The 288,358-nt window shown below is 43.0% G+C and overlaps 1 protein-coding gene across 1 annotated transcript; it reads right to left on the bottom strand.

Moving 5' to 3' along the window:
* Positions 1 to 102,885: 102,885 nt before the first annotated feature.
* On the bottom strand, positions 102,886 to 258,489 carry LOC126437942 (proclotting enzyme). Its single transcript, XM_050090486.1, has 10 exons — positions 258,390 to 258,489; positions 227,726 to 228,180; positions 227,122 to 227,134; positions 213,457 to 213,628; positions 185,322 to 185,500; positions 164,724 to 164,916; positions 153,102 to 153,212; positions 134,887 to 135,053; positions 114,491 to 114,630; positions 102,886 to 103,044 (listed from the first exon to the last, which is right to left on the bottom strand). Exons 1-10 carry the CDS (start codon positions 258,487 to 258,489, stop codon positions 102,886 to 102,888), a joined length of 1,689 nt encoding a protein of 562 aa, XP_049946443.1.
* Between the last annotated feature and the right edge of the window lie 29,869 nt (positions 258,490 to 288,358).

Here is a 288,358-nt window from a genome sequence, read left to right as displayed (position 1 = left end):
ATATCATTATTCTGTTGTTCAAGTGTGGTGTCAAATAACTGATTAACATTGAAGTCGCCCCCCAAGAATTCTTCAGCCACGACCTGGGGCAAAGTAGTGACTGTTTCTAGTTTGTTGGATTAGCATTTGTACTAGGTACTGACACAGATTGAGGTTGTGCATCAGGTGTCATTTCTATTATATTCACATTCGGATATTGCCTATTATGATCTCCAAACTTTTGCGGTTGTTGTTGCTGTTGCGCATTATAACTTACCTGTCGGTCGTAAGGTATGCTCCAATTTTGACCTGGTGGCTGCTGTGGTAAAGCAGAGTTTGAATGAAAGTACTGATCGTTACGAGTCCAACCTTGATGCTGTCTTGGCTCGTAGTTATTATTATTTCTATTTCTGTTTGTGTTTTTGTTATTACCTTTGTATCCGTTGTTACCGTTGTAGTTATTACCGCGGTGCCTTTTGTATGGATTGCCGCATGAAATGTTATTACTGTTGTAATTATTGTTTGTATTGGAATACGCGTGTTGATTTTGATTTCCGTACTGAGTCGGCATGTGAGTTTGCTGTTTTTGTTGTACCGCGTATCCAACTGTGGGCGCGCCAGAATTGTGTTGGCAAGTCTGCATGTTTTGCATACCACTAGTGTAAACATTGTGGCTGCTGTTTTGCCGCGCGAAGCGCTGATCTTCAAGTAACATGTCAACCGAATCTAAGGCTGTTAAAAAATAATCTGAATCGTCATCCGGCATATGTAGAAGTTTTTCCTTAATGTTGAAAGGCAATTTGGCCTTCAACGCTCGGAGTATATCACGCGTTGCGACTGGTTCGTCTAAAAAGTGTCCCATGTTCAAGTATTTTTCAAAATATCTGCGTAAGTTACCATTTTTACTGTTAAAAGTTTCAGGTTCTAAAATTTGTCTTCTGAGTCGCTCCTGGACGGATTGCGACCAGAATTTGTTCAGAAAAGCACGCTCAAACTCACTGTACGTGGTACATACGTCAGCTTGACTGTATGCCCAGACAGCTGCATCGCCTTGGATGTAACCGACAATATATGAAATCTTTTTCCGGTCACTCCAAGTGCGTGGAAATGCGTTGCTAAAAGATTTAAGAAAAATCACCGGATGAATGGTTCGTTTTTCTGGGATAAAAATCTGAAATTGCCTGTGTTTCATTAAGCTTTCATCTTCCTTCGCATTGTGATATGGATTTATTCCACTGTAATTACCGGTATGTTCAGCTGGCGAGTAATTACGATAATGTTGCTGTGGTTTACCATGATAATAGCTTGTGTTTGTGTTTCCACATCGTGGTATGTGTTGTAGTCGTGGTGTGTTTTGTTCTTGTGTATTTGTCGTGTGCGGAATGTGTGTATCATACTCGAATGTATATTGGTTTCTGAACTGTACATTTTGACTGATATTTTCGTTACATTCAGACTGTAGTTGATCGGTGAATTGTCTCATGGGTGCAGTGACGGATTGTACTGCGTCACTGATCAGCTGTTTGTTATTAGTAATGTATTGCGCTACGGAGTCGTGCACAATTGTTGGTAAATTTTCACGTAAGCATCTATCAAAATGTTTGTCTTTGTTCTCAACCCAATCATGAAATTCTTTATTAATATTTTGAAAATGAGCTGTGGCATCTGATTGTAAGATGTCAGTCAGGTGTTGGTCAACATTGTCAAATTTATTCTGTACGTCAGTAATTCGTTTTTCAAGATTGTCATGTACTGAAGGATATGTTTGAATTTGTTCAGTAAGAACTTCACACGTGACATTAAGGTTTTTTACTTGTGTCTGTAAAAGTGCTACGTCAGTTGTAGTCTTTTCTTGTCTCGTATTGAGCTGGGAAAATTTAGTACTGAGTTCGGTCATCTGTTTGGTCAGTGTGGCGTCTATAAGTTCCACACGCTTACATAAAGTGTCATTACCTATCTTGATTGCTATGAGATCAGATTTGATTTCGTCATTTTGTGTTTTTAACTGTTCATTTTGTGTCTCTAATTGTGCCTTTAAGGTTGCCATGTTTTCGGCGTTTTGTTTCATTAGCATTTGTAACATGTCGGCAATGTTTACCGTTTGCAAGGTCTCTGCCCCCGCCGCGTCATTAGACGTGACGTCATGCATTAACATGGGCTCTGATTGAGATTTTGAAATTTTTGTAGTGGACGGCCTATTTTCAAAATTTTCGTCAACACTTGCGTCAATGTTTGATGAATCGTCACTACCGGTTGCTGTCGTAAAGTCATTTTCTAACACTTGTCTCACGTCCGAGTCGGATTGCGTCTGAATAGTACGTCCTTGCTGTTCCATTTTTGCGTAATGTTTTCTAGTTATTACCATGCCACACGTGATATATGTTTCAAGAAAATTTTTGACACTGATTTTAAAATAAAATGTAGTTGAGCATGAATCGCTCGTAGCAACAATGGCTGTCTGTTAATTTAACAATATAAACTGAATTTGAGATTATTGGTAATGGCTGCTGGCCATGTTACATGATATCGTACAGAAGTCGGCCATATTGTACACTCGTGTATTGGTATTGTTGCATACGTTATTGTTTAGGGAAAAGTACTGAGAATGAAATTTATCACTGAAACTGTTATGCGGAAAAGAAACACTACAGAATTTACTGAAAAGCTAATACACTGAATTATACATCTGGTCAAGCCTACCAATGCAAAGATGCTGCGTCTTACCTTATTTTGCTGGAAGTTTCATTGCGTCTTCCCGCAAAATTTCAGAATTGGAAAATATCTTCAGATTTTGTTATCTCTCATAGATTGACGTCCAGGTCCAGAAAGTTGATTTTTTACATGAAACAAAGAGAACAATGTAACAAATGACAAAATAAGAAGTCCGACACGCAGTCGCCAATATAAAATAAATAAAATAAATAAAAAAATATGTTGTTGTTGTTATTATTTTTTAAATATGTTAATTATTCTATCTGTATGATGGTGATTGTGATTGCAATTGTGTTCGACTATCTGGAACGTGGACGTTTGACTATTCGTTATCAGACGCTTGACAATGGCTTTTTCGTAAAGGCAATGTTACTCGTAGTTGACCGTGAAATAAAACTGAATAATCGGACTTCGTAATTAAATCGTTTCCAAAGACTGCTGCGGTAGGTGCGGACTCATAATCTAGATCTCAATATTACAATAATTTGCCAGCCATGCCAATACGTCGTACAGAGGTGATTGTCTACTAAACATAAAAAAGTTACACAGTTAGTTAAATCAGATATATTCAATGAATGAGCCTACAGTTCATAATCCTACTTACTTTTATAAATATAAACTCTTTACAGAATCGAGTGCCTAGTGTGGTTGCAACTCGCAGTATTCTTCTATAACATGAAATATGGCGGTGTGCCAGACAATAAAATAAAATACGTGCTACTCGCACCACTTCTACCAGAGCTCTCTCTTTCTTAATCAAACATAAGAGTAACGTAATTGTGCTTTTGTTTTATCAGCGACACAGCGCTGCAGTTGTGTGCCATAGGCTTTATTTATTTGTCACTGATTATTTATTTAATTAGTATTTCGCGTTTCCGCGGAAACTCACGCTCGGCATGCAAATGTGCCTTTATAAGAAGATAATGGCAGTCACCAGCATTGCGAAGCCTTATGCAGAGTTGGCTCAAGAGGCTGTTAACATAGGACAGTTATGTAGGAAATTTACGAAAGAGAATCAGGTATGATTGTGGGTGGAGCTTGGAATATAGTCTTGATAGCGATGGAGAGTGTGATGTAGGTGGAGAGTATGATGTCGGTGGTGACCTGGTAAAGATAGCTGCTCAAGCTGGTGGCACTAACGAGCACTTCTTGCAACTGTTTTAGCGTCATGATTGGCCTCATCTTAATGTTGCTGTTAGGCGTGTTAACACGGGTCTGGAGAAGGCCCTCATGGCGGAGGGCATGTCTCACATTGCAGTGATGCCTGTTGGATCTGTCAATTGGTCAGGTTTCACTAGGCATGACCTGCATCTCAATATGTATAGGGAGGGAACGCTGGCAAAGCTTATAGGGGAGAGTGTAGCTGGCGGTGGTGGGATCACTCTTGGGAAAATCCCTGTAGTAGTTGGAGTTAGAGCTGCACCTTTTTTAGACTGAAGTCAGCTGATAGGTATCCCTTCTTAAACGAAGTTCCTCTAACAAAGGAATCACCTTCAAAGGAGGTCAGGTATCGAAGTAGTGAAGGAATTAGCGTATTTCATCAAAATATACGATTAATTAGAGATAAATTTAGTGAATTGCTTATAGATGTTGACTCTGACATTGTAGGTAAATCGGAGCATCACTTAAGTAATTGGACAATTCAGAGACTTCCTTTACCAGGACACAGATTAGATGGCTGTTTTTCAAGGAGTTCTTTGCGGAATTAGGAAGTGTCCATGACACTATTCTGTTTGATTCTGTAGACGTGTCAAGGCACTTGCACTGAACAGATATTTGAATGTTGTGCAGGGGCAGTTGAATTTATTGAAACTAAACTTCTAATTGTTGTTATTTATAGGTCCTCTAACTCTGACTTGAAAGCATTTCTGCTCAAGCTAGAGAGGGTCCTTGGTTCACTTTATAAGAACTACCAAAAATTAGATATATGTCGTGACTTCAATATTAATTTCTTATGTGATTGTGCAAGAAAAAGGATCTTGGAAGATCTCCTAAATTCATATGATCTGATGCAAACTGCGGTTCTTCCAACGAGGATGCACGGGAACAGCAACACAGCAGTAGACAAAATTTTTAATCATTCTTCATTACTAGGTGGGCATTCTGTTTGTAGAAGGGTGAATGGCCTTCTAGACCATGACACCCAAATTGTAACACTAAAAGGTTTTTGTACTCAAACAAATGTTGTATATAATTACAAACTATGTAGAAAAGCTAAGCCAATGACAATAGAGAGTTTTTTAAACCTCGTTAAGGAACAAGAGCGGCAGGATACTTACAGTTCCGATAAGATAAATGACAAATATAATGCTTTCCTTAACACATTTCTCATACTCTTTGAAAATTGCTTTCAGTTAGAGCGTTCTGAACAGGGTACTAGCAATGAAAGGCAGCCTGTGTGACTGACTAGTGGGATCATGTAGAACAAAGTAGGAATTAGATAAGAATGTTAGGAGTAGTCACAATTGAGCTACAGTAGCCCATCACAAACAGTACTGTAAGGTGCTTAAAACGTTATTAGGTAGGCAAAGAATATGTGGTACGCAAATAGAATAACTAATTTACAAGATAAAATTAAAACCATATGGTTAGTCGTGAAGGAATGTCTGATCAGCAGCACAAGGTCAATGATATAAAGTCAGTTGGTAGTAGAAATATTTCTGTTACTAATAAGTCAGATATATGTACTGTATTTAACAATCACTTTCTGAGCATTGATGGCGAGCTAAAAAAACTTAGTTTCTGTAGGGTATCATAAAACTCCCTTGTAAAATGCTTTTCCGAGACTGATGTCTGACATCCTCCCCTGTGATACTGACAAGGGGGAGACCGAGTCAATAATTAAATCACTGAAGACTAAGGACTCTCATGGATATGATGGAGTACCTTGCAGAATACTAAGGTACTGTGCTGCACATGCTAGCCCTGTACTTAGACATATTTGTAATTTTTCCTTTAAGAATGGTCTGTATCCTGGTAAAGGAAGTCTCTGAATTGTCCAATTACTTAGTAGTAAAGCCGCTTTATCAAAAGGGAGAATGGGATGATACAGACCATTTTAGACTTATTTCTATGCGAAAGTTATTGAAAAGGCTGTGTATGTAAGGATAATTGATATTTTTTCACATAATTTGCTATCAAATGTGCATAGGAGCAAGGTCAAATGGGGAATGCCCCAGGGATCAGTTCTGGGGTCACTCCTGTTCCTTATTTATATAAATGATATGCCCTCTAGTATTACAGGTGATTCTAAAATATTTCTGTTTCCTGATGACACTAGCTTGCTAGTAAAAGATGTTGTGATCAACGTTGGCATTGTTTCAAATAGTGTAGTTCATGTAAATCACAGTAAGACTCCGTTTTTACAGTTTCTAACGCACAACCCAACAGAACCCGACGTTTTAATTTCACAGCATGGGCATATGATTAGCGAAACTGAACAGTTCAAATTTCTAGATACTCAGATAGATAGTAAACTGTCGTGGAAAGCCCACGTTCAAGATCTTGTTCAAAGACTTCAAGCTGCCATTTTTACTGCTCGAACGATATCTGAAGTAAGTGATAGTTGGACACGAAAAGTAGTCTACTTTTCTTATTTTCGTTCGCAATATTTTGGGGTAACCCTTCGCATTCTCGAAGGATATTTTTCGCTTATAAACGGGCGGTTCGGGCAATAAGTGGTGTAAGTTCGCGAACGTCTTGTGGACCGCTGTTCATTAATCTTGGTATTCTGACATTGGCCTCTGAATATATTCACCCTTTTACTGTCGTTTCTTGTTAATAGTATGAGCTTATTCCCAAGAACTAAGAGCTTTCACTCAGTTAATACTAGATAGAAATTCAACCTACATTTGTATCGCCATTCCTTGACTCTTGTGCAGAAAGGTGTGCAGTATACTAATGCATCCACTTCCAATAAGCTACCACAAAAATTCAAAAATCTTAGTAGTAGCCACTCGCTTTCAAGTAAAAATTAAAGAGTTTCCTCATGGGTCACTTCTTCTTTTCTGTCGAAGAGTTCCTTGAAAAATTGAGCTGATTCCTGTCTCATATTGTTGTCTGCGTTTACATAAACTTATGGCTTGTCTTCCTTTGGGTTCATAAATATTTTGTTTTATTTGGTGTTACTTTTATGCTGTAATTTCATGTACTGACATATTCCGTGTCCTTGGAGGTTTGATCCTCGATTTGGTCCTACGGAGCTAGAAGTGTAAAATAAAAAATAAATAAATAAAAACCAGTGACAAGGAGAGATTTGTGCTCGGAAAGTGTATGGCTGTGTGCTTAGTGTTTTCCTCCTGCTGCTATCCATGTTGCCTCCCGTATTCATCAATAAACCTGCATCTCTTCCGCAGGATCATGGCCGTGACTCTTTGTCCTTACGACCTTCGCCAAAGCTTGGGACTCTGCGTCTGGCATATGGCCAAGTCTCACTCGATCAGTCATTTTCTTTGGGACTTCTCTGGCGTGTTTCAAAGCAATTTCGCGAAACATTAGCTGTTTCATGTTGTTTACAATGCATTATTTGTAGTTTACTTATACGTAGACTGCAACACGATTGTCATGACTTTATAGTCTCGTTCCGCGTACACTTTCCCTTTCTACTTTTACAAATATATAGGCCGTTAGTACTATGTAAGGGAGTGGAGCAAGCTGTCCGAGGGGGGGGGGGGGGGGGGGGCAGGTGAGGGGACGGGTTCAATGACATCAAGGCCGCTGGAGATCGGACACTGCGAAGGTCACGGTTTTCATTTTCTCTGAACCGCCGGATAAATCCCGAACGGAAACTCCTTGACTGGGGACCTGGCGAAATCTAAGACGCTATGGAGGACTCCCAGTTGCTCTGAAACTTAATTTTCGTGATGGAGAGGCAGTGTTTGTGTGTAATGGTCTGGGCAACTACCTCGATATTTCAGTTCAAATGACAAAGTACAATGAGGTGACAAAATCATTGCATACCTCCTAATATCGTGTCGGACTCTCTTTTGATCAAAGTAGTACAGCAACTCAACGTGGCAGGGACTCAACTAGTCGTTGGAAGTCCCTTGCAGAACCATGCTGCTTCTATTGCTGTCCATAATTACGAAAGTATTGCATGTGCAGGACTTTGTCCATGAACTGAACTCTCGATTATGTCTCACAAATTTTCGATGGGATTCATGTCGGGCGATCTGGGTGACCAAATCATTCACCCCAATTGTCCAGAATGTCCTTCAAACGAATGGCGAACAGTTGTCGCCGGTGACATATCGCATTGTCATCCATAAATATTCAACCGTTGTTTGGGAACATGAAGCCCATGAATGGGTCAAAGTGGTCTCCAAGTAAGGGAACAGAACCATTTCCAGTCGTCTAGGTTCAAAGCGATGTGGTCACGAGTCCAGGAGAGGCGCTGCAAGCGATGTTGAGCTGTTAGCAAAGGCACTCGCATAGGTCGTCTGCTACCATAGCTCATTAACGCCAAATTTCACCGCACTATCCTGACTGATACGTTCGTCGTACGTTCCACATTGATTTCTGAGGTTATTTCAGGAAGTGTTGCTTGTCTGTTAGCACAGACAACTTTGTGCAAATGCCGCTGTTCTCGATCTTCAAGTGAAGGCCGTCGGCCGCTGCGTTGTCCGTGGTGAGAGGTAATGCTTAAAATTTGGTATTCTCGGCACAGTCTTGACACTGTGGATCTCGGAATGTTGAATTGCCTATCAATTTCCGAAATGAAATGTCACATGCGTCTAGCTCCATCTGCCATTCCGCATTCAAAGTGTGTTAGTTCCCATCGTGCGGCCATAATCACGTCGGAAACCTTTTCACATGAATCATATGAGTATAAATGAGAGCTCTGCCAATGTATTGCCCTATTATACCATGTGTACTCGATGCTGCAGCCGTCTTTATATGTGTAGGTTAGAGTCATAACTCACATGCTCCAAAATAATGATTATTGAGATGCCGACATATTCTCATATAGCTTTATACACAGAACATAATTCACGAAACAGTAATTCTCATTTGGCACCAGATCCTTGAGAAAACCGGTGTTAAACTTCAAGATGAGTTTCTAAAGTCTCATGATCCGCAGGATCTTGTGAGTTTTGTCCCGTACCTCATCTTGACTAATCAGCTATTAGCTCACTCGGCGCCATTTTCTTGTGTAGTAGTAAATATTGATGCCAGTGGAGTGTGTTTTCTGTTCTGTTCAGTTGTTTTGGGGAATATAATTCAACATAGTGGTTGGAATAAAACTGACTTGAGACACAAGTCATGGAAGAAAACGTTTCACCCGTTGGAGAAAGAGGAAGTCCAAGGAAACGTTCACAGCATCCAGAAATGTGGAAAAGTCAGGAAGCCAAAAGAATGAGGTTAGAATATCCTGTTTTCTTCATTGTTTTCAAATTAAACTGATTCTTGTTATTGGTTTGATTTGTACCTCCACGTAAGAATGTATAGGACTCTTTCTTTGGAACTTAACAGTGAGGAATCGCAAATTCAATATTTTATGTCCATTTTTGAAAAATAAACAGAACCTCACAGTGTAGTTTTTTCTATCATTATAGGTACAAACCTTCAGTACTGCCCCAGTATCCGACATGTCAACACCGTGGAGGACATTTAATTGCTGTTCACTTTCTATGAACGATATTAAAAGCTTTCTTGATTTGTTTTATAAAACATCGGAAAGAGATTATCAGAATCAGTTCATATTGAAGTATGTGGAAATTCGCAACGTCATCAGACGTCGACCTAGAAAAGATAAATCAAGTCAAAACCAAAAGTCGCAGCTGCTTAGAACGACGAAATATCTTGCACGAAGCACACAGAAACATAAAGTTCCAGTTTTCATGTCAACCTTTATAAATGTATTGGGAGTATCACGATTCAGAATAAATAATATCACTAAACAGTTTCATCAGCAAGGTTTTGTACAAGACTGGAGAGGCGGCTTCAGGAGGGCGGCAGAATATGAACCCAAGACAGACTGTGTCATGAAGTTTATCAACAGTCTAAAGTGTGTAGAGACACATTACTGTAGAGGACGAATTTGTAAATTTCATTGATCATTGAACTGAAGAAATGTACACAGTAGACATTTCTTTTATGAAATTGCAAACGGTATTCCAAACTAGAGAATATCTTTTGTAAACTAACATAAGCAAAGTCCATAAAAGATGATTAATTGGTATTTATCACGATTAATATCGGAATGTAATATTTTATATACACTGTAAAGAGAAAGTGACTTGCAGTCGGAACCAAAAAGTGTTGCATATCGAGTCGCAACACGATAGTTCCCGCGAAACCAACATCGTCCAAACAGCTCAGTACCAAAACTCACAAGATCCTAAATGGGGATTGTCAAAACTTACATGTTCCATAATTCATTAACAAAACACACTTGATCCATAACATAACCTTAAATAATTGTAATATCTCAATAAGCAAACATAATCTGAAATATACATAATGATTTATAGCCATTGTTCTTGCACATACTGGTCTCAATATATGGGACATGCGCACTACCCATGTAAAACACGTTATTAGTCACTTGTGAAAATTTATGTTTTTGGACCATGTGAGTTATGCTTCTAACCTACTCATATGTGCTTATCGCTATCCCATGACTTTTGTCAGTTCAATATATTTGAATAGTTTATCATATATTCGGAACGAATCTTTAACGTTGTTTTGTAGTGTTCTGTGCCTGAGAACACCTGACAGACTAAAACGTACCGACTCCGCCTTTGCTTCGCCTGAGCACACTCCGCTAGTTCTGGAAACAATCTCCTAGGCTACGGCTTAGACATTTCTCCGTAATACACTTTCATGCAGTATGCTAGTCCCGCAAGGCATGCAAGAGAACTTCTGAGATGCTTGGGAGGTAGGAGTGAGGTAAAGGTGGAAATTAAGTTTTGAGGGCAAGTCGCGGATTGCAAACAGCGCACCCTCCACTGCGGCGTTAAAGTTTCATTCTGAATATTTGGTAACTTTGTCACTGTGTTAAATGTCAAAATGGATATTAGGGAAAAGCAGCATAGTGCACAAACTGCACGTTTACCTGAAGTTTGTCAGTCGATATTTTACAATTATTTTTTATTTTGGGCATGTTGATGTTGGAATGGAAACGTGATGGATGTCACAATTCACTGCATGAATTTTTTATCTGTTACACTGAATGCAATTATGACTGCAGCTATTCTGAAAAAAAAATCTCCCAGTGCCTTTTCTGATATGTTGAAAACTTGTCACAAGTGACTTCCTCATTCGACAGTTCACTCTGTATTCTATATCCACGTCAAAGATACTTTATCTATAGAAATTCGCAATTTGTCTTAATCATGGACGTTACCGATATTTGATGTATGTTTTGCAGAATAATATGTTGTTTATCTAAATCTTCAGATTCATATTCAGTTCAGTGACACGTAACTTCTCATCATAAATTACGTTTGTTTAATCTCTTTCTCTCTCTCCCTCTTTCTCTACCTCTCTCGCTCTCTCTCTCTCTCTCTCTCTCTCTCTCTCTCTCTCTCTCTCACACACACACGCACACACACACACACACACACATACACACACACATACATACAGAAACACTGTGGCACTCCTTTCGCTATTTTTGTCTAGCTTAGTATTTCAGGCTTTTGTTTGGTACCTCATGTGTTAATTAAAAGGTGTAAAGTATTTGAAGTATCAGCAAAGTGCCTCAGATAACACTCTCATTCATCAAATAACTGTAACAACAGCCCAAAGAAACTTTTATGCAATGTTCATTATCGTAGGGAATTTGTTGTTCATGTAATTATTATAAAATGATGATTCGTGGTTGATTTATCTCTCTCTCTCTCTCTCTCTCTCTCTCTCTCTCTCTCTCTCGATGACGCTTTCGCGTGGTACATGGAATTGTTATGTACAGTATCAGCTGCTTTAAGTATTTCAATAATATCACTATAAAAAGAATCTCGTTTTTATTCGAGTAATCTGATCACTCGGAGTTGCATTCCAAAACTGAAATCATTTTTAAAGAATAATTTTGGCCTTACTAACTGTACTAGCTGACGCTTTGTGTGGGTGTGTGGACGGTCGGTCGGAATTCCCCACCTATTGTAATTTCAGTATCTGCAAATGAGAATCTGCTTTGTTTATTAGTAGTATTCGAAGTCAGATGTTTCTATAGGCGACACTGTATAAATTTCTTTACGCATTTCAACGTGGCCTTAATGCAGCCACACAGAGGAGACGCTACTCAATAAATTTGGCTTGGACCAAACTCAAACAAACAGCAAATAATAATGCATTGAGAAAGTTATCAGATTACGCTCTATAAAGAAAGTTTTATTTAAACGACACAATGTATTTTCACTTCAGAGAACTAAAGAGGCAAAGTTCATACTAAGTAACAATATTAGTTTTATCAATTGAAAGAATATAACTTCTCTCGTAGTATTACGATAAAGCAATTCTGGCTACTCTCATATTTCACTCATGTAAGCTACATATTATGTAGGGGTAAGTTATAACACACACACACACACAAAACAATTTATCGGTGTATGGTTTGGCTTATCTACGCATGATTTGCATTAAGCTCCACTGAAGGGAAGCTTCCAGGTTCGTGTCCCGGCTCGGTACACAGTTTTAATCTGTTAGAAAGTTTCAAAAAAGTGTACATACCCCCGTGGAGTAAAGAGTCATTTGGTGGCCTGCGACTGGCACGTCAGACGCCACAACATTTAGTGGTTCCGACTGCAACACATCGAGGCTTCACTACGTACTGAATTCTTAGAGTTCTACTACATTTCTGTAATCTTAATCATAAGCTTGGTGCGACGAACCTATTCCGTAGTATAAAATTCATTTTAGTCAAGTGTATCCTTTTTGCCGTTGCAGTTTTCACAAACTTTAGGGCATACACAAACAACATAGCGCTCTTCTTTAGTTTCAGCATTTTGTTGACGGGGAACCAGCAACTTTATTAAATTCGTTAAAGGGTTTATTAACGATTCTGTCAACAGTTGCAATATTTGTATTAGGCGAATAGTTTCGAACCTTACAAGTTCATTTTCAAGCTTGACCTATGAGGCTGCACTGACAGTGCCTGATCTTAATAATGAACATCACAGCGGCAACACAACCTTTATAAATGTTTGCAGAATGAGTGCCACAATCCACACATGCCTCTTACCAATTCAAAATCAAATTGACTGATTATAACTTGGTAAGAGGCATGTGTGGATTGATCGTGGCATTCATTCTGCAATCATTTATAAAGCATGTGTTGCTGCTTTGATATTTATTTTTAAGATCACACACCATCAGTGCAGCCTCAGTAGGCTAGGCTTTATAATGAACCTGTGAGATTTGGGACTAGTGGCCTAATATAAATACTGCAATTTTTCACAGAATCGTTAATAAACGCTTTAGGGAACGTAGCGTTCTACATTGAAATCTTTCTATGTGTGAGAAGTGTCTCTGTTTGAGTGTGCGTGTGTTTATGTGTGTTCGTGTGTGTATGTGTGTGTGTATGTGTGTGTGTGTGTGCGGCGCTCGCGATGAAGAGGGACTGCCTAGTATACGCTGATGTCACAAGATAGAGAGCTCCCCGAAGCGTGACATGTTGGCGTCACCCAGAAGCCGTTCCAAGGCCGACTGTGCTGTAGCTTACCTGCTGGCCAGCCACGTCATGCTCGTCAGCTTTAGGTGACCTTTGTCTGCTAATCGTAAAAGGCAAATTGGGAAATTGTTGCGTTCTGCACCGCAATGTTGTGGGCATAACGTGGATGATTAATACTTGGTAGGAATGATCGAAAGTGTCACAGTTATGCGTGCCAATGTCCTAGTAGTTTGCAGAAAGAACAACAATAAGACAGCCGGCCGGCGTGGCTGTGCGGTTCTAGGCGCTTCAGTCTGGAACCGCGTGACCGCTACGGTCGCAGGTTCGAACCCTGCCTCGGGCATGGCTGTGTGTGATTTCCTTAGGTTAGTTAGGTTTAATTAGTTCTAAGTTCTAGGCGACTGATGACCTCAGAAATTAAGTCGCATAGTGCTCAGAGCCATTTTGAACAATAAGACAGGCAACGAGAATGTTGCAAACAAAGAGCTCCATGTGAGGATAAAATGCCCCACTGAACTGCTCTATTTAGTAGCTGAGATCGATAGCTAACACAAGACAGCACGGTGATCGAACTATTTTTGTGGAACTAGTTTTCTTTAAGACCGAAGTGGGGAGGGGTGGTGATGGTAGGGGAGAAAGGAAGGACGTGCGATAATTCGCGAAGCGCTGCTCCTAACGCTGGGTTGAGAGTGAGTCGCGAAGCTGGCCACAGCGTTTCACGAAGTAGAGGAGCCAGGGACGCGTTTACGCTCAGCAGGGCGCTCATATCCAGGGTCAGGGGGCAGGGGGGGCGTCGCGCCCTCCCGCTTCCCCCCCCCCCCCCCCCCGCCCTAGCTCTAGAGGAAAGGGAAAACTATATTGTCAGGTGTTTTCTTTCAGAAATGATTTAAGAGTCAGTATTATGCAGGTTTTTAACTAGGTTGGAACTGTAACTTCATTATTGCTACTTACAAGTCGCCTTTTGTCTTCCAAAATATTAAAAATATTTCAGAACCGCGAGTGTTATCGTGTTGGGAAAAAAACCTGGAATGCTGTTCATGACTGGCACCACAACAGGCCGAATCAGCAGACTGACGTACAAATTTTCAGTCAGAGTGCGAGGGATAACCGCGAGGGTGCTCTTGCTGTTATACAAAATGGCATCTCACACCATAACTGCAGGTGTAGGTCCAGTGTGTCTAGCACGCAGACAGCTTGGTTGTAGGCCTTCAGCTGGCGTCCTTCTAAATACCACACGGCCATCACTTGTACCGAGGCAGAGCCAGCTTACATCAAAAAACACAATAGACCTCCACCCTGCCCTCCAATGAGCTATCGCTTGACGTCACTGAAATCGCAAATAGCTGTGGTTTGGGATCAGTGAAATGCTTGCTACAGGGCGTCTTCTCAGAGCTGTCCTTGAAGTAACTGGTTTGTAACAGTTCGTTGTGTCACTGTGGTGCCAGCTGTTGTTCAAGTTGCTGCTGTAGATGCAGCACAATACGCTAGTGCTATCGCCGAACACGAAGGTCTTCCCTCTCGGTCTTGTTGCTACGGTACTTTCTCGGCTGCCAGCAGGCATATACAGTGACTTAATTCTTGCCAAGTGTATCCGCAATATCGCAAATGGAACATCTAACATCTCGTTGCCCTAATACACGACCTCCTTCAAACTCAGTGTGGGGTTGATAAAGGCGGCTTGTCGCCTTAAAGGCATTCTTTACTGACAGGAGCTTACCACGCCCAGTCTCAAAGATAACTAACACACATGATCGTTACAGAGAGTATTTAAAGCAAACCTGATTTGCAGCCTCATAGCGGTGCTAGTAGTGCTACTCTTATGCGACCAGGGAGATATTTGAACAGACACCATCCTTCAGATGTAGAAACACGCCTACCAACTTTCGTTCACGTCGCACTATTCCTTCTTAGTGTTCCGATTTTTTTCCTTCAGTGTAACCGTAAAATATACTATGTTGAGACTTTGCTATTACTTATCTTACCTAAGATACACATTTGCTTTTAGTTACAGTATGTTATTTTTGAAACTGAAATACTGATTTTTTCATAAAGTTCAACTTTTTGGTCTTTTATTAAAACCGTAATTCTTCACAGCTACGTCAGTAAATTGTGGTGAATAGATAATTATTTCAATACTTTTAACTTTTTAATATCTTTAGTTCCTTAAGTCATAAATTGTACAAACGTTTTATGCAATACGACAATAAACCTTAAATGCTCCATTGTCGGTGTTGTTATTGTAACCTTCTATCCGCAGATCGGTTTGATGCTGCTCTCCATAACAGTCTATCCTGGGCAATTCTCTTCATCTCTGTATAACTACTGCAACCTGTATCCATCTGAACCTGCTTGCTGTATTCAGGCTTAGGTAGCTCTCTACAATTTTCACCTACCACCTTTCCCTCCAGTACCAAACTGACTAGCCCCCGATGGCTCAGAACGTGTCCTACCATTACTCAACTTGTGCCATAAATAGCTTTCCTTCCCCATTCAGTTCAGTAACTCCTCATTAGTTGCTCGACCCACCCATCTAATCTTCTGCATTCTTCTGTAGCACCACATTTCAAAAAATTCTACTCTCTTCTTGTTTGAACTGCTTATCATCCACATTTCACTTCCGTAGGAGGCCACATTCCAAAACCAATAGCTTCAGAAAAGACTTCCTAGCATCTAAATTTATATTAAATGCTTATATTATTTATATATTATATTATATTAAATGCTTGAATAAAGAAGCAAACATCATCAGGATTCACCCACTGGCCATAACGGGTGCGAAGGTTGGCGACTTGCTGATTATACGTCCCACTATCATATTCCCCGCACTGCCTTGTAGCCGGCAGTCGGCCAGTCGAAACACGCCTAAATCTTAGTCAGTGAGTAGTGTTTACTTATTAAATGTTAACAAATTTCTCTTTTTCACAAATTATTTTTTTATCTGCGTTTTATTTCTTTCCCACTTCGGCCATCATAGGTTATTTTGCTGCCCAAATGGCTAAATTTATCTACTTTTAGTGCTGTCTTTTCTAATCCAATTTCCTTAACAACGTCTCTTTTAATTCGATCAGCCTCCCTTGCCCTTGTTTTACTTCAGTTGATGTTCATATTGTAAGCTCTTTTCAGGACACTATCAGTTTCATTCAACTACTCTTCCAACTCCTTTGTCGTCACAGGCACAATTACTGTACCGTCGAGAAACATCAAACTTTTCTTTCTACTTACACTTGAATTCCCTTTCCAAATTTCTGCTTGCCCATTGTAGACACGGAATAACAGATGCTACGATCCTACATCACTCGCTTCTCAAATACTGCTTTCCTTCCATGTCTATCAACACATTATAACTGCAGTCTGGTTTGTATTCAAGGCGTAAATCACCACTCACTCCCTGTATTTTATCCCTGCTACCCTTCAAAACTTCAAAGAGTGTACTCCAGTCATTATTGTCGAAATGTTTTTCTAAATATAGAGATGCTATGATCGTAGCTTTACCTTTCCTTAACCTATCTCACAAGAACAGTAGTAGGGTCAGTATTACTTCGTGTCTTCTACCATTTCTTCGGAACCCAAACTCATCTTCCCCGAGCCCGGGTTCCATCAGTATCTACAATCTTTTGTAAATAATGCGTATCAGTATTTTGCATACATGACTTATTAAACTGATTAGATAGTACTCACCCCTGCTAGTACCTGCCTTCTTTGAAATTGGAATTGTCACATTGTTGCTGAAGAGTGAGAGTATTCCTCTGTCTCAGATATTTTGCGCACCAGGTGCAGTAACTTTCTAACGATCTCAATAATTCCGTGGAATTGTTGTCTACTCCAGGGGTCTTGTTTCCACTCAGGTCTTCCAGTGCTCTGCCAAATTCTTCACGCCGTATCATATTTCCTATCGCATCTTCACTTAGTTCCTCTTCTCTTTCTACAGTATTATCCTCAAGCTTGTGTCTCTTATACAGACCTTCTATACGTCCCTTCCACCTTCCAACTTTCCATTCTTTGCTTACTATTGGTTTGTCGTCTGAGTTCTTGACGTTCATAGAGCTGCTTCTCTTTCTCCAAAGACATCTTTAATTTTCCTTTAGGCGGACTCTATTTCCCCTAATTATTTTCAATAGCCCTACATTTGTCCTCTATTCATTCCCATTTATCCTTTTTGCACTTCCTCTCGGTCTTATTTTTTAGACACATGAATTCCCTTTCGCTTGCATTTCTGCATTTTTATATTTCCTCCTTTCATCTGTTAAAATCAATGTCTCCTGCGATTTCAAGTAAGTGTTCTCCTTTTTCCTATTTCATCCTCTGTTGCCTTCACTAATTCATATATCAAAGCTATGCATTCGTCCACTGTTGTACTCCTTTACCCTATTTCAGTCCAACGTTGCCTGATGCTCTCTCTGAAACTCTCTACAACCTCTTGTTCCTTCAGTTTATCCAAGTCCCATCTTCTTAATTTCCTACCTTTCTGTAGTTTTTTCAGTTTCAGTTTGCAGTTCACGATCACAAATTATGATCAGAGTCCACATCTGTCGCCGGAAATGTATTGCAGTTTAAAATCTGGTTTCGAAATTTCTCTCTTACCATTATATAATCCATCTGAAACGTTCCAGTGTCCGTACGTCTTTTGCGCGTATACAACATTTTCTCATGTGGCAATGGCTGAATTATGTTCTGTGGGGAATTCTACCAGGCGGCTCCCTCTTTCATTCCTTTTACCGTGTCCAAGTTCTCTTACTATTTTTCCTTCTCGTATTTTTCCTGCTACTGAATTCCATTTGCTCATAACAAGTAAATTTTCTTCATTCTTAACCACCTATGCAATCTCCTTTCTCTCATCATACATTCTTTGAATTTCTTCTTCATCTGCGAAGCTATTTGGTATTTAAGCTTGTTCAGCTGTGGTGGGTGTTCGCTTCGTATGTTCTTTGGCTACGAAAATTCGTTCACTACCTTGTTCATAGTAGCTTAACTGCATTCCTATTGATTTTCTGATTCTGTTGTTAATCCTGTACTGAACTGGCCAGAAGGCCTGCTTCCTGCCACTGTACTCCATTATTTTCCAATATATCTAACCTCAACCTATGCCTTTCCCTTTTCAAAATTCTCTAACGTTCCTACCCCATTAAGGGATCTAATATTCTACGCTCCGACCCGTAGAACGTCATCATTAATCCATACACTAGAGCCACATGCCCTTTAGGCAAAAAAAAGGGCTGTAGTTTCCCTTTGTTTTCAGCCGTTCGCAGTGCCAAAATAGCAGACCATGTTGGCCATGTTCGATGATGATACAAGGCCAGATGAGTGACTTATCAGATTATTGCTCCTACACCTACTGAAAAGTTTGCTGCCCTTCCTCAGAAACCATGTGTTAGCCTGGCTTCTCTAGAGATACCTCTCCGCTGTGGTTGCACCTACGGTACTGCAATGTGTACGTTGAGGCGTGTAAGCCACCCCACCTCACAAAGGTCTACGCTTCATGATGAAAAATCTACATTATAGACTTTTAATTCGAAAATTGCTCTGAAACGTTATTTTTTATGGTTAGTTATCACAGAATTTCCTCTGGTAGGGCCTCCGCCACAGGTTCACCCTTCTCAGTATGACCGTGGAAGCTATGTGACACTAGAGTATTAAAGGTGATCCATCGGATGAGGTCATCGAATGCTGTGGCATCGAGTTAACTTCAGAGATTGCAATGACAGTAAATCAGATGAATGGTGGAAATGGGGTATGCACAAGGTTTCACCTCTAGCATCTTTGATCTACATCTTATGTAGGGCATGTACTCTACACGTATTTGTCAGAGTCGAATACACCAAACAAATACACATACGACGCAAAGCAGATACGCCACTGTAGAAGAAAGTCATTTGCATTTAGGGTGCTCAGTAACCTTCTCGGAGTATGCCAGCCTCAGTGGTATACGAATATATTTTGCAGACGAGTTTCGTGATCGAGTTTTGCTGTTCCACTACATCTATTACTTTCTGTATTTTTTAACTGAAAGTCTATGCTATATGACAGTCTTTGTAATACAGCCACCATCGGTTTTTCATAGCCTAAGTGGCATAATGAAAATTTAGGTCACCTGTATCAAATTACTTTGTAATAACATCTGCAGAAGATTCTTACGTTAAATTACTCAGCAGTATCACCAGACCTCCGTCAGTTTATAAGGACAGTAATTGCCACAGCCGCTGCTACATCAGTGCATTTATTCTTGTGTGTCAGTGAGAAACATGGCGATAGTTGTTCACCTCTAGATTCCATTAGCACTCCCAAGTTTATTAATCCTGTGACACCTCTTCCAAAATCCTGTAACATTCCAGGACGATACCAACGTACGGCTATCACAACCACAGTGCCATATGAATACAGCACACTTTAAATTTGTATCGTCTTGCTGTGTTGTTTACTCATAGACTTCTGATTGCGAAGCTCCACGAAGTTTGGAAAGCTGTAAGATTAATAAAAATGGACCACAAACCTTTAGCCAGCGGTACCATACACCGACTGGCAAAACCAAGGCCTATATGGGTACCAGGAGTGTTGATTCCACCACAACAGTATGACTACTTCTGGCTACCGTTAAGTATTGGCTGCACCACAGCAGTAATCGGAGCAAGAGTGGACATCAAACGAGATCACACACCACCAACGCCTGTCCCCAAAATGAGAACCGCATCCTTGATAGAGGCCGGTACCACGCCCTCCTTATTCGGCAATGCATCTAGAGTGAGATAACACTGTAGCAAAATTTCATTTCAGTGACATGGCGAAGAGGGCAAATACCATAGAATACACATTCTGACTTCTAATCTGTGGATCAACGTCCTTAATAAAAAAAAATTGTCAGCAATGTCTCCTAGTCTAAGAGCTTATGGTACTTGTGGTTAGTCCGTCCTTGACACCGGAAAAATGAGTTTTGCGTGTCGTCATGGCTGTTTGAGAAGAATAGGCTACGTATCTGCACCAAATTTGACTATCAACAACACAAACACTGTCTATCCGCAAATATGGCAACATATATACGAAAGACAATACTTAAGACAAAATAATTGTAAATCGAGAAGAAGTGGCGCTATTCGCACCTATGAATCAGCCATATCCAGCCTAACAACCTCTTGTAGGTACGCGTCAAACAATACCACAAAACTGTTTTACAATCAAGAGAGCACTACAAATAAGATGGCAGGAAATAAAAAGAAAAGAAAAAAAGGACACCCAGAGGCTGCTGATGCTGCGATCTGAACGCAGTGCGGACGAAAGCAGACGTGACAAAACTAGGTACAGCACATCACGTGATCACTTAAATATCGACAGTTACTAATAATAGGAACTCCAAGAGCATCATTTACGGTTCTAAGGCTGTAAGGACGGTTGGAAGATGGGCTAGAATATAACATACAAAAAACACACTTTCTCAGAGTGGAGATAAATGAGGCATAAAATCGACTGTGATCTGTAAGAATATACACTGACGGGAGAAAATCTTAACAGCAAGAAGGATTGTACGACATAAACGAAAGTTGTTGGCGTGTTTCCACATCTGAAAGAAGATGTCTATTTTGACTGTACACAGTCGCATTGGAGTGGCGCTCGTCGTGCCACTTAGAAGGTGCATATCAAGTTGCTTCAAATACAGGTTGTAACAGTTGTGACCTTTAGTTACCTTTGAGATTGGACATAGTGAGCTGACGTTAGTCAATAATGCCTTTAAGGCGACAAAAACGCCATTATCAGCGCCTCACTGAGGTTGAACGACGTCGTGTAATAGGGCTACGAGAAGCTGCATGTTCCTTCTGCGATACTGCATAAAGGCTTGGCAGGAATGTAGACACTGTACTCGATAGCTGGCAGCGTTGGTCACGAGAATGTGAGGTCTGAAGAAGACCGCGCTCCGGACGACCACATGGCACTTCCGACAGGGAAAGACCATAGCGTTCGGCATCTGGTTCTGGCGCATCGTACTGCATCTGCAGCAGCAATCTTTGCAGCAGTCGGCACCACAGTGACACGGCGAACTGCTACAAATGAGCGACCTCGAGGACAGCTCCGAGCCAGACGCTCTGTAGTGTATACTCCACTGACCCCAAAACACCGCCATTTGCGAATTCAGTGATGTCAAGCGACAGCTCATTGGAGGGACGAGGACCATTGTGTTTTCCTATGAAAGTTGGTTCTGCTTCGCTGCCAGTGTTGGTCGTGTGTTTGTTAGAAGGAGGGCAGTTGAGAGCGTACAACCAACCAATCACATTCAACCTACACCTGAAGATATGGTCTGGGGTGTGATTTCGAATGACAGCAGGAGCACTCTCGTGGTTATTCCACGCACCCTGACTGCAGACGTGTCCGTCAATCTGGTCATTCGACCTGCTGTGCTGCCATTCATGAACAGCGTTCCAAGGGGTGTTTTCCAACAGGATAACGCTCACCCATTTCCGCTTTTTTAACACAGCATGCCCTACAGAATATCGACAGGTTGCCGTAGTCTGCTCGATCATCAGATCTATCTGCAATGGAGCACATATGGGACATCATCGCGCGACAGCTCCAGCGTTATCCACAAACAGCACTAACCGTCCCTGTATTGACCGACTAAGTGCAACAAGCAGGGAAGTCCATCCCACAAACTGACACCCGGCACCTGTACAACACAATGCACGCATTTCTGCATGCTTCCATTCAACATTTTGGCTGTTACTCCGGTTATTAACGTACCAGCATTTCAAACTTGCTATGGCTTATTTTGAGCTTAAATTAACCTGTCATCCTGCAGTGTTAATCATTTAAATATGTTATCTAGACGAATGTATTCCAGATATTTCATTTCTAGATTAATTTTATTTGATGTTGCGATTTTGTACTGTCAGCGAACGGGTAGAAGATGGGTTAGAACGTAATACATTCTAGATCGTTAAGACAAAGTAGAAACACGGAATGGACATAAATAAGGCATGTAATCGAGCTTGACCCGTAAGAATATAGTTTGACATTTATAGCAAGTGGTTGGGCGAAAAACCTTCATCAGATAGGCCAAATGGGGATCTGATACAAGTTTCTCTCAAAAACTGTCGTAGCTGGCTTTCATCTCGTCTCTTTACAGTTGCGTGGAGAATTCAGTACACTGACATAACGTCCGTACAGTAAAACAACATATGAATCTTCCTGGCAGATTAAAACTGTGTGCCGGACCGAGACTCGAACTCGGAACCTTTGCCTGTCGCGGGCAATTGCTCTACCATCTGAGCTATCCAAGCTACCCAAGTTGGTAGAGCACTTGCCCGCGAAAGGCAAAGGTCCCGAGTTCGAGTCTCGGTCCGGCACACAATTTTAATCTGCCATGAAGTTTCATATCAGCGCACACTCCGCTGCAGAATGAATATCTCATTCTGGAAACATCCCCCAGGCTGTGGCTAAGCCATGTGTCCGCAATATCCTTCCTTTCAGGAGTGCTAGTTCTGCACATGAGATCTTCTGTAAACTTTGGAAGGTAGGAGACGAGGTACTGGCAGAAGTGGATCTGTGAGGAGTGGGCATGAGTCGTGCTTGGGTAGCTCAGATGGTAGAGCACTTGCCCGTGAAAGGCAAAGGTCCGGAGTTCGAGTCTCGGTCCGGCACACAGTTTTAATCTGCCAGGAAGTTTCATATCAGCGCACACCTCGCTACAGAGTGAAAATCTCATTCTGGAGTAAAACAACAGTTCACAACAGAGGAATCACTTTCATCAAATCATTCGAATAACATCCTGTCATGGAGGTTCGTTGTTGTTAGCGGATTTCAAATGATTCCATATAATATATGTTGTTTCGGAGGCTTGGACCAAACGAAATAGCGATAGGCTGAGGCAGTGGCTCACCTTCCAGAAAAACGGGGTTCACATTTCACATTTTCTTGTGGCCATCCTAAATTAGATTTCCGTCATTCCCCTGGATTATTTCTGACAAATGTTTGGGTAGTCCCATCGAAAGTATCAGGAGTTGTTCATTACCCCAACCCTGTCGCTGCTGACGTCATCTTTCCACTTTACTTATCTCTCTGATGACGTGGCGCCAAACTGTAGCTTTTCATGCTTCGAAGACCTGGTGCTTGATGGATCCGTTTTGTTATGACAGTCTGATACGGAAGGATCATAGAACGTGACAGAGTTCGAGGGAGTGGAGAGAACCTTAACTGCGGACCACGATTCTCGGTCATTAGCTGTTAGTTTTTAGATAATTACAGTGCGGTGCAAGGCTTGTGCCCGATCGGCGGTCTGGAGGAAGATCCTGAAAGCGGCTTTCAAAGTCACGACCTCTCTACGCTGCCGCCCCAGGGCGTGCGGAATGGAGCTGCTCGCAGACGCGGAACGGGCCTCCCGCGGTGATCTCCGGCGCGGCTGTTGCTGGGCGGCGATTCGCGAGTCCCTGCCGTGGCCGGCCGTGCCCGGCACGCTCTGCTGACCCGGATGTGGGAGGCGACTCCTGCCCCCGTGCTGCGTCCGCTTCAGGGAACTCACAGCCACCGTTTCGCTTCAGTTGGATTTACATCTGTGTAGCTGTGTTTGCCTCACACTCAAGAAGACGGTTCACGCCTCTTGTGTGATTCAAGTCACGACTAGATAGAGCCACACTCGCTGTTCCAATGATCAAGATGTCCGCTTTGCTAGCAGCATCCGTTGCCGCAGCCCGTATATTTTGTGGCAAAGACAGAATTTTAGAAAGAAGGCCAAGTATTGAGATAATTAATACCTTTTCCGTAATACACGTTTGAGCGTAGTGCAAGAGATAAAGGTGGCAAAGTGTATTATATACTGCTTAAAAGAGTTAGGTGATTATGACTTTGGGCGTCTGCCTTACTCCACTGATGAATAACTGACGACTGAATATGTTACCAAATTATACCTTTGACAAATCAGGCCCACAACAAAACATAATTATATCCTCGATCGTTGTCCGCCTGCTTAGCTGGGTGGTAATGTGCCCGCCTCCCATGCAAGCGGGCCCGGGTTCGATTCCCGGCCGGGTTGGAGATTTTTCTCCGCTCGGGGACTGGGTGTTTGTGTTATCCTCGTCATCATTTCATCCTCATCACCGGCGCGCAAGTCGCCCAATGTGGCGTCGACTGCAATAAGACTTGCACTCGGCGGCCCAACTTCCCCCTATGGGGCCTTCCGGCCAACAATGCCATACGTTCATTTCCTTTACATCCTCGATCGTTTACATAAAAAGAACTGAAATGTCTGACAGTTGTCGAAAACAAAGCGCAAACAATCATTCATCCCGGCATCGTAGGAGCTTTTAATTGGACTTGGAGCTTCAGTAACGTTTATGCCTTCCGTAAGCGTTTATTACTGCGTGATACCTACATGGCATGCTTCTTGTAGGCCTACGGTCGTCACTGTGTGGTATCCATTCCCACTCTTCAACGAGAGTCCATTAGAGTTCTTGGGGAGTGCATGGTGAAACAAGCATGAAGTAAGACCTCAGGTACCGCCTATATCAAAATGGATTTAACATACCAGATGCTGATACATATGTTCCTCTAATTCCTTTGAACAGTGTATTTAATAGCTGTGCTCGTGATTTCGAAGCAATGAAATGAAATGATTGCGTGGCATGTTGGCAGGGAGGCCCCAACAGGGGAAGTTCGGCCGCCGGGCTGTAAGTCTTATTTCAGTTGACGCCTCATTGGGCGACTTACGGCTATGATGATAAAGAAAGGATGATGAGGACTGCACAACACCCAGTCCACAAGCAAGAAAAATCCATAACTTGGCCGCGAATCGAACGCGGGCCCGCTGCACGGTAGGCAAACACGTTACCACTCAGTGAAGCAGGCGGACTTGGAAGCAATGTTTCATCCTCTTGGGCTACAGACAGCGAGCGAAAATAGAAAATTCCAGAGACGTTGTACTAGTGGCGACAAGAAGAGCTAACACTTCGAATTCTTGCTACCGGAGGCAACTGCGCTAGTTCGAAGTTCCGGTTCAACATACTACTGTGTCGACCTCTGAATATCATTTCAGCAGTTTTCCAGAGTCTGGTGAAATACCTGAAAAACTACATTAAACTAGACTGGCAACGATTTAACGTTTCTTTGTTATTTCATGCTTCCATTTACTGCCAGTAATCCAAGAATATGCAAATACATGTTAATTTCTGAATACACAGCACACGAGGTATGGTCTTATTTTGTCAAAAGTGTTTAATAAGAATTTCTAGTTCCTTTTTTATTCATCCACAGATTCCAAACTGTAGAGAAGAGTGGTTAGACGTTACGCGAGATCCTGAAGTCAGAAGCAATTTCCCGCGCTGTTTGGGAACTTTCAAACCATACAACGGTGAAAGCAAATGTATCAATTACAAGCGCGATTTCAATATTCTTTTATTTGCTTTTGTCGACGCGAACAATTTATGAAGATAAGTGGCTCACAATGGGCCCAAAACGGCTTCTTCGACATAACATCAAGGGCTCCAGCGCCGCTCCTCTTATTCAAAATGAATAAGTAGGAAGTACGAACGAAGACTTCTTATTCTATACAGCTTTACCTTTGACCCTTCCAAGTGAATTGTAGACAGTCAGGTTTTTTGCACTCTCAAATGGCTGAATTGGCTCTGAGCATGTGGGACTTAACATCTGAGGTCATCAGTCCCCTAGAACTTAGAAATACCTAAACCTAACTAATCTAAGGACATCACACACATCCATGTCCGAGGCAGGATTCGAACCTGCTACCGTAGCGGTCAGGCGGTTCCAGACTGTAGCGCCTAGAACCACTCAGCCACTGCGGCCGGCGCTGGATGGATCTAATCAGCCAGAATTGTCACATAATCCTTGGCACACCGGTCGGCTTTTGCACTCTGTCTTCATAATCAGCAGAATTAGGCAGCCATAAACAAGGAAATGCATGATAATACACTTCTCGTTAGATCCATCGGCTTAGACAAAGGCAGATTTTCATGTGTGAATGAATCTTTTAACAGTGAGACGTAGTTAAACAACGCACCAAACGAAGAGAACCGCGGACAGGCGCACGAGTGTTGCACGGGTCTCCCCGTCTGACGTTGGGACCATTGCTTTTCACAATATATATAAATGACCTAGTAGATAGTGTCGAAAGTTACATGTGGCTTTTTGCGGATGAAGCTGTAGTATACAAAGAAGTTGCAGCATTAGAAAATTGCAGCGAAATGCAGGGAGATCTGCAGCGGATAGGCACTTGGTGCAGGGAGTGGCAACTGACCCTTAACATAGACAAATGTAATGTATTGCGAATACATAGAAAGAAGGATCCTTTATTGTATGATTATATGATAGCGGAAGAAAAACTGGTAGCAGTTACTTCTGTAAAATATCTGGTAGTATGCGTACGGAACGATTTGAGGTGGAATGATCATATAAAATTAATTGTTGCTAAGGCGGGTGCCAGGTTGAGATTCATTGGGAGAGTTCTTAAAAATGTAGTCCATCAACAAAGGAGGTGGCTTACAAAACACTCGTTCGACCTGTACTTGGGTATTGCTCATCAGTGTGGGATCCGTACCAGGTCGGGTTGACAGAGGAGATAGAGAAGATCCAAAGAAGAGCGGCGCGTTTCGTCACAGGGTTATTTGGTAAGCATGATAGCGTTACGAAGATGTTTAGCAAATTCAAGTGCCAGACTCCGCAAGAGAGGCGATCTGCATCGTGGTGTAGCTTGCTGTCCAGGTTTCGAGAGGGTGCGTTTCTGGATGAGGTATCGAACATATTGCTTCCCCCTACTTATACCTCCCGAGGAGATCACGAATGTAAAATTAGAGAGATTCGGGCGCGCACGGAGGCTTTCCGGCAGTCGTTCTTCCCGCAAACCATACGCGACTGGAACAGGAAAGGGAGGTAATGACAGTGGCACGTAAAGTGCCCTTTGCCACACACCGTTGGGTAGCTTGCAGAGTATAAATGTAGATGTAAATGTAGATGTAGACGTTGAGAGAGTGCTGCGCTTGCGCACGATGGCCCGCGGCCGCGCAAACCGAGGCCTACGATAAAGACAGGCCGCTGCTCATACGTCACGAAGGTAGGCCTGAACTCGCTCGCTCGCTCAGCTCGACAGACAAAATGCGTTTCTAAACCTGTTCACTCGCAGCTGGGCGTGTGAGTATAGACGAGAATTGCATCTTCAACTGAACTCTGCTATTAGGAAGTCTTACTGATTAACAGTACTACAACAAAATTTAATTTATGCCCTATACTCGATATAAATCGTATAACGGATTTTTATAGCATTTACTCTCTCCTGCTTAACAGTCCTCATTTCGTACATGAAGTGGTGCCTTGTGCAACTGATGATGATTTTGGCATCATTTTAATTTTGTTGTACCCCAGTAAAGACGTAACAAATTATAAGTAGTCCTATGGACGTCCGATCATTGTAGGACTAATAACAGTAAGATTCCATAAGAGCGGATTCCAGTAGAGGATGCAATCCTCGTGTGTGCGTAGACACCTAATTACGAGTTAACAGGTGTAGAAACGTAGTTTGTATGCTGAGTTGAGCAAGCGAGCGAGCGCAGGCCTACCTTCGTGACGTGCGCGCCGCCGCCTGTCTTTCTCGTTGGCCACGGCGCAAACACACACATGTCAGAGCCATGCTTGACTTTGTACTGCAGCACGTGCCCCCTTGCTTCTTCGTTCATCAGCCGCATGCACCTAGTGCGCACGGAACGTTGCACAAGTGTAAACGCATCTTTACTGACACAACCGCAGGCTGCTTGTTTATTTGTGATCGGTGATTCAATTTTTAGGCAATTCTTTTTTATCCCTAAACCGTTGCGAGATTCGGGAAAACGCACAACACCGACGCTACTCTCAAGTACGCCAGAATCATGTTATTCGAGCAGCCTGCTAGAATACATAATTAACTCCGTTTCCAGCCCACATAGCACACGCAGTGATCACAGGCCGACGGTCTCGGTGTGTGTCTGGGGCAACAAGGTCTTCAATTCGTGATGGAGGAAGCGTTGTGGAGGACTGGCTTAGTCAACACTATGGCTCAAATGGTCCTTACAGATAACTAATTGATCGAAGTTTCTAGAATCTGGGCACTGGGAAAATTCTTTGATGTGGCCGATTGTACTATTGTACCCATTTCCAGTTGCTTCTATCGTAGGGAAAGGTGAGTTACGTAGCAGAAAGTTTTCCCGGAGAGGCAATCATCTCTTAGGGGTGAACTTGAGCTCAGAGCAGGAATTCGCTTTAAGTCTATAATGGTTGGCCTCTATTTATGTTAAGAGCCCCTTAGAAGCTCACTGCAACACTCAATTGATCGTAATGCTGTTTGTATAACTTTGACTTATTTCGGTAATGATGCTATAGCAAGTGTTCGACGTTTTTCGTTGTACAAGCCGACATACACCATTCTTGAAAAGCAGAACACGTGGTCCCTCGGAGATATATGTCTCCATTAGAGGCAGTTTCGATACCACCGAGCAAAATTAATATCTTCGGAGTAGATGCACCGTCATTTGCAAGATGCCGACACCCTCTTCAAAGCTGTGCGACCCACACACTGAGCGTTTAGCTGAACTTTAGTGATAGAAACAAGTCGCGTTGTGCCATGAATTACTTCTGCCTGGCTGTTCCACTGTATGGCGGCAACTGGTCTGACAATATGGTGGAGTCAACGTTCACCACCGAACGTCAATGGCCAGTCAAGGTCCATTCTTTCCATGACAGTTTGCCACAATGACACAATTAGTCCACTGGTGATTCACTTTCAACACAGAAGCGTACGGGCGATTCACAATGCGTCTCGAATAAATTGTCCATTTATGGATATTTCAGAGTAAGGGACAGGCTCCTAATTTGTATTTACTAACTTTGAATGGATGTTGTGGTTAGTAATCTAACATACAGAATATTATAACGGCACTGTATGTTACTTTATCCATTTGAAGAAACGCTAACATCACGACAAGATGACTTCTTTCTAAAGCGGTATGAACAATAGCATTCCACAGCTCAACTTGGGCTTGACCCACGTTATTTTTCAAGATGTATCGACGTTTAAGGTTTCATTGACATCAACATAATTTTAAGTCATATCACCAACATTTCACCTTTCTTATGCGATGTTAGATCTTTTATTTCATTGATCTGAGTTATTCATATTCTTGAACGAACTTCAGGTATACAAGAATTAAAATAAAGAAAAGAAAGGAAGTTTGTTACCTACATCCATACGTGTAATAATGAACGATCCATTTGTGGGAATCTGTATAAAGGCAGGGTTCCATGAAATTAATACTGCAATGTCTGGAGCACACATGTGTCTAATTTACTATGAAAGTAGTAGGTACGTACAGGACATAAACAATCATGGCGGAATTACATAGTTTCTCTCATAACACGAATAACAAAATAAGGCGTTTGCTTTTGCTGGATGGAAATTGGTATCAAAGCACTCCCTGTCCTGTTGTGGCATTGCACTGTTAGTACTTTGTCCAGCTTCCATTCTTCCTTATACCCTCAAAAATTCTCTTCGCGCATTGACTTTGTTAGGGTTTATAGTTCTTGCAGTGCAATTGTCATCCATTCTTCTCGTATCTTTCTTTTCAGCTCACATACGGCCTGAATTTGTCTTCCATTGCGATAAAAATTCCTTGCAACAACTCCCCGAAGGTTTTCCAAGGGTTTCAGATCCGGGCTGCGTTCAGACCAATGCAAGACATCGATATCTTTATCTTCAAACCACTTTTTGATTATAGTAGAAACATACACAGATGCATTATCGTCTTGAAATATTAGACTTTCGTCCCCTAGGTCCTATACTTTCCAATCAGCTCTGTCTTTAGCATCTCACTGTACAGGTTAGAGTTCATTCCAGTGTTCAACAAAGCAAACCGTGACTTACATTTGGCGCAAAAGTCTGCCCAAATCGTAACACTTCCACCATCAAAATTTCTACTCATTCTTACCTGCCGGCCGAAGTGGCCGAGCGGTTCTAGGCGCTTCAGTCAGGAACCGCGCGACCCCTACGGTCGCAGGTTCGAATTCTGCCTCGGGCATGGCTGTTTGTGATGTCCTTAGTTTTAAGTAGTTCTAAGTTCTAGGGGACTGATGACCTCAGATGTTAAGTCCCATAGTGCTCAGAGCCATTTGAACCATTTTTCTTACCTGCTTCTCTGTTCTCAGATCATGCCAATAATACTGAAATCCATCCTGCCCTTCTAAATTAAGTCTTCTCATCACTGAAGATCACTTTACCGAATTCTGAAGTCCAGGACACATGTTTTTCAACAAACTCCAATGTAGCCTGTTTAGGTTGATGGCTCTGAGCACTATGGGACTCAACTGCTGAGGTCATTAGTCCCCTAGAACTTAGAACTAGTTAAACCTAACTAACCTAAGGACATCACAAACATCCATGCCCGAGGCAGGATTCGAACCTGCGACCGTAGCGGTCTTGCGGTTCCAGACTGCAGCGCCTTTAACCGCACGGCCACTTCGGCCGGCGTAGCCTGTTTATGTTTGGGCTTTAGAGCGGGTTTCTGCAGCTGTTTCTTGACTGCAAGATGTTTGTCCTGAGATAAATTATGTCGTACAAGTCTGCCAGCTACTGCAACTGTAAATCAGCACCAAGTTGAGAAGAATAGCGGTTTTTGGCCCTTGCTTTGCGCAACAGTAACCCCTTCTATGTCTCAGATAATTTTCTACTTTGCACATATTTTCCGTTCTGCCAATACCGTGCGCCCAATCTACTTAAATCATCAATCATTGTAATTGAAAAGTTCAACTTCTCGGCAAGCTGACGATGAAGGTGCCGACTTTTGCTTTTTCGTCACATGATAACTGTTTTCCGCGTGGCATTGTCACGATCGTGGTTTATGTACACAACATGCACTGTCGCTAACGGAGTCCATTTCCTGTCTGCGGTAAAGGTGCGGACGCACACACTAACACCTCAGAGAACCGAGTGCCTTTATACCGAGTTCACCCTCTACAACCTGAATCGTTGATGTTTTGTTATATACTTTGCTACTGACATTAAATGCGGTACCATTTGACTGCATTTGCACTGGATTCGTACTGTTGTATACACATTGTGCAGAACTATTCCAAGCTACAATGTTAATTTTTCTGCATATATCCATGCCTTTATGCTGATTTTCACTACTGTATAAGTATTTCACAGCAAGTGCGCTTTAAAACGTAACTTGTTCATAGTTATGAAGCATTAACTCAAGTTTTAGCTCCGAAGAAAGTTTTATGTGTCTATGTACTAGAAGTTTTGATAAAGGCATTACACAGAGAAAAGCTATAGTTTTTTATGAAATTTTTTCACTGGAAATTCACACTGTAGTAAACTACTCAAAATCTGATTTTTCCCCACCCTTGTGACGTCAGGAAACCGCTACCTCTGTAATGGAGGAGAGAGTAAACCTGCGTTTTTAGGATAGTAGAGTACAATCAGGGCCAGTTTAAGGCCAAAGGAACACAAGCTGTCCCTTCGGGCCCCAACCTGAGAGGGGCGCCAGGTGTGCCCAAGTGAAAGATTTGTATACAGTGAGTCTCACAATTAGTAGAGAAAACCGACACGGGTGAAAGTGCACGAGGGAAAAGGAAGGAGGGCCGGGGGACCAAATGATGAAAAAGTGCCCGCATCTCGTGGTCGTGCGGTAGCGTTCTCGCTTCCCACGCCCGGGTTCCCGGGTTCGACTCCCGGCGGGGTCAGGGATTTTCTCTGCCTCGTGATCGCTGGGTGTTGTGTGCTGTCCTTAGGTTAGTTAGGTTTAAGTAGTTCTAAGTTCTAGGGGACTGATGACCATAGATGTTAAGTCCCATAGTGCTCAGAGCCATTTGAACCATTTTTTTTTTTTATGAAAAAGTGTTCTTCAACCAGCGCTCAGTGTAATGCGCAATATGTCCAATCGTGAACGGGACAACGCGAGTTGTTTACACTGCACAGTCTCTCACCGTGGCTTGAGGAGTCATATCATGCTTGAAAATATGCATATGGACACTTAACGGCAAGAAGTCTTGGCAGCACGGAAACAACCCTTCTAATTGAGTTTCACTACACTGACATCATCTAAACATTCAACAGCTATAGTGAGACACAAAACATTGAAGGTCTGGCTTTTAGGTGTCGTCTGTGGCCAACACCAGCCGATGATCCCCACCTACTAGCTATGGGTCGCAGGTACCTCGAACAGAATTCAACAGAACTGAACACTGCCCTATTGGGGGGGGGGGGGGGGGGGGGAGGGCAACTGGGAGGCCGTGTCAACCCAGACAGTGCGCAACTGCATCTGTACCATCAGTGTGGCTTCTAGGCGTCCGTTAAGGGCAACAGTGCAACACCCACCCCCTTCCCCCCACCTTCACGCTCCCATTAGCACCTTGGTGAGTGAAGAAAGTGGGCAAGGGAAGACCTACAACGGAACCTTGATCAGTGCCATCCGAATCTCCTAAACGAAGATTGTAGGATTTGAAGACTGGTGATCGAAACAGATGAGTGCGGCCATGTCAAATCCAGGCAGCCGCACTGGTCCTGCATGGAGGTGGATCCACGTTTTGGGTTGGCATCAAATTCGGACGTCCGACGCCTCTCATCAGCCCTTCAGTCTATTGTCCTATCCAGTAGTCTACATCTGACCAACAGATTCGTCTTCCAAGAAGATAATGGCAGAGCACAAAGCGACTGTCACGTGCACATCTCCCTGCGCGATGTATGGAACGAGCTACGGTATCTACCGTCACGAAGTCCGCCCCTGGTAGCTCAGTGGTCAGCGTGACGGAATGTCATACCTAACGGCCCGGGTTCGATTCCCGGCTGGGTCGGAGAATCAGGGACTGGATGTTGTGTTGCCCTTATCATCAGTCTTTCATCCCCATCGACTCGCAAGTCGCCGAAGTGGCGTCAAATCGAAAGACTTGCACCTACCTGACGGGAGGCCCCAGCCACACAGCATTTCCATTACTGTCACGAAGACAGTATGAAATCGAATGAGCATGTGAGGACTGTGGCAGGGAAGGCGAATGGTCGACTACTGTTTATTGGAAGAATTTTGGGAAAGTGTGGTTCATCTGTTAAGGAACCCACATGTAGTATGCTGGTGCGACTTATTCTTGACCACTGTTCGAGTGTTTGGAATCCGCACCAGGTCGAACGAAAGGAAGACATAGAAGCAGTTCACAGGCGGCTGCTAGATTTGTCACCAATAGGTTCGAACGACATGCAAGTATTGCCTTCATCCTTCAGGAACTCAAATGGCAGTCCCTTGAGGCAACGTGACGTTCTTTCCGAGTAACACTAATGAGAAAATTGAGGGAACTGGAATTTGAAGCTCATTGCAGAATACATGTCGCGTAAGGACTACGAAGACACAAAAAAAAAAAAATTAGGGCTGAAACGAAGGCTCTGTTCGCATGTGGAACAGGGAAGGAAATGACCAGTGGTGGTACAGGGTAGCCTCCACCACACACCATACGATGGCTTGCGGAGTGTGTATGTAGAGGCAGACACAGATGTAGAGGTAGATGTAGCACTGAACATGCTTGGGAGAAACTGAAAATTGTATTACGTCGTCGCAAGAACCCTCCTGAAACAGTGAATGACCTCAGGAGGGCCGCCGTTGGAGAGTCGAAGAGAACTGAACAAAATTTCGCGCACCTTCTGTGTAACATGTCAAGGAAAATCCACAGAGCACGGAAAAGAGAAACACCTTATTGAATATTACACAGCAGCACAATTTGATTTCTTAGATATGCACTTTGGGACAGTCTATCATTATTTTGGTACTTACTTTGATTATATTTCACATCTCATAGGGCTTAGTCTATCATTCCTTCTCTTCCTTCAATCTAAGCTCGGAACCGACTATAAATTAAAGGGGGTTCAGAACTTTTTTGAGCAGTTTATGATGTCATGAATTGGCAAGAGCTGCGCGGGGTAGCCGAGCGGTCTTGGGCGTGTCGTCACGGTCCGCGCGGCTTCCACCGTCGGAGGTTCGAATCCTCCCTCGGACATGGGTGTGTGTGTGTCGTTCTTAGCTTAAGTTAGTTTAAGTTAGATTAAGTAGTGTGTAAGCTTTGGGGCCGATGACCTCAGCAGCTGGGTCAAAAATTAAAAAACAAAACAAAAATTCGCAAGAGAAAGGCAGAATATCTTTCAAACTGATTTATTTGCTCTGCATAGAGCAAATAAAATCGGAAGCAGAGGATTATTAGTGAAATTCCTAAACATAATCTCGATTCTCAAGAAGTACCAGTACTGTAATATGAAATACACAAACAGACGTTAAGTACTTACAACCAACCCTCTTACAAAGACTATGCTAATTGTGAGGTGTCAGGGAAGATGTTCACGAATCGTTAAAGGACTTGTGCTGAGAAAGACTGCAAATATCACAATTAATAGCGCTTCTGCAGATAAAGGGTGTCATTATGGAGGACGGAACACAACCTTTGTGTTTGCGCTATCGGATTAATTTATTATCCAGGAAAGTATCTATCTTCTCGGAGACCGTCTATACGTCCAAAAAAACTATACTTATGAGATCAAAGTAAATCCCATTAGAATGGTTTAACCGTTGTTTCCCTAACTCATTTATTTCGGATTGTAGATGGTTCGAGACTATATATGGCTACAAAGTTGTTCCTATTGTTATCTAGTAACGCACTTGGTTAGTTAGTAGTTCATACGCATCACAACCTAGTGGCAAAGAGAATGACAGTAATAATAAGTCGTAGCTGTATAAGTATTCAACGAATATCTAATAAGACTCACCTATAAGTTGTACTATATTTGACTTACCTATATGTTGTACCATATACACCGTCCAAGGTGGATCATCAATGAATAGGACATGTCAAGCTAGCATAAATAGATATGGAACTGTGAATTTTATTGTATATTATGATTTTTATGACGGAACAGTCATCAGTGAACACGTTTTGTAACAAAAATTCTGAAGACCTGAAGATGACAGCGAAGTCTGTCTAAACTGTTTGTTTAAAATAAAGAAATATTTATGCGATTTTAGCTTTAGCACATTTTGACTTACATATAAGACATGTGATGTTTTGTACAGATATTCTTTCCTCATTGAGACGGAGACTTTCATAGCGTTGTGATAATGTTCATGCCGTACTGTTTCCAGTGCTAGTAAAAAGTTGGGGGAAGAACTCGAAACCAAAGATGAACCAGTTCTAGTGTCACAAACATCTTTGTGACACTCATTTTTTGCAGCTGTCGACCTAATGCCTGACAGACACATTGTACTACCGTTACATCATTCTGAATTATATATGTGCATGTTATGTGGCTACAAAACTACATTTCTCTCTTGTCACGAAACTGTTAATCACGTGGGGAATGAATGGCGCATTTGAAGACAGGCCGCGCTGTCAAATACCTGGTCACAAGCCATAACGTACCGAAGGCCATCGTCCCTCAGGTTAACGATCGCATACACTGACTGGTGAGTCAAAACACAGTGATACAAATGCGAAAATCCATTGAGTTGAGCGACTTTGACAAAAGCCAGGTTGTTGTGGCCTAATGCCTGGGAGCGAGTATGTCGGAAACGGTGAAGCTGGTCGGCTGTTCGCGTGCTACTGTCTTAACCATCTATGGAAAGTGGTTGAGGGATACTGAAACCACGAGTAGGCGACAAGAAGTTGGACGCCCATACCTCGTCACGGAACATAGGGATCGAAGGTTTGCCCGCTCTCTAAAGTAGGATAGGCGGTGATCTGTGGCAGATCTGACGACAGAGTACAGTGCTGGCACAGGCACGAGTGTTTTGGGGCGCACTGGTCAGCGCACAGTGTTGAACATGGTGGTCCGCAGCAGGGGACCCGTACGTGTTCCCATGTTGACCCAACAACGTAGTAATTGTGATTACACTGGGCATGGGATCGTCGAGATTGGACAGCGGGTCAATGGAATCGTCTCGCCCGGTAGGATGAATCTCGTTTATTGTTAAAACACGTCCATAGTAATGCCCAGATACGCCGTCACCCAGGCGGACGGCTGCTCGAAACATGCAGCGCACCACTGATGGAGGCAGTTGGGTAGCAGTATTATGTTATGGGGGACATTCACCTGGGCCTCCGTGGGACCTGCGGTAGTAATCCAAGGCACCATGACAGCTGTGGACCACGTGAACATTATTAGGTACCACCTTTAACTCCTTATGCTTGATGTCTTCCCCAGCAGCGAACTGTCTCAAGGCGTGTCACAAAGCCAGAATTGCGCTTCAATGGATTGAGAAGCATGATAATGAACTCACGTTAATGTCTTGGCCATAAAATTCGGCTCATCTGAAACCGATGGAACTCAACTGGGACGCTATCTGGCGCCATCCCTTCTAACATTCTGCGTGGTGTCTGTTTGTTCTAAGTCGTGTCTCCCTACCACTTTCGCGCAATGACGCTCTGAGCGTGTTTTTATAGGGAATTGACTACTTTGAACCTAGGACCTGTTGCTGGTAAGGAGACGCCAGACCACACATGACATGTAGAGTTCAGAAGAGTTCAGTGAAACTAGCGATGATATAATCAAATACTTCATGATTTCAGCGTCAGCTCCACTGCACTCCCTGTAAAAGAATCTTAATACTAACTAAATTTAGTGGAAGGGGTTCAAGGCTTTCCTATTTTTAGTTAGCTGGTAAAATGACGTCGAAAAAGCAGTTAAGTTTACCATTGGAAATTTTATTCTTCTCACAAAACATTGTTTATAAATTGCACTATTGATAAAAGCAAATGTTTTAATACAGGATGATAAAAACCAACTGCGTTCAACAAAAATGTGAAAGAATATTCCCTGAATGGGTTTCCAAGTTCTACAATGGATCGAAGGATGACCTATGCCATATTACATCTATAATCTAGGTTTAAATTAAGTTTCACAAAAGAGAAAACTATCAAAATGGTCTACAGTGACCCTCAATTATCTTTAATTACTTATCTAACTTGTAAATTACAGTGGCTGATGTGGCTTCTCAATAATTATATAACAGAAAAATCATCATGTTTCAGATTTTAACTTACATAGCAAATGTGAATACCATGAGCTTCAATTGACGATCGAAACTAGTATTACGTAAAAAAGGGGATGTAACAGAAGAGACTTCTGCAGTTCTGAGTGAAGCCTTATGCACTCAAAAATGCGGCATAACGTGCGTTCATTACCTTGTAGGTGTTCGACAGGGGGCGGCGGAAGCACAGCTCCGCTCACCTCGCCGTCTCGGAAGCAACTCCTTCCTAACTTCTCCTTACTACAATTTACCGAAGTTGGTTTAAAAAAAAAAAAAAACTGTCTGGCTGTGTTTTCATCTGACCAGTCAGGGTCTCAATGTTAACCTTAAGCTCCGCCTACAAAAATTCTGTCTATCCAATGAGAAACGTTATACGTTTCGTGGTGGGGCAATGTTTTTAACGTTTGCAACGTAACAGAGAAGCGAAAAAGTCTCACGCTAAAGCTTGCAGCTGGTGTGGCCCTTTTAGTGTTATCATATGATCTATACTGTTCTTCTGGAGGGCTCTAGCTTTTAACATGGGCTGGGGGGTGGTCCTAGCAGTTAGCTGGCGACGTGGGTGTCCGTCCCTTATCGTAGGGCCTTCTAGCTTAACACGGACCAATACGCTTTTCAAAATTCAAATGGCTCCAAGCACTATGGGACTTAACATCTGAGGTCATCAGTCCCCTAGACTTAGAACTACTTAAACCTAACGACATCACACACATCCATGCCCGAGGCAGGACTCGAATCTGTGACCGTAGCAGCAGCGCGGTTCCGGACTGAAGCGCCTAGAACCACTCGGCCACAGCGGCCGTCTAACACGCTTTTACGTAGGTGGTCATAATGTTTTAGCTCATCAGTATATTGTACCTGTTTTCTCGTGAGATTTCTTTCGTGATTCGTAACTTTATGCTAATGAAATTGGATTGAGTGGGTTTGGATTTGTCAGAATAGGTCTGTTGATTTTGATGTACAACTGTTATAGCGCCAATAAATTTTTATTGAAGATAGAAAGATAATAAAACAGTTGCTATGGACTTGAATACTACATTGAATTTTGTGTGAGACAGAAATTTTCACCAGAAAATGGTATTATAATTTTTGTTATAAACTGAAGCCTGGAGAGGCGTTTATGGGATGCACGACGAAAGGTTGTTGAATTATATAGGCATATGATGGCATTTTTAAGAGAGAAGAACTAGAGTTAATATTTTCGAATATTTAGCGCGGGGATTTTTCCTCGTTCCAGTCCTTCTTGGATTGCCAGACGTCAACTCATCTTGCAATAAAATGAGTTCCGGTGTCTTTCCCGGGGGTGAAGGGCGGCCGGGTCGAAGGGCTCGCCACTCTCCCCCTCCTAGGGTTGCGGCGAAGAAAGGCTACATTGTACCTGGCAGGGGCTGGCAACGTAGGCTTTATCTTTACCCTTTTGTGGATGTTCTGTGCCGATCAGCGATTATTTAGTGAATGCTACTGACAACAGGTAGATTCAGAGTTTAACACAGTCGTCATACCTGCTCTACGTATCCTACTATCTTTCCCTTCTCACGCTCTACAAAACCTACAATCTAAAAATCGAAATTGATATTATCAGTCAGTGAAAAATTTTTGATACTCAGCAGATAACATAGCACTTGGATTGAGATTCTGTTATGGCTGGAATGTTATGTGATATTCAACAAACTTGGAGGAGATAAAAACTACCACATGTCGAGTCTACGTAATGACGAGATCCACCGACGCCGAAGTGTCTTTGAAGAGGAATGGCGGTCGGTGGCTCTACCCACTTGACGTTTAGCATAAGCCCTGGCCTGAATTGAATTGGGTGTGGTGCTGCCAAAGCGAGGACAGCAATTGTTCCGCTGATTGCTAAGTATGTACGTCACCTATAGAAAAAGTGACGAGACCTTTACGACGCAACCAGAGTAACTGTGAACTCCCGGCTACAGGACTTGTCTTTGGCAGCTGACGAGTCCAGTCCGTTCCACAGCAGATTCCTTGCTCCTCAACACAACGATGTCCGATTGGACGAGACTATTAGAAAATATCTTCGAGAGGGCGTGAGAAGATATAATGAAAACCGATTAGAAAATCTATTTAAAACCATAAGAATGTAAAGAGCACAAAATAGAAACTTGTTTTCTGTAAATAGCACATTTCATCAATTATTGTTGCGGATGTAAAGTAACCAACGAGGGAGGAATATTTGCACAACCAATCAAAGATGTAACATAAATGTTTTCTGGATGTTTAGCCACGTCATATTGTAAAATAACAGTCACTAAATGAATAGTAGCGACGTTTCAGTGACCTTACTCTGGGACATCTGCAGGCTTGGTCGAAACGTTCGTATTATCCATTTAGTGACAGATCATTTTTATTCTGAGTGCGGACGCGGCCTACAAATTTACAATCCAAGACTTCTTTAAAGTTTTAGATAGTTGAAGAGACGAATCGGACGCATAGGCGATATTAAAAAATAAAGACGTACAGAAATTAGTATAAGGGGAGGTGTGTAACGTCTTTATAGTATTTCAATTGCAAGCAGGGGGAAGAGAATACCAAACGAACCTTTATTTCCGGAAAGCAGTAAAACAAACGATAGGCTCATCAGCATCCTCTTCACAGTGTATAAAATATCCACCAAGAACATCACCACCCGCTTGGACAAAGCGATTTATTCAACTTGGCTGTTTATGTATTTATAATACGGAATCAGTCATTTTTTCAATTTGATACGAGTTGTTGTAGCATTAACTAGTTTTTGTGCCACTGCTGGCTCACCATCAGATGGAAGTATTAGACGAACATTATCTGACCCATGTGCAGATAGGCGCTATAATTGTCGTGATTCCTCTGTGCCATCGTATCCACTACAAAATTCGTTCCGATTATGTATCTTTTAGCCAGCTTACACACACACACACACACACACACACACACACACACACACACACACACACACAGAATAAAAAAACACAGATGCAGTTCGTCATCAACAGGGGAAGTAACAGATTTCAACTTGATAAAGGAACAAAATGGTTTTGTCAGTGGATATTGTTGTGTCGGTAGCTGGGCCGACACCGTGAAGTTGAGATGGCTGAAAATGCACGCAAGACTAAAGCAGACGGGCGTGAAGTCTGGAACATGAGAACTTATAAATGAATAAGAAGAAAAGTATGTAGATGCTTATTACTTATCTTTTAATTAGTCCTTGGAATACATCTCTCTTGAATACTCGTAAGCTATAGGCACTGATACAAATGGCGCCTTGCTAGTTCGTAGCCATTAACTTAGCTGATGGCTATTCTGTCTCTCGGCTAATGAGAGAGAAAGGCTTCGTACATCTGGTCGGTAGCTAGGTTCTCGTACAACTGGGGCGAGTGCTCTCTCGTATCACGAGACCTGCCTTGGTGGTGGCGCTAGGTCTGCGATTACACAGTGGCGACACGCGGGTCCGACATGTACTAAATGGACCGCGGCCGATTTAAGCTACCACCTAGTAAGTGTGGTGTCTGGCGGTGACACCACATTCCTCCCCCGCAAATCGGCGAACGGTCGTGTGATAAGGCTTCCGCCCGCCGTGGGGAGGACCACATGTTGACGTATGCGATGAGGTGGGGAGCCTAACAACAGGCGAGGCTGTGCCACCCGCACCCGGCCATGCGGTCCGAGGGGAGCTAGGAAACGCCTGAAAAACTAGTCCAGGGTGCACGTCAACATGCGGTGTATGCGCCCGTAAAGAGACAGGAGTGACCGAAGGATCAACCTCCATTGCGTCGGGGTAGCCGACGCGCGATGACGTCATGTGGTCCGGAGCGGTCGGGAGTTCCATGGCGGAGGACAGCTGGTCACGGGAAGCGATCGGCGGCGCGTGACCCTGGGAGGCGCTTGGCTGCTGCAACGAAGCGTCGAATGCGGGCGGCGCCGGCGGGAGAACAAGCGGCGGCGGCGGCGGCTGCTGCTGCTGCTGCTGCGGCGGCGGCGGCGCGTCGCCATGGGGCAAAATGGAAGGCATCGTCGGTAATACCTGGGGATGAGGCGAGCCAGTAGATGGGTCCCCAGGGCGCTGACCGGACGGCACCGTCGCTGAAAGCAGACGGGGAGCGGCAGAACCCGAGCGACGACAGAGGCGCAGCTGATTGAGATGCCGACGCACCTCACCAGAGGCCCCCAAAACCAAATACATCGCGCGGCCGAGGCAGCGAAGAATGCGCCCTGCGAGCCAACGCCGTGAACCTCGATAGTTGCGATAAAATACTACGTCGCCTGGAGCAAAAGCAGGAGTCTGCCGCTGCACAGGAACCTGATGCGGCGGATGCAGCAAAGACATCAAGGTGCGATGAGGACGACCGTGGAGCAACTCAGCCGGCGAGCGACCATCGCGGGGCTGAGAGCGATACGAAGACAAAAAGAGCAACAATGCGTCCTCCCGAGAATGCGACTCTTTCAATTTCAACATCTGTGACTTGAAAGTCCGGACCAATCGTTCAGCGGCACCGTTGGACTGAGGCGAAAACGGCGCGGATGTCAGATGTTGAATACCATTGGCCCGGCAGAATGACTGAAATTCTGCGGACATGAATTGTGGGCCATTGTCGGAAACAATAGTCTGCGGAAGACCTTCAATGCAAAAGATAGCAGACAACGCTTGGATGGTGGCGGAGGACGTCGTGGAAGACATCCGGACAACAAAAGGAAAATTACTGAAGGCGTCGACCAGAACCAACCATCGAGCATTCCAGAATGGACCAGCAAAATCAATGTGCAAGCGTTGCCAAGGGGAAGTGGCTTTTGGCCGCGCAAAGGCTTTCCGCGGCGGTGCGGATTGTTGTTCGGCACACGCCGGGCACGAAGAACACATATTCGTAATCGCAGCATCGATTCCGAACCAAGTACAGTGCTGACGAGCAAGTTGTTTCGTTCGCACTATACCCCAATGTCCTTGGTGAAGAAGCCGTAAAACAGAGGACTGTAACGAACGTGGGACCACGACTCTGGACTGATCATTATCAGAACGCAACAACAAAACACCACGTCGAACAAAAAGTCTCTCCTTGTGAGCAAAAAATCGGCGAACCAACGGATCCTCGATCCGAGACTTTGACAAAGGCCATTGCGTAGCAACAAAACGTAAAACAGTAGCAAGGACAGGGTCAGCAGCTGTGGCTGTAGCGACACGACGAAAATCAATCGGAAACGATTCGACCACTTCATCGGTTTCCGAATCAATGAACATGCAAGCAAGTTCGGAAGAATCGAATGCTTTATCCTCAGCAACAGGCAAACGGGACAACGCATCAGCGTTTCCGTGCTTAGCAGTGGACCGATACAAGATATCGTAGCGGTACTGCGAGAGGAAAATAGACCAGCGAATGAATTTCTGCGCTGTACGTGGAGGTACAGGCTTGGTCGGATGAAAAAGCGATGTCAAAGGTTTGTGGTCTGTGATGATGGTAAAGTGACGACCATACAAGAAATCATGGAACTTAGTAACACCAAACACGAGAGCCAAAGCTTCTTTCTCTATCTGTGAATAATTTCTTTGCGCAGACGAGAGCAATTTGGACGCAAAGGCAATAGGGCGATCATGGGAGCCAACTTTGTGCGCAAGCACAGCACCGATCCCGAAATCCGATGCATCTACCATCAACAAAAGGGGTTTCTGGGGATCGAATGGCGTAAGGCAAGTATTAGAAAGCAACGCCGATTTCAACTGGCGAAAGGCGCGTTCACATTCCGTCGTCCAGACGAACGGAACACCTTTACGGCGTAAGCGATGAAGTGGAGCTGAAATGGAAGAGGCATTGCGCAGAAAGCGATGATAATAGTTGATTTTACCCAACACACTCTGTAGCTGTTTCACATTGTGAGGGGAAGGCAATTCTTGTATGGCACGGAGGTGCTCTGGACTCGGATGTATGCCTTGGGCATTAATGACATGTCCCAGGTATGGTAAGTCACGAGCAAAAAACACACATTTGTCCTTCCTCAAGCGAAGACCATTTTGCCGCAAGACCTGAAATAATGTTCGTAAGTTCGCAAGATGATCTTCTTCCGTCTGTCCGGAGATCACTATATCGTCCAGATAGTTTGCTGCAGTAGGGACCGACGCACAAATAGTTTGTAAATATTGCTGAAACAAGGCAGGGGCGGATGCACACCCGAATGGCAGTCTTTTGAAGCGGTACAATCCAAGATGCGTGTTAACCACCAATACGCGCTGGGATTCGTCGTCCACCGGTATTTGCAAGTACGCATCGGCTAGGTCCAACTTTGAAAAATATTGTCCCGGGCACAGTTTAGCAAAAAGATCTTCCGGGCGGGACAAAGGAAAAGTAGCAGTCACTAGCTGTGGATTCACTGTGGCCTTGAAGTCCACGCAAAGTCTCAATTTTCCGGAAGGTTTTGGCAAAATTACTAAGGGTGAGGCCCAGAGAGAAGCTTGCACACGTTCAATTACACCCTGTGATTCGAGATCGTGTAACGTTCTTGCGACCTCATCACGCAATGCGTGGGGAACATTGCGCGCCCTGAAAAATTTCGGTTGCGCGTTTACCTTCAGTTCTAAATGTGCTTCATAGTTTTTAGCGCAACCTAAGCCCGGTGCAAAAATGTCTGCAAATTCTTCACATAAGCGAGAAACACTGTCTGTAGGCACAGTCTGATTCACTGATAGGACCTGATTTACAATAGACATGTTAAACAACGTAAATAAATCGAGACCAAACAAGTTCACTGCAGAAGAAGAACGAAGAACATAAAATGACACAAGTTTTGTTTGTCCCTTGTATGTTGCAAGAAGGCTGCACTGTCCTAACACAGGAATTTTCTGTCCGGAATATGTAGTTAGCTTAACATTTGCGGAACGCAACGGAGGTTTGCCCAGTTGTTTGTACGTGTCATGATTGAGCAATGAAACTGCAGCTCCGGTATCGAGCTGGAATGGTATCACTTTGCCGTCAAAGTCTAAGTCTACAAAAAGTTTATTGTCCTGCTGACGACAAGAGCGACTGTTTTGTGCAATTTGAATAGACACTGGTACAGAATCACTTGCTAATTGACGTGATTTCCGGCGACGTCGACGCACAGTTTTTGTGGGACGAACACAGTCACTGTTAGAGAAAGTGTCACGGGACGGAGCGGAATTAACGACATGAATGTCCATAGGCGAAGGTCCACGAGCCTGAGTGTCCTTGGTTCGATTCCGGCGCGAAGCAAAGGGCCTGGAATGATTGTGATTGTCTGATCTGAGCTTTTTCTGGCAAACACTTTGAACATGTCCTTTCTTATTGCAGAAAAAGCAAATAGCTTGGCGTGACGGGCAATGTTCACGCGAATGTCTAGTAGCACACCGCGGGCATGATTTCACTACATTTGTGGGCTGGCGCGGCACACGTGGCTTAGCGCGCGGCGGCAGCTGCATTTGTTTGTGCGATGGCAGTTGTGCGGACGTGCGCGAGGCCCGGTTACCGGGCCGCGCAGCGCGTCCAGCGGGCCGGTTAATGTTACACACGACTGGCGAAGTTTCAAAAGATTCCTGAGCACAGTCAAGTGTGTCCTGTCTATCCAATATGTCTATCACTTGTTGAAGGGAGGGATTAACTAGTTTCAAAATTTGCTCCCGTATGCGAACATCAGAAACGTTCTGTGCAATTGCATCACGCACCATTGTATCTGAATAAGAAAGACCACAGTCACATTCAAAGGCACAGTCCCTAGTAAGTCCTTGCAATGTTGCTACCCACTCCCTATTAGTTTGACCGGCCGTACGTTTTGTACGAAAGAACGTATACCGTTTTGCAACCACATTAACTGTTTCTTTGAAATAGGCATCTAATGCAGACAAAATTTCCTCGTAGGACAAAGTTGCTACGTCGCGTCGGGGAAACAATTTCACTATCACACGGTATGTGGACACACCGACACAAGAAAGCAAAAACGGCTGCCGCTCATTACCTTGAATTCTGTAGGCAGCAAGGTGGAAGTTGAACTGGCGAGACCACTCTTGCCACGTCTCATCGGCTGCCACGTATGGTCGAAAGGGAGGTGCAACAGCGTGTAGTGGCAGCGGTAGCGAAGAAGCGGCGGCGGCCGCATCGGTGTGCAGCGCACGTTGACCCTGGACGAGCTGTCCAAGGGCATCCAGTAACGCCTGCGTCTGCTGATTCTGCAAGCGATAAAATTCGGACAGTACATCTGGAGAATGTGGCGAAGCCATGACACAATTAAATGTAAGCTATCAAAAAGAACACTTTAAATCGTCGCCAATGTTGTGTCGGTAGCTGGGCCGACACCGTGAAGTTGAGATGGCTGAAAATGCACGCAAGACTAAAGCAGACGGGCGTGAAGTCTGGAACATGAGAACTTATAAATGAATAAGAAGAAAAGTATGTAGATGCTTATTACTTATCTTTTAATTAGTCCTTGGAATACATCTCTCTTGAATACTCGTAAGCTATAGGCACTGATACAAATGGCGCCTTGCTAGTTCGTAGCCATTAACTTAGCTGATGGCTATTCTGTCTCTCGGCTAATGAGAGAGAAAGGCTTCGTACATCTGGTCGGTAGCTAGGTTCTCGTACAACTGGGGTGAGTGCTCTCTCGTATCACGAGACCTGCCTTGGTGGTGGCGCTAGGTCTGCGATTACACAGTGGCGACACGCGGGTCCGACATGTACTAAATGGACCGCGGCCGATTTAAGCTACCACCTAGCAAGTGTGGTGTCTGGCGGTGACACCACAGATATAGTTGTACCATTCCTGAACAGAATTATGGAACGGAACAATCAGTATCAGTTATTACTTTTACACAGGTTTCACAGTTTCTGAGACAGTTTCGATAAGCTCTGTACAAACAGCCATCGAAAAACTACTCAATCTACGTTAGTATACGGAAGAATATATTAACAATGCTACTTCTTCCGTGAAACATCTTCATGGAAGTGGAGAATTTAAAACTGAAAAAGTAGCGCGACCAGAAGATTCTAAAGCAGCAGCATCCCAACAAACGAGATCCGTGTCTGACCACCGATGCTGGTGACAGACTGCCCCTAAGCTCGCCCGAGAGTTGTAATTATACTCATGAGTTCAAAAATGACATAAACAAATATACACAACACCGTTACTAGTCAAATGACCTTTAGAAGTATGTCAGATTTTATTTGAGTACTCTGCCCCCTTTGAAGCGTATTGTCTCAGTACTACACTTGTGTTCGTTTACTCTCTCACTCTCTCTCTCTCTCCCTTGTGTGTGTGTGTGTGTGTGTGTGTGTGTGTGTGTGTGTGTGTGTGTGTGTGTGCGCGCACGTGCGCGCGCGCGCGCGCGCTTGCTTGCTTGTGTGTACCACAAGTTGTCGAGAGTGTCAAATGGAGTATTATACAACGTTTCGTTGAAAACAAGGGGCAGAAATAAAACAGAAGACGAATGGATAGTTCTGAGAGGAAAAAAACAGGACAAAACACGAGGCCCAGTGGATGTCGTTGGTTGGTGCATGACATTTGGAATTTAAATGATGCAAGGAGAAAATATACGAGTGCAAATGTCGCAAATGAAGCAGGTTAAAAAAGTATACATTCGTCTAGAAAATGAGGCTGACATAAGGGGCAAAATGGGGAAGCGGGGAAGGCTAGAAAATAAAGGCAAATTTCTAGAGACATTTATTACAGTGTGAAAGTTATATACTGGCCATAGGAAAATGAAAGAGACCTTCGCAGAAAAAGAGGAGCAGCTATATTAATATTAGGGGCTCCGAAGACAAGTCAGTCAATGCAACGAAAGAATGACTGACTGATGGAAGGAGTATATAAAAGTGCTATACAAGAGAAACGAACTTAGAGACAGTATTATAGAAAGGGAAGAGGAGGAAGATGAAAATAAAATGGGAGATAAGAAACTACAAAAAGAATTCGACAGAGCAGTGAAAGACATAATTCTAAAGAGTCAGCTAGAACAGATGACATTCCCTCAGAATCACTGAGACAGTTGGGAGAACATACCAGGACAAAACTATTGCACCTCGTACCCAAGATCTATGAAACAGACGAAATACCCTCAGACTTTAAGAACATAATAACTGCAGTTCTGATGAAGGTAGGTGCTGACAGATATAAATATTACACAACCATCAACTTAATAAGTCATGATCGTGAATTCTGGCACAAAATATTTACAGATAAATGGAAAAATTGTTAGAATCCGACGTCTGGGAAGATCAGTTAGGGTTTCAGAGACACACGCGGGACAACATTGGCTCAACGTCTTATTTTAGAAGGTATACTGTAGAACTGAAAACCTACGTTTACAGAAGCTATAGATTTAGAAAAAGCTCTTCACAATGTTGTCTGACACTCTCTCTTTGAAATTCTGAAGGTAGCAACTATAAAATACAGGGAGTGAAATGTTATCCACAACTTATACCGAAACGACTGAGCAATTATAAGAGTCGAGGACATGAAAGGGGACAGCAGCTTAGATGCGAATGAGACGAGGTTGTGGACTATACCCCACGTTATTCCGTTTGTAAATTGTGCTGGCTGTGAAGGAAACCAATAAGTGATTTGGGAAGGGAGTTAAAGTTAAGGGAAAAAATTAAAATCTTCAAGGTTTGCTAACGATGTAGGGGTATTGTCAGAGACGAAAAAACTCTTGAACGTCGGTTGGTCGGCGTCTTGAAACGAGTTGTCAAGTGAATATCAACAGTAGTACAACAGGGATGCTTGAATGTATTTGACTTAAATCAGATGATGCTGATGGAATAAATGTAGGAGATGCGGCACAAAATGTAGTCGATGCGTTTTCGATTTGAGCAATAAAATACCTTACGATGGGTGAAGTAGAGAGGACATGAAAGGAAGACCTGCAATCGGACGAAAAGATTATCCGGAAAAGAGAAAGTCGTTGACGTCTAATCTAAATTTATGTATTTGTAAGCTTTTTCTGAAGGTATTTGTCTGAAGCTAGGCATTTACGGAAGTGAAACGTAAAGGATGTACTATTTAGATAAGAAGAGACTAAACGTTTTGTAACTTGGTATTACAAAAGAATATTGAAGTTTTGATGAGTAGATTACATAACTAAAGACGGTGTACTTAACCGAATTGAGAAGAAGTTATATTTATGGCGTAATTTGAATAAAAGAAGGCATCACTTGTCATAATACATCTTGAGATGCCAAGGAATCGTCACTGTGAGAACGGACGGAAGTATGAGAGGAGAATGGGGGAGGGGTAAAAATTTTAGAGGGAAACCAAGACTTCACAAGTTCAAATGGATGTAGGACGTAGTAGTTACGCAAAGATCAAGACACAAAAGTTAGACTAGCGTGAGCAAATGCATCAAAAGCGTGTTTGGACTGAAAAATACGACACAGCTCTAGTTAACAGGACAATTCACGAAAAGTAAAAATATGAATTAGTTAAATATAAATTTATATTTCTTTTTTCTCTGGCTAGGATCTGATTAGTATTCGGTATCAGAAACCTGGAAGGGTCATATCTGTTGCATTACAATTGTACAACTTTATAATTTTCATTATGGGTAATGTCTCAAGTTGTCAAACCGTCTATATGCGAATGGTAATAAACTCTACCACATTCTGAATTGCATTGCATTCAGATACAGGCTTTCGTCATTTATACAGGGTGTTACAAAAAGGTACGGCCAAACTTTCAGGGAACATTCCTCACACACAAATAAAGAAAAGATGTTATGTGGACATGTGTCCGGAAACGCTTAATTTCCATGTTAGAGCTCATTTTAGTTTCGTCAGTATGTTCTTCCACCTACGCTCAATGGAGCACGTTATCATGATTTCATACGGGATACTCTACCTGTGCTGCTAGAACATGTGCCTTTACAAGTACGACACAACATGTGGTTCATGCACGATGGAGCTCCTGCACATTTCAGTCGAAGTGTTCGTACGCTTCTCAACAACAGATTCGGTGACCAATGGATTGATAGAGGCGGACCAATTCCACGACCTCCACGCTCTCCCGGCCTCAACCCTCTTGACTTTCATTTATGGGGGCATTTGAAAGCTATTGCCTACGCAACCCCGGTACGAAATGTAGAGACTCTTCGTGCTCGTATAGTGGACGGCTGTGATACAATACGCCATTCTCCAGGGCTGCGTCAGCGCATCAGGGATTCCATGCGACGGAGGGTGGATGCATGTATCCTCGCTAACGGAGGACATTTTAAACATTTCCTGCAACAAAGTGTTTGAAGTCACGCTGGTACGTTCTGTTGCTGTGTGTTTCCATTCCATGATTATTGTGATTTGAAGAGAAGTAATAAAATGAGCTCTAACATGGAATGTAAGCGTTTCCGGACACATGTCCACATAACATATTTTCTTTCTTTGTGTGTGAGGAATGTTTCCTGAAAGTTTGGCCGTACCTTTTTGTAACACCCTGTATGGCAAGCAAAACATCGGGGGAGAAGCAGCTTCGCGTACTTGGCTCAGCATTATTGCATCATTTAACCAAAAATTTGCCATTCATTGAAAAAACTACACAGTGACAAATCACTGCAGCAACGTTCCATAGTTTTGGAGCGCAGTAAAACTAAGGTGCAAGCCAAAAAGCGATAATACACTCAGGTAGTAAACTTTCCAGTTTAGGCACATTGGAACACTAATTGCAAAAACACTGTTTACTTTTCCAAAAGCAGTGCAAACAATTTTTATTCTTCTGTATATTTCTTTTCGTATCTTGTCTTCAAATGTCCTCAATAAAAATACTCAACCGGATTCGTGATTTCATTGGTATTTTGTACAATTTCCTTTTCTAAGTGTCATTTAGATTTTATTTTAGTCTTTTTAGTTTATTTTCAGTCCTACTTTCATGTTTTCTCCATTACGTTATTTAATTCGTTCTGGAAGTTCAGCTTCAGTAGAGAAAAACGGTACCACGCCATAAAAAGTGGGGGTGGTTCAGTGATGTTTAATTAATTCGTATTTATTCTTTTCCGAGTTTTGGCATCTGAACATTTCTCTTAGTACAGTAGTTTGGTCATTCATTATCTCCCTCCCTAATTAATGATCAAGTTTGAAGTTCACACTACTTTTATCAAGTGTAATGGAAGGCATAGCACTGACATAATTCTGGGTAGTAACGAATAAATTGTAGATTTCAAATAGACGATGTGTTGTTAAAGCGTAACTGTGTTACCTTGCAATACGACAATATTCGCTACTATTAAGTCAATAAAGCCTTATTACTTCATTAATATTGAGCTGGTATTTTTTAAAATTGTTAACACATTTCATTCCGTAGTCCCCAACTCATGGTGTAATTGGTTACAGTTGCTGCCACTAGATCGTGGGTCCCGCGTTGGATTCCCGGCCGTGTCAGAGATTTTCTTCGCTCTGAGACTGGTTGTTTGTGTTGTCCCAATGATTTCGTCTCATCATTACAAAGACACGCAAGTCGCCAAAGAGGCTTCAAACAGAAAGACTTGGGACATGAGGTGGAACAACCACAGACCTGCCCTCCAAGCCAGTAATGCCATACCATCATTCCGTTCCCCACTGAGGCGGTATGTTTAGAACTGCAGGATTGGAGTGGGACAGAGGATAATCTTTAACTGGGAGTAACTGGAAAGGGATTTCCAGTCCCGACATTTGCCCAATAATCATGGGAAACCTCCAAAAAACTTGGCCAGAACTGGGGAATTAGAACTAGTTTATTTCTGGGACACCTTTATGTGCTGTAGGTGTATCTTGTGTGGAGGCGATATCGTTATGTTACAAGGCTTTTTTTTTCATCAATACTTTTCATTTGCTGGCCTTTTTGGCCGAGCGGTTCTAGGCGCTTCAGTCCGGAACCGCGTTGCTGCTTCAGTCGCAGGTTCGAATCCTGCCTCGGGCATGGATGTGTGTGGTGTCCTTAGGTTAGTTAGGTTTAAGTAGTTCCAAGTCTAGGGGACTGATGACCTTAGTTGTTAAGTCCCATAGAGCTTAGAGCCACTTTTCATTTCTACTCCAAGGGGTTGTTCGATGTCCCATCGATTTTAGAGTCGCAGTTCTTTTCAGCTAATGTCCAGGCGACCTGATAGCTGGGTAGAGGAGTTTCACAAATTCAAGGTTAGAAATTTGACCTATAATCTCGGGAAACCCCCAGGAAACAGTGGTTGGAACCAGGGAACTACAAGTATTTTTAATTGAGTTCTGGGACGATGTTATGCATTGTCCCAAACAAAAGTATGAATCGGACACTCCGAAATACATGAATGCTACTACAGTAACATGTCCTATCTTCATACATTCCATATTCACTCGCATTTTTGTGGCCGTGCGGTTAAAGGCGCTGCAGTCTGGAACCGCAAGACCGCTACGGTCGCAGGTTCGAATCCTGCCTCGGGCATGGATGTTTGTGATGTCCTTAGGTTAGTTTGGTTTAACTAGTTCTAAGTTCTAGGGGACTAATGATCTCAGCAGTTGAGTCCCATAGTGCTCAGAGCCATTTGAACCACTCGCATTTTTAAACACACTCATCCATGTTAAATAACATCTGGATATAAGTGATATATTCTATAGTTCGTAGACGAAAGAAGTGTCCTGACAAGCGAAATGGTTTTGGTACGGCTGTTTCACGAGTGTACCACAACCAAACATGTAATGCAATTTTGTGTACGCCTCAAAGGTAACGTCTCTCTGTTGCCGTAGCTCTGTAGACGGCTGTCGTTTTCAGCCATGAGGCTTAGATAGCGCCAGCAGTCTTTTACGTTTCACAGCTGAAAATGGCAACAGCACTGCCACTCGTCAAGGCTCTCCTTACGTCATATCAAGTGTACTGCGTAGGAGAGGGTATTATACCTTGAGGATAGTGTAACTACCAACACATAGTGTTTCTTGGTCAGTGTTTCAATCTAAAGACCCATTTTAGAATCACACTAAAGTATGCACACTAATAATGCGCGCTAGAATCAAGCACATAAGCAGTTCTCAATTTTTGTTGTTGTAAGCCATGAGTTTGCGTTTTGTGCTGCATTTTTAAATATAGTTTCTACACATTCAAGTGCTGTACAGCGTATTAAAGCTATTTGGAAGATATTGTTACTTCTTCAGTTATAGAGCTGTATGCTGAGTAAAATTCTATATATTTTTAAAACTAGTTATACAACGTGCGGACGGTTAATACATACTTCGTCGATCGTGCAGCACTTTGCACGTTGGAACGGAAGATCTTCCGCCTTGGAACATGTGGTGCTTGCGATATAACTGAGTTTCTTTAATTTATTAACAATTTCATCTATCTCAAAAATGGAAATCTATGTTAGTCTCCAATAACTTCTGTTTCAAAATGTATTTAACTTTAATGTCTTCTGATAATGCTTCTATTTAATGTAACAGACAGATTATTAAACAAATATTGACAAGATTTCCTCGAATGCACAGTTTTAAATTCCAATAGAATATTTGTTCTAGATGCTTGACCATGTTGCACTGTGCAACATTTTTCACTTTAAAAACAACCTTTTTCGGAGTAATTTTTGTAATTTCAGAGGAAAACTTCTGTGCACGAAAAGTGAACACCCTCATTTGAAAATGGAACTCCCGTTACAAGGCTGGCGAAAGTCTGAAGTGTTCCAAGATAAAACACTCTATTAAAACACCCCCCCCTACCGTGAGGGCAATAGGATCTGCGAATAACTGCGGACATAGATGTGAGCGACTAAAGAAACCGCAAAGAATTTTAAAAAGGCGTACAAAGACTGAATTATAATAAAAGTGGTATTATTTACGCACCAACACATTATCTTGAGGAGAAAAGGTTGCATGCTAATGACAGGTAAACATTTTCACCAGATTCATGCACCCGACAACAATCATCCATAATTTTTCCATATTGGCATGAGCCGTATTCGTTTGGAACCACTACTCACCTTGGCGTGTAATAGCTACCTTTTCAACGAACTACCATTTCTCCCTGACGATACACTATTCTTCGCTTCCAATTTCGTTTCAGTATCAATGGTAATTATATGGAGTATGACACAAAGCAGCCGGCCGCGGTGGTCGTGCGGTTCTAGGCGCTTCAGTCCGAAACCGCGAGACTGTTACGGTCGCAGGTTCGAATCCTGCCTTGGGCATGGATGTGTGTGATGTCCTTAGGTTTGTTAGGTTTAAGTAGTTCTAAGTTCTAGGGGACTGATGACCTCAGATGTTAAGTTCCACAGTGCTCAGAGCCATTTGAACCATTTTTGACACAAAGCAGTTTCGAAAAATAAGGTGCGCCCAGGAATAACAGAAAGTTGTATAACAATTTTTACGAATTCAGTGGAACTGTTTTACTGCTAGGTAGGCTATATCTGATAATTACAACACTTTATAAATAAATCGGAACATTCATTAGAAAATACTTACCGAAATAAATGAAAACTGAATTGTTGCGGTTGCTACAAAAAAATCCTGTAAACACAACATAGTTAATTTCCTGATTGCTTAGAGCATAGCAGTCGGACAAACGTGCAGGAAATAGAATTGGTGGAGGTTCCGACATTGCCGCAATAAGTTAATCTTTCCGAGAAATGAGAAGCGAGGAGTTAAGAGATACGTGATGGCACGGAATTTCCGGGGGCACCTTGGTGCTAGATGCAAGAGCACCTCTGTGTAAATGTCACTGCTGGTGTTCTGTATACTGGCGGAATTTCCCCGAACCTTCTGAGTTTCAAGTGGTCACAATGCGTCCCTCTTCATCGTTTGCTCTTTACTGTACTCATAACAACGTCCGGAATGATTTCTTTGAAAACAGGCTCGCAGCGCCTGACTATGTCTGCGATATCAATTACGTCAGCGGCCAGTGTGAAAAACGTTGAAGACGCTGAAGCATTAATGTCGGTTCTTACTGAGAGGAGGGAGCACGTCTCTGCTACTATTACAGTGCCACCACGTTGCCACCAACATATATCTTGGCCAGGGATCATAAGAAGTGGATGAGAGAGACTGAGAGACGTGCAGAAGCACACAGACAGTCATTCAATACTCGAATGGAAGAGCAAATAAAACTAATAAACAATGGTACGACGTACTCTCCGCCCTGCACTGTAAAATGGCTTTCAGTATATTTACGTAGATGTAGGTTGGGTCTCTGGAAAAATAGGTTAGGAAGGGTGCCATAATGCCGTTGTAGCCTCTTGTAAGGCAACCTGGACTACGACTGTTAACTTGACCTTGTCAGAGGTCGTGACACACGTGTTCTATCGGGGATAGATCTGGGGATCTTGCTGTCCACGGGATTACCTCCATATACAGGCAGTTGATGGAGGCACCTGTCGCGTATGGAGCAGTGTTGTCCTGTTGAAAAGTAGCACAAAGATACTGACGCATGAGAAGTAATATATGACGATGCAGGACGTCCGTGACGTTCCGTTGTGTCGTCAGATCTCCCCTGATCACTGATCACTATAATCCGTGACCTGAAGTCGTACCTGGTGACTCCCACTCCATGGCGCCAGCTGTAACACCGCTGTACTCTCCAGACATTGGAAGAATGGCATATCTCCCCAGGTCGCACCCATATTCGCAGACGGTGGTCTCCCAGAGTAGTGCAGAACTGTAATTCGTCGCTGAACGCAATGTGACGCCATTTGTCATCATCAGTCCGTGTTTTCAGTACCACTCCAACCGCATTCGGTTTTGTTGTGTTATTGGCAGCCAAAGCATTGGACACTAATTCCCTAGTCTTGATGGTGCTAGTCTCCGACCAATGATGTGAGATGACACAGTATGCTGTAAGAAGTTCCGTTATTTGTTGCATACACATATGCATCTACATGATTACTCTACAATTCACAATTAAGAGCCTGATAGAAGGTTCATCGAACCACTTTTTAAGCTACTTCTCTATCGTTCCACTCCCGAACAAAGCGCGGGAAAAACGAACTCTCAGACCTTTCAGTGAGAGCTCTGATTTCTCTTAATTTATTATGATGATCATTTCTCTCTACGTATGTATGTCGGCAACAACAATTTTTTTTTTCAAATTCTGTGGAGGAAGATGGTGACTGAAATTTCATAAGAAGTTCCTGCCGCAGCTAAAACCGTCTTTGTTTTAATGACAGACACCTCAATTGGTGTACCATATCCGTAGCATTCTCCCTCCTATTTCACGATACTACAAAACGAGCTGCCATTCTTTCAACTCTTTCGATGTCCACAGTCTATCCTATTTGATATGGATCTAACACCGCACATCAGTACTTCAGAAGAGGACGGACATGCGTAGCGTAGTCTCTTTAGTAGGCCTGTTATATTTAGTAAGTGTTCCGTCAATAAATCGCAGTCTTTAGTTTGCTTTCCCCATAACATGGTCGTTCCAATTTAGGTTATTCGTAATTACAATGCCTAAGTATTTTGTTGAGTTTATAGCCTTTAGATTTGTGTGACTTATCGTGTAACTGCAATTTAGTGCTTTTTTTTAAAGTGCTTTTCACGGTTTCGAGTCAATTGCCGTCTTTTACACCATGCAGATATCTTGTTCAAGTCATTCATCTAAATCATTCTGAAATTCGTTTTGATTATCTGATGACATTACATGACAGCAAATGATAACATCATCTGCGAACAGTTTAAGAGGACCGCTCAGATTGTCTCCTAAATGGTTTCTATAAGGAGGACCTGTAACATTTCATTGATATACTTCGGTTTCACTCAATGACTTTCCATCAGTTATTACGAACAGTGAGCTTTCTGAAAGGAATTCACGAATGCAGCCACACAACTGAGACGAAAGTCCATAGACATGCAATTTAATTAGAAGTCACCTATGAGGAACGGTGTCAATAGTCTTCTGGAAATCTAAAAATATAGAATCAATTTGACGTCCCCTGTCGATAGCACTCATTACCTCGTGAGATTAAAGAGCTAGTTTTGTTTCAAGAACTATATTTTATGAATTCGTGTTGGCTGTTTGTCAATAAATCGTTTCCTTCTAGGTGATTCATAATGTTTGAGCACGGCATATGTTCCAAAGTCGATGTTAGTAATCCAGCGGATTAGTCCTATTTCCTTTCTTGGGTATTCGTGTGACCTGTGCAACTTCCCAGTCTTTCGGTATGGATCTTTCTACGAACGGGGCTGTATATGATTGCTAAGTATGGAACTGTTGTATCAGCACACTGTGAAAGGAACCTGACTGGTATACAGTGTGGACCAGAAGCCTTGCCTTTCTTAAATGTTTCAAGCTGCTTCGCTACACCGAGGATATCTACTTCTAAGCTGGCAGTTGTTCTTGATTTGAATTCTGGAGTATTTACTTCGTTTTCTTTTGTGTTGGTATTTCGGAAAACCGACTTTAATAACTGCTTTAGTGGCGCTGTCATCAGGAACATCACCATTCTTATCGCGCAATGAAGCTGTTGATCGCGTCTTCCCAGTGGTGTACTATACATGCGACTAGAGTCTCTGTATGTTTTCTGATAGATTTCGAGACAGAGTTTTGTTGTGGAACCTATTGAAAGCATCTCGCACTGAGGTTCGCGCTAAATTTCGAACTTCTGTAAATGTTGCCAACATTGAGAATTTTGCATTCTTTTAAATTTGCCGCGCTTTTCTCGTTGCTTCTGCAATACTGTTCTGGTCTGTTTTGTGTACCATGAGGGATCAGTACCATCTGTCATTCATTTATCTTGCATATGTCTCTTAGTTGCAGCCGATACTGTTTCTCTAACTTCTGGTCTACACTACCTTAATCACATGGGAAGGAGTGCGGATTGTATCTTAGGATGGTGCCAAGCGAATATTTATCTTCTTTTTTAAAGAGACGTATTTTGGTTTTTTTTGGTGGGTGTCGATGTTACGGAATTCAGTCTAGCTACAGCAACCTTGTGGTCACTAAACCTTTTATCTGTCATGATGATCCTTATTTGGTCAGGACTGTCTTTTACAAAGTGGTCAAGTACATTTTCGCAACCACTTACACTTCGATTGAACTTGTAAACCGGATGTTCAAAAGAATTTTCTAAGAAGACATTCAGTACGATTTCGGACGACGTTTTATGTCTACCACCAACTTTAAATATGTAATGTCGTCAACATATCGAAGGCAGGTTGACGTCACCACCAACTATGTTTGAATGACTGTGGTGCCTATTTGTAAGGACATTTAAGTTTTCTTTGAACGGTTCAGAAACCGTATCATCTGCGTCGGGGTGTGGGCGGGTGGCGCGGGAGGTAGGGGGGGGGGGGGAGGGTGGATGGTTGGTAAAAACAACCAATTATTAATTTATTTGTCAAGTATAACCTCTACCCAACTAACTCACAGTAACTGTGTACTTAAATTTCACTACAAGGTTAACTTCTTCACACAACCATAAGCACTCCACCACCAACTATATTTAATCTATTCTTTCTGAACACGGTTAGGTCCTCTGTAAAAATTTCAGCTGAACTTATTTCCTGCTTTAGCCAGCTTTTTCGATACCTATAACAATTTCAGTTTCAGTACTTCCTGTTAGCGCTTGGAGCCCTGGTTCATTTCCAATACGGCCACGATAGATTACAACTACAGTACTGATTGTTCCTATGTCTGCCCTCTTCCTGTGTTCGTCCTGCACCCTTCGAAACTGAAGCCCTTTCTGCACATTCCCGAGGCCTTCTAACCTGTAAAACCGTCCAGGCCCTACACGGTCGCAGAACTGTCTGAGCCTCTGATTCCGACCTTCCGCTCAACTCTGTACCCAAGGACCACAGTCGGTCCTGTCGACGATGCTACAGATGGTGAGTTCCGTCTTCATCGCGCAGGCAAGACTGTCAGTCTTTACTATTTCAGCTAATCCAGAGAGACACACATTGTTAGTACCAACATGAGCCACCACCTGCAATGGGCTGCACCCTGTGCTTTTCATGCCAAACAGAAGCACACATTCCACAAGTGGAATGACTTGCCCGGTTGTACACACAGAGTGCACATTGAATTCCTTCCTCTCTTTCGCAGCCATATCCCTAAGGGGCCCCATTATGCGCCTGACGCTGGATCTCCCAAATACCTGTAATCGCACTCTCTGTGAATGCGCAGATTTTGCAGGCCATGAGGATTCCTCTGGAACAGCGCAAGCGACTTCATCTGGCACAGGGACCTCGTCAGCCACAGGTAGCGCCCAAAACCTCTTCGTCAGATGAAACGGGGAGGTCCTCCGATCGCCCCTGAGAAAGTCTCTCGCTGCCAACCACATATTGGAACCACTTCGCACTCGATCACGGTGAACAACATCCGAGACGGCCACGGTAGTGGACGGATCGGGGGATATGTGGGTCGTGCTGGACGACCCTCGGATGGCTCAAAATGGGTCTGAGCACTATGGGACTTAACTTCTGAGATCATCAGTCCCCTACAACTTAGAACTACTTAAACCTAACTAACCTAAGGACATCACACACATCCATGAACGAGGCAGGATTCGAACCTGCGACCGTAGCGGTCGCGCGGTTCCAGACTGTAGCGCCTAGAACCGCTCGGCCACCCCGGCCGGCGTCCCTCGGATGGCCCGGCCGGCTCTCACAGTGATGCCCATGGGTAATAGCCTCAAGCTGCATGACAAGTCAACACTGCCTGTAGCTGTTAACTAAGGGTCACCAACTCGGCTCACATCTGAACAAAGCAATCACAGTTCCTATACATACTACAGACGGCCTGATAAATACACAGACACACCCGAAATATAGGATGTGAAGCTAAAGAACGCTGATAGAATTTACAATAAGTCGCTTCTTGTTAGAAGCTGTGTTAACACACAGTACTCTATGTGCTGCTGCTGCTAGGAGAGCTGTCACTCGACTGGTGTATCTAACTATAACAAGTGGCTCTTGAAACATAATAACAAATGCCTGGCACGATGCAAACAGCGGTTCCATGCACTATACAGTTAATAAGGCGTGGAACTCTGGCTAATAAACAAACTCAAACAAAACATAGAAGCTGAAGCTAAAGAATACTGACGAAATTTAAAGTAAGTCGCCTCTTATGAGAAGCTGTGTCAGGTGACAGAACTCTGATGTGCCGCAGCATGCAGCACGCGAAGGAGAGCTGCCACTTTCCGGAAGGCAGGCGCAGAGGTGAAGGGTCTTCGATGTGCCTGGCGCACAACATGGCGATCCTTCCTTGTGCTGGTATGATGTGGTCGAGCAGAACCTAGACTACGTGTGTTGCTGCCCCTTCGCAGCCACACAGTCCAATACTGGGCCACTGTCACATTCGAATGCCTCTTGAATCAGGATATTTCACCGATCGACCAGCCAGCCAATTGGAGACCCAGAATGAGGCCCTTTTCAAAGGCTGTCATATGGCGTTGACGCTGTAAATCGCACCAGTACGTTACATCTACGTGTCCTCCACAGCGATCATTCAACATCTGACGTTGTTCACGCTCCTTACATACCCCACTGGGCCTAGTTAAAACACTAAACATGAACAACACTCGCCAGTGTTTGTGAATTTGTATATGGAGCACATTGTGGAAGAGGCCTTGACGTCATCCTAATGGAAACCACCTGCTTTTTTCGCCAGGTGGGTGACACGTTCGTCATTTGGCTTCATGGAAGGCACAAACTCTTTGACTTCCTTGTATATCTGAATTCCATTCATGCCAACATCACAATCAGTATGGGGACCGAAGAAGAAGGAAGACTACAACTTCTAGACGTCACAGTCAAGAGAAGAGCTGATGGCACCCTGGGCTACGGTTTGTATTGGAGGAAAACGCACACGGACCCGCATTTGAACGCAGATAGTGCCACCACCCTGCACACAGGAATGGGGTACTAAAAGCACTAGTACACAGGGCAAACGCCACCTTAGACGCAGAGAGTCTGCCCTGGAACAAGAACACCTCAGAACTATGTTCCGAAGAAATGGATACTCAGAATGGCACATTAAGCGTGCTCTTGCCCCACCACTGCAGTACAACCTAAGGAGACGGAAGAAATCATGGAGGAACAGGTAGCTACAGATTATATACCTTACACCGGTGCGCATTCGGAAAAAGTCGGGTGCATTCTGAAAAAGCACCGCGTAGGAACTACCTTTTGCCCATCCAATAGAACATTGGCATTATTGGGGAGTGTCAAGGATAAACTCGATCTGCTATATCAGATTCCGTGTCAATGTGGCAAGACATATATTGGACAAACAGCGAGCACTATCGAAGATCGATTCCAAGCACACTCGATTAATGTACCCAAACAAGTCGGTGGTCGCAAAGCACCGTTCGTCAGAGAACCATGCGATGGAATATGAACGTACCAGGATTTGAGTTCGGACTTCCAGATACTTGGACTGTGTCATTAGAGAAGCCACCGAAATTCGCACCATGGATAATCTTACAAGTCTGGATTGCGGCTATAATCTCATCAAGGCTTGTGAACCAGCGCTGGTCTAATCAAGCAGACTCTCAGCAAACATAACGAACTGCGACAGGGCGGACAGAGTAACTACTCTGACGCGACCACAGGCGCCGACCCAAGCGTCTCCACGGATGCCAACGAGCTCTCTCAGCGCGGACCGCCGAGGAAACGGCTTGCGGCGGGAGGGCATATAAGCACAGAGCATAGGGTACTTCTATGCTCTATGAATATGAATGAATATAAATCGGATGCGCCCTCGGCAGCTCAGTTCGCCAACGGCTACACTTCTGATCGCCGCAATATTGTGCCCGTTGGACGCTATTGATTGGCAGTACACCCGCGGACTGCTCGATCAACTTTAATGCAATCTGGTGGCCATTTTACCTATCAAAGAAAATTTAAACTCTAATAATTTACATACATGCCTACGTTGTGTATCTGTGTACGATGTTACACTGACATCCGACCATGTCTTCCGGGTGCTTCACTTTTTTGTCGGACTGTGTAGTTGACTTACAGCGTTTACTTATTGTATTGTTTGTATGTTAGATTAACAACATATTGCAACCTCCAGGAAAGATTCCCTGTAGCTCGCATAAACTATAACGAGCTTTGTACAAGAAGAGAAAATGTGAGTTACTTGCTCAATGAGTTTGCTTATCCTGATCTGTTCGATGACTATAATCATCCTGAAAAAAAAATCGGTCTGCTTTCTCTTTCACTACTTAATCAACTTCCAACTCCATCACTGCTCTTCGACTTATACTATAGTTTCAAGTTCTGACACTTCACCATGGACGCTACCACCATGCATTTCGCTCCAAACTGTAACCAATACCGGTCTGAGAATTGTATTTCTTATTCACTGTACCACATGCAAAATCATACCTTTTAGTGTCCGCCTACCACTAACGGAAGAAGGTTCACAGCACAAATTCCACAGTGCGAAAGCAGACAGACTCCTTCTAGCCACCCACACCTAAGGAACTAAATAGCTTCTCTCCTGCAGCAAGCAGTAATGAGAAACTGTCAGGCTACCGTATATTGTGGCATTACGGTCAGAAATGATTTGCTGCTACCCTGCATTGTTTCCTTGTATCTCTTACAGTCCTTTCGTGTATTTCGGTAACAGCGTGTACAAATTAGCGAAAGGAACAGGGAACCTACACTGAGGTGACAAAGGTTATGGGACTCCTCCTAATATCGTGTCGGACTCCTTTTGCCCAGCGCAGTGCAGCAACTTGATGTGGCCTGGACTCAACAAGTCGTTGGAAGTGCCCTACAGAAATACTGAGCCATGCTGGATCTATAGCTGTCCATAATAGCGAAAGTGCCACCGGTGCAGGGTTTTGTATACGAACAAACCTCTCGATCATATCCCATAAATGCTCGATGTCATTCATGCCAGGTGGTCTGTGTGACTAAATCATTTCCTCGAATTTTCCGGAATGTTCTTCAGACATTTTGTTCACGAACAACTGTGACCCGCTGACAAAGCGCATTGACATCCATAAAAGTTCCGTCGTCGTTTGGGAGTGGTTGCAAATGATCTCCACGTAGCCGAACATACCCATTTCCAGGTGAATGATCGGATCAGTTGGACCAGAGTACACAGTCCACACCATCATGGAGCCACCACCAGCTTGCACCGTGCCTTATTGACAACTTGGGTCCATGGCTTCGAGGAATCTGCACTACACTCGAACCCTACCATCAGCTGTTACCAACCAAAATCGGGACTCATCTGCCCAGGCTACTGTTTCCAGTCATCTAGGGTCCAATCGATATGGTCACGAGCCCAGGACGGGCGGTACCAGCAAACGCATTCGCGTCTGCCGTCTGCTGCCACAGCCCATTAACGCAAAGTTTCGCCGCACTGTCCCAACGGATACGTTCGTCGTACCTCCCACATTCATTTCTGTGGTTATTTCACTCAGAGTTGCTTGTCTGTTGGCACTGACAGCTCTAAGCACTGCCGCTGCACTCAGTCGTTAAGTGAAAGTCATCGGCTACTGCGTTGTTCACGGTATGAGATAATGCCTGAAATTTGGTATTCTCGGCAAAATCTTGACACTGTGGATCTCGAAATATTGAATTCCCTAACGATTTCCGAAATGGAATGATCCATGCTTTTGGCTCCAATTACCGTTCTGCGTTCAAAGTGTGTTAATTCTCGTCGTGCGGGAACTTTATCACATGAAGAACCTGAGTACAAATGACTGCTCCGCGAATGCACTGTCCTTCCATACCTCGTGTCCGCGACAGTATCTCTATCTGTATATGTGCATATCTCTATCCCATGAATTCTGTCACCTCTGTATATTTTGTCACTGTTCTGCGAAATCTCGCATCCAACTCGGCTGTAGAACAGCACCAAACATTCTACTGTACCAATTTACATAACGTAACGCGAACGGTGACAGTGATTCGGTTTCCCCGCGTACCCTGAGTACCGATAGGGAGAACAATTCAGAGATACTCGGGTGCAGGTGCTGCGATTTACGTTTGTGATTTGGATCGCTTTTGGATCGTTGTATACGCTTAAGACGACTTTGCGACGGTGTGGACTTCTTGTGGTTATTCGTTCACTTCGTGATCTCCGCTGTCATTTACCTCTGAAACCACCTGTTTCGTTCCGCCAGCCTCTACGTTTTCACCAGCTATAATAAATTCTGTTGTACCTCCGCAGCGTAGGATACAAGAAAATTTATCTATGTTGTGTAGTGATTTCTGAACCCACCATTTATCTTAATATCGCACTCGTCCACGTAATGCCAGAGTAGGAACTTCTGCTTTGATAGACATATGATACATAGAAATGCGTGAAAATTTAAAATGAATAATATGTCCGTCCAATATACTCCAGAGAACGGTAAATACCACCACCCCTCCTTTTCGCATCACTCTTCCCCGCTTTATGCCGATGCCCATATCTGCAGCTATTCCAACTAGGTAATTTAGTCGCCTTATATACTAGATAAAATTGGAAGCTAACAAAATGTAGTATTTGCTCACTATTGTCTGCAATTAGTCCAGTATATTGTAATTATCTAGTTTAAACTTCATAAAAAGTGGCTCATTAAGAAATTACTTTGCCTCTCTTTCCGCTTACTTCAGTATTTCTTAGATGCAGCGTAATTTAATAAAATGTTAGTTTTGACTATTTTTCTCATCTGTGTGCCAGTAATACAGGGTGTTACTAAAATCCCTTTATAGACTTTGAGGAACGGTTCTTTACACCAAAACAAGAAAAATGTCCAGTACACTTGGGCCTGAAGAGCTATGAGCACTTGTTCATCTTCTGTACTACGGAAGATAGTGTCGGAAGTTCCATGCGGCTTTTCGCGGATGATGCTGTAGTATAGAGAGACTTTGCAGCATTAGAAAATCGCAGTGAAATGCACGAAGATCTGCAGCGGATAGGCACTTGATGCAGGGAGTGGCAACTGACCCTTAACATAGACAAATGTAATGTATTGCGAATACATAGAAAGATTGATCCTTTATTGTATAATTATATGATTGCGGAACAAACACTGGTAGCAGTTACTTCTGTAAAATATCTGGGAGTATGCGTACGGAACGATTTGAAGTGGAATGATGATACAAAATTAATTGTTGGTAAGGCGGGTGTCAGGTTGAGATTCATTAGGAGAGTCCTTAGAAAATGTAGTTCATCAACAAAGGAGGTGGCTTACAAAACACTCGTTCGGCCTATACTTGAGTATTGCTCATCAGTGTGGGATCCGTACCAGGTCGGGTTGACAGAGGAGATAGAGAAGATCCAAAGAAGAGCGGCGCCTTTCGTCACAGGGTTATATGGCAAGCGTGATAGCGTTACGGAGATGTTTAGCAAACTCAAGTGGCAGACTCTTCAAGAGAGGCGCTCTGCATCGTGGTGTAGTTTGCTGTCCAGGTTTCGAGAGGGTGCGTTTCTGGATGAAGTATCGAATATATTGCTTCCCCCTACTTATACTTCCCGAGGAGATCACGAATGTAAAATTAGAGAGATTCGAGCGCGCACGGAGGCTTTCCGGCAGCCGTTCTTCCCGCGAACCATACGCGAGTGGAACAGGAAAGAGATGTAATGACAGTGGCACGTAAAGTGCCCTCCGCCACACTCCGTTGGGTGGCTTGCGGAGTATAAATGTAGATGTAGATGTAGATGAACACATTTCTTCTATAGCAACCTCATTGCTTTCCATATTTTGGGAGGAGGCAGTATGGACAAAACAAGAATGAAGTGTCCAATAATACCTTAAAGAGTTATGACTACTTGCTGATGAAACGTATCCCTTCTATTGAACAAGGGCTTTTAGTTCTTAAGGAATGCAATTCAGAGCCTATATTGACTTGACAGTTTTTCTTGTTTTGATTCATACTACTTTCTTCCAAAATATGGAAAACAAAGAGCTTTAAGTAGAAGAGATGTGTTTCACAGTATCGAAGATCAAGTGCTCATAGCTCTTAAGGTATGCATTATAGATCCCATCTTGCTTTGCTGAAGGGAACAGGTCCTCGAATTTTGTAAAGGGAATTCAGTTACAAACTGTACAGTGGTATCTTCAGAAAGGAAAGGTATTGCCAAACTTTTTATTTATTCAGTCGCTACTTAGTGTCCCTTCTCAAGTATAGTGAATCTCATTTTCCAGGCAGATTTTTGCCTTTTGTCTAACAAGATTCTCTGACTTTTTGTATAGAATTTTCTTACTGCATTCAGCAGTCAGTTAACCATACTGACACTGTTAGTGATTTGCTTTCTCACAGAGAATCCTCCTGTTACATCACCTAACACTTTTTTGTGAAAAACCGAGGTACACTTCCTTTGTTGAATTATTTATGTCTTCTACAATTTCGTTTAAAATGCCGCAGTTCTTTTCGTTCCTGAGCTCATGCTATGTTCACTTACGTTGTAGTTGTTGTCTCCCTGGTTTGTAATTCCAGTCACGGGCATAATCAAGAGGCATTACCTTGCGCGTGACCTCTGTTTCACATTTACCGCTGGACTGCCTCATGCGGATGTACACGATGAAGTCGTGTGCGATTGTAAAAAAACTCAGTTGTGTAGAGCACATCGTCTTTCTCTCAGTCACTAGTAAGAACAAAACGAGCCCACATTATCCATAACGTAAATTATGTTTTCGTTCAATATTCTATACAATCATTTTTCACTTAGCGCGGTGTACTGCTAATGCTAGCTGTTACCAAGACGCTTAGGTGTGGTGGGGCTGTAGCTTTTGTTGCAATCAGTTGACCTCCTCGGTCGGTCATACCAGTAATTGCACGTCTTTTCGCAACAGTCACCTAATTTGTCTTCGGTCTGTGTTGTGTACTTTCCCAGTGATGTATTGTCCTACCACCCACTACTCTAACAGCCCATTTGTTTCAGAATGACTTTTCGCTGCTAGCTAATCAGGAACACGTGTAAGAAATATTATTATACATCATTCACTTCACAAAAGTCGTCAACGCTCTGTGCCTTGAAAGGACAACCATATCAAGGATACATTCTGAGACCTCGATTAAGATCATCATGGTCAACTACGTTGTCCATAACGCGTTAAAGACAGCGATCGTCGTTAGCTCGAATTGCAAAACCGAAAACGCACATTGTAGCGCAGCATATTGTCTGTAAGTTTGTACATAGTTTGTTGTGATAAAAAGTGAACAATTCTCTTGAGCAATGGATAGAAAATTCTGGAACTTTTAAGCTATGCATTAGTTATGAACCTTGAAGTCTCAGAATGAAATTGGACGTGTAGTCCAACCCTTAATAATTAACAGAATAGTTACATGCAAACACTTACATGACTTAAGTGCAACTGAAACTGGGCCTCGCATAGCTATCATTTGAACATTGAGTAGTAAGTAATAATTCATCAAGACATTGTCCAAGATTTCAATGCTTGAAACTTGCTGGTAGGTTAAAACTGTGTGCGGCACGGGACTCGAACGTGGGACCTTTGCCTTTCGTGGGAAAGCGCTATACCAATTGAGATAGACAAGGAAAACTTACGACCCGTCCTCACAGCTTTATTTCCGCCAGTACCTCATCTCCTACTTTCCACACTTCTCAGACGTTCTCCTGCGTAACTGTGGGGCTAGCACCCCTGAAAGAAAGGAGTGGTAGTCCCACAAGCTACGCAAGAAAAGTCTTGTGAAGTTTGGAAGGAAGCAGATGAGGTACTGGCAGACCTAAAGCTGTGAGGACGGGTCGTAAGTCCTCCTTGCCTATCTCCATTGGTATAGCGCTTCCCCACGAAAGGCAAAGGTCCCACGTTCGAGACCCAGTCCACCACACAGTTGTAGTCAACCAGGAAGTTTCATACCAGTGCTTACTCCGTTGCTGAGTGAAAAATTCATTCTGGAAATTAAATGTTCGCTTTCTCCGTACGGAATGTCCAATTACACATGTAATCAGTGATTCTAAGCGCCATTGAGTAACTGAACCATCAAAATCAACACATAAATTATCAGCACGATTCCCAACGGACATCTCAATAAGGTGCCAGAGCACTTTCGCACACATTTAATGAGCACTGATCGCTGCAACCACAGCCGTCGACCTAAATTTCTGCATTTAAACCCTAATTTCGTGCTAAGAGGAAATGCATATTTCTAAAGTTCTGTGGTTGCAAAATTAATTAAGTAAGTGGCCTCTGATGCATACGCATATTCACAGGCAGTGAGGAGAATCAGATTAAAGAATGTGGCGGCGTAGTAGCTTCATCGCACCCTGCCAGTACAAGTAACAAAGAAATGACAGGGTTTAAGGAGAAACAATTTAGAGAGAAGATCTTTATTAAAGCAGCCTCCTGCCAGACAATGTCTATTGATCCACTGTGGATATGGGACAGCGGCCGCTAAAACGTTTACCAAGGCAAACCGCCAAACAGCCGTACGTTTTCAGAAGTTATCTTGTTTAGACAACCACTTTCAGCATCTCAGTAATCTCATCTTCAGACCCCTATGCACAGCATGTATAGACAATCAGATATATCGATACTTGCATACTGGAGCCATCGATATCTGAATTCCGTGAATTCGTTTTCCGAGTGTTTCATTCGAAGACTTGGAAAGAACTTCTTGTCAAGTCATCGGAATAAACACCCTAAAAAAGAATTCACGGAATCCTGATATTGATGGCTCCAGTATGAAAGTATCTATATAAGGAGTGCATAGGGACCTAAAGATGACATTATTGAGATGCCGAAACTGGTTGTCTAAATAAAATAACTGCTCGAAATATACGGCTGTTTGGCGATTTTCCTTGGTAAAAACCAAAGTCAGTTTTCCTCTCAAAGCAGAACCTCACCAGTACCTGAACAGACCATCGGATGACACAGAATGAGAATGACAATGGTGGAAGCACGTTCAAACAAGGAACATCTCGTGGCTTCCATACTGCAAAAATTTCCAATGGCTAATAGATAAACCGACTTCCCAAAGACGCGAAACTGCCTTAGTGACCAGGCAACGAGGTTTCTCAAAGAGCTAACTTCACTCAATCGACGCTCAGTATAGTAGAGATAATCAAAGTATAGCAAAGGTCACTGTCGCTGTCTACTAGAAGGTAAATATGAAATTGCCAAATGAACATCCAACTGCAGTTGAGAACGTCAGCAATGGGTGAGCAACCAGTACCAGCCTCTCCATGTGGTATGCAGAAGCCACAACCTCGCACGAGTGTATTTACCGTAACTCACTAGTACAGGAACTTCTATAACTTACCTTAAACGATAGAAACACGATAAAGTACCATCTTAAATCATGACTTGAAGAGCACGACAGAGGCGCTTCAGTCCGGAACCGCGCTGCTGCTACGGTCATAGGTTCGAATCCTGCCTCGGGCATGGATGCGTGTGATGTCACTATGTTAGTTAGGTTAAGGTAGTTCTAAGTCTATGGGACTGATGACCTCAGATGTTAAGTCCCATAGTGCTTAGAGCCATTTGAACCATTTTTGAACACGACAGTCGCTGTGTACGACTGGAAACAACCAGCATACAATTCAGACGGTTAGTGGTAATAAACATGGTCGTTCTTCTTATTACAGAAGTTTATTCGTCCGTATCACGCAAAGATCGACTCCAATATAACTGATAAATTAGTCGTATTGTTGTATAGTCAGTCTTTACCTGAGTTAAAATAGAACCCTTGGTTAGTTCGGCGTCGCCCCCTACAGAGCAACTGACATCTTGACTCGCTATCTACAAAGGATACTACAACATCGTTTTCGATCTGTGACAGAGTAGACAGGAGAACACAGTGAGGACACGATGGTACGTGATTTCGCTTCAGTTCAGTACTATGACGCATATTTGAGATACTTTCGAGGTGACTGATTTCTATGAGTTGTGAACTGTGGAGCAGTCATGGATGAGCATCGTTACAAGATTATCCACAAAGCTACTGATTTCATAGCACAATAAATTATCGATTTCATCATGAAAGAAAGCACTACACCCTATTACACTTCTGTAAATCGGTTCCTCGCATTAAATGTCATATGTGCAACGAACTAATATCAACGTCGCGGATCTCAGACACAGAATGATTTCCTGTTCAGTGGAATATTACAGAGGCTGTTGTCAGTCGCTTATGTAAGCCGACATATAACGTAGTTTACAGGCAGTGGGCCAATCTACAGCATTTCGTAAAAATAGTATTTAAACCTGAAGAAAGGAGGATAAAGGGTTCACATTTCGCAACCGTCGTATCATTCATTACAGATGAATGTTAAGGTAGAAATGAACACGGATAAGGCAGAGAACCGGCTGTGGCGTTTTCAAAGGAACCATCCATCGGAAAAAATAAACTCAGCTCCAGAAAAATGAGAATCTAGAGTCTGAAACACAGTGTAACTGTTAGTTACGCACTGAAATGATTATAGAAAGTATTAATTTCCAGTAGCGAATTGTTAAAGATATATACTTTCTCCAGCCGGACATACGGCCAGGAGAACGTGAGAACAGCGACACAAGACTGTCTCCAAAATCTTTCTCGTCCACGTCTCATCACTAGGCGGAACAATTCCATTCTCGCGAACTGTTCTGCTACAATGCGCAGAAAATACGAAATTTTAGGTTCTATTCACTCATATTTTTGTTGTCCTGTTAGCTGAATCCGAGCATAGGAAATGTGTAACATTTCTTTCACTCCCTCTTCGTTAGTTTCAGTTTTACGGAAACTTATTTCTGTAAGTGTAAATGAAGCGAACGTTGTTAACTTCGGTGCTTCCCAGATGTACAGCAATGTGACTCTAAAAGATTTTTTTTCATTGCCGACATTGGACAATTTTCCACGGTTCCGTGCTGGCGATGGATCAATGTACTTTTAATGTTTGCACTGCCTTGAGGAGAAGTGCGACCGTCAATCTCTATGCCCACTGGCAGACTACTTTTTTCGAACTACACCACGTGGGCTGCGGTTTCATTCTGGCGGATGGATGGATGGATCATTACCAGCAAACTGTTTTAGAAGTCCTCATTCCAAGAGACGCTGCATAAAAATTTGGGTTTTACCCCATGCTGTTGGCTTAGAGTTTGGTGATCAGTAACTTTACGTCTCCGTCTTTTTCCACTTTTCATTGAAATACAGGCGATGAAAATTTCTGTCATTACCAGGACTAAAACCGACTACTTCCATCTGAACGTCGCTATTCTTGCGTGTGTTGGTGCTCTAGACTACGGATCTACCTGACTACATACGATGTAGACCGTCTTGGGAGCGGTTACCATTTTCGTGTTGGTTCATGAAAGTCCACACTGTAAATTCACACATGACACATTAATAAAATATATTTTATTGTTAGTTAGATAAACTCATTTCACTACGTACACCGCACTTTATCAGTCAGGACCTTTCATCGGATTGGATTTTTACGAAAGTTTCACACGCCTGTATAAATAGTTTCAAGTTTCATAAGGCACTGAGTAGTAATTTCCTGTTCATATGAAGACACTGGGGCTACCATTCGATTGTCGCTACGGTAGTAACTGCACTGGCCTTCTACACAATAAGATTTCTGTCGACCGCATGACAGTGTCATTCAGTTGATTGTCCTGCAGTTCCGGCAGCTTAGGTAGTGACGTAGGAGGAACCTCGGTAGCAGCCGACTGAGGCTTTTAGTGATACGGAAGCAGCGAAAGTTCAAGTGCGTGTCGGCAGACGGCGCATGCGCGCTGCGCGCTGGTTTGTGGAGCCCGCATCCGGGAGCACAGCTTCTACGAAGACGACCTTGCCGCCCCTCCCATTCACACTCTGCATTCCCCTCTGCTGGCAGGCGGCGGCCCCAGTCGATGCTCTCGGGAACGTCTCTCGTCTGACGCCACAGGTGGGGCCCGTTTACGGACATAGAATTTCTGCTCTTAAGCGTGGAGCTCGCGAACCACTAATCCGTGCACTAGGAGCCGTTATAACATTATTATTCAGTCCTTCGTTTGTTTTTCGTCAGAGTGTTGCACAAGAAGAGCTAATGTGCGAATCGTCCATATGTATCCGGTGACATTAACTGACGGTTTTCTGCTCAGTAGTTGCTCTTCAGACAACATCCCGTACGGGCAAACCGGCTGCGTCTTTACTTTTAGTTGCTTGTACTGTAGGTACCTGGGCTATGCACGGTTCTGCTTAAAAAGAATAACTCGATGTTGTCATAGGGTCGAGCCGTACACGTCAGCTTTCATGCCACACAGCTAATTTGCTGTAAATAATAACCAGTTCCTGTGATCCTGCAGTCAAATGCTCTATGTATCGGCTGGAATTGCTAATTAATAAAATATACAGAAATATGAAATAAAAGATAATTTAATAATTTAATAAAAAGGGTTCTGTTCTAACATCTGTAATTGATGTAGACGACAGATAATTCTGCTGAATAATGTTTTTTCGTGGAAGTTTATCTCAGCTAAACGGAAAGTGGTCCCACGATATCCAATTAAAATACAGACAGAAAATAACGTTATCAAATGCAGTGAAGTTGCTTATAGAGCGTTACAAGAATGGTAGCGTAGTACCCAACCTAAACAGTCACCCAACACGCGCGAAATCTAAGTCCATTTCGTGATCACAATATACGAAATATTCACCAGCTCAAAATAATTCAGAGTTCATCAAGACGGTTTACAAATGAACGAACAGAAACTTATACTCTGTTCCTTCTCAATTCTGTAATGCAAGTTACGGTATTCTACCGGCTGTTTACCGCCCAGAATCAATCATCTATACGATCAAATACCTTAAGATACCACGGGCAGGTCTGCCTCCTCCAAGAACTAGACATAAAGTTCCCTCCTTCTTCGAGATCTGTCACAAAAATATCTTGAAAGTTAAAGTCTTATAGCGGACGTTCACCACCCAGAATCAATCACCTATACGATCAAACACCACTCCTTGGCACAGGCAGATCTCCCTTCTTCAAGAACGAACATCAAAGTGTCCAGTATCTCTTCCTTGAGTGCACCCTACTCGAAAAAAGACTGTCTCAACTTGACTCCATTGGTTCTTCACTGCCTGCTTTTCCACTAGCTGAAGGCCGTCCCCATCAAAAATACATCATGCGTAAGTTCTACAGACAGGATTTGACTCAACTTGACCACTTTCTGCACTAAACTAACATAGTACAACAATATTTAAATAAAAAAATATCACAAGCATTTGGCCACTCTCAGACCGTGTGCAATAAATAGAAATAAAGGTTTGTTCATTAATAAATAAGCCAGGATTTTGCGCAGGTGCTCTCACGTTAAAAGACAACATATTGTCGTTAAATATTGTTTAAAGAATTACTTAGGCCTTCTTGATAGAAGCGTCTTTTGGCACTCTTCACAATGGTGATGTAAGCTGCCACATGTCGTTGACCACCTCTTAAATTTCCTTAATTTTGTGTTAGCAATTTTAATCAGTAGTTAAATAAATATCTGGCAAAAATAGCAAAATATTCCTTAAATTATTACAAAAGTATGACAAGATATGAGGTATTCATGCTGCGTTCATTTAATGTGTTATCGTGAAGAATAATATGTTTTGACAAACAATTGCATGATGAAAAACATACAAATACATAATAAATCCATAAATAAATTAGGCAGATATATGTATCTTTCAGAGATATAGATATAGCACAATGCTATCACTGAGATGTCACTTGTTGAAATCGCATGAAGCATTTAAAGGAGGTTAATTCACTGTGAAAATATTTAGTCACTGTGAAACATTAACTTCTGTAGTATTAAAGATATTGAAATTATTGTTGTGTCACTGGAGGCACCCCATTTATCTGAGACCGCCGATGCATTAAGATTTGCTTTATTATGTAACTGTGATTTATTGTCGAATTTATAAGCGCTGTAAGAAGTCATCTTTCAGCTTGTCTGACACTCCGCCATTGCCGGTGCATCGTCTCTTCTAAGCGACCGATAGCTGTCCCGATTCCGCGTCTCACTCTTTCCTGTCAAGCCTTTGTACCCGCAACTGGACTCACCAGCTCTGCGCACTATGGGACTTAACATCTGAGGTCATCAGTCCCCTAGAACTTAGAACTACTTAAACCTAACTAACCTAAGTACATCACACACATCCATGCCCGAGGCAGGATTCGAACCTGCGACCGTAGCTGTCACGCGGTTGCAGACTGAAGCGCCTAGAACCGCTAGGCCACACCGGCCGGCTTAGGAGGTTAAGAGTTGAAATTTGAGGATCAGGAAAAACATTGTTGTAACTGGCTGTTAACATCAATTGCTAACGGTTACTTGGACTCCTCTCTTTACGTCCTGTCATGTGATACCTAGTTTCATATGTCGGGTTATGTAAACTCCCAGAATTGCAGATACTGGTCGCTGAACAACCCACATATTCTTCATGAAGAACCTCATCACTCAGACAAGATAGGTGCTTAGTGAGCGTTGTCCGGCATGTGCAATATTGGCTCCATATTTTTTTTCAGTTGCACTTCAAACAGTGTCAGATATCTAGTCTTTTTATGCACAGTTGACACGTGCAGGGAAACTGTACCCCGTATTCCAACAAGGTAGATCAACCGCTCACACAACCCACCAAAGTATGGCATACATCATCAACGTGTTCCCTGAAGACAGACTTGTCAATAGAGGCCTCTGGCCCCCGAGGTTCCTGGACTTAACATCGTGTGATTTTTATGTATGGGGCGCACTAGGAAGCAAAACGTATGCTGATAGTCCCCGCACAATAGACGATCCTAAACGGAACATTACTTGAGAAATTATCAACATCACGCCAACAGAATTACAACGTGATGCTGCCAACGTCGTCACACAAAGTCAGCGATACCTGGTTGCCCATGGTCACCACTTCCAACATCTCTTATAAACAGGTAACTACATGTTTGCAACGTTACTGCTATCTATTCTTTTTTATTAATTCGTTGGTACTCGAATCTCGGGCTTGAGACGTACCGGCTTTGTGCGGGACACTGCGGTACTCAACAGGCAACTCAAACAAGAGCCTTGTGTGTGTGTGTGTGTGTGTGTGTGTGAAATCTTATGGGACTTAACTGCGAAGGTCATCACTTCCTAAACTTACACACTACTTAACCTAAATTATCCTAAGGACGAACACACACGCACCCATGCCCGAGGGAGGACTCGAACCTCCGCCGGGATCAGCAGCACAGTCCATGACTGCAGCGCCTTAGACCGCTCGGCTAATCCCGCGCGGCAAGAGCCTTGTATGTTGTCTTCTTGACAACTGCACGACGTTTCTTGAGAATTCACACAATAACTACAAGTAATGCATTGGTCTTTCCCGCAGCTGTTTTTATTTTTTTCCTACGGCAGACCACCTTGTAACGTCATAATAACCGCTATCACTGAGTTCAGCGATTTATCTCTGTGCCAAAAAGCTATTAGATTTTTCACCCTACAGGTGAAATATTACTTTTAAAGAGAAACTGACTTTCATCACCCAAAGTGTATATTAATCCATTTCGATTTCAATTTTCCTGTACTAGTCGACCATAACATTATTGCACCTGGGAGCTAGGTCGTTTCGATCGACTTGTGAAGTTTTATAGTGATATTTTCGACGACACGCTGAACCACTTGATAGTAGATGCACAGCTGTCTTGGTATCATTCCCAAGCGTTTTCCTTAGTCAGCACCGTAACTGTTTGCTGTGACGTCACCGTGTGTTTCCGAGAATGGCCACCGGAGGCCAAGTGTAATATCATCATGGTCGGGTAACAGTATTCAACGAAGGTACATTACTGTACAATGCTGTGCGGCTGGTCCCGGCGGAGGTTCGAGTCCTCCCTCGGGCATGGGTGTGTGTGTTTGTCCTTAGGGTAATTTAGATTAAGTGGTGTGTAAGCTTAGGGACTGATGACCTTAGCAGTTAAGTCCTATAAGATTTCACACACATTTGAACATTTTTGAACTGCACAATGACAAACAAATAATGAAATTAGTCTTAGCACTAACAGATTGTTTCATATTAAGAACAAGAGTTGTTCATTGTAATCAATTTCCAATAACAGTTTTCTTTCTTACGAGTACTTCTGTTCTAAATAGAGTAATAAATGGACCTAAAAGTTACGTAATGAAATATACGGAATTCCAGTATGAGCTACATTTTCCAGTGTTAAAAGTGCCACCTCTCCTTTAAGCATTCTGTCCCGTTCAGAGCGTATTATCTCAGACGATTTATGTGGATGCAATACGTCGCACGCAATATTAGTTATTTTCTACAGATAAATATATTAATAGTGTAGATGTAAAATACATTTATTGTCTCTCAGGCAACGTGCTGTGTAGTGTTTATCACGGAGATATTGTTTCTATTGCTTTGGAATTGTATGAAATTGTAGATTTCAGTACGACTGCGGCCAACGAACATGCCATAGTCAGATTTCACATTGACACAGTCTATTCCTTGAGAACCTTCCAAAATATTCTCTGAAGTTAGAAATAATGTCTCAACATACCTCCCGTCTTTACACGAATGACGGTATGCTCCAACAACAGCACAGCTTTTAGATGGCAGGGCTTTTCATTTTTCTAGAGAAGCGAAGTTGCTTCGAGACAACAATGGAAAAGCAACTTCGTGTATTTTGCTCGACATTGTCGCTTCATCTAACCAAAAACAGTTCGCTCTTTGAAGAAATTAAGGGGGGTAGGATGTCAAAAATTTAAAAAAATCGATTTTTCAAAAATATGCTTATTTTTTCAGCACACATCTTACTGAATAATTTGATGCATAAAACATATATATTTGAGGAGTTATAATGTACGTAATTTGGTCTTAAGTGTATGAAGATGCAGCGCCACGCACCTCTGCACAGCATTCTTCTGTCATACCTAAGTGTATTTCGCTCTGTAGAATTGGAATGTAATATTTGTGCCAAAGATAGTCATACGTGAAACAAAGGATTATCGATATCGATACTTTCTCTGCTGCTATCGACATGCATTGTTTTGATCGCTGGTTTTGTTTGTTCTATGTTTTGAAAGGCGTGCAGTGTGGTGCTGTGATCTTCGACACAATTTTCATTTTGCTGTGTTGTTTTGTGGTAGTTTGTGGCATATTATCGCACAGGATGACTAGAATTCGTTGTATCAACCGTAAACAACGTCACGACGACAACAGATACATAGTAAAGGCTGTTACAACAAATGTTACACCAGTGGCTCAAGACTGCAACCTCTCAGAGCCAGTAAACAATTCACCACCGAGTGCTTCTAGAAGGAAACTTGTTTTTGGTGCTAATGAAAATGGAGGCTGTGAATCCGAAGGTTCATATAATATTATCGTTGATGTTAACATACTGTCACAATTAATATTGGACAATGTTATGTGCAAGCATAGCTTTGGTGTTCAGTGTGTTTGGTGGAAGATAAGAGTGCCAGGAAAGGCCTTGCTACGAACTTATCTGTGATATGCATCAAATGCAACGCTGGAGCGTCTTGCATGACATCTAAAATCGCAAACAAAGGTTATGATATGAATTTGAGGGTAGCATACGGCATGCGCTGTATTGGTAGGGGACAGAAGGCAGCAAGAACACTTTGTGCAGTGATGAATCTTCCTCCTCCTCCAGCAAAGTTTGAGAGGTATTATGGCTTATTGATTGAGGATGTAAAAGAAGTTGCAGAATCTCCAATGAAAAGTGCTGCAGAAGAATCTATTGTCGAAAATGATGGTGACAGGGACATAGTGGCCGCTTTTGATGGTGCCTGGCAAAAAAGAAGGCACACTTCATTGAATGGTGTTGTAACAGCAACATCTGTTGACACTGGTAAGGTACTATATGTTGGAATGCTGAGTAAATTTTGTCATAGTTGTGTGAAAGGGATTACAGATCGTGTATGTAATATGAACTATAAAGGCTGAAGTGGAGGTATGGAACTGCAGGGAATTGTAAGCTTGTTTACCAGATCTGTTGCCTCCCGTGGCTTGCTTTATGTGAAGTACCTTGGTGATGGTGACAGTAAAGCTTTCCTTGAGGTTCAAAAGTGTGCACCATATGGACCTGAGGCTATTGTGCAGAAGTTAGAATGTGTGGGACATGTACAGAAAAGACTTGGCACTAGACTTAGAAGGCTGAGACAAGATTTGTCAGGAAAAAAATTATCTGATGGGAAGGGAATAAATGGGAGAGGGTGACTGATGGATGCAGAAATTGACAAACTACAGACATATTATGGTTTGGCAATAAGAAGGAACACAAGGGACTTGAAAAATATGAAGCATGCAGCTTGGGCCTTATACTTCCACAAAATGTCCACAGACAATAACCCCATCCACAACTTATGCCCAATAGGAAGCGAATCATGGTGTGGCTACCAAAGGTCAATTGCTGGTGGTGAAGAATATCAGCATAGGAATTCTCTACCAACTGCTGTAATGGAATCCATCAAACCTATATTCAGGGACCTTGCAAATGAAAACTTACTGAAGAAATGCCTTCATGGTGGTATGCAAAACTCAAATGAAAGTTTTAACCAATGTGTATGGGAAATATTGCCAAAAACCGTTTTTGTGGGAAGAAATGCCCTTGCTATTGGTGTTTATGATGCAGTTTCATGTTTTAATGACGGTGTGCAAAGCAGGAAATATGTATTAGAGAAAATGAGAATTAACCCCGGAGTGAACTGTATTAAAGCTTTGTATGCGATAGACAGAGAGCGCGTAGTGAAAGCAGATAAATCATTTTTGGAGGTCATAAAATCAAGAAGAGTGCATCATTGGATTGTGAAGAGGAAGGAAACTGATATTGAAAACGAAAAAGAACCTGCTTATGGTGCTGGACAGTTGTAAAACTATGCCAAATACAAGCAGAAACTTTAACAGCCATTTTCCGCAAAACACAATTTTCTGTACTTAGGTACATGTAGCATCCAAAATAAATATCCTATTACTATCAAACTTGGTATGCTTATTAAACACAAACCACTTAATGCAAAACTCTAGAATTTTTCAAATCTATTAAAAATTGTGGTAAAAATTGAGATAATTAACTATAAAATTTGAGTTTTTTCTAAAGATGAAGTTTAAAATGTAATAACTCAGTCATTTTTCATAAATTAAATAAATTCTAGAGATTCGTAGTCCTTTAAGTATGATTTGTATGATGTGGAAAATTCATTGAAGAATCACTCTTACTTATGAAGAAAAGTGTACCTAAAGCAATTAATGCAGCCAATGGTAACGGAAAAAATGGTCGAATTTCACATATAAAACAAATTGCTTTTGTTATGTTTTTCAACGTCCACTGCTATCAGTGTGAATCCTGAATACTTCTTGGTCATGTTGACAAATTTTTATGAATTTATTTGTAAAAGTATAGACAGTGGAAATCAAAATGTCCTGTGGTGCCTCTCCTGCTATAAGTCGGCTCGTTTGACGTCCTAAACATACCTACTAAAACACTGCAGCTGTACTCCGAGCTCCTGTTTATATGTTGGATATGCAGCAGCGCATGATGATCTGTTTGTTCTTTCCTAGAACAATTTCAGATCACTGTCTCAGTGCGTTCCCTCGGTCAAAAGTTTTCGCCGCCAGACATATCCGTGCGTGGATATTCCATACGCTCTTAACTTTTTACCAAATGATACAGTGGTTTTTTGGAACCTTTGCCCAAAAATAACAACGTTGAAAATGTTATTCACAGAAAATTCCGTTTCCACATTTGACAGAAAAATTTCTTGTTTAGTCCGTAAAAACAGCAGCCAAAGATCATTACATAAAATAAAAGATCTTCATCTAAGCGTGTTTCGCTATGTTTGTACCGTAAATGTCACTGAGACATGGCGTCTGTAATTTCCCGCTCCAGCAAATTGATCTTCATGATCTCTCGAAACAGTTGAGATATTCGATGGAGATTATACTGAAGGAAAGTAAAGGTACTTTGTAAAATGAATTATTTTATTCAATTTATCTTACAGTCTGCAGAACTTTTGATATTACCCTCGTATTTCAGAAACAATAAAAGAAAAAAGCATACTGAGGATGCCTCAACTGTGATGTATTGGATGTTACAGAAAACAAAAATATTGTTTTCTTACATAAAGGCAGATCCTTCTTTAAATCATTTTTTCTGCGAGCTTGGGAATAGACCTTATGATATTATTAAGGCATACTCTACAAAGCGATTATGTCTTCATTAAACGCGCATAAATATGAATATTACGCCGAAAATCATGTGTACTTCGTGCCTTTATTAATTAGGTACATAAATATAATAAAGTGTTACACGTTTTCTGTTTTTTCCCTACTATCTCTTTCAGCGAACACAGTATCTTCAAAGCGTAAAAAAGCTTTATAGTTTCAACATTTTCTAAGGATTACTTAAATAGTTCAATTAGTAATTTTGAAATATTTCAGTTCAGCTGCAGGTTCAAAAGTGTTTTCTACTTGTCTTTTAATCCTGTTTCGTGGGACTAGTTCGTGACAGGGTCATCAGGTTTGGTGTTTTCTTTTGTATACAGGTTGCAACAAAGTGATACTGATTAACTTACAGGGGCCGAAGGATGTGTGTTGTTACTTTTCTCCTGCCGTTCAGTCGCCCCTTCGGCAGCTGACCTGGGTCTGTACACTTGCTGTGAACACGGCAGCGGTCAGTGCTTTGGATGGTGCAGAACTCGCCGTCACCTGCCAAGACACCGCACACTGCCCGAGTGGTAACATGGCACCACGTGTGTCTCCCACTAACATGTACAATTTGCAGTGTCGTTTTCCGACGTTTCCAGAGATGGATTCCAATGCCCAGTTTGTTCATCAAGATGTCCTCTACAACTGCTTGAAGTTCGTCGGTATCGTATTTTTACACCTTGTATATAAGGCAATACTTCTCAAATTTTGCAGTGTTTCTATCATGGGACTATCGCAAATATTTCTCTTATTACTTGATTAACGCTGAGCTTCAGCATTCAACACTGTCTGCTTTCAGGTATCACGAGTGTTACAAATTGGAGATACTCTGCAATAAATCTTTTTAAACTTGTTTCCAACTTTAAACAACACGGTGACTAAATTGGTGGTTCACAGTTAATAAATGAATTTTACAGTCAAAAATAAAAGTCTGAAAAATACTCGTATATTAAGTAGTTACGAACAGTGACACATCTGGCACAGAAAAGGCACAGGTTAAGATGTGCATGGGTCAATACAAAAGATTTTGTAGCATTGCACACTGCTTATTTCTTGGTTATTTACCGTGACTAATCAAGGTTGTTTGGTATGGCCTTAGAATTTCCAGTCAATATCAAAATTCATTTTTTGATACATTTCATTGAAGTTGTTGCTGTTGTTGCGTTCCCTGTAAATATTTTACTAGCACTTCATTATCTTCGTTTGTTGCTAGTTGGACACGACAGTTCCCACAATCCTGTTCCCTGTACTTACGGTTCAAATGGCTCTGAGCACTATGGGACTTAACTTCTGAGGTCATCAGTCCCCTAGAACTTAGAACTACTTAAACCTAACTAACCTAAGGGCATCACACACACCCATGCCCGAGGCAGGATTCGAACCTGCGACCGTAGCGGTCGCGCGGTTCCAGACTGTAGCGCCTAGAACCGCTCGGCCACCCCGGGCGGCCCCTGTACTTAACGTACCCGCTCTATTGCTCTACACTTCAGCTAGACTTAAAATACTGACATGTCTAGTTTGGCACAATTATGTGCAGATGTAGTTTCATGATTTTTCGATAGAGTATGGCAAAGCGAACATTACACAGACGTAAAAGGTGAATAATCTGTTATCTGGAGCAAGGGAAAGTGAAAATGATAAAAAGTAAAATAAATTTAAGTGAAGGTGAATCGTGTAATAAATGAGCAGTGTATCAAGTACAATTTTAATGTGCTACTCTATATTAACACTTAATAGGATGCCGATATGTAAACGAACAGAAGATGTAGCTTGTGGTGACCGGAAAAGAAGGAAACAGAACTGTGGAAAAATGAAACAGACGAGGAACGAGAGGCGTGTCTAGCTTCACAATCCTAGAGAATGAATAGATTGTGAGAAAACAGACAAACAACGAGATGAGATTAGGAGAACAGGATAGAGGGAGACATTCAGCAAGCTGACGTAGAGAAACTATTGAAGAAACGAGATTACGGAATAAACTAAGTATAGTTACGGTGAGAAGTTCGTGAAAGATAACAGTCGCAAGCACAGGAACAGAATATTAGTTTGTGAGAAGTGCAAAACAAAAGAAGTGGAGATTACAGTTTAGCAAACGGTCCACTGCGTTATGATATATACACAGACACGCTGTCACTGGAAAAATGGTTCAAGTGTGTTAGTTCTGTGACGCCAAGAAATTAGAGAAACATCAAAATTGTGTTGAATAAGTGGAAAAAATCGATTGGCACCACTGGAGGTGCCTCTACCAGAATAATAACATGACTGGAGAAACCCCACAATGAAAAAATTTTCTACAAAATGTGAGACCATACAAAGCTTACTCTGAAATGATATTTCGTGCTACTTCCATGAGCAGTGAAGCTGGATCATATCACCGGCAAACGAATCTTATAAATTATTGCAAGTCGATTTCATTGGCGACGAACAAATTGAATTTCCTGAGATTTCTTTAACGTTCTCCGATATTATTTCAGATTTTTTTGGAATGTCCCCGAATGTTTAAGTATTTCTCAATTGTTCTGGAATGTTCTCGGTGTTCCATAAGGAAATAATAAGTGAGGACTGAATACTTTATTTCTAATCAGGTCTTTGGTGAATAATTAATTTTATTTAAGAGTAATTAACAGAAGTTTTGAGCATTCTAGAGAATTTTTGAGCGTGAAATGGTAACGTTTTTATATTTTATTAAATTTTTATGTTTACGATCTTCTCCAATATTCTCGAGTGATCTGGAATGTTTTCAGAAAACGAATAAAAATAAAGACTAAGCGAAATGAGGCATTTTCAGCTAGTGCTTATAATAAAAATAACTACAGCACTAATTTCTATATCAGATCACTGAAGCTGCTTAAAGGTATATGGCCAAACAAAAAATACAAAAAGACAAAAAATGGCCAGTCTTACCTGCAATACAAACAGCACTGAACTTGAAACGGAGGGCAGAATGTAGCAAATATTGATGAGTGTAAAGATCTATATTTTGTCTTTATGTCATCACCTGCGTCTTTCTTCATTTTATGGATGTCTTCCAGACGATAATATTATCATAAAGGCTGGATCTTTGTACTTAGTGTAAGGACCAGAATTCCACTATCTGCCACAGAGTTTCCTGTTTCTTCCGCACTTAACCTGTCACACAGGCTCACTTACTCGTGTAACTCACAGTACGTACAGTTGATGCTTCTTGGATGCCTTGCTTGTCAGGCGTCATAATTGTAACTGACTGACTGCAATAAGGGCGTGAATATCGTAGAGCCGCGTTTGCCTTTTTGTTGCCGGTGGTGGTGAGAGAAAGGCATCGACTACTTTTTTCGAAAAGGACGAAAAGCGAGCATCGAATTTAGCGTTCCCACTTGACGAGAGGATCGCCATTGTAACATGTCGGCCAGGGGATTCCTCTAACCGCGTGGACCCGCAAACAGTGAAACAGGAAACTACGCGAACAAAGCTTCTAAGTACTATTTTTCGTATCTGTTTCCTGTTACCTCCGAGCCCAACACACTCTTGAAAGCGTTCATTAGCGAGCTCGGCTACGAACTTGGGTTGTCTAATCTCCTAACTTCACCTCTCAGTACAATTCAGTGGCCATATCACGAGAGTGAGAAAATGTGATTTTGAATCAAACTCTCTTCGTCGTGTCGTTTCTTGCGTGTTTTCTAATACCGTATAGTTAGCATCAGAAAACCTGTATTGTTAACTTTGGAAGATCCATATACCAAGGGTGGAAAATTGTAGCTTAGCGTCTTACTGATGTCGAGGTTCTTAGTGACAGAACACTTGTTGAAAGAAACATTCCAGCTTCCGTTAGGACTGGTTCGGGGTAATCACGAAACAATTCAATCGACGTTAGTGGCGTAAGTTTGAATAATAATAGAGTTTCACACTAACTCTACGAGGTGTAGAAATTACGATACACGACTGAAACTTTCATGTGTAATAAGACTATAACGGTCATTATTGAAGGAACAGAAGAAAAAAATCTGCGTGCTGTAACAAAATAATTGTTGTCTTGTAACACATGCCGCGCGGGATTAGCCGAGCGGTCTAAGGCGCTGCAGTCATGGACTGTGCGGCTGGTCCCGGCGGAGGTTCGAGTCCTCCCTTGGGCATATGTGTGTGTGTGTTTGTCCTTAGGATAATTTAGGTTAAGTAGTGTGTAAGCTTAGGGACTGATGACTTTAGCAGTTAAGTCCCATAAGATTTCACACACATTTGAACTTTTTTTTTGTAACACATTACTCACATAGTTTAATAAGTAAAACACAGAACTAGGTACAGAGTACACAACTGAAAATCAAAAAGATTTGATGAATAACGTAAGACTTTCTTCATATAATTCCTGCGACGTAACTGCAGACAAACTTAACAAGAACAACCTATAGTGCGGAGCTAAAGACGGCCTTACAATTACAGAATGGCATCTGTACTTGTCCACTGGCTGTTATCCACTTGTGGTTTGTTAGAGAATATTCATGAATACTCCAGCCTGATTGGAAGCCACAAACACACCTCCTGAAATGCGGGAATCCAGGATTTCTCGGCGAATCTCGATGACCAGCAGGAAACTTGTCGAAACGTTGCTACAGAACGAGTCCTTAACAAAGCTGATAACCCGAGAAAACTTCATCATTCCATGAAGACATCAATTTGGTAACGAACAGGCCCACCAGAGACATCAGAGGTATAATTTATGAATATTTAGTCTTCGATAGGCACGTGACCAGTCCATGTGACCCTCTTTCTGCCATCGGTGTCGGCGCCGCCGCTGGTGAAACGTGACGGACCTTACTGAAATCTTCATCCAAAACTATTTTGGATACATCGTCACGCCTTATTGAACCCATGGACATTTAGTCGGAAACAACCCATATTGTGTCGGGATGAATACGACGGAGATTCAACGGCGGCCGATAATTACGTCAGCTACTGCCGTTGGTTTTTTATGAGATAGGAGATCTGCCCATTATGATTACGGAATCCCGCCAGTCAAGGCGTGGTGGTTGATTCTCCTGTGGGGAGAGAGTTAGTATTGGTAGCGGCAGGTTCGACCATCTTTACCTGAGGGTCTTTCCGATAGTTGCTGCACCAGTCCTTGGCACCGCCTTTACGTTCTGCTATAGACTGCATAGCCAACTGGGAACCACTGGCGTCCCGCAGCTCTTGACGGCTCTGTAGAGCGAGGAGGTGTCGTAGTATTCACATCTGTTGCTCGTGGAGTTGTTCTGCCGAGCTCTTCAAGTTGCCTCAAAAAGGCGATAACGGCCTCGAATGTGGGTGTTGACTGAGTCACCCTAATCATTCCTTCCTTAAAAGTGCATATCACATGTTCCATTTCTCTATCGCACTGAGGATGGAAGGAAGCCTCCAGCAGCTATTGTATTCCATGCTGTGGAGTGTAATTCTCAGCTATAAACCGAGATCCTTTATCATAAACCATATATCGGGAAAGAACTTGTGGATCACTGCATCTGCTATCGTGGGCTGTGTCCGGCAAATGCACGAGAATTCAGTAAACACTTTGACAATAAAAGTACCCATGGAATTTTGGAACGAAACTGCGTAATCAATTTATAATGGTGTCAGATTATGGTACACTAATGGACCTTGTGTGGAGCTACTAGGCTCTCGATATCCCTCTCTGTTGTGGGCCAATAAACATGTCATGTTAACGTTTTAATCTGTGAGCTGCCCGTGGCCTCAGTGGAGGAGGATTATAAAGCTGTGGTGGGACTGCAGCCTTGTGTGAGTGCTGTTCTGTAGTGAGTAACAAAACCGCTTGCTTACTGACAGTCGACGTTATGAAGAAAAGTACCTGCGTAGTAGAGTATTAGAAAGTGTAGAAACCTAGTCTGGCCAGCCTTTTTTTAGCTCATCATATTATCTTCATGGGTAGCAGACCTTTAGCCAAATCACTGGAGAGTTTCGACGCAGTCATAGGAATTTACTCTAAAACATGGCAAATGATGGTGCCAGTCTTAAACAAAGAACTTCTTGTCTGTCGATGTCTATATCTGTAAGTCTTGGAAATCAGGATAATGAGTATGTGTTTGCATTACATCTTGGATTGTATATTATATATGTATGCCCTCATGAATGTGACCTACTACTGTATCATTTTTGCTGTCCTACCGCAAAGAGGGAGTTTCGTCCCAGGCAATGCTAGCAGGCGTTTGTGATCCGAAATTCAGTAGATCTTGACTCTATGTAAGTATGTGCAATATTGCAGACCACATATACTATACTTACGGCTTACCTTTTGTTGGGGAGTAACAAGTGTTTTAGAAATGTAGATTATCAAGCTCTCTGATCCATCATTTTCCTGGTGAAGCAATACAGACCCGATACACAATATGAGACATCACTTGCTAAGTTGTACCATTTTCAAGAGCGTATGGCACCAGTCACAGTGCTGAAGTCAACTTTTGTTTGTCGCCATCGCTGTATCTAAACCAGCGGCGCACAAAATCTTAGGTGGTTTGGCAATGTCTGCCATATTCAGAATGAACTGAACATTATAGGTAATCTTCCTCGTGAAAGTTTGTAGTTCTTTTAGTTTTAAGGGTCTAGGTATTCTATTAAGTGCTCGGGGGACACTGCCTTAAGGTAGCGCTGTCCGTGCGGGCGAAGTTTGCGTGCTCTGGATCCGGAGGGCTATGCCGGTGGTAGCTTAGCTACCAGAAGGGTCACCCAAGCCAGACAGGCCAAAGAGGAGGAGCCAGACAAAATGTGTCCCACAACGACCTATCGCTCCCCCTTTCCTATCCCAAACCTGTCCTCACCACGTCCTTTTTCTGTCATTTCTTGTTGTATGTATAAGACCTGAACGGCAGTGACAGCGGAGAAAGAGTCTTTCGGCACGGTGAAGCTGGCGGAAGAGGAACCTTTTCTCTTTGGGTACAGAAACAGTACAGGTAGCGACTGCATCCCAAGGGGCAGCTACAGACAGCGTCTGACTCATAGTGAGCGGCTGATTTTAGGATTGGCAACCTACTGTCTATGTGGAAAGTAACGGGAAACTACCACATTACATTCCCAAGCAATACATGGTATGTCTCTCCATGTGAAAGATGCCGGAGTTGAAATTTCCCCACATTCGGATCTTCGGGACACATTGAGAGCAGACATATTTGAAAGGAAGAAAGGGACAATGAAGGAACGCTAGAGAATGCAAAACAGGAGATGAAAAGGAACAGATGAGATGCCCTTAGTTTGTGGGAAATGAGATGGGGAGAGAAAGGGGAGATAGAAAGTGGAAATTATAAGCTCTCTTATTCAAGGGAAATCAAGAGTGGTGAAAACGGAGAATGTATATTGATAGGGCAAATGCTGAAAAATAAGATATATTAATGGAATATATTAATGGAAGTCTGATGATGATACGACTGAAGGGTAGCTCAAAAGATCTGGTGTTAATACAAGTACATATGCCAACCAGCCAGCATAGAGATGAGGAAGTGGAAGAGTATTATGAGAAAATACAAGAAGTCATCGAGAAAGAAAACAGAAAGGCCTGCATTATCATAATGGGAGACTAGAATGCAGTGGTGGGTGAAGGGAGAGATGAAGATATAGTAGGAAAATTTGGATTAGGAATAAGAAACGAGAGAGGTGAACGACTAATTAGTTTCTCTAAAGAAAATTCATTAGCAGTGGGGTATTTGAACACCACAAAAGGAAACGTTACGCACGAATATCAAATTTGAATAGAGAAAGACATCCGTTGGACTACATCCTGATACAAAAAAACGTTTATGAACAGTTTGAAGAATGCCAAAGCTTATCCAGAAGCGAAAATAAATCTAGTAGTGGCGAAATACAAGTAAAGTTGAAAAAAGTCTGGAGAGATAAAGCAAAAGGAACACTAAACATAGAAAGAACTCATAGAGGTAGGAAAGGCATCAGGTTTGGAAAAACTAATTTATCGAAAAATGGTATAGAGGTAGCGTTGATGAAAGTGTTAATGACAAATGGATAAAAATGAGGGAAGGACTCATGGACTCTGCCAAAGAAGTACTAGGAATAAGAGTATCCCAAAGTACCAGGAAAGAATGGATAACAGAAAACATGTTGAAAAAGATGGAAGAGCGGAGAAAGTGGAAAAATGTAGAAATTGAAGAAGGCAAAAAGAGGTACAGGAAACTAAATAATGAATTAAGAAGAGAAACTGAAGAAGCAATGGAAAAATGGATGAAACAGAAATGCGACGAAATATAGAAAATGGAGAAAGAGGGAAAGTATGAAATGATCTATAGACTGGCTAGTTGAACGTAAAAGAAAGAGGAATAACATGGAAATAGAAAGAGCGGATGGTACTCTACCAGAAGAACCACAGGAGGTTTTGAACAGATGGCAAGAATATATTGAATGTCTGTATAAGGGGGATGAAATACAGAGCGAAATTAAGGTGAAGAGAAGCAGTATGTGCCGAAAGATGGAAAGGGGTTCACCAACTTGGAAGCAGAAGCAGAAGTAGAAAAGGCGCTGAAGAAGATGCAGAATAGGGAGGCATATGGAATTGATGATTTGCCAGCAGAACTGTTGGAGAGTCTGGGAAACAAGGCAAGTAAAGAAATATAGAGATACATGACAGAGGGGAATGGCCTGAGGACTTCCTTGCAACAGTAATGATACCAATTGAGAAAAAGAGAAACACTAAAAAATGTGAAGAGCATAGGACCATCAGTCTAATTTCTCATGCAGCTAAAGTGTTGCTGAGAGTGTTGGCAAGCTAAAGTGTTGCTGAGAGTGTTGGCAAGCTGGATAGAGGGATTAAAGAGGAATAGTTCGGATTTAGAAGAGGAAAAAGGGACAGAGATACTATTGGCCAGTTAAAAACAATAGGGGGAAAGATATATGGAAAAAGGTAGAGAAATCTTTGCTGTTTTTATAGATTTAGAAAAGGCTTTTGACAGGGTTCAGTGGCACAAGCTGATCGATTTTGTGAAGAGGAAAGGAGTAGATTGGAAAGAGAGACGACTAATACAGAATCTATATTTACACCAGAAAGTAAGATAAGGAAATGAAATGTCAGAAGGATGCAGCATTGGACGAGGTATTAGACAAGGTTGTTGCCTTTCCCCACTGTTGTTTAACGCATACCTTGAAGAGATTATTGCGAAAGGCTTAGATGGGAAAAGAGGAACATGTGTTGGTGAAAAGAGAATAAAATATATAAGATTTGCTGATGACATGGTATTAGTGGCAGAAAGTGAGCGGACAGTGAATAACATGCTGAAAGATCTGAATGAAGCTTGTGTGGAATATGGGATGCAAACAAACACGGTAAAAACAAAGAGTATGTTCGTCAGTATAAGACGCAGACTGTCCCATATTAAAATAGGACAAGCTACCATTAGCCAAGTAAGTGCATTTAAATATCTTGGAAGCACAATAACTGAAGACTTAAAATGTCACCAGGAGGTGAAAACTCGAATTGCCATAACGAAGGAGGCATTTAACAGAAAGAGGAGACTGTTATGTGGCAAATTAGATAAAGGTCTAAGGAAAAGGCTTGGTAAATGTTTAGTCTCGAGTGTGGCACTATATGGGGCAGAAACATGGACGCTGAGACGAGAGAATGAAAAAAGGTTAGAAGCATCTGAGATGTGGATATGGAGGAGAATGGAGAGCATAAGCTGGATGGAAAGAGTGAGTAATCAAAGAGTACTGGAAAGGGTTGGTGAGAGAAGATGTCTGCTGAAGGTTATAAGAGAAAGGAAAAAGAACTGGTTGGGATATCCATTGAGAAGGGAGTGCTTGCTACCAGATGCTTTGGAAGGACTGGTTTGTGGGAGAAGGCTGAGAGGAAGAAGGAGATACAAGATGATAGACGACATAAAGGGAAAAGGAAATTATGCGGACCTGAAGAGGATGGTAGAAGATCGGACAGCCTGTAGAACTACAATGTGAAAACCTGCCTTTTGGCAGAACACTAATGATGATGATGTATTTCATTAATGTCCTGGAGGCGGTACTGGGAAGGTGTGATCCCCCATCAGCCCCCGATCACAGAAAGCAATGGCATCAGCTAAAACCGCATTTTAACACCAATGCCTGACGACTTGAAAGCGACACCTGCAAGTCAAAGGTATGCCTTCTCAAGTTAGCAGCCATTATGACAGTGATGTGTAAATAGTAACATACCTGCCTCATCATTTGATTCAAATACGGCTGAAAAATATATGATGTGCTAGTAATGCCAAAAGGTTCTCTTTTTTATAGATAAACGCCAAAGGATGAGATAAGTATTGGGCATTCCTGCGATTCTGAATCTAGTGGAAGCGGTAAGTGGGCACTGGGTATGCCAATTTCTTTAAACCAGTCCCCTTTTGATAGTAGACTACATTCTCGTCAATGAACGGATCGACTAGAAAGTGTAAACACACTGTTGATGAATTGTGAGCGACTGCCTGCGCCATCGCTTTCCTCCGCCTAATTGCCCTTCGAGGGTCACGGCATCAGGCTGGTTTTTTTGGAAGTTCGGAATTTAAAAATCTGTCTAGCCATTTTGAGTAATGTTTACTGCCCTTTCTACGCGGTCCAGTCACATTAATGTGACCAACGCCTATGTCCGACGGCTACATGCAGTAACCACTCGCAGACGGCAGGTGGCAGCACTAGCAGTGGAGGTATACACGATGTGATCAAAAGTATCCGGACACCTGGCTGGAAACGTCTAACAAGTTCGCGGTGCCTTCCATCGGTAACGCTGGAATTCAATATGGTGGTGGTCCACCCTTAGCCTTGATGACAGCTTCCACTCTCGCAGGCATACGTTCAATCAGGTGCTGGGAGGTTTCTTGGGGAAAGGCAGCCCATTCTTCACGGAGTGCTGCACTGAGGAGCGTTGTCGATGTCGGTCGGTGAGGCCTGGCGCGAAGTCGGCGTTCCAAAATATCCCAAAAGTGTTCCATAGGATTCACGTCAGGACTCTGTGCAGGCCAGTCCATTACAGGGGTGTTATTGACGCGTAACCAATCCGCCACAGGCCGTGCATTATGAGCAGGTTCTCGATCGTGTTGAAAGATGCAGTCGCCATCCCCGAATTGCTCTTCAACAGTGCGAAGCAATGTAGGCCTGTGCTGTGACAGTGCCACGCAAAACAACAAGGGGTGCAAGCCCCGTCCAAGAAAAACACGACCACACCATAACATTACCGCCTCCGAATTTTACTGTTGGCACTACATACGCTGGTAGATGACGTCCACCGGGCATTCGCCATACCCACACTCTGCCATCGGATCGCCAGATTGTGTACCGTGATTCGTCATTCCACACAACGTTTTTCCACTGTTCAGTCGTCCAATGTTTACACTCCTTACACCAAACAAGGCGTCGTTCGGCATTTACCAGCGTGATGTGTGGCTTATGAGCAGCCGCTCGACCATGAAATCCACGTTTTCTCACCTCCCACCTAAGCGTCATAGTACATGCAATGGATCCTGATGCAGTTTGGAATTCCTGTGTAATGGTCTGATTAGATGTCTGCCTATTACGCATTTCGACCCTCTTCAACTGTCGGCGGTCTCTGTGAGTCACAATGAGGTCGGCCTGTCCGCTTTTGTGTTGTACGTGTCTCTTCACGTTTCCACTTCACTATCACATCGGAAACAGTGGACCTATGGATGTTAAGGAGTGTGGAAATCTCGCGTACAGACGTATGACACAAGTGACACCCAATCACCTGACCCGTTCGAAGTACGTGAGTTCCGCGGAGCACCCCATTCTGATCTCTCTCACGATGTCTGATGACTATTGAGGTCGCTGATATGGAGTACATGGCAGTAGGTGGCAGCACAATGCACCTAATATGAAAAATGTATGTTTTTGGGAGTGTCCGGATACTTTTGATCACATAGTGTACCAAGTGTCTAGGAGGGGGGGGGGGGGGGGGCGGGAAACATTGCAGTCTTTGTCGTATTGTGGAAACAGAGCGATTTCCCCGAAAGGGCAGCATCATTGGCTTTCGTGCTGCGAATGGCAAGTCTGTTCTCGTACCGCCACAGTTATGTATACCGTACACGGCAAAATGGCGCTATTCAAAACCGGCGCCGAGGCAGCTGTTGTACATCACGAACCATAGATGTCAGGGGAGAACGTCGGCTGCGGAGACGTGTACAGGCGAATAGACGTTCATTGTTGAGAACTGACAGCCCATTTGAACCAAGGGGCCACCAATAGTGTCCCCTGAACGACAATTCGGCGGACGTTGCTCCGTACAGGCCTCCGTAGCAGTCGCCTTGCTCATGCACTACGCTGGCTGCTGTTCGTAGGCGACGGAGGCTGGGCTTTGCAACCCAGTACCGCAAATAGACGTCCACTAAGTGGCGACAGGTGGCCTCTTGAGATGAATGCTCCGTCGGACAGATGGCCGTTGGCGTGTACGGCGTGAAATGTCTGAAAGCAAACACCTCCTCAGATTTATGGAATGGGGAATGTTTTCGTGGCATTCGCTTCGTCGCCTTGTCATTACACACTCATGCTCATAAATTAAGATTAATTGCAGAATGTGGTGCCACACAATGTGGCACTATACAAATCTGGCGCTAACAGCATAGGCACATAGGGAACACACACGACACAGATCTGCAAGTCCACGGTATTGGTAATACGTTGAGAAAACTGTCCCGAAATGCATGTGCTACAAAACGCAACTGTTTCCTGAGTATGTACCCCGACATCAATATGGGATATGATCACCATGCACACATACACAGGCCGCACAACGGCGGGTTGGCATACTCTGGATCTGGTGGTCGAGCAGCTGCTGAGGTATAGCCTCCTAATCTTGCACCAGTGCCTTTCGGAGTTCCTGAAGTGTCCTAGGGGTCTGAAAACGAGCAGCGATACGTCGACCGAGAGCATCCCAAACGTGCTCGGTGGCGTTTAGGTGTGGAGAACAGGCAGGCCACTCCATTCACCTGATATCTTCTGTTTGGTACTCCTCCACGATGACAGCTCGGTGGGACCGTGCGTTATCATCCATCAGGAGGAAGGTGGTACCCACTGCACCCCTGAAAAGGCGGACATACTGGTGCAAAATGACGTCCCGATACATCTGACCTGTTATAGTTCCTCTGTCAAAGACATGCAGGGGTGTACATGCACCAATCATAATCCCACCCCACACCATCAAACCACTACCTCCATACAGGTCCCTTTCAAGGACTTTAAGGGGTTGGTATCTGGTTCTTGGTCTAGGGGTAGCGTCTTTGATTCATAATCAAAACGTCTTCGGTCCCGGGTTCGATCCCCGCCACTGCCTAAATTTTGATAAATAATCAGCATTGGCGGCCGAAGACTTCCGGCATAAGAAGTCAGCCTCATTCCGCCAACGGCCTTGTCAAAGAGGGCGGAGGAGCGGATAGAGGTTCAGGGCACTCTCTTATCCTAGGGGTGGGAAATTGCCCCTAAAGGCGGAAGAATCAGCAATGATCAACGACATGAGGATGCAGAAGGCAATGGAAACCACTGCATTAAAGACACGTAACGTGTATCCACAGGACATGTGGCCTGTAATTGAAGAAGTGTCATGATGATCTCTCCATTGGCAAAAGATTCCGGAATAGTCCCCCATTCGGATCTCCGGGAGGGGACTGCCAAGGGGGAGGTTACCATGAGAAAAAGATTGAATAATCAACGAAAGGATAACGTTCTACGAGTCGGGGCGTGGAATGTCAGAAGCTTGAACGTGGTAGGGAAACTAGAAAATCTGAAAAGGGAAATGCAAAGGCTCAATCTAGATAAAGTAGGGGTCAGTGAAGTGAAGTGGAAGGAAGACAAGGATTTCTGGTCAGATGAGTATCGGGTAATATCAATAGCAGCAGAAAATGGTATAACAGGTGTAGGATTCGTTATGAATAGGAAGGTAGGGCAGAGGGTGTGTTACTGTGAACAGTTCAGTGACCGGATTGTTCTAATCAGAATCGACAGCAGACCAACACCGACAACGATAGTTCAGGTATACATGCCGACGTCGCAAGCTGAAGCTGAACAGATAGAGAAAGTGTATGAGGATATTGAAAGGGTAATGCAGTATGTAAAGGGGGACGAAAATCTAATATTCATGGGCTACTGGAATGCAGTTGTAGGGGAAGGAGTAGAAGAAAAGGTTACGGGAGAATATGGGCTTGGGACAAGGAATGAAAGAGGAGAAAGACTAATTGAGTTCTGTAACAAGTTTCAGCTAGTAATAGCGAATACCCTGTTCAAGAATCACAAGAGGAGGAGGTATACTTGGAAAAGGTCGGGAGATACGGGAAGATTTCAATTAGATTACATCATGGTCAGACAGAGATTCCGAAATCAGATACTGGGTTGTAAGGCGTACCCAAGAGCAGATATAGACTCAGATCACAATATAGTAGTGATGAAGAGTAGGCTCAAGTTCAAGACATTAGAAAGAATCAATAAGCAAAGAAGTGGGATACGGAAGTACTAAGGAATGACGAGATACGTTTGAAGTTCTCTAACGCTATAGATACAGCAATAAGGAATAGCGCCGTAGGCAGTACAGTTGAAGAGGAATGGACATCTCTAAAAAGGGCCATCACAGAAGTTGGGAAGGAAAACATGGGTACAAAGAAGGTAGCTGCGAAGAAACCATGGGTAACAGAAGAAATACTTCAGTTGATTGATGAAAGGATGAAGTACAAACATGTTCCGGGAAAATCAGGAATACAGAAATACAAGTCGCTGAGGAATGAAATAAATAGGAAGTGCAGGGAAGCTAAGACGAAATGGCTGCAGGAAAAATGTGAAGACATCGAAAAAGATATGATTGTCGGAAGGACAGACTCAGCATACAGGAAAGTCAAAACAACCTTTGGTGACATAAAAAGCAACGGTGGTAACATTAAGAGTGCAACGGGAATTCCACTGTTAAATGCAGAGGAGAGAACAGATAGGTGGAAAGAATACATTGAAAGCCTCTATGAGGGTGAAGATTTGTCTGATGTGATAGAAGAAGAAACAGGAGTCGATTTAGAAGAGATAGGGGATCCAGAATTAGAATCGGAATTTAAAAGAGCTTTGGAGGACTTACGGTCAAATAAGGCAGAAGGGATAGATAACATTCCATTAGAATTTCTAAAATCATTGGGGGAAGTGGCAACAAAACGACTATTCACGTTGGTGTGCAGAATATATGAGTCTGGCGATATACCATCTGACTTTCGGAAAAGCATCATCCCCACAATTCCGAAGACGGCAAGAGCTGACAAGTGCGAGAATTATCGCACAATTAGCTTAGCAGCTCATGCATCGAAGCTGCTTACAAGAATAATATACAGAAGAATGGAAAAGAAAATTGAGAATGCGCTAGGTGACGATCAGTTTGGCTTTAGGAAAAGTAAAGGGACGAGAGAGGCAATTCTGACGCTACGGCTAATAATGGAAGCAAGGCTAAAGAAAAATCAAGACACTTTCATAGGATTTGTCGACCTGGAAAAAGCGTTCGACAATATAAAATGGTGCAAGCTGTTCGAGATTCTGAAAAAAGTAGGGGTAAGCTATAGGGAGAGACGGGTCATATACAATATGTACAACAACCAAGAGGGAATAATAAGAGTGGACGATCAAGAACGAAGTGCTCGTATTAAGAAGGGTGTAAGACAAGGCTGTAGCCTTTCGCCCCTACCCTTCAATCTGTACTTCGAGGAAGCAATGATGGAAATAAAAGAAAGGTTCAGGAGTGGAATAAAAATACAAGGTGAAAGGATATCAATGATACGATTCGCTGATGACATTGCTATCCTGAGTGAAAGTGAAGAAGAATTAAATGATCTGCTGAACGGAATGAACAGTCTAATGAGTACACAGTATGGTTTGAGAGTAAATCGGAGAAAGACGAAGGTAATGAGAAGTAGTAGAAATGAGAACAGCGAGAAACTTAACATCAGGATTGATGGTCACGAAGTCAATGAAGTTAAGGAATTCTGCTACCTAGGCAGTAAAATAACCAACGACGGACGGAGCAAGGAGGACATCAAAAGCAGACTCGCTATGGCAAAAAAGGCATTTCTGGCCAAGAGAAGTCTACTAATATCAAATACCGGCCTTAATTTGAGGAAGAAATTTCTGAGGATGTACGTCTGGAGTACAGCATTGTATGGTAGTGAAACATGGACTGTGGGAAAACCGGAACAGAAGAGAATCGAAGCATTTGAGATGTGGTGCTATAGACGAATGTTGAAAATTAGGTGGACTGATAAGGTAAGGAATGAGGAGGTTCTACGCAGAATCGGAGAGGAAAGGAATATGTGGAAAACACTGATAAGGAAAAGGGACAGGATGATAGGACATCTGCTAAGACATGAGGGAATGACTTCCATGGTACTAGAGGGGACTGTAGAGGGCAAAAACTGTAGAGGAAGACAGAGATTGGAATACGTCAAGCAAATAATTGAGGACGTAGGTTGCAAGTGCTACTCTGAGATGAAGAGGTTAGCACAGGAAAGGAATTCGTAGCGGGCCGAATCAAACCAGTCAGTAGACTGATGACCAAAAAAAAAAATCTGGTTCTTGGTTCACGCCAGATGAAAACCCGGCAAAAATCACTGTTCAGACTATATCTGGACTCGTTCGTGTACATAAACTGGAACCTCTGCTCCAGTGACCAAGTACATCAGGCTTTACGGGCTCTCCTGTGACCAGGGGTCAGTGGAATGCACCTTGCACGTCTTTGTTCAGTCGTCTGTAGACTGTGTGTCTGGAGACAACTGTTTCAGTGTCTGTGGTAAGGTCCCGAGCAAGGCTACCTGCAGTACTCCATGGCCGTCGGCGGGCGCTGATGGTGAGACATCGGTCTTCTTGTGATGTTGTACACTGTCGACTTCCCGTACTGTACCGCCGGGACACGTTTCCCGTCTGCTGGAATCGTTGCCATAATTTTGAAATGACACTTTGCGGCACACGGAGGGCCCGTGCTACGACTGCTGTGTTTGACCAGCCTCCAGTCGCCCTTGTATTCTACCCCTCATAACATCATCAATGTGTTTTCATTGAGCCATTTTTAACACGCAGTCGCCATTAGCACGTCTGGAAACGTCTGCACACTTACTCGCTGCACCGTACTCTGACATGCACCAACACAGCTCTGCGTATGTGGACTGCTGCCAGCGCCACCGTGCGACGACCGCAGGTCAAATGCACCGCATGGTCATACCCAGAGATGATTTAAAACCGCAAACCGCCCAACAGAGCGTTGTTTCACCATGTATCAGCATTATCCTTAATTTATGAGCATGAGTGTAGAAGGCACAACGAATCTACATAAGATTGCATCTATCCTTGGGGACCATGTTCTCTCCTACATGCCGGATGACGCATCTACCTGCAGGACAATGCAACGCGTCATACAGTTCGCTGTGTGCGTTCGTGGTTCGAAGAGCACCAGAGTAAGTAACCGTACTCCCCTGGCAACCAGTCTTCCCGGATTTAAACCCAATCGAGAATGTCTGGACCACCCCGATCGGGCTGTACGCGCCATGGATCCTCAGCTGAGAAACCTAGCGCAGCTGGCCACGGCAGTGGAGTCAGCGTGGCTGCACATCTCTGTCGGTACCTTACAGGACTTCACTCACTTTTCCTGAACTTTTCGCAGCGGTCCACGCAGCTAAAGGTGGTTGAAATTCAAATGGCTCTGACCACTAGGGGAGACTTAACTTCTGAGGTCATCAGTCCACTAGAACTTAGAACTACTTAAACCTAATTAACCTAAGGACATCACACACATCCATGCCCGAGGCAGGATTCGAACCTGCGACCGTAGCGGTCACGCGGTTCCAGACACTCCGGCCAGCTAAAGGTGGTTATTCAGGCTTCTGACATGTGGTCACATTAACGTGACTGGACAGCGCATAATCATTTTACGAGGTATGCTGTTATGAATAGTTAACTTCACACTGTACCACACCATCTGTCCCAAGGGATTAACGAACAGGAGCAGTTATAAGGACGACTTCTACTCTTCGTGTCATACATTTTGGGTAACTTACCGACTGATTTCAGGCCTACGTTCGTCAATTCTAATGGAAAAAACTTACTGCGCTTTCAAAGGCAAGCGTGCACCAGGCATGGTTGTCTCGACTCGGTTGTCTCGTAATTCCTCCCCTGTCAATTTATGTGAATCTGCAAGGGGTTATCAACGTGTATTCTCCAAATGGAAAAATGGAATCTTACACGTGCCGTGACTGTGATTATGGCATGCGGGAATCCTTACTTTCCCATTCTTTTTGCATTCAGAATGTAGACACGAGTCGTTTTTTCACTCTGGCCTTTCTAAGACGTTTATGTGTTTGTCTACGTATAGCGTCCTTCGTTAATTCTGCTACGGCGATAGAGCTGTCATTAAAATCGACTTCGCTGTAGAAGCCAGTCGTCATTCAAAGCACTCTGATACGACCGTACTTTATTATCTTTTAGTGTATGCTGGACCTGTCGGTGCAGACGCCATCAATCAAAATAGTACTATGTCTCTTCTCAATATCGACCGCATTTTCTTTGTCTTTGGATTTTCACTGGTACGTCCAATGCCTTGTTAGACTAAAGAGAACGGAATGCTCCCAGAAAGCAGCAGATGAAATATATGTCGCTCTGTCCATTCATCATTATCTTATTTATTAAGTTTTAAACTAATCATCACCGAAAAATTCATTTTATATTTTTCCTTTTCCTTTGTCTACATCTTAGGCATCCTTAGTTATCGCTGTGGTCATCATGTTCTCGTTTTCTTACACCTTCTACACCATCTGAACGTGCTGGCAATGTAAAGAGCAAAAGAAGTTACTTTCCACCTTTTAAGCTTTGCAATTTACAGTTCAAGAGGACGTTCGGGTATTCATGCCATAAGCTACATAGTTCTAAAAAGGTTAACATACACTGAGGCGACAAAAGTCATGGATTAGGGACATGCGTATATACACATCGCGGTAGTACCGCGTACACAACGTCTAAAAGAATAGTGCATTGGCAGAGCTGTCGTTTGTACTCACAAGGGAAATTGAACGGTCCATGCTGAAGATGTGTCACACCGAGCTAGGTCAAGATTTTACGTGTCGAGGTTATGTGACCATGGTGTTGGTCTGCGGAGCGGGCGAGCAGAGTTCAAATTTCGCTCGTACCCCTGTCTCTTTTTTCTCAAAATTATGAATTTTCCGTCTGGTCATTGACTTGTCTGTTTTCCTATAGTCTTTGCAGCTGTCACGCTATACGTTGGTTAAAGGATATGAATCATGTGGTAAGAAGATATTACCGTCGCAACTAAAAGAGATGAGTAGTGAGAGCAGGCGAGATGGTGCATTGACCTCTCACAGAAATGAAAACAAGAAATGAATTCAAGCGTCAAAACGTCCAAAACGGAACACAACAGTCATAACTCGAGATATTTGTGTAGAACAGAGAAGAGGTACGTACGTCTGGAGGTCCCTTCCTTACACCTCACTGTTACAAACGGGCGTTACACCACGACACAGACTCACATTTGAATATAACTAACAGACACGTCAATTACCGGACGATCAGTTCATAATTTTGTGAAAAAGAAATTTGTGGCACTAGCGAGATTTAAGCACAGATCTCCCCTTTCGCAGTCCAACGGCATAACCACACCTCCGTAACGCCATGGCTACGCAAATATGCTCTATGCTCCACGTCTTGAGCTTGGACCATTCACTGTTTCCATGTTGCTTCTTTTGTCACAGTTCAGTACACCTTCTTCCCGTTTTCGTGCTCGATCTGTGTTCAGTTTTTGGCGGGCTGTCCACTGGGCCATCTTGCGGCTAAATCTGAAGGAGTGCGACGGGGAGTTTCCCTTGTCAGGTGATTCATGTGAAAGGGTTTCCGATGTGATTATGTCCTCAAGGCGGGAATTGACAGACTTTGAACGCGGAACGGTAGTTGGAGCTTGACGCAGAGGACATTCCATTTCAGTAATCGATTGGGAATTCAATAATCCGAGATTCACAGCGTCAAGACAGTGACGAGAACACCAAATTTCTGCTATTATCTCTCACAACAGACAACGCAGTGGCCGACGACCTTCACTTAACGACAGAGAGCAGCAGCGTTTGCGTAAAATTGTCAGTGCTAACAGCCAAGAAACACTGCATGAATAACCGATGTACAACGAAACTATCTGTTAGGACAGTGCGGCAAAATTGGGCGTTAATGGGCTATAGCAACAGACGAGCGACGCGAGTGCTTTTGCTAACAGCACAACTACACCTGCAGCGCCTCTCCTGGACTCATGACTATATCGGTTGGAAAACCGTGGATTGGTCAGATGAGTTCCGACTGAACTGACGGTAGGATTCGAATGTGGCGCAGACTCCACGGAGCCAGGGACGCAAGTTCTCAAAAGACACTGTGCAAGCTGGTTTTAAATTCAGAACTTCCAAAAACCACTCTGATGCCGTGACACTCGAAGGGCGATTAGGCGGAGCAAAGGGTGACGCAGGCAGTCGCTGACAATTCATCGACAATGTGTCTACACTTTCAGTCGATCCGTTCGTTGACGAGAATGTAGTCTACTATCAAACAGGGACTGGTTTAAAGAAACTGGCATACCCAGTGCCCACTTACCGCTTCCACTAGATTTGGAGTCGCAGGAATGCCCAATACTCAGCTCATCCTTTGGCGTTTATCTATAAAGAAGAAAACCTTTTGGCATTACTAGCACATCACCTATTTTTCAGCAATATCAAATGATGAGGCAGGTATGAACTTTTTGTTACTATTTACACAACATTGTCATAATGGCTGCCATCACGAAAAGGCATATCAATGACTTGCAGGTGCTGCTTTCAAGTGGTTCCATAATGGTGTGAGCTGTGTTTGCATGGGATGAACTGGGTCCTCTGGTCCATCCCAAGAGACCATTGACTGGAAATGGTTATGTTCGCCTACCTGGAGACTATTTGCAGCCGTTCATGGAATTCATGCTCTCAAACAACGATGGAATTTTTATGGATGACAGTACGCCATGTCACCGGGCCACAACTGTTCGCAATTGGTTTGAAGAACATTCTGAACATTTATAGCGAATGATTTGACCACCCGGATCGCCCAACATGAATCGCATCGAATATTAACGGGGCATAATGGAGAGGTCAGTCCGTGAAGAAAATCCTGCACGGGCAACGCTTTTGCGAATATGGACGACTAAAGAGGCAGCATGGCTCAGTATTTCTGCAGGGGACTTCTAACGAAGTGTTGAGTCTACGTCACGTCGATTTGCCGCCCTGCGCCGGGCAAAAGGCGATCCGACAAGATATTAGGAGGTATGCCATGTCATTTGTCGCTTCAGGGTATAGCCGATATTTCATATTTTAAAGCACCTTAATCCCCTGAAAGTAATGTGTCGGCTAAGATGTCTTCAATGTGTATTACCGAGCTAGCCACCCGAGATATATTGTATAAGTTCGGCCTTTACCGCAAAATGAACTTTTTGATATAATATGATGTCCTTCTATGATCGCCCCGCAGTGAAATAATAGTTCAGTAATACCAAGAACGAATATTAAAGACCATGACTTAAGTTTCTGAGGTTTATAAAATAGTAATATAGAGAAAAACGAATTTTTGTTATCAGACTGAATAGTGGAAGACACAAAAAAAAGTAAATTGGCCCTCACCATAAATGATGTTTCGAGCAGCCCCACTATTTTACTAACTGCGTTACTATTGGAGGTGGTATGCCTTCGGCGTCCTCTGAACCGAGAAACGGTTTACACAGTCAGTTCTTGGGACCACTACGTTTGAAGTGGAACTTGAATCACAGTGCAACTTTGGTGTTTCACGTAATGAAAGCGTTTAGAGAAGTGAAAACTTGATAAAATTACTGAAAGTACATTTACAAGCCACGTAAGGTCCAATTCTCCCAAATTAGAATTAGAAATCTGATAACATTTTGTTAGGTAAAAATTAAAAATTTTAACAATGGCTACCGGCAGGGCATAAGATAGACATTGCGTGTAGGACATCAATATGTGCTATTTCAACTGTTGTTTAATTTATTCCAGTAACAGTGCCAGATTCGCTGTTGAGCTGTATGACAGAATTTATTTTGATGTTCGAGTCGTCTACAGCAGATTTCAAGTTTATATAGTCTCGTTATCGGGTGCCAAATGTGCTTGCCAAATGGAGTGCCACACATTCCACGGCCGTTTTTCCAGGACAGGAGGACACCACGAGGAAATGAGCCAAAGCGTCGAGTAAAGGGTGCCGGACGCCTCAGACGTAACATCTATCAGTAGCAGGAAAAAATGAAATCTTTAGGCATATTTGTTACCTAACGATGGGACGCTATGATCCTAAAATCGATTGTAAACGAAATGAACAACAAAACACATTGCATCGTCCTGCTGTATGGAGAAATTGGCACAGTTACGGGAATAAAACAAAGCATATTATCCACAATATTTGTTGATAATCATTTTGTCAGGCCAAAGTAATTCATGTAAGAGCGATGACAGTAGACACCAATGAAAAATAAAATGTATTCAGAACGTTTTGTCCATTTTCTTGAGAATAGAAATTCCTGAATATGAAACTATTATGTTATACAACACAAAGATGTCGAGACGAATATCATTTTATAGAAAAAAAAACATGATAGTTATAACAAAACATGGACTGATGGCAACCCTACAATCGACAGCTTTTAACAAATCTCCCACTTTCAGTGATCTCGGCCATCATCAAATATAAAAAGATTAGATTCTTTGAACAGATACGTTTCTATAGCTTGAGGCACAGTTCCACCAAGGAATGCTAAATAGTTTTCTAGTTATTCTTAAGTACACCATGTTGATGTCATAATGTGCACAAGAATAGTAGTAGTTTATAATATAAATATTTATTACATACATTATTTACAGGTCATATTTAACATATTTAAATAACTGTTTGACGATGAAATGCAGAAGTCATTCTTAAGAGTACTTTTGAAATAAACATTGATATTGATTTATGTTTGAAATACTGTTCTGACAGTATCACTTGAGGTATTAATTCTAACTCAGTAATATGTTAAACTGATTCTTACATTCGAAGAAATGTGTTGTATAAAAATTCAACTTCTTACAATGGCTTTACTTGATTCGTCATAGAAACACGGTAAATAGAAAGTCTGCTGACTCACCACATTTCCGTTCGCAGAACACACATGAGTATAGGGAAATATATCACAGTTTTATCGTTATATAAGAATACTACGAGTATGTAACAACAAATACCATGACTATGCGGTAATTGCCAAGTGCAGAAAAAGATCCTTAGCTAATAGACAACGCGATAACAAGAGTGTTGTCAATTTGGTGCGTCGTGGTACTGTATTATACAGATTTACACAGCACGTCTCACCATCAGCAAGCTAATTCGTAAAGGAGTGAATTTTCCGACATAAGAAATGAGAAGAACATAAACTGTCTGAAATGAAACTGTCTCGTGAGCTGTCTTTATATGATCTATTTCTAGTATTAAACGCAAATGCGGACTCGTCGATGAGCAATTTCACGTGAGAACAGAAAGTCCGTCTCAACCCACAGGAAGCACCCCCCCGCGCCGTGTGTCCACCATGACGCGAGGACATCTGGGCTCATTCGGCAGCATGCCGCCTCTGTCATTCGTTCATGTTCTCCTTTATCCAGTCGAGGTAGTGAGTGACCCTGGTGTAGACGCCGGGGTAGCCGGGCTCCCCACATTTGTTACCGAAGGAGACGATGCCGATCTGGATCCAGTGCGCGTCTTGCTCCAGCATCAGAGGGCCGCCGGAATCACCCTGAAACAGAAAATGCGCCACTTCAGAAAAAGAAGTTTCTGATCTGCTTCTATACGGCATAACTGCAAGTTAATAATCTCAGTAAGATATTTTTCTCGCTCGTATTTCATAAACATACTGTGTGGTGACAATAGGTAGCCAATATTTTAATGTTGTTCCTTAAGAGCTATCTCAGATGAGATTAATTGAGAAGTACTAACTATTGCAGAAGAATATGTATAACAATATTGAACTAAACTCAATGGTAAAAAGACAAGGGCTAGTAGAAATCCTTGGGTAACAGAATAAATATTGAATTTAATTGATGAAAGGAGAAAATATAAAAATGCAGTAAATGAAGTAGGCAAAAAGGAATACAAACGTCTCAAAAATGAGATCGACAGGAAGTGCAAAATGGCTGAGCAGGGATGACTAGAGGACAAATGTAAGGATGTAGAGGCTTATCTCACTAGGGGTAAGATAGATACTGCCTACAGGAAAATTAAAGGGGTCTTTGGAGAAAAGAGATCCACTTGTATGAATATCAAGAGCTCAGATGGAAACCCAGTTATAAGCAAAGAAGAGAAAACAGAAAGGTGGAAGGAGTACATAGAGGGTCTATACAAGGGCAATGTACTTGAGGACAATAGTATGGAAATGGAAGAGGATGTAGATGAAGATGAAATGGGAGATATGATACTGCTTGAAGAGTTTGACAGAGCACTGAAAGATCTGAGTCGAAACAAAGCTCCGGGAGTAGACAACATTCCATTAGAACTACTGACAGCCTTGGGAGAGCCAGTCCTGGCAAAACTCTACCATCTGATGAGCAAGATGTGTGAGAAGGGCGAACTACCCTCAGACTTCAAGAAGAATATAATAATTCCAATCCCAAAGAAAGCAGATGTTGACAGATGTGAAAATTACCGAACTATCAGTTTAATAAGTCACGGCTGCAAAATACTAACACGAATTCTTTACAGAAGAATGGAAAAACTAGTAGAAGCCGACCTCGGGGAAGATCAGTTGGGATTTCATAGAAATATCGGAACACGTGAGGCAATACTGACCCTACGACTTATCTTAGAAGCTAGATTAAGGAAAGGCAAACCTACTTTTCTAGCATTTGTAGACTTAGAGAAAGCTTTTGACAATGTTGACTAGAATACTCTCTTTGAAATTCTGAAGGTGGCAGGGGTAAAATACAGGGAGCGAAAAGCTATTTACAATTTTTACAGAAACCAGATGGCAGTTATAAGAGACGAGGGACATCAAAGGGGACCAGTGGTTGGGAAGGGAATGAGACAGGGTTGTAGCCTCTCCCCGATGTTGTTCAATCTCTATATTGAGCAAGCAGTGAAGGAAACAAAAGAAAAATTCGGAGTAGGTGTTAAAATCCATGGAGAAGAAATAAAAACTTTGAGGTTCGCCGATGACATTGAAATTCTGTCAGAGACAGCAAAGGACTTGGAAAAGCAGTTGAACGGAATGGATAGTGTCTTGAAAAGAGGATATAAAATGAACATCAATAAAAGCAAAACGAGGATAATGGAATGTAGTCGAATTAAGTCGGGTGATGCTGAGGGAATTAGATTAGGAAATGATACACTTAAAGTAGTAAAGGAGTTTTGCTATTTGGGGAGCAAAATAATTGATGATGGTCGAAGTAGAGAGGATATAAAATGTAGACTGGCAATAGCAAGGAAAGCATTTCTGAAGAAGAGAAATTTGTTAACATCGAGTATAGGTTTAAGTGTCAGGAAGTCGTTTCTGAAAATATTTGTATGGAGTGTAGCCTTGTATGGAAGTGAAACATGGACTATAAATAGTTTGGACAAGAAGAGAATATAAGCTTTCGAAATGTGGTGCTACAGAAGAATGCTGAAGATTAGATGGGTAGATCACATAACTAATGAGGAAGTATTGAATAGGATTGGGGAGAAGTTTGTGGCACAACTTGACTAGAAGAAGGGATCGGTTGGTAGGACATGTTCTGAGGCATCAAGGGATCACCAGTTTAGTATTGGAGGGCAGCGTGGAGGGTAAAAATTGTAGAGGGAGACCAAGAGATGAATACCCTAAGCAGATTCAGAAGGATGTAGGTTGCAGTAGGTACTGGGAGATGAAGCAGCTTGCACAGGATAGAGTAGCGTGGAGAGCTGCATCAAATCAGTCTCTGGCCTGAAGACCACAACAACAACAACCTCAATGAATAAGTTTTTGGCAGTATTTACTGGAATACAATTCTTGAAACTGTGTAGCTATTAAGGTAAAAAGTGAAAGGCTGAAGACAACCTGTAGACAGATACAAATGAAACACATTCGAAGAACCTGAAAGTGAGGCTGTAAGAGAGAAAGTTGAAAAAATGGAGTGCAGCCTATATCCTATGCTACTCAGTCTATAAACTGAGTATGCAGTATAGGAAACCAAGGAGAAATCTGTAAATACAATTAAATTTTATAGAAAAGAAATAAAAACTCGAGATTCGACGATGACAATATAATTCTGACGTAAGGGAGAAAGGGGTTGGAAGACACGTCGAATGGAGTAGATAGTCTCTTGAAAAGAGTTTATACGATGAATACAAGGAAAAGTAAAACAAGGTAACGTAGTGTAATCGAATTAAATCAGGTGGTGCTACGATAATTGGATTGGGAAACGAGATAATGAAAGCAGAAGACACACTTTGATGCCTGGGAAGCAAAACAGCTAACGATGATGGAATTATAGAGTGTCTAATGCAAAACGGCAATAAAATGGACAGCTTTCTTCAAAAATGGGTTATGTTAGCATCGTATGTAAATGTGTTACGAAGTCCTTTTTGAAAGTAATCATTGGAGCGTAGCCTTATATGGACGCGAAATGTGGAACTTCAACAATAGAAGCTTTTGAAATTTGTTACTACAGAAGAAAGTTAAGACTAGATGGATAAATCTAGTAACTAAAGAAGAGGAACTGAACTGAATCGGGGAAGAAGCTTTATGAAACAATTTATGAAATAACTGGATAAGTTGAGAGAACGTGTCACGAGATATCATAGAACAGTTAACTTGACAATAGAAGGAAGAGAGTGAGAGAGAGAGAGAGGGGGGGGGGGGGGGGGGAGAGTGAAGGAGGGAGGGAGAGGAGTAAAATTTGTAAGAGGACACCAATGTCTGAATAAGATAGGCACGCTGGAACGCATGTAGAGTGCAGCAGCTGTGCACATATAAAAAATCTTACACAGGATAGATCAGCGTGGAGAGTTGCTTCAAACCAGTCATCGAACGCATGAGTAGTACAAAAACACAAGTAATCTACTATCTGCACTTGGCAATGTGCAGTCCTCGTTACTTCATTTTGCTTATTGAACCATATGTAAATCAATATTCTGAAAAAGCTGTAAAATCAGACTTTGTATTTCTCAAGCAAACCGTCTAGCATTGATTGTGAGAATTTATTGAGCTGTCTAGTCAGAGCAACTGAACCTTTGGTGTTCTCGACGTTGCAGAAGGCTGTATGATGTGACTAGGATTAAATACTTCTTTACTTGGTTCGCTCCCATTCCGTGTGGAGTATCTTTCACTGCACTGATTGTATGTTGCTGGCAAGTGGAAACGATGGGCCGGCTGGGATTCGAGTCGCGGTTGCTACATTCGATGGCAGTGCATTGCGCCGCCCAAGCACGCTTCGAGGACCGACTCAGAACTTCAGCTCGTCTCGGGCCTTATACCACCATATCCATCTCTCAGAGGTGCTAGACCGGCAATACAGTGGGAAAACCTCTACTGGCTTTAGAAGCGAAGAGGAAGATTCTGTAACATGTTAAAACTTTAAGTCTGTCGTGCGAGAGGCCGATATCGAGGTTCTACACGCTGCCTGGCTCACAATTTTAGTAATCACATACAATCATGCCTTTATTTGATAGCTGTAATGCGCATATCTTACGTGCATCTGCTTTCGTTTTTGACAAACTTGAGTAATATTCTGAAAGATCGTGAGACGACAGTCCGTCTATCGTTAGAGGAAGAGGTTATTGGACTAAGTTGCTGTTGATAGACTTTTAGTTTGTTCGAAGAGGGCACTAGCAGTGGCAACTAACATTTGACTTTGGGAGAATTGGCTCAGTGGAGTAGTCATGGAGAGGCAGTGCCGACCACAGGATCTCATGGAAACCGTCCAGTAGTCGAATCACATATGAAGGGCTTATTTCAGTAGTGGTACAAGTCCATTTTTGTTCATTTTCAGATACAGACTCCTAAAGTTAAATGAGCGCTGAAAAATCTGCAGCTGAGATACCAGAAATATTCAAGCATATGGCTTCTTGCTAGAGATGAACCTTTCTTTCTGTTTGTTTGGATCATTAATTTCAGAAGCATTATAGGAAGAAAAGTGGAGGTAATGAACTTGTACAACTATTGAAATAAGCCCTTCATATAGCAGGAGTCAGACGAGGAGTTACTTGTCAACAGATATTCGTAGAGGAATGACTCTGACCGATGAATATAAGCCTGCAAAGAAGGCTGACGATCTGCTGAAGTTGAAAGCAGCTAACTCTATGACCAGGATATTGCTCATCATCAGCTCTTGTGCTATACTTTAGATATTTTCCAGTATATGCATTCATTATAGTGTCAGAGGGGACAGTACACTCTCTGAAAAAAAAGTGAAGCAAACAAAAGTGGAGGCAAAAACTAAACGAAAATTCACGGACTGCGAGGGTTATTTCAGTGATTTAAAAAGAACTTGGCAGTATGAGGCCACTTATCTGAATGATGTTGCACCCCGTCTGACATATATGCATGCACTGATTCGGTTGGGAAATGAATTATGAAGCCATTGTATCACTTCTGAGGTAAGTTAGCCCACAGCTGTTGTAATTAATCCTTGATGATCTGGATACTGACATTGGGACTGAGTTGGTTCCACACACGTTCTATCTGGGACAGATCTGGGTATCTTGCTGGCCACTGGAATACGTAAACGTCATACAGACAGTTCGTAGAGAAATATGCCAAATGTGCACAAGCATTTTCCAGTTAAAAATGATATCGCGATACTGTCGTAAGAGAGGTAGCACGTAAGGACTCAGGATGTCCGTGACATACTGAACAGTCATCAGAGTTCCGGAAATGACTACCAGCCATGACCTGAAGTCTTACCAGATGGCTCCCACACCATTACGCCAGGAGTAACACCGCTGTGCCTCTCTGAAACATTGGAAGAATAGGGCCTCTCGCCATGCCGCCGCCATACATGCCGATGTTGGTCATCCGGGGTACTACCCAACCGCGTTTCATCGCTGAGTACAGTGCGACGACATACATCAGCAGTCGATATTTCCCGGTAACGATATCACTCCAACATGGACAACAGCCTACGCTGAGGATGGTTATTCCCTATTCCAGCTGCTGCTAGTCTCTGACCAATGATGCGGGAAGACACAAGGAATCCCTTACTTGTTCTCGGATGCAGGCGCAGATGTGAAGGGGTTATGGTGTGCTTGGTGCACAGTTCGGCAATCTTCCCTTGCAGTGGTCAGATGTGGGCGATGAGGACCCTGATTTGTATGCCTGCCCTCATGTCCACATGCAGCCACACATCGGGCCATTGTCACATTCGAATACCTCACAATTCCGATCAGATCAGCCGGCCAAATGAAGGGCCACAATGAGACCCCTTCACACACTGTTAGGTTCTGGTAAAGGTGCCTCATACGAGTACTCAGCATCTCCGTGTCCTTCATAGCGACCACTCAACATCCGATACTATTCAGGCTCCGTATATACCTACCAGGCCGAGTAACAACACTAAAATCGAACAACACTAATGTACTCCGGTGGCCGTTGAGTCTGTCACGGAGAACTGTAGTACCGCCGATGATGTGTACGTGTGCGAACTTACATTGACGTCCGATCACATCTTCTTGGTGCTCTACTTGTTTTTGTCAAGCAGAGTATTTCGGAGCACGTCAGTCAAAGCACAAAGGATATTTTGTTTTAGTTTCTAAGTCACAATACATTTATTCGTTAGCGAAATTCGTCATAAATAATCCACCAGATTTTGAGAAGAACCGTCAAGTCCATACCTACAACACTGGGGGGGAAAAATGACCTTCATTAACCATTATTATAGCTGTTTGTGGCCCAGAAAGGAATTCGATATGCAGCAACAAAATGTTTTGACTATTTTGCCAATAACATGTCTGACAGGTAGCTAAGCAAGCTTTAAATCAAAGTTAAAATCTTTACTCCTAGACTATTCTTTCTATTCCATTGACGAATTTCTACCTAAAAATTGATAGCCAGTAAAAGAAAATTTATTTTTAATTGTACATGTATGAGTAGGACTAACAAAATTATATGTTCATTAATCTTAACATTAGTCATGTCTACATAGCCTGTAAACTAACTCATTCCACATCATTTCGATAAAAGACGCGTTCAAATGATCTGGGGGATATGTAACTTGCTAACTCGCTAAAATATTGTTATCTGGCACATACAGGGTGATTCCGTGATGAGGTTATAAACTTTCAGGGATGATGAAGAAAGGAAAATGTACCAATTTCAGTTACAGTAGGAGGTAGAATGGATCAAAACAAGAAAAAGTCTGTAATAGATAGGCTCTAAAGTGCATCTTTGCTGCTTTGAAACGCTTCTCTTCTACTGGACAAGTGCTAGTAGCTCTCAAGGTAAACATTTTAGAGCCCATGTTTTCCATACAAATTTTTCTTGTTTTGGTCCATACTACCTCCCAAAATACAAAAAGCAAAAGCTTGCAGTAAAAGAATTTCACTGTCAGACATATCATAACGATTTCCGCTTATAACTTTCGATTCGACCGCTTCCAGACCGGGACCCCTTATCACGGATTGATACAGTTACACCTCTCCATCATCTCTAGAAGTGTGTAACCTCATCACGAAATCACCCAGTATATAGTATATAATGAACTATTTCGTAGATGTTACTGTTTAATGACCTGACACCTCAAGCACTGACATAGCACTATATCTATCTCACTATCTCTTGTTTCAAAGAAAGAACTCCATCAATCCAATTGATAGCAAACACAACCCATCGTTCGCAGTGCTGTCCCACACTCAGTAGAATGCATCTTCTAAAGGCTTCCACAACACTTAACCTCTTATTTTCAACCCATGTTAAATGTTCGTTTTCTTGGCAGTCTCTCACTGTCTGCAAAAATCCCTTGGACCCATTTGGCTGTAATTGTCGTTAATCTGCTTTACAAAATCAATGAATGTTACGATATTGCAGTTTTAACAAGGAGTCACAACTGCTACCTGACCCACCCATCACGACCGAGTTTCCCCAACCGTTCCAGATAAAACATGAGATACATAGTTAGTTAGTGTTAAGTTCCATGGATTATTTGCACCATAAATCGTAAATAATGATGTGGATTTTATATTCATATCACAAATTAACAAATTATTTTGTAAATATGGCTACAGGGCGGTCATTCGCAAGGGGTTTTCTTACAGACGGATGTGAGTTAGTAATTCCTACCTCCACCTTTTACACATGACAGTAATAAAAATTCTTTTACGGAATAGTAGGAGTTCTAAAGGAGTAACTTTATAAGATTGTTTTCAAATTTTAATTTCCTGTCTGCCATTTGGGCAAGTATCAAAAATTTTTGTTTCAGCATTGTACACCCCTTTTTGTGCTAAGCCTTAATGTGGAGTAAGGAATGTCATTTTTCCTTTTGCTATTGTAATTATGTACATCGTTGTTCCTTTTGAGCTGTAGTGGCTTACTTACATCAAACTTCATGAAGGAATAAATATACTGTAAAGGAGTAGTCAGAATGCAAAACTCCTTAAACAGATGCGTACAAGAAGATCGTGAGAGGGAACCACGCAATATTCTTACAGCACGTTTTGGAGCAATTGCAGTTTTCTTTCTTAAAGATGAGTCACTCCATTGCATCACTCCAGATGACGTTACTGAATGAAAATATGCAAAAGACGTCAACGTACTGATTTGTCAGATTTGCGATGATTCCAAGTGCAAATGTAGCTGACTTAAGTTGTTTTAGAAGTTCCAAAATGTGTTTTTTCCAGTCTAAATTCTCATCGACACAGACATCTAAGAATTATGAAGTTCCTCCCTATTTATTACTTCTTCACCATGTGTTACACTTATCCCTGGTGTAGTGGATCTAGATGTGGAGAGCTGAATACGTTGTCTTTTTTAAAACTGAGAGTGAGATTATTTGCAGAAAAGCAGTCGATGTTACTTTTAAGAATATTATTTATCATTTCCTCTGTTGGTATTTGTATGTTTGAATTCATTACAGTACTACTGCCGTCCGTAAAAGAACTTATTCTACTTCCTGTATATGAGACAGAAGATCGTCAACATTTGCAATGAACAATAACAGACCTAAGACTGAGTCTTGAAGAACCACACGCTTTATTTCTCCCCCAATCATAATAATCTCACCTGACCGCAATGATTGAATTACTTTGTTGAATTACTAAGTACGACTTTCTGCAATGTTTTGGGTGTATATGGCACCGATCATATGGCTAGACCATAAATCCCATAAAACCTCAGTTTACCTAGGAGAATATTGTGAGTTACACAGTTAAATGCCTCAGATAGGTCGCAGAAATTACTGACCGGCCCTTTTTTGTTCCTAAATGGTTGTAAAATTTGGTGAAAGAAAGTGTAAATGACATTCTCCTTTGGGCAACCCTTCCGCCATCCGAATAGTGAATTACTGAGAATCTGATTGTTACTCAGGTGAGATACGATTCTAGAATACACCACCTTTTCAAAAAATTTGAAAATTAATGTTAGTAACGAAACAGATCGGTAGTTACTGACCTTTATCAACTTTCTTAAAGAGGGGGTTAACAACTGCATATTTCAATCTCTCTCGAAAAATGCCTTGAAGTAGTGATGCATTGCATGTTTCAGATAAGACGATGATTAGCTTGTTAGATGGGAAGAAATCGTTAGTACTCTGTTAGAAACACCATCAACTCCAGATGAGTTTTTACTTTTTGAGAGAACATATAATTTTCTTAATTTAAGAAGGAGAAGTTGGTGTTACACTCATATGACTCAATTTTGTGAGAACTACCTTTTCAACACACTGCTGTGATTTTTGGCTTGAACTGTTTGTCCATATATTTTCTCACATACTTAAGTAATGACTATTAAACATTCACTACCTGTGACTCATCATTTATAGCACATCCATTTAATTCCATCATCATTTACAGCCCTTCTATTTCATTCAATATCCTCCTGTTCTGTAGCTGGTTGTTCTGTCTCTTATTTCACTACATTTGATGTAACCGTACATTTGTTGTCAGAAATACTGATTTCTGGCATACTGTGCATATTCCTTGATTTTTCTCGACTTTTCTTACTACTTTTGAGTAGTTTTTGTAGCCTTCAACTACTGTAGGATCTCTACTTTTTCTTTCCAACAGATACATTGCCCTTTTCCTTTGACAAGATACTTTAAGTCCTCTAGTGATTCATAGTTTTGTACATGGTTGTTTAATATCCTTTCTGATTAGCTTACGCAGAAAGCTATTTTCAAATAATGATAGAAATTTATCATGGAACAGATTACATTTTGTGTCAGCATTTGGTTCATTATATATTTCATCCGAGGTCATTATTGTAAAGTATTCTTAAAAACATTTGTTCTGGAGTCATTAAGTATTCTTACTGATTTCCATCGAGAAGTAACTGAAATTCACTATCTCATTTATCCTAACTAAACGTGCATCATGATCAGGCAGAGCATTTGCTTCTGGGTAAACAGTTATTTTCTTGCTCTGACGTTCATCAGAGATCTTCTGTCTTCGTCCATCCATGTTGGAAAGCTAAATACTGAGATCAAACTGCAGGATCCAAATAGGGTTTCCAGATCATTTTTGTAGTAGAATCCTGTGGACAATCTACACTGAAATCACCACTGAGGAGTATTATTTTTGAAATGCCCTATCTTATTTATCCCAACTAAACGTGCATCGTTATCAGGCAGAGAAAGCTGCTTGCTGCTGCCTGACAGACAGCATAGTTAGGAATCCAGATTCCTCATAAACAGTTCAAAATTTATCAGTGGGGATCTACATATCGTTACAAGTTAAAGTTACCTATTTTTCAGTATTAACTTGCAAGAACAGAGTTCCATGTGCTAATCACTATACAATCTACGTGCCTCAATGTATTCTGCTTTAATATATGTAACAACTCCCGCTTTTACAATATTGGTTATACATGAGTAAGACACCAGAGTGTAATATTTTATGTTTAACATCACTAAGCCTGTGGTTGTGTGGTGCTCAATAGGCATAAGATGTCTGTCTTTTCATAGCTCTCTAATTTTTCAAAACAGTCAAGAAGAAGCTCTTCTGTCTTATTACGCAGTTCTCTAATGGTTTTATGAAATAAGGTAGTCTTACTTTTCTGTGCTTTCTTAAGCAGTTTTAGAGCTCTTCTGTTATTTTAACTTATTTCACAATGGGGTGCCTCAATCCTGACGCTGACCAGACAATCTATCTTTCCGTCTCTTATTCAGATGTAGGTCACATCTAGTACATCCCCATCTCCCAACCTTAGCAACAGGCACTGCATTCGTATGAGATTTCATTTCATATAGCAGTATTTCCTTCTGGTAGATGATGATCATTAGTTAGCCTGTGTTAATCATTATTAGTAGTTTTAAACCAATGTCTTGCACAGTAAGTCCATTTTCATAATAATTATTAATTAATATATTGAATTATTTTCTAATTTACTTGTTATTCTCTTTATTAAGTGATATAATCCATGATCTCATGGCAGTGTTTCCCCTATGTTACGTAATAAAATATAACTAAGGAAAGACTATAGTTTATCATGCATCAAAATCGAGATCATTAGACAATGATAAAAATTCGTAGGATCAGAACACGCCACACTCTGGATACAGATCACTACATTGATGTATTCGAAGTGGATGTTTAGGCTCGTCGATTCTGCATTGTTTGAAGAAATAACTACATCCTACTCAAGAAAACTTTGGAAAACCACCCTACAGTTAAACAGTCAGTAATATATGTTTACTAACTGCTGCCTCACTCGATTATTCAATACGGATTCCTCATTCGTTTGGCACTTCCTGACCACCAACTCCAGTAGTCTGACACCGCCGCTGACCAACAGTACAATGTCATTGTAGCAAACGGAGCAAGACCAGCCTCCACAACAAGAATACTACGTCTGCATCGCCGCTGAACGGTTACTTCTGTTGTAATTTACTGTATCAGCATGCACTCTACTTTTATATCTGTATTCGCATTTCGCTTAGGTTGTTTAACTTACAGTAAAGGCGACATTGAAATTTGAGTAACATACAGTTAACAGTAACTCACTAGACACTCTTCGTGCTTAGCTGCTGCTCTAACAGTTCAGAGCTAAAGAGGATGCGTGTTACGTGATGGTGTGGGCTCACCTGGCAAGCGTCCTTCCCTCCCTGGGCGTAGCCGGCGCAGATGAAGTTCTCGGTGATGTCCTGCAGGTACCGCCTGTCGCAGTCCTCATTGCGCCACACGGGGATGGACGCCTGCCTCTGAACAGTACTTTCTCTGCCACCTGCCGAGACAATATTTGCATGTTTCTAAGCTTCATTTTCTAGGCTGATTTTGATGATAAAGTGCCTGCAGTGAAATTTTATATTTCTTTTTGGAGGTTCTCATAGAAAGAACTCTTCACAAGGAATGTATTGCAAATAAATGTTCCTGACAATAAGACACAGATACACTTATATACACAGAGCAAATCGCTCCGGAAGGAAGGAAGGAAGAGAGATTAAGGTTTACCGTCTCTTTGACGATGAAATCACTGGAGATCGAGAGCAAACCTGGACTGAGCAAAGGTGAAGAAAGTATGAAAAAATTAAATTTGGAATGCTGGGTGGGGATTTGAATCTCGTTACTCCCGATTATGAGCCCATATCCTTAACCGTCTCATTAATCTCTCGCCATACTTATTAATTGTACTAAATGACCCTCTAACCACATATGTAATAGCTCTCTGAAGCAGGGTATTTTCCCAGATAGACTGAAGTATGCCATTGTTAAACAACTGCATAAAAAAGGGGATACGTCTGATGTCAACAACTACCGCCCAATCTCTCTTCTGACTGCCTTATCCAAAATTCTTGAAAATGTAATGTATTGTACAGTAGCTTCACAAGTTCGTAAAAATAAAGTTTTAACAAAATGTCAGTTTCGTTTCCAGAAAGGTTTTTCAACGGAAAATGCTATATATACTTTCACTAATGAAATATTAAATGCTCTGAGTAACCGGAAGTCACCCGGTGGGATTGTTTGTGATCTCTCAAAGGCTTTTGATTGTGTAAATCGTGGAATATTTCTAGGTAAGCTCAACTATTGTGGTATAAATTGGACAGTGCCCAAATGGTTTAAATCATACCTAACTGGAAGAGTGCAGAAAGTTGAAATAAGCAGTTCACATAATATGTAAAAAACTAGTGATTTCTCAAACTGTGGAACAATCAAGAATTGGGTGCCACAAGGTTCAGTCTTGGGTCCTCTGCTGTTCTTAATATATATTGCCATTGCCATTGCCATTGCCATATATATATTGCCATTTTATATTCACGAAGATGCAAAGCTGGTACTTTTTGCCGATGATACAAGTATAGCTATCACACCCAACAGACAAGAATTAACTAATGAAATTGTAAACGATGTTTTTCAGAAAATCATTAAGTGGTTTTCTGCAAATTGGCTGTCATTAACCTTTGACAAAACACAGTATATGCAGTTCCACACAGTAAATGGAATGATACCATTAATAAATATATACTTCGATCAGAAATCGGTAGCTAAGGTAGAATATTCAAAATTTGTAGGTGTATGCATTGATGAATGGTTGAACTGGAAAAAACACACTGAAGATCTGTTGAAACGTTTGAGTTCAGCTACTTATGCTATTAGGGTCATTGCAAATTGTGGCGATATACATCTCAGTAAATTAGCTTACCACGCCTATTTTCATTCTCTGCTTTCGTATAGCATAATATTGTGAGGTAACTCATCATTGAGTAAAAGAGTGTTCATTGCACAAAAGCGTGTAATCAGAATAATTGCTGTAGCTCATCCAAGATCATCCTGCAGACCCTTATTTAAAGAGCTAGGGATCTTCACTGTAGCCTCACAATATATAAAGTAATAGAGTGTACATGGCTACAACACTAGGAGAAAGGATGATCTTAACTACTCAAGGTTAAATCTAATTTTGACTCAGAAGGGGGTAAATTATGCTGCCACAAAAGTTTTTGGTCACTTACCTAATAGCATCAACGGTCTGATAGATAGCCTTATAGCATTTAAAAGTAAATTAAAAGAATTTCTGAATGGCAACTCCTTCTACTCATTAGATGAATTTTTGGATATAGCAAGTGGGTAATTTTCCCACACCCAAAAAAAAAATTAATTAAAAATGTTAAGTGTCATGGAAAATTTTGTGTAATGTAATATCTTGTATAGAGACCTTTTATTAACCTGACTTGTTCCACATCATTACGAAGTGTCGTATTCATGATCTATGGAACAAGTTCTAATCTGATCTCTATAGGCAAGGTTCCTAGCACAAGCCCGTGTGGTGGCGCCCGATCGGGAGATATCCAATTAGAATACTTGTGGTGAACACATTTTCATCGGCAACATTTCGACGGTAGGAAAATCCAGGTTTGGACTCAAGGTTTCTTAACACCAGAAGCTGAGTTATTACCCTGGATTAAATTCCAAACGCCTCGGGGGCTCCATAGCGTGCGGAGTCTGACGCTGTTACTCTGTCGGATAATAGAGTTATACTGGAGGGGCCCCTTAGTGCTCAAGGAGTAGGCTATGAGTCGACTGCTGGTTTCACCGTCTCCCTTCTCACATCATTGACAACATAAACAAATCTTTGCACGATAGCTAAAGCTCATCACCCAATTACGCTTAAGACACAGCTCTCAAATTTCGTGAAGGAACAGTAAAATTCTACGTCCACATCTCATTCATGCTCTGCAAACCACTGTTAAATACATTGTTAGAGCTTCTGTCTAATCCAGTTTCGTATAGAGCACAGGAAGAACGACTGCTTAAAAGCCTCTGAAGATGCTGAAATTAGTTCAGTCTTTTCTTCAGGATCCCTATGGGGGCGAAGAATCTCTCCAGCTTCTTCCCTTCGCATTGGCTCTCTAAATCTTGCAAGTAATCTTTCGTCATATAAACGGCGACTGTTTTCAAGTGTTTGCCACTTCAGGTTTTTCAACATTTCTGGGGCACTCTCCCGTAGGTGAGACAAACCTGTGACCACTAGCGCTGTCCCTTTTCCTACACGTTCAGTGTCCTCTACTAACCCTATACGGCATGGGTGCCAAACTTTTGAACAATATTCTAAGGCGTGACGTACGAGTGATAGGCCAGTAGTTTCCGTAGAGTGACTGGATTTTCCCGGTTTTCTGCCAATCAATCTAAGTCTGCCGCCCTCCTTACCTGCGGCTTAATGCATGTGATCGACTCATTTAATAACCCTACAAATTGTTACACCTGAGTACTTGTACGAATCGGCTGATCTTAATTTAGATTCCTTGGTGTAATCATACGATATTTCTTTTCTCCTGTTTGTGAAGCGCAGAATGTACTGTTTCTGTGTCTTTAAAACAAAGTTGCTAATATTTGCGCCCCTCTGAAATCCAATGGAGATCTTACCGAGGATTCGTGCATCTTTTTCAGGTTGTATTTCATTATAGGTAATTGCACTAAGTGTGAAACGTATGAACTCACTATTAATAATGTCTGCCAGGTCATTAATACAAGACATAAATAACAAGGATTCCAACACACTTCCATGACGCATGCCTGAAGTTAGTTCTAATTCTGTAGACAAGTCTCAGTCCAAGGTAACATGCTACGTCATCCCTACCAAGAACTCTTCAGTCCAGTCACAGACTTTGTTTGATACCCCATTTTGCCGTCTCTTTCTTAATACTGGCTGGTTTGGTGCCGAATCAAATAGTTTCCGGAAGTCAAGAAATACTAAGTCCTCCTGCATGCCTTGATCCACGGCTTTCAGGATGTCATCTGAGAAAAGTACGAGCTGGTCGTCAATGTTTTCAGGTTCCAAGCTGGTTGGCACTAAGCAATCATAAGGTTCGAGGAACATCATTATGTCTAAACTTAGAATATCCTCTCGGATTCTACAGCTTCTACAGCAGGTGGACGTCATTGAGGTGGGCCGACAGTCGTAATAGTGTGCTAAAGCCCAACCAGACCGACAGGCTCAAAATTCACCAGCGTTTCTCCTTTACCAAAGTTCAAAAATAGTTAAGTACCTCCAGGAATGTTTTCGTCTCGGTAACACATTCTTATAATACATAGAAGGCCTATACAAGGGAGATGTACTTGAGGGCAATACTATAGAAATGGAAAAGGTCGTAAATGACGATAAGTTGGGAGATATTATACTGAGAGAAGAATTTGTCAGAACAGTGAAAGACCTAAGTCGTAACAAAATCCCTGGAGTAGACGACATGCCGTCGTAATTACTGACAGCCTTCGAACAGCCAGGCACGAAAACCTCTTCCACTTGGTGTGCAAGTTGTATGAGACAGGCGAAATACCCTCACACTGCAAGGAGAATATAAGAATTCCAATTACAAAGAAAGTGGGTGCTGACAGGTGTGAGCATTACAGAAGTACCAGTTTAATAAGTCTTGGCTGCAAAATATTAGCTTCATTCAAATGAAACCTGGTCACTGCCTTACACGTAAGGTGGAACCGCGTAACTGGGGGTATGGTGGCCACATCTGTTGATAGAGAGACTGACACGAGCGCATCATTTGATGTTGCGAGTAAGCAGGAACTGCGTGTCGAGTTCCTGGAACGGGGAACAACTATCAAAGCCCAGCGTTATCAAGGCACTTTACAGAACCTTAGCCGAGCCATCAAGTCGTAACGCCGAGACATGTTGTCCAATGGCGTTATCCTCCTGCATGATAATGCCCGCCCACACACGGCCAATGCGTGAAGACGACATTGCAGCAGTTTCGGTGGGAAACTCTGGAACATCCACCGTACAGTCCCGACGTTTCACCGTACGACTTTCATGTGTTTGGATCTCTAAAACAAGCTATTAGCGGATATCGATCCGCAACGTACGACGAAGTGTGTGACTGGGTCCAGACATGGATCCGAAAGCAGCCTACTACCTTCTTCAAGGATGGAATCGACCGGCTAGTGTTGCAACGGGATAAATGTGCCAACAGTTTTGGCGACTGTTTTTGTGTCTGTGTACGGTGTATAACTACATTTTTGAGTTAATAAAATCGTTACCGTTACTTTACCCTTGTGACTGTATTTCACTTGGACGCCCCTTCCTTATAGACGAGTGGAAAATCTGGTGGAAGCCGACCATGGCCCGAAGATCAGTTTGGATTCTGGAGAAACGTAGGAACACGCGAGACAGTACTGACCCTCCGAATTTTCTTACAAGATCGGTTAAGGAAAGCAGTTGTAGACTTAGACAAAGATTTGACAATACTGACTGGAATACTCTCTTTGAAATTCCGAAGGTAGCAGGGGTAAAATACAGGGAGCGAAAGATCATTTACAACTTATAGTCGATAGGTATGAAAGGGAAGCAGTGTTTGTGAACGGAGTGAGACAGGTTTGTAGCCCATCCCCGACATTATTCAATCTGTACACTGACCATGCAGTGATGGAAACCAAAGAAAAATTCGGAGTAGGATTCAATTTCCAGGGAGAACAAATAAAAACTTTTAGGATTGCCGATGATATTGGAATTCTTTCTGAGGCAGTAAAGGATCTTGAAGAGCAGTTGAACGGAGTGGACAGCGTCTTGAGAGGAGAATATAACATGAACATTGTTGTTGTTGTGGTCTTCAGTCCTGAGACTGGTTTGATGCAGCTCTCCATGCTACTCTATCATGTGCAAGCTCCTTCATCTCCCAGTACCTACTGCAACCTACATCCTTCTGCTTAGTGTATTCATCTCTTGGTCTCCCTCTACGATTTTTACCCTCCACGCTGCCCTCCAATGCTAAATTTGTGATCCCTTGATGCCTCAAAACATGTCCTACCAACCGATCCCTTCTTCTAGTCAAGTTGTGCCATAAACTTCTCTTCTCCCCAATCCTATTCAGTACCTCCTCATTAGTTACGTGATCTACCCATATAATCTTCAGCATTCTTCTGTAGCACTACATTTCGAAAGCTTCTATTCTCTTCTTGTCCAAACTAGTTATCGTCCATGTTTCACTTCCATACATGGCTACACTCCATACACACATGAACATTAACGAAAGCAAAACAAGTATACTGGAATGTAGTCGCATTTAATCAGGTGATGCTAACAGAATTAGATTAGGAAACGAAACACTTACAGTAGTTGATGACTTTTGCTTTTTGGGCAGATAGAAAACTGGTGATTGCCGAAGTAGAGAGGATATGAAACAAAGACCGGTAAGACCGGGGTGGCCGAGTGGTTCTAAGCGCTACAGTCTGGAACCGCGAGACCGCTCCGGTCGCAGGTTTCAATCCTGCATGTGATGTCCTTAGGTTAGTTAGGTTTAAGTAGTTCTAAGTCTAGGGGAGTGATGACCTCAGATGTTAAGTCCCATAGTGCTCAGAGCCATTTGAACCAAAGACCGGTAATGGCAAGAATAGAGTTTCTGAAGCAGAAAAATTCGTTAACGTCGAATATTTTTAAGTGTTAGGAAGCCTTTTATGAAAGTATTTGTATGGAGTGTAACCATGTGTGGAAGTGAAACATGGACGATAAACAGTTTAGACGAGAAGAAAGTAGAAGCTCTTGAAATGTGGTGTTAAAGAAGAATGCTGAATATGAGACGGGTAAAACACGTAATTAATGAGGAGGTACTGAAAAGAATTGGGGAGAGAAAACATTTGTGAGACAACGTGAACAGAAGAAGTGGTAGGCTGATAGGATACATTCTAAGGCATCAAGGGATCACTAATTTAGTAATGGAGGGAAGTGTGTATGGTAAAAGTCGTAGATAGACACCAAGAGATGAATGAATGATGATGTAGATTCAGAAGGATGTAGGTTGCAGTAGTTGTTCGGAGATGAAGAGGCTTGCACAGAATAGAGTAGCACAGAGAGCTGCATCAAACCAGTCTTCGGACTTAAGACCACACAAACAACAAACTGTTAGTAGTCGTGAAAGTAAGAGCCATACGGGGTGGTCAGAACCAGTCTGAAGAGCATGGTAATAGTATTGCAAGGTCAGCTGTGCTGAGAAATAATTTTTAACAAAAAAATTTGATACTTTGCACCGTTTCCGATTTAATTAAAATTGAAGTTAGCCAATAACGCCTATGTACGTGCAAATACAAACAGCCTGCCAGAGACACTTTCCCCCAACATGTTCATCGTTTGGTTTCATCAAACTGAATTCCACTTCCGAAAAAGGCCCATTTTCAATGGAAATAAGCATTTTAACCACTGGTAACTCATTGACCCACAGATGTCTGCGCGTTACCGCATTTTAGAGCGTGCTAGTAGTAGTAGTAGTAATTGAAGCACTAGCTCGCGCTAAAATGCGGTAATGCACAGACATCTGTGGGTCAATGTGTTACCAGTTGTTAAAATGCTTCGATTGAGGATATAAAATGTAGACTGGCAATGGCAAGGAAAGCGTATCTGAAGAAGAGAAATTAGTTAACATTGAATATAGATTCAAGTGTCAGGAAGTCGTTTCTGAAAGTATTTGTATGGAGTGTGGTCATACATGGAAGTGAAACGTGGACGATAAATGGTTTGGACAAGAAGAGAATAGAAGCTTTCGAAATGTGGTGCTACAGAAGAATGCTGAAGATTAGATGGGTAGATCACATAATTAATGAGGAGGTATGGAATAGAATTGGGGAGAAGAGAAATTTGTGGCACACCTTGACTAGAAGAAGGGATCGATTGGTAGAACATGTTCTGAGGCATCAAGGGATCACCAATTTAGTACTGGAGGGCAGTGTGGAGGGTAAAAATCGTGGAGGGAGACCAAGAGATGAATACACTAAGCAGATTCAGAAGGATGTAGGCTGCAGTAGGTACTGGGACATAAAGAAGCTTGCACAGGATAGAGTAGCATGGAAAGCTGCATCAAACCAGTCTCAGGACTGAAGACCACAACAACAACAACAACAGTGTTTCAATCTGCACGCTCATTTACCTGATCGGCTAACGTCAGTGCTAATGAAATCCGAAACGGGGTAACGTACCGAATTTTTTTTTTAGCAATTGTTTCTCAGCACAGCGTACTTTGCAACACCCTTGGAAGCTTTTCAGGTTGTTACTGATCACGTTTGTATAGTAGTATCCAAGGGGTATTTTGAGCCGCTTAACTGGGGTGGTTTTCTTTCTTCGGGCACAACAGAAATACATTAGACCTAATAGCAACAAATAGACCTGACATCTTTGAGGACGTCCGTATTGAATCTGGAATCAGCGACCATGAGGCAACTGCACCAACAATGATTATGATGTACAAAAGGCAGATAAAACAAAAATAACGACTAACATGTTCAGTAAGCTACTTAAAGAGGTAGTCTCGTCTTATCTCAAAGAAGAAATCCAGTTATTCGCCCCTGAGCAGGAGCAAGAGGAATAATTGCGTCTTAAGTTTAAAAGAAAAGTTAACCATGCACTGGACAGCTATGTATCTAGAAGAAAAGTTCGTGATTAGAAGGATCCTCCATGGTATTCAGTCACTGTAAAAACCTTCTGAAGAAACAGTGACTACTGTATAATAGGTGTAAAATAAAGCCAAGGGCTATAATAGGCGCTGAGTGAGAAACATTTTTCTCTCAAGAGGGCTATGTATGAAGCCGAATCTTATTGAAAGATTTTGTCATACGTATAGGCTGCCAGTGGCACCACAGTTAGTGTCCAGGCACTGTTGTATGACACAGGAGGTGAAACTGAAGGGAGCAAAGCAAAAGTAGAATTGCTGAATTACGTTTCAACGTATTCCTTTACAAACGAAGAGGCAGAAATACTGCGCCACCTTTCTTCCAGCGCCACTGCAAAAATGCATAAACAGGTATTACTGTCTGTAGCGTCGAAAAAAGCTAAAATCTCTAAGAAACCTGTCATATTCTATACAAAATTTGCAGCAGACTTAGCTCACCACAGATTATCACAGAAACGATCCAGATTGAGCTTTACATACGCGATCCATAAAGGAAGCAAGGAAGTTTAACGTTTAACGTCGTGTCGACAAGGACATTAGAGATGGAACAAATTCTTGAACTTAGAAAGGAAATCGAACGTGACCTTGCCAGAGGAACCTTTCCGGAATTTGTCTTAAGGAACTTAGGGAAACCACGAAAAAAAAACTGAGTTTGGATGGTCGGACGGCGATCTGAAGCGCTGTCCTCCCGAATTCGAGTCCAAAGTCTTAACTACTGCGACATTTCGCTCATTTACGATCTACGACGCAACAGAATGCGGGAAGATTAAAAATACTATAGAAAAGTGCAGACAGATATAAAAGGTTTTATGTAAGTCATGAGTCTTATCTGGAAAACTCAGGCTGTAATGCGAAAAGTAGTGCTCCAGGTTAGAGCCGAGTTGTTGTTCAATAAGCAGTTTTAATTCGTAAGGAAGTTTCTGAAGAACCTACATTCCGTTTCAGAGTAACAGATTCACTTTACATTCCTTTTCTTATTCATTAATTTTTTCTGGCGCATGGAAATAATGCTACATTACATGGAGAACCTTCAAGCTAAGTACTAGGCGTTACGTAACTCCTCCGTGACATTGGCGGCCGGTACGCTATACTGATGAGCAGAAAATAGTTGTTTGACGCAGGTCGCCGCTTGCTTATGTCTGTATAGAGACAAAAATAATTACAGCACGCCGGTGCCTAGGTTTTTTCCGAACTAATGTTCGACCAAACTTCCGAGGCAAAGTAAATGTTGACTATAGAACATGGTTCAATGAGAACTCCTAACACCTTTTTGCTTCACAATTCGTTGTAGGTACAGGTGTAACATATTGTGTGGCGAAGCCTATGGTAAGTCAAGTGACCGTTCTCTGTATCATGTCAGGCAGTGTATTTAGGGTACGTAAGTGTAGGCACAAAAAGCAACGTGTTGTTTGCCAGAACGAGTTTTACAGAGAATTGATTGAACTCGAACTCTGTATGGTCCTAAGGGTTCACAAATTCTGAGTGTGCAGAATCTCTGTGCCACGCTGTTATCACACAGAGAATCGACGCATAATCCGAAGATAGAAACACTGAAACATTGAAAGAAATATCAGATTACCGTTTGTTATTGGAATGTCACAAAACAACGACAATGCCAACACTTGATAGCTCTATCATTCCACACTTTCAGTGTTCTTCTTTCGTGATTTTAGTGTTCTTTTATGGGTAGAGAAAATAGTACCTGTAACTGAGACATTGCCATCTGATAGTCATTCAAGTGCACAAAAGGGAAATAAAATTTGGGTCAAGAAAATCATCACATTTATATTTAAATTTATAACTTGCACTGTCTTTACTTTCCCTAATTTTCCTCCTTGGAATGAATATGGCTAGCATACTGGTCTCTGGTTGCAAATGTTAATTTTCTCCATTCAGAACCTCTACTTGCCCTTCGAATTAGCTCGTCTGTTATCCTCACAGACTGAGTGCATCCCACTTCAAACCTCTACCAAGGAAAACCTTTTATGGTGTGGGAAATGGAACTCGAGTCTTTCGCACCTGTGTTAGACACTCTGACAGTTTACTTCAGAGGCTTCTTCCCTTGTTGGTCTTGTTGTAGAGGATTCCTGTTCCAGTGGGCCGACGTCCATTACGTAAATTGAAAGTGGAGGGGAGAGAAAGGAAAGGAAAGGGAAGGAACTAATGATATCAGCTATGTCAGCTGCATCGGACTTTATGCGAAATCAACGACGACAGATGAACATGCCGTGTCGAATCGGACCCGAATCCAAGATTTTCTGCTTACATGACAGTTGCGTTACCCACTGCGCCACCCGGACACAGCTTTTACTGCAAATGCGTGGACTATCCCGACACTCTCCTGGCCAACTCACATTCACACCCAGCGCCACATATCCGCAATTGCCGTCCATGTCCCAGCTAGATGCTCGCTAATTTTAGATTCCCGCTGGAGGTCGAACGTAAGTGTGCATCCGTACTGAAGGTTGGTGAATCATTACCCACCAAGGCGAATCAGTTATATGAATGGCTGGTGTCTGTTCCTTTGGACATGTCCGAAGGAACAGATGCCTCGCAGTCATATAAACATTATTATGAAAGCTATGCTATTATCAAGATTATTCGTTGTTAATGTTGTTACAGTTGTGGTTTTTCAGTCTGATGACTAATTCGATGCAGTTCTCGATGCTAGTCTGCCCTATGCAAGCGTCTCCATCTCTGAATAACTACTACAGCCTACGTCCATTGGAATCTGCTAACTGTATTCAAGCCTAAGTCTCCCTCTACATTTGTTATGTGCCGCCCTCTCTCCTCCACACTACTCACCGTTATCAAATTGACTAATCCGTGACGCTTGCGAATGTGTTCTGTAAACCGACCCCGTCTTTTAGTGAAGTTGTGTCATAGATTCTTTTTTCCCCAGTCCATTCGATACCTCCTCATTAGTTATTCGATTTACCCATCCAATATTCAGCAGTGTACTGCAGCATCACACTTCAAAAGCTTCTAGCCCCTTCTTGTCTCAACTACTCATCGTCCACGTTTCACTTCCATTAAAGACTTCCCTCTAGACGAATAACTTCAGAAAAGATTTCCTAATATTTAAATTTATATTAAATGTTAGCAAATTCCCTTTTTCGTAAAAAGCTTTTCTTACTACAGCCAATCTCCATTCCATATCCTCTCCACTTCGGCCATAGCAGTTATTTTTCTGTCCAAGTAGCTAAACTCATTTACTACTTAATTCTACCACATTCCATTACCCTTGTTTCACTTTTGTTGATGTTCATCTCATGTCCTCTTTTCAAGTCACTATCCATTCCGTTCAACTGCTCTTACACATACTTTGCCGTCCCTGACACAATTACGATAACAATGACGAACGTCAAAGATGTAATTTCTTTTCCACTTCTTTTCCAAATTCCTCCTTGGTTTCCGTTACTGCTTGCTCACTGTACAGACAGAATAATACCGGGGATATGCTACAATCCTGTCTCACGTCCTTCCCAACTACTGCTTCCCTTTCTTGTACTTCGACCGTTATTACGGCAATCTTATTTTGTCCTTTTCGTGTCCTTCGACTCTTATAACTGCACTCTGGTTTCTGTACAAGTTGTAAATAACCTTTCGCTCTCCGTATTTTATCCCTTCTATCTTCAAAATTTCAAAGCGTGTAGGCCACTCAACATTGTCAAATGTTTTCTCAAAATCTTCAGATGCTGTGAATATAAGTTTCCTTTCTCCTATGTATCTTCGAATATAACGCGTAAGTGTAAGATACCACTGCCTCGCGTGTTCCTACATTTCTTCTGGTCCCAAAATCTGCTTCTCTAAGTTATTCCATTCTTCTGCTGGTTTTATCATGGATGGCGCTCTCAAGGAACTGAACAATTCCGAGGAAGTGTTGTCTACTTCAGGGGCCTTGTTTCCACCAAGGTCTTTAAGTGCTCTGTAAAATTTTTCTTCCTTCTCATTCTCACCTACATCCTCTACTTTTATTGTAATATTGTCCTCGAGCTTGTTTCCCTTACGTAGATCTTCTATATTCTCTTTCCACTTCACAGTTTTTCCTTCTTTGCTTAGTACTGTCTTGCCATCTCTCCTCTGTATAAAACTACTTCTCTTTTCTCCAAAGGTATCTTTATGTTTTATGCTGCCATCTACCTTATCCAAGTCACGAATATTTCTACAACCTTGCATTTGTCCTGTATCCATTCATCCTTCACCATTTTGCATTTTTTGTCAGTCTCATTTTTAAACGTCCGTCTTTTCTTTCACCTGATTCATTTACTGCATTTTTGCACATTTCTTCGTTCCATCAATGAAATTCAGTATCTTCTGTGTTTCATAAGAATTTCTATCAGGTGTTGTCTTTCTATGTACATGGTCCTCTGCTGACTTCTCTATTTAATCTCTCAAAATTATCCATTCCCTTCTATCGTATTTCTTTCCCCTCTAACCGTCAATCATTCCCTAATGCTGCCTCTCAAACTCTTAACAGCACATATTACACCTGTTAACAGCACAAATAAAATCTAGTTGAACTGGAAGTGACGATAATCAGTGTTAAGAATCTGTAGATACCTGTGGGCACCCTGTCTGGAGTACTTCCCATGGAGGTGTGCGCAGGAGGGTTCGCACAACAAAGAGGAAAATCATTTGGTCCTGTGTATGATAAGCTCAGGGATGCAAATCTTCATTGGTCTCTTTCAGTCATATGAGGACACTTCTGGTAGTGTAGCAAGGCACATATCCATCGTTACTATGCAGGACATCCTGTGGAAGGAACATGATGGTTGGGTCGTAAGCAAATAGGCCAATAGTGCCGTCTACACGGTGTAATGGCACTAGAGCAGCCAGAAAGTGTGTCGTTTCTTTGTCATCAGACAAATTCAAGTCTTTTCCTTTGATGTGTTATGTACCAGGATTTGGTGCATACAGATGAAACAACAATCAAGTAGACCGGAAGTAATAACACGTTTATTCAGAGTACAGTTATAGGAAGAAATAACAATACCAAGCAAATGTATAGTGTATGTGGGTTATAGGAAAGAGATAACACTATCTTTCAACTCAGTGAGAAGGTTCGTGATGAAGTCCTAGAACAGTGAGGTGTAGCACGAGGCCTAGGTCTGTAAACCAGTGTCTGCCGAGAAAAGGACTCGTCAGATCGGCGGAGGTCGCCGCTGGTCGGCTGTTACTCTCAATGAGGAACCACTGAGCGGTCGGCGCAATTTCCCAGCGTAATTCCCAACTATGATTGGGTTCTCGGACGCCGTGCGCCAGCCTGAGCATTGCTGAGGCGGAGGTATACAAAGCGGACTGTTCTCTGGTACGTGACTCGCGGAGGGAAATAGTTCCGCTGGCTGTGCCTCCTGCCATCGACTTTAACGCCACCAGACGTCGAGACTAGCGCCTGCAGTGACCGCGTCCTGAGTTCCCGGCGATAACAAACCGCGTTGTTATTTTTGTCTTTGTTCTGTCTTGTCACCCGCAACTGTTGCAGACACCTGTGCACATAGCGGATGACGCCTGAAGATAGGCCACCGAGGAACACAGGTGTACATATGGTTCCAATCCGGTCAGGGTGTAATTGCAGAACCTTTCTACCTTGGGAACAACATGGCGAAGCCATCTTGCTAGTAGCCAAAGATCCCGCACGATGTACCGTCGCCATCAGACTGATTCTAACCCCAATTTTCAGAAGAGTTCGTTGATGAAAAGTGTAGACACGATCATCGGTACCTCCCTGCTTGTACGAAAAGTTATCTAAGAAAGATGTGAGCCACGGCGACTTTAATTTAGGCGGCATGGCATTCCGCTGGCGCCACTAACTACTTGGGTTGCCGATATCGGTATGATCATATGTCGCGAGCTAAGGTCTTTGGTCGAGTCGTGTGGTGGTGTATTGGGGGGCCCTGGAACAGTCAGTTGGCTGGAGGCCAAGTAGCTGGCAAGTTGATAGAATTGGAAGGAAAATCAGCATTGGCCGTATTTTGTTGTTTCATTGTCAGCAAAATCGATTTAAGTGACAGAAAATCGATTTTTCTGACAATAAAACAACAAAATACGGCCAATGCTGATTTTCCTTCCAATTCTATCCACTATTTGGTCGTGGTGCACACAACACGCCATGGAGTCGCCAGTCAATAAGCTGGCAAGTTGTTGCTTTTGGGGGCCTCCGCCTGTCCGGTACGCCTGGCCGGTATGGACCTCGAGAAGCAACGAGTGGTTAAATCGGTCGGGGCAAGCCTTGCTGGCTAGCTTAAGGATTGATAGCGGCGAGTTTCGGGAAGAGCAGCCGATGTCGCGAGCAACCTTGTCGGCAAGTTCCTGGCCTACTCTGCAACCTTAAATTTTACGGCAGCTCGAATACTGCCTGTACATACTGGAGGCGATAACACCCCGGCTTGGGGTCCTGCAAGTCACGGCTCCTTCACATCTGAGTGAAGTTAAGCGTTGTTTTCTTATTTTTTGGGTCTTTGATAGTGCAAGCCACGTCTGTGTTAATGTGAAACTGGACCTGGTATGATAACGCACCTCCGAGAGACTGTTTGTATCATCATTGGTCAGTGTAACTGATCGCAATTTGTTTTTCCAGGCCATATTCCGTGCAAGTGTACCAATATTCTCTGTTACAAATTGAAGCGGCGAAATTAAATTTGTAGCATAATCTTTGTCGGAGGCAAAGCACCCACTGTAGATGAGTATGTCTTAACCCTCGTATCAGCAGGTGCTCATATTTCGTCTTATAACTTACAAGTAATTTTGAGTAGTGTTAAGCTTATAATTTGTAAGTGTAGTCGCTTTCGTGATGAATTGACATTTCCTACATCTAAGGTATTCTCGTCTGTAGGCTTATTTGCGCCGATTTCTGTTCCCGCCTGACGTGTGTTGTAGCTTTAGCCGCGGATGAAGCGTTCCTGTTCCCTGGGTCCAGAGCACTTCCGTCGTCGCACGACGTCTCTGTTGGCCGCGTCGTGGTGGCTAAGGTTAAGTAAAATTGATCGTTTGATGTGTGCGTCGTTAGAGTGTCGCCGATTAATCGGAACCCATTAGTCTTTCCTGTTTGGTGAAATCAGCGAGCTCATGACGTTTAAAGCGCGTTCTGCGAGCCCGAAGTTACTCCTTGCTATACCTGCTCTTTAACTGCTCGTTTAAATCTTGACCCATTGTTGCTACTTATAGAGCACATTAAGTTTGAAGGCCTTTCACTTATCAATGTGAGCTGTTGAACCTTTCCTATGATCCACAGTCATTTGCTAACTCCACTCATTGAATTGTGAGACTTGCCTGCTTCTTCCTTGTTGGCTGTGATAGCCGTCTGCTGCAGTTCTCAGCTTATCTTGTATTTTGGGCAATTGTATATTTATTAAAGGTCTTTGCCACCGTTCTGCTGGTGTGTACCAGTTGGGAGTCGCATTTAAATTGTATGCCATCCCAGCTTTGACTTATTTTGGGGGATTGTGTATTTTATGGCTTAAGGCATTTTTATTAAGGGTTGTACGTTGTTAAGGCCTTTCCAAGAGCCACAGTCAGTGGCGTGACCTGCAACCCTTTCTGCAGATGCGCAAAACTATAGACCTATATCTCTGACGTCGATCTGTTGTAGAATTTTAGAACATGTTTTTTACTCAAGTATCATGTCGTTTTTGGAAACCCAGAACCTACTATGTAGGAATCAACATGGATTCCGGAAACAGCGATCGTGTGAGACCCAACTCGCTTTATTTGTTCATGAGACCCAGAAAATATTAGATACAGGCTCCCAGGTAGATGCTATTTTTCTTCACTTCCGGAAGGCGTTCGATACAGTTCCGCACTGTCGCCTGATAAACAAAGTAAGAGCCTACGGAACATCAGACCAGCTGTGTGGCTGGATTGAAGAGTTTTTAGCAAACAGAACACAGCATGTTGTTATCAATGGAGAGACGTCTACAGACGTTACAGTAACCACTGCCGTGCCACAGGGGAGAGTTATGGGACCATTGCTTTTCACAATATATATAAATGACCTAGTAGATAGTGTCGGAAGTTCCATGCGGATTTTCGCGGATGATGCTGCAGTATACAGAGAAGTTGCAGCATTAGAAAATTGTAGCGAAATGCAGGAAGATCTGCAGCGGATAGGCACTTGGTGCAGGGAGTGGCAACTGTCCCTTAACATAGACAAATGTAATGTATTGCGAATACATAGAAAGAAGGATCCTTTATTATATGATTATATGATAGCGGAACAAACACTGGTAGCAGTTACTTCTGTAAAATATCTGGGAGTATGCGTGCGGAACGATTTGAAGTGGAATGATCATATAAAATTTATTGTTGGTAAGGCGGGTGCCAGGTTGAGATTCATTGGGAGAGTCCTTACAAAATGTAGTCCATCAACAAAGGAGGTGGCTTACAAAACACTCGTTCGACCTATACTTCAGTATTGTTCATCAGTGTGGGATCCGTACCAGATCGTTTTGACGGAGGAGATAGAGAAGATCCAAAGAAGAGCGGCGCGTTTCGTCACAGGGTTATTTGGTAAGCGTGATAGCGTTACGGAGATGTTTAATAAACTCAAGTGGCAGACTCTGCAAGAGAGGCGCTCTGCATGGCGGAGTAGATTGCTCGCCAGGTTTCGAGAGGGTGCGTTTCTGGATGAGGTATCGAATATATTGCTTCCCCCTACTTATACCTCCCGAGGAGATCACGAATGTAAAATTAGAGAGATTCGAGCGCGCACGGAGGCTTTCAGACAGTCGTTCTTCCCGCGAACCATACGCGACTGGAACAGGAAAGGGAGGTAATGACAGTGGCACGTAAAGTGCCCTCCGCCACACACCGTTGGGTGGCTTGCGGAGTATAAATGTAGATGTAGATGTAGCTGTAGATGGGCGTTGTCCAGTTTTGTAACGTGTTATCCATGCTTGGAAACTGTTAGTACCTTTAGTACCTGTCAGTGTAATTCATTCTGCTGATAAAATTGCTTGTTGAACCCGCTTGCAGCGACACCTAACTGGCGTGACTTCCTTCTTGTACCTGGGAAGTGTGTGCCCTTGGTTTGAAGCCCTGCCGTTAATGGTACAAATTGTTAAAGTTGTTATTAATGGATTGAGCCTGTTCAAGTTTTTAAAATGATTGTGAGCGTTGTTATTCTTTTAACAAGGTTTTTGAAATTGTAATAATAATGTTTTTAAGCAATAAAGCGTATTCCATGAAACATCAAATAACGAAATATGCAGGTCCACCTTCCAGGTGGTTGTGAGGTATCAAGTGTCGGCATGCCCATTATTCATGTCTAATAGCCTTGGTAATTTTCAGTAGCGTTATCTAAAATGTGTCTTCAGTCTTCTCAAAATATTTTTTTGGCACTGATTAATATTAACGTTTCGTAATCTACGTAGTTTTGCAAGTAGTCTCCCTCCCTCTCCCCCCCCCCCCCTCCATAGTCATTCTCCAAGCCTGCCGGCCTAGGATCATAGACATTTTTGCGATCAGGAGGAAACACTTGCTTCAGCCATGTAAGGAGTGAGCGAATTTGATAGATTCAGAAACGTAGCACCAGTACTGTTACAGGGTTTATATATTTTGCAATCGCGATTTCAGTATTTTTGCCTTTCTTAGGTGATAACCTTCCATGAGGGACATGAATACGTATCCTTTAATGTTTTTCACGTTGTTTTGGTATCCAACGATATTCACATAGTCCACTTCACCTGTTTAAGGAAAAAAGGAGATTCATCGCCTGTAGAAAGATGTGACACTCCTTATAATAGTTCCTTCCGAATTAACTGTGAGGTCTGCACCATTTTTTGCGTATGCCGTGTATGACATGTAACTACTGCATAGACGCAAAATAGTGCAGCATTCACGTTTAATTCGGTAGGAATTATTATAAAGAGTATCACAATCTCCTTTTAAACAGACGACGATAAATTTTGTAAAATACATGAGCATGATCGGATGTGAGGATGATGTTCTTTTCACAGTAAACAATGTGTTATTCTACACTTCATGGGTTATTTCAGAAGAGCACACATGCCGTAATCGCAAATGTGAAATAAATCGAGAAAGAGTACTGTAAGATATATTACAATCGATATGGTATACAGTAGTAAATCATACTCATTACGCATTGTTGGTTCTCTGTAACTTACGGATCTGAGCGCACCTTTTTTCAGCAGGGACATTGCTTCCTGTTTTAAGCTGAACAATGTGGTCATGTGCTATTGGTGTCACACGCGGAACGGTTACGTCCAATTGAACAGTTTGTTAATCTGATGAAATATGAGTTTGGAAGTAGAGCAACAGTGAGTAATTATTTGGTTTATTCGCGGAGGATGCGAGTAATTACACCTGAAATCATGGGATCAGTCAGTAGCGGCCATTTGTAAGATGTATTATTACTTGAATAGTTTTTAAGGCACCGTGAACTGTCGCAGCGCGCAAATATATTTGGAAAACCAGTACAACAATGGCAAATTTCACTCAGGAAATGGAATAAATTTAACTGTTAATAGGGACGTTGTTGGGTCCAGGCATTGTTAGGCAGTGTGTGACTCATCAAATCAATAAACGAAGTACGAGAGCTATTCGGAAAGTAAGGTCCGATTGGTCGCAAAATGGAAACTACTGCGAAAGTCAAAAATGTTTTATTTGAAACAATTAGCTGCACCTTACAGTTCACTGTAGCCGCTACGACCTATATATTTGTGAGAGTGCTGTACCATCTTCCCAATACCCTCGCCACAGAAGGCAGCCTCCTGTGTTTTCCGCCAATTCAGTATCCTGGTCTATAGCTCGTTGCCTGTGCGAAAATGTTATCTTAATGTTATCAGCGGTTCATGTGAGCAGAGATGAAACTCAAGGGGAGCTAATTAAATGCTGTATTGTGAGTGATGAAACACCTTCCATCGGAAACGCTGCAGGAGCATGTTTAGTGTCCCTGTTGTGTGCGGCCGAGAACTGTCATGAAGAATGAAACGTGTGACAATTATGATACGTGGCTGTATGACATCAGGCAAAACCTTTCACCAGACCCTCATACTTGGCGGGAGACTGTTGTTCTAGGCATCTTTACGTGCTCCCTGTGTGATCAGAACTGAAAAGAGCGAAGCTACCCGATCGACAGGCATACCAGAGACACTGCCCAACACATCTGTGCAAAGCTTCATCAGATTTTCACTGTGCTTTCCATTTTGCTCCCAATCGGACCTTATTTTCCACACAGCCCTCGTAAAATGGTTTGCACTGTTATCCTTTGACAGCAAAATTTTTGGACTTAAATGTCGTAACTTAAATATTCGTACAGTAACGAGACTTTTTTTTTAAGCAGCATGGTCAGATTTGGCAACGAAGCTTGAAGTCTCAGTTAACTATCCAACTATCCCTTACTCATGCCCGATCGCCGCAAACTAAACTCTTGCAGTGAAAGTTGAGCAATATGTTACAGTACAGACATATCATGTTGTCGTTTCTGTAATACTGTAGCACTGTGGACGCAATTAAACAAGAAATAATACGTAAATCAGTCCACTACTCTCATTGTGTACCTTGTTTCCTCTTCTTCCTTTTTTTGTCTAACAACCACATAAAGTGTGCATACTGCATAAGTTTTCAGCCATACTTAATAGTTTTCATTCTTGTGCTATTTTAGATCTAGCCCATTAAAGACCAATATTATTTTCAGCCAAGCCGCAGAAAGGCATTCGGTAACTTCGGCGGGTTAGCACTAGCAAGGATTTTGCCACTGCACAGTGTAACAGTTTACCAGTTCGAACGAAATATGCATAGTACTATTACTTTTAAAACCAGCATAAACAAAATTAATCATCAGCTAAAGTGACTGTTGTCTGCCGTAATTGTGCAGCAGGTAGCAAGATAAGAGAAAAGAGTCCCTGGTATCAGGGCCATGTATCCCAAACAGAGTTTTCTTTTTCTTCCCCTTGTGTAGCTTCTTTGGCAGTGCATATCCTATGACACAGTCCGTGAACCATTCGCTGTAGTCCTCGTATCAAGCAGCAGATCGTGATAACATAAATGGACGGTGTGGAGAAGACTAGGTGGGCACGTTTTCAGTGTACAGTACAGCGGCTACTGGCTAGCAGGTTGTAGAGTGGGTGAGTAGGCGGCGGTACCGTAGTGGGTGCTGCCCCAGCCGACGACGGTGGGCCGCGTCCCGACGAAGGGCTCGTCGCGCAGCTCGTTGTCCGGCAGGCAGATGGGGATGGAGTAGCGAGAGCGACGCACCGGCCGCTCCAGCTCCAGGAGCGCGATGTCGTGGTAGTAGCCCACGCGGTTGAACCTGGAAAACGGCCAGACGTCATCTCAACGTGCTCTCTTCTGCGTTCTTATCAGCCAACACTCCACTGGCGGCTAACTGTCTCTTTTGCGTAACGTTTGAGATTATTATTGACATCAGCAACATCGTCATGACACTTTTCTACATTTCTACCGCATTTTTTACACAAATACATTGGAAAACTTAGTAGTAAAACAGGTGTACTGTCTTTTCAATAGCATTTTTAATACGCCAATGTACCTTTTGAAGTCACAGCTTTATCACCAGCGCTTCAGTCTTACGTAATTGGTTTCAACATATCAAACTGTGTATCTGACAAGAGTGGAGAACCTTATTATTTTTCTGTAGAATATGAGAGTAAAATTTTTTTTAAAGATTAAGTTGCGTTGTATTACATATAAGTTACTTATTTTCTTTGTGCTATTGAAATATCCGTGCAGTTTGTGAATTTTGTGCATTTATCAATATTCCTTTGTGTTCTACAGACTGTCCCAGGGAGAATTGTCAATAATGAGGGACATAACAGAAAAGCTCATTTGAAGCAAAGACCAAGAGATTTAGTATATTGCGCGAAACAGATATTTTTTTCATGTTCCCGTTTTTCATCTGGACATGTAGTTCAACGACCAGTGCAATAACAGAAACATTTCGTTGAAATGGTGCAAAGTAATCCTATTACCAGCACACGGTGACCTTTTGTACGTATCAGTGTACCACGAACACGTGCATGGCAAACATTACATGCGGTAAACTTTTTAACTCATAATGTATAGAACTCATGTTGTAATATTTACTAACTATTGTGCTGTAAACATGTGTAAAGCCGACAATGTTCGCCGGCCGCTGTGGCCTAGCGGTTCTAGGGGCTTCAGTCTGGGACCGCGCGACCGTTACGGTCGCAGGTTCGAATCCTGCCTCGGGCATCGATGTGTGTGATGTCCTTAGGTTAGTTAGGTTTAAGTAGTTCTAAGTTCTAGTGGACTGATGACCTCTGATGTTAAGTCCCATAGTGCTCGGAGCCGTTTGAACCATTTTGAACCGACAATGTTCTGAATAACACAGAAAATAAATAACTATTTATATGAAATGTGATGTATCTCGGAAACCATTCGGACTAGAGCACATGTCCATATGAAGATTTTTTCGTCATATGCTCGTTCTTGTCATATCCCTGAATATTGATCATTCCTCCTGGATCACCCTGCGAAATACTTCGTCAAGTACCGCAAGGTTTAATATTGCAGAATGCTAAGAGTGAACGAGCCAGTATCAGTGCGATTACACCTTGAAAGAGGACACAAAGCATCAGTTTCAGTAAGTCTACAGTAGCTCCACCTGTCAACCAGAAGGATATCAGTTGGTGGTTACTGAAGGGAGCGATAAACGCAGTAAGCCATGGAGTGACCAGCCCTGATGAATAACATATGGCATAATGACAAGATGTGACCTAATCTGAAACTTGAAAATGTTGCTTCTCGATTAAAGCGTTGCGGAGTCAAACTGGATTACAGACAAGTGGACCAACTGTCGTACAGTCTGACGAGAGGACACGGCATTGACGCTCAACTGAACGCCGGGTCGAAAGTATCGAAAAAGGGCGGAAATAGTGCAAGCTGGTGATTCGGAAACAACCGCCCATTGTGAGGGAAACGTAAAAGGAAAAGCTGCGATACTCCATGGAAGCACTGCCGTTAAAAACTGACGTGACAACTAACAGATACTCCCCCATCCATATGTTGCAACTTTACCTAACAACAGATAAAGAAATGAAAGAATACATGGTGTTCACTTCACTAGAAACACGGGCCGCTAGTATCCCAACTGTTGTCTACAGAGCTCGAACAACTAACTCATTAATTAAGTGACTTCCGCCCCCGGTAGCTGAGTGGTCAGCGTGACAGAATGTCAATCGTAAGGGCCTGGGTTCGATTCCCGGCTGGGTCGGAGATTTTCTCCACTCAGGAACTGGGTGTAGTGTTGTCCTAATCATCATCATTTCATCCCATCGATGCGCAAGTCGCCGAAGTGGCGTCAAATTGATAGATTTGAACCCGGCGAACGGTCTACCGGCGGGAGGCCCTTGTCACACGACATTTAATTTAATTTAGTGACAGGGGTATCTTGCATCAGACAAAATTCATTATTGTCTACATCAACAGTAAGAGGGTTGCAAAGATCACATGCACAAGAAATCATGAAACTCACAAAATAGAAGAAGTAAGAAAATAAACTGAGCGGACACTATGAGATATTACCGTTGTGCACAGAAAGCTACTCAGGTATAAGGGAACGTTCACTATATAAGTTACATATACATAAACTATCACGTCAAAGTACACTACGCAATGTCGCACGCAGGAAAATATTATTGTTATCTAGCGCACTTTGCCGCCCTCCAGTACAGCCCTATGACAACTTATAAACACGAAAAATGGCAGCCATTAATTGGCTTGACATAAAATCAGCGTGGAAAATAATGGCAATCTTTGGTGAATCTACGACAAATCCAACACTAAAAGATAATTTAATATTAATGGTTTGGAGGAAGATATGTAATTCCTCAGAGACAGCCGTAAGAAAGTGAGGATCCGCTCGAATCCCAGTTACGGCAATCTTTGGTTAGTGTGTTAATTTGCTTACTCTGTAGAAAATACGAATTTAATATAACAATCATTTCACGATTCCGTGATTTACAAAGACCTGCAACTTTCATTATCATCATCATTCTACAAGGGATGGAAAATGGGTAATAAGTCTCTCATTTTCGGCCACCTCCTCCAAAGCAGCTAGGGAAGTCAATTAATGAGTTAGTTGTTCGAGCTCTGTAGACAACAGTTGGGATACTAGCGGCCCGTGTTTCTAGTGAAGTGAACACCATGTATTCTTTCATTTCTTTATCTGTTGTTAGGTAAAGTTGCAACATATAGATGGAGGAGTATCTGTTAGTTGTCACGTGCAGTGAGATCATCGCTGGTTCATGGTATGGAGTCATGGTCTGCTTCGTGTTTCAACGGTTTTGAATATGTTTTACGATGAGGGCATTTGTGAAGATAAATCTAGTTCTATTCTGCAAACTACTCCTTCGCCATCGTTGATATATGTATAGGATACTGGTCCTGCTAAAAACAGATTAAAACCGCGGGTTATAGTTCCTGCACTAAATGGGACCATAAGAGGACTGTTTTTCTTTCAATCTCTGATCGGTCGTGAAATGAAAACCCCAGTCAAAGTCAAAAATGTTTTATTTGCAACATTTAGCTAGACATTCCACCTAATTCTCTGCACAGTCGCCGCTCTGACATAGACGTTTGTCGTAGCGTTGTACCAACTTCCCCATACCCACGGACCGAGCGAGGTGGCACAGTGGCTAGGACACTGGACTCGCATTCGGGAGGACGACGGTTCAATCCCGCGTCCGGCCATCCTGATTTAAGTTTTCCGCGATGTCCCTAAATCGCTCCAGGCAAATGCTGGTATGGTTCCTTTGGAAGGGCACTGCCGACTTCCTTCCCCGTCCTTTCCTGGATACAGGCTCCCAGGTAGATGCTATTTTCCTTGACTTCCGGAAGGCGTTCGATACAGTTGCGCACTGTCGCCTGATAAACAAAGTAAGAGCCTACGGAATATCAGACCAGCTCAGTGGCTGGATTGAAGAGTGCTTAGCAAACAGATGACAGTATGTTGTTCTCAATGGAGAGACGTCTACAGACGTTAAAGTAACCTCTGGCGTGCCACATGGATGTGTTATGGGACCATTGCTATTCACAATATATATAAATGACCTAGTAGTTAGTGTCGGAAGTTCAATGCGGCTTTTCGCGGATGATGCTGCAGTATACAGAGAAGTTGCAGCATTAGAAAATTTTAGCGAAATGCAGGAAGATCTGCAGCGGATAGGCACTTGGTGCAGGGAGTGGCAACTGACCCTTAACATAGATAAATGCAACGTATTGCGAATACATAGAAAGAAGGATCCTTTATTGTATGATTATATCATAGCGGAACAAACACTAGTAGCAGTTACTTCTGTAAAATATCTGGGAGTATGCGTGCGGAACGATTTGAAGTGGAATGATCATATAAAAGTAATTGTTGGTAAGGCGGGTGCCAGGTTGAGATTCATTGGGAGAGTCCTTAGAAAATAAAGTCCATCAACAAAGGAGGTGGCTTACAAAACACTCGTTCGACCTATACTTGAGTATTGCTCATCAGTGTGGGATCCGTAACAGATTGGATTGACGGAGGAGATAGAGAAGATCCAAAGAAGAGCGGCGCGTTTCGTCACAGGGTTATTTGGTAAGCGTGATAGCGTTACGAAGATGTTTAGCGAACTCCAGTGGCAGACTCTGGAAGAGAGGCGCTCTGCATGGCGGTGTAGCTTGCTGTCCAGGTTTCGAGAGGGTGCGTTTCTGGATGAGGTATCGAATATATTGCTTCCCCGTACGTATACCTCCCGAGGAGATCACGAATGTAAAATTAGAGAGATTCGAGCGCGCACGGAGGCTTTCCGGCAGTCGTTCTTCCCGCGAACCATACGCGACTGGAACAGGAAATGGAGGTAATCACAGTGGCACGTAACGTGCCCCCCGCCACACACCATTGGGTGGCTTGCGAAGTCTAAATGTAGATGTTGATGTAGATATAGATGACACCGATGACCTCGCTGTCTGGTCTCCTCCCCCCAAACAACCCAACCCAACTCCAACCATACCCACGCCATAGAACGCAGCCGCCTGCGCTTTCCGCTACTTCTTTAGACCGATCTGCGACTCGTTGTTTGTGCCAGAATGCTGCCCCCATAGGCAGCAGTTCGTCTGAGCAAAGAGATGAAAATCAGAAGGAGTCATGTCCGAGATGTATGCTGCGAGGTCAAACACTTCCCATGAAAACGTTGCAAGAGAGTCGTTGTTAAAGCTGCTGTGTGTTCCTGCAATACCGCCGCAGTTTGCAGTCACGAATGATAGTTACGTTATTTGGAATTAATGGAATCAGGCGAAAACCCTCACCGAATGACAGCACCCGCTTCACACTTGGCGGAGGCCTCTTTTTTTTTTTTTAAGACATCTTTATTAGTTCACTGTGTGCTTGTGACTGAAAAGTGCGAAGTAACGCAACCGACGTGCACTCTGGGGACACTGTGCAACACATCGGCGCAAAGCTTCATCAGATTTCACTGTCGTTTTAATTTCGTAACCGATCGTAGTTTTCAATATAAAATAGCCCTCGTAATATTACTCATAGCATGAATATACTGACCGTTAGAAAAACGACCATCTTTGTTGAAATTTAGAGAATTCAGTTGTTCCTTAACGCCACTTATGTAATATCCATATCAGTCAGTTTTTCAGTGAAACGAGAATTATGCTAGGGCAATACTCCTGTATTTTTCTTTGTAAAGTTGCATTTTAAAACGTAGCCCATCGTTTCTGCCTTTGCTTTGATACCATCAATTTCATTTCCTGTGTCATCTATAAGTGCCTGTACACTATCTCTGGTGCCAAGAAGAGCCTTTACATATGATCATAATTTCTTTGGTTTTTTTGGGACGTCTTTCGATAAGATCTGCTACCTTCTTGACACAAATGCGTTTCAGCAATCATTTATGTATCTATTTCTCAACACTTTGTTTTATACGTCTTGCACAATAGTCGCTTTTTCTTTATGTAGACTCTACACACAGGAAGGCCTCTCTCATCATGAACTGTTCTGCTACGTACACATGTATTCGGTGCTTTGTTAATTATTCTACTAAAATTCAGCCACGTTTCCTCTTCCGGCTTCTTTCCCAAGCTCAGTGTTGAGCAACATCCGTACTATCGAACTGTGATTTTGTCTAAAATTTTGGTTATCGATATTAGCCATCCCCGCACTCAGTTATGTCGTATTACGTCCCGTCCCCCTACGCTGTCAAACTCCCTTTATCTATAAAACCAATGACGATGGTACCTTATAGCATGTTGACAAGGAGACATAGCTTATGAATAAAGTGGCTGGAATCAAACCAGTGTGGTACAGTTATCTGAATTAGAATCGTGTGCTGTCATTGGGTTCTACTGAACGAATCTTTGAAGACTTAATCGTCGCTTAACGTTACTTCCACCACAAACAGGATAACTTCTAGCGTGACATGCTCTTCTGTTAGAAATTTACTCATAAATTACGTTCTGCTTCATGTGAAATGAATTACTGGTGAACTTTTCCACCAGTTCTTTTTATGCCGCAAGTTGTGTAAAATTATAGCATAGTACACTTAATGAAGTGTCTTTGCTACATAAAAGAAGACAGCTACTGTCCTTGAGATATGAATTAATCACACACACACACACACACACACACACACACACACACACACACACATATGCCTTCTCAAAAACCTTTCGAAAACACTGCAAGTGATGAAATTAGTTTGTAGTTGTCCACACAATTCCTTTTTTCTGTTTTTCAAAAAGATTTTGGTAACGAGTAGTTTAATCCACCTGGAATATGACTGCATCTGATGCAAACTGCAAAGGTGACTGAGAACAGCTTTAACGTCTGGTGCACTGGTCTGCACAAATCTGTTTATTTCATCAAAGGAATATAAATTTTTACTCTCATTTACTCTGTAATTGATTCAGTTTCAATCTTTGTTGTTTCCTGTAGCTACATTTGGCACAATTCTCTTGGAACAACAATTTTGAAAATTTATTTTTGGATAGCATGCGCCTTGAAGAATTTTTTTTTTTTCTTTCAGCCAAGTGTGTTTCGCTGAAGCTAAAGCATCAACAGCGTTTTTATTTTCTTTGTATTAAACAACACTGCTTTTAACTATTTGTACGTACAGAAACTTTCAGTTTTTAAGAAAGGTATTCACAAATTAGCAAACAGAAAATTTTTTACATGTACCTTGTTACAACACACTGTGGTTTTCTATATTTTGCGTTATACACTCCTGGAAATTGAAATAAGAACACCGTGAATTCATTGTCCCAGGAAGGGGAAACTTTATTGACACATTCCTGGGGTCAGATACATCACATGATCACATTGACAGAGCCACAGGCACATAGACACAGGCAACAGAGCATGCACAATGTCGGCACTAGTACAGTGTATATCCACCTTTCGCAGCAATGCAGGCTGCTATTCTCCCATGGAGACGATCGTAGAGATGCTGGATGTAGTCCTGTGGAACGGCTTGCCATGCCATTTCCACCTGGCGCCTCAGTTGGACCAGCGTTCGTGCTGGACGTGCAGACCGCGTGAGACGACGCTTCATCCAGCCCCAAACATGCTCAATGGGGGACAGATCCGGAGATCTTGCTGGCCAGGGTAGTTGACGTACACCTTCTAGAGCACGTTGGGTGGCACGGGATACATGCGGACGTGCATTGTCCTGTTGGAACAGCAAGTTCCCTTGCCGGTCTAGGAATGGTAGAACGATGGGTTCGATGACGGTTTGGATGTACCGTGCACTATTCAGTGTCCCCTCGACGATCACCAGTGGTGTACGGCCAGTGTAGGAGATCGCTCCCCACACCATGATGCCGGGTGTTGGCCCTGTGTGCCTCGGTCGTATGCAGTCCTGATTGTGGCGCTCACCTGCACGGTGCCAAACACGCATACGACCATCATTGGCACCAAGGCAGAAGCGACTCTCATCGCTGAAGACGACACGTCTCCATTCGTCCCTCCATTCGCGCCTGTCGCGACACCACTGGAGGCGGGCTGCACGATGTTGGGGCGTGAGCGGAAGACGGCCTAACGGTGTTCGGGACCGTAGCCCAGCTTCATGGAGACGGTTGCGAATGGTCCTCGCCGATACCCCAGGAGCAACAGTGTCCCTAATTTGCTAGGAAGTGGCGGTGCGGTCCCCTACGGCACTGCGTAGGATCCTACGGTCTTGGCGTGCATCCGTGCGTCGCTGCGGTCCGGTCCCAGGTCGACGGGCACGTGCACCTTCCGCCGACCACTGGCGACAACATCGATGTGCTGTGGAGACCTCACGCCCCACGTGTTGAGCAATTCGGCGGTACGTCCACCCGGCCTCCCGCATGCCCACTATACGCCCTCGCTCAAAGTCCGTCAACTGCACATACGGTTCACGTCCACGCTGTCGCGGCATGCTACCAGTGTTAAAGACTGCGATGGAGCTCCGTATGCCACGGCAAACTGGCTGACACTGACGGCGGCGGTGCACAAATGCTGCGCAGCTAGCGCCATTCGACGGCCAACACCGCGGTTCCTGGTGTGTCCGCTGTGCCGTGCGTGTGATCATTGCTTGTACAGCCCTCTCGCAGTGTCCGGAGCAAGTATGGTGGGTCTGACACACCGGTGTCAATGTGTTCTTTTTTTCATTTCCAGGAGTGTAGTTATTTTCTGTCACAATTCATCATCTGCAACCATAGAAAACTTAATGCAGAAAGTTATTTACATCGAAAATTTATGACTAGGAATGTTATAACTAACATTGTTTTATTCTGTGAGGAAGATCGTGTGTGTGTGTGTGTGTGTGTGTGTGTGTGTGTGTGTTTGTGTGTGTGTGTGTGTGTGTCTGTGTGTGTGTGTGTGTGCGTGTGTGTTTTCGAGTTTGAGTTGTCTGATACTTCTCTGAGGGCAGAGATACATTGGAGAGAGCTGTGTAATCGTTGATCATTTTTTTCCTTCAGCTATGGCTTTCTGTGTCTGGTAATTTTCCTCGGTTATTAGATTTTATGTGGCCGTTTCTTGTTCATGTGTATTTCTGTGGATTTTATGTGTGTTTATGTTATGTGTGCCTGTGTTTATACGTTGGTGATGATCTGTTTGTTTTTGTGTGCTAGGTGTCCCTTTCATTTATGTTTTTATTTTTTTTATTCAGTTTGTCTGTAATATTTGTGCCATATACTTTCTCCACAACTATTTGTTTGATTATCTGTATTTCATATTTGTAGTTTTCTTCATCGAACGGGTTTTATTCAGTCTGTACAACACGTTTTGGATACCAGTCTGTTTGTGGCTGATTGTGTAGTTTGCGCTATTTTACTAGTGGGGATGAGTTTCCTGAAAACAGAAAACTGATGATAGTTGTTGTGTCTTTGTCTTGTGGGGTCAAGAAAATTTAACTCTTTGTTATCTTGTGTTTTTACAGTAAATTTTGTTTTTGGATGGACTACCTTTATGCCATTGGCTAGTTGTCTGACGTGACTGGATTTTTCCATCTAAAAGGCATATGATGCCAACTACAGAGGGATGCCAATATACTATCCTGTATTGTGTAGGTCTTGCTATTGTTTCAAATATGTGACTAAAGAAGATGTATGTTAGGAGTCCACTGGCTACTGACATAATGAAACAACAAGAAAGGAAGAGTAACTCAAACCTCAGTGCATGTCTGATAAGGGAGCTAATTGCAGAAAAAATTAGATGTGTAATGAAGGAAAACAAAATTAGTATACTGTAACGAAAAATTAAAGAAAAAATACAGAAGAATAATGAATAAAATTAGCAACAATGAGGCTCTTGTCACAAAAGGAGGCAAGGGCAGCATTGTGGTAATAAAGAAACAGGAGGAATCCAAAAATAAAACCCTAAAATTTCTAGAAGACAAAGTACATAAGCTAACAAATGCTTTCATACAAAGATACCAGAAATAAACACAGATATTTTCAAATACCATCTCATACGTATTCACAAAACAGAAAATGAGACAGTTAAAACCACAAGATCCTAAGACACCCACACTTAACAGCCTATCAAAAATCCATTAACAGGATATACCGATAAGCCCAACTGTAAATTTCAGTGGTGCACCTAAGTAGCTCCGAGCCTGAGAAATACACACATACTTACAGAAACATTGTGTACACACAAACAGATGCATACACAACACCGAAGAGCTGATACAAAAGATGAAAATGTCAAAACACCCACAACAGTCACTCTTCCATCATGCGACATCACATCCTCATACGTAACTCTGCCCACCACAGAAATCATCAACAGCATCAAACGGCAATTAGAACAATGGAAAGACACTCCCAAATCACACATTTAAGAAATATCAAACAATTCTGGAATTAGTCACAGAGAAAATATAATTCCCATTTGACAACCACTTCTACTCTCAATAGCAGGGGCTTCTACCCAACATCTTCCTTAATCACAAACAAACAAAATATTTGAAATTATAGTAATATAATAAAATATTTGAAATTATAGTAAGACCCAAACAATACAGCAGTATATCAGTATCGCTATGTAGATCACATCTTCTAGATCAAACGCTCAGTTTCATCCAACTACAACATCCATCCGCACAGCCATACACAAACTGAAACCACTCAGTCACACACAAAACATTCTGGTCTTCGATACCTGCTTGCATAGATTGAATAAAAATCTGCTCAGTGAAGACAACTGAAGAAATGAATTACAGAGAATCAAACAAATGGCTGTAGAGAATGAATTTGACTCGAACATTGTAGACAAACTTAACCAAAAAAATTGAAACAAAATGAAAGAGACACCGACAACACACAAAAAAATCATCGATGACACACAAATACAGAGAAACAGAACATAAATATACACAACACAAAAAATACACACAAGAACGCATGAACAAATGGCGTCCACAACAACAAGCAAATGATACAATGTCATAACAACAAGGCAGCTCATAGACTAGGTATCATACTCACAAAAACAAGGATTGATAAGCCCAGAGAAAAGATCTACATCTACATCTTCACCTGAATACATACTCGCTATTCACCATACGGTGCATGGTGGAGGGTACCCAATACCACAACTAGTCGTTCTACTCGCAGTCAGAGCGAGGGAAAAACGACTATCTATACGCCTCCATATGAGCCCTGATTTCTCGTATCCTATCTTTGTGGTCCCTAAGCGAAAGAAAAATTCGGATTAAGAATTAAAATCCATGAAGAAGAAATAAAAACTTTGAGGTTCGCCGATGACATTTAATTCTGTCAGAGACAGCAAAGGACTTGGAAGAGCAGTTGAACGGAATGGAGAATGTCTTGAAAGGAGGATATAAGATGAACATCGACTAAAGCAAAACAAGGATAATGGAATGTAGTCGAATTAAATCGGGCGATGCTGAGAGAATTAGATTAGGAAACGAGACGATTAAAGTAGTAAAAGAGTTTTGCTATTGAGAGGATATAAAATGTAGACTGGCAATGGCAGGGAAAGCTTTCTGAAGAAGAGAAATTTGTTACATCGAGTATAGATTTAAGTGTCAGGAACTCGTTTCTGAAAGTATTTATATGAATAGTAGCCATGTATGGAAGTGAAACGTGGACGATAAAATGTTTAGACAAGAAGAGAATAGAAGTTTTCAAAATGTGGTGCTACAGAAGAATTCTGCAGATTAGATGGGTAGATCACATAACTACTGAGGAGGTATTGAATAGAATTGGGGAGAAGAGGAGTTTGTGGCACAACTTGACCAGAAGAAGGTTTAGGTTGGTAGGACATGTTATGAGGCATCAAGGGATCACCAATTTAGTATTGGAGGGCAGAGTGGAAGGTAAAAATCGTAGAGGGAGACCAAGAGATGAATACACCAAGCAGATTCAGATGGATGTAGGTTGCAGTATGTACTGGGAGATGAAGAAGCTTGCACAGGATAGAGTAGAATGGAGAGCTGCATCAAACCAGTCTCTGGACTGAAGACCACAACAACAACAGCGAAATGTATGTTGGCGGTAGAAGGATCGTTCTACAGTCAGCTTAAAATGCCTATTCTCTAAACTTTCTCAGCAGAGAAATGTAAGTTAATGCGAATGAGTAGCAAAAACAAACTTGTAATGTTCGGATACAGCATTATTAGTGTCCTGCTTGACATTCTACAAAATGAATGTCTTTTTCCATCCAGGGATTCCCACTTGAGCTCCTGAAGCATATACGTAACACTTGCATGCTGATCGAACCTACCGGTTACAAATCTAGCAGCTCACTTCCGAATTGCTTCGAAGTCTTCCTTGGATCCAACCTGGTGCTGACCCAAAACACTCGAGCAGTACTCAAGAACAGGCCGCACCAGCATCCTATACGCGGCCTCCTTTATTACAGATGAACCACGCTTACCTAAAATTCTCGCAGTAAACTGAAGTCGATCATTCGCCTTTCCTACCACAATCCTCACATGCTTGTTCCATTTCATATCGCTTCGCAACGTTACGCTCAGGTTTTTAAACGACATCGCTTTGTCAAACAGGACACTACAAATGCTGTATCCGAACATTACAGGTTTGGTTTTCCTGCTCATTCACATTAACTTACATTCTTCTAGATTAACAGCCAACTGCCATTCATCACACGAATTAGAAATTTTGTCTAGGTCATCTAGTATCAACTTACAGTCACTTATCTTCGACACATTCCTGTACACCACAGCATCATCAGCGAACAACCCCACCCTATCCGCCAGATCATTTATGTATGAAGAAAATAGCAATGGTCCTATCATACTTCCTTGGGGCTCTCCTGATGTTAACCCTGTCTCCAATGAACACTCACCGTCGAGGACAACATACTGGGTTCTATTACTTAAGAAGTCTTCGAGCCAGTAACATATCTGGGGTCCTATTCCGTACGTACATACGTTCCTTAACAGTTTGCAGTGAGGTACCGTGTCAAATGCTTTTCGGAAATCTAAAAATATGGAATCAGTCTGTTGCCCTTCACCCATAGTTTGCATATATCATGTGAGGAAAGACCAAGAGCAGTAACTCAGTACAGCAAAAACTAAAAATACAATATACCTGGTATTCATTAACTGACTTGTCAGGATTGTATTTCAATTTATAATGGAGAGAAAGTAGAAATTTCAATATTAGGTATGCAAAACATAAAAGAGCACTAAAAATAAAGTCTATCATTCTTGATTCGCAAGACGCCTTATGGATACGGACCACAGACCAACAGACATCAACAGCGACCTAAAAGTTGTCGAATGCAACAACAGTCTCCCACAAGAATTAATAACTGAAGAAAGCTATCAAATACAAAAATTCGTAGTTGAAACGAAATAATAAATGATTACATAGCTCTCTGCAAATGAACCCTGTTCTCCGCCCTCAGAGAACTGTTAGACAACCCAAACTCATAAACCTTCCCGCCCCCACACTCACATAGTCCTCGACAGAGAATGAAATAATATTGACCACAACACTACCAGTCGTTAATTTTCGATGTGAATAACTATCTACATTAAATTATGTATGGTTGCCGACGATAAACTGTGAAAGAAAAATAGCTACAACCCAAAACACACAAAACCACAGTAACATGATATATATAAAAAAATTGTCTGTCTACAAATTTGTGAATACTTTTCTTAAAAACTGAAAATTTCTAAATCAGAAATTTTTGTGTTATTTCCTGGGAAGGATATAAAAAATCCATTGATGATACAGTAACATCAGCAATACATGTCTGGGTAAAAAGAAGATAAAATTGTGTCTGTTCAAGGCGGATCCTGTACAAAAATAGATTCTCTTGTATTTTTTTAAGTTCTGTGTACTCTCCATCAATAACATTTTGATATGGCCTGTTATTGACAGGAAGTGGTTATCGAATATTTCGCACAACTCTTCAGCAGATGTGATGTAACTTATTGAAAACACATGGTCTGCACTGGCACTTCGTTTACACTGACCATACAAGTTGAATTTTGTTTTGAAAGTTACCAATTTTCTTGTTTTAGGGTATCCAATGAGGCTTGCAGTAGCTGTATTGTCTGTCATAATATTTTATGAGAACTGTGACTGTATATAATATAATGCTCCCCTTCCTGTTACATGTCACTCTAATGACATTACTTAAGTATAGTGGTTATTTGTTGGTATTGATTTTCTTTGCAATTATATGATGGAAATCTGTGGTCTAGGGGTATCGTCTTTGACTAGTAATCAAAACATTGTAGATGCCAGGTTTGATCCGGGCCACTGCTTAAAAGGTGGACGATGACTTCCATTTTAAGGAACTATCCCCGATCTGCCAACAGTCTTGTTAAAGAGGGCGGAAAGACGCACAGAGTACAGAGTCCAGACTATAGTTCAGGTATATATGACGACGTAACAAGCATAGCATGAAGATGTAGAAAAAAGACGTAAGGATATTGGCCGGATAATCCAGCAAGTAAAGAGAAATGATAATCTAGTAATCATGGGAAAGTGGAACGAGGTAGAAGGAGAAGGGGTAGAAGATGATGTTACAGGAGAATACGGAATCGGTAGTCAGAATTAGAGAGGAGAAAGGATAACTGATTTCTGCACTACATTTCAGCTAATAACAGATGATATACTGCTCAAAAATCGAAAGAGCAGAAGGTCTGGAAACACGGGGTAATTCCAGATACACTCCTGGAAATTGAAATAAGAACACCGTGAATTCATTGTCCCAGGAAGGGGAAACTTTATTGACACATTCCTGGGGTCAGATACATCACATGATCACACTGACAGAGCCACAGGCACATAGACACAGGCAACAGAGCATGCACAATGTCGGCACTAAAACAGTGTATATCCACCTTTCGCAGCAATGCAGGCTGCTATTCTCCCATGGAGACGATCGTAGAGATGCTGGATGTAGTCCTGTGGAACGGCTTGCCATGCCATTTCCACCTGGCGCCTCAGTTGGACCAGCGTTCGTGCTGGACGTGCAGACCGCGTGAGACGACGCTTCATCCAGTCCCAAACATGCTCAATGGGGGACAGATCCGGAGATCTTGCTGGCCAGGGTGGTTGACGTACACCTTCTAGAGCACGTTGGGTGGCACGGGATACATGCGGACGTGCATTGTCCTGTTGGAACAGCAAGTTCCCTTGCCGGTCTAGGAATGGTAGAACGATGGGTTCGATGACGGTTTGGATGTACCGTGCACTATTCAGTGTCCCCTCGACGATCACCAGTGGTGTACGGCCAGTGTAGGAGATCGCCCCCCGCACCATGATGCCGGGTGTTGGCCCTGTGTGCCTCGGTCGTATGCAGTCCTGATTGTGGCGCTCACCTGCACGGCGCCAAACACGCATACGACCATCATTGGCACCAAGGCAGAAGCGACTCTCATCGCTGAAGCCGACACGTCTCCATTCGTCCCTCCATTCACGCCTGTCGCGACACCACTGGAGCGGGCTGCACGATGTTGGGGCGTGAGCGGAAGACGGCCTAACGGTGTGCGGGACCGTAGCCCAGCTTCATGGAGACGGTTGCGAATGGTCCTCGCCGATACCCCAGGAGCAACAGTGTCCCTAATTTGCTGGGAAGTGGCGGTGCGGTCCCCTACGGCACTGCGTAGGATCCTACGGTCTTGGCGTGCATCCGTGCGTCGCTGGGGTCCGGTCCCAGGTCGACGGGCACGTGCACCTTCCGCCGACCACTGGCGACAACATCGATGTACTGTGGAGTCCTCACGCCCCACGTGTTGAGCAATTCGGCGGTACGTCCACCCGGCCTCCCGCATGCCCACTATACGCCCTCGCTCAAAGTCCGTCAACTGCACATACGGTTCACGTCCACGCTGTCGCGGCATGCTACCAGTGTTAAAGACTGCGATGGAGCTCCGTATGCCACGGCAAACCGGCTGACACTGACGGCGGCGGTGCACAAATGCTGCGCAGCTAGCGCCATTCGACGGCCAACACCGCGGTTCCTGGTGTGTCCGCTGTGCCGTGTGTGTGATCATTGCTTGTACAGCCCTCTCGCAGTGTCCGGAGCAAGTATGGTGGGTCTGACACACCGGTGTCAATGTGTTCTTTTTTCCATTTCCAGGAGTGTAGATTACGTCAAGGTCAGACAGAGATTCCGAAATCACATGCTGGATTGTAAGACATACCCAAGAGCAGATACAGACTCAGATCACAATTTTGTAATACCCAAGAGTACATTGAAGTTTGAGAGAATCGTCCTAAAGTATCAATGCGAAAAGAAATAGAATACTGAAGTGCTGAAGAATGATGAGATGCATTTGAAATTTTCTAAGACTGTAGATTTTGCGATAATGGAGTTCAGCTGAAGAGAAATGGAAATTTATAAAACAGGCAATCACAGGAGTGTGACAGACATGGGTATAATAGGGTAACGACGAAGAAACCTTGGCTAAGATATGTACTTGAACTGACCGACGAAGGAAGGGCGTATAAAAATATTCACAGGAAGACTGGAACACAGCAATATAAATCACTTAGGTATGAAATAATTAGGAAGTGTAGGGAATCCAAAGCAAAAGAGATGCAAGAAAATGTAAAGAAATCGAATAATAAATCGATGTCAGAAGAACTGCTTCAGTATACACAGAAGTCAAAACAAACTTCGGTGACATTAAAAGCAAGGGCAGCAGCGTTAAGAATGCAATGCGAATTCCACAGATAAACACAGATGAGATGCATACTTGGTGGAAAGAGTACAATGAAGACAGCCACGAGGGAGAGAACTTGTCTGATAACCTGAGAGAAGAAGAGGTGTGAGTCGATATGGAAAACGTGGAGAAGCAGTAACAGAGTCAGAGTTTAACAGAACTTTGGAAGACTTGCTTAAATATGGCCTGATAACATTCTTTCGGAATTTCTAAAATCATTGGGGAAAGTGGCAACCCAACGACTATTGATACACATTGCGTGTAGAATCTATGAGATTGGAGATATACCATCAGACTTTCGGGAAAATATCATTCACACATTCCCAGAAATGGAAAGGGCAGAGAACTGTTGCACAAGCAGCTTAACATTTCATCCACCGAAGCAGTTGACAGGAATGAAATACAGAAGACTGAGAAAGAAAACTTAGGATCTGTTAGATGACGATCAGTTTAGTGGTTTTGACGGTGTGCTTAGAAACCGAAGCAAGACTTCAGAAAATTCAAGGGATGTTCATAGGCTTTGTCAACCTAGAGAAAGCGTCTGATAATGTAAAATGGCGGAAGATTTTAGAAATTCTGACAAAAATAGGAGTAAGCTATAGGGAAAGATGGTGAATATATATTATGTACAAGAACCAAGAGGGAACAATACGAAGCGAAGACTAAGAACGAAGTGTTCGGATTAAAAAGGGTGAGAGAGAAGGATGCAGACTCTCCTTCCTGGTGTTCAGTCTATACATCGAAGAAGCAGTGATGGAAATGAAAGAATGGTTCAAGAGCAGGGCTAAAGTTTAGGGTGGAAGTGTACCAATGATAACAAGTCCACGAGTATCCAACATAAGATTTAATTTAAGGAAGAGATTTCTGACAATGTACGCTTGAAGCACAGCATTATATACCTTTCCTATTTCGTACACACATTGACTCTTCTGTCACACCTTCGGTACTGAAAATAATATGACTTTCTTGTGTGGGCGTCTTCACTATACCGCTTTGCATTGAATTGCACATCCCCCTGGTGAAAGGCTATCGGTGGCATCGTCGGATATATTATTCATTCAGGATTGCACTTAAGTGGGGATATTATGTCTGAGGTGAGGCGGTGTGATAGATCTCTCTCTCTCTCTCTCTCTCTCTCTCTCTCTCTCTGTGTGTGTGTGTGTGTGTGTGTGTGTGTGTGTGTGTGTGTTCATCTTTTTTCCTTACCTATTACTTCATTTTAATGTAAATTGCGTGTCAATGGAAACGTAGTTCTTAAATTGGTGTTGTTTTGATCGTAGACGTATTTTATTTTTTGCTCTATGGCTCTCCATGTGAAATAACTTTCCTGCTAGGAAACACTACATATATAGACTGAGAGACTCAAAATAAAAAAATTAAAAAAACAGCACAACAACAATTTCCTTCGTGGATCACTGAAAATTCATAAAACAATTATTTGAAACATGTTGGTTTAAGCATCATGAAATTCAGGATGACGAGACATATGAGTTAATCTTATCTATAAAGTAAACAGCACTGAACTAGCAACTGGCGAAACATGGCCGTAAGCATTAATAATACAATAAATAAATAGCATTAATTTTAGAACGTAGTATTTCTAAACAACATTATCCTGTGGAAGCAGACTATATGGTTAAGTAAGTTGTTAGACAGTGTGTGACAATATTGTTGTTAAACTTAGGATCATGTGTACGTACTTGGGATGTGCTTTAACCTGGACCACTTTGTACTGCTCTGGCTGCGAAGGCTCATCCTGACGTTTCAGGTCAATATCTCCCATCAGAACCGTTAGCTGCGATGGGCTGAACCTGCGACATACAAAAACATGGTCAGATAATAGCGCTTTGCAAGCGGTTTTTCGGCAGTACGTGTAATAGTTATTGCATTTTAGGTGATTAACTGCTAAACTACATACTGGAAAAGAGGAAATTTAATTAAAAGCAACATATGATTATTGTGATTTTTCGTCGGACGTCAATGCGAAATTGAGAATTGTGTAGAGTGGAGCAAGGTGGGGGTTATTTGAAGGAATGACCACTGTGCTCCCCGTTGATCTTTTACATAGATTAACTTCACATAGCCACTCATAACTCCCTGCAGAGGTGTGGTGCTTTCCTCGCTCATGGAGCTAAAATAGTATCGCTCGTTACATTTACCAGAGCTTTCACCGAACTCAGAATAAACTAATATTGTAAAGCGAAAGCATCACTGCGCTTAGGTAATGTCACACATACACAATTGAGCCTTGAAATTAAACTGTGCCTGAAACATATTGTAACAATTTTCAGCATGTAACACGTAGTGGTGACACGCTGATCTGCACCATGACGTCAAGGCGGACGGCGGAAAATTACAACTGTCTAGTGTGGAGACGCAATTTGGAATCTGTGGAAAGCTCTTTGTGACGTACAAATGTTTCTGTTATCTTCTTCTGATTTATTAGTTTTCTGCTGAAGCAAACGTTACAATTCTGTGCAGCGGATGTTGCACATAAATTCTTATAATGTTAGTTAACTAATATTCCGATACAAACACTTTTTGATGATAAATAACGCTACCCATGTATTATTTCGCAGATTCCAAAACACAAAGATGCCCATACCTTTTCTTCTTATTTCGTGTGGCAAACTCAGTCTTGTACATTTTTTTAGTCTAATCTTTCTAATCACTAGTAGCATTTGTAGACTTAGAGAAAGCTTTTGACAATGTTGAGTGGAATACTCTCTTTCAAATTCTGAAGGTGGCAGACGTAAAATACAGGGACCGAAAGGCTATTTACAATTTGCACAGAAAGCAGATGGCAGTTATAAGAGCCGAGGGGCATGAAAGGGAAGCATTGGTTGGGAAGGAAGTGAGACAGGGTTGTAGCCTATCCCGATATTATTCAATCTGCGTATTGAGCAAGCAGCAAAGGAAACAAAAGTAAAATTTGGAGTGGGAATTAAAATCCATGGAGAAGAAATCAAAACTTTTGAGGTTTGCCGATGACATTGTAATTCTGTCGGAGACAATAAAGGACCTGTAAGAGCAGCTGAATGGAATGGAGAGCGTCTTGAAAGGAGGATATAAGATGAACATTAACAAAAGCAAAACGAGGATAATAGGATGTAGCCAAATTAAATCAGGTGATGCTGAGGGAATTAGGTTAGGAAATGAGACACTTAAAGTAGTATGTGAGTTTTGCTATTTGGGAAGCAAAATAACTGATGATGGTCGAAGTAGAGAGGATACAAAGTGTAGACTGGCAATGGCAAGGAAAGCGTTTCTGAAGAAGATACATTTGCAAACATGGAGTGTAGATTTAAGTGTCAGGAAGTCTTTTCTGAAGGTATTTGTATGGAGTGTAGCCATGTATGGAAGTGAAACATGGACGATAAATAGTTTAGACAAGAAGAGAATAGAAGCTTTCGAAATGTGGTGCTACGGGAGAATGCTGACGACTAGATCTTCATGAAGAAGACAGAAAGATCGTCCTTATCTTTCGAATAAAGTCCTATTACTGTCTCGAGGCGCAGATCGACGATGAGGAAGCTCAAGAAAACTACAGACCCATTCGACGGTTGCGAAGCATCGACAGGAGGGCTACAGCCGATGGTCGTCATAATGAACAGGATATGACTACACGACCAGTACGCAAGAACCTGCAAGAATCGTCATACGGACGACCACTGACAGTACCCACATCCAGGGTGCCGTAGTCGGCTCCCATGAGAACTTCGCTGGTCGTCTCCAAGGGAGGAGCCTGCCCTGTGGCTTAGTGGTTAGTGTCGCTGGCCAGCGTGTTGTGGGTCGCCAGTTTAAAGGTGATCACCAGCAGTTATTTATTATTTAGTATTTACCGTTTCTGTTCTCGATATATTTTATGTGTGTAGTGGTGTATATCCTGGAATATTCTATGTTTGTATTAACAGCTAGCCGGCCGCGGAGGCCGTGCGGTTCTAGGCACGTCAGTCCGGAACCGCGTGACTGCTACGGTCGCAGGTTCGAATCCTGCCTCGGGCATGGATGTGTGTGATGTCCTTAGGTTAGTTAGGTTTAATTAGTTCTAAGTTCTAGGGGACTGATGACCTCAGATGTTGAGTCCCATAGTGCTCAGAGCCATTTGAACCATTTTTTATAAACAGCTGTATTCTGGAATATTCGATGTTTGTGTAAATAGCAACACTCCCCATCGAGTAGTTCAGCTCCGCTCTGTCTGTACATTGGTATCAGTACTAAACGAGCATTAAGTGCTATGTGTTGTACTTCATTCTCGACCTTGTCTGCGAATTTAGATTTGATTGTGGTGTCGACAAGATAAAATTTTCTGTAGTGAATTTTACAATCAATAAAATTGGAAAAGTTAAAATTCCACAGGCGGTTATAGGTAGTTTTGGTACAACTTCTAGTCACTTAATAAGTACATCAATCCACAATTTTTTTGAATACGTCACTGGGGTCGCTGAAACACCAAAGTCAGTTAGATGGCGCAGAGGTTAGCACGATAGATTTGAATTCTTGAAGAGGAAGAGTCAAATATCCATCTGTCCACTGAGATGTAGATATCCTCAGGTTTGCTTCAGTTACTTCAGTTGAGAGCCAGGAGTATCTATTGAACAATGCTACGGCTGATTTCGTCCATCTCGAGCCTGAGCTCCATTTCCAATGACTTGACGTAAGCCCTTACCTCTTTCATCTTGAAAGAGACGTCGAACGGCATAGAACAAATTGTTGCAGGTAGCCCTACAGTTTACGCGCGGAGATGGTTCATCCCCGGCGGGAGAGACGCTGGACGCTTCCAAGCGTTATTTTCACCTCATAAAGTGCTCGTTGTGAAGTTAAAACTCTAAATTACAATTTGCACAAGTTTTTAAGGCAGAGTATTAATAGTTGGTAACACTGTTGAAACATATAACGTGTCCCAGTCCCAACACTACTCGTGATGAACGGCGTACACTCACAAACTAGAAGAAGCCTGGTGTCTGTAAACGCACTTTAAAACTGTCGCTCTTAAGTTGGAACTGATTTCGTTGATCTTTCTGAAACGCGCGGAAAATATAGCATAATTAGTTTTCCGTTTATCTCTATGCGATCACTTACACAGCGCAGATTGTCAGAAGTGGACGTGGATCGTGGCGTACATACTTCAGTAATGCTCTACTCTCAGGAGGAAGTAAGAGTGACTACATGTTTGAGAAAATAAAGGCTCCTGAACTAGACTGCGCAAAAGGATCAATGCAACAAGCACTGGAGAACAAGACTGCGCCTTACTTGATATTTCGGCTTAACGAGTGTATGTTGCAAAGGAGATCCCCAAAGCCGTAAAAACTAGCACACCTAGCCACTCTTAAAAAAGGGAATGACAAGTATCCCATACTGACTAAATCCTACTGGCGCATTTGTTTTTTATGTAACTTAACCAAAGGGGACCAGAGCTTGCTCTCCAAGAGACTAACAGAAGCAAAATAACTGAAGGAACTCAATGGAAACAAGTTTGGGTTTCGGAGAGGGATATTGCTGACAGATGCCATTAATCCAGCATTGAGCATTGTACAATATACAGTAGATGCGCATGCTGTGGGAAAATGGTAGCCGTCGAAGGAGTGCTCGATAACCTGAAGCGAACAGAGACTGTGACTGTGGTACGTTACGCCTTGTGAGCAAGTAGTTTACAAAAAGTATTCTTACGGAAAAAAATGAAGTAAAGAAGTATCAAATTAGCGGTAACATGCAATAGTAGGTTAATATGGAATTGAGGGCTGAAAATATAGAAAACAAACTAATTTTGGCAAAAAAAATGTAATATACTTAGACAATACATTTTGTGTAATGCATTTCACAAGAAGTCTACAGTTTTGGGGCTTAGTAAGGCAGTTTGGCTCTTTTTTTTCAGAAATCACAAGTATAATCTTTCTTCTATGTACCAGCACAATCGAGGTGGACCCACAGATATTAAGTCAAACTTTTCACCCAGAATTCTTCTCTTTTATCTTCGGAAAAATAAGTTATTCTACAAAGAATAAGAATATTTAACAAATCGGGGGTTCGCAGACTACTCCGAGCTGAAGATCACAACGAAGTAACTTAAATACAAACGAACCCTCGCACAAGGTAAATTTAAAGGTGACACCACACGACCTACCATTTTATCTAGCAAAGAGACATAGAAATTTAAAAGATGGAACCCAGTGGACGTCTCAAGGAGTATGGCGAGAGGAAAAAATGCAGGAAGCTACAAAAGTAAATGAAAGTACGTCTTAGGATCAAGGATACGAGAAGGGATCACACGAGACGAAGGATTCTGCAGGCATCCCTAGGAAGCCACACGAACAGAACAGGCGAAAGACTGTAATAATGTCCTGTAAAAGTGTCCATCGATAAATAAATTGAGTACCATAAGAAAACGAACAGAAGCACATCAATCCACTTAACAATATTCATAGGAAATAGAGATCTGGCGAGATGTGCCAGGGATCGTATAAGGAGAGAGTCATTCTTCGATCTGACACTCGATGTGTGCTCCAACAAAATAGTAGGATGTAACATTCTTATATTCTGTAAAACGTTAAAATATCTTGACAAGGTAGCTTTAGGAAGCACGACATCAAGTGAGCATTGCATAGGAACTGTCGAGAATGTAGGTGTGTGATACTATGGCTTGATCTTCAAGTATGTAATCATTTATAAGGAAAAATAAATAAATCACCGCCTTACACCTTAAAAAAATCGAGTGCGCTCAGTGAGCATTTCAGGTTAAAATGTAAATGTCGCGTGACTGGGGCCTCCCGTCGGGTAGACCGTTCGCCGGGTGCAAGTCTTTCGAGTTGACGCCACTTCGGCGACTTTTGCGTCGAAGCATTTCAGGTTGTTTAGCTGGATGCTTTAACTGAACCAGACGACAGTTCCATCCACCGTAGGAATCTCCTTTTGATTACCAGTTCATGTAAATATATGATCCCGAAGTGCTTTGAAAAGTAACAAGAAACCATTATTTCACCTCGTATAACCAAATAAATATGATGTGATATACTTATTGTCTCGTGTGACAAGAAGAAGAGAGTGTCTTTCACTTACAGTGAACCCAGAGTAGTTAATGAAAAATTAGGGCAGGACAAAAACGTCTAACTCACATCAGTTAAATTTTGTTCTTGTCATGTTAGTACGTGTTACTGAATAAGGTACGTCGAGTGTCGACTTGATCTCCGGAAGAATTTTGTTTGTACGGGTTCATAAAGTTGTCGTGCTGTACGCGTTTGCATCAAAACAATCTATTGTTGTACCGCGCTGTCACAACCTTCGTCGTTTTGGACAGTTCATCGACAGCGAAAATTCGTGTATAGCTGGTGAACTTTTATGCTGAACACTTTCCTTCATTTTCAACGTATGAAGTACGCGGCTGAATTCAAACTTAGTGATGCCTCCTTTGAAGGTGAGCCACATAAGGGACACTCACTGATCAGCCAGAACATTATGAAAACCTACGTAATAGCCGGTATGTCCACCTTTGACACGGATAACAGCGGGGACGCGTCGTTTCATGGAGGCAATGAGGCCTTGGTAGGTGGCTGGGGAGAGTAGACACCGCATCTGCACACACAAGTCACCTAATTTCGGTAAATTTCGGGGAAGTGGGCGATGAGCTCCGACACCACGTGCAATCACAGCCCAGATGTGTTCGGTCGGGTTCAGATCTGGTGAGTTGGGGGGGGGGGGGGGGGCGCAGCACATCAATTGGAACTCGCCACTGCGTTCCTCGAACACTGTATTATTCTCCTGGCCTTGTGACATGGCACATTATCTTGTTGAAAAATGCCACTGCAGTCGGAAAACACGATCGTAATGAAGAGGTGTATGTGGTCTGCAACCAGTGCACGATACTCCTTGGCTGTCATAGTGTCTTGCACGACCTCCACTGGAGCCACGGATGCCCACATACGCCAGCTTGTCTCCCTCTCGAAGTACCAGTGTCAAGGAACTGTTCCCCTGGAAGACGACGGCTTCGCGTCTTCCCATCGGCATGATGAAGGAGGTATCGGGGTTCATCAGACCATGCAACGGTCTACCACTGCGCCAACGTTCAGTGCCGATGGGCACGTGCCCATTTCAGTTGTAGCTGCCGTTGTCGTGGTGTTAACATTGGCACATGCATGGGTCGTCGGCTGCGGGGGCCCATTACTAGGAGTGTTCGGTGCACTGTGTGTTCACACACACTTGTACTCTGCCTAGCATTCAAGTCTGCTGTTAGTTCCAACACAGTTCGCTGCCCGTCCTGTTGTACCTGTCTGCTCAGCTTACAACGTCCGACATCTGTAATGAAGGACGGCCGCCCACGATGTCTGGGCGTAGAGTCACCTTGATATCGCCACGTGTTGAAGACTCTCATCACAGTACTTCTCGAATACCCGATAACTCGATCAGTTTCCGAAATGTTCGTGTCGAACCTCTGGGCCACCACAATCTGCCCTTGGTCAAACTCAGATAGATCGCGCGCCTTCCCTGCAGCGCGGTGTGGCCGCGCGGTTAGAGGCGCCATGTCACGAATTGAGTGGACCCTCTCGCCGGAGGTTATGCATTTGAGCTATCGCCTGTTAAACATGTACGAAATAGCTGATTCCAAAAGCGTACTAGAAGACGAAGTACGGTATAATTTACACACAGAATGAGAAAGCCTCGCACAATGTAGGTCTCGCATATCTTACTGACAAGAAGCAAATATGATAACGGATTTCTCTGCAGTGTTTCAAATGAATCACAGAGAATGCAGCTGTGTTGACACGCTTGTTTGTTAGTATGAGTGAGACTTCAGTACACCACTTCACGCCAAATATGAAACAGCAATCCCAAGCGTGTTGGAAGCAGGTGAGCCTGTACCAAGAATGGAAGAGTCGATTTCATCTGTCGGAAGATATATTGTTAGTATTTCTTGGGATACAAAAAAATTTCTTCTTGATTACTTGCAAAGATGAGACCAATAACAGTCGAATGCTATTCTGAACTAAGACAAAACTTCAGAAGGGATCTCGTTCGAGACAGAAGCATCTTTCATCAGGATGATGAGAAGTGCTTCGGGAATAGGAAAACATAGTGATTTGTAGGTGGAAAACGTTTTAAGTCCAAAGAAGACGTTATGTAAATGGACATTTTGCAGATCTTCAAGAATCTTATTTTCGGGTATTACTTAATGAATAAACGAGGCTCATGTGCGACAATCCACAGACCGGTTTTCGAATATTTACAACCTGTTCTTGTCTAATCATATTAAAATTATCTAGAAAGATAATGAGGCAGAGAGATTATATTTTCTTTTTGGCATATTTATACAAAGATCTCAATTGTTTGTCTATGATGCTGAAGAGAAACGTCACAAAAGTGGCTGGTGTTGTAACTGATGAAGTTTATGTTTTAGTGTGAGTGTGCCTAATAATTCAGGGACCTCTTTCCCTAACAGAAGCAGAAGTTTCTTCTTTCTGCCAGCTGTAACCCTGACATTGTAAACGTATACAGGGTGAACATTAATAATACCAACAAATTGCGTGGACCGATTCCTGACTGGAAATGTAGGAAAGTAGGTCCTACGAACATGGTTCCGCAAATGCAGAGAAGTTGGCGCTGTCGAATAAAAGCTCCTCTGACAACGTGCCATGTGTTCCTTGTGTGTTGCAGCCTGTCTGATTGGGGCAGCGTAATGCAAGCAGCAGATTGGTCCGGTATTCATATAGGGAACAAGCCGAGATGGTGTCTGTGTATGGCCAAGCAGACGGAAACGGTCGAGAGGCAGCACGATCATACCAAAAGACGTACCCTCACAAAAACCAACCACGTGATACAACATGTCAAGCCCTTTCTGGGCGTCTGTATGAGGGTTGGGTTGATTTGGAGGAAGTGACGAAACAGCGAGGTCATCGGTCTCATCGGATTAGGGAAGGATGGGGAAGGAAGTCGGCCGTGCCCTGTCAAAGGAACCATCCCGGAATTTGACTGAAGCGATTTAGGGAAATCACGGAAAACCTTAATCAGGGTGGCCGGACGCGGGATTGAACCGTCGTCCTGCCGAATGAGAGTCCAGTGTGTTAACCACTGCGCCACCTCGCTCGGTAGGCATCGGTATGATCTGGGATCCTTTCAGACAGACAAACGTGCAAGCAGACGGCGGCGAGTGCGTACACAAGATCTGGAGGAGCCGGTTCTACAGGATATTGAGGCGAACCCTAGTACAAGGTCCAGGCATGTGGCCCGCCAACATGGTGTAAGCCAAAGTACGATCTGCGTGCCAATCGCTGCCATCCCTGGCACATGCAACGGTTGCGAGGATTATCAGCGTTGTGTATGCTGAACCAGTTCCTGATGTGTAGACCCTTCAACAGCGTTTTCACGACGCTTGCGACGCTATCAGGAGAGGGGCCGGAAAGAGCGTATTGTATCCCACGGAGGTCATTTTGAACATCTGTTGTGACGTGGATGAGATACAGGCCTGAACTGTGTTCCGGTACGATATGTTGCCGTTGCACGCACACTGTCCATTTCCGGACACAAGTTCATAGCATCTTTTTTCCTCCATTTCCAATCATGAATCCGTCCCTGCAGTTCGTTAGTTTTATTAGCTTTCACCCTGTACTAGGAAGTAACGTGGATGCAACAATTTACAACTTTCTTTCTCTTGCCTTTCAACCAGGTCGTAAGCTCACCCGTGAAGGTGCCCATCGATTAAAGAACTAGGAAACAAATCAAAACTTTTCTATTTTAATTCCTTAGAGAAACTTTTGAGTAGATGACGGAAAGAGAATGTTTATGTGTGACCCACGTGTATTCATAAATGACAGATTAATATTGTATTCACTTCTATCTAAATATCGTACACGCATACACGTACATACAGTATCAGACAACCGTCACAATCGATGTTTTGTAGCTGCGGAGGAAGAATGACCGTTTAGTGAATCTTAAGTTTTTTATTTGTATTTAGTGCTTAAACAATTATTCATAACATAAAAATGCATCCAGTTTGAAATATTCGTCCAAAACTAGGTCGGATTCATACAGGCAAACTGCATAGAATTGTTCTCTTTTTTTTTTATACAGAAAGCAATAGTTTCCAGTCTCCACTATGCCAGATAACTGGGTAGTAAATGAAAGTCTTCCTCAGTTGCAGAACGCTATTCTATTGATGCACAATTGATTTAGAACCTTGTGGCTCCATTTTCAGTTGCTCAGTTTCTAACGCGGTTATTGAGCATTTCTATGCGTTGAATACTTACAGCGCCATTTTCATTCAAATGTTTGCAGCGTGGAAATGGCCAAGAGTTAAGTAGTCTGTTAGGGTCTAGGAAACTCGATTGTTTACTACTAAATTGAAAAAAATGTTATCTGGTGGCGAAACGCGGGAGAGGACAGGGCCCTGGAGGACGCCAGCAGTGGGATAAATGATACGGGAGTTGGTATCGTGGAGGATGACATAGGAAGGACGGCGCGAGAGGAAGGAAGTGACCAGACGGACAAAATTGATAGGCAGGGATTAGGTTTGGAGTTTAAAGAGGAGACCGGGGTGCCATATCCAGTCATAGACATTTCGGAGGTCGAGGGAAACAAAAATTGCGGAGCGACGGGAGTTAAGCTGGAGGGAGAGAAGGTGGATGAGGTTAAGGAGTTCGTCATCGGCGGAGAAGGAGGGTCAGAAGCCATACTGGTTAAGGGGGAGGAGGTGGTGTTGAGTAAGGTGCTGATGGATACGACGGGAGAGGGTGGATTCGAAAACCTTACTGAAGACAGAGGTGAGGCAGATGGGACGATAGGAAGAGACGACGGGAGGGGGTTTGAGGGGTTTGAGGAATAAGAGGACGCAGGAAGTCTTCCACAGGTCGGGGTGGAAGCCGGTAGAGAGGATGACGTTGTATAAATTGACAAGGACGGTCAGGAAGGAGAAGGGGCATTCCCTAAGGTGGCGGTAGGTGACACAGTCGTGACCAGGGGCCGTGTTGCGTTTTGGCTGGAGGATAAGTTTAATACCTTGTGCTGTGATTAGAGTGTTGATGTCGGACAGGAAAACTGCCCCAAGTACCAGAGACTAGAAGCAATTGGGGCGACCGAGGTATCGGCGCGTTCCAAGATGGTGGGGAAAAGAGAATAATCAAAGTGGGGATCGTCAGGGACGGAGAAGACCTCGGAAAAGTGGGAAGAGAAGTGGTTGACCTTACTAAGGTTGTCGGGAAGGGGGCGGTCGTTACGGACAAGGGGGTAATAGGGTGCAGAATGGGAACCAGTTCTAGAAAGTGGATTCAGTTGTTTCAAATACTGAAATTACGTTTTAAATAGTAAGAGAAAAAGCTCCTGTACTACACGTAGAATCGTGCGCGCCAGGCATATCTCTTAAGAAGTGACAGTTCAAGCAGTTCCGAGTCGGTCTGTTCATCTCACAAATCTTTCAATTGAAGACATGGGCGGAAAAACCGGCTAACTCTCAAATGTAAGAAGAGATGTATTGCCGTCTGTTGCTGGGTAAGCGAACTATCAAAATTGACATTGTTCTCACTCCTAAATAGCACTTAGGGGTGACTCCTATGCCAATTTTGATAGTTCCCATAACCAGCAACAGATGGCAACATTTATTTCTAAGCTTTTACATTTGGGGGTTAGCCCGTTTTTCAGCGCATATCTTCAATTATGGCCACAATTTGGCAGAAGCTATATAGTTCCAACTATTTTCACCAGCTCCATAATCCCAGTGAGTAACTGTACATGGTACAAAACATGAAATGCCTGTAAATGCCCGCCATCTGATATTTATCACGCAGTGGCCCGAAAGCCGGTTAATGAGTAAATAAAACAGTTTAAAAATGTTACTACGCGACTGATTGCAGTTTCTTCTTCTTGTCTTTCTCGTGCCCTTTTCCCGCATCTGCGCAATGTCGATATTGTTATGCGTGGAGAAGGGGTTGCCGCTTATCCTTCCTGTCCCCACGCCGTAACCCCCAGGTGGAATATGTGTACCCCAATTGTCTGCGTGTAATGTTATTCACGTGGAAGTGTGCAAAGTTTTCTAAATGCTTGTGACTCGTGTACCTGAGGCGCGAATTGGGTACCAGCCTGGTATTCACATTATCTGGTATGGGAAACTGCCTAAGTGCCACATCCGGCAAATTGATCCTCGTCGCCAACCCACCGGGCGAATTTGATTAGAAACCGACACAGCTCCCGGTCCCAGACGCGTCGCTTAAACACGATCTACTGTCCGGACAAGTGATTGATTGCAGTTTCCATATGAAATATACGCTTAGTAACATCGCTTGTTCGTAAGAGAGCAGGTAGTTTTGCATTTTGTCTGCGGCACAGACGGTGGTACTCACGGGCGCTGCCGGGAGTCCCTGGTGCAGTGCGCGGCGGTGAGCACGTGGCGGGCGCCGATGAGGGTGCCGCCGCACCAGAACTCGGTGCGCCGGTTGCCGTGCAGCAGGATGGCCGCCATCCACGGCCAGCGGCCCGGCGCCGCCGGCTCGCCGCCCACCACGCGGAACCCGGGGATCTCCGGCTGGCCGCACTCTGTGGAGAACCAGGCACAGTCAACAGCAGCAGGTTGCGCGCTCGGGGGATCACGTAGTAGGGCAAGAGATCATAAAGAAAGCTAAACGAACAAAACATTTTTCACATCTTTAAAAGAGCTCACTGGTCACTCTGGACCACTGTAGGTGGTGTAGAACCGTTACCAGGCGGTCATGTGAACCTTCACCGCTGACACAAGTCGTGACCACGTGCCAATCGGTTGTATAGAATCAGCGCAGTAAGATGGATGAAAGAATGGCAGAAAGGAGCTATCTTGTGTCGACGTTTCCACGACCAAACCGTGAATGTAGTTGCCCGATTTCCTAGTGCACCAACGATGACTATCCAAAGTATCTACAACGAGTGTTATACCATCCGCCATATAACGTATGTTTTGCAGTGCAAGGACAGTGCTAATACACTGAAGAGCCAAAGAAACTGGTACATGTGTCCAATATCGTGTAGGGCCTCCGCGAGCACGCAGAAGTGGCGCAACGCGGCGTGGCATGTACTCGACTAATGTCTCGAGTACTGCTGAAGAGAACCGACACCATGAATCCTGCAGGGTTATCCATAAAACCGTAAGAGTACGAATGGGGGGAGATCTCTTCTGAACAACACGTTGCAAGGCATCGCAGGTATGCTCAATAATATTCATGTCTGGGGAGTTTGATGGCCGCGGAAGTTTTTAACTCAGAAGAGTATTCCTGGAACCACTCTGTACCAATTCTGGATGTGTGGGATGTCTTACTGTCCTGCTGCAATTGTCCAGGCCCGTCGCAATGCACAATGGACTTGAATGGATGCAGGTCATCACACACGATGCTTACATACGTGTCACCTGTCAGAGTCTTCTCAAGACATATGAGGGATCCCATATCACTCTAACTGCACGCCTCACACCATTACAGAGCTTCCACCAGCTTGAACAGTCTCCTGCTGACATGCAGGATCCACGAACTCCTGAGGTTGTCTCCATACCCGTACACGTCCATCTGCTAGATGCAATTTCAAAAGAGACTCGTCCGACCAGGCAACATGTTACCAGTCATCAACACTCCAATGTCGGTGTTGGCCGCCCGGAGTGGCCGAATGGTTCTAGGCGCTACATCTGGAACCGCGCGACCGCTACGGTCGTAGGTTCGAATCCTGCCTCGGGCATTGATGAGTGTGATGTCCTTACGTTAGTTAGGTTTAAGTAGTTCTAAGTTCTAGGGGACTGATGACCTCAGAAGTTAAGTCCCATAGTGCTCAGAGCCTCTTGAACCATTTGTCGGTATTGACAGGCCCAGGCGAGGCGTAAAGCTTTGTGTCGTGCAGTCATTAAGGGTACACGAGCGGGCTTTCGGCTCTGCAAGCCCATATCGATGACGTTTCGTTGAATGGTTCGCACGCTGACACTTGTTGATGGTCCACCATTGAAATCTGCACGAATTTGCGCAAGTATTGCACTTCTGTCGCGTTGAAAGATTCTCTTCAGTCGTCGTCGATTCCTTTCTTGCAGGATCTTTTTCCGGCCGCAGCGATGTCGGAGATTTAATGTTTTATTGGATTCCTAATATTCACGGTACACTCGTGAAATGGTCGTACGAGAAAATTCTCACTTGATCGCTACTTCAGAGATACTGTGTCCCATCGCTCGTGCACCGACTATAGCACCACGTGCAAACTCACTTAAATCTTCATAATCTGCAATTGCAGCAGCAGCAACCGATCTAACAACTGCGCCAGACACTTTCTATCTTATATATGTGCTGCCGACCCAGCGCCGTATTCTGTCTGCTTACATATCTCTGCGTTTGAATACGCATGCTTATACCAGTTTCTTTGTCGCTTCGGTGTATAAGAGACAGTCAAATGAAAACGAGTCAGATGGAAAAAAGTGAGTAAACTTTTCATTATTTCAAAAGTAATCGCCTTAACTGTTAATACATTTATCTCACTGTGACAGAAGACGGTCAGTGCCTTCACGGAAAATGTTCGGGGCTGCCTATGTAACGCTGATTGTACCCAGGCGTACACCTCTTCGCCCAAAGCAAATCGACGCCCACTAACGTCTTTTTTCAGGGCTCCAAAAATATGGAAGTCTCATGCAGAGAGGTTGGGACTGTACGGAGAATGTGCAAGGGCTTCCTAACGAAACTTCTGCACCATAATCGAAATAACCTGACAACATGTAGGCCCGGGTGTGGCGCACTCGGTTAGGCTGCTACCATACAGAATGCCGGGAGTGCTGGGAACAGTGAGTGAAACGCAGCAATCAGCGTCCCCGCAATTTGGAATCTCTGTGGGACCTTCAGCTGCATACGACGTACGTGTAGAAGCTCGCCGAACTGAGGCCATCATCAAGACTGAAAATAATGTTACACGGTGTTAACCTGATGTCTCGCGGTAGAGATCAATTTTTATGTCCGATATGCTTATCGTGACCGAGCTCGATGAAATTTGTGTTTAGATGAGTAACTTTAAGCTTTTTGCGACTTCGACCCATTGACTTTGAGTAGTATCCTTACTTTTCTTTAGAGAAAATTTTTGCGGCAGTTGTTAACAACTACACTGCACCCAAAAAGACAAGGCAGATTGCGATCTTTGTTGGCAGTCAGATAGTGGGCACCAAACGTACGAAATGATTACACTTCCAACTCCGAAGTAACAACATTTATTGTGCACCAAGGCCATAAAACGTACACTCTTTGCCATAAAACAAGCCGGCAGCCTGCCTTCGCAAACTCCACGCCGATCGCAACATGGGGCAAATAACTTGGCCACTATAATAATTCTCTAAGTCTGCACAAACTGACAACACTGCAGGCAGTCGGCACCAAATTGGGACAGAGATAGCCTAGCGGATGAAAGAATAACAACAATTATAGTAACAACAAACTAATTTGAATAATGTTTATTGCATTACAGAATAATTTGTGTTTCTCTTAAGTTATCCTAGGTTTCGAAATTGCACTGTTGTCGACATACACCGCCGGAAAGAATTAGTACACCCTTTTAAAGGTTTCCAGTTCACTCCAGATATGTTGTTGGAACAGTACATATGCAGTATATGAAATGACTACATTTACAGATAAATAGCACAAGCGGTTCTGAGGTACCAGGTATCGACTCAAGCTGCAACTCTCATAAAAGTACGTGGTGTAGCCTCCACGGACGGCAATGCAGGAGCTGACTCAAGCTTCCAGTCGATCGTACAGATTGCGAATGCTGTCCTGGGATACGTTGTTCCACACCTGCTCGACCTGGTCACATAATTCTGTAAGAGTTGTTGGTTGACGAGTCGCACGAGTCACTTCTCATCCCATCACATGCCACACGTGCTCGACTGGAAACAAGGCCGGAGATCGTGCTGGCTAGGGAAGTTGCTGCACATCTTGTAGAGCACGTTGAGTTTCACGGCAGTGTCTGGACGATCATTACCCTGTTGGAACAACATTTCACCTTCCTGTTGTAAGAACGGCAAATGAGCGGGTCTAAAACATTCTGCATGTACCAGCACTGGTTAGAGTTCTTACCAGAAATGCCAAGGGTGAACGACAGTTGTAGCTTATCGCACGCCAGGCCATAAGACGTGGGGCAGGACCAGAGTGCCTTGGATGAATGCACTCTACGCGACAGCACTCACCAGATGTACGACGTACGCGCAAACGACCATCACTTGCGCGCAGACAGAATCTGCTTTCATCGCTGAAGATCACGGCGTGCCATTCCATTTTTAAAGTTATTCTCTGACGGCACCAGTCGAGTTCTGCACGCCGATGTTTTGGCGTGAACGGCTGACGGTATAGAGGTGTGCGTGTCCGTAGTCCCACTCCTCATAACCAGCTCGCTACAATTAGTGCTGACACGTCTAGGCTCACGAGCCTTCTTATGTGTACTGTGGTAGGTGAACAACTCCCAATGCTGCCCTTAAAATATGGCGATCCTGGCGGGGTCTTTGCAGCGTGAACGTCCAGAACCTCGTCTACAGGTGTGTGAATGTTCACGTGGCCACTGATATCAGCATCATTCCACAACTCAGGCATCACGTCCAGCTAGCGAGGCACTTCTCTGAAACCACCATCCCGCCACTCGGAAGGCCGCAATTTGACCACTTTCAAACTCGCTTACTTGGTTGTAGAAAACATGAGAGCATCTTCGTGGCATTGTTGCCTGCTTGCCTCACATTTGTGAACCACACTAAGCATTCTCATTCAAAGAGTAGACACAGATGGCGCTGTGTTAGCTATGCCACTACGCTATCTGTTGGAGGACGACGCTGAAGCCATTAACAGAACAGCTACTACCGCCAGGTGGCACATCTCGTCATTGGATCAAATCGACGTCGTCCATCCAGGTGTACTAATTTTTTTCCGGCTATGTACTTTAATGGATCTGTGTTTTTGGAAGGATTTTATTATGTTTCGTGGCATGTGTATGTTAGGAATTTGTTTATAAAGGGAGGAGTTTGTTTTGCTTCAGTATTTGGTTATACCAATGTCAACGCGTGCTCATACGTGTATCTTAGTAAATATGAGTACAGTCGACAGAAGAAGTGAGTCCGTCACCCCCCTCCCCCAAGGTCTGCCTCCTCCCCCTCTCCCATACCACAACTCATCCTTTTCCCTTTTCCTGTCGCTCCCTCCCCCTTTTCCTCTCACGTCCATAGGACCCAGTATCAGCTTATTCTCTCTCCTTATCCCTCACAATCACCCCTGTCTCGTCACCACCTCTTACCACTCCACAGTCATCATCACCACCACTCTCCTATCTTCCTCCATACTCAATCTTCTTTTCAACTACAATCTGCCGTCCCAGGGCAGATTCTTTTCCAGTTTTAGCGAAAGCGTATAGTGCTCCGTTTCTAATGCTCAGTGTATCTTCCATCGTATTCAGTATTTCTCAAGTGTTTCTTCAAGTGTTTAGTGTTGTTCAAGCTTTCTCAAGTGTTTTGAACTTTGCTGTCTGTTGACATTTTCATCACTGTTTTTAACCAATTCATGAATACAGCATTATACACTTAAGAGCCAAACAAACAGGTACACCTTCCTAATATCGTGTAGGGCCCCGCAAGCACGCAAAAGTCCTGCAACATGACATGGCATGGACTCGACTAACGTGTCAAGTAGTGCTGGAGGGAATTGACGCCATGAATCCTGCAGATCTGTCCATAAATCCGTAAGGCTAAGATCTCTTCTAAACAGCACGTTCAAAGGCATCCCAGATATGCTCAATAATGTTCATGTCTGGGAAGTTTGGTGGGCAGCAAAAGTGTTTAAACCCAGAAGAATGTTCCTGGAACCACTCTGTAGCAATTCTGGACGTGTGGGGAGTCGCATTGTCCTGCTGAAATTGCCCAAGTCCGTCGGAATGCCCAATGGACACGAAAGGATGCTGCTGATTAGATAGGATCTTACGTGCGTTTCACCTGTCAGAGTCGTATCTAGACGTATCAGGGATCCTATACCATTCCAGCTGCACACGTCCCAAACCATTACAGGGCCTCCGCCAGCTTGAACAGTCTCCTGCTGACATGCAGAGACCATGGATACATGAGGTTGTCTGCATACCCGTACACGTCCATGCTCTCGATACAATTTGAAACGATACTCGTCCGACCAGGCAACATGTTTGTAGTCATCAACAGCTCAATGTCGGTGTTGTCGGGCCCAGGCGAGCCGTAAAGTTTTGTGTCGTGCAGTCATCAAGGGTATAGAGAGGGCCTTCGATTCCGAAAGTCCATATGGATGATGTTTCGTTGAATAGTTCTCACGCTGACACTTGTTGATGGCCCGCCATTGAAATCTGCAGCAATTTGCGGAAGGCTTGCACTTCTGTCACATTGAACGATTCTCTTCAGTCGTCGTTGGTCCTGTTCTTGCAGGATCTTTTTCCGGCCGCAGCGATGTCGGAGATTAGATGTTTTACCGGATTCTTGATATTCACGATGAGCTCGTGAAATGGTCGTACGTAAAAATCCTCTCCTCATCACTCCCTTGGAGAAGATGTGTCCCATGGCTCATGCGCCGACTATAACACCACGTTCAAACGCACTTAAACCTTGATAACCTCCCTTTGCACCAGCAGCAACCGATCTAACAACTGTGCCAGACACTTGTCTTATATGGGCGTTGCCGATCGCAGCGCCGTATTCTGCCTGTTGACATATCTCTGTATTGGAACATGCATGCCTATGCCAGTTTCTTTGGCGCTGCAGCGTATTACTTGTGCTCTCTTATTAATACCACCTTTTTAAATAATTTTAAATTCATAGTACGTAGTACATACTCTTGTATGTCTTTGTTTTTCTGTTTCAGCATCTAGATTAGAGGCAAGTTCTATTGGCTGAACAGCGGGTTGTTGGTCCTACTGCCAGCCCCCCCTCTGCCGCCCCCCCCCCTTCCTCCCGTCTACCTCACCGCCATCATGGGGCGAGAGTGGATGAAATAGCAATAAAGGAAAAACAAAAAAGTGAGTCCATCTGTAATTTTAAACAGGTATATAGTGAATTTAGTATGGAACTCAAGCAAGGTAGTGCACAAAATGCTGAGGTTAGGGAAAGTCGTGAGAGTAATTTAGAAGCGTTGGTTGGTTTAAAAGAGGGAGGGAAGGGACCAAACTGCTAGGTCATCGCTCCCTAATTTAGAAGGATCAGTAGCAATGGACAGTGCATTAAATATCTTGCAAAGTAACAAGGAATAATCGGAAGCTGTGGTGTTACGGGAAGAGACTGTGATAATATCACAAACAACGGGACAGTCCGTACCAGCAGGACGCAAGGACATGAAATATGTCTCCTGCTTCATCGCCACCTTTTGATCTGAAGTCTTTCTTAATTGAAATGATAGTAGGGAATAAGGAACATCACGACAGGATGTACAAACTATCGGAATAACTAGATAAAGAGGCGGGAGACTTTAAAAAGAAGGTAGACGAAAATTTCGAACAGCAAGGATAATTGCATAAAAAGTTCTCGGTTTACTTGCCGCGTAAATTTGGATAAAATCCTGAGATTTCGATGATTACTGACTGCCGTGGACGCGACAAGTAAACCGAGAACTTTTTATGCAGGGACTCCGTCGCGAAAGACCTTGTAGTCAGCAAGGATAATGATGTGCATTTCAAATAGATTGAAGAAACTTCGAGGACTGTAGTGACCATTTCAAGAGATTAGAACAACAGTTAACATGCCTTGTACAGGTGTATTATACAAGGGCGGTCATATTAGACAAAGAAATCGGAGAAGAAATTAAGAAATGCAAAAACAAGATGAAACACGTAACTGCAGAACAAATCAGTAGTTGCAAAAATAAATTAGGTACGGTAACTCAAGAAATGAAGAGCACAATCGACGAATTACGCAAGAGTTGAAGTAATTAAGGAGTGGAAAGACAAAGTCACGGACGACTTATCACAAACCAAAATACAGGCAGAGGACCTGTCATTACGTAACTATGCGAGTTCGGATAGGAGCGTTCTGATAAACTTGAAATATCAGGAGAAAATAAGTGTTGTTCCATGTTGAAAAAAGGAAAGGTTGTTGAAGGAGAGAAAAAGTAATAGTGGTTCAGCAAACAGTACGGGGGTCGGATATACGTTAATGGGTGCAGAAGATAGGCAGAATGAACAGGAGGAATTACGTCAATTAACAGACACTCTCTGCCGTACACGCGGTGACTTGGTATCGCCACTTGTGAATATATAGTCAAATATTCCAGTAGGAGTACGTTGTCAGAACGTTGGAGAGAACGAGTTTAGAAAATATTTTGTTTCCATACAGAAGGACGAGCTGTTCCCAGGCAGATCGAAGTCTGCACCCAAAAATTTCGATCAGACAATTCTTGGACAGATTCTCGAGGTCTTGTTCAATCGGTTACAGAATCATTTTCATATGTGGGGCTCTACAGGAAAAGGCAGCAGCCACGACGTGAGTGACTGCAGAAAACTGCAGGGCTTACAAGGAATTTACACAGGGGTTTCCGAACGAATAGTGTACAAATGAAGCAGGGACGTATCAGACTAGGTATTTTGACACCATTGGTAAATCTAGAGGTGTCAGGGAGATGTCTTCTGAGGTGTGACTAATTTTTTGTCCGCTGTAGAGCGTTGCATCGTACTTATCAGCCACTTCCCTCCTTCAAATTAATTTCGCAGCAGCGTTGGAAGATATGAATTAAGTGAGATTAAAAGAAGAAGAATAAATTTCAAAACTTTCTTCAACTTACATTAAACGCAGATGTCTCTGTTAATCATTAAGAAGAAAATTATTTAGCAAAATAAAACAAAAAAACAGTAGGAGCAACTTGAATCCCTTACACAATTTTTTTCGTTCATGTGGAAACAAAATTTAAATTTTCATTATTTTCTAAATATATCAAAAACACGCAAGACTTAAATGTTGTTAAGAAATAATACTTAAAGTTAGAAAGAAGAAAATTAATTCTCATTTCAGAAACAAGTAAATTCTAATTTTATAACATTTTAGCACAAAATACCATGACATAGCGCGTGCATAAAAGGCATGAAGATCACAAAAAAGTAATGGGTAGCGTCACTGCCTCGCAAAGCAGGGGTTCTGGTTTCTCGTTCGAGACCTGTTCAGTCCAGGAGGTGAATTTAAATGTATCATATGTTATGTTTATGTATTGGATTGAATAACAGAGGGAGTTTCTGAAATAATGTTCACTTCTGACTGACGTTTTGGACTGTTGAGCCTATACTTACTGTCAGACCTTAAGAAAACTTTCATGTTCAGTTCAAAACACGTGACATGACTTATTAAGACTTGGTATCGTTTTCATTCATGATATTCCTCGTCCCATAAGGTGAAAATGTTCAAATGTGTTTGAAATTTTATGGGACTTAGCTACTAAGGTCATCAGTCCCTAAGCTTACACACTACTTAATCTAAATTATCCTAAGGACAAACACACACACCCATGCCCGAGGGAGGACTCGAACCTCTGCCGGGACCAGCCGCACAGACCATGACTGCAGCGCCTTAGACCGCTCGGCTAATCCCGCGCGGCCATACGGTGACTACAACGCATTGACTCAAGGAAACGTATTCCTTTCTTCCTACGTACAGTTTGATTTTAACTCGTTTCGGACCCGAAAGTAGTTTTTTGTGTAGATGGACTACAGGAGGAGTATGCTGTCAAGCTAATCGTTACCAGTGCACTCTCTGTACTAACGATATCGCTCTTCGATACGAAATTGCAAAATATGTCGTCTGGTTATGAGATGTGTTTCAACATTGGTAGTAATATGTTAAAAAAAGGTCGACGGTCTGTACTTCAATTCACAACAAAGTATTTAGTCCTACTGTAATCTCTGTTGTTTTAATTAGCCATCATATTTTGCTTTGTGGATACAAGCTGTGATAATGGGCTGCAACGGCGCCTATTGCGCCTTACACGATAGGCAACCTGGAGTACTTACAAGTTGCCGTGGTTGCTAGTCTTCCAGGCATCAAGTAATGGTCTGAAGTTTACGAACTCGAAACCATCAGATAGGACTCGCTTAAGTTCATACTACGTGGAAAAGAATACCCCTTGGAACATGGTGTTTATGCTTTTAGGTGCTGTAGGACATAGTACAGTCCATACCTGAAGTATTTCTGTTTCTGTTAGGAAAACTTTCCTTTGGCGTTTGTGTCTTCTGTGGTAGAGTTTGCTAATTACGAACAAACACCCAGCCACGAAATGACAGCTATTTTTATTTACAATCTGTGAATGAATAGTCCTCCTGCCTCCACAACCGACAGTTACTCCAACGGAGGGAAGTCACTCGTGTTATTCGTTTAAACTTCAATATGTGTGTATTCGTATTGTAATTGTTAGTGTGTTATGTGGATGAAGTCGAGATGGGAAACCAACTAGTATTCGCATAGATGAGGTGTAGTCAACATTTTTAGCTACCACTCACATTTTTAGCTCTGTTAGTAGAAAACTTTTCTAACCACCTACCAGTTCCACAGCGATAGTGATTTATAAAGCAATTAAAGAAACGCCATCAGAACAGGCCCTTAAGGACCAACGGTAGCAATAGGCCGCCGTGTCCTCCTCATCTTTCACGCATCACTGGGCGCTGATACTGCGGGGCATGTGGAAAGCAAACCGCTCTTCCGGCTGTTGTCAGTTTGCGTGACAGGTGCCGCTATTTCTCAGCCAAGTCACTCCCCAATTTGCCTCAAAAGAGTTGAGCGCAACCCGCTCGCCAACAGACCCTGACGGTGACCCACCCAAGTGCTAGGCAAGACCACAGAACTTAACTCCAGCGATTTGACGGGAAGCGGTGTGACCACTGCGGCAAGAAGTCAGCATAAAGCAGTTAAGTAACTTTATTTTCAAACATTTATAAAGGGGAGGTACGGCAAGTTAAAGCATATACACTGAAGCACCAAAGAAACTGGTATAGCCTCTCGCATTCAAATAAAGAGACATGTAAACAGCCAGAATACGGTGCTGTGGTCGGTAACGCCTCGTATAAGACAACAAGTGCCTGACGCAGTAGTTAGATCGGTTACTGGTGCTGCAATGACAGGTTATCAAGATTTAAGTGAGTTTGAACATGGTGGTACAGTAGGCGCACAAGTGATGGGACACAGCATCTCCGAGGTAGCGATGATGTGGGGATTTTCCCGTACGGCCATTTCACGAGTGTACCGTGACTATCAGGAATCCGGTAAAACTTTAAATCTCCGACATCGTTGCGGCCGGAAAAAGATCCTGCAAGAACGGAACCAACGACGACTGAAGAGACTCGTTCAACGTAACAGAACTGCAATCCTTCCGCAAATTGCTGCAGATTTCAACGCTGGGCCTTCAACAAGTGTCAGCGTGAGAACCATTAAACGAAACATCATCGATAGGGGCTTTCGAAATCGAAGGCCCTCTCTATACCCTTGATGACTGCACGACACAAAACTTTACGGCTCGCATGGGCCCGAAAACACCGACATTGAGCTGTTGATGACTACAAACATGTTACCTGGTCGGACGAGTATCGTTTCAAATTGTATCGAGAGCATGGACGTGTACGGGTATGCAGACAACCTCATGTATCCATGGTCTCTGCATGTCAGCAGGGGACTGTTCAAGTTGGCGGAGACTCTGTAATGGTTTGGGACGTGTGCAGCTGGAATGGTATAGGATCCCTGATACGTCTAGATACGACTCTGACAGGTGAAACGCACGTAAGATCCTATCTAATCAGCTGCATCCTTTCATGTCCATTGCGCATTCCGACGGACTTGGGCAATTTCAGCAGGACAATGCGACTCCCCACACGTCCAGAATTGATACAGAGTGGTTCCAGGAAAATTCTTCTGGGTTTAAACACTTTTGCTGCCCACCAAACTTCCCAGACATGAACATTATTGAGCATACCTGGGATGCCTTTGCAACGTACTGTTTAGAAGAGATCTTAGCCTTACGGATTTAGCCGCAGGGCCACTCTGTACCATTAATGACTGCCCTTTACGCCTCAACTGGGCCTGTCAACACCAACATTGGATTGTTGATGACTGGGAACACGTTGCCTGGTCGGACGAGTATCGTTTCAAATTGCATCTAGCGGATGGACGTGTACGTGTACAAAGACAACCTCAGGAATTCGGGGACCCTGCATGTCCGCAGGTTACTGTTCAAGCTGGCGGAGGCTTTGTAATGGTGTGGGGCGTGTGCAGTTGGAGTGAGATGGGATCCCTGATTCGTCTGGAGAAGACTCTGACAGGTGACACGTACTTAAGCATCCTGTCTGATGACCTGCATCCATTCATGTCCATTGTGTATTCTGAGGGGCTTGGGCAATTCCAGCAGGTCAATGCGACACCACACACATCCAGAATTGCTACAAAGTGGCTCCAGGAATACTGTTCGGAGTTTAAACAGTTCTACTGGCCACCAAAATCCCCAGAGATGAATATTATTGAGCATATCTGGGATGCATTGCAATGTGTTCTTCAGAAGAGATCTCTAGCCCATTCGTATTCTTACGGATTTATGGATAGCCCTGCAGGATTCATGGCGTCAGTTCTCTCCAGCACTACTTCAGACATTAGTCGAATACATGCCACGTTGTGTTGCGCCACTTCTGCGTGTTCGCGGCGGCCCTATACAATATTAGGCAGATGTACCAGTTTATTTGGCTCTTCAGTGTAATAATAATAATACTAAAAATTTCTTACCATACTCTTTATGATAAAATTTTTTTAACACCTAATGAAAACGTTTTTAAAGCCCCTACTGCCTACCGACCACTACGAAAGCTGGAACGTTCGATAGTGCGTGTTAGAGACCAGGTTGACTACCACTAGCCTAGACAAACTACCTAAAATCTAGACTCAGGCATATAGATGTACCTAACAGACAGTCGTTAAGATTGTAGGTGGATGTGTTTCACATTCCTGGCGAGTGTTGTGCACCAGCAGGAAGCAAGAAAGCTCTTACCTTCTGTTCTGAGTACTATGTCAGTGTCCAGAGTACGGTGGCCAATCTGTGGTATGCACATGCAGCCATTACACCCCTCACGGTTTCTGTGTTACGAGGGTTGAATGTTAAACAACATTAATTTAATTTTAATTTCCGTTACTTAATGCATCATGCCGATATACACAATGTTGTATCGATTAGTGGACCTCCCTCGAAGCAGAGAAAGTCAGAGACAAAATAATGTAGACTTTCTTGACCAGCCCTGCACATGGATGCAATTGACGGCATTTCAGCAGCTAGCATAACTGATTAACTGAAATACTGCATATTATCTCTCTTCATATTACGCTCATCATTTAACAATGTTTTTAATCATTTAACAATGGTTTAGCACCTTTCCGTTTCCTTCCATCGAGGTGTGTAGGCGTATGCTACCTACTTCTCTATTTTTGCGTTCAGTCTTTGTTACAGACCATGACGGTAACCCAAACCGAGGTTAAAAGTGGGTCCGTATCTTCCGTGCGCTATGTTTGTGGGGTTCCCTCCTAAGAAATTGTTACCTTCCGTACACAGTCATAACAGTAGTAGTTACCAGTCTGACTAGTCATGCCCAGGCACAAATACTGCCTGTGTAACTAGATCATCACAACCGATAGACATGTTGTATTAGTTAATCCCAAGTCCAAGACTTCAAAGTACTCACAGTGTTACATTAAAATGTCCTGATCACACCACATAGAGATGTTACATGAACAGTCTTCCGTGACGCCATCACTGAGCTAACGTGCTATGCAGGTGCATGATGGTCCATTGGAGATTGTCTTAATGCATTGTCATGTGCAATTACTAAGCCTGGAAAAACAAGAGTTTTCTTAAATATACTGCCCCTATCACATTCTGCAGTGGCAGGTTCTCAAGTAAAACAGAACACTACAAAATTACAAATAAGCTGTGCAGACCAAATCCATCGTTCTTCTTCAACAACTTCTATAACAGCCGATGCGTTAAATGAATCCGTGCTAGCTATAACTGGGTTCCGCTCCCATGCTCAAAACATGCTGACGTCATAGCTAGTAGACAGCGAGTTACCCACTCAGGAGTGAACTTAAGAGCCTTTCACGACTTCACAATACCTGACGCTAAAATCTTACAATTACCCGGTGTCAGTGTATAATATGTCAGTGAACTGCATATATAAAAACTGTGGAGGTCCACGCACTCGTAACCAACAAGCTATCCGAACACGCCTCACTCTTCAATGTTCCGGCGCACATCAACCGTTTTTCTAACCTCCACAGCAATTCTCTTAATGAACTGCAGGACCATCTCTTGTGGAACAAACAAATGATAGTGACTTCTTAAAGCCAAAGGATAGAGGTGTGTTTGAAATGTATTTTGCTGACTGGGTGTGACAGCCGGAAAGTAAAACCTCTGATTGAGGGCTTGGAGCACACAACAAAATTAATTTGATTTGCAGGAAGAGGAAATTTGCTAGAAATTTCAATCTTCCGGAAAATATCCTCTTTCCTCTCCATAGGATCCTATCTGTGGTAGTATACCCAACTAATTTATTTATACAGTCTCTCCTTTTAATATTCGGCAGTCTTATTGCGTCAAAGTTTCATTAGGACATTTCGAAAAAAAACACGAAGTGCGAGGTACATAAAGACGCTATACTTAAATTTTTGCTTTACACCTACTGAGACAATTGCCCTCCATGTCGTTCGAATCGCGACAAGTTAACTAACTGTAATAATGGATTACCTATTGTGCGAACGTCTTTACCCTTGATAAAGTAGTGCTATTCGTTTACAAATCTCACGGAGAACCCTGTTACCCTTCTTAAAGAAAGTACAATAACTACAGGGTGTTACAAAAAGGTACGGCTAAACTTTCAGGAAACATTCCTCACACACAAAGAAAGAAAAGGGCTTTCAAATGCCCCCATGAATGAAACTCAAGAGGATTGAGATCAGGATAGCGTGGAGGCCGTGGAATTGGTCCGCCTCTATCAATCCATCGTTCATCGAATCTGTTGTTGAGAAGCGTACGAACACTTCGACTGAAATGTGCAGGAGCTCCATCGTGCATGAACCACATGTTGTGTCGTACTTGTAAAGGCACATGTTCTAGCAGCACAGATAGTGTATCCCGTATGAAATCATGATAACGTGCTCCATTGAGCGTAGGCGGAAGAACGAAACTAAACTGAGCTCTAACATGGAAATTAAGCGTTTCCGGACACATGTCCACATAACATCTTTTCTTTATTTGTGTGTGAGAAATGTTTCCTGAAAGTTTGGCCGTACCTTTTTGTAACACCCTGTATATCCATGACAGTGTGGATCGCGAACCACACACCACGGAGGTCGATGCCTTAAGCAGGAAGGGTCTGCCTCCGAAAGGCAATGTGATAATGGTTCGAGGTCCGGTCTGACTTGGTTTTAATTTATCGCTGTTCTCCAACAGTATATTGAAAAAAGTAGACAGGAGAATGTACTAGATTCAAATGCACCAGAAAAGAAGCAATATAATCAGGTTCCCAGGGATACAGAAGACGGAGAAAGTATAGGGAAGCACAAAAAGAAACCTTCCGTAAAACACGATATCCAACCGGAACTAATGAAAAAATTACATATTGTGACAATTGAATTAATGAAATCATTACGGTCAATCATTTGAAGCTTCTGTATCTCACATACACATAAAGGAAACAAATAGCAAATATCTACATACCAGTCGAAATGACTGGGCAAAGGCAATTATTGTACTTATCTTTAAGAAGGGTAACAGGGTGCTCTGTGAGAATTACAGAGGAATAACACTAGTGTCCCACGGTGTGATGGTTTCTGAAAAGATAACTTTACAGAAAATAAGGAAAAAATCGAACCACATTTAAGAGAAGAACAGAAAAGATTTAGACCTGGATGATCAATTATAGATGCCATATTTATAGTCCGACAGGTTGTAGAAAAGAAATGGGAATTTGGGAAAGACATCGTAGTTGCATTCATAGATACAAAAAAAGCTTATGACACTGTCAGAAGGGAAAAGATTTGGCAAGGTCTAAATAGACTGTAACTGTCAAAAGGAATGCAAATGAGAATCAGAAAGATGTGTAAAAATTGCCTGAATTGGGCTACAATAGACGGCAAAAAATCAGACTGACAGAGGGGTAAGGCACGGAAGCGTGCTCTCAGCAGTGGTTTTTAATATAGTCATGGACAACATCACAAGGACATGTAAACGTAGGCTTTCGAGGCCGTCAATAAAATTCTTCTGGGTCTGAGGCCGCATTGTCAACTATAAAACTAAAGTTAGCAATACACCCTGAGGAAGGTGTCTTGCAATAGTCGCCGAAACGTCGGAATTTTATAGCTGACAATGCGGCCTCAAACCCAGAAGAATTTTATTGACTATCACAAGGAAAGTTCGTCGAGGGTCTACAGCAGATGAAATGAAAATCATAGTATATGCAGATGATGTCCTGATTTGGGAAGAAAATGAGCAGAAGTTAGAAGAACAACTAAACACCTGGCAGAGAGTATTTGAAGCAGCAGGTAGGAAGTAAGCTTAACGAAAAGCGAAGTAATGAAAATCAACGGGAAAAATGAAAAAATGAATAATTTAACTTTCAATGGAAAAATTATTAAAGAAGTAGATTCTTTTAAGTATATAAGAAGTAAATTAATTAAAGGAAATATCTAGGATGAAATTTCGAAGATAACAGAAACTGTTCGAAATTCTATTATTGTGTAATGGACATAATTAGAAATAAAAAAACAGAAACAATTTAAAAATTTAAGAAGATGCTAAAAGATGATAGCAGAGGCTTTTAATGGAATAAAGCATCCGAGAAGGAACAGAATAAGGAATGAAATAACACTAAACACCATGCATATAAAGCCCCTAAAAGAAGCTATGGAAAGTAATAGGCTTAAATGGTTTGGCCACATTAAAAAATTGGGACCAGAGAGACTTCTGAGAAGTGCCCTAGAATGAGCAGAATCTGGACGATGACCAACTGGAAGATCACGAAGGAGACGGAGAGACGAAGGATGATGTGAACCAAAGAGAACTGCAGTGGAAGTAGATGCTAAATGATAGACTATGGGAGGAAAGAGAAGATTGCAAGAGGCTCTGTGAACGACCGGCAGAAGCAGAAACGTTTCAAAAAGAAGAAGAAATAATCGAAAATCGAGATAATAAAATTCGTGATTCCACATGCTACCAATATAGATGATGTCGAACAAGCACGTACACTTGAACAACTTCTATTTAATTCAGATGGAGAATATAAATGCGACCGCCAAATATAACAGACATCTTCAAATTAGTAAATATATAGTGGTGTATGAGCTACAGACAACAAAGATTAGTAGTGCCAAATCTTTGTGCTGTAACATTCTACAGAGTTTGTCGTGGCCCTTTAAAATGCTATAATGTTACCGCCACTGACGTTGCATTTCCAAGCATTCTCGTTTCCAGATGAAGCTCTGAAATTAAATCGTATTTTGAATAATCTAAAATGTCACAAGAGTGCTTCCGACAGGGATATGACCATAATTTTGCGAAATAGGATGCATTAAATACACAACTGATCTCACGTTATGAAAACTGCGCAGACGTGAAACAAATATATCTGGTACCATCCCCCTCCCCCCCCCCCCCCCCCCCACCTATATCTACCTAGGGATTACATTAAAAGGAATCTTAGGATTTACCGCCCTGTCTACGACAGGGCCATTAGAAACGGAGCACAAGCTCGGATTGAGGAAAGATGGGGAAGGAAATCAGCCGTGTCGTTTGCGAAGGAATGGTCACGTTGTTTACCTTCACCGATTTCAGGAAAGCACGGGAAACCTAAATCTGGATGGCTGGACAAGAATTTGAACCACTGTTCTCCAGAATACGTGTCCAGCATCTTATCAGTGCGCGCCTTGTGCGGTATGTCGTTTCACACCGTACTGAATTACACTGTACATTCCATGCTCCCATTCGAAATCCCGCAAAACTTGTGTGGGAGGATGATGTCCTGTTGCGGCGCCAGTCTTTTCTCCTGGAGGAGGCATGGAAAGAGCGACTGACGTCCGACAAAGGTTTCCGTCCTAACGACTACACAGAGCCCACAACAACATCGCCAGTGTCCCAACTACGCAGGAAGAGTTGGTGCCACCTAAAAAGGTGCCCAACAGGCCAAGCCGCAACTAGAGTTGTCCTGTGGAGATTGGGCATCGTCGGCAGCTCTGAATGTGACTGCAAAGCAGCAGGACAGGACGTGGAGCACGTTGCCCGAAGAGAAGATACTTAGGGAAACAATGGTGATGTTCTGGAAGCTACAGCTGAAGCTATCAATCGGATATCGAATACTGATGTAGATCTGTGAATGTGGAATGTCATGTCAAAGATGTAGATTTTGAGATTTCTATTTTTTTGTTTCTTTGTAAAATTTGTGGTTCGTAATTTGTTTTTCTTACGTAAAATGTGTAATTTGGAACTTTTGGGTCTGTCTACCAAACGACAAAAACAATAAATAATTGCAAATCTCATCTACGGCATCAAACGCCCTCGCATTATGTGCTATCGTTCCTATCATTGGTTAAACACGTGTACTGGGTATGAATATGGTGATACCCTAAGTTTTTAATAAACTACAACCAGATTATGCACAAAGGCGAAAAAAGTAAAGAACAAAACTTCGGTATATACAACATACTCTTTGTTGCTTAACGAGCTCTAGAATGTAAAAACGAAGATTAAAATTAGGGTCCTCCCTGCATTACTTTTCTATATTCCTAATGCCGACTACACAGTAAATGTTAATAGCAGCCGGCTGGAATGGCCGAGCGGTTCTAGGTCCGGAACCACGCGGCTGTTACGGTCGCAGGTTCGAATCCTGCTTCGGGCATGGATGTGTGTGATGTCCTTAGGTTAGTTAGGTTTAAGTAGTTCTAAGTCCTAGCGGACTGATGACCTTAGAAGTCCCATAGTGTTCAGAGCCATTTTTGTTAATAGCAGTCTAACTTCATAATTGTCTCCTTGCGTATCTATTGTTTGGAGACAGATTATTTCTGTACCTGTGAGGCGCGGAGCCTAGAGAGGGTTGAGGTGGGAGTCATAGGGGTAAGGCACCCGTTCTTGCCCCGCCACAAAGGACATTTTATTGTAAGCATTCCTATTTTTACATTATCAATTTCTTAAGTTATCGGCTAACTTGCACAGGATAAATAAGCATGAGGACAATGAGTATCGAAAATAGCAGCCGAGAATTCTAGGAAATTATTGCGGTACATGCTGCCGACAATAAATCTGACATGATTCGTGATGAGTGCAAATATCGATCTTACATTGTGTAAATTATAAAGATGTCAGAATTGTTCAAATCTGTTGCTATACGAGGTGCGACAGTAAAGTAAAGAGACTGATGTGGAAAAAAAATGTTGCTTACCGTTTTAGTCAAGTTTAGTATTGTCTCCTTCAAAGTAGTTCTCTTCTGATTGCACACACTTTTTCCAGTGCTTCTGCCATTGATGGTAACATTTCTGGAACTCATCTTATGTAATATCCTTCAAGACCCTCGTCACAGCTTTTTGGACATCTTGTGTTGTTAGAAAATGGTGTCCCTTGACTGCCATTTTGACTCTTGGAAATTGAAAAAAGTCGCACGGAGCGATATCTGGTGAATAAGGTGGCTGTGGTAGTACTGAAATTTGTTTTGAGATTAAAAATTGCTGTACTTACAGAGCAGTATTGGATGGCGCATTATCGTGATGCAGAATCCAGTTATTACAAATGTTGTCACGGACACGAAGAACTCTTTTACGACGTCTTTCTAAAATTTCTTTGTAGTAATATTGGTTATCTGTTTGTCCAGGAGGCACCCACTCTTTATGAACAACTCTCTTGGAAGCAAAGAAGCACACAAGCATGCATTTCACTTTTGACTTTGTCATGCGAGCTTTCTTTGGTCTCGATGATCGCTTTGAGCACCATTGCGAACTTTGGCGTTTTGCCTCTGGATCGTACTGTAAAAACCATCTTTCAATCCCAGTGATAACACGGCTCAACAATTCTGAATTGATTTCCGTTTGCTCTAACAGATCGGCTGCCACATCTTTCCATGTTTCTCGCTGTTGTGGTGTGAGATTTTTGGGGACAATTTTTGCACAAATCTTTCTCATACCAACATCTTCATTTATTATTAGGTGAACTGTTTCTCGATTGATGTTCAGTTCTTCTGCAATCATTTTCACGCATAATCTTCGATCAGATCATAGAAGTTCACGCACGCTGGCCAAGTTGACATCCGTCCGTGAGGTTGATAGTCGTCCACTGTGGTCTTCGTTTTCAACATTCGTTCTGCCTTCACTAAACATTTTACCCAATTTAATGCAAAAAGAAATGGGCTACCGTTGCGCAATATTATGCGGTTACATTTCCATGACGAGAGACACAAACACATGTTAACTTATTACAGCACAACTCACGACTGAGCAGTTGCATCGATGTGCCGCTTGGACTAGAAGCAGCTTATAAACCAAGGTCAAAGATATTGTGCATATGCAAGCCTGCAGGGTTGCCACATCTTGCAAAGAAAATCAGTCTCATTACTTTATTGTCACACCTCCTATTGTACTCTTAGACCTTAAGTTAAAAGCATTGCACATGCACTTCTCAAATTTTTGGAAAACTATATTCTAAATGGTTTATTTCTCTGAATTGCTATGCTAAAGCAAAGTACTAAGCATTGATGTTAACTAATTATTAGTATTAAAAACATAGGAATGCGTGCTGCAGCAAAGGTTATACGACTATTTGGTGGTGGGGGGGGTGGGGGGGAGGGAGGAGAGGGGGGGGGGAGACGGTAACGATCTGTGACATCTCCAGAATCGAACCGTGGAGCCAGTATTGTACCTGGTGGAGGAGCCAAGTAAGAATGTTGAGCCTTGGCTCAGGAGCAGGATGGCGCTAGCTAGGTTGACTCACCACCATCAGTGGCTATGAGCGCGGGGAACCTGGTGGAGGTGGCCACGGGGTAGACGGGCGGCGGCGTGATGGGCAGGATGATGGGCTTCCGCGTCGTGCTCGTCGTCGTCGTCGTCCTGCGCGTCGTGCTCGTCAGCGGCCTCACCGTCACCAGCTGCGTGGGCCGCTGCGTCACCACGCTGGAAAAGGCGCACAGGCGATACGGGACTCAATAACAGCGCCAAAGGTGGGAATTATAAAAAATGGTTCAAATGGCTCTGAGCACTATGGGACTTAACATCTGAGGTCATCAGTCCCCAAGAACTTAAAACTACTTAAACCTAGCTAACCTAAGGACAGCACAGACATCCATGCCCGAGGCAGGATTCGAACCTGCGACCGTAGCGGTCTCGCGGTTCCGGACTGAAGCGCCTAGAACCGCCGGCCACACCGGCCGCCCTGGGAATTATACTTCCGGCCACTACAACTGAAACATCACGAAGAACAGCAAATAATCAGATTTTAGTTATTGTGCTTATATATTAGACTATGAAGATAACACGGTAAATTCGTAGGTGATATGGGGGTGCATAGGGAACGATGGTTCGTACACACAGCTGCCACCTCTGGTACCAACCACGGTTCTTAGCCAGCTGGGCAACAAGTCTAACTGAGCTTGAATGACAAAAATGGGTACGCCATTTCATGCTGCTTCAGCTACATGCCGGCGTTTACCAGCCGTTCTGGCTGGCTAGTGCTAGTGGTGATCTGCAAATCTCTCCGCAGTCCATGACCAGATGATTTCAATGGATGAGAGATTTGGGGGACATGCTGGCCAAGGAACAGCCACCTCTTTATCGGGGTAGGTCGGGATAGCACGGGGAACATGCGGTCTTGCGGTATAATGTTGAAAGAGGTCTCTGAAAACAGGGCATAGTCGCCGGCCTTAACAAGTAACGTCAGCTATGCAAACTATCGGCTATTAGAACCAGAGGTGATTGAGTTGTGTACTGAGTCGCACCACATAACATCACCTCAGGTGCCAGGTTCGTATGACGATGACATACACAGTGCATACTGCTACGAGAGGCAGGAACGGAGAGTCATGAAGGTACCGACAGGAATGTGGAACTATCCCGACTCCAATGACGTGACCAGCTGCGATAGGTTTCTCGTTTGAGGATTCCTGGAGTGGACAGCCCGATCGAGATGGTCCAACAGATTCTCGATTGGGTTTCAAACTGGGGAATTTGGTGACCACGGGAATACGGCAAACTCATGCTGGTGCTCTTCGAACACGCACGTCCTACTGCCACCGTGCCGACTGCATGTAGGGGTCAACGTCGCCCCTCCTCCCCCCATGGTAGCTAAATACTTGTGTTGATTCACTGACCCTTCCAGAATGACGAGATCACTCAGGGAATGGCCTCCGGCCTGCACTATTCCGGCGATTGTGACAGGGTGTTTGTTTTCAGACGTTCCACGCCAGACACGATAACGGCCGTCTATTTGATGGATAAAACATGACTCATCTGAAAAAGCTGCCTGTCGCCACATGGACGTCCAGTTGTGGTATTGACGTACAAATTCCAGCCTTCGTCGTCGATGAATAGGAGGCAGGACTCATCCTACATGGCCTGCTGTGGAGGCCCATACGTTGTGACATTTGCTGAATGGTCGTTGAGCAGGCACTGTTAGTAGCCTCTTGGTTCATCTTAGGGCGGTGGTCAGTTGCTCAGTAGACCTCCGTCTGTTCGGCTATACAAATCTCCGCAGTTTTCGTTCACACCTCTCATCTATGGCATGTGATGCACCACAGTTATCCTCGTCCCAGTTTTGGATAGTGATATTTTTCCATGCACTGTGTACTTTTACCACGGCAGCATGCGAACAGTTTACAGACTTAACCGTTTCGTAAATGCGTTCATCTTTGGTCCAAAAGCTAATGATGATGCCTTTAGGGATATCAAACAAATCACTCCGTTTCCGCATTACGAGAACGACTGCACTGTTCTCCGCGTCCCCTCGACACTCTTTAGATACCCTCCACAACTAGCGCTGCCACCTGCCATCCGAGTGGCTTTTGCACATTGACGTTGGACACAGGTGGTGGTCACACTAACGTGACTTAACCGTGTAAAATCTGCCAACGTTCAGTCCTCTTGGATCTTCCGCTGTATGTAGAACAGGGACTCGTGCTGCTTCCATTGTTATCGTTGTTGCGGCAACGTTGATGCTCCACCTCGCTCCCTCGTCAAGAGAAGCAATGATCGACTTGTTGACAGGCAGTAGTGCTCCAGACCTCGTCACACTTTCCGTGAGGATCTTAGTCTTGCTGCAAACAAGTCCATTTCCTGACTCAAGGTATGTGACTTGGCTTTAAGACTCAGCACGGCCTAACGAACAATACGACTCGTACGCTGCTCTCGTGGGGCCTTTGAGATAATACATAGCGTTGGGTATAGTCCTCCTAAAACCATAGAGTAGCATGGTAGTTTTGGGATCCAGACCAGCACAAGCAGCAGTATCACGGAACGATACACCATATCGATAGGACACGATCCTGCCGTTATAGATTTCCGACTGGTGCTGGTAGACTTTTACACATTTTAATCGAGATATAGCACGATATTCCAACAAAGAAACAACATTCGAACGTTGTTAATGATTGATAAACGGTTTTGTAATCTTTCCTTACATACAGAATCTAGATGGTGTTCCTCCTACCTACTTAATGCATATGCGCTGAAATGTTAATCATTTGCATATCCAAGAACGTAGTGAACTTCAGGACTATTTGCCATTTGTTGCATGTTGCCTTCGCGGTGTTCATTGTGTAAATACGCGAAATTTCTAGCACGTTGAAAAAGCATTTGGCACCCGTCTTGGGCAATTATATAGTATCGCTTCACAATAGCGATTCTGTTGATAAGTCTCCTCTGCTTTAGACATTTCACACAATCTCCTCTGCGGAAGGATCTTCACCAGGGAGAAAGGGTATGGTGGAAACTGCCTCTGCTATACCCTGTTGTTCCCACAGAGAATATTATTGTGTATACGTTGACGCGACAAAAGTCATGAGATATCTCCTAATATCGAGTCGGTCCTCGTTTTACCCGGCATAGTGCAGCAGTTCGAAAGAAGCGCTATGGACTCAACATGTCGTAGGAAGTCCCCTGCAGAAATATTGAGCCATGCTGTTTCTATAGCCATCCATAATTGCGAAAGTACTGCCTGTTGAGGGTTTTCTGCATGAACTGGTCTCTCGATTATGTCCCATAAATGTTTGATGGGTGGCCAAATCATTCGGTCGAATTGTCCAGAATGTTTTTCAAACCAGTGGCGAACGTTTGTCACCCAGTAACTTGGTACATTATCATCCATAGACATCCCATCGTTGACTGGGAAGATAAAGTGCATGTATGGTTCCAATCGACCACCAAGTAGCCGAATAGAACTATTTACAATCAATGATAGGTTCAGTCGCACTGGAGGATCGAGCCCACACCTCAATGGAGACATCACCAGCTTCCACAGAGCCTTGTTGACAACTTGGCTCCATGCCTTCGTGGGGTCTGCGCCACACTCGAACCCCACCATCAGCTCTTACCAACTGAAATCAGGACTCATCTCACCAGGCCATCGTTTTACAGTTGTCAAGGGTCCAACCGATACGGTCACGAGCTTAGGAGAGGCGCTGCAGGCGATGTGGTACTGTTAAGAAAGGTACTCGCGTCGGTCGTCTGCTGTCATAGCCAAATTTCGCCGCACTGCCCAAACGGATACGTTCGTCGTACGTCCCACGTTGATTTCTGCTGTTATTACACGCAGTGTTACTTTTCTGTTAGCAGTGACAACTCTACGCAAACGCCGCTGCTCTTGGTTGTTTAGTGTAGGCCGTCGGCCAATGCGTTGTCGGTTGTGAGAGGTAATGCCTGAAATTTGGTACTCTTGCACGCTATTGACGCTGCGGGTCTCAGAATACTGAATTCCCTAACGTTTTCCGAAATGGAATATCCCATGCATATTGTTTCAACTACCACTGCACTTTCAAAGTGTATTAATTCTCGTCTGTGACTATAATCACGTCGGAAATCTTTTCACATGAATCATCTGACTACAAATGGCACCTCTGCCAATGCACTGCCCTTTTATACCTCGTGGTCCGATACTATCGCCATCCTTATGACTCTCTATGACTTCTGTTCAAAATGGCTCTGAACACTATCGGACTTAACAGCTGAGGTCATCACTACTTAAACCTAACTAACCTAAGGACATCACACACATCCATGCCAGAGGCAGGATTCGAACCTGCGACCGTAGCGGTCGCGCGGTTCCAGACTGAAGCACCTAGAACCGCTCGGCCACTTCGGCCGACTATGACTTCTGTCACCTCTGTGTATACTGATCTGCAGAACTATACTGATCTGCAGAACAAGGCTGGATTAATGTTTCGGATCCTTTTTTATGTAACAATGACAAGACTAATAATGCTCTTGTTCTGGAACAGTAACATCCGCACTATGGGAACAGATAAATGACCTATAACGAAACGAAACAGATACGCCTAGGATCAATAACATGTGGTCAATAACATCGTTACTATTACTTATTCTGCTTTTCTTCTAACAAACGATATAAATTAAGTAGAAATATAAATAATGTGAAAGTACTGGGAATCATGCAATTATATTTTTTTCTTATTTTCATGGAGGGTGCACCGCAGCTGTTTTCTGAAGACAAGAAGATTTGTCTCTGTTTTTGTGATGACCGTTCCAGAGTCTGGATCCCAACAGAGAAAAATATTTCTTTTTATTACTATGATACGGAGTGGTACAGGGAAGATTTTGCTTTGGTGAAAATTGTATTCTGTGGAGTTAATTAACACTGAATACAAATAAGTGAGATTGTGGAACGTAAATGACAAGTAGGTAAAATAAAGAGTGTGGTACCCTCTGCTGTTATGTCAAAGTTTCTTCTTTAGAAAGAAATCGTTGTTTGTGAACCTTTTAACAATGGGACGAAGAGAGACTTGGAAACGACAGGCAATGAGTCTTTTACGAGCGAATAACTTTGCTTCAGTTTTAGATAATTTGTGTTTCACACCTATATGCTGCGCCCACTGTGATATGGCAAATAAGACAATGGCTGATGGTGCTCAGACTCATTACCCCTGTATTTAAGTGTAACTGAAATGATCAGTGCATAGGTGGTACTTGCAGTGGAACGGAAGATAGTGGATCACGTTCTAACCCATGTTACTTACTTTCCTCATTTGATCTGGTTGCTTGGACACTACATGTTGGCGGTATGGTAAAGATGTTGTCGAAGTCCACTACATCGAAAGCCTTACTGAAATTCAAAAAGCACAAAATATTAACCTCTTGTCTTTTTGTGTGGATCCAGGTAGTCCGTCATTTTTATCACGTCGATCAACCTGCAATGATATTTGCAGCAGACTTACCGCTATTCGTGTAAAAGTTTCTTTGTCATTCATTAGTTTGTAATATGGTCACGTAGTATGCTTTCCAATCCCTGGGACTGTACTGCCAGAACACAAATGAGTGCGTAGTTACAGAAATTCTTTGCGGATATATTCTTAAGTAATGTTTTCAGAATTAACAAACAAATCCGAAGCATTTTGACCCATTATCAAAGCTGAAGCAGTAACTAACAAAAATAATCAGAAAAAGTATTAGTTACAGGCAGGTGAAGCAGATAGAAGGCGCCAACACCGAAAAAACACAGTGCACATTATTAGATGATGGTGGTGCGGTACAGGTACGAGACGATGCGTGTTGGTCGGAAACAGGGAACAGTTAAAACAGGTAAAGGCGATATCGTCCTGTGGTAGCAGTTTTGATGGGGTGATACACGGATCCTAGTTTGCCGGCCGTCGTCTCTCACTGACAAACAGTGCAGGTTGGTTTCTTTTTGTGGGGTGAGGAGGTCATCAGTCTTCTGACTCGTTTGATGGCGCCCGCCATGAATTCCTCTCCTGTGCTAGCCTCTTCATGACAGAGTAGCACTTGCAACCTACGTCTTCAATTATTTTCTGGATGTATTCCAATCTCTGTCTTCCTCTACAGTTTTTGTCCTCTGCAGTTCCCTCTAGTACCATGGAAGTCATTCCCTCATGTCTTAACGGATGCCCACTCGGCTAATCCCGCGCAGCCTTGAATTTTAATTCCACTCCTGAAACTTTCTTTTATTTCCATTATTGCTTCCTCGATGTACAGATTGAACAGTAGGGGCGAAAGGCTAAATCCTTGTCTTACATCCTTTTTAATCCGAGCACTTCGTTCTTGTTCGTCCACTCATTATTCCCTCTTGGCTCTTGTAAATATCGTATATTACCCTTCTCTCCCTATAATTTACCCCTATTTTTCTCAGAATTTCGAACACCTTGCACCATTTTACATTGTCGAAGGATTTTTCCAAGTCGACAAATCCTATGAACATGTATTGATTTTTCTTTAGTATTGCTTCCATTATCAACCGCAACGTCAGAATTGTCCTCCAGTGCCTTCACCTTTTCTAAAGCCAAACTGATCGTCATCTAGCACATCCTCAATTTTCTTTTCCATTCTTCTGAATATTATTCTTGCCAGCAACTTGGATGCATGAGCTGTTAAGCTGATTGTCCGATAGTTCTCGCACTTATCAGTTCTTGCAGTCTTCGGAATTGTGTGGATGATATTTTTCTGAAAGTCAGATGGTATGTCGCCAGACTCATACATTCTATACACCAATGAGAATAGTCGTTTTGTTACCACTTCCCCTAATGATTTAGAAATTCTGATGGAATGTTATCCATCCCTTCTACCTTATTTGATCTTAAGTCCTCCAAAGCTCTTTTAAATTCTGATTCTTACACTGATTCCCCTATCTCTTCTAAATCGACTCCTATTTCTCCTTCTTCCTGTATGCTGTGACTGTCCTCCGACAACCATTTCTTTTTTTTTTTTTCCTCAGATTTTTCCTGCAGCTATTTCGTCTTAGCTTACCTGCACTTCCTATATATTTCATTTCTCAGCGACTTGTATTTCTGTGTTCCTGAGTTTCCTGGAATATTTTTGTACTTCCTCCTTTCATCGATCAAATGGCGTATATCTTCTATTACCGATAGTTTCTTTACAGTTACCTTCTTTGTACCTATGTTTTCTTTCCAATTTCTGTAATGGCCCGTTTTAGACATGTCCATTCCTCTTCAACTGTACTGCCTACTGAGCTATTTCCTATTGCTGTTTCTATAGCCTTAGAGAACTTCAAGCGTATCTCGTCATCCTTAGTACTTCTGTATCCCACTTCTTTGCGTATTGATTCTTCCTGACTAATGTCTTAAACTTCTGGCTGCTCTTCAACACGACCAGATTGTGATCCCAGTCTATATCTGCTCATAGGTACGCCTTACAATCCAGTATCTGATTTCGGAATCTCTGTCTCACCATGACGTAATGTATCTGAAATCTTCCCATATCACTCGGCCTTTTCCAAGTACGCTTCCTCCTCTTGTGATTCTTGAACAGAGTATTCGCTATTATTAGCCGAAACTTGTCACAGAACTCAATTAGTCTTCGTACTCTTTCATTCCTTGTCCCAAGCCCATACTCTTCGGCAACCTTTTCTTCTTCTCCTTCCCCTAAAACTTCATTCCAGTGTCCCATGACTATTAGATTTTCGTCTCCCTTTACGTACTGTATTACCTCCTCAATATCCTCATATACTTTGTCTATCTCTTCATCTCCAGCTTGCGACGTTGGCCTATATACCTGAACTATTGTTGTCGGTGTTGGTTCACTGTCGATTCTGATAAGAACAATTCTATCACCGAACTGTTCACAGTAACACACTCTCTCTGCCCCACCTTCCTATTCATAACGAGTCCTACTCCCGTTATACCATTTTCTGCTGCTGCTGATATTATCCTATACTCATCTGAACAGGAATCCTTGTCTTCTTGCATTTCATTGGACTGACCCCTACTATATCTAGGTTGAACCTTTGAATTTCTCTTTTCAAATTTTCTAGTTTCCCTACCACGTTCAAGCTCCTGACATTCCACGCCCCGATTCGTAGAACGTTATCTTTTCGTTGATTATTCAATCTTTTTTTCATGGTCACCTCCCCCTTGTCAGTCCCCTCCCGGAGATCGGAATGGGGGACTATTCCGGAGACTTTTGCCAGTGGAGAGATCATCACGACATTTCTTCAATTACAGGCCACATATCCTGTCGATACACGTTAGGTGTCTTTAATGAAGTGGTTTCCATTGCCTTCTGCATCTTCATGCCGTTGATCACTGCTGATTCTTCCACCTTTAGGGGCAGTTTCCCACCCCTAGGACAAGAGAGTGCCCTGAACTTCTGTTCACTCCTCGGCCCTCTTTGACAAGGCCGTTGGCGGAACGAGGGTGACTTCTTATGCCGGAAGTCTTCGGCCGCCATTGCTGATTATTAATCAAAATTTAAGCAGTGGCGGGATTGGAACCTGGTCCCAAGGACGTTTCGATTACTAATCAAAGACGCTACCCCTAAACCAAGAGTGCAGGCATCCACAGTGCACGTACCCATTTCTTCGCCTCCAGCTTCCCACAAGGAACCAGTACACTAACCACGAGCACGAGTCCATCGCTCCCAAATGTGTCAAAGTGGACTCGGGAACGCACTATGAACATGAGAGTGCTTAGGAGATTCTCCAGTCATCTGCTCTCACTTGCACCAAGAACACCTGAAATATCACCGACCGAACTCTACAGTTAAGGTCAGGCGCCTTGAGCCTACCTCGTTGTGTTGCAGGTAGTAGCCGAACATCATGATTCAGGAGAGTTCGTCAATACTTTCATAGTCTCGTGGAGTATATTCCAAGATGCGATGTCGCCATTATGAGGCCGAAAATGGTGCAACACGCTAGTAAGTGGTTATCTCTACTTCAGTGTACAGATGTCCCACTCGAAAGAGACCCCACAAACACATGTAGCAATTCCGCTGAAATAGCACCGTGTAATCTGTGACGTTTGACATGGCAACAATGCACTCTGCAAGATCGTTCGACGCAACAGTGTGTTTCCGCGCGTCACTGTGCTGGAGCTCAGTGTCCAGTGTTTTGTGACAACGTATCGCTATTCTGTCGAAGAGCGCTTGTTCCTTGTGAAACAATATTGGATTACTGGTTCCATTAAGATATGTCAGCGAATGTTTGTTGAACGGTTTTGTGACCACCATATACCGTCTAAATTCTGCACACAAAAGGTAGTGAACATGACGGTGAATATGGAATGGTGTTGGATCTTCACGGCGGGAGATGGACGCCATTATCGGAAGAAAAGGTGACTGACGTAGAACAACGATTGTTGGCCTCTCCTGCAAAGTATGTTCGACGTTTATCTCAGGAATGTGGAATGTCACAGAGAACGTGTCACAGACCTGCAAAGAAAACTGACTTGTATCCATACAGGTTTACAGTTGTTCAGGAACTGCATGTCAATGACAAAGACAAACGCATTACATTTTGAAGTAGGTTTCAGCAACTGGTTGCTCAGAGGTCAGGGATACTGCGGTACACATGGTTCATTGACGAGGCCTGGTTCCACCTCTCTGGCTATGTAAACTCTCAGATACACTTTTTTGGTGTAATAAAAATCCACATCCACTGGTCGAGCAACACCTGCATTCACAAAAGATTGGCGTGTTCTGTGCAATATCGTAGTGTCACATCATCGGACCAATTTTTTTTTAGTCCACTGTGACAAATGCAGTTTATATTGATATGTTTCGGGAGTTTGTGACCCAGTTGGACGATGAAGAACTTATTCTCGGCTGGTACCAACAGGTTGGCGTCACATGCCACATGTCTCGAGTGATCATGGCTGAGATCGAAGCATTTTTCCCCGCCAGAGTGACTTCGAAAGGACTATGGTCCCCAAGGTCACCTGACTTTTTCATCTGGGGTGGCCGAAAAGGTAAGGTCTACAGGAACAAACCACACAGCTTAGGCGATTTACGAGAGAACATAATTCGTGAATTCCAGGCACTGACTCCAGAGGCTCTGGCAGCAACAGTCGAGAATCTGCAAAGTCGTCTTCACTGTATTTACAAGTCGAGGGCGGTAACTTCCAGCACCTTTTGTGATTCATCTTTATTTCCCCATGACGAAGGTATGAAATATTCGTTTCATTTCATCTCATGATCTTTATGCATGCCTTTAGGTGTAATTTAAGCAAATGTTTGTTTCTGGGGCCTCTTTCGTGTGACCGTGCGGTCTGGGGCGTCTTGTCACAGTTCGCGTGGCTGCCCCCGTCGGAAGTTCGAGTCCTCTCTCGGGCATGGGTGTGTGTGTGTTGTCCTTAGCGTAAGTTAGTTTAAGTTAGATTAAGTAATGCGTAAGCCTAGGGACTGATGACCTCAGCAGTTTGGTCCCATAGTCCTTACCACAAATTTCTAATTTTTCTCTTTCGTGTGGGACACACCGTATTATAAGGTCAGTATCATTTGCTACTGGTTGGAAAGTATTTCCTAATAACTACAATGAATTATTTGCCATGGAAGAATTCATGCAGTTATGGGAAATGTTAGTGGTGCCAACTTCTATTTTCTGTGATCTGTCTCCGGCCTCTGTGGCCGAGCGGTTCTAGGCGCTTCAGTCCGGAACCGCGCGACTGCTACGGTCGCAGGTTCGAATCCTGCCTCGGGCATGGATGTGTGTGATGTCCTTAAGTTAGTTGGGTTTAAGTAGTTTTAAGTTCTAGGGGACTGATGACCGCAGATGTTAAGTCCCATAGTGCTTTGAGCCATTTGAATCATTTTGCGATCTGTCAAAAATATTTGATAGTACTATTCACAGTATTCTCCTGTACGAGCACAAATACACGTCGTCACCCAGAAGACATAGTCAGATGTCAATGTAATTTCCTATACGTGTATACCATCGACATGTATGTAAATCATTAGTGTTGCAATTCTCTGTGACAGATAGAACGGTCACCGGGATGTTTTAGTATTGTTGGTGTTAAATGTTGTTACCGGGCCTGGTAGAGTATATACAAGACGTGAACAGGGCAAACTTTGAGTGCTCACTGTGAAGGACGTAGAAATGCCGTATACTTGTGTGAGAGTGTTATCAGAACCTAACGGTTTGAAGCGAGTCTCACTGTGGGTTCCGTTTGGCCGGCTGGGTGAACTGCGCGTCATCCAGATTTGTGATGCATTCCGATGTGGCAGTGGCCTGATGTTGCATGAAAATGTAAGGGCCGCTATACTCGTCATCAGGAGTCTGGTCGACCACGTCTGACCACCACGAAGACAGACGGTAGTATTTTGCGTCAAGAACATCATATGCTCGTCACATCTGCACCTGCCGCTCGAGAACAAGTAATGGACCCTCCGCAATATTCTGTGTCAGTCCGCACTATTAGCCAGCGAAAGCAGGACAAGACAATTACCATCCCAGGTTTAGGTTGCCGTTAACACCAAAATACAAACGGCTGCTTTTGAAGTGGTGCTGTGACCTGGAAGCATGGGCTGCTAATGAAAGGCGTCGCATCGTGTTCTGCGATGAATAAGCAGTTCTATACTACCCTGGAAGAACAGTGGACGAGGTCCCATTCGTCCTGCATTCTGGAGAGGCATAGCGGTGCTACTCCTTTATTCCTGGCATCATCCCATCGGGTATAAGTTAATAGGTCACGGCCGGTAGAGAGTCAGAGAACTTTGATGGCACAAGGGTACATTACGGCATACTGAGTGCTGAGTCCGCATTTGTTACCTCTCTTGTGATAGTGTCATGGTGCAATTTTGCAAGTGCACAATATTTATACACACATGCACGTGCCTCTATGAACTATCTGCGTGATTTTGATGTAGTCTCATCTCCAGCAAGATACGAAGATCTGTCCCCGATAGAACTTGGGTGGGACCTGCCCGAACTACAACTCCGTCCCAGTGACAGTATGCAGGATATCACGGACCAGTTACAACAGTTGTGAACCATCTTGCCTCACAAGATGATATGACGGCTTTAAGACACATTTCCTAAACGAATTAGTGCATGCTTCCAAGCAGAGGGGGTGAAACTTCACACTGGTAAATATGCTCATACTACCAAGTTATTTGTAAATTTGACTCGATATTCTAATCACCACATCACATACCCTATCAATCCGAGAAGTTTCATTTCGTTTCCTCCACCTCTACTGGCTGCTTCACTTTTTTTTGTGAGGCAGTGATTACAGTGTCACGGACGCTGCTGGTAACTACACTGAAGAGCCAAATAAACTGCTACACCTGCCTAATATCGTGTAGGGCCCCCTCCAGCACGCAGAAGTGCCGCAGCACGACGTGGCATTGACTCGGTTAATGTCTGAAGTAATGCTGGAGGGAACTGACACAATGAATCCTGCAGGGCTGTCCAATAACAGTAAGACAACGAGGAGGTGGAGATCTATTCTGAACAGGACGTTACAAGGCATCCCAGACATGCTCAATAATGTTCATGCCTGGGGAGTTTGATAGCCAGTGGAAGTGTTTAAACTCAGAAGCGTGTTCCTGGAGCCACTCCGTAGTGATTCTGAACGTGTGAGTGTCGCGTTGTCCTGCTGGAATTGCCGAAGACCGTTGGAATGCACAATGGACATGATGGATGCAGGTGATCAGACAGGATGCTTACGTACGTGTCACCTGTCAGATTCGTATCTAGACGTGTCAGGGGTCCCATACCACTGCAACTGCACCCTTACAGAGCCTCCACCAGCTTGACAGTCCCCTAGTCCCCTGCTGAAATGCACTGTCCATAGATTCATGAGGTGTCTCCATGACCATACATGTCCGTCCGCTCGATACAATTTGAAACGAGACACGCCCGACCAGGCAACGTGTTTACAGTCGTCAACACTCCAACGTCGGTGTTAACGGACGTAGGCGAATTGTACAGCTTTGTGTCGTGCAGTCATAAAGGGTACACGAGTGGGCCTCCGGCTCCGAAAGACCATATCGATGATGTTTCGTTGAATGGTTCGCACGCCGACACTTGTTGATGCCCCTGCACTGAAATCTGTAGCAATTTGCGCAAGGGTTGCACTTCTGTCCCGTTGAACGATTCTCTTTAGTCGTCGTTAGTCTCGTTCTTCCAGGATCTTTTTCCGGCCGCAGCGATGTCGGAGATTTGATGTTTTACCGGCTTCTTGATATTCACGGCACTCTCGTGAAATGGTCGTACGGGAAAATCCCGACTTCATCGCTACCTCGGAGATGCTGTGTCCTAACGCTCGTGCGGCGACTGTAACACCACTTCAGACTCACTTAAATCTTGATAACCTGCCACTGAAGCTGCAGTAACCGATCTAACAACTGCGCCAGACACTTGTGTTATATAGGCGTTGCCGACCGCAGCGCCGTGTTCTGTCTGTTTACATATCTCTGTATTTGAATACGCATGCCTACACCAGTTTCTTTGGGGCTTCGGTGTAGGTTACACCCCGTTCAGCTAAAAGAATGCAGTGTGTCATATAAAGAAACTTAGAGATTGAATACAGTGATATACACTCCTGGAAATGGAAAAAAGAACACATTGACACCGGTGTGTCAGACCCACCATACTTGCTCCGGACACTGCGAGAGGACTGTACAAGCAATGATCACACGCACGGCACAGCGGACACACCAGGAACCGCGGTGTTGGCCGTCGAATGGCGCTAGCTGCGCAGTGTCAGCCAGTTTGCCGTGGCATACGGAGCTCTAGCATGCCGCGACAGCGTGGACGTGAACCGTATGTGCAGTTGACGGACTTTGAGCGAGGGCGTATAGTGGGCATGCGGGAGGCCGGGTGGACGTACCGCCGAATTGCTCAACACGTGGGGCGTGAGGTCTCCACAGTACATCGATGTTGTCGCCAGTGGTCGGCGGAAGGTGCACGTGCCCGTCGACCTCGGACCGGACCGCAGCGACGCACGGATGCACGCCAAGACCGTAGGATCCTACGCAGTGCCGTAGGGGACCGCACCGCCACTTCCCAGCAAATTAGGGACACTGTTGCTCCTGGGGTATCGGCGAGGACCATTCGCAACCGTCTCCATGAAACTGGGCTACGGTCCCGCACACCGTTAGGCCGTCTTCCGCTCACGCCCCAACATCGTGCAGCCCGCCTCCAGTGGTGTCGCGACAGGCGTGAATGGAGGGACGAATGGAGACGTGTCGTCTTCAGCGATGAGAGTCGCTTCTGCCTTGGTGCCAATGATGGTCGTATGCGTGTTTGGCGCCGTGCAGGTGAGCGCCACAATCAGGACTGCATACGACCGAGGCACACAGGGCCAACACCCGGCATCATGGTGTGGGGAGCGATCTCCTACACTGGCCGTACACCACTGGTGATCATCGAGGGGACACTGAATAGTGCACGGTACATCCACACCGTCATCGAACCCATCGTTGTACCATTCCTAGATCGGCAAGGGAACTTGCTGTTCCAACAGGACAATGCACGTCCGCATGTATCCCGTGCCACCCAACGTGCTCTAGAAGGTCTAAGTCAACTACCCTGGCCAGCAAGATCTCCGGATCTGTCCCCCATTGAGCATGTTTGGGACTGGATGAAGCGTCGTCTCACGCGGTCTGCACGTCCAGCACGAACGCTGGTCCAACTGAGGCGCCAGGTGGAAATGGCATGGCAAGCCGTTCCACAGGACTACATCCAGCATCTCTACGATCGTCTCCATGGGAGAATAGCAGCCTGCATTGCTGCGAAAGGTGGATATACACTGTACTAGTGCCGACATTGTGCATGCTCTGTTGCCTGTGTCTATGTGCCTGTGGTTCTGTCAGTGTGATCATGTGATGTATCTGACCCCAGGAATGTGTCAATAAAGTTTCCCCTTCCTGGGACAATGAATTCTCGGCGTTCTTATTTCAATTTCCAGGAGTGTAGCATCTTCATAACTGGGACTAATCACTAAAGCTGTATCGGTACCACTGGCATCGTTAGTGACTTCACTCTTGTTCTTGTTATGTACAGGTTGCATCTGAAATGAATGTAAAAGAATGAGAGGGGGTAAAGTGGGTCGTAACAAGCAAATTTCACACAGCAACCCACGTCCGTGCCCCATAGCGTACAGCGCTAGGCGTCATTTAACAGTGTCGTGCCGCCGGGAAGTTATGCATACAGCCAGCCGTTCGAGTCGAAATGGTAGCAGGCATTTTGGTCGGGACAACACCACGGTGTTTCTTCGGTATTTGCTGGGACGCGAACGCGTTGCGATTGGCACTGCAAATGCCCGCTGATACCATGTTGCACAGAGTGCGGCACACGTGCACACTGCCCAGTCTGGTTCGTTCTGACATCTTTGTGTTTGGTACTGTGCGGAGCGGACCGGAAATGGAGTTCTTTCCTTGGTAGGAAAGGGCAGACGTGCACTGTGCTTACGGATCGGCGGATGAAAATGATCTCACTGCTCAGCGGTTGTACATTCAGCGGTATCCGAATCGGCGAGTACCAGATTCCGCACATTCACCGCCATCCACAGTTCCCTGAGAGAGAAAGGTGCATTTCGTGTGAGTTACAACGACACATGTGCATTTAAGGCCTACATCGAAACCCGATGTATTCATTTTGTGATACAGGTGCGAAGACCAACGCACAATGCGTATACCAGAGTTTCAAGAGGAGGCGTTGGCAGTGTTGCAAAAAACACGCCCTCGTCGTGTTCAGTGTTGCTCAAGAAATTGGTGTAAGCCATTCCAAGGTCGGACGTGCTTGAAATGAATATGGTTTGCAGCCTTACCGCTTTCAGAAAGTACAATCCCTTACCCCATAAAATTTTCCGCGTCGAATTGTCTTCTGCCCGTAGTTTTATCAGAAGTGTGCCATTCGACCTGAGTTCCCACACTTTGCACTTTTTGCGGATGACGCATTCTTTGCAAGGGAAGGTGTGTTCAACAGTCACAATCAACATGTGTGGGCATGGGAGATTTCTCACGCCGACTTGTTCGTGGTCACCAATAGCGCTTCGCCGCCAACGTTTGGGCTGGTTTGGTAGGTGACAATCTGATTGGTCCACACACATTCTCCCGACGACTGAACACAAGCAGATATATAATATTCTTAAGGGAAACATGATCATAGTTACCAGAACACACCCCACTCAACGTGTGAATGCGCACGTGATACCAACATGATGGTACATCCGCACATTTCTCTCATGCGGTGCGAAATCATTTGGATGATATCTTTGGCGATAACCAGATAGGGTGCGGTGGCCGACAGCATGACCTGCAAGGTCCCCCCACTCGACTCCCCTCGATGTTGTCGTCTGGGAACAACTGAAATGTGTTGTGTAGAAACACCTATCGAGATGTATGAAGAACTGATAGCGCAGGTTTTGGCAGCCTCTAATGTAATAACCACTTTTCGAGGGCTGTTTGAATGCGTGCAATCATCACTCGGGCATCATTGCAAGAGAGCGCAATTTCGAGCAGTTACTATAGCTAGAATGAGATTTTCACTCTGCAGCGGAGTGTGCGCTGATATGAAACTTCCTGGCAGATTAAAACTGTGTGCCCGACCGAGACTCGAACTCGGGACCTTTGCCTTACCAAGGTCCCGAGAACCATTCAAGGTCCCGAGTTCGAGTCTCGGTCGGGCACACAGTTTTAATCTGCCAGGAAGTTTCATATCAGTTACTATAGCTATTTGCAAATAGAGGTAATGAAACGTCAACCCCACCTCTCTCTTACCTTGATATAAAAAAAATTGAAAACGTGCCCTGCAGAGCTGCTAGCAGGTTAACTCGGATGGCGGTTTGTATGGCTATCTTCCTGGTGGTGCGCTACGCAGTCAAAGGGCGCCTAGTAAGGGATGCGGACAAGGCTTGCTATGTGAAAGTTGCTTGTTATGAACCATTATATCCGTTACATCAGCCCTCTCATTTTTACATTAATTTTAAAAACATCCCGTATAAATCATTTGCCATCGTGTACCGAAGAAGTGGAGTGTGTGTGTGAAATCTCATGGGACTTAACTGCTAAGGTCATCAGTCCATAAGCTTACACACTACTTAACCTAAATTATCCTAAGGACAAAAACACACACCCATGCCCCAGGGAGGACTCGAACCTCCGCCGGGACCAGCCGCACAGTCCATGACTGCAGCGCCTCAGACCGCTCGGCTAATCCCACGCGGCCGAAGAAGTGGAAATAGTGCTGTTAGCTAACGATACATTTGAAAACTCAAAACTTTCTTGGTAGTTAATAAACTGTTCCCTACAAATGATCTGTCTCTTAACTTAGATAAAACACAATACATCCAACTGTACAGCGCGCATGGTCTGACCATATCATTATGCATGAGGGATATTGATAAATGAAACAGAACATTCTATATTCTTGGATGTTTATAATGAGAAGAACCTGAAATGGAAGTTCGTTGTTACAGATCTTTTTAAACGGCTAAGATCGGAAACTTCTGCATTACAGGTGACACTAGGTACTGGAAGCGAAAGTATCAATAAACTGACTTGTCTTTTTATCCCATTGGCCAATGTTTTATAATATAACACCTCGGGAGACTCATCCCGAAGGGAAAAAGGGTTTCTCAGACGCCTGTAACAACGTTGATATGGGGTGTCCACTCTAGATCGTCTTTACACAGTTAGGCATACTCACAACATCCTCACGAAAACGTTTACTCCTTTGCGAAATTTGTTGTGAACAGTCAACCAAAATTCGAAAACAACATTAACATGCATAAATAAACACTAGAAGGAGAAAAGGTGTACCCAATCCATCATTCAACCTTAGCGTTCCACATAACGAAGGGAGCTATTCGCTCATAAAAATCTTTAACGACTTCACGCAGTGTTGTCATGAATATAATAATAAAATTAAAGGCAAATAGAAAGTGAAGTCATATTTGCTTGACAACTCCTTCTAATCCAACAGAATACTTTATGAATGTACGCGCATGTGTGAGTGCGTGTGCGTGTGCGTGTGTGTGTGTGTGTGTGTGTGTGTGTGTGTGTGTGTGTGTGTGTGGTGTGGTGTGTGTATGTAAGCGTGTCTAAAGAAGAGAAAGAGAGAGAGACAGGGAGGAAAAAGAGAGAGAAGGGGAAGAGATATATATATAAAGAGGGAGGGATGACGTTAGGTATTGAGACATAACATTATGCACTGCCCGCCGCGAGGTTGTATGTTGACTGGTGGTCCCGAAGGCAATTGATGCGGTAGGTGAAGTATAGGAGGCAATCAGAGACGAATGGGGAATCACTCTAGCAACGATAAGGAGCACAAACGCGGAAATCCGCCGAATTAAGCGACTTTGACAAAAGCCAGATTGTTGTGGCCCTGTGACTAGGGGACGAGCATCTCGGAAACGGCGAAGCTGGTCGTGTGTTTGCGTGCTGCTGTCGTGACCATCTGAAACCACGAGTAGGCAACAAGAATTTGGTTGTCCATACCACATCACACAACATAGGGATCGGAGGCTTGCCCGCTCTCTAAAGCAGGATAGGCGGAGATCTGTGGTGGTGGTGGTGGTGGTTAGTGTTTAACGTCCCGTCGACAACGAGGTCATTAGAGACGGAGCGCAAGCTCGGGTTAGGGAAGGATTGGGAAGGAAATCGGCCGTGCCCTTTCAAAGGAACCATCCCGGCATTTGCCAGAAACGATTTAGGGAAATCACGGAAAACCTAAATCAGGATGGCCGGAGACGGGATTGAACCGTCGTCCTCCCGAATGCGAGTCCAATGTGCTAACCACTGCGCCACCTCGCTCGGTGCGGAGATCTGTGTCAGATGTGATAACAGTGTACATCGCTGGAGCAGGCACAAGTGTTTTGGAGCCCACCGTTCAGCGCAGTGTTGAACATGGTGTTCCGCAGCAGAGGACCCCTATGTGTTCCCATGTTGACCCAACAATATCGTCTATTATGATTACAGTGGGCACGGGATCATCCAGATTGAACCGCGGATCAATGGAATCGTATCACCTGGTCGGATAAATCCCGTTTATTGTTAAACCAGGTCGATGGTCGTGTCCACATATACCGTCATCCAGGCGAACGGCTGCTCGAAACCTGTAGCGCGCCATGAACGCATGCCAGTGGGAGCAGTATTATGTTATGGGGGACATTCATCTGGGCTTCCATGGGTCCTGCGGTAGTAATCGAAGGTACTATGACAGCTGAGTAGACAACATTCCATTAGAACTACTGACGACCTAGGGAGAGCCAGTCCTAACAAAACTCTACCATCTGGTGAGCAAGATGTATGAGACAGGCGAAATACCCTCAGACTTCAAGAAGAATATAATAATTCCAACCCCAAAGAAAGCAGGTGTTGACAGATATGAAAATTACCGAACAATCAATTTAATAAGCCACAGCTGCAAAATACTAACGCGAATTCTTTACAGACGAATGGAAAAACTGATAGAAGTCGACCTCGGGGAAGATCAGTTTGGATTCCGTAGAAATGTTGGAACACGTGAGGCAATACTGACCCTACGACTTATCTTAGAAGAAAGATTAAGGAAAGGCAAACCTACGTTTCTAGCATTTGTAGACTTACAGAAAGCTTTTGACAATGTTGATTGGAATACTCTCTTTCAAATTCTGAAGGTGGCAGGGGTAAAATATAGGGAGCGAAAGGTTATTTACAATTTGTACAGAAAGCAGATGGCAGTTATAAGAATCGAGGGGCATGAAAAGGAAGCAGTGGTTGGGAAGGGAGTGAGACAGGGCTGTAGCCTATCCCCGATGTTATTCAATCTGTGTATTGAGCAAGCAGTGAAATAAACAAAAGACAAATTCGGAGTAGGTATTAAAAACCATGGAGAAGAAATAAAAACTTTGAGGTTTGCCGATGACATTGTAATTCTGTCAGAGACAGCAAAGGACTTGGAAGAGCAGCTGAACGGAATGGACAGTGTCTTGAAAGGAGGGTATAAGATGAACATCAACAAAAGCAAAACGAGGATAATGGAATGTAGTCGAATTAAGTCGGGTGATGCTGAGGGAATTAGATTAGGAAATGAGACACTTAAAGTAGTAAAGGAGTTTTGCTATTTGGGGAGCAAAGTAACTGATGGTGGACGAAGTAGAGAGGATACAAAATGTAGACTGGCAGTGGCAAGGAAAGCGTTTCTGAAGAAGAAAAATTTGTTGACATCGAGTATAGATTTAAGTGTCAGGAAGTCGTTTCTGAAAGTATTTCTATGGAGTGTGGCCATGTATGGAAGTGAAACGTGGACGATAAATAGTTTAGACAAGAAGAGAATAGAAGCTTTCGAAATGTGGTGCTACAGAAGAATGCTGAAGATTAGATGGGTAGATCACATAACTAATGAGGAGGTATTCAAATGGTTCAAATGGCTCTGAGCACTATGGGACTTAACATCTATGGTCATCAGTCCCCTAGAACTTAGAACTACTTAAACCTAACTAACCTAAGGACATCACACAACACCCAGCCATCACGAGGCAGAGAAAATCCCTGACCCCGCCGGGAATCGAACCCGGGAACCCGGGCGTGGGAAGCGAGAACGCTACCGCACGACCACGAGATGCGGGCTGAGGAGGTATTGAATAGAATTGGGGAGAAGAGGAGCTTGTGGCACAACTTGACTAGAAGAAGGGATCGGTTGGTAGGACATGTTCTGAGACATCGAGGGATCACCAATTTAGTATTGGAGGGCAGCGTGGAGGGTAAAAATCGTAGAGGGAGACCAAGAGATGAATACACTAAGCAAATTCAGAAGGATGTAGGCTGCAGTGAGTACTGGGAGATGAAGAAGCTTGCACAGGATAGAGTAGCATGGAGAGCTGCATCAAACCAGTCTCAGGACTGATGACCACAGCAACAACATGACAGCTGTGGCCCTCATGAACATTATTAGGGACCACCTGTAACCCGTTATGCTTGACGTCTTTCCCAACAGCAAAGTGTCTCAAAGGGTGTCACAAGTCCAGAATTGTATTTATTTTATTACTTTTGAATGCATTACGGGAACAGCAGTGATCAATGTCCTGTAAATAATTACTATTAAAAACAGTCTTGATCACGATTTATTTAACAAGGTGACCGGTTTTGACCACTACTGTGGTCATCTTCAGACCATTGAGTAGGAACCCCTTTCTGTTGGAGAATCACAATTAGTAATTATTGTATTTATTTTATTTTATTTATTGTATTTTTTTTGCATGGTGACACCAACTGGTGTCTTTTGCAAACGTCATAGCATTTTTTTACAAGTTTAGTACAGTCATATATACATATGTGATTACATATACATGATACAAATGTACCATTGTACCTAATAAGGCACAATATTGGGTGTTACATCGTACCTATTACAAATATTCAGATTTTACCCAACTATATATATATATATATATATATATATATATATATATATATATATATATATATATATATACAATAATTTATTTTAGTTTAATATTAATATTCACTTAAAGAATATAAACACTTGTCAATCAAGAAATATTTCAGTTTCACTTTGAATAAGTTCCCTTTGTGGCACCTTATAGAGCTCGGTAATCTGTTGTACCATATTTGACTACTAATGCATGGACTATGGTCTGTTGTTTTTAATTTTGTTCTTTGTCTGTAGTAGCAGTCTTTATTTCTTGTATTATAGGCATGCATATCAGAGTATTTTGTTGCTTTGTTTTGATGTGTCACAAAAAATATAATTAATTTGTAAAGATACAGTGAGTAGACTGTGAGGTATTTATGATGAACAAAGATTTCCCTGCATGAATCTCTATACCATAATCCATGGATAATTCTGATTGCTCTTTTCTGTAAGGTTAATATTCTGTTCATATGTATGTCGGCAGCACAGCCCCATATCTCTATCCCGTAATTAATCTGTGCAAAAATGGTTCCATAATAAATTGTTTTTAATGTCTGATGTGGGACTACTTTTGATAACTGGCTGATTAGATGTAATGAACTGCTGATTTTATTGCATAAAAATTTGATATGGTTTACCCATCTTAGATTTTCATTTAGGTGAATACCTAGAAATCTGCAGCCTTCTGTGTCCACTACTTCCATTCCACCTATGTTACTGATAGAGGTTTGGTGTGAGTTTGTAAGTTTAAATGCCAATAATTGAGATTTACTGATACTAACTTTCAAACCTTGATCTTGGAAATAAGTAGTTATTTGACGTAGGCCCTCAGTTGCTACCAACGTTAACTCATCATTTTGTTTACCAAGAAACAACAGTGAGGTATCGTCTGCATAGTTTACCAATTGGGAGTTGAAAGGTTGCTCTATATCATTTATGTACACTAGGAAAAGGAAAGGGCCCAAAATTGAGCCCTGGGGTACACCTTGCGTGACTGTCTCATATTTGGACTGGAAATTAATGATCTGATTATTGATTTTGTAAGTCAGCTTTGTACACTGCTTGCGGTTAAATAAATATGTAGCCAGCAATTGAATGGATGCAGCATTTACATTGTATGACTCAAGTTTACTTAAAAGTAACTCATGGTTTACCGAGTCAAAGGCTTTAGCGAGGTCTAGAAATATGCCAGCTGTTTGCATTGCTTGATCAAGGGCACCATACGTTTTGTGAAGAAATTCTGTAATTGCTGTGATAGTACTATGATCCTTTCGGAATCCATGTTGTGTGTCTGTTAGGAACTTATTTTTCAAGAAATAGTCACTAAGTTGTGTCAGCAGCACAACTTCAAATACTTTGCTGAAGACAGGTATTAATGATATGGGCCTGAAATTTGAAACCTCTTCCTTGGATCCTTTTTTATGCACTGGTTTAACTGTGCTCCATTTCAATACATTTGGAAATGTATGTTCTCTAATACTGCAGTTTACCAGGTGGGTGATTATTTTAACTAATTCCTTATTACATTTTTTAATCACAATACTACGCAAACCATCCCATCCAGATGAGTACTTATTCTTTAGGTTATTTATTATCCTGCCTATTTCTTTTTCAATTACTTGTTTGAATTCAAAAGGTGGCTCTTCAAAGGGGCAGAGCTTTACCTCACTACTCACAGTTATTAACTGGACTAACAGTTGCAGATATAAAGTATTTATTGAAAACATTGCAGACTTTATTAGGATCTTTAATTGTGTTTCCTTCATGTCTTATATTTACAATTTCAGTTTCTGGCTTCGGTGTGGCTTTGCGGAATTGATTTACAATTCTCCTTGAGGTCTTGGCTATATTGTCTGACTGAGCTATTTCACTGCTGTATATCTGTTTTCTTAGATTTGAAAGCTCTTTCTTAAAGATTTTCTTGGCTTCATTGTGCTTGGCCTTAAAAACCTGCAGGATTGTTGACTTGTGTAACACATCCAGGTCCTGGATGTTTTGCCTGAGTTTTATCATATTTGCTGGAAGTATCAGTCTGTTGGCTTTTGCACTTTGGTTATGGGTGAACACTCTTTGTATTTTTTTAACAGGGCAGCATCTGTCAAAGTGTCTTAGCATACTATCATGGAATTTGGCCCATTTGTTTTCAGATCCTTCAGTCTGGTAAACCAGATCCCAGTCCTCTATAGCTAATTTATTTCTTAGGACAAGGATGTTACCCTCTTTTAGGATTCTTTTATTTGCGGTAACTTTTGTCATTTTTGGGATGCTTGTGTTTACATACTCTACAAGCTGGCATTTGTGGTCAGAGTAGTGAAAATCCGTATTCCAGCACCTAACACTGTCTTTAATATGTTTACATAGTATAACGTAATCAAATCTGCTAGATGTGGACTTTGTTACCCTGGTATCACTATTTACTACATTTACAAGATTATATGGGTTAAGAATATCCATTAACCTCATATTACACCAACTGGAAGATTTTGCCTCAATATTCAGATCACCAAGTATAGTTAGGTCACTGAGACCACAACGTCCCACTACTCTACTAAATATGTCTATGAAGCTAACTACATCAGCCTTTGGTTGATGATAAATCCCAATAACTTTATGTTTTCTCATAACCTCTCTACACTCTTTGGTGTGGACTTCGATGCCTGTCACTTCAATCAAGCCTTCTTTGTTGTACTGGTCTAGATAGTTTAATTTCTTGTACTCAAGATTCTCACTAATGTTGGGTTAGGGTTGTTTGGGGAAGGAGACCAGACAGCGAGGTCATCGGTCCCATCGGATTAGGGAATGATGGGGAAGGAAGTCGGCCGTGCCCTTTCAAAGGAACCATCCTGGCATTTGCCTGGAGCGATTTAGGGAAATCACGGAAAACCTAAATCAGGATGGCCGGACGCGGGATTGAACCGTCGTCCTCCCGAATGCGAGTCCAGTGTCTACTCACTAATGTAAAGTGCCACACCACCACCCTTATGTTGCTGTCTACAATAACTATTTGCTAAGGAGTAGCCCTCTAGTTTACAGTAAATAATTTCATCAGATTTTAATCGATGCTCAGTTAGCACTACTATATGAGGTGACTGTTCATTTACAAAAACCTGTAATATATTAAGCTTATTTCTAAGGTACTGTATGTTTAGGTGCATGAGCCTTAGTGGTATTTTTAACTGGTCACTCTGATTATCTTCCTTCAAAATGCACTGAGTTGGTTCACTAACAGTTGGCTTTAAATGTAATAGTTCCCCTTCCTGTAATATACTAAGCACTTCACTTGCTCCCTTTGCTTCTGGTACTATGCAGTTATTTTTTTCAGTTTGTGTCATTAAACCTGGATTGTATCTTTGTCCGGTGTTTATATTCCTCTCACTATTGTCACACTGGTATTTAAGCTGGACAGTTTTACTTACATCTTTTTCCATGTTCTCTTTCTGCTTACTCGGTACCATAAAAAATCCTCACTTAGTGTAGCAGGTCTCCTAGTCCTCAGGCATCTGTCTTGATTGGAAGCTGCTTCTGCTGTTGATCTCCCAGGCCTCAGGTACCTCTTCTGTGTGGTTGCTGTTTCTGATGGCTCCTGTGCTACCCGACTTGGTGACTGCCCTTCTTTGTTAGCTGCTGCGGCTAATGACCTTTGTATATTTTCCTCACATGCATTTTCATTGCCTTGAGGTAGTATTATGGGGTCTGCTGTTCTGGATGCTGTTGCTGATGACGACAGCTCTGCTGATGATTGTGGTGATTCTGCTGCTATTGGTTTATCTGACACTGCTGCTGAGAATATCTGAGCCTTTGCTGCTGCTACTGGTGTTTGTTGTAGCTCTACTGCAGATAATGATGGTTCCACTGTTACAGACAACTCTTTTTTTGGCGGAATTGGGATTGGAGACACTTCCATTACAGATGACTCATTAATAAATTTAAGTATTTCGGCACTAATAATCTTTTTCCCTTTTACGTTCATGTGGAGACCATGTCTTGTGAAGTGCTCTCTGTGAACACTGTTTATCTCTACGAAGGTCGTATTCTGGAAACCTCGACATATTTTCTCAAATAGCCTGTTTGCTGTAACAATCTTGATGTTTACGCACGAGTTTTCCATCAGATCGTGTCTCCTAGGGATGTTAACAATGTAGAAATGCACTCGAGGCATCCTTTTGAATGTTTCCTTTAGGATTCTCGTTGCACGCCAAGTTTCATTACAGTAAACATCATTTGCGCCTCCTATTATGATGCAGCTGTTACCCGTCGTTAATATGTTGTCACTGTTTTTCAGAATTTCGCGTAATGGCGCGCCTGGTTTGATGATGCCTGTTACATTAAGGTCTGGGTGATTTCTTCTCATAATTTCCGTAACTCCTCTCCCATGACTATCTGCAAAATTATATATCTGTTGCTTGTATCCTTGCTTATGCGTAACGTGGTTGTTTACTTTTTTTTCTTTGCTAATATTTACCTTGTGTTTTTCTCCGTTTAATTCACTTGTATATTTTTGTGTGGATAGTTTGTTCATATTTTTATCCATAGATGCACTATTAACACTTTCTTTTCTTGCGTTTAATTCACTTGTGTCTTTTTGAGTGATCAGTTCGTTCATATTTCTAGTTACAGTCGTACTGTTTACACTTTGTACATTTGGTTGTGCAGACCTACGAATTTTATGGCTAGCATTAATGAGATCTTGTTGAATTGACGATTCAGACAGTTCCCGTATGGTTATATATATATATATATATATATATATATATATATATATTATGTCAAGTTCTTTTTGAAGTTCGTCTGTGCTACAATGGTTTGAGAAGCATGATATTGAACTCACATTAATGTCTTGGCTATAAAATTCGGGTCATCTGAATCCGATGGAACCCAACCGGGACGCCATCTGGCGCCATCTCAGCTCCCAGAAACAAACCGCCCGTAAATTACGGGAAGTGTGTGACCTGTGCATAGGGATCTGGTGCCACAAACCTCTGGAAACCTATCAAGTACTTGTCGAATCCATGGCATCCAGAGTCACTGCTGAATTGCATTCCAGAGGTGGACCAACACGCTTTTACATAGGTGGTCATAATGATTTGGCTCATCAATGTAGTTAAGTCTACATCGCTGTAGGTAAAAATAAAATTAAAGGTAGCTTACGATTAATGTAAATGACGATCGTATAAAACATGGCATTTTGCCATATTTTTTACTGATAAAATATTGGCCGGCCGAGCGGTTCTAGGCGCTTCAGTCTGGAACGACGCGACCGCTACGGTCGCAGGTTCGAATCCTGCCTCGGGCATGGATGTGTGTGATGTCGTTAGATTAGTTAGGTTTAAGTAGTTCTAAGTTCTAGGGGACTGATGACCTCAGAAGTTAATTCCCACAGTGCTCAGAGCCATTTGAACCATTTGAACTGATAAAGTTTATTACAATCGTGATGAAACTCTTTCCGCACCATAACGAGACATTTTTAACTACGATTCATTGAACAAAAGGTGGTCGTTCCGATAGTAAAACCTCCTTTTTTTGTGGTGACTCTGGATGTCCGCGCCAGATGTCGTTGGTGTAGCGCTAATGCTTCAACGTTCCTCTTTCATTTGCAGGTGGTTACGTTGTTTTGCGGTAGTTGGCGCCAGCAGAGAAGTGTTCCAAAATCGAGCCTGATACGAACACGATGTGTGATTGAATTCCTCACTGATGAAGAAATTGCGCCGATTGAAATGCATCGACGTTTGCTAAAGATGTTTGGAGACGATACAATAGACGTGAGCAATGTGAGGCGATGGGTACGGCATTTTCACATTTTCAAGATGGTGAATAGGGTGTGCATGAGAAGCCACACCCCGATCGACACTGCATGGCTGTCATCCCTCGCAGTAAAGGGCGTCTTAATCAACTCGTCCGTGCTGATCGGCGAACAACGACCAGAGAATTGTGTGCAAAGCTGAATGTCGGCTGCGATGACTTGAAAACAATATTGGAACATGTTGGCTATCGCAAAGGCTGTGTGAGATGGGTCCCGTGGATGCTTACAGAAGAACAAAACACTCATCGAATGAAGATTTGTTGGGAACTGCTGGACCAATATGAAGCTGAAGGTGACAATTTTATGAATAGTATCGTTACCGGAGATGAGACGTGGCGTCACCACTACGAGCTGGGAAACACAAAAGACAGTCCATGGAATGTTGACATGCGAATTCTCCGTCAAAGAAGAAATTCAAGACACAGACGTCTGCACGCAAAGTGATGTGCACAGTCTTCTGGAATCGCCAGGGTGTGGTTCTTTTGGATGTCCCGGAGCCTGGAGAACCTGTCAATTCAGCACTCTACAAGACGAGACTGATTAAGCTGAAAGCCCGAATTTCCAGTGTAAGTCCAGAGAAGATGATCAACTTTCAACTGCAACATGATAATGCCAGGCCCCACAAGTTTTTCGATCACGTAGCTCGTTGCAAAATTCAGCTGTACTGTCTTACCACATCCAACGTACATTCCCGATTTAGCACCTTCAGGCTTCCATCTCTTTGCACCTCTGAAAGATGGACTACGTGGCGAACATTTTCAAGACTTGGATGCTGTTGTCAGAGCTGTAAGAAAGTGGTTAGCCTCAACTGGTTGCGATTTTTAAAAGAGCGGCATGCAGGATGTGGTTCACTGTTGACAAAAGAGCAGGTTTAGGGGCTTCACATATAAATTAAGTTGTTATTTCCACATTTGGGGCGCTCAAGGACGAGATCATCGACGCCTCCAATATGACTGCGCGAGTGAAGGCCTATTGACTACGCTAGGCGAGACGTACCTGTCGTCGTCGGCCGGACAGCAGACGCCGGGCGTGAAGAGGCTCTTGAAGCAGATGGAGTCGCGCAGCTGCGACAGGTGCAGCAGCAGCTGCGGACACTCGCTCAGGTCGTCGCAGACGCCGCGGCCGCCGGTCGGCGTGCGGCACGCGCGAGCGTCCGGGCTCGCCGCATCTTCACCCACGCGGTCGTCTCCTGCGAACACGCCTCCTCTCAAGCTGCTGTCTCTATAAGGTTTCTAGGAGACAATTATCATGAAGGCAAGACACCTCAAGCACCTCCATCTTCGGAGTTGAGGGCGAAAAAATAGTGAAATGTAAGCGTAGCTCTCCAACGCACGCAGCAATTTCAACGAAACTTTGTACATGAACGACTTACTGTCGGAAAAAATACTGTGACAGTAGGACAACCCTAGCATTCCTAGGAATGACGCTGGTGATAGGAGAGGGAAAGAGTTGACAAGCAAGCACAACTCTAGAACGCATGCAGACATTGCAACCAAACTTAGTATATATGTATGGAGATGGTATGTGTTCTTTCGGACATGTCCGAAAGAACAGATACCATCTCCATATAGTTAAGGCTAACTGACCTTCTTCTTCTGTGAGGATGCACACGCATTGCCCGAACTCTTACGGGACTCGGTAAGATTGTCTCCCGCGAGTAATGAGTCTACTGGGAAGGGGCACTACAAATGTAGAGTGAGGACATTAAGTTGGGAATGTAAGTCTCACGAGGAGCGTGCAAGGGATAAATCCCTGCAGTCACACTACCCTCTGTGTCCTCGGTGGCTCAGATGCATAGAGCGTCTGCCATGTAAGCAGAAGATCCCGGGATCGAGACCCGGTCAGGGCGCACATTGTCAACTGTCCCCGTTGATGTATATCATACAGCTTAAGGTATATTGCCGGCCGGATTGGCCGCGCGGTTCTAGGCGCTACAGTCTCGAGCCGAGCGACCGCTACGGTCGCAGGTTCGAATCCTGCCTCGGGCATGGATGTGTGTGATGTCCTTAGGTTAGTTAGGTTTAATTAGTTCTACGTTCTAGGCGACTGATGACCTCAGAAGTTAAGTCGCATAGCGCTCAGAGCCATTTGAACCATTTTTGAGCTTAAGGTATTGATTTAATTATCTTTTCATAGTATATATGTGGCTTGCTGTCTAGGAAAAACTACTGTGAGGTAACAGTCCTAGAATCCCTTTTCGTGGGGCTGTTTAGGACCCTGTAAGCACAATTCTGGAACATCTGGTGGGATGTCAAGAAAACATGGTACATAATTGACTTTCTAACTAAAAAAAATGCTATTTGAGTGATACACGCGTAGCGTCATCACGGACAGATTTCACACATTTTCCCATCTGACACAAGAGTGGGTTAAACAAGAAACCGTAACCACCAGGTAATCGATAGAAAAGTACTACGAATCTCTTCGGAAGGAAATATATTTGTATGACGGAGAGTAAAATAAGGTGCCAAAAGGCATGGAATAGCGATTTGCACGTATAAAGATGGCGGTAGTATCGCGTGCATATCGTATAAAAGGACAGTGCATTGACGGAGCTGTCATTTGTACTCACGTGATTCATGCGAAAAGGTTTCCGACGTTATTATGGCAGCACGCTGGGAATTAACAGGCTGTGAACGCGGAATGCCAATTGGTGCTAGACGTATTGGACATCCCATTTCGGTAATCGTTAGGGAATTCAGTATTCCGAGATCCAAAAGTGTACCGAGGATACCAAATTACAGGCATTAACTCTCACGACGGACAACGCAACGGCCGACGGTCTTCACTTAACGACCGAGACCAGTGGCGCTTACGTAGAGTTGTCAGTGCTAACAGACAAGCAACACTGCGTTAAATAGCCCGAGAAATCAAAATGGGACAAACGACGACCGTATCCGTTAGGACAGTAGGGCGAAAATTGGCATTAATGAGCTATGGCAGCAGATGACCGAGACGAGTGCCTTCACTAACAGCACGACGTCAGCTTCAGCGCCTGTCTTGGGCTCGTGACCATGTCGGTTGGACCCTAGACTGCTGGAAAACTGTGGTCTTGTCAGATGAGTCCCAATTCCCCAGTGTAAAAGCAAATGGTAGGGTTCGAATGTGGCGCAGACCCCCCGAGGCCATGGACTCACGCAGTCAACAAGACAATGTGCTGCGTCCTCCGGTGTGTCTGAACCTATCATTGACCGTAAATGGTTGTGTTCGGCTACTTGGCGACCGTTTGCAGCCATTCAACAATGGAATTTTTATGGATGACAATGCACCGTGTCACATTTTTTTCGCGCCTGATTTCAAGAACATTCTGGGTACTTAGAGCGAATGATTTGGTCACCTAGATCGCCTGACAAGAATCTAAAAATGGTTCAAATGGCTCTGAGCACTATGCGACTTAGCTTCTGAGGTCATCAGTCGCCTAGAACTTAGAACTGCTTAAACCTAACTAACCTAAAGACATCACACACATCCATGCCCGAGGCAGGAACAAGAATCTCATCGAACGTTTATGAAACATAATCTAGAGGTCAGTTCATGCAAAAAATCCTGCACCGGCAATTATGGACGGATACAGAGGCAGCATGGCTCACTATTTTTCCAGGAGACTTCCAACGACTTGTTGGGTCCATGCTATGTCCAGTTGCTGCGCTACGCCGGCAAGAAGGAGTCCGACAGGATATTAGGAGGTATCCTATGACATTTCTCACTTCAATGTATTTCACTGAAAGCGCTAGTCAAATGTTATAATTATCTCAATGAAAAGAATAAAGTTTCGTAACTAATTTTTTGTTTGTTTGCAGGTACGTTTCTGCCGTTCTGGTACACACTGAAATGTAGCGCCTCAGTATCATATTGCGCTGTTAGAAAGCCCGATACAAATGGCTCAGCACACGATAAAGTGAAATATCGTTCGGTGATTTGTTTTCTGCACTTGAAGGGAAACAACGCTGCAACAGTCCATGCTGGGTTGGTGAAAGTGTAAGGCAACAGTGCACCACTATATGAAACGGCGGTCACGTGGCGCACACGCTTCAAGTGTGATCATACAAGTCTGTATGACGAAGAACCAAGTGGCAGACCATCTCTCCGTAAAGGACCGAGAATCGCAAATGAAGTGGAGGACCTGGAGCTCGAAGATCGGCGTGTCACTCTCAAAACGGTAATGGAAATAATGAAAATCACTCATGCTGCCATTTAAAACATTTTACACAACATTTTGAAAATGACACGCACTGCTCACACTAATTCAAAAAGCCCGCCGAATTGACGCAGCAGTTATGTAAGACCAGTCCAGAGGACTGGAGCCACCTAATCGTGCTGAGACGATTAGTGTGACCCCGGTTCAAAGGAGAAAATCAAGCTATGGAGACATGTGTGTTTACCAGCACCGAAAAACGAAAGATCCCAACCATGATCGGGCAAGATGATGTTTTTTGGGACTGCCATGCAGTCGTGGTACAGTTACAAGGGTTCTAACTGTTACAGCAGCATACTATCGAAATCTCCTGGCGATATTAAGGGACTCTGACAAGGTAAAGCGTCGTGGGAAGGTGGTCAAAGAATAACGAAAGTTATGAATGTATTCCAAAATAGTGAATACGATTGCACACTGGCTATACGATGTACTAGTAAAGTATGAAAATTTGTGTTGGAGCGGGCCTTGAACTCGAATTTCCCCATTTTCACGACTGGTCACCTTAACCGCTTTGGCTACCTAAGCTCGATTCACAGCCAATCCCATACTTCCATACGTCCAGTGTCTCCGTCCCATAGTGCTCGCATACAGATCGTACGATTCCTGCATAGGGAGACACATAGTTTTTGCTCATCACATTTCCTTGTTTTGGCATGAAATACATTAGGGTAGTATCTGTATCTTACAGTGCCATGCATGCATGTCCGAAGGACAACTGTATCGAAATGTACAGATGCTGTAAAATTCAGACACTGCGCCAACTAAACGACGAAAGTAATAAGGAGCAACATGTCTGTGCCAGTGACATACTTAATATCAAAAGGAGGACCCACTTAGTAATCGATGTCAAGGAATATACAGACAAGAAAATTCATTAGGACAATGCGATGCACTGGCCTAAAAGTAATAGTTACAACCTGGGAAAGCGTCAACAAGGTATCCACATACACTAGTTACAGGACGAGTGTCAATGAAACAAGAAGATCAATTAACAAAGACGAAAATATGAAATACGGACATATAGGAAACATTCGAGAAATGACCTGTATTTGGAAAAGTATATCAAACAACTGGCTTGACAAGGAGGCTACCAAGTCGTCTACGAAATGAAGACAACATAAATAAAGTATCATATATAGGTCAGAACCAGAATATTGTAAGAAGCGAGGAGTGTCGCTACAGATAACGGTACTATTCGCTAATAAGTATTTTTGAAAAATGGCATAAACGAGGAAGAGTCATAATGACTATTATAACGAATAATCACAACCACATTCAGTAGCTACCATACTCATTAGCTTTTTTTACGTTAGTTACCTGATGCTATATTCCATTTTACTCCGTTCAAAAAAACTTTTGGATCTTTCTCGTCTATATCCTTACATATTTTTGGACTAAGAACGTATAGGATTAATGTTTGCATTGCAATAACACTACTGTTTTTTTTTATTTCAGATAACCAACTTGCGTCTTACACCATGTGTGCTACCTACGTTATATATGACTAGCATATACTTGATTGTATCCTGAACGTATTACTGTCTTATTGGTTTCCTTTTATGTACATATACGAGGGTTGGAACTTTAATAGAGGCAACTATTTATTTACAGCTCTTACAAAACAGATACGTGTTTCAACGTTTTACTGACCTTCAAAGTAGTCACTAGCATTGTGTATAACCTGTTGCCAGCGATGTGGAAGTCGTAGGATACTCTTAGCAGTGGCAGTTGTGTTGACAGTTCGAACGGCGCGGTCTATTGCCCGACGAATTTGTAGCAGTTCTGAAACGAATGCCGTGAAGTGTTTCCTTCAGTTTAGAAATCGAGTTGAACTTACCAGGGCTTAAGTCATGGGGGTGCAGCAGGTGGTATAGCACTTAGCAGCCCCATCAGTCAAACAAATTAGTAACAACTTGCACTGTACGTGCTTGAGCATTGTTCTGCAAAATGATGGTCAGGTCCTGCAGAAAGTGTCATCACTTCTGTCTCTGTGCTATTCATTTCTGGAACACAACCTACGACTAGCTTAGAGACAGAGGTGATGACACTTTCTGCAGGTCATGACTATCATTTTGCAGGGTAATAGTCAAGCACGTACAGTGCAAGCTGTTACTGATCTGTTTGACTGATGGGGCTGCTAAGTATTATACCACCTACTGCACTCCCCTGACTTGCGCCCTCTTGAATTCAACTCGATTTCTAAACTGAAGGAAACACTTCACGGCATTCGCTTCAGAACTGCTACAAATTCGTCAGGCAATAGACCGAGCCTCTCGAACTGTCAACACAACTGGCACTGCTAAGAATAGCCGGCCGAAGTGGCCGTGCGGTTAAAGGCGCTGCAGTCTGGAACCGCAAGACCGCTACGGTCGCAGGTTCGAATCCTGCCTCGGGCATGGATGTTTGTGATGCCCTTAGGTTAGTTAGGTTTAACTAGTTCTAAGTTCTAGGGGACTAATGACCTCAGCAGTTGAGTCCCATAGTGCTCAGAGCCATTTTTGAACTGCTAAGAATATCCTACGACTTCACACATCGCTGGAAACGGGTTATACACAATGCTGGTGACTACTTTGAAGGTCAGTAAAACTTTGAAACACGTATCTGTTTTGTACGAGCTGTATTATGTATTTGTCTGTTATCTTGCCGGCCGGAGTGGCCAACTGTTTCTAGGTGCTACAGTCTGGAACCGCGCGACCACTGCGGTCGCAGGTTCGAATCCTTCTTCGGGCATGGATGTGTGTGATGTCCTTATGTTAGTTTGGTTTAAGTAGTTCTAAGTTCTAGGGGACTGATGACCTCAGAAGTTGAGTCCTATAGTGCTCAGAGCCATTTGAACCATTTTTGAAATACGGCTGTGGCCACTGTTCCAGTCCCAGAGGCTGCTTAAATATTATGCAAAAACATCAGGAATGGCAGCCGAAGAAATCTGAGATAAGTAATGGCCATCATACTGCCAACGGCTTTGTCAAAGAGGACGAAGGAAAATACATTCAGGGCACCCTCTTGCCCTTGGGGTAGAAAGCAGCACTTAAGGGCGGAACAAGCAGCAATGATCAATAGCAAGAGTATGCAGAAGGCAATGGAAACCACTGCATTAAAGATAAATAATGCGTATCCACAGGACATATGGATTGTAACTGAAAAAGTGTCATGATGATCTCTCCATTGAATAACGATTCCGGATTAATCCTCCATTCGAATTTCCGGAAAGGAACTGCCACGGGAGAGGAGACCGTAAGAAACAGTTTGAGTAAATAACGGAAAGATAACATTATACGAGTCGGAGCGTGCAGTATCAGAAGTCTGAAGATGATAGGGAAGCCAGAATATGTCAACAGGAAATTGCTGGTGTAGAATAGAAGGATCAGTGAAGTGGTGTGGGAACAAGGTAAGAATTTCTGGTCAGTCGACTATAGGACAATGTCAACAGCAGCAGATCACATAACGGGAATTAAATTCGTTGGAATAGGGAGGTAGGGAGTTAAGCGATAGGACTATTCCCATCAAGAACAAAAGTTTGCCTTTGACTGACATCAGTCGTACCTAGCCCCCAGCAAATTTCAACCACCTGAAGATGTCGATTAGTTGCTCCAAGGAAATATTGTCGAATTTACACAACGTCAACTGGCAGCAAACCCGTGAAGATTGTTTCGCGTTAGATTGAAATTGTACGCTCTTTCAAGATTCAAAGACGTTAAATTCGCTTCAATGCACCGACGTCGTCCAGTTGAGTCACAAGGAGACGAATTGTGTCACCAGTTGAGACTGCGGACTGAAAGGATAAGAAGGGATGGCGCCATTACGACATTATGAGGCCAATATGTAGATTGTCGATTCGTGCGAGGGATCAACTGAAACTGTAGTGCATGTGAAAAGAAGATATTCTTATCCAGTCATCCGCGAGCAATTTTTCTAGGCCATTACATTTTTTGAGCTATAGTTGTAATATGTCACTATGGTGACTAGGTGTTGAGGGCATTGTTTAAAACTATACTTTCGAGAGACACAAAAATATGTCTTCTCTTTGTTTCGGGGAACCTTTTAAATCGGAGAGAAAATAAATCTTCGGTTCACGTCATTTTTCAGATCTCTCTCTTTCATGTGGCGGCCAGGTGCAAGTCTTTTCTATTCGACGCCGTTACTGCACAGAATAGTAAGGGGTATAAATTCGAAAATATTTTGTTAAAACTCACTCATATTGCCTCAGGAAAATTCAAGCCATGCTACAGCCAGAAACGGAAGCAGGAAGTGAGCCATTATGTCGCAGTTGGGTCAGGTCGACGACACTGTCTGCCGAGTAAGGAATATGCATTCAGTAGAAAAAAGGACGAAAAACCAAAGGAAGCGAGACAAGCACGTTCCTTAGGTCGTAAGGCATGTTGCAAGAAACTGTATCTATTTCGTAGGAGCACATAGCGAGGGACCGACGCAGCAGTTGACAGCCTGTTAAGCGAATATAGCAGAATAAGGAGGACACGAGCTTTGCGTCATAGCCTCACGGTAGCTCTCTTTAAATTTTCCAACTTCCCAGCCCTTGTCATGAGTTGATCAATGGGATCGATGGCAGTCGATTCCACGATTACGATACTGTACTGAATCTATGTCATAGATGCTCCAGCACTGTCTATGAACTAGCCAAAGATGTACTCAAGATGATGGCCTTCACTGGATGAACTTCATGCTACTCGAAGCCTACCATCTACTGATGCAGAAACTGACCGTCTGACACATAGCAGAATGGTTCCAATAATGTATTTCAACATGGAAGCCAGCAACAGGGCCTCTTGGAGCCAACGTTCCTGTTCATCACTCACGCCCCATCGAGTGTTGAAACCTACCAGGGGTAGGGAGGAGATCAACCGACCACACGACTGCAGACAGCAGGTACATCGCGGATGGGTCATCAAGGGCCATCGTAGAATTCGGATTCCTACCGCGTACACTCCACAGCCGGGGCGAGAACCACTTCGCGCTGGGCAGCCGCAGCCCCGCTCGCCAGCAACTGTCGCGCCGCCAGAGTCGCTGGCGTCACCTCCCGCGCGTGCGAACACTGAACTGACTCGACGGCGGGCGTCAGCTAGAATCCAACACACTGTTGAATTAACAGCAGGCGAAGCTGCTGCAGAAGAACGACGACTTGTAAACATAATGAATAAATAACTGAACTCCAACAACATTTCATTGGCATCACTGATACTTCATAACTTCCAACAGCTATTCTGACTTCACGCAGAGGCGTCTCCGCTCGGCCCTCTGTAACGCCATCTAAGCGACATGCATATCAGTGATGGCGAAACGGTGATGAGGACAATTCAGTACCCAGTCGTCAAGTGGAGGAAGTCTCCGACCCAGCCGGAATTCGAATGCAGGAGTAGTAGAACAAAGTATCTTTGAGTACATTTTGTTAGTGCAGGTTGCCTACATAAGGGGCAGGTTTGCCCCTTTGGTTACCAATCTGCCGCACTGTACTGCCCTGTGGAGTAGATATTTTTCAGGTGCATGTAAGTTAAGAGTGCATGTTGATTCACATGGCACTCGTGCAGGTATACTATTGATAAGTAGTTCCCAGCTCAAGTAAATACTAGATTTTTTTCAGAAATATCGGATATATCGCCGAGATATATGTAGAAAAAATAAACCCAGGAACAGCTCACTACTGATGATCAATTAGTCTGGAACTTCAGATTACTTAACAGCTCATCAGTTGTCACAGTCTCTAATGTCTGGGACAGCCCTTTGCACTATCCTATGTGCGATTGGTCACCAAATCAAAATGTTGTTAATGTGGAGTTCAGTTTACGTTTCTCTTATTAGCCCACCAATTCAAACTTCCTATGTTAAGCATATTATAGCTGAAAACAGTCATGGTGCGATCCTTGCTGGGAGCAATAGGACAAGGACAAGCGACAAACGATATACACACATCAAAAAAAGTTTTGCATCACCCCAGTTCCCAGAACTCCTGAAGACAGACGTTGACTGTGGATATTGTATCACAGACACAGTCCCTTCGACTGTTCAGAGACGTCACTAAACCCGCCCAAAAAATGGGAACAACCATGCATGAGCAGCGCCTATTAGACAGAGGGGGACTGACAGCCGATCACTTCCAGTCATTCCTCCAGAAAGGAGGTACACAGCTTGTGTTGTCTGTAGTTCAACCTTGCCTAGAAAGTCAATACCGCGGTTCGATGGCGTCCGCGCTGTTACTTTGTGCCAGGAAGGGCTCTCAACAAGGGAAGTGTCCAGGCATCTCAGAGTGAACCAAAGTGACGTTGTTTGGACATGGAGGAGATACAGAGAGACAGGAACTGTCGATGACATACCCCACTCAGGCTGCCCAAGCGCTACTACTGCAGTGCATGACCTACAGATTATGACTCAGAGTAACTCTGACAGCAACGCTTTTCGTGCGGCCACAGGACGTCAGGACGACTCAAACTGTGCTCAATAGGCTGCATGATGTGCAACTTCACTCCCGACGTCCATGCCGAGGTTCATCTTTGCAACCACAACACCATGCAGTCTGGTACAGATGGGCCCAAAAACATGCCGAATGGACTGCTCAGGATTGGAATCACGTTCTCTTCACCAATGAGTGTCGAATATGCCTTCAACCAGACAATCGTTGAAGATGTGTTAGGAGGCAACCCAGTCTGGCTGAACGCCTTAGACACACTGTCCAGCGAGTGCAGCAAGGTCGAGGTTCCCTGATGTTTTGGGTTGGCATTGTGTGGGGCCGATGTACGCCGCTTCTAGTCATGGAAGGCGCCGTAACGGCTGTAGGATACGCGAATGCCATCCTCTGACCGATAGTGCAACCATATTGGCAGCATACTGGCGAGGCATTCGTCTTCTTGGACGACAGTTCGCGCTTCCATCGTGCACATCTTTTGAATGACTTCCTTCCGGATAATGACATCGCTCGACTAGAGTGGCTACCATGTTCTCCAGACATGAACCCAATCGAACATGCCTGGGATAGATTAACAAGGGCTGTTTATGGATGACGTGACTTACCAACCACTCTGAGGGATCTACGCCGAATCACCATTGAAAAGTGAGACAATCTGGACCAACAGAGCCTTGATGAACTTGTGGATAGTATGCTACGACGAACACAGGCAAGCATCAATGCAAGAGGACGTGCTGCTGGGTATTAGAGGTGCCGGTGTGTACAGCAATCTGGACCACCACCTCTGAAGGTCTTGCTGTATGGTGGTACAACAAGCAATGTGTGATTTTCATAAGCCATAAAAAGGGGGGAAATTATATTTATATTGATCTCTACTCCAATTTTCTGTACAGGTTCCGGAACTCTCGGAACCGTGGTAATGCAAAACTTTTTTTGATGTGTGTACTTTCATTGTCAGTAACCTTCTGGACAAACCAGTGTCACTGGAATAATGCTAACGCCGCCATTCCGAAAAGTAAAAGTAAGATGTGAACATATATTGTGTTGTATGATGATCGAGAAATAGGAAAAATCCCGACGGAAGACACCAGACGTACGTGTATACGACGACAACATCCAGAAAAGCTCATGTGCATACAGCGCAATATTACGCTAGCTGAAGAAGATTGTTCGAAGCTTACCTGTACGTGTGACTGAAAGAAATCACGTCACTTTGTTATATAACTGTTGTACATTTGCGGGGTGTTTCAAGTAACCTCAACACCTGTAATAATTCACAAATAGCTGATGATATTGAAACCCCGATATGTAAAATGTTTCTGAGTAAAATGGCGACTATATTGCTGCATGATTCTTCTTTTTTCCGTTTTGTAACGGAAGCTTTTTTCATCGACATCGATTGAAAAGCGAAGCCTCGTAATGTGGTTGTTAAAGTCTGCAGTGAAGTTTAACTCAGAAAGAGGTGGCAACTGCAGCGGTTGAGTTGGAGTCGTCATACAATAGTAGATTAGCTCTCTTTTTGTGAAAAATTTCGTAGGAAGATTTAAAAATCATCAAAGCGCTATACTTTCGAAGCTCTGTGGAATCCTCGTAAAAAGCAAAACACGTACTTGGAACTAAACAAAATAGCTTAAGTTCTGGGGGACTGATGACCTCAGAAATTAATTCCCATAGTGCTCAGAGCCATTTGAACCATTTTGAACCAAAATAGCTTCACTCTCTCTGTAGAAACATACATTACGATCACTAACTGTTTAGAAAAGTACGCAATTTAAATACTGTACTATCACTTGGCGAAATCCTTATTTCGATACGATGAACCTCTCATATAGTATTAGCTGGACCTAAGATAGGATTATAACCAATGACACGTAATATAAGATAAAACTATACTTGGGAAACGTACAATGAGAGATGTTAACGCTTTATACAGACGTGACAAAAGTAAAGGGATAGCGATATGCACATATAAAAATGGCTGTAGTATCGCGTACATAATGTATAAAAGGGCAGCGCCTTGATGGAGTTATCATTTGCACTCAGGTGATAAGGTCTCCGACGTGATTACGGCCGCAAGACGGGAATTAACAGACTTTCAATGGGTGATGGTAGTTGGAGCTAGACGCATGGTACATTCTATTTCGAAAATCGTTAGGGAACTCAATATTCCGAGATTCATAGTGTCAAGAGCGTGACAAGAATACCAAATTTCAGGCATTATCTCTCACAACGGACAACGCAGTGGCCGAGGAACTTCAATTAACGACCGATGGCAGTGGCGTTTGCGTAAAGTTGTCAGTCCTAACAGATAAGCCACAATGCTTGAAGTAACCGGAGAAATCAATGTGGGACGTACAATGAACGTATCCGTTAGGACAGAGCCGCGAAATTTCGCGATAATAGGTTGTGGCAACAGACGAGCAACGCGATTGTCTTTGCTCACAGCAAGACATTACCTGCAGCGTCTCGTGACCATATCAGTTGGACCGTAAACAACTGGAGAACCGTCGCCTGTTCAGATGCGTCCCGATTTCAGTTTGTAAGAGCTAACGGCAGGGTTCGAGTGTGGTGCAGACGCCACGTTGTCAACAAGGCTCTATGTGAGCTGATGGTGCTTCCATAATGCTGTGGGCTTTTTTTACATGGAATGGATTGGATCCTCTGGTCCAACTGAATAGATCATTGACTGTAAATGGTTATGTTCCGTTACTTGGAGATCATTTGCAGCGACTCACGCACCTCATGATCCCAAATAATGATGGAATTTTTATGGATGTCAATGGTCCATGTCACTAGGCCACAATTGTTCGCGATTGGTTTGAAGAACATTCTGCACGATTCGAGGGAATAATTTGGCCACCCAGATCGGCCGACCTGAATCCCATCGAACATTTATGGGACATAATTGAAATGTCAGTTCATGCTTCGCGGTGACGCTAGACGCCCCTTAGTATTCGCCAGCTCTGGACGACGATGTCTGACCAAACCAGCAGGGTCTACTACGCTGGTGCGCTGCATCCTAAAAAATGGTTCAAATGGCTCTGAGCACTATGGGACTTAACGTCTGAGGTCATGAGTCCCCTAGAACTTAGAACTACTTAAACCTAACTAACCTAAAGACATCACACACACATCCACGCCCGAGACAGGATTCAAACCTGCGACCGTAGCAGTCGCGCGGTTCCGGAATGAAGCGCCTAGAACCCCTCGGCCACAACGGCCGGCGCTGAATCCTACCTACCCCAGAAAACTGATAGAGTTATCTTCAACAAGGAAAAACTTAAGAACGTCTGTAAGCGGAGAAAGTTATTTTCGAAGGGAATCAGGAACTTTAATTTAATACGAAGCAGATGAGTGGATTATAGGCAACTTACTTTGCTTACGCTCGTCATAAAGTGCCAAATCCTGTCGCGTTTCAGGGGCATAACAAATACGAATGGACGTCCGGCGTCGCCAGGAAGCGTGAGCGAAGATTTCGTCTAGAAGAAAATTTCTTCCCCATGACGTGATCTGTCATCAAAAATGGCTCTAAGCGCTATGGGACTTAACATCTGAAGTCATCAGTCCCCTAGACTTAGAACTACCTAAACCTAACTTCTTCTTCTTCTTCTTTGTTGTCGCCATGTCCCACGTCACGTAGCGTCGGCGTTGCTCTTCTGGATCCTTCTCCTCCATAGTACTCTATCCATTGCCTCATCCTTCTTCATCCTTTCTCCCTTAGGTCCCTGGATATCTTATTCTTCGACCTTATATTCGGTCTTCCTCTCCTTCTCGCTCCTTCAATCTTTATATCTTCAACTCTGTTTCCAATACACTCTTCCCCTTTTCTCTGTAAGTGTCTGTACCACCTTAGTCTGCTCTCTTGTCTCTTTTTCCCCATGGGTCCCTCTTTCACAGCTCCTCTAACAAATTCATTTCTAATCCTGTCCTTCCTTGTTACCCCATACATCCAACTCAGCATCCTCATTTCCACCACTTCCATCTTCCTTTCCTGGGCTACTGTGATTGGCCATGTCTCTGCCCCGTATACATAGCAGGCCTTACCACCGACTTGTACACTTTCCCTTTCAAACCAATGCTTACCTTCTTGTCACACGGCACTCCACTCATTTTCCTCCAGTTGTTCCAACCGCAATTTATTCGGCGTTGTCCCTCTCTATGTACGACCCCAGGTTTTAAATTTGGAGACCGATTTCAGCTCATCATCCTAAGGAAAACACACACATCCATGCCCGAAGCAGGATTTGAACCTGCGACCGTAGCAGCAGCGCGGTTCCGGACTGAAGCGCCTAGAACCGCTCGGCTACAAGGGCGGGCGATCTGTCATTCCTAGACGTTACATACATAGACTTTTAAACATCGTGTGTGTCCTTGTTGTGCGATATAAATGATTCTGTAGTCTACAAATTGAGAAATGAAAATAAATGAAAGTTTATAGTTATAGACACAAAGAAAAGTATCATTTTATTGAAAGTACTCTGGTAAGGGATGCAAGAAGAAACCATTCACCAGTAAGTGAGTCGAGTATGTACAGTGTAGAGTAGGTGTCGGGTGGAGGAAGGAGCGTCAGGTCGGGTCACAGATCACAACACGGGGAAGGCGTCAGCAGTCAGTGAGTGAGTGAGTTAGGAACCTGTGTTGGCGGCCGAGACGACGGCGGGCAGCGCTCCGCGCACGATGGGCGCGATGGCGTCGGTGAGGTTGCGGCCCAGCACGTTCTTGGAGAGCGTGAGGATGGCGGCGGGCAGCTGCTGCGAGGCGGCGTCGCCGTGGCCGGCGGCCGGGTCTCCGGCCGGCGGGCCCTCGTGGCGCGCCGCGCGCACCAGGAAGCGGCCCACCGTGTTGAGCGCGCCCAGCGTCTCGCTGATGGTCGCCAGCTGGTCCGGCGACACGGCCAGCAGCCGCCCCGACTCGCCGGCGCCCTCGTCGGGCAGCCTGCGGCGGAAGTGGCGCTGCTCGCCCCACGCGGGGCCGCCGTCCTGCCAGCCCGGCCTGTAGCCCTGGCCGAAGGGGGCGGGCGGCTGGCCGTAGCGCCGCGCCGGCCACCGGGCTTCGCGGTCGCCGCCGGACTCGGGGAACACCCAGCGCCCCGAGCCAGAGTCGTACGTCGCTGCAAACGGAATCGTCGCTGTTTGTCTGTCGCGTCAGCACGTCAATACTGTCTTCTACGAGTCCGGTAATTCAACAAAAAGCACGTTAACAGTTATGAGTACGGAACAGGATTTCGTGTTTATGCACAATATTCTGACAACAGATGTAGTCATTTTTATCAAGCAGTCGGGTCAGGTGGTCAGCGGCAGGGAGGCATCGTGACCAGACCTCGGAATTCGATCCCAGCACACTTGTCCCCACCCACCCTGAAGCTGACTTTGGGCTTTCCTCCTTGCCGATACAAGCGTTTTATGTGTCATAAAAAAGCGGTAAACCGGGTTCCAATCTGAAAAAAGCGGTAAAGTGCGTTCCTGCAAACCGACAAAAGAGAGAAACAAAAAGGTGGTAAAAAGTTTTGAACCGTGTGTACTTCCATCTTTCCACGGCTCGTTTCCTGAGCGTCGTGTGGAGCCAATATTTTCGGTAATCGACAGTGTTTGGGCGCGATCGGGCTCTAGCATCTCGTTTGTGTCTTTATTACTTGGCTTCTATTTCGTTTTTCCGCGGTTGTTCAGGGTTTGTCTTTTATGAAGCTCTTTCGTTTGAACTCCCGCCCGTAGTGTACCCACTATCGATTCGAGTTCAGGTGTACTTAGAAACCGTAGGTTGGTAACACGACCGACTCACGTGTTTACTGCAGCTGACTCTTTGACCTGTACTATTTATAGGCGAGCGCGGTCACACTGGAGCCCACCTCCTCCTTTTCCTCGAGCACCTCCCGCAAACTCGATCCTCCTCACCCACTGGTCTCTCCCATCCTCTCCCGCCCCCGTCCGCTGCCGCGCTTGTACTTCCATGTCCCACCTGCTCTCCATCTCTCCACTCTCCACACCCTCTCCCAAGGTGGCTTCCGCCAGCTCCCCCTCCCTGACGATGCCCTCCTCCCCTCCATCTACCCCTCCAACCAACTTTGATCCTCCCTCCCTCTTCCTGTGTTTGATTCCTTTGAGCACCCTCTCTCCCTTCTCTCCCCTTTCCCTCCCTCCTCCCTTTCTCCCCACTCCTCCCCCGGGCTTCCCCTACCCCCGTCCCTCTACTACTCCTCCCCTCTCCTCTGCCATTGGCATCTTTGCTCTCCCCTCTCCCTCCCCCTCACCCTTCTTCACCTCTTGGCAGGTCCCCGGACTCGCACATGTTACGTGGACATTCGCGCGCCGGAGATCATCGCCATCAGTGTCTCGTCTGTGTGCCGTCGTGTTTTGTGTTCAGTGATCACCGTCACGCTCCATCGTTCCAACGTGTCATCGCAATCATCGATATTTGTGCGTCGTGTCAACAGCTTGTGGTGTGATTTCTCGTCGAGTGTAAACGGCTCCATGTTTTGTATTTTGTGGTTGGTTCAAATGGCTCTGAGCACTATGGGACTCAACTGCTGAGGTCATTAGTCCCCTAGAACTTATAACTAGTTAAACCTAACTAACCTAAGGACATCACAAACATCCGTGCCCGAGGCAGGATTCGAACCTGGGACCGTAGCGGTCTTGCGGTTCCAGACTGCAGCGCCTTTAACCGCACGGCCACTTCGGCCGGTTTGTATTTTATGTCTACTGTTTTTTTTATCCACCATTCTGTCATTTCTGAGTATTCTTTCTGTCTTTTATCATTGTCTCCTCTAAGGCTGAAGAGCGGCGTAGAATGCTGCTGCCAGCCTACCTGTTGTATGTGCAGGTAAAAATAACAATAAAGGAAAAAGAAAACACGCTGGAGGAAGTTGTCGCGCAGTAGCCTTCGTGTCTGCTCTGGCGACGTCGACATCCAGCCTTCCGCGTACGGGTGTTATCGAACCCGCACTTCTACACGTCGAGGAACGACGGCCTGCGTGAAGCCCCTCTGTCCGCTCTTCACTGGTTGTCCGCGGGAGGCGGATGTCAGTCTAATCATCGCCTGCGTCGACGAAGGCAAACAAACAGTAACCATCATGGGGCGGTGGAGCCGCCGTTCGGCGAGGGTTTGAGTCCGGGAGCAGTTTGGCTGGGTCGGTGTCTGCCGGGACGACTGGGGATGGCTGAGAATTGTGCTCAGCAGTCCCAGATAAACGACGAAGTGCGCCGAGGGAAAGGAGAAAAGAAGTTAAATGTGAATGTTTCAAGTTGATCGTCCTTTGGGATTGAGTTCATCCAGTCGTCTTTCCCGTCTTGTGGTCACTGCCGTGGCAGCCCTCTATTCTGTCCACTGGTGCAATTCTGACAGTGCAGATTCCTCCACGCATCGTTGCTAACCGGTGTAGTGGTGTATTTTGGTAGTTATTTGTGTACGTTTGTACTTCTGTGTTTTGGTAGTTCATCCTCCCGCCCTGTGGTTGCAGAATTTCGGGTGGGGAGTTAGTTCCTTGTCTCCCAATATCTAGTACTCTATTATTAAGGTTAATTCTAGTTCAGTCTAGCGTTCTGTTAACCCCTGGGTATATGTGTCCGCCATACTATTTGCGCTGTATTTAATCTAAATGAGTTGCACTGACAGTAGTTGGGGGTTCGAGTGCTGTCACGGAGCTGATAAGGGGTCACATTGGTTTCGGCTTGTCAATTGGAGGGTGTTGCCTTAGAGGTTTGTTAACATTGGCAAGTCGGCGTTGTCTAGCGCTACCGGGACCTAACGAAGAACATTGTGATGATTAGGTTCAAATGGCTCTGAGCACTATGGAACTTAACATCTGAGGTCATCAGTCCCCTAGAACTTAGAACTATTTAAACCTAACTAACCTAAGGACATCACACACATCCATGCCCAAGGCAGGATTCGAACCTGCGACCGTAGCGTCGCGCGGTTCCAGACTAGCGCCTAGAACCGCTCGGCCACACTGGCCAGCGTGCTGATTAGGGAATGTTGTTACACGTTCTTGTATTCATTTCGATATCTGTATTTGTGAAGGCAACGGCATGAAGTAAGATCTGTTCTGAAGCTGTACTGGATCTTGCGCTCTTGGTATTTTTGGTTTTGTTTTGATCCCGACTATTTGGGTGTCAGGAATATGGAACTGTGTTATTAATGTTTGGCTTGAACAGCGGACACCCGGCTAGCTTAGTACGTGTGTAGTGGCATGGCGTCCCCCTGAAGGCGTGCCCGCTAGATTGCTATTGCGTCTCCTCAAAGTGTAATTTCCACCTTACTAAAACCCCCTTGTTAAGTGGGAGGAAAAAAAAACTTAAGAAATACCTTCTATTTGCATTAACTATCTTACCTGTCGCTTAAGTAAATATCTGCTCAGTGATTAAGCTCATGGGAGCACCTATCCTAAAAGCGACTAGCGCAATTCTGTTATGGTGGCCCTCGTGCCTATTGTGGTCCGGGGAAAGATTGTATAAACAAGCTTACATGCTCCGTATCGAACTTCTGATGTTGTATTTTGAGTGATTGTGGATTATTAAAATTCATTATAGTGCAAACGTTTGTATTTTACCAACCGTGTTTATAAGTTATTAATGTGATTGGTTGGAATGTAATACGAAAGTTGTCCAGGTAGAATTTGAAGCCATGTTGTGTTGTGAATTCATGTATTTATGTTTTATATTGCAATGCGAATTTAAATGTGGTAAACCCACGCTTTGTGATTAATAATTAAAGATTTAAGAGTGCGTTCACTTAGCGCTTACTTATGTGTTGTATTATTATTATTTTAAAAAAATTATATTAGGCGTTTTAATTTCTTAAATTAAAGCCTTTCCAGTTCGAAAGTGGTGGCCCTCTCATTTTGGGCAATTGTAAGCATCGAAGCAGGATTTACGTAGTTGGTGTTATGTATTGTACGTTATGAATAAATTATTTATGTGTTAAATCACGTCTGCTATGTCAATTCCTTGGCCCCGTCCACACCTTGGTCGCAGTCTTTTAATATTAAATGATCAGACCACTGTTCCAAGTTTCACTGGAAACTGAAAGGCTGTGGTATCGAACTGTTGCTGCGACAATACTGTTCACTCTCCCTTAAAAAAAAACAGCCGCGTTGTCAGCGCGGCAGACTGCTAAACAGCTAACCGAAGGAGCCCAGGCTAGATTCCTAGCTGGGTCGGAGATTTTCTCAAAATAAATAAATAAATAAATGAAAAAGAAAAAAACAGAAAAAAAGGAACGGTAAAGCTCTTGACTGGAAACCACGGCCCGCCTCTCGTGGTCGTGCGGTAGCGTTCTCGCTTCCCACGCCCGGGTTCCCGGGTTCGATTCCCGGCGGGGTCAGGGATTTTCTCTGCCTCGTGATGGCTGGGTGTTGTGTGCCGTCCTTAGGTTAGTTAGGTTTAAGTAGTTGTAAGTTCTAGGGGACTGATGACCGTAGATGTTAAGTCCCATAGTGCTCAGAGCCATTTGAACCATTTGGAAACCACGACGTCACGGGATCCAATCCCCGTCGAACCTAGGATTTTTCAGTACGTAGCCAAAACGACATTCAATTGAAAGACTTACACCAACCACTGAGCCATACGAAATTATTATTATTATTTGTATCGTGTGCTGCGAGCGGTCGCCTCAGAGGTGTTCGTTGCCTAGAGTGTGATTGGAAACCAAGCCCTGGATAAATTAGGGTTTAATATGCCATTAACGACGACGCCTACAGACGCGAAATTAACTTGTATTAGCCAACATGGCTCTGGTCTTTCCAAACGAATTTTCTTGACAATCGCCAGAAGTGTTTTGGGCCGGCCGCGGTGGTCTAGCGGTTCTAGGCGCTCAGTCCGGAGCCGCGCGACTGCTACGGTCGCAGGTTCGAATCCTGCCTCGGGCATGGATGTGTGTGATGTCCTTAGGTTAGTTAGGTTTAAGTAGTTCTAAGTTCTAGGGGACTGATGACCATAGATGTTAAATCCCATAGTGCTCAGAGCAATTTGAACCATTTTTGAAGTGTCTTGGAGAAACCATACAAATCCTAAATTTTCATGACTGGCCAAGATTCGGACCAGGAAGCGACTTCAGAGCGCTAAATGCTGCACCACTTCACTCGGCGTCTGTTTGTATTCCAGGCCATCGCTTCCACTCCGTCTGTAGACTTATAGGATTACCCACCAAAATAAGATGTACCTGAGAGCAATTGCCAACCTGGCCGTAAATCTCGAAGTGTATCTTCTCCCACTAGGAGAAATCACACTTCCGACCTAGCGAAGAGGTAAAGTAGTGAAACTTTGGACTCGTATCAAGAAGGACGCAGCTTCAAAGTCCCTTCCAGCCACCCAGATTTCCCGAACGACCTGATGTAAATACCGATTTACTTCCCCATGCCCGTGGTTCACATTTCATGACCTCGTCGTCGATGACATAAAACCATCTAACATTCTGTCTTTTTCCCAGATCCTGGGAGATGCCGTCTTTGACGAACTTCGATAGACTATTTGGGAACCACTCAAAACTAGCTACTGTGAAATGGTGTAGGACACTACGTTTACCTTTTAGAAATAAAATTGAGGTCAAGGATCATGACTCAGGATCGTTTCGGACCAGGCGGAATACGCTAGAACGCTCATAAATTAGGAAGTTTATTTTATAGTTACGAGCTCGCTACCTAATATTTTCCGAGAAATCGAAGAGCTAGTTATTTCGATCCAGTGCAGACATACCTCACGAGGAAAGTTATGACTAGCTTGAGCGGTAGCCAAGTGGTATAAGGCCTGCGTTCCGCTCATGGTTCACCTAAGAACGTGTGAGTTCCCACTGCATTTATTGGGATAATTGTTACTCTGTAACATCGGAATGAAAGCTGTTGTGTAGCTTGCATATTGTTACTGTAAATAAAATAAATTTTGTTGCGAACAAAAACAGTGATCAGCGTAGCAGCCTACAGATTTTTATCCACAGTACAGATTGTACTTTTATTCTCGCAAAACGTATCCTTTTATGGGAATGCGGAGACGTAAAAGCGGAAAATAGAAACAGAGAGCTTTTACCAACAGGGCAGTGGTCCAAAGGCTTCTATCCTCAAGTTTTTTTTTTCTTTTTAATTGAGCGATCTGAAGATTCCATCTGATCTTCCATCGGATCCTGCCTGATGATATCAGACCTCGATTTGTTTTCGAAAACGGCAACAGAGTGATGTAAGTCCTTATACGAGCACTACACTCCTAAAGCCGCCCGGCTGGTATCCTGAAGGTCGTCGAAATGGGTGCGTCGCGGATTCTCTCCCTTTTGTTGCATAAGGAAAACGCCGAAATAAACAGGATACAGGAAGCAGGCTGGCAATAACATAAACATCTCCCCTGAAAATCAGAAATATGAAAACATCTAATATAAATTGAAGTGTTGAGAAGTATTTTCTGAAATTATTTGTCTGGTTGTTACATTAAGTGGCAGTGTAATGTGAACGATAAACAGCACAGACAAGAGGAGAAAAGAAGCTCCTGAAATGGGACATTACAGAAGAATCCTAGAGGTTGGACTGGATAGGTCGAGTAACCGGTGAAGAAGTAATGAATCGGAATGGGCAGAAAAATGCTGACTAAAACAAGAGGTAGGTTGACAGGCCAAATCGTGTGGCACCAGGTAATAGTTAATTTGGTAATGGAGGGAACTGTTTGAGTAAAATTTGTAGAGTGGAATTACGCATGTCTACAGTGAGTGGTTCAGATGGATATATGTTGTGAGTAATTCCCTGAAAAATTCCCTGTCTATTTTATACTGTAATAAATGTTGCCCGTTTCAACACTTCTGTTCTCCACGAAGTAACTCATTTCATATAATGTCAGTCTCTAAAACGGAATTTCAAGTTACAGTACTATGATAAATGACAGTTACAGAATTTAAAGTTAGCAGTACAAGCTAACATAATTCTCTGGAATGTAGACGTAAAAGACGAAAGTAGCTGAAGCTATAAGGAACACTTGGCTGTTATTCCCAACTCTTTGAACAAAGTTCGTAAAATACGGCATGCACGTATAGCTCTTAGAATTACAACATCTCACAACACGGTATCTGTTAACTATGAGCTCTATGAAGAGTGAGATTGCCTACACGACATTGAATTGTCAAATGCCATCAGTATATTCTGTGTCGTATTAATGTGGTATGAAAATTCAGTCCTGAAAATAAAATTACATCTAACACGTGCGCACATAATAGCGAAATTGCACTCACAGTTTCGAATATTACATTTGTCAAAAACATTAAAATTAGCCCTCAACATCATAGAAATGAAATGGATTGTAGCCGGCCAGAGTGGCCGAGCAGTTCAAGGCGCTACAGTCTGGAACCGCGCGGCCGCTACGTTTGCAGGTTCGAATCCTGCCTCGGGCATGGATGTGTGTGTTGTCCTTAGGCTTAGGTTAGTTAGGTTTATGTAGTTCTAAGTTCTAGGGGACTGATGACCTCAGCAGTTAAGTCCCATAGTGCTCAGAGCCATTTGAACCATTTTTGAAAATGGATTGTCCTGTAACACATATCGAGAAGACTTCCACGTTTAGCGAAGCATATGTTGGTTCTGTGACGGTCTCGGCTGAATGTATGTATCAGAACAGACTTTGGAAATAGTTATCCTGTCATGCAAGTTGAATGCTACCTACTCATCGTGACGAACGCACTCAACTGTACGTCGCGAAAACAGTTCGCGTATGCAAAAGAAACAGCTACCGAGAGGTTGACAGTGCGTTCTGGATTCAGCTGGAGTCATCTGCGTATGCAAATTTACGTACAATATGTAGTCCGAAATGTTTACTTAACATGTACACCTATATTTACTCTCTGACTTGACACGCACCCATCTACATTCACATTTACATTCCGTAGTGAAGCGCATGGCAAAGAGTACTTACTTTCGTTCACGCATTAAGGTTTCTTCCCGTTCTACTCGCGTATGAACCGCGGAAGAATTGCTATTTAAATGAAAGTGTGCGTCTGTAGTTACGGGATTCCAGTCTCGTCTTCCCAGTCCCTACGGCAACGATATGTATGAGACTGTAACATATTCCTAGATTCATCACTTAATTCACTTTCCTGAAACGGTATAGCTAGGCTTTCGCGTGACAGCTGCGACTGTCTCCAAGCGTCTGCCAGTTCAGTGTCTTCGGCACTTCACTCTCGCTCTCCCGTGGTACAAACAAATCTGTGGTAACCGTGCTGCTTTTTTTGGAAACGTTCAGCGTCCCCTGTTAAATATAAATGGTGTTGGTACCCATGCAACTGAGCAATACTCTAGTATAGATCGCAGGTGTGTTTTGTAAACAGTCTCCTTTATATATTCATTGCGTTTTCCCGGTCTCCTACTAACGAACGGAAGTCTATCACCTGCTTTACTTACAACTGAGCCTATGTCATCGTTTCAGGCCATATCCCTAGAAATTGTTACACAAAGGAATTTGTATAAGTTGACTGATTCCAATTGTGACTCTCATTGTAGTCATAGGATACTACGATTTTTTTTTAACGAGCACAATTTTACATCTCTGAAAATTTAAAGCAAGTTACAAATATTTGTATTTCTTGGGAATCTTATTAAGGTCTGATTGAATATTTGGGCAACATTTTTCAGGCAGTACTTCATGATCTGCGAAAAGTCTGACCTTACTACTGATATTGCCTGTCAGGTCATAAATATACAATACGAATTGCAAGGTTCTAATACACCTCCCTGGAGAACGTCTGAAGTTACTCCTACATCTGTTGATTACTCTCCGTCCATGACACTATGCTGCGTACTCTCTACCAAGAAATCTTCAATCCAGCCGTGTGTACTGTTTGATACCGAGTATGATCTATACTTTTCTAAATAAGCGATAACTTGGTGCGGAGTCTAATACCTCCCGAAAGTCAAGAATTAGGCAACAATCTGATTGCCTTGATAGATGGCTTTCAGGATGTCATGTGAGAAAAGCGCGTGTTTGTTTTCGCATGACCGATGTTTGCGGAATTCATGTTCGTTGGTATGGAGGAGATCGTTTTGTTCTAGATACCCCATTAAGTTTGAACTTAGAATATGTTCTAAGATTCTACAGCAGATGTATGTCATTGGACGGTAGTTTTATGTATCACTTCTGCTACCCTTCTTGTAGACGGGTTTGTCCTCTGCTTCGGCCGGCCAGAGTGGCCGAGCGGTTAAAGGCACTACAGTCTGGAACCGCACGACCGCTACGGTCGCAGGTTCGAATCCTGCCTCGGGCATGGGAGTGTGTGATGTCCTTAGGTTAGTTAGGTTTAAGTAGTTCTAAGTTCTAGGGGACTTATGACCACAGCAGTTGAGTCCCATGGTGCTCAGAGCTATTTGAACCATTTTTTGTTCTCTGCTTCCTTGAAACTGCTGACCTTTTTTTTATTCGAAACATGTACGATGTATTACGGTTAAAAGAGGACCTAAATTAATCGAAATTTCTACATAGAATCTGACTTAGATTCCATTGAACCCTGGAGCTTTGTTCAATTTCTGTGACTTCAGATGTTTACCGACGCCACTGACTTCTATATCACTTATTTTTGTCCTTGCGCGACAGTTAAACTGGCGTAGCGCTCCTGGATTTTCCTTTCGGATCTCGATTTGCTCCTATCAGCTTCAGTCCCTGTCTCCTCCTTGACTGTCTGGACACTAACATCGGTGCCACTGACAACCTTTGAATATAACCAGAATTTCCTCGGATTTTGTGAGAGATCTTTCGATAGCAATCTGCTATACTAGTCGTTGAAGGCTTCACGTTTTGTCATCTTGACAGCCAAATGCGTTTCATTCAGCATCTCCCCATCTATAGCCTTATGCTTTGTTTTATTCCTGTTATGCAGTAGTCTCTGTCTCTTGAAGTTCCTTTACAGAAACTATATGTCATGGAGGGTCACTCCATCATGAACCATCCTACTAGACACGTATTTTTCTAATGTTCGGTCAGTTATTCTTCCAACCGCAGTCACACTTCTTCTATATCCACCTGCGCAAAACTAAGCGTTTCACGTGCCTCCTTGAATTACGACACAGCTGCTTCTTTATCTAGTTTACTGAAAATGTAAAACTCTCTACATGTTTTAGATGCCGTTTGCACTCTGGTAACAGTTGCTACTAAAGTCGCCTCATCGCCACTGACGCTAGTTTCATTGTGGACTTAAGCAAACTGGTCAGATCAATAGGTTGCCATTGATCTAATAAATTTTTATCTTCATCGGACTTCCAAACTATCAGTCATTGGTGGTTTTAGAAAGGCGTTTAGCATTATTCCATATTGGATGACAAAAGACTTCTCTCTTTATGATAATATTAATGGAGGACATACGTATTAGCAACCTCACATTTTCTCCAAAGTTTTTGGCTGTATTTGAGAGTGGGTTTGGTGGTGACTAGAATGATTCAGTTATAAATTTATGCCCACTTTTAATACGTAGTACTGTCCATACAATCTCGATACAGCTTCAGTTTCTGTCTTAGCAGATTTGCGTTTCTTGTCTACTGTGATTACCTGCTAGCATATCCTTTCGATCTACACACTGTGGCGGAGATTTTCATCTCACGTAATTTCTACTTGTTAATTCGACAGTAGTTGCTGTTTTGTTAACTATCTTTGTTTTCAATGTAAAGTTAGTACACGTAATTTTTACTTGTTAATTCGACGGCAGTCGCTGTTTTGTTAACTGTCTTTGTTTTCAATGTAAAGTTAGTACATTTTATTTACTAATTTTGTTCAAATGGCTCTGAACAATATGGGACTTAACTTCTGAGGTCATCAGTCCCCTAGAACTTAGAACTACTTAAACCTAACTAAACTAAGGACGTCACACACATCCATACCCGAGGCAAGATTCGAACCTGCGACCGTAGCGATCGTACGGTTCCAGACTGTAGCGCCTAGAAGCGCTCGGCCACCCCGGCCGGCTACTAATTTTGTTCATAAAATTTTAGTATATGAATGAATGAAGCTTTGCTGGTAAATGTATTCCATGTACTTCTATGTAAAGTTAGCGTATTGTATGTAGGCACTGTAATCAAATACTATGGCCGTTACGTCAAAATTAATATCTGTGTTTTGTAATCGCAGTAGGACAAGGAGGTTAACCGGCTTGAGGTAGGAGGAGGAAGAAAGTTGATGGCGAACAGAGGTTGATGGCGGTACGTAAGTGGAGGAACTATTCGTGTAACGGGAAAAGAAGAACTGTTTTGAAGAAATATTTAGACTGTGAAGTGTCAAGACAAGTGCAGAAGGAATTATTCCAACTGGAAAGATGTGAAAGTATGTTATTTTGAGAATTTATCCCTGTTATAGTGTGTGTCGTCATAGACTTGGCTTAAGAGGAATGTTCGATAAGAGTCGTCGGCTTTGGTTAGTGACGTAATGTTATTGGCTGCTGTCACTACATCTTTTCTACCTTTGCTGCATATATTCACAGTTTTGTTGTTAGTCGGCAAAGTCAGTAAATTTGAAAAAACAAAAAAAGAACTGGTTGTGTTATCTGTAGCTTAGCCCGAGGTATAGGTTAGGTTGGGATACGACAGTTTGGTTGTGAGTTGGCGAAGACAACGAATGGGAAACTAAATAAATCTGGTTGTGGTGACAGACTGACCTGTAGCTTTGCCCAAGCCCTACTAGGTTAGCCGGCCGCGGTGGTCTCGCGGTTCTAGGCGCGCAGTCCGGAGCCGTGCGACTGCTACGGTCGCAGGTTCGAATCCTGCCTCGGGCATGGATGTGTGTGATGTCCTTAGATTAGTTAGGTTTAAGTAGTTCTAAGTTCTAGGAGACTGATGACCACAGCTGTTGTCCCATAGTGCTCAGAGCCATTTGAACCTATAGGTTAGGCTGGAAGGTGACTGGCTGTGAACTGATGGACCCATCGAATGTAATACTAGAAAAAAAAGATGACAGACTTATTTGTAGCTTGGCCCGTTTGAAAAAATCCCGAATAATATGACGCTATATTTGCAATATTGTTTATGTCATTTCTCACATGTTTCCTATGTCGCTGGTCAAAGCCAACGAGTCGCACCGAACATTCCTGCATCTCCTTAGACTTTGTAATGACGTCACGGTAAAACGCATTGGTGGACTACTTCGTCGTAAGATTGTGATATAAATTATTCAGAGACAGTGGGGGTGTATCAAGAAAGAAGAGAAGCCGATTGTTAGAAGTAAGAAGCAGCGATATGAATTTTTGATGAGAACGAGAAGAGAAGAACAGAAGAGACCAAGAATTATCTAATGGCGGACGGTAACTACATAGAGTTTGAATGATTTTGAGCAACTATTTTAACTCTAATAAAAGATGTGTGGGTGGAAGGCGTGAGAGAAGAGTGTAACGGATAGTGAAGTTTCGAATTATTTTATTCTTCAGTGAAGACAAGGACGTACGTGGACTGTAGCAAAAGAACGAATACTTATCTGAATCAGTGACTGCTGCTTTGCCTTGCGGGCGGGCCATTTAGAACCGGTTAATTCTTTGTGAGGGCATAATGTATGACTTGTCGAAAATGTGCACGCTGTCATACAAATACATCATATTGGCGGGTGCTCACTGTAAAACTTAGATACGGTGTTTCTGGACGTTATCCGCATCCTAACCCATCTAGAAATTTTCCCTGGAGAGATTTCAGTATTTCTTGTTATTAAGATGTTTTCCGGAGCTTTATTTTTTGGTGAAAGTAATTTTCAGAGAATTTAGTAAATTTCAACTGAAAACGCCGGCATATTCGCAGCCATGTAAAGTGACCGAAGGCAGCGCGGTCCATTAAGTTTCACAGATCATCCTGCTACCGGCACCTGCCTGCAGCCAGAGGTAGCAGCGTCTCAGAAATAGCCTACAACTCTGACAGCAGCCGGGAATAAATCACAAAAACATATTCACAACGACTTTGAATGTTGCGATCATCACTAAATCAGTTCAAGCAAGTGAATTAATTGAACCTCAAAACATTCATATGCAGTACGAAATGGAATAATAGAAATAAATTAAACTTGCAGGGCAATACTTTGAAACTACACTCAGTAGAATCCACACACTGTAATTTCTCTAGTAGTCTAGTATCATACAACTTCTGTATATGTACAGTCAATTAAACTGATTGTAACTGGGATAAATATTGAAGATAGTTTTAAACGTTTTCACCGTGGGCTTTTGTAAGAGGACAAGCAGTAACGCCAGTGTTCTGCGATTTTACTTTGACGTTATATTAACTTAAAACACCGACAGGGGGTATGAAATAATAAAAACTTATATATAACAGAAATTCTTATGTGACATTAATGATTTAAATTCAGACACTGATTAGTGTATAACACATAATCTCACAAACTGCATATGATACTATTTTAATATATTCTTATTATTCTACACTTATGTTTGTATACTTGAGGTGATAGGCGAATTATGTGTGTTCGTACTTACGTTGTTTATGTCGAAAGAGCGAGACATTGCAGTACCAGAGAAGTTGGTTTATCAATATATGGTGTCATCGATTAGATGGCGTGAGCAAAGAGATAACGAGGTACAGAGAACGTGCAATACTTTTCTATTTATTTGATAAAACGGCAGTTATAAAATCAAATTATTGCCGTTTTATCACTTGCTTCGGTAGTTTGTAGTTTATTACTAGGATTTAAACATTCCATCTGTAGGGGTAATTTCTTTTGATCTTACACTAATACTTCAGAATCTCCTACAACTATAATTTTCTAGGCTAGAGTCGATTTGAAAAAAAAGAGGTCTTGTATGCGCCGTCGGCTAGCTAGGTAGCAAGCTGCCTCTGATGTCTAGTGCACCCCTTATCTTGTTACGTGGGCAACTTTTTACCGTTTCAACTTGGCAATAAAGTCAGCAACTTAAGTTTTAGTTCTGGTAGTTTATTTACCCAGGATACTACAAGAACTGTTTTAATCTCTCCACACTGCTAAAGCTATGTTTTATATTTGAAGTCTGATTATACGGTGACGTGTGTTGTGCCATACTGGCCCTAGTGGATGGAGACAACAGTCTTCTGTTTAGTTCAGTGTCTCTAATAACATCATTTTTGTTTTTGAAAGTCTCGTTGAGCAAATATATTTGCTGGAGCCCTTCTCATTGTCAAGTTGTGGAAAATGCCATCATTAGTTTCTGTTCCGAGCATGGATGATTCGCACTCAAAATATTATAATGCTTCCAATATTATGAACCATTTTGACAATCTAGCTCTTTTCCTTCACATAGTGATTATGAAACTGAAATTGAAACTTTGTGAATAAAAATGAACACTAATTTACGTCTAATTATTTGGAGCACAGCTTCTTCTTCAGTTTTAATATTTTTTTCCTGTTGAGAATTGTAAATTAAATATTATTTTAGAGAAATTATCGTAAAGTACATACGTCTGGAACACATACGCACAATTTATGAGCTACTTTCTGGAACGAGATGTAAAGTACTTTGTACAGCTGTCATGGCATACATTAGCAGCTGAAAATGAGTGAGTAACCAGTGTAACGTTTTGAACTGCGACGACTCTCGAGTTTCCCCTTTTTCTTGTTTGTTGAGGAGTCGCAAACGAACCGTGCTTTGATCCATATTAGGCATAACACCTTTAAAACATTGCAGCCTCATACCCTACTTTGTTAGGCCTTGTTTCAGAGACTGAGAATGGTTGCAAAACGTCGGGGTTCACAATATTTACCTCGGTACCTTTTTTTGTTCATTTTGCAATGCTTCCTGACGATTATATTAATGAGGACAGCTAGCTTTCCTTTTAATTGTACAGTCTTTTCTGATAACATTTGCTATGTAATGGATTATGTACAACTAAATTGTAACTAAACTTCACTTGTGAATTGTTTGCGACTAATATCTTAGGTTACTAGATTTTGGGACCTATGCTGATTTGGCTATACTTTTCTTCCGGACCAATAGTAATACTGAAGTTTCATCAGCATTAATTTATTATTATGCGTTTCGAGCCGCCGTTCTGTTCTTCTACTGTCGATGTCTTTGCATGCGACACAATTGTATGTGGTGATTATGAATTTTTGGGCATCTCAGCTCAGTTTCAAAAACACGATTTCTAATTGCAGTGTTAAAGAGAATAGTCTCGAAATTGGCATGGGGATGCCAGTTTTGTCAACATTTGCGTTTCTCATTTAGTGAAAATACAAACACTATTTACATTGCTGAAAAACAGACCGGTCGTAGCTGGTGGTTTGTTGAGCATCGATGGAGAGGCAGTACTGCTGCGGTTCGATGGGTAGTTGGGCAGTTCGCACTTTGTGCTTCTCTTGCAACGTCAGTATGAAATGGTTACATTTTCACAGCATAGGATCGATCTATCACCAAGAGAAAGAACACACAGAGAAGGTCAAGTATAGTTAAAGACACGGTAGATAAAGTGTACGAATGCTTTATGTTCGGTGTAGGAGATAATTTCGCCTTAAAGCGTCCATCAACTTGCAATAATCTCACCTTAAAGCGTCCAGCAACTCGCAATTATTCTATATTAAGATTTAACCCGCAAGATACTATCAGTCATGTTTAAATATCAGTTTCCTGCTGCAATTTACAAGTAGGCAACTCATAGCGCGAACTGAAGACATTTAAAAATGAAAATTGAAATAGACCATATAAGTTTATTCATAATTATTGGAATCAGGCTACACCTGATTAAGACTGCAACTAATCTCGCTATTGCTCAGTCATGTTTCAGCAGATTTGTGCCATCATCCGTGAGTCATGTTTTATTTCAGTCATAGTCTTTGAAGATAAGGTTTGTGGGACCTTCTTTAAATTGTAATATAGCTTTCCATATTTCTTCCCGTAGTTCTTGTAGTCTTACACATACATTTATCGTGGAAAAAAAAAAAAAAAAAAAAAAAAAAAAAAAAAAAAAAAAAAACAACACTGAAACACGTTGCGGTTATTTTAGTGCTCAGCACTCCGAAATTAACATACTGTACTTTCAAAAAGTGGTTAATAATATTCCTTTTTGGGAAAGAAACTAGTTGTGCTTAATAAGGCGAATCTAGTACCTAGGGCTGCTAATAGAGCATAAGAAAACAAATTATATGTATTACTCTGTATTTTATGCGAAGAACCACAAAAATATTTCTGTTTGCTTTTAATTTCTTTGATCCCACCAGAGAGACAGTCATACTAACAGATAATGTCACGAAGTTCGTCGCCGGCCGGGGTGACCGAGCGGTTCTAGGCGCTACAGTCTGGAACCGCGCGACCGCTACGGTCGCAGGTTCGAATCCTGCCTCGGGCATGGATGTGTGTGATGTACTTAGGTTAGTTAGGTTTAATTAGTTCTAATTCTAGGTGACTGATGACCTGAGAAGTTAAGTCAGTGCTCAGAGCCATTTGAACCATTTTTGAACGAAGTTCGTCTGGCGGTGTCATTTTGGTAGGTACATATTTGAGGACGCAAAGATGCAGAACTGAGTGAGGAAGCCGTCTAAGTAAAGTGTTCCAGCTTTACTGTGTGTTCCATTACGTGAGAAACGGATAGAAAACGTAAACAGTGCAACTTGGTGCAAAAAGAAATGAAAGTAGAAAGCGCGGCTGGCAAAGCAGTCAGCAGACAAAACATGCAGTGAGTCAATGTGAAAACACTTGCCTCTAGTTGATGTGTTCTTCAGTACGAAAGTGGTTTGCTGCTGCTCTCCACGCTATTCAGTCCTGTGCTAAGTCTCTTCATCTCAGCATGACTACTGCAAGGTTCACCTATTTGAAGTTGCTTACTGTACTGAAGCTTTGATCTCCTTCTACAATGTTTGCTGTTCACACTTTCCTCGATTAGCGGACTTGACTACTCCTTGATGCCACGGGATCACGGGAGGCCACAGCTGAATTCCATCCGACTCCTTTAAACAATCTAAGCTTGTGCTTCGTCTCTAATGACCTCAGTGTCGATGGGACGTTAATCTCTAATCTGCCTTTGCAGTTTCCTTCTCGATTGCATTAAGTACTCGTATACGTTCATGAGATCTACTCATCTAATCTTCATCGTTCTTCTGTAAAACTTCATTTCAAAGGCCTCTTCGTTAACATGCCAGTTCGATATCAAATGTTCCTAGGTATCGTTTTTAGTTATAGTTGGCATGGAAAAGTGTATTATAATAATTTGTTAGAAGGCATCAACAATCAATAAAACTTTTAACGCATATGAATGTGAATTGTTAGTTTCCGCATCAACATAATTTGTGGGGTAATACATTACCTGAAAACGAACACCAGCCTTTAGAAATACAAAGCAAATAAAAATATCACCTCTACGATATTACTTTACTTTTCGTGCTCGGAAAAATTTTTCAGTTCAATACCGGGCGACGTTCAGTACTTTATTCTTATCACGCCATAGTACGTTCAAGTTACTCCTTGTGAAACAGGTGGGGCATTGTAGAAGATGTTCCATTTCTTGAACTTCATCACAGTCGCATTTGTTGTCTGCTTCGTCTTTGAGGCTCCATCTAATTATACTGCCACTACAACCATTTCGAAGCGATTCAGTGTTCTACAAATCATATAGCTTGATAAACGGCTGCTGGAGATCTCTTGTGAGGCAGTTTTCTGGGAGCTCATTTAACTCAGTACTAACAAGGGAACCTCCCCATCGCACCCCCTCAGATTTAGTTATAAGTTGGCACAGTGGATAGGCCTTGAAAAACTGAACACAGATCAATTGAGAAAACAGGAAGAAGTTGTGTGGAACTGAGAAAAAATAAGCAAAATATACAAACTGAGTAGTTCATGGGAAGATAGGTAACATCAAGGACACTGGGACTGCACGAGCTCCGTGGTTTCGTGGCAACGTGAGCAGCTGCGGAACGAAAAGTCCTTCGTTCAAATCTTCAATCGAGTGAAAATTTTAATTTTTTGTTTCCAGTTTATGTGACAAACTCTTATGTTTTCATCACTTTTTTGGGAGTAATTATCACATCCACAAGAAAACCTAAATCGGGAAAGGTAGAAGAGTCTTTTTACCCATTCGCCAAGTGTACAAGTTAGGTCGGTCGACAACATATTCCTGTCATGTGACGCACATGCCGTCACCAGTGTCGTATAGAATATATCAGATGTGTTTTCCTGTGGAGGAATCGGTTGACCTATGACCTTGCGATCAAATGTTTTCCGTCCCCATTGGAGAGGCACGTCCTTTCGTCTACTAATCGCACGGTTTTGCGATGCGGTCGCAAAACACAGACACTAAACTTATTACAGTGAACAGAGACGTCAATGAACGAACGGACAGATACTAACTATGCAAAAATAAAGCAAGTAAAATTTTCACTTGTGGGAAGACTTGAACCAAGGACCTCTGCCCTCTTCATCTGCAGCTGCTCATGCTACCACGACACCACGGCGCTCCTGAACACACGAACTCCGTGATGTTGCATATGTGACCCATGGACTACTCAGTTTGTATATTTTGCTTATTTTTTCACAGTTCCACACAACTTCTGCCTGTTTTCTCAATTGATCTGTGTTCGGTTTATCAAGGCCTATCCACTGTGCCAAGTTACAACTAAATCTGAGGGGGTGCGATGGGGAGGTTCCCTTGTAAGGGATCTCCTGCGGGATTCAAGGCTCCCAGGCCCGCGTAAAGCACCGTGTGGAGAGTGGCGCTCGTCGAAAGTATGTTTAAATTTTTCTATTTGCTCTCGCGCAATTCTTTGGGGTTCAGGATCTGAGAATCTGTCAGCTTCATATAGCTTCCCAAGTGATGTGGGTTTCATGCATTTTGTTGATAGTTTTCATATGTCACATAAGCTCGTTCTGATTTTGTGACATGTGTGGATGTAGATCATACGGAGCATGCATATTCCGCTATGGAAAAGTAAAGTGCTAAAGCAGTCGGTTTGGTTCATCTGCTATTCGCTACTTTCCTTAAAGTATTGTTCCTGGTGACAGTCTTTTAGCAGCTTTTCCCGTGATGATGCTTGTGTGTCAGTGAATTGACCAGCACGACAGCCAGCTATTTAGTGTGTCTATATGTTCCAATGTTTAACGAGTTTTCCAGTTTCCCTGGAAGAGACCGTTCTTTTGTTGGCACCGTCGTACTTCTACCCTCCAGTGTTACATAAAACTGCCTTTTTTGCAATAGAGCTTCAATCATTTTTGTGAGCGGGTGGTCTTTAAATGCGTTGTAGAGTTTTTTCATGAGCACTCTATGGTTGACAAGCAGAACTTACATGCGCCAGACCTACAAGTTTTATTTCTTTTTTTCTTTTCTTTCAAACACTTCCCCTGTGTGTTCTGCAAGGAACAGAATTTAACTAGTGCACGATTATCCTGGTCTGAATCGAGTCTGTTGGGAAATGAGCCGTTGGTCTACGGTATGTGCCATATGATTTAAAATTATTTGTTCATGCTGTTTATGCAGATGGTATAGGAACGCTGTAGGGTACTAGTTCTTTGGTTGGCATGTACCTTTCCTGTGTTTCAACAGTACTACGATCTTCTGGATCTTGCATTTTTTAGACAGTGTTTGCAAAATCTATTGTTTGGCAGTAGGGTCGTGGATTTTGATCTGTTCCACCCATATATCGCAGACTCCAGCTGCTTTCTCCTTTCCATTGAATTCAGCTCAAGATCAAGTTTTTTCCCCAGTAAATGATGTTTCGCACACTTTAAAAACGTAGCAATGTGACCATTAGTCTAAATTGTACGCATATTATTGTCCATTTTTATGTGTGTGGGTTCTGTACACTCTTCGACAGTTTCAGTGAAAGACACTGTTACACTACGAAGAAAAATGAAAAGTACAATATGACTATAAAAAGTATAGAGAGGGATGGAAGTGAATGGCAAAACCGAGATCATGATAAAATTGCTCAATAATATTGCGTTGACCACGATACATGTGGAACTTCACAGATGTGATCTGCATTCGACAGTAAGTGAGATTGAGCGTGCGAGTATTTTGGAAAGACGTGTTATCGGGTGCAACTGAGATATAAACTATAAATATAGCCAGTCGATAGCAAATAATGCTTTTTGTGATTGTTCGTTCAAACATAAAGTTTCCTTTGGAAAATATTTATCAACAGACACACGATTAAAATCACAATAAGGCAACATCAAACAAAAGAACATATCTAATGTTCAGTTTTATCCAAAGAGATAGGGCAGTGGCTGAGACACTGTACTTCTTTTCGGGAGGTGGCGTCCAGTTTTGGTTTCCCTTGGTTTCGCTAAATCGATTAAGGCGAAAGACAGAATGTATTCTTTGAAAAGTTTTCGGCTAGCTTCTTTCCCACTCTATGTCCATTCCGTGCTTGTGCTCCGTTTCTAATGATCTCGTCATCGATAGGCCGTTACAGTTTAATCCTCCGTCCTTCTAATATTAACATTTTATGATCGTGTGAAACATTTTCTCAACTGTATTTCACTTTTAATTGTGATATTTCTATTAACAGAAATACTTCATTATACTAATAGTGACTGTACCTCATCATATCGCTTAAGGACTGTCCTTTAATGTTTGCTCCGAAAGACAGAGCAAAATACTGAGTGCTACTGCTGTAAAAACAGTTACAAATACAAGCAAAACTAAGATAGCTGTGTAAATACGAACGTAAAATTCGACTCAACGGTAGTGAAATCAGTACTGGAAGAACACTAAGAGTTCTTAAATATACTACGATAAATGAACTTCTCTGATTCCATTTACACATTTCTCTCACAGTGACGTTGCTGCGGTATCCGTCTTTTTCATTGAAAGATGTTAAAAACTACTAAAATCTTATTATCTATTTCTGTATTCATTAATGATCAGTTTAATTATGAACAGCTTTCAGAATTTTGAGGCAGATAGTAATATATCTATTAACAAATATAGGATATGCATATCCATGGTGTGGGCATAGCGTAATGCGTAGGTCGCCAACATCAAGCCGAAACTATCATGTGGCTTGTGTGTAAGACTGTTCGTTACCATTTTTAGCTAAGACTGAGACTTTAGTATTACACTCATTTCCCCTGTTTTACACACTTACTTGTTAGTAAAAGCAATGATGAATAATTGCTAACATGGATTCAAATCGAAATATGTCAATTGAGGAAAAGTTGACATTCACAGGTAAGTACCAAAAAGGTCTAATTTCAGTTATCATACCAGAACGAGCCGAATTATTTGTTGATAATACTGAGACACAGTGCAATGAAGAGTTAATATCGTAAGGCTACCTTATGTGACTGTATGATAATAATTTTATGAGTCAACTGTAGATTAATACTGTAGTATGCCACTAATCAATCTGTTGAATGTTTACACAGTTCGAGAAATTTTCACCTGAAGATAAGGTTTGCATACGACAGTCTGAGTCATAACCTCCATATTATATAGAACTCTGAACCATTGTGTTTACTGTAAAGTGATCACAATACGAAAATGTAGTACTAGTACCAATGTCATGGAGTATGTGCGATTAAAAAATCAATGCGCTAAAAATTAAGGGAGATTAAACATGTGGCATCACAAAGTAAAAACGGAAAAATGTCATCCCCAAAGATATTTCACTGTGTGATAAATTGTTGATTTGTTGCATACTGTAGATCCAAACTCCATGCTTTTTCTGGACATTCAATTTCACATTGCTACCCAAGCAGAACTGATAAAAACAGGGACTCGGTAGTACGACCAATGCAGAGCAAAACCTAAAAATAGCAATGACTATCCCATCTTTTTCTGTAACAAAAAAACAGTCAAATACTACCTGTAACACTTGTCAGAAACAAGCAAAATTACACTGCATTTATGACTTAAAAACTTTAAATCAGGTTCATTCCTCATATCGAATGCAAAATGTTAATGTGCCTATGAAACACACGTTCAAAATATACCGTACTTTCGGACAACGTTTGTCTTTACTAGCAACGTAATGACATTAAAAACGTGCAGAGCGTTTAAGAGGCAACGCTCACGCTGCATTACAGCCACGTGACTTTCGAAGCCAATGTATGTAGTCGACAGAAATTTTATTCTGAGAATCTGAATCATCACTCTATATATCTTCGTAATCTATGATAACAAAACGCAATGGAAAACGTCTAGAAAGAAAAGTGCGTATATATATCTTTGGTAATACGATGACGATTAGTACCGTCTTTGGCTCTATTCTAACAGTTCAGAATGAGCGTGGGAATTTTAATTTTGTGATCGAGAACTATACCACTAAGGAGATAAATGCCACCGTCAGGTCTTCATAAATAACACTGAACGAAAGGACGACTTCTATTCCCGTAAGTTAAACTAAAATTTAATAATATACACTGATGTTTGAGAATGAAGAACTTCAGCATTCACACACACTTAATACTGCTGGCATTAAAACAAGTCGTGCGTTTCCGCGTTATGGAGTTTTCATTCGTTAGGCCGGTATTACACTATTATATTTCTTTGTGAAAGTTGATATGTCAAATATTTATGTCAAACAAATTTGATGGTGTAACAGAGAACTTTGTCTCGCCTGTTGTCCAGTAAATGTGATGAAATCTGGGGCCTCGCCATAGATTTGATCATAAAAGTCGTTCGTCGTCTGTTCACTGCAATGTAAAATGTAAATGCTTGGAGCGCTGGTGTCGCTACAGCTATCTGACGTCTTGTAGTGTGTTTGTAAACATGGCTTCAAAGTTGGTGTATTCCTTCAACTCTCTTTATTTTAGTAAACTTGCTTCGACTACGATGGGGGGTGAGCAAGGGGCACAGTGCATGCTATTAATTGTGTGTTGATGGGCAAATAGAATATACTGCAGGCGACTTCATATCCACAGCCATCCATTTCTGCCTCTAGAAACACCGAGACAGCTTTTAAGCAAGCTGGATTACAGGATGTGGTCAGACTCTAAAACAAAAAAATTCTTTCTTAGATTTAATTTTGTACTTTGTCTATTTTTGAACTCTGGAGGCCACTAGTTAAAAAGCACATCACCTGTTCGTACTTTTAATTAGTTTTGTAGTTGTTGGAACACTAATTCCATTAACTAAATTATTCAAAAATAAAAATAATTCTTATCGCCTATACGGTGCACTAAGCATTTATTTACCTTCACATATTCCGCCTTCAGTGCTTTATTAATCGCTTCACACGTTTCAGGAATTTTGCTGAACACTTTTACTATCTCGACGTAATACCAATGGCTTCATTCAAATATGTTTCCTTTTTTTCCGCCGCTTTTCTTACACACACACTGCAATTGTGGTACTAGCAGTTGTATCGCATAATAACAAGTTGTCCGCCAACATGAAATTTGACCAAAAAAATGACGACAGTGTAATACCCTTTCTTAACGCTACGTCGAAGATCTTTGTCAAATAAATTTGATGAATATTGATCATATTTCTTTGTCAAAGTATTATGATTGTCTAATACCGGCCTTAGACCTTAAAAATGCATCTCCATTCGTGTAATTAAATTTCACCTCTTTTAAAGGAGTAACTCCGAAACAAGCGTTTTGATAGTTGCGTACTAAAGGTGGACTGAGAAAGATGAAACCTCAAGAATATTACATTACTGAATTCTAAAAACTACAGTATGCATTTACTAACAGCGCGCTATGTATAAAACAGATTTATTAAGGCTGGAGAAATGGTTTCAATTTTATTTCGTATTATCGCGAAAGGCACGAGAGGTATGAAAAGAAGAACAAGCTCTGAGCGGGAAAAGTAATCAATTGTGTCTTTTTTAAAGGATTTATCTCGGTATTTGCTATAAGCGATCTAGGGAACTGCGGGGAACCTAAACCTGGACTGCCGAACGGCGACTGGGAATTATACAGTGTAGCAAAATTCCTAACAGTTATTAACATAGGCTTGATTTTTTTTTTCAAAATTGCCCTCCAGATTGTTCATGGTTTAATTTATCTCCAAGTGGTTAAACTTGACTTAACGCAGAATCATCGCTTTGCATTTGTTTCTTCAAAGTATTGTTCACGTTTTCTAGTGGCTGTGCGGATTTTCGACTAGTCTGAGGTCTAAGACTGAGCTGTAACTAAATAAAAAGAGTCTAAATTCACAAAATTTTGGGTAAATTCCGTTTCATACCTTATATAAGGGTATGATACAATGAAAGGACGAGTATGTGATGTTCTGTTGGATATAGCTACTCATAGTTAAGGATTGTTGATTTTTACTACATACAGTATTTTATTATGAGTTAACTCAGCAGAGATGATACACTGTTTGTAAGAAAGCTTACGCTGCCATTCGTTACGACTTTTAATTTTACTGTTCCGTAGAGGTAAGTGCAAAGTTAAGAAATTTAGCTAACACATGCAGTGAAGCACAAAGCTCGAATTTCCAACCCGGTACACGGTTATATTGTGTTACTTTATCCACAGTTCCACATGTAGAGTGAAAGGTTTGCAATATGACGTAAACCACATGCGTTCCTTGTATCACCATCCAAAAATTACTTATTTTCCCGGCGACAAAAAATTTTTAAAGTGTATAACGGAGTTCTAAGCTGAAATGTATTATTGCACATATAGAAAACAACCAATATTCAATCGATAACTAACCAAAGCGTAAAAGTAAAACATTTTTTACTCGTTTCCAGTCCTCATTTTTGGATGGAATTTTCTTCGTATGTGTGTACTCGTTGGTTACCCGTCGCTATGTTTACATGGGACATCCGGTTTTCGTTAACCGATTTCCCAATACCGCTTTTGGGTGGCCATGTGAACACTTAAATACTGATTCTGGAAAAGCGTTTTCAGCTGCTGGGTTCCCTCTTGCACAGTCTACATTCACTCCCGCGTAAAAGCTCTACCGTTTTAGAAACGTGTTTTGATTGTTCAGTTCCTACTTGATTTAGAAGCGTCGTTTTATCTGGATGGAATGAGTTTCGGTGACGGAGACAATTTGCAGTGTTGGGGGAAGAAGATATATTGGAATGACAAAAATGTTATCCCCCTCAAACTGAAGCGAACCACCCGCCCTCCCCTTCGCTCGCTCTCCCCCCCCCCCCCCCTTTCACAGTCTGATCTACAGTCAGATGCAGCGATAAAAATTATGCTGTACGTCTGTAAATATGCCATACGTATTTTAGTTGACAGATATTTTTGCTTTTAACTGAATCAAACTGCTGCCTCCTTGAAGCTACTACAAGTCAGGCAGAGTTAAACGTCTGTAAATCCAACTACTCTGGCCTACCTAGTCATAAGTTTCCAGGAAGGAATGAAAAATCTTGTAAATCGGAATGGTTTGTGCCTTGCCTGGGGATACACCACAAAGAAAGAAGAAACACTGTTATATTTCGGAAAGAAACATATTTTCTTAAAAAAGGTTTTAGTAACGGGAAAAAGTTAGGGAAAAGTTCAAAATACACCAAGAAAGGCCTGTCTCAATTACTCAGCAAAGCTAAAACAACGTACGTGCGATCGGCCAACCCATTCGACATCTGATGACCGATCAGGAGAATCCAAGAACCACTTTGTTAGTAATTATCAGTTCACTTGGGCTCCTGGATCGAACAGGAAACGCACTGATAGGTCATGAAAAGATCAGTGAAAACCGCGTGACTCTTCCCGACAGAGAAAGGACGATGTACCGAAACTAAAGACGTTGCTAAAGCGCCGCGATACTTGATAGCTGCCACCAATATAAAACAAGATACTGTAAATTACGGGTCACACAAGACCCTGTGCAGGTGTTTGTAAAAAAATCTCCATTTTATGGAATTTTTGCAGTTTCAACGACGGACGTGGGTGCCAGGAGCAGTACACTAATTTGTGTACGTTTCATCGTCCCTGAGAAACTCCAAACAAAAGAGCTTTTACAGGTATCGTACAGTCCGCCGGATGCCAGTGCACGGACCCTCACTAGAAAAGGGAGTTTCTAAGCGCTCATTGTTTCAATTGTAGCCGGCCAGTGTGACCGAGCGGTTCTAGGCGCTTCAGTCTGGAACCGCGCGACCGCTACGGCGCAGGTTCGAATCCTGCCTCGGGCGTGGATTTGTGTGATGTCTTTAGGTTAGTTGGGTTTAAGTACTTCTGAGTTCTAGTGGACTGATGACCTTAGATGTTAAGTCCCATAGTGCTCAGAGCCATTTGAACCTTTTTTTTTTTTCAATTGTAGGTGATTGAGCCGAGCAAGTGTATGCAGGAAATCCTTCAAATAATAACAATAAGAGCTTTATCAATGGCCGATTATTATTGCTGTCAACAGTAATATGAACTACTGTTCCTAAGTGCTAACAGAGAAAAGTAATCTAATATGCAGAACGAACTAATATCTTTCCACCTTGTTTGCATGAAACCTGTAAAATTGGACCTGTATTTACGACTTTTAATATTATTGAATTATTTCTCTTTATAGAATAACGTAGTTCTGACTACCTGACACCTTCTCACACTACTAATATACTGCGTAACGGTTTTGCTAAAAGATTTATGTCAAACGCACATTAGATAAACCCAGTGAACAGATTTGCTTGCTCTCCACCACAAAAAATTAGCTAATAGGTTTGCTTGTCACATGACCCCTCCCCTTGCCCTCTATCGGCGAAAAAGTTGTATTGCATGTAACCATACAAAGTGCATGTTCGAGTTAGTCTCTTACTGTATTATGTATTGATGCATTCAGTGGTGGTTTCATTGCCAAGTATTTTTCTGAGTGACACGGTATCCAAGAAGTATTAAATAATGGGCTATGTTCAGTGAAGGATGAACTCTAACTATACAGGGAATTTCAGAAATACTTTTACATACTTTGGGAACAGGTTCCTTACACTAAAAGATGAAGAAAAATTCATATAAACATATGTTCGAAAATCCTTCGTTTTCGAGTTATTAACGGAAGTTGATGTTCTACAAACATCCAGATAACTCAACAACTTCACTTTTCTATGCACGGGTTTGACTCATTGTATCCTAGAGGGCGTTGTGTTGCCAGCGAAACTCGTCTGTCTTCAACGTGTGCATTGTTTACATGTGCTACAGGTAGTGCGTTAAGTGAAAGTGCTCCGTTCAAATATGGCAGAATATTCATTTCGTGAACAGGCAGACATGGTTTTTATTTACGGCCGTGCGAATAGTCACGAACATGAGGCTGTATAGCTGTATCTGACGGCATTACCACATCGAAGACAGCAGAGTCATCCAATGCGACAATACATACTACCAAATTGTTCAAATGGCTCTGAGCACTATGGGACTTAACATCGGAGGTCATCAGTCCCCTAGAACTTAGAGCTACTTAGACATAACTAACCTAAGGACATCACACACATCCATGCCCGAGGGAGGATTCAAACCTGCGACCGTAGCGGTCGCGCGGTTCCAGACTGTAGCGCCTAGAACCGCTCGGCCACCCCGGCCGGTTTTAGAATCAAGAGGAGGGCATTTCGAGCATTTACTATGAATTTGTGTGTTTAGGAGCTCGAATCAGCTAAACTGTATACTTTCATTAATAACTGGAACGTGAAGGATTTTCCGGCATGTGTTTATTATGAACTCCTTTCTTGTTTTGGTGTAAGGAACCACCCCCCCCCCCCCCCCCCCAAAGTTCGTAAGAGTATTTTTGACACACCCTATACATTCATTAAGGGCTTGAGTTTGTTGACGGGTATTGTAGCCACTTTCGTCGAGGAAAAATAATCAAATCCGGCATATTATTGTAAACCTAAGGCTCACGTCCTCACTTCGAGACGATAGTTACGGCTACAGTTGTAAGTACTGAGCATGTTGCGTACCCATTGTCACTCATTTCAAGTTGCCTCTGCGGGATGACTCATTTTCTTCTTGTACTGTACAGTTACGTGACTCCGAACATTACGGTAGTTAGGTAGCTCTCCTTAAGCAAGCTGCAGAAAAATAATTTCGCTACAAAGTGTACATCTATTAACGGAATATTAGTGTCAGCGTTCTCATTGTTGCTACAAATTTCAAGTGCCACCAATCTCAGATTTTCTAAACCAGTTATAATCAAAGTGACTCCCTCATAACATGCATTTAATAACGATTTGTCATTCTCCATTCTCAGTTTTGTTTTTTATGTGTTAAAACATGGCTTGGATTTGTAAGCGCCATATATTCTCAAACACTGAACAGAGCCTACAGTAGTATTAACGCGTGTTCTTTCTCTGTTTATTGTGTATGAGGCATTCTGATGACGTTCATTCCAAAACTTGTGCATCCTGCAGTGTCTCTACGAAAACTGCGCGCCCCGTAGCACCCACTATTAGATCGGCAGGGTTCAGCCAGACACGACGTATCATTCTTTCTCATCGGTGGATCGTTTATTCTGCCAGGACTATGTTAATTTGTCAGCTATTCAGTATCAACAGTTATCGTTTACATCCTGGGACGTGCCATATGACAGTATTTCTGAGACGGTAGGAACTATCCGATTTTTCAGTTAATACACTACTGGCCATTAAAATAGCTACACCAAGAAGAAATGAAGATGATAAACGGGTATTCATTGGACAAATATATTATACTAGAACTGACATGTGATTACATTTTCACGCATTTAGGTGCATAGATCCTGAGAAATCAGTACCTAGAACAACCACCTCTGCCCGTAATAACGGCCTTGATACGCCTGGGCATTGAGTCAAACAGAGCGTGGATGGCGTGTACAGGTACAGCTGCCCATGCATCTTCAACACGATACCACAGTTCATCAAGAGTAGTGACTGGCGTATTGTGACGAGCCAGTTGCTCGGCCACCATTGACCAGACGTTTTCAGTTGGTGAGAGATCTGAAGAATGTGCTGGCCAGGGCAGCAATCGAACATTTTCTGTATCCAGAAAGGCCCATACAGGACCTGCAACATGCAGGCGTGCATTATCCTGCTGAAATGTAGGGTTTCTCAGGGATCGAATGAAGGGTAGAGCCACGGGTCGTAACACATCTGAAATGTAACGTCCACTGTTCAAAGTGCCGTCAACGCGAACAAGAGGTAACCGAAACGTGTAACCAATGGCACCCCATACCATCACGCCGGGTGATATGCCAGTATGGCGATGACGAATACACGCTTCCAATGTGCGTTCACCGCGATGTCGCCAAACACGGATGCGACCATCATGATGCTGTAAACAGAACCTGGATTCATCCGAGAAAATGACGTTTTGCCATTCGTGCGCCCAAGTTCGTCGTTGAGTACACCATCGCAGGCGCTCCTGTCTGTGACGCAGCGCCAAGGGTAACCGCAGCTACGGTCTCCGAGCTGATAGTCCATGCTGCTGCAAACGTCGTCGAACTGTTCGTGCAGATTGTTGTTTTCTTGCAAACGTCCCCATATGTTGACTCAGGGATCGAGACGTGGCTGCACTATCCGTTACAGCCATGCGGATAAGATGCCTGTGATACGAGGCCGATGGGATCCAGCATGACGTTCCGTTATTACCCTCCTGAACCCACCGATTTCATATTCTACTAACATTCATTGGATCTCTACCAACGCGAGCAGCTATGTCGCGATACGATAAACCGCAATCGCTATAGGCTACAATCCGACCTTTATCAAAGTCGGAAACGTGATGGCACGCGTTTCTCCTCCTTACACGAGGCATCACAACAACGTTTCACCAGGCAACGCCACTCAAGTTTGTGTATGAGAAATCGGTTGGAAACTTTCCTCATGTCAGCACGTTGTAGGTCTCGCCACCGGCGCCAACCTTGTGTGAATGCTCTGAAAAGCTAATCATTTGCATATCACAGCATCTTCTTCCTGTCGGTTAAATTTGGCGTCTGTAGCACGTCATCTTCGTGGTGTAGCAATTTTAATGGTCAGTAGTGTAGAAGTGTGGTTCAGATAATGAATGCAGTTATATTTTGCTTTATCCATGATAGAGAGCATAGCCTCTGTAGTGGGACACGTAATGATGAATTATTCAATTTTACGTTAATTCTTGAGTAAACAGTCCCAAAATACTTGGGATATGAGACAGTCATATCTACTCATTGGGGACCCAATATTGCTATAAGCGACAAGTGTAAATTGATCAGTAAGTGAAATTACGAACAAAGAAATATGTTTCACAAGTGAAATGACAGCAGTGAATATACCTGAGATTATATATAGGGTCATTCAAATATGTAGCTATAGCAGAATTTTCTTTGAAATGTTCGTTGTTTGTGATTTCTTTGGAGCAGTGCAGGCTCACTAGCACAAGCCTCGCTGTTTTCCATTGTCCCCAGTATTTAATTGTTCCTGGCGTGCTTTATTTGTGATAATTAATATCCTACCTTTATTTTCTGTACATTGGTTAAAATTTTTGTAATTTACAGAAAATTAATCGCGCTAATGAAACTATGATATGGTAGAATTTGCAACAATTTCCCCTCTATTAGGCGAAAATAGTGAACCAAGTAAGTTACTTTACCTTGTCTCTTGACACGAGTAGCGTTATTCGCAGCGGTGGCCAGAACAGCATCAGTAAGGACCAGTACCGCCACCACTCGGCAGATGGCAGCGCAAGCCATGTCCGCTGCTCACTGAAGCGGCGGAAAAAATCAGGAACCAGCCGTTCCAACCTGCAACGCGTCAGAAAATTTGTTATAAGATTGTTGCATTATATATACAAATTCCATTTTTCTGGCAAAGCTGCAGTTTTACATTCCAAGAAGAGAACATTCAAATTTAAAAGACAATGCAGAAAGGGCGGCTAGAGTTTAGTCTTGACAACGTCGAGGTTATGATATACAGAGCAGTAAGTTCGTTGTAAAAGGATAAAGGAAGTAATTGGCTGTCGATCGTTGAAGATACCATCTAAATATTCAGCTGCAGTGATTTAGGAAAAGTATTGCGAACGCCTGCAGGGAAACTAAATTGCCGTTTGGGGAAAAGAGAAACAGCTTTATGAATATCAAGAACCAGTCCTAATTAACGAAGGGCAAGCTGAAAGACGGAAGGAGTGCATAGAGGATCTATACAAGGGAGATAAACTTGAAGGCAATATTATAGAAATGAAAGAGGACGTTGGTGGAGGTTTGTAGGAAGATATGAAACTGCAAGAAGAATTTGACAGGGCTCTGAAAGATCTAAGTGGGAGAACTAGCCATGACAATACGCTTCCATCTGGTGTACAAGACGTATGACAGGCGACATAGCCTGACACTTCAATAAGAGTGTAATAATTGCAATTCCAAAGAAAGCAGTTGCTGACAGGTGTGAAAATTACCGAACTAGGAGTTTAATAAGTCATGGTTGCAGGATATCGTGCACGAACTGACCCATCGATTATGTCCCGTAAATGTTCGGTGGGATTCATTTCGGACGATCTGATTGACCAAATCATTCGCTCGAATTGTCCAGAATGTTCCTCAGATCAGTCGTGAACGATTGTGGTCCGGTGACATGCCGCATTGTCACCTATTAAAATTCATGATTGTTTGGGAACATGGAGTCCATGAAAGGCTGCAAATGGTCCCAAAGTAGCCGAATATAACAGATTCCAGTAATTATCGGTTCACTTGAACCAGGGGATCTAGTCCATACCATGTAAACACAGCCAACAGCGTTATGGAGCCACCACCAGCTTGCACAGTGCCTTGTCGATAACTTGGGTTCGTGGCTTCGTGAGACCTGTGCCACACTCGAACCTTACAATCAGCTCTTACCAAGCAAAATCGGAACTCATCTGACCATGCCACAGTTTTCCAGTCGTCTAGAATCCAACTTTGCTGCCAAAACCCCTTTAACGCAAAATATCGCCGTGCTGTACTAACGGGTACGTCGTCGAGCTTCCCACATTGATTTCTACGGTTGTTTCACGCAGTGTTGTTTGTTTGTTAGCAGTGACAAGCGACACTGTTGAGTGAACGCCGGCGGCAACTACGTTGTCCGTGATGAGAGGTAATAACTGAAATTTGATATTTTCGACACATTGTCACTGTGGCTCTCAGAGTATTGAATACTCTAACGATGAAATGTCCCAGGCGTCTATCCCCAACTACCACTCCGCGTTCAACAACTGTCGTGTGACCATAATCACGTCTAAAACCTTTCCACATGAATAACCTACGTATAAATGACAGCTCCCCCATTGCACTGCCCTTGTGTACAGTGGCAGATTTACATATAGGCCCACTAGGTACGGGCCTAGGGACGGCACCTTAAGAGGGGCGGCGTTTTTTGCTCTGTACTCATTTTAACCTTTAAATAACTGCGCTTACAAACGACAAAATTTTTTAATATTGTTAAACAAATTGCTAGTTTAAATAAGCCTTAAGAACGAAATTCGACAAGACAAGCTTGAGTTATACATAGTGTACCTGGTGACCGAATAGAAATTTAACATTGGGTTTCTTTCTGGTATCATCTTCATGATTGCTCAAAATATTTTGAAGTAAGCTGTGAGGACGGTAATCTACAATACAATGTTTGAGACGTTATTATTCCGAGAATGTTCTACTTAAGCCTACCGTATTTTCCCCGTGAAAATACCGGGACCCCTGAAAAGCTGTGATAAACTAATCAGCAGTTTCTTAAATATTGTAACATATGTGGGCCTCAGTATGTAAAACCCGACTCTACTTAAATTTCTTGTAGAAATTACGGGGAAGTATCAAGTCAACCCTCCATTACTGTAATTAATGTGAAAGCTCTGTGGCAAGGGCGTACCCAGGATCTGAATTAGGAGGGGGGGGGGGGGGCAGGATCTGAATTAGGAGGGGGGGGGGGCAGGTCATACTAGTCTCAGGAAACAAGGACTCGAGACAACATACAGAACTTCTTATTAAATAAAACAGTAAACCAGTGAAAAGCTGCTTTTAATAAACATTTTAAATACAAGAATGCACTTGTATAATCCGAGAAAACATGCAGCATTTCTTATTAAATAAAACAATAAACTAGTGAAAAACTGCGAATATCTTCTGGGGGGGGGGGGGGGCAGCTGCCCCCCTGCCCCTCGCTGGGTACGTCCATGCTCTGTGGTCTTCAATATCTGAACTTTGATTAAATGACACCCGTTTAACATAACATGTTGATACCGGGAATGTTTTACACTTTTAAACTGTTTATAAGAAAAGAACGTAAGCAGAATATCTAATAATGTGTGAAATACACTTCACAACAGTTTAAAAATTTTATATATTTCTTTACTTAGTTACTTTTTTTTGGCGAAAAAGGAAGAAACCAACTTTCGTTTGTCGCATTTATTGTGCTGCAGCTTGCACGATATCAAAGTTCCCACTCTGTGCAGTCGAATAGTACGTGGCATCATTGCAAATTTTATATTAAACTTCTTCCTTAAGCTTTTTTCGTTGAGGAAAGGTTATTTTTATTTTATGTTGGAACAGAAGGTGCATTTGCCTATAGACATAACAGCAGTGTTCACACAAATGACAATACATCACATCATCTGTCAACAAGACTACTTAAACTTTGTAGTCTGTCTTCTCTGCCCACAGAAATCACTACACTGTTATGAGAATAAGTGGGATAAGAGTCGATCCAGCACACCTCCCTGCAAGAAATTGCAAAAATTATTTGCTTTTTAAATTAGAAAGACAGTGTCAAGAATGTTCAGAACGTATTTGCGTCCCAGCTAATATTCTGGCGACGCGGGAAACACAAGCCAAAAAAGGAACTGTCTCGTTTTCTTTAAGAGACGCATTCCAACCGGCAGGTGTGTAACAACAGAGAAACAGGCGACAATGAAGTTAAATTATTCTGCATTGTAGCTCATTCATAGCACAGTTACGTCTTGTAATCCGAGTTGGTTAGTTCATCGCTCTGTGTTTAAAGGAAAAATCTTTGTGCTCGTGTGCCGTGTTTAAAGTCAAAAGCTTTGTGCTAATCTGCGGTGCAGTACGATTGGAACTTGATATAGCTTCCTTTCTTTCCTTTTACAATTTTTTTCTTTTGTTTTGACTGTTGGTTGACAATTTTGTAAGTGCCTTAACATGAACAACAGTGAAAAAAGCAAATTAAGTGGGGCGGCATTTTGGAAATTATCGAAGGAAAGCGAGAACGAGAAGCCAATGTTCTAAAAACGCTTGGCAGAGTGGATAAGGTTTTCGCAAAAAATATTGTTGGTTCCACTTCGAGTTCAAGTAGTACGGATGATATTTCTGGCACTGCAGCTGTTGTATAAGAAGTAAATACAGACGAAACAAAAGTTAAGAATGAAGAAAAGCAAATTGTTCCTGATTTCGAGTTTCACGTTGTTGGGAAGCATGTTCATTTTTCAATGTAGTGCAAAACCTGTATAATTTTTACTCCGCATCTGCACAGCGCTGGAATAAACTACTTTCTTGCATGAAACCAGGTAAAAATTTTATCAAAAACACGTTGGTCAGCAAGAGAGGACGCATGTGTAAGTCTATATGAAAATTAGGGGGCGGGGGGGGGGGGGCGTTATCAATGCCCTCACACATATTGCCAATAATATGTCTGAAAAACCACTTGTGCAAAATGAGGCTTCAGCTTTATTGAATCAACTCAGCAGTCTAGAAACAGTATTCGTGATAACAGTTCGGAAGGACATACTCCAGAGATTTAATAGTGTAAATCTGAAATTGCAAAGTGTAAATATTGATACTAAAATCGTGCATAATTTATATGAATCACTTGTAGGATTTATTGCATCTATTCGTGGCATGTTCGACTATTATGAAAATAAATCAATGGAGATTGTGACTGATATAGACTATGAATGCACCTATAAACCATCACGAAAACGCCATCTTCATGATGACGAAGAAGCGACTCTGAAGACGTTTCTCTGACCGGAAGGAAAAAATTTGGAGTCGAAACACTTCTCCCGTGCTCGACAACTTGTACGCCGAATTTGTGAGGAGGACTGAAAGCTATACAAAGAACACTGTAGGACTCCTTCACAGTTTTCAGTAAGCTTAAGAACAGTTCACCTAACGATGTTGCTGACCGTGCAGCAAAACTCCAACCATCATATGACACAGATTTAGAGACTTCCTTCCCTAGTGAATGTGTACATTTCGTGGAACTTTTGAAATCTCCTGAGATTAGTGATATACGTGTAGAAATGAGTAAATTTTTACGAAAAACGAGGTTACAGTCGGTGTTTCCGAATGTTGACATTGCAATTAGAATATTTCTATGTATGGCACGTACAAATTGTTCAACAGAACTCTCGTTTTCGGCTCTTAAAAGACTGAAATCGTATTTACGTTCTACGTTGTCCGAAAAGAGATTGAACGCCTTGTCCATTCGTCACATTAAACCTAACTGATAACCGTCTGAACAATGAAGATACGATCAACGAGTTTTCTGTGGCAAAGCCAGACGCAAACTTTGCTAACTGGTGAGTTTGTTTATTTATTCATATTAGTTTTAAAAATTTAAGATTATAACATAGCTTTTATTATAATTTAGAGCACATTCATTGGATTTACAGACTACGTATCACCTGTTTATTTTACGATTGCCGATGGCAGAACGCGAAACTTAACCTCGTTTACATGCAAACGTGACCGAAAGCGCCCGACAATACTGAACAATACCGGAATGACCCTGGTCGCTCGGCGCTGCACAGCAAGTCATACCGATACTGTAGTATATTACAACTAATACGTATTTTTGGCGTCTGCTGAAATGTATAGTTATCGCGGAAATATACGTTATCGGAGAGTACGCTCAGGTGAAAAAATGCTAATAAATAACGTAGTTCAGTTCTGTCGATAAATACGTAAAAGCTTAGTTAATACCGTTTGAAAGAGCTATGGTGAGAGCAGTAGCTGCAGTACAAAACTATTCAGCCCTTACATGGATTTAAGGGTTTGTGTACAGTTATTATGCAGCAGCTAGTTACAAAGACCCTAATGCTTTACACGTTAACTATTAGATTATAAAACAAATCTGATTCTTTTCCACTAGTCTGTAAAATTATGTAGTAGCAAATCCAGTTCTGTGTTTGTTCGTCTGTATTTAGTTATTAGTTTGTGCGCCGTAATCTCCATTTCATTTATTACGCTTTCCTATACATTCATGTATTAATACCGAATGTGTTTTTTTTTATCTGCTAAACATTCAAGTTATTAGATTGTAAAACGAAAGTTTAATTTTAAATGCATCTCTGTAAAAGTACGTATTAATTTCTAGTGTATGACACGTTCGATTCAATTTTTAGATCGTAACACAACTTTTTTATTTTTATTCGTGTATAAGGACGTAAGAATGTATAACAACAATCCGTTGTCTCCTATACGCTCTGCTGAATTTTTAGACCCTAAAGAAAAGTTATTTTCCTTGTGTTCGTTTCTGTTGTCTTTCGACAGAAGAATATGTTAACAGAATGCAGTTTTATGTTTGTTTTACCCGCTGCCGGACACCAAGCACAGTTCAGGAACCATATTACATTTTGATTGAGCGCGACTAGACTGCTGACGCGTCCTTCAGAGCGACGAATAGCAGAGTACGGAAACAGCTCACAGCGCTCCCACCCACAACGGCAATTGTGAAGTGATCGGTAATAGTTATTATTTAAAACATGTTTTCTTTAGGGGGGGCGCATATAATATAGTGTGCCCAGGAGCTCAAAATTTTAAATCCGCCATTGCTCTTGTATCTCGTGTACGCAAGAATACCGCCATCTGTATTCGCTCACATCGCTATCCTATGACTTTGGTCACTTCAGTGTAGTTGTGTTTAGGGCCATGGGCGCTGTCTCACTTTTATATGAATTATTTTGTGAATATTTAATTTTTAATGCACATAATGATGTGCATAGCTAATTGCTTGCTGGATATTGTTTAGGATATAATTGCTTTCGGCATGGATTTTCGTTTTCGTTGGTAATCAGTTGGGTATATTCACCTTTGTATAATCGTGTGTATTATTTGTGTGAAACTGATCTCTTTTTTTCTCGTAAATTGGGCTGTCAAGATTGCTTTTCGCACTTGAAATAGTAGAATCTGGTTTATTACAGATTATTTTTAGTTTTTCTTCCTTTCTGTTAATTTTAAATGTTGTAAAAGAGTAACATTTTTTTAGTTCATGTGGGTGATTGTTTCTTAAATTGTACCAAATTTCCTTTGTTAATACCTTTGGGAATGAAAGACAATCTGTGATGGCATTTTATATTTTGAGTCCTGGCTCTCCTGCTCTCTGCTCCACTGCATTGGTAACAGACCAAAATGTTTGTGAATACATGTGCTACGAGTCAGCATCCATTGTGTGCTCCATGTTTGTTCAGATAAAGACGTCTATCTGTGTGGCAGGGCAGTGTTTGAGTTCTGTTTGTGAGGAAAATGTTTTTCTGGTGTTCCTGGGCGACAGACCGCATCCCTCACTGCTACTGGGTTCTCCCATGCTACTTGATAGTTCATTTTACCGATGTGAACCTTTACTCTTCTGTGATTTATTAATTGGTTCAGTTTCCTTCATGTTTCCTGTATGGTACATCTTCGGAACACAGGCTTGTAAAAGTTATGCGTATTTGACTGTACCAAAATAATTTGACTTAATATTGCAACTATGACAGGAAATGATTATTAAACAATTTTCGCAACAGTTTTATTCTCCTACGAATAATGATGATATGTCTGGTTTGCGGGCGCTCAACTGGGCAGTCATCAGCCCCTATATAAAGTCCCAATTAGCCGGCCGCTGTGGGCGAGCAGTTCTAAGCACTTCAGTCGGGAACCGTGCTGCTGCTCGGTTGCAGGTTCGAATCCTGCCTCTGGCATCGATGTGTTGATGTCTTTATGTTAGTTAGGTCTAAGTAGTTCTGAGTCTAGGGGACTGATGGCCTCAGATGTTAAGTCCCATAGCGCTTAGAGCCATTTAAGCTATTTTCTTAAAGTCCCAATTTTTATACAGTTCAATTTGTACACAATCCAAAGTAGCCACTATCACGAATGATGATGAGGAGGAAATGATGAGGACAACACAGATACCCAATTCTTGGGCAGAGAAAAGCCCCAACCCGGCCGGGAATCGAACCTGGGACCCCGTGGTCGAGGCAGCAACGTTGCCACTAGACCACGAGCTGAGAACTCTCTCACGCATGGGATCTTCCATAGACCAATCATATTTTTACCTGATACGTCTTGCATGGCTGGTCATTTAGTTTTTTTGCTCTTGGGAACTTCCTGTTCACTTGGTGTGACGCTGTGTTTTAACTTGCCTCATGATTTTCTTCAGCTCTTTGCAGTATACTCTATAGTGAGAGTCCGCATCTACGTTGTGATTGCCCTCAGTATTATACCGATTTCTACTCATATTCTGTTACCATTACTTATCCTGACTTGGTGCTCCTACTACTACGGTTCTGTTTGCAGTTCCTAACGGACAATAATATCAAAGACAGTGACGAAAGTTTGTACAAATGGACTATACGTATTTTAACTCAATTTGTCTATGACGAAGACTTATTGTTGATTATGCCTTTCGAAAATGTCTTTAAATGTCTGCTTATCTCTAAATGATCCGTTTACTGTCTTGGTCTATGACTCTAACATGATTCTTTTCGTTTTAATAAAATGTCTCACAAAAAATTGGAGTACCCAGAAGATATAGTCGGATTTCAATGTAACTTCATACATGTAAACTCAGTCGGCGGGTAACTAAATGGTATGAGTTGCAGTTTTGTGTAATAGTAAGAAAAGCTACCAGAGTTAATGTATAGTTTTGTTACCAGGTCTGATAGAGTACATAACGATTCGTCAGATAGTCATGCTCGTTAAAGCAGCGCTTCCGGGACGGGGGGGGGGGGGGGGGGCGCACCGGCCCTGGCCAGCCTGGATATAGTTTTTAGGCGGTTTTCCACATCATCCTAGATGATTGCCGGACTGGTACCTACGTCCCTCCTCAGATACACATTACGCAAACGCTTAGAAAAGTTTTTCACACTTATAAGTAGATTTTAAATGCAAACATATGGGATACACAGTTTCTATCCTTGTTGGGGCGGGATACGAGATTGACGATCTTAGACGTTTGGTTTCTGAAGGTCATGGAGATGCCATATATTCGTGTAAGACAACAATATATGCTCATTTCCATTTTATCGGCATCTAACAGAGGTTGAAACGGGCCACTTTATGGATCTATCAATGGCCGGATTGTCGAATCGTGGACTATCTAGTTTTGTGAGGCATTCGCACGTGACAGTGGCTCGATATTTGACTGCTTAGGAACATGAGGGCAGGCATGTGGCACGTTCGTCGTCAAGATTCCGGCCGACCATGTCTGACCACCTCAGGGGAGGATCGCCACAATTTGCACCAAGAACATTGCAACTTTTTCATCTCTGTGCCTGCCATTCGAGAACAAGTAATGAACTCCCTGCAACATTGTGTGTCACACGGCACCATTAGACAGAGACCAGCAGCAGCCTGACCAGGGAGTTGCCGTACCACAGGCAGGCTTCCGTTTACACAGCAGCAGAAACGGGTGCGTTTGGAGAGGTACCGTGAACGTGACCGGGAAGCATGGATTGCTGATGAGTGGCGTCCACTTGTGTTCTGCGATGAATCGGAGTACTGCACTTTCCCGAGTGACCATTGTCGGCGAGATCTGCGGCAATCTGATAATTCTTCCAATGTTTTGGGAAGGCACAGCGGTGGTATTCTTAGCGTCATGGAGCGGAGAGCCATTGGATAGTAGTTCCTGTCACGGCTGGCAGTGACTGGGGAACTACGATGGCATAATGGTACGTCAAGGATATCCTGCTTCCTCACGTGTTACCTCTCACGCGCCGGCATCGTGATGCCATTTTTCAATAGTACAGTGCTCGTCCACACATGGCTCTGTGAACTGTCTTCGTGATGTTTATGTACCCTAGTGGGCGGCAAGAACCCCAGATCTGTCTCTGAAAGGCATGTGGGGGAGCAGGTTGAAGGTCAACTCCTCCCTTCCTGGGTGCTGAACCTAGTTGTCGAGAAAAATAAACGGTTCAGATTGTAGTAATGCTTCCTTCTCTAATCCTGCGGATGACTGGAAGGACACTGTATAAAAAGCCCAACAGCTGAAGTATTTATATCAGAAGCGAGATGGCCTATCGAAGTGGCCATTGGTGATCTCAAGGAGTACCACACGTAATGAAGCTCAGGATATCGACACTTGCGAAAGTAACGAATTTGAGTAAAGTGGTCTTTCTTTTTAATCACATTTTTAATGTACATTTGTTAAAAATTATAGTGCAGTTAATTCTAAAATCCATTCATTTTCCTTGCGTTCATAGTGTCGTAAATTATACTTCAGTTTACTTTGATTTCTCATTCAACAGCAGAACGGATCAGTCAGATGAGCTCATTGACTTCGAAAGTAAACTAGACATCAGGTATATTTCAACTCCTCTGCAGGTCGACTGTTGGTTATGTATTTGTGAAGTGGAAACGTTAAGGAATAACCACAGCTAAATCAAGAGCAAGCAGACCTCATATATTGACGGAGAGGTACCGTCGGGTATGGCGGAAGGTGGTTGTAAAAAATCTCATGAAATCATCGGAAGGTATCATCCATGAGTTCCAGAGTGTCACCAACAGTCCAGCCAGCACAATGACTGTGCGCAGGGCTTGTGGTGGTGTAAAAAGTGACTCCGCTGGACACTAGCTGACTGGAAGCGAGTGATTTGGGGCCATGAATCACGCTATACCCGTAGCGATCCGATGTAAGTGTTTGGGTTTGGCGAAAGCCTTCAGAACGGTATCATCCATCATCTGCAGTGCCAGCAGTCAAGGACGGAGGAGGTGGGGTTATCGTATGTGGATCTTTATCGTGGTTACGGTGTTGTCTCCCTACTGCGCTTAAGACAACTTAAAATGAGGAAGGAAATGAGCACATTTTACAGAATTGTGTACTGCATTCCGTAGAGGAACAGTTCGGAGAAGATAACTGTATCAGCACGACAGGGCACCCCGTCATAAAGCAGCATCTGTGAGGCAATGGTTTGTGACAAAAACATTCCCGAAATGACCTGGCCTGCCCAGGGTCTCGACATGCACCCAATGGAACACCATTGGGATGAGACTGAGCGTCGACTTTGCTCGAGGCCCTAGCGTTCAGCATCACTACCTTCCCTGGTTTCGACTCTTGAGGAAGAATGGGCTCCCTATGCTCCATATACCTTTCATTGAAAGTGTCCTCAACAGAGTTCAAGAAGTCGTAAAGGCGAAAGGCGCACACACGCTATATTAATGGCCACAAATATCTGTCCGTGGGCAGTCACACGCTGCTGTTTTATGCAATATGGCTGTTAGACGTCAGCAGAACGACTGTTAGTGCCACCACCGCGATTCTTCTAGCCATCTCACACAAGCATCCAGTCCCAGACAAAATATTATACACGTACCGTAATCAGACCTACTACGTTATGGGTGGGGCCTGACAATGGGAAGACAGCCATAACAGTCAAATACATTGTGAATGAATTTTTGCTGCGCCGTCATAATGATCGTTGATCCTTTTTTTGGTAATTCGAAAGGAGTACACTAGATCCGAACCACAGGTCCTGAGAGATACTTTGCTTAGCTTATAGAAAGTCTTTGTCCTAAGTTTTTTTCCAGTTTGCTGATGTATAAGACCTCATTGCACTGTTTAATAGCATTTATTTGTGTTGGAAATGGCGGCCACCATGTCACACGAATACCACGTAGGCACTTATTAGCGAAACCCGTAAACTTGAAATAATTTGCTACCATTCTTTTACCTAGTATTAGACGTGAAGAAAGTACGTAATGCATATGTTAGGCTAGCGTCGCTTTGTTAAAATAAACAAAAATAACATGTTAAATAAACGCAAATCTGTAGAATGAAGAACTCTGTCTTTCCCAACTTAAGTAGTTAAACTGTCGCAAGTAAGGATTGTTATCGGCTCTTGTAAGGATGGCTAACTAATTACTATAGCACATAGCCCGAAATTATCCGCTTGAGTACTAACTTTCCTGTGGAAGATATTCTTAAACAACCAAAATGCTAGTCATAACATCCTCTGCAAGAAATTGTCGTTGCTTGTTCTGCTTACGTATCCGCTTAATAGTGTGAAAATGAATCAATTCCAAGCTCAGTGTAGTGTCATTTGTTATTCAAAAACTCGAACGTGAGTTACCTATTAATAAATGTCGAAGCAGAGCACTGATCTAGACAAAACAAATTAATGTTATGACGCATTTGCTGGCAGAAAGTGTTACTGTAGTGGAACGATTCTGACACGGCCAGGTCGACTATAAAAAGTAATACGACCCATGCAGGGGTGTCGAACCCATGGCCCACGGGACGCATGTGACCCAAAGCAAGTATTAAAGCAGCCCAAGTAAGCATCCATCAGACGATCGGTAAAAAAAAAAAGTTCGTAAGTTATGATGAATTGAATATTTTCTATATGGAACTCCTGCCACATGATGCTATTCTCTCATTGGTTCATACCATGCCGCTTCTTTTTTCTTAGCGTTAAGCATATTATGTGCTGCCCAAATATGCTCGTCTTCTTCCAATGCAGCCCCGTTAAGCTAAAAGGTTGGACACCTCTGGACTAATGGTTAACTGACAAAGTAGAAGTTTGCGAAAGTGAGTATTCGAGGAACGGTTGCGTGTGACGCAAGAGGAGAAAATGGGTGCTTTCGATTTGATGCAGATCCTGTTCAGGTTAGGTCTTCTGTTTGCGGTGGATATCGTTCAGGAATGCAGAAGTAGCAGCATCCGGTCCGGATTACGTGAAGGCGTGGGAGTGGGGGATGGGGGAGGCAGAAGCTGGAGTGGACAGGCGGCTGGGGAGGGGGAAGGAGTGGTGTATTGTAGCAGGAGGTGCTGACTCAAGTCGCCAGCGAGCGAGCATTCGGCACGAATCACATCAGCAGCGAGGCGCCCGCGCACAGATGACGCGTGGGGGAAGCCAGAGAAAGTGCGGACGCAACCCACGCAGACAAGCGCAGGCAACAAACACTATGGCGACCCGTCACGAAATTATGACGAGCAGTGAATTCTAATCAGTCATAAGGCGTAACTTCGCAAAAGCCGTTGCCATTCTATGTCTGTACGAGTACAGCTTAGTACAGAAGCACTGACATAGTCCTTTCGTGGTTAAAACTCAGTTTACACACATTTCAAAAGTAAAAGATCAGAAACGTTTTGCCGTCATGATCAATATTCACTTAGACTAACATAAATAATTAAAGTTGGCCGATTTTGCATAACAGTGTAGTGAGACACGTGTATCTCATTAACCTAACTAAGTCCGATTTTCAGAGCTAAGTTTTTGTTCAAGGGTGTTTTATCAGGATGGTAAATACGGAATAAATATAACAAATAAATAACAAAACACATTTATTCCCATAACAATGAAAAACATGATATATCGCATAAAATTTTCCACATAACATTTGAAGAAGGGTTGGATATGTCACATACCAAGGTGTTTTTTGTTTAGACTCTAAGAAGTTTGCTGGAGTATATACGTCCGACCAACTAAACATGAGGTGCAAACCAGCAGAATTGCCGAGCAGTGGCAAAATGTTTGAAAACAGTTTCTATAGTTGATGTTCAAATGTGTGTGAATTCCTAAGGGACCAAACTGCAGAAGTCATCGGTCCCTAAACTTACACACTACTTAAACTAACGTATGCTAAGAACAACACACACACCCAAGCCCGAGGGCGGACTCGAACCTCCGACGGGAGGGGCCGCGCAATCCGTGACATGGCGCCTCGAACCGCGCGGCCACAGTTGATGAAACACATATTTGGCTATCAGCTGATTTCTTGAAAATCTTAAGCATCAGCCAGTTTCAGTCTTGGATCATCTTGAAATGATATAAGCTTAAAACAGTTCAAGTAAATACCTCTCTCATCTCATTATTTGCAGTGGATACAAAAATGATTCAGACGGCTCTGAGCACTATGGGACTTAACTTCTGAGGTCATCAGTCCCCTAGAACTTAGAACTACTTAAACCTAACCAACCTAAGGACGTCACACACATCCATGTCCGAGGCAGAATTCGAACCTGCGACCGTAGCGGTCGCGCGGTTCCAGACTGTAGCGCCTAGAACCGATCGGCTACTCAGGCCGGCTGCAGTGGATACATCTCAGGTGTTAAAGTGTGTAATAAATTCTACACAGGACGTTCACGAGTGAGTGCACCAGTACATGTTCTGTGTAGAAATTACTATACTGGAATTCATTACACACTTTAACATATGAGATGTATCCACTGTCAAATAATGATATGCGAGATATATCTACTTGAGCTGTTTTAACCTTATATCCTTTGATGACGATCCAAGACTGAAACCAGTTGATTGTTAAGGTTTTCAGTAGAACAGCTCGTGATCAAACATGCATTATTTCAATTACTTGACGGCGATATACGGTCACCTAACAAAAAGTTCTGTTTCTGCAGTGTACAAAAAACACAATTACTCACTTTAGACATTCTTGGAATAAAGCAGCTGACGATTTTATTTTATTTTCGTGAAACAGGGGCACAGTGCCAGATATTAACACACGGTACTCCGCTTGATCTCTCCCAGTATTTTACACAGGGTGAACCAGTAGAAAACGTACATGGTTTGAGGGGCGATAGTATTAGTGATTCTGAACAAGAAACACCATATCAACGTATGTCGTGTTCTTAACAGTTTCCGAGAAAACTAATGGAAACAATGGGGAACAGGACAAATGCAGGTAGTAGTATGTGAAACATTGCCATCTAATATTTAGTTTAATTGTGTACATTTCCTCGTACAAGATGTTCAAAAAGTCCACTGTCAATTGCAGTGCATTTTACAGCTCTTGTAGACAGCTGCTACTTTGCTGACCTGGAGTTCATTCGTATGATCCTGTACTTGAGCACATGTGTGTGAAACACGAGCAAGAAGTTCCTCCTTTGTGTCCACTCTGCGCTCGTAGACTTCGCTCTTAAGCTAGCTCCACAGATAGTAATCCAGTGGATTAAGATCGGGCTACCTCGGTGGCTAAGAAATGACTCCACGGCGACCGATCCACCTCTGAAATTCCCATCGCAAAACCCGTAGACAAAGATCATATCACCAAGCTCCGCATGTGTGAAGACCTGTGGCACTTCCACTACACTGATCCGTACTGTTTTGGCTGTACACGTAAAAACACTGTAGTACACTGGTGCAACGGCTGTAGTTTTGAGACGTGAGGTAAGCAACGCGTACACTCGTCGCTCCACCATGCACAAGTAAAGTGCGCCCTGCAGTGGTCAGTAAAACAACACTAAGTAGCACAAAGTCACTTTGGTTGTATATTCATACGTAAGTGAAATGGTTCAAATGGCTCAGAGCATTATGGGACTTAACATCTGAGGTCATAAGTCCCCTAGACTTAGAACTACATAAACCTAACTAGCCTAAGGACATCACACACATCCATGCCCGAGGCAGGATTCGAACCTGCGACCGTAGCAGCAGCGCGGTTCCGGACTGAAGTACCTACAACCGCTCGGTCACAGCAGCCAGCCATATGTAAGTGAGTGCTGGCTTGGAAGGAAATGCCACTGACGCCTGTGATTTTCAAACAGCTCTTGTACGGTTGAGAAAAGTGCATACGATCAGTTGAAGTTTTTTGCTCAGAATCACCAATACTATCACCCCACAAAGCATTTACCTATTCTCCTGACTCACCCTTTATATCCATTCCGCAGTAAGTAGTATTTTTGCCTAAGTTACGAAAGCTTCTTGTTCAGTGGTAGCCTAGACGTATATGGAACACAGATACCTCAGCGCTCAAAACTGCATATACTTTCTTAGGATATGAGTGACCCATCAAGAATGAAATGGTTAAGAAGCAGGTATTCATATTAATCACGTTAAACCATTGTGTAATTGTGAGCAATAAATATTTCTTTTCGGACTACACACGTCATGGTATTAACCACCATTTTATTTATGTCCCCGGACGTCTGTCACTTCAACCGGAGGTGAATAAGCTGTGTATACGAATGGGGTAAATTCTATTCTGTGTGGTTTAAACAATTGGATATTAAAACCTCATTTGGCTGGCCACTCTGCTGTAACCTCCGTTCGCACTAGAGCTTGAATCACTTTCATGCCTCAACTACTACTATAAACTTTACGCTATGTGAGTGTATCATAGACGAAGCTCATGTGCCTCCCTATGAATCTCATTTTAGCTTTGTTTGCCTTGGTTACAGAATTGTTGTTAAAATAACAGTGTTGGCATAACTGCCAAACATTTTTCATCACTGTCAATTAATGCCTGCATTGAATTAAGTCTGCAGTATCTTCCCTTTTAGCTCACACTAGTTACACCACCAAGAAAGAATAGTCAGACAAGTTTATTGATCGTTCATGTGCAGTCCAAGCTAATGATATAGGCCACATAAAACGTTCTTGGAATTCCTAAGTCACTGACCACCAATCCTACTTACATTTTGAAAAAAAAAGAAAAAAGAAACAGATAGCGCGTCATGTTCTTGAAGCAAATGGTAAATTTCTACTATTTAACATGTAACTGCGAAAAAGTGGTTATTAAATTTAAAATAGAAATTTCCAATAAGAACTGTTTGCTATGAAAAAACTTATATCTTCAATTATACCTCTTCTAAACACGCTAGTTTTCAGATAACAAAGAAAAAATCACATTAATAACAATAGTTCAGAACGTTATGTAGTGAATGTGATGAATCTTAATCAAAATATTGAATACCTAATGCTGCTGTTGTGGTCTTCAGTCCGAAGACTGATTTGATGCAGCTCTCCTTGCTACTCTGTCCGGTGCAAGCCTCTTCATTTCTGAACAACTTCTGCAACCTACGTCTATTTGAACCTGCTTACTGTATTCATCTCTTGGTCTCCCCCTACAGTTTTTATCCCACACACTTCTCTCCAGTACTAAACTAGTGAACCCTTGATGTCTCAGAACGTGTCCTATCAACTGATCACTTCTTCCATTTAAGTTGTGCCACAAATTTCTTTTCTCTCCAATTCTAATCCTCAGAATTTTTCTGTAGTGCCACATTTCAAATGCGTCTCTTCTCTTCCTGTCTGAAATATTTATCGTTCACGTTCACATCCATACAAGGCTACACTTCAGATAAATCCATATTCGATGTTAACTAATTTATGGTCTGCAGAAAAGCTTTTCTTCCAGTTGCCAGTCTACAGTTTATACCTTCTCTACTTCGGCCATCATCAGTTATTTTACCGCTCAAGTAGCAGAAGTCATCTGCTACATACATCAAAAAAAGGTTTTCATTACGTCGGTTCCCAGAACTCCTGAAGATAGACGTTGACTGTGGATATTGTACCTCAATCACAGTCCCTTTAACTATTCAAAGACGTCACTAAACCCACCCAAAGATGGAAACAATCATGCATGAGCAGCGCCTATTAGACGGAGGGGGTCCGACAACCAATCAGTTCCAGTCATTCCTCCAGGAAGGAGGTTCAGGGCTCGTGTTGTCTGTAGTTCAACAATGCCTAGACGGTCAGTACCGCGGTTCAATTGCGTCCGCACTGTTACTTTGTGCCAGGAAAGGCTCTCAACACGGGAAGTGTCCAGCCGTCTCGGAGTGAACCAAAGCGATGTTGTTCGGACATGGAGGAGATACAGAGAGACAGGAACTGTCGATGATATGCCTCACTTAGGACGCCCAAGGGCTTCTACTGCAGTGGATGACGGCTGCCTACGGATTATGGCTCGGAGGAACCCTGACAGCAACGCCACCATGTTGAATAATGCTTTTGGTACAGCCACAGGACGTCGTGTTACGACTCAAACTGTGCGCAATAGTCTGCAAGATGCGTAACTTCACTCCCGACGTCCATGGCGAGGTCCAGTTTTGCAACCACGACACCATGCTGCGCGGAGCTCGGTACAGATGGGCACAACAACATGCCAAATGGACCGCTCAGGGTTGGCATCACATTCTTTTCACCGATGAGTGTCGCATATACCTTCAACCAGACAATCGTCGGAGACGTGTTTAGAGGCAACCCTGTCAGGCTGAACGCCTTAGACACGCTGTTCCGCGAGTGCAGCAAGGTGGAGGTTCCCTTATGCTTTGTGGTGGCATTATGTGGGGACGACGTATGCCGCTGGTGGTCATAAAAGGCGCCGTAACGGCTGTACGATATGCGAATGCCATCCTCGTACCGATAGTGCAACCATATCGGCAGCAGACTGGCGAGGCATTCGTCTTCATGGACGACAATACGTGCCACCATCGTGCACATCTTGTGAATGACTTCCCTCAGGATAACGACATCGCTCGACTAGAGTGGCCAGCATGTTCTCCAGACATGAACATGACTGGGATAGATTGACAAGGGCTGTTTATGGATGACGTGACTCACCAAGCACTCTGAGGGATCTACACCGAATCGCCGTTGAAGAGTGGGACAATCTGGATCAACAGTGCCTTGATGAACTTGTGGATAGTATTCCACGACGAATACAGGCATACATCAGTGCAAGAGGACGTGCTACTTGGTATAAAAGATACCGGTGTGTACAGCAATCTGTACCACCACCTATGAAGGTCTCGCTGTCTGATGGTACAACATGCAATGTGTGGTCGGAAACGATGTTTATGTTGCTCCCTATTCCAGTTTTCTGTACAGGTTCCGGAACTCTCAGAACCGAGATGATGCAAAACTTATTTTGATGTGTGTAATTTTAGTGTCTCGCTGTCTGGTGGTACAACATGCAATGTGTGGTCGGAAACGATGTTTATGTTGCTCCCTATTCCAGTTTTCTGTACAGGTTCCAGAACTCTCAGAACCGAGGTGATGCAAAACTTATTTTGATGTGTGTAATTTTAATGTCTCGTTTCGTAATCTAATTCCCGAAGCATCGCCTGATTTACTTCCGTAAGATTCCGTTACTCTTGTTCTGTTTTGTTAACGTTAATATTATATCATGCTTTCAAGACACTGTCCATTCCATTCAAGTGCTCTTCTAAATCGTATGTTTCCTCTGCCAGAGTTATAGAGTCATCGCCAAATTCCAAAGTTTTGATTTCATTTCGAAGTTTTTCTTTTGTTTGCTTTACTGCTTGCTCAGTGTACAGATCGAATAACATCGTGGATATGCTACATCGAAATAAATCACAGATAAAACAAACACAAATGATAACGCTAAAGGTATTCTATGTCTGAACTTGGAACGTGTTTGAAATGTGCAGATATGCTTTACTAGATCTTACGGGGATATTAATGTGGCTTCTCTGTAAATGGAACTATTCGCGGTTTAAGTTATTCGTTCACAAAACGCGGCCTTTGCTTGATAGAAAGGATGGAGGCATCACCTATAGACCTGGCGTAAAAGAAAATCAAGGAAATCATCTCTGTAGAAGTGAGACGCTCCTGTTTCACAGTCCGAAATCATTCGTTTCCCGACTGATCCGATGTGTGTGTGAAGAACAGACATCCCGTCCAAGTTAACCCAGTGGGTAGGCTACCAGCTGCGACGGCTGGTAAAGAAGTGCTTTGTCGCTTCGCTTCCATACTTTCCACTACAGGGTATTCTGCGCGCGACAATCAGTAGTTTTAAACTGATCGCTGTCCTGTTCCTTAAAGTATATCTAAAAATATCGTCGAATCAGCCTGCATCATTGCTCTGTCACCTGTATATTTAACTTCTGAATCCCGAACGTGTGGTTAAACTTTATACCGTCACATAAGGTCGACAAAAATGTGAATAATTGTCTGCTTCGTTTGGACAGGATATTATATTTCTACGACCTTTCATCGCAAATTTGTTCGGATAAACAATGCCTTGTCATTATTCGACCAAGTAGGGCATGCGAGCCGTGAAGCAGTAGAGAACTTGTCACGTTGTTGCGGACTCTTACACTCTCAACACAGGCAGACTATTAATTCCGAAGAGACACTACTGTGGGGCCCGGTAAACAGAGCGAGACTCCGCGGAAAGCTGCGTAGCCCAGAGCGTGGGACACGGCTTACTCCACGTGGTGGGCGTGCGGCTGTAGCCCACCGCTCTTACAGTAACGAGAAAGTCTTCCAGCTAAGTGCGTGTTGCAACGTACGCATTACGGCACATTGTTAATAAAGGAAACAAATTTCCAGTATGTGTCCGCGATCGTTGTGAATATTTTTTAATAAAACCATGTAGATCGCTTTTTAAAATTTCTTCGTTTATTACGACGTTTCGGCTACTGCGAAAATCAGATATTTGCAGTTAAGATGAAACGAACATAATTAGTCACAAACGTTTCTTATACAGCAACAAAATAACAAAAGATAATAAATTAAAAAGTTGCAACTCTTAAGGCTTTCCCAATGATCTGTTGACATGTTGAATAATCGGGATCTCCGCCGGCTGTTCGCGTCGTTCTCGCACTATATTTCCACGGCGTATTTCGCTGTCTTCTTCACGTGCCACCCGAAAATGGTCCTTGCTTGCTTTCTTTTTTCCCATCGCTTAATTCTCGCTTCTTAAGGAGGCGGGCGGGTTGGTCGAAGGCATGCATTGCCTACTCAGTGAGCAATGCGAGATTGGAATTTCCTACCTTTCTTTATATGAAGTCATATTTCAATCAGTTCTGGGGTTGTGCCTTGGGTTCTGTATTTTTGGCTTCTTGGCCTTATGTGGGGGGTCTCCAGCTTTCCCAGTTCGGAGCAGAGGAGGATGTCTGGGACAGTTCCGGCATTCGCCTTACGGCCGAGGGGAAACCTCAAAACCCTGGCTGTAGCTTCTCGAACGTCCTTTCTAGAGGCAATACGTCGTCGCTCGTCAGTGCTGGTTCGGCTGCCTTGCGCCGCACGTACCCCTCACGTCCCAGCGGCGGTCGTGGTAGTTGGACTGGCGGCCGTAATGCCAGCGGCGTCCTTCTTCTTTTTCTGCTTGCTCTTTTTTCTTTTTCCCTCTGCTTCCGAAACGCCAGCCAGGTACGTTTGCAGATATTTCGGTCTTTTGGATTTGGAAGATTTATTTCCAGTTTTTCGAGATCGCGCAGGCTGCTAGCTTCGTCTGCACTTCCTTGCTGGCCAGTGGTGGCCTGTCCTCTCTGGCGACGTTCGAGGCGCGGTTTGTCAGCAACTTTTTCGTTGTGCCTGTCTGCGTGGCTTGGTCTTTTGCCGCACGTTCGTCTGTTTGGGATGCTGCCGTAGTACACGGTTGTGCTCCAGTTTTCACCGCCATTACTTCCGTCCGCGCCCTGTGGTGACATGCCTCCATCAGCATGAGGCAGGCAGCTTCCATGTAAACCTCGTTTCTGCTTCTTTCAGTGCTGCTTCTATGGTCGCATGCGGGTTGTCTTCGCTGCAGTCTTTTCGTACGCCGCCTCCTGCCACTGCGGCCTCAGTGTCATCTCGGCGGTCTGGCGCTGACTGCCGCCGCCCGGTTGCGCGCAGCCAGCCCTTCCCTCTACCACTCTCAATGTCGATGGGTGACCGTCCCCTCGGGTGGACGGCTTGCTGCCGTCTCATCCTATTTCTGTTCTGGAGGCGAAGGCGCGGTTTTTCTGCGTCTTCTCCTCCTTCTTCTCCTCATCATTTTCTGCAAGTTCAGAGTACTGCGCCTTGTCGTTGGTGTTTGCGCGCCCCCTGAAGGCCTGCAGCCGCGCGAGCTGGCCACGTGTGGTCCGCCGCAGCGGAAGCACGTCCCCGTGACTTCGCTCGACCTTCTGCATATGTGGCTGTCATGACTGCCAGGTCACTTTACACAAGTCGCTTGGTTCGGGGCAATATTTTGCCCTATGCCCCTCTTACTGACACTTAAAGCACTGAGGTTTTCTGTCTCGTACCGCCGACAGAGGCTCCAGCGTCACGTGGAAGCCCAGGATGCTGTTGATCCCGCAAGCTTGGTCCGCTAAAGGCGCCTCCATCATCGCTGGTGTGTCTACGGCCAGGATGAATAGTGGCAGCCTCCTCTTGTTAGTTCGGTGGTGTAATTTTACCGCTACGTCACCGAACACGTCGTCCCGTAGAGCTCTTCGTACTGTTTCCTCGGTGCACAGCCATGGGAGTCCCCTAAGGAGGGCATTGACTGTCTCTTTCTTCTCCTTCGACTGGATCTACTCTGGTGACGGTGCTTTGTATGACTCCAAGATTGACACGAACACCTTGAAGTCACGCATGCAGCTAGGTGGGACTACCAGTAAAATGTCATTATCTAGACACTTCACCTTTAGCGGGCCGATCGCGACGGTCTTCAGTTTGCCGTCGATGTCCCACCAATCGTCCCGGCAGCGGATATAGAAGGCGGGGACGGCAACCTGGTGTCGTGGGTGAGATGTGTTTTTTGTGTCCTTGGGTGGATCGAGTCCAGTATTTATGCCTGGATGGTGCTGGGCGCTCTGTAATCGGTCCGCGTCTTGTCGGGTGTTCCGTCCACGGTCCACGCCCTCCAGGAGAGGCTCCAGTGGTCCTTTCTGGCCGCTGGTGTTCTGACTGCCGGCCGCGTCCGGCTCGGCCGACATCTGGTATTTTGGTTGACATTTGGGATGTGTCAGATCTGACCTGTAATCTCTAGTGCTCTGTCTCATGGCTGTTTTCTCGGTCAGCACTTCAGTTTCTTGCGAAATCTCGAAGTGTCTTACGTTGGGTTTTCAGAAGCTCAAGAGGCTGATCCCAGGTAGTGCTGAGCTGGTATTCAGTGTCACAGTTGATGAAATTCTCCATAATCTTTATCACGATGGATTCTTTTGACACTGTCCCTGTATCTTGGGGTCTGTGTGATAACCTTGGTGTCATTTTAGTTCATCGAGTGACCAAGTTCTAGACAGTGTTCCGCTATGGCTGATTATGTTGCCTGTTTGAGTCTGGTGTTCTTTACATCTGATGTCCACAGTCCTGGTGGACTGGTCGACGTATGCATCCCACAATGGCGTGGGATGTTGTAAATACGTGGTCTGTGTAGCCCCACGTCATCATTTACATTCCCCAGCTTACTCTCAATTTTAGTGGTTGGGCAAAATACACTATTCACGTCATGTTTCTTGAGAATTATGCTGATCTTGTCAGAGATCGGTCCAGCATGTGTCAGTTGTGCCATTTTCTTCGCCTCTTCTCGTTCTTCTTCTGGATCCTGTGGCTGACTGGCAGGGAAGTGCCTTCTGAATGTCTCTAGAGGAAAGACCATTTTTTCTGAACACCGATTGTGTTTACCTCGACGTAATTCCTATATGGAGGTCAATTTTATGAGCAAACGGAGGGGGTGGTGATGGGCAGCCCTGTAGCATCAGTGGTGACCAACATATTTTTGCAAAGTTTTCAAGAGAAGGGACTTACATCAGCCACATATTTCTAAGGAATGTGGATGATATCTTTGTCATCTGTTCCCATGGCAGGAAGAAACTAGACGATGTTGTGGAACATCAGTATTCACACCATCTGAATATAAAATTCACAATGGAACTGGAAAAGGTTGGGCAACTCCCATTCCTGGATGTACTATTCAAGAGGAATGCAGATGGCAAATTTGGGCACAGTGTGTAACGCAAACCGACTCACTCTGACTTACACCTGAAAGTCGATAGTTGTGACCATCCACCAAAGAAGAACGTAGTGCTCAAAACTCCAGTCCACAGGACACATACCCTGTCAGATCCCAATAGTCGACGGAAATAAAACACTTACAATCAGTGCTCAGCAAAAATGGGTTTTCCTCTAGAGACAATCCAGAAGGCACGTCGACCTACCAGTCAGCTGCAGGATCCGGAAGAAGAACCAGAAGAGGCGAAGAAGATGCGTACCTGCCATATGCTGGACCAGTCTGTCAAGATCAGCAGAATTCTCATGAAACATGTCATCAAGAATGTTTTTTGCCAGCCCACTAAAAAGTGGGATAATGCTGGTGAATGTAATGGATGACCTGGGACTATGCAGGCTACGTATTTACAACATACCATGTCAATGTGGGATATCATACGGCGGCAAGACCAACAGGACTGTGAACATCAAGTGTAAAGAACACCAGAGGTACACCAGACTCAGAAAGGCAACAAAATCAGCCATAGCGGAACACTGTCTAGAACTTGCACACTCGATGAACTACAATGACACCAAGATTATCATACAGACCCCAAGATCCTGGGACAGTGTCATAAAAGAATGCATCGAGATAATGTCATCAACTGTGGCACTAGATACCAGCTCTGCACTGCTTGGGATCCGGCTCTTGAGCGTCTGAAAACTCAACGTAGGACACTTCGAGATTTCGGAAGAGACCGAAGTGCAGACCGAGAAAACAGCCATTAGACAGAGCACCAGACATTACAGGACGGATTTTCACACACCTCAGATGACGACCGCAAGAGGACAGACGAGCCGGGAGCGGACGGCAGTCGGAACACCAGTGGCCAGAGACGACCTTGGAGTCGCGCATAGCGGGCGCGGACCGCGGACGGAACACCCGTCGCGGCGCGGACTGGTTACGGAACGCCCAGCACCATCCAGTCATAAATACTGGATTCGTTCGACCCAAGGATCATTCTCGGGTAGCACCTGAAGAAGACAGCGAATTACGCAGTCGAAATATCGTGCCTGAACGACGCGATCCGGCAGAGATCCCGATTATACAACATGTCAACAGATCGCCGGAAAAGCCTGAAGAATTACATTAGAAGACTCTACATGGAGGAGATGTATCGCAACATTAAGAAGCTGGACAAGCTTCGACGTTCTCAGTTTCCTGCTGAGATGCCGAGAGGGGAAAGTAGTTCCAGTTTTAGCCAGGATCAAGCATCACGTTAAGTCCAGAGTGGCGAACGAGATGAAACACCGAGCTAGTCTCGCGCTGGTTAGGGAGAGAGTGCGTGACATTCTCCATCGACAAGATGTGACGTCCAGGGAGTTGCTGTTTCTGCACCTTTCCACAGCGGCTTCCTTAACCAGCCAAGACTGGGACCAGGTTGATAGTGCCTTCTGGTCTCTAGCAGAACGCACCTGGAAGAACTCAACGGCATGCCAACTAGCCAAGTTTGAGCCCCTCAACAACGAAGTGTAACAGAATGGGGACACACGTATGGTGGTAAATATGACTGACAAACACCCTTTTGAGACCACCTTAAAAGTACTCCGCAAGCGTCTCAACTTCACAGTGACTCCCAGAAATGTGCCTGTCGCAACCTTCATCAGTGCAGTTAAGCAAGCGGCCAACATGTTACCTTCCAGTGCTGTCGCTGAGATACATAGAGAGACCTGCAGGCCACTCACCAGGACCAAGTCACCCAAATCCAACATCTCAAGCAATGAAAAGGTGACATTCAGGCAGCTCCAGGAGGACTATAGGATTGTGCTGGTGACAGCAGACAAGGGGAACTCCAGTCATCCTGAAGAATATGAGTATGACAGAAAGGTGCAACAACTTCTGGAGGATCCAGCATACAAACCAATACGAAGCGACCACATGGACAAAGTAGACAAAACGACCAGGGCTCTGCTGAAGGAGACAGGCCTGCCTGAACAAGTCATCAACAAGCTGCGTCCCAAAGTTCCAGGACCACCCAGACTGTATGGACTCCCCAAAGTTCACAGGAATGGTGCTTCTCTTCGATCTTCAGGTCTTCAGAGTCCGCAGCCAAGTTCTTGAGGAGCGCGCGCGTTCTGACGTCATTCCACTCGCGAATGCGTTATTACCCTTTGATACATGTCCCTAACATTTCCGTAACCAGCTGTGACCCAGTAAAAATTATAGTTACTTACATTATTATTTACACAGATCAATAAACATCCTTTACATTCTCAAAAATCTTTTACGGTTTACAGGAAAATTGAAACACAATATTTATGGTACATAAAGGAAAACTTTTTAAATTCGTACATCTGTGTTGAAGTGTCAAAGCTTCTCCAAAAGAAATTTCCTGTCCCCTATGAACTCACCACGAAGGTCCCACGTTATTGGTGTCCAGATACGGAGGTGACTGCAGCTATCGGATGACTTTGGTGAATGTTTGGCAGGTACTGTGAGGTTTAACGACCGCGACAACGGCCGGCAACGAGGACGGGGTGACGGGTGTGGAGTGGCTGTTCGGGGCGCACATCCGCTAGCTGAGCGGCGTTGCGCAAGCCGGCGGTCCGTGTCCGGCTCAGTCAAGAGCCAGCGCCAGCGCCGTCTCGCCGCACTTTCGCCCGCGGCGTGATGGGAATGCCCGCCGGCTTTCCCTCTCAGTACGCTGCTAGCGAGGAGAAAGGGAAAGCTGCCGTGCCTTACACTCTTTGGTGGTAGTCAACAAACGGATGCGACAACGTTCCGGGTAGCCAGCAACACCTTGCTGACGCGATGACGCCGATCTCTCCTCTGCTGCGCCTCTCATTCGTTGCAACGGGGAAGGAGCTTAGTGTGCAGTGCAGTTGTTGTTATACAGGGTGTTACAAAAAGGTACGGCCAAACTTTCAGGAAACATTCCTCACACACAAATAAAGAAAAGGTGTTATGTGGACATGTGTCCGGAAACGCTTCATTTCCATGTTAGAGCTCATTTTAGTTTCGTCAGTATGTATTGCTCAATGGAGCACATTATCATGATTTCATACGGGATACTCTACCTGTGCTGCTAGAACATGTGCCTTTACAAGTACGACACATGTGGTTCATGCACGATGGAGCTCCTGCACATTTCAGTCGAAGTGTTCGTACGCTTCTCAACAACAGATTCGGTGACCGATGGATTGGTAGAGGTGGACCAATTCCATGGCCTCCACGCTCTCCTGACCTCAACCCTCTTGACTTTCATTTGTGGGGGCATTTGAAAGCTCTTGTCTACGCAACCCCGGTACCAAATGTTGAGACTTCGTGCTCGTATTGTGGACGGCTGTGATACAATACGCCATTCTCCAGTGCTGCATTAGCGCATCAGGGATTCAATGCGACGGAGGGTGGATGCATGTATCCTCGCTAACGGAGGACATTTTGAACATTTCCTGTAACAAAGTGTTTGAAGTCACGCTGGTACGTTCTGTTGCTGTGTGTTTCCATTCGATGATTAATGTGATTTGAAGAGAAGTAATAAAATGAGCTCTAACGTGGAAAGTAAGCGTTTCCGGACACATGTCCACATAACATATTTTCCTTCTTTGTGTGTGAGGAATGTTTCCTGAAAGTTTGGCCGTACATTTTTGTAACACCCTGTATAGGATGGCGTAGCTAAAAGTAGCCCGCCTTCTCTTTGAATACGAATGAAATATTTCGACTTATGAAATAAACAGCGACAACAATGGACAGTTTTATGCAATTATCTATCTTTAGCACTTTGTCAGTATTTCAGTTTATTCCATCAATGACGTTTCTCTTTGCGGTCTGCAAAATGACTTTCTCGATAGAAGAAAGTACTGTAATTGTGGAAGCACATGTGGAAACAGGTTCGATTGAGGAAAGAGAGCAATACAGAGTGCGTATAAAAATTGGCGCATCTACGGATATCTGCAAAATGTAAAACGAGAAAGAATTCCTTCAGTTCTCACGCCATAAGTTATTGCAGACGTTCACCGAAGAATTCAAATGGTTCAAATGGCTCTGAGCGCTATGGGACTTAACATCTGAGGTCACCAGTCCCCTAGAACTTAGAACTACTTAAACCTAACTAGCCTAAGGACATTACTCACATCCATTCCCGAGGCAGGATTCGAACCTGCGACCGTAACAGTTGCGCGGTTCCGGACTGACGCGCCTAGAACCACTCGGCCACTGCGGCCGGCTGCCGAAGAATTATTCAGAGCCCAAAGAAACCTACATGTAAGCTGGACCAATAGGCGCATTTAAATAGGAGTTGCCAGCAAACATCGAAAAGTTTTCATTTAAAACCATATGGTGTGACAGTTGGGCAGCAATTACGGGAGGATGGCAATCAGGAACGTGTAGGTTACTGCACGTGGCCTTTGAATAAGATCAACGATGGTTTGTTACACCCTTTCCATTATATCACGGATGATGAAGCGCGGTTTCGTCTTTCCATCGATATCCGAACTTTACGCCGGCTGTATCTGAATATGCTTAGAGGTGCACAGCTGTATACTGATGTCGCATGGGGTAACTTCATCTTATATAAACGTATTTTTCACTGTAAATAAATGGTGTGTCCATTTCAGCTCTTCGTTTCTGTAAAGTCACTGCATTTCGTTCATACTTACACGGGCTACTTTTATCTTCACCAGCCTGTACTACGTGTCCGTATGTGCAGGAAAAACGGTGCGATCCTCGCTCCTTTTCAACGCGGTTTTTTGGGTCAAGTGCATCGGAGAGTACCTTCGTTAAGCAGTATTTAGAGCACCAAAGTCAGAGCAGATCACAGCACATGTGTTTCGTGACAAAGATACCACAGTCAAAGAGTAACAGTAACTTGGAAGTTAGGCCGGCCGGTGTGGCCGTGCGATTCTAAGCGCGTCAGTTTGGAACTGCGTGACCGCTACGATCGCAGGTTCGAATCCTGCCTCGGGCATGGATATGTGTAATGTCCTTAGGTTAGTTAGGTTTAAGTAGTTCTAAGTTCTAGGGGACTGATGACCTCAGTAGTTAAGTCCCATAGTGCTCAGAGCCATTTGAACCATTTGAACTTGGAAGTTATTTTCATTCATCGAGATAGGCGACCAGTAAAGAGTACTTCCATGAACAACTGTAGAACCAATCCAATACAAATCAAGTCTGAACTTGTTTACCTCAAACAATCTGCGTCTTATTACACTCCGACGAGAGCCACATACACTAGTTGTCTATATCTATGCCCTCAACCTGCTCGCTTTGCGTAGACGCTATTTTTCTTTTTAAATGGCGTTCGGCGAAAAAGAAACTCTGAAGAAATGCTGAATATCAATGACGCTCTCAAAATTAGTCTTTCGGGTAAACATAACAATCATACAAATAAATATGGTTTACCTTCCTTAGATATGCGTTCGCTGGCACACAAAAATGAAACGGTTGTCACATCTCCTAAGTTGCAAGTGAGGTCTACACCGATAATTTATCCTCCTCCGTCTGTCTGCTGTGAATGAATTTATTGACCCTGAGATTTATTCGTGCTATCATTTGTAGCTCTAGCCTTCCATACAGTCTTCTGTTCAAGCCTCAGTTATTGATCAGACACTTCTAAGCCCAACTTCATTACTCTCATTACCAGACACAACGGTCCACCTGTACCACCTGTACTGCCCCCCCCCCCCCCCCACACACACTTCCTCTCCCTGCTGCACTCTCTGAATCAGCATCGTCGTCTACAATATATCGCCGTGCACACCATTTCCATCTGTGTTTCGTACATCACCACAAAAGGAAGAAATATTTTATTTCATTTTTCCCCTGACTTTTTTTAGTCGATTTAACTGTACGAAACTATATGAGTAGTTGTTCATACAGTTAGACTGAAGAGCAGCAATATGACTGCTAGTCCGGCCCCTCCCCCACCCCCTCTCTCATGTGATGGGATGTGACAAAAATGAATTATAGAAAAACATAAGAATACTTCTCTGACTACTGTATACCGGCACGCCGGGTCTATAAAATTGTATATATCCCTTAAATCTGTCTTGATTGACATAACTATGTAGTATAGTCAATGAGCTAATCTATTTTGGACGACCACAATAGATTCGAGGCCCAACTGTGTTTGAGTTTAGTCACGACCATGGCAATTCTTGAAGTTTTATTTATTGGCCTCAGTTAACAAACCTATACAGTCAGCCTCTTTAACAATACACTTACTGCAGTAGAAGAGCAAGTGGTGTTAGATTAGCAACAACATTCAGTAGAGATCCTTTACGCTCATATTTACATAGGTTAATACTTGAGATGTTTTTTATTATTTTATAAAAGAGTACTTGCCTAAGAGAAACAGAAATATTAAATTTCGTAAATCGTATTGTTGTTTTCATGCTGTAAAATAGATGCTGCAGTGGGAAATGAACACTTTGCTTCCCAAGTTGCTGACCTTTCCTGTACTTTTTGCATGCCAGAATGATGTGATTAGGAAACTTCCTCGAAACAATACGGTTCGTCTTTAACTTTTATCCTACAGAAATTTGGCAGATACACTCTGCTTACTAGAGCCTTTCTCATAACCATAAATACTAAATTAATGCTTCGTGTACACAACCACGTATATATCAATGGAGGGGAAATTTTTGATAGAGTTAATCATTATACATCATTATCATTATTTATCATTTCTCATTCGCTGCATGTGTTGTGGTGTATTAGTACTGACTAGAATACTTGTGCCGACTGAAAGTAGGATTATTTCAGGGTATTTTGTATTAAAACATTAAATGGTTCGTTATTAATCCCGAGACAGTCAGCATGCAATATCGCTCATAACATCCACTCACATTCAAGAGGAGCGGGGTTCTAATTGCTGTCCGGCAATCCTCAATTAGATCATCCTTGGTTTCTTGCGCTTAAGGAAAATACCGGTATGGTTTCATTCAAAAGGACACGGCCGATTTCCTTCTACATTTTGTAACACTCCGAACTTGACTCCCCCCCCCTC

The sequence above is a fragment of the Schistocerca serialis genome, chromosome 1, assembly GCF_023864345.2.
Source record: "Schistocerca serialis cubense isolate TAMUIC-IGC-003099 chromosome 1, iqSchSeri2.2, whole genome shotgun sequence".
In the NCBI taxonomy this organism is placed as follows: Eukaryota; Metazoa; Arthropoda; class Insecta; order Orthoptera; family Acrididae; genus Schistocerca; species Schistocerca serialis.
The sequence above is the reverse complement of the archived record's forward strand: the minus strand, read 5'-3'. Positions and strand labels throughout refer to the sequence as shown.

Excerpts from the sequence above, each read along its gene's own strand:
- LOC126437942 (XM_050090486.1), bottom strand. The coding sequence starts at position 258,489 with ATGGCTTGCGCTGCCATCTGCCGAGTGGTGGCGGTACTGGTCCTTACT. Across the intron at positions 228,181-258,389 it reads TACTCGTGTCAAGAGACAAG|CGACGTACGACTCTGGCTCG; the intron begins GTAAAGTAACTT and ends TTCCGTTTGCAG. Across the intron at positions 114,631-134,886 it reads CTGGGGCAGCACCCACTACG|GTGGCAGAGAAAGTACTGTT; the intron begins GTACCGCCGCCT and ends TTGTCTCGGCAG.